At 49.1% G+C, this 286229-nt stretch overlaps 2 protein-coding genes across 8 annotated transcripts; one reads left to right on the top strand and one right to left on the bottom strand.

The window, feature by feature from the left end:
- The first annotated feature begins 55109 nt into the window (after positions 1–55109).
- On the top strand, positions 55110–233244 carry PREX1 (phosphatidylinositol-3,4,5-trisphosphate dependent Rac exchange factor 1). 6 transcript variants are annotated; one of them, XM_036320998.1, is made up of 40 exons: positions 55110–55467; positions 132161–132232; positions 136566–136688; positions 146984–147088; positions 155360–155461; positions 165542–165703; positions 169726–169859; positions 176013–176131; positions 177777–177926; positions 179936–180083; positions 187986–188086; positions 189420–189523; positions 189710–189759; positions 190413–190488; positions 196516–196588; positions 200112–200254; positions 202099–202191; positions 203117–203265; positions 204933–205018; positions 205957–206093; positions 206802–206922; positions 209184–209371; positions 209641–209802; positions 210448–210658; positions 211103–211379; positions 213839–214045; positions 215378–215466; positions 216741–216823; positions 216983–217073; positions 219336–219464; positions 220692–220733; positions 221724–221944; positions 224979–225078; positions 226876–227019; positions 227117–227231; positions 228653–228719; positions 229325–229497; positions 229870–229972; positions 230220–230287; positions 230780–231669. In XM_036320998.1, the coding sequence occupies exons 1-40, from the start codon at positions 55255–55257 to the stop codon at positions 230943–230945; spliced, it is 5097 nt and encodes a 1698-aa protein (XP_036176891.1). In that variant the 5' UTR covers positions 55110–55254; the 3' UTR covers positions 230946–231669. The 6 variants fall into 6 exon arrangements, with proteins under 6 accessions (XP_036176891.1, XP_036176890.1, XP_036176894.1 ...); XM_036320997.1 differs by having other exon boundaries at positions 206802–206934; XM_036321000.1 differs by lacking the exon at positions 230780–231669 and adding an exon at positions 231691–233244 and having other exon boundaries at positions 55111–55467.
- A 21335-nt stretch (positions 233245–254579) lies between these two features.
- On the bottom strand, positions 254580–271609 carry LOC118663508. 2 transcript variants are annotated; one of them, XM_036323194.1, is made up of 4 exons: positions 270917–271609; positions 259863–259995; positions 256508–256640; positions 254580–255717 (listed from the first exon to the last, which is right to left on the bottom strand). In XM_036323194.1, exons 1-4 carry the CDS (start codon positions 271189–271191, stop codon positions 255662–255664), a joined length of 597 nt encoding a protein of 198 aa, XP_036179087.1. In that variant the 5' UTR covers positions 271192–271609; the 3' UTR covers positions 254580–255661. The 2 variants fall into 2 exon arrangements, with proteins under 2 accessions (XP_036179087.1, XP_036179086.1); XM_036323193.1 differs by lacking the exon at positions 254580–255717 and having other exon boundaries at positions 256383–256640.
- Positions 271610–286229: the final 14620 nt, after the last annotated feature.

The raw sequence follows: 286229 nt of genomic DNA, 5'->3' as shown, positions 1-286229 counted from the left end.
AATCAATAAAATATATTTTTAAAAAAATGGTGGTGATGTGGTTTTGAAATGGTGAACTTCCAGACAAAATACAGTTTTCCCTTGATTTACATACAATTGCTTTAGAAATGAATGACAGGTTCAGTCCACACTCAAGGAGAGAAGAATTAGGCTCCGCCTTTTAAAGGAAAGGTCTGTTTTCACGTGAGTTTGTTCACTTGGCATCTTGTTTTCTCCAGGTAGAATGTGCATCCATGAAGGTAGAGACGTTGTCTCATTCATCGTTCTATACCCAGAGCACATAGGAGGTGCTTAGTAACTGTTTATGGATGAATGAATGAAGGTGGCTGGATTGGGGTCCACATGATTTAATCCTTCAATGAGCAAGTTATTTGGGGGACAACTTGTGCATTTCTAAGGTAGGCACAATATTGGTTCCCAAAGATCTCCACATCTTAACCCCCAGAAGCCTTAGAGGGCAAAGGGATTTTGTAGCTGTGATTAAGGGTTTGGAAATGGGGAAATTATTCTAGATTATCCAGTAGGCTCAATATATTCACAAGGATCCTTATCAGAGGGACACGGGAGGGTCAAGGTCAGGAGATGTGATGATGGAGCAGAGGTTGGAGTGATTGTGGGGCCACAAGTTGAGGAACACAGGCAGCCTCTAAAAGCTGGAAAAGGCAGAGAAATGGGTTCTCCCTTAGTGCCTCCACCAGAAACACGGCTTGATGCTTCCGACCTCCAAAACTGAGAGAGAATACATTTGTGTTGCTTTAAGCCACTACATTTATGGGAATTTGTTATGGCAGTTAAATTTGAATTTCAGGTAAACAATGAGTACTTTCTTTAGTCTAAGTATGTCTCATGTAATCATTGGGACAGAGTTATATTTTAAAAGTATTTGCTGCTTACCTGAAATAGAAATAATTGCAATTTAACTGAATACGTTGTATTTTTTTATCCAGCACCCCCCCCCCCCCGCCCTCACTGTGTCCAGCAGCCTCGTTGGACCACAAGGCCATCTTTGACACAGAAGTCTCCTCAGCAGAGCAACTAGAGAGGAGGCACCTGGCTCCCTGCCATTCCGGGGTGCCTACCGATGAACTTCTACATGAGGTGGACATAAGCACCTTTTATTTCCGGTTCCTTACCTCTTGCAGCTGAACCTGGTCGTAAGCAGTAAAGTTGGCAGCTAACCGTGTCTGCTCTGACTCCTGCTTTCCTCTGAGGAATGTCTCAACGTGGTGACACGCAGCATCACGTGAGGCCCTTGTGGCCAGCCTGCCGTTGGCCTTTCCCGTTGCCAGTCCGGGTTCTTCCCACCGCACACAGACTCTTTATACGCCTGGCCATCCTGGATGACCCGCCCGCTCCCAGGGTGCCTCTGTGTGTCACTGTTCCCTTTGAAACATATTTACTTTCTGTGTTTACTTGAAGGCAGGACTCAAACGCAGCGTCCTCGATTCCTGCCAGCAGGTCTGCGGTGGCCACACGCACACACACACGAGCAGAATCCAATGGCGAGGCACATAACCTCCTTTGGAGAGACTCTCCAAAGTCTATGGTTGAGGCTTTCCCCAACTATGAGGCCCCAACTCGAGCCCCCACTGCACTAGAAATGTTAACTTGTTCGATGTAAATAGTTAAGACACCACGGTGTGGGATTTTGTGGTTTGCTTGTCCCGAGAAGAGGACCCTGAGACAAGGGTTTGAGTGTGTTTGGGAGGGGATCCTAGGACACGGCAGCAGGGGAGCGGGGATGCAGCCAGCAAAGGTGTGACATCAAGCCAGTGACTGCTAAGGGCATTTGGGGCTCTAGCCCACTGGACAACCCAGAGTCAGTGTAGACGTGCCTCGGAGTTCTCCAGCGAGGGAGGAGGGAACTGGGGTAGTTATTCACTTAGTCCCACCCATCTTGGCCGACGGGCTGCTTCTGGGGACTTGGACTCTGAGACTGTGCCCTGCACACTGTCTGGCCGAGCCCCACGGCCCATGGACAGCAGCTTCCTCCAGGCAGGACAGGGTAGGTGAGTGCCCAGGGCAGATGGCTGGGGCATGATGGCGTCTGCCACATGCTGCTTTGGAAATTGTTTTGGTTTAAATATGCCAAACTCTCAGCCTCAGAGGTTTCTCTGGCCAAAGACATGTGCTTGGCCAAACTTGGGAAGACCAGAAGTGCCAGTGGGTTGACATACTTCGGAGAGCTGCCCAATGATAAACCTACAGCTCTGGCGCATGCTCCAGAGTCTATAGTCTCCCAAAGGTCCCCAGTGACCACTAGCCTGAGGGCAAACCCCGTAGTGGCTTCCTTCCCTTCCCTGTTCTCCCACTGATGTTTCCCAAATAAACCATTTGGATGTGAGGGCGATCTGGCTGCGACATCTGTCACCCCATTGATCGCCAGGGTTGATTCGGCTGATCTGGCTGGCTAGGCGGGTGTCCCCCTCCTCCCTCACCGATCTATGTGCGTCCCTCCCGAAGCTGCGCGCTCGGTTGAAGAGGACGACCTTCTCTCCCCCCCCACCCCCCCAGGAGAGGACCGGTCTTCGGTCAAGGGTATACGAGTAGCTGCGCTCCCCTGCTAGAACCTCCAAACAAGCTCTCATAAACCATTTGCACCCACATCCTTGTCTCAGGATATGCTTCTGGGGAACCCCACTATGGGGATAGAGTGATGGTTCCCCAAAGATACCCACATCCTAATCCCCTGAACCGTGAAGATGTTACTTTACATGGCAAGAGGGGTTTTGCAGATGGGATTGCATTAAGGATCTTGGGATGGGAAGATTACTCTTGACTATCTGGCTGGGCTGAATATAATCACAAGGGTTCTTATAAGTTTAAAGGAGGCAGAAGAGTCAGAGCCAGAGGAGGCACATGTGACGGCAGAAGCAGAGGTCGGAGCGATGCCATTGCTAACTGCGAGGACGCAGGAAGGGGCCATGAGCCAAGGCGAGTGGGCAGCTCTAGATTCAGGAATAGGTAAGAAAAAAGATTCTCCTCTGGAGCCTCCAGAAAGGACACAGCCCTCATGACACCTTGAATTTGGCCCAATGAGACCCATTTTAGACTTCTGACATCTAGAACTGTGAGATAAGAAATCTGTGTTGATTTAAGCCACTAAGGCAATTTGTTACAGCAGCCACAGGACAATAATACCTAGACAATGAGTGTACCAGGCAAGTGTTGAAGTGCAAACAACAGGTTCACTCTAGATCATTTAAGCAGAAAAGGATTTTATTAAAATATACCAAGAAGGAGGGTCAGGGAATCAGTTTTGGAGGCTCCACCACCAAAGGCAATGTCCACATTTAACTGCTGGACAGCCCAGAAAGACCCACTGCCACCACCCTGGAGTGCAGGCTGTCTGCTCACAATGGCCAGTGCTGAGTATGGGATGCACTCTCTAGGACCCGGCTTCTGTAGCTGTCCCTGAAAGCTGCAGGCCCCTCTGCTACTCTCACCGGGTGGATTTGAGGTGTGCCTTCTTCATGTCACTCACTTCCAAATTGAAGGCCCGTCTGGTTATGACTGATTGGCAAAGCCAAGGCCATCCGCCTGCCTCTAGCTGCAAGGGGGGCTCGAGATCAGGTCTGGCTCCACCTTCCACTTGTAAGGTGGGACATCCCCCACACATAGACAGGGTAGCCAAAAAGCATGCCACATGCTCCCCACAGCTAACCTTTAGATAAGCCTGAGGAAGAAGGAGGGCCCTTCCAGGTGAAAGGAACAGCATGCATCAAGGTGTGGAGGCTACACTGGGCTGGGCCTGTAGGAAAGAAAATACAGCAGAAAGATGAAGGAATTAAGGGCGTGCCAGTGGGCATCCAGGACAAACGGGAAATGAACACAAAATAATTTGATAAAGGAAATTAGAGAAAATCAATTTTGGGGGAACCAGTTGTAGGTCAATGTGGTAAGTATTGTCAGAGTCCCTTGTTCTGTTGTGGCTACAGACTTGTAGCCTGGCCTGGCTCTTCCATGTGAGGTTCTTGGTTGAGTAGCACCAGAGACAGATCAAGGCAGAGATTCCTAGTAGCCTACCCCAGTAGTCATTCCTTCCTTCCTCTTGAGCAATGTAACTCTGATTTTTAGCTAGAAACCTAACACTAAGTGAAATACTAACCATCCCTGCCTTTCTCACATCTAAGAGTCATCTTGTGATTAAGCTCTAACCACAAGGTGTTAAGTGAGATGTGTAGATCTCCTTAAAGGGGTGAGGGCGTATCATTCTTTACTCTCTTCTCTTCCCTTCTGGCCAGAATGTGGATACAGTGGCTGGAGGCAGAGCAGCTGTTTTAGACCACGAGGCAGTGTGCTAACTGCAGCCAGAGCATCAAAACACAAGGATGCAGGTCTCCGAAAGCCAGGGACTGCTGACCTCTGCACTCTTTCACGAAGAGAAAATTGCCTATCTTGTTTAAGTCGCAGTTATTTTTGTTTTGTTTTTCTGATGTATGCAGCCAAACCTAATTAATACACTAACTTTTACTAACTTAAGAAAAAAAGGGCTATACCAGAATGATGATGGATCTTTTACAAAACTAATTAGAAGACTGGAGAGTCAGGCTGAGAAAATAAGTGGGAAATGAGGATGTTCGGGGAATCCGAAATTATACCAAAAGAGGATTCTGCAAAGAATGCTTTTGGTCTCAGAACTGAATACTGGGTCCTCATTCTTGGCTTTGTCTAGCCTTTCAGAACAAGTCCTAAACCTCTCACCTACGTTGCTTACTGCAGATTTAAAGGCCTGAGCCCAGCATCTGCTAATTTTAACCTAATTCCATCCTCAACCTTGACGCAATTTATATATCGGCCACCAGAGGACGCCAATGTCCAGGCAGTTCAGATGGACTCACCACCTGGTCCTCTTTTACTCCCCTCTGAAAAAAAGGAGGGAAAAGGTTTTGGTTTCATCGTCTGGCCTTAGCATCATTCTCATTAGCTCCCCCGGCACCAGAAGGAAATCTGATAGCTATGTCATGTGTGAGTTCGTACTGGCTTATTTTATCCTTCAGAGATAATCAGAAAAAAATCTCCCTCACCACAACGTTCCATGAGCCCACCTCATAAAATCTGGGGACTTCCTTCTCCGCTTTCATTGCCAGCCTTAGGCGAAAATCAGCCAAGTTTGATTTCGATACACTTCCACTTCTGCACTATTTTGCCAGTGAGTGCTTCTCATCTAGGACCTACGATACAAATAAAGCTTCAACCACCCCCACATTAATTTATATCTGTGTTGTCTGTTTCCCCACACAAGAAATTCAGGTCGATGAGAATAAGGACTTGGGTGCTTTGTCCCCAGGGCCTAGAACAGAGCACAAGCACCATATGGTGATGGGACAGAAGGAAATGTCTGCCTCCCCATTTCCTCTCTGCCTGGGTTAGGCTGCAGCATCCTTCCCCACCCAGCTCGCTCCCTCCTCCCAGGCTCTCCTAAACTCCTGCAGGTAGGATTTGCCTCTCCCCTTGGGAGTCACTTAGTCATATACCAAGTTGCCACATTTTATTCCTCCTTTCCTCATTTTGTACTTCCAGCTGGGAGCCGTGGGACTGGGAAGCAAAGAGAATGATCCTTCCCATAATGCGTTCAGCTACAACTGTCCCCTGGCTGCCTCCCCCGAATTCTCCAAGGGGACTTTAGGGGCTTAGGAGGAGGCGGGGGTCTCAGAGCCTCACAGATCCCCTGATGTCTGCTGCCCCAGGTACATCTTCCTTTAGTTCCTTCACCATGGCACCCGACCTCCTGGGACTGCTGCTTTCTTCCCAAATCTGCTCAGGTGGCAGGCACTTTGGAGCTAATTTCCAAGCTGGATCCTATTTAAGGCAATGGCTTTCAGAGCCTCTGGGCCCAGGAGGAGAGGGGACCAAACTTTCCCACTGTTTTCATTAATGCCCCAACTGGAAGAGATTATTTGGCAATAGAATCTCTCTGTTTCTAAAGATACCAAGACTCTAGGAATTGTAGATTCTCTCTGGTCTGGTAAAAATTATCTCCCAGACTTGTGGACACAGAATTCATTCCAGCCTGCTCAGAATCTCCAACTCGTTTTCCCATGGTCAGAACTGATTTCTGTCCTCGAGTTCTCTTGTTGCTTGTGCCTCAATTAAAGCAGTTATTCTGGTTTTTATTCTTCTCAGAGCCTGACGCTCCTTAAGACAAGAACCACTTTTTACACATCTCAGAATTCCCTAGAGCTGGGATACCCAACACCACCCCCCCCCATCACACACACACACACACACACACACACACACACACACACACACACATACAGAGCCGGGCTAGACTGTGAGGAGTGAGGTTTTTGTTTGTTTGTTTAGCAGTTCATGTACTTTTGAGAAAGTAGCAATGTAGTGAAATTTTCATAAACTTTAACTGCTGTTTGTTCTAATATTTTAATCTCCTTCCCTTTTTGGGGGTATAGTGATGGTGCTTTAAATACTCCTTTTTGTCTTATCTTAAAGTCTTTACTTGGTAATATAAAAAGCAGACCATCTTATGTAGATTGTCCAATCATTTGATTTGTTTTTAAGAAATTGTACTGGCCTTGAGAAGTCCAAAAGGCTGGGAACCATTGTCCCACCGTAATCAGCACAGTCCCCAAAGCAGAAAACCTCCAATTGTCATATGACACAGAAATTCCACTCCGAGGTGTATTCCCAAGAGAACTGAAAACAAGGTACACAAAATCTTGTACAGGAATGTTCACAGCAGCACTATTCACAACAGCCAGACAGTAGAAGCAACTCAAATGTCCATCACCAGAGAAATGGATAAACAAAGTGTGGAATAGTCACGCAATGGAATATTATCTGTCTATATAAAACCCTAATATGCAAATCGACCAAATAGCAGAGCGACAGGTGAACAACTGGTCACTATGACACACACTAACCACCACGGGGAAGACGCTCAATGCAGGAGCTGCCCCTAGCCCGCAGGCCCTGCAGAGGTAGGTGACAGAGGGCAGCAGCGGGGAGCGGGGCCAGTGAGCAGGCAGGGCCAGGCCAGCCAAGGCAAGTGCAAGGGGGCCTCGATCGCCCCGCAGATTGCCCTGCAGATCGACCCTGGTCTAGGAACCCTACACCTGCACAAATTTCGTGCACTGGACCTTTAGTTTGGCCATAAAAAGCACTGAAGTCCTGATACATGCTACAATGTAAATGAACCTTGAAAACGTTACACTAAGTGAAAGAAGCCAGGTGAAAAAGGACAAATATTGTATGATTCCACGCATATGAAATACCTAGAATATGCAAATTTATAGCCAGAAAATAGATTAGAGGGTACCAGAGGCTGGGGGTGGCGGGGGGACAGGGAGGGATGGGGGGTTGTTATTTAATGGGTACCGAGTTTCAGTTTGGGAAAATGAAAACGTTCTACAGCTGGATGGAGGTGATGGCTGTACAACAACATTAATATACTTAATGCTACTGAACTGTCCATTTAAAAATGGCTAAGATGGCAATTTTCACTTTATGTATTTTACCAAAATTAAAAATAACAAAGGAGGGAAGGAGTGACTGTGTCACATGTTGCTGATCCAAGTTGGATGAGGGCTTTGAATGACTATGGGATTGAGTTTTGAATGACAGGTCAAGGGTGAGTAGAGAGAGAAATTTGAGACAGAAATACAGACTCTGAGTTTTTGCTATAAAGGGAAAGAGAGAAATTGGGCTATAGCTGGAGATAAGTTAAACAGAGGGTTTTTTCCCCACCTGAAGATGAAAGATCCAGGACTTAACCCCTTGTGGTTCAAGATACCTGCTCTACCACAGTCATATGTCCATTTCAGGTACCAGGGAAGAGCCATGACAGGTAGGTGCATGGCCCCTCCCTTTAAGAACACCCCCCAACTTCACCTTTACCTACTCCCCAGCACCACTCCGCATTTCCACATAATCTCATGGCTACAACTTAGTCCCATGTACACACCCAGCTGCAAGTGGGGCTGGAAATGTAGTCTTGATACCAGGCAGCTGTGTGCCTAACTAAGAAGGGTTGGGGGAGTCACTGGGGTAACCCTGTATCTCATCTTGCTGGCCACAGTAAGTGGCTCAGGAATGGGCATATGATCAATGAGAATCCTCCCTGGAACTTAGTTGGAAATATTGAGAAAGAGGCCTCACTTTCTGCTAGGGTTGTTAAGCTGGAAGGATGTAGTCTTGTTGCTGCTGGAACCATCCTTTGTCACATAGTGGAAGAGCTTACCTAAGAATGGAGTTAACAGAAAAAAATAAGAGCTAGAGATGGCGATATCCTGACTATAGCATTGGAGTCCCTGGATCAAACTGTGCGTAAAGCTAGTTATCCCCAGAACTGTTTTGTTACATAAGCAAATACATTTCTTTTCCTGCTTAAACCATTTGGGGTTGGGTTTTCTGTCGCTTGCCATCAAAAGAGTCCTGACTAATACATCTATCAGACGCATTTATCCTCGTATTTGGGAGATCTCCGTGTATTGCCAAGAGCTCATCAGCTTGATATCTAAGAGGATGACCTAGGAAACTGAATCCTGTGTATAGCAGTCACAGTTCAGTCAGAGAAGCTAAAAACCCTCCAGGTTTTAAACGGAGGGAATATAATACAGGGCATTAGTTACAAGGGTGATGGAGGAGCTGAAAAGTCAAAAGGGCATGCTAGGCAACCTGATGATTAAACAGCAGGAAGATGCTGCCACCCCTGTTGGGGGAGGAGCAAAGAGAGGAGTTGGTGTTACCATGCTTCAGAGTCTGGGCCAGCGGGTGGAAGTCTGGCCAGGCAGCCAGAGCCAGGACCCCCGAGGGAGGAGCTGGAACCACAGAGGAGACACAGCAGCTGCTGACGTTGCTGAAATGCCCTGGATTCTCCCCTCCTCTCATTCTCTGGTCTCCACCTAGTGATTCCCATGAGCTGAATCCACCCAGAAACAAGTGATATATGTGCAATAACTCCTTGAGTCCTGGCACATATAGGCTCTTGGAAGGTGTTGGCTGAATTTGAATTTGAAGATGAGAGAGATGTTTGTAGTTTCTCTATCTGTACAGTGAAGATAAAGAGAGCAGTGCCAAACAGGATGGACTAGAGGATTGGGAGAGCTGATACATGTCAGGCATCAGCACAGCCATCGGTACATAGTAAGTGCTCAATAAACACACTACAAATAATGACAATCTTTAGCTGCCACCGTACAAGGCAGATATTACTGCATTATTACCCCAGTTTTACCAGGAGGCTTAATTAGTTTTAGAGCAGAGGTTCTCAACTGGGGACAATCTTGCCCACCAAGGCATACTTGGTTGTCACAACGGGGGTAGGAGGACTACTGGCATCCAGTGGGTAGAGGCCGGTGTGTTATGAGTCCCTCAATGCATAGGACAGCGCCCACAACAGAGAAGTATCTTAGAGAGAACACCATGCACAGCCCACAGCTTGTGTTTCCTTTTCCCCCTCAAGTCCTCCTCTTCTTCCTCTCACCCGATTCCTGACACTGCTTTCAATTCCCCACTGGGCTCGGCTAAGCATTTCTTCCTATTTATAGAATCTCAGGTATGAAAGGGCCCATCCAAGTCCCTCAGCCCAACCATCCAGGCTCTCTGCGGGGAGCTTTGAAGGTGCTGTCTCATTTAATCCTTATAACACCCTCATGAGGCTCCTGGGATCCCCTATCCTTGGCAGAAGAGGAAAGGGAGGCTCACAGAGGTTGAGTGAATTTCCTCGACCACACAAGTAGGAAGTGCTGAGGTCGAAGCCATGTGATTCCAGAAGCTGGAGTTTAACCTTTCAAACACTAGACGTGGAGAACCAACAAACAGGACCCCTCACCCCCACCCCAGTCTCCAAGAGTTGCATTCCAGCACAGCCCCACTGGGAGATGTTCTGGGCTAAGGAGTATGGGGATTAGACTCCAAAGGGACTGCAGAATGAGTTTCACGTGTACCAACCTGAACCGGGGGAGAATGGGCTGACTGAGGGTGCTGGATTCAGGGGCGAGGGTGTAGGGAGCTAAACACGCTATTGGACAAGGGTGAGTTTGTTATTTGTGAGCATTCCTGTGATACCAGATTTAACACCTTTAATTCCCCAGGAGACAGACAGATGCTCCCAGGCTCCCAGGAGGGCAGCTTGGAAAAACATGGACCCAGACCAAGTATGGCAGAAAGGCAGCACTGCCCAGCAGGCTGTGAAGGAAGAGAGGCCAGACCCAGAAAGGCAGGTATGCAAAAGTGAAGATACTAGATGAGGTGGGAAACCCCGTCCCACAATGCTCCAGTTCCCCAACACGTAAGAGATGTGTGGTAAGGAGCTCCGTGGGGCTGGACCTCTCTCTAGACCAGGGCTGACGACCACTGGGATCCACTGGGGCCTCCAGTAGGAATAGGATTGCTGGCCATACCATGGTTTATTTATCAGCTCCCTCCTTGAAGAAACTTCAAGCGTGTTTCCAATGTATTGCCATTATGGGCAAAGTCCCCCCAAAATCTTTGTGCACGTGTCATGCTACTCCCTGGTGTAGATAAGAAGTAGGATAGCTCAGCCAGAGGGTGAGTGTAATTTTAATGTAACAGATCTGACAAATTTCCTTCCAGTTTGTAATCCCGTTTCCTTATACCCTTGCCAATACTTGATAACATCAAACTTCAAAATCTGTATTTCATAAAAGCGAGGCTGAGGCCTTTGCACGTGATTATTGACCATCTGGTTTTCCTCTTTGGTGAACGGCCAGTTTCTCTCCTTTGCCTGCAGTTGTGTTGGGCTGTTTGTCTTAAAAAAAATTTTTTTTTAATTTGTAGAAGTTCTTTATATATTTTGGACAGTGACCCTTTGCCTGTAAACTACAAATATTTTCTCCCAGCTTGTCACTTACTCTGCAATGTAAAGTTGCAAAGGTTTTTCCTCTGGTTGTTGTTGAGGTGATAAATACTTAACAAAACTCTTCACATCAATTTCTGGCACACAGCTAGCATTCGACACACAGTTGAATTGAGTGCCTTCTCTATGCAAAACAAAACGGGGACTGGGTAGGGTGAGCTGAGCCAGGCAAAATGTAAGGGAGGGTGGGCACCAAAAAAACCAGTGATCAGGATAATTATATTTGTAGTGCAATACTGACAAAAATAAAAACGAATGCAAAAAACTATAATGAATTAAATACCAATATTTTTTATAAAAATAGAATCGATCAGTAACAGTGCCATGCCAAAGTTACCCTGGAGCCTGAGGCAAAAGGCAAAGTCTGGAATACTGTTCCTGTCTTTATTTAAAATGCTGATATTTTGTTCACCATGAATTTTTTTTTTACATTGATTTGGATTGTTTTTAAAATTGCATCATAAATATTTTTTATCCTGATCACCAAGTGTTTGGCACCCCTTAAATTTCGCACCCATGTCAGTCTCAAAAGTGTGCTGGTTTGAACGAGAAATTATGTGGTTACTCTACATCTTAACCATATAAAATCTTTGTGCATGGTAAAACTTCAGAAAACTTAAGAGTAGATTTTCACAAAATCTCAGAATCCAAAATTACTTTACAAAAAAAATGAGTTTTGTAATAAATAACTATTGAAAATGCTGCATACTGCCCTAACTGGTTTGGCTCAGTGGATAGAGCGTCGGCCTGCGGATTGGGGACTAGGGGACCCCGGGTTTGATTCCGGTCAGGGGCATGTGCCTTGGTTGCGGGCACATCCCCAGTGGGGGGTATGCAGGAGGCAGCTGATCAATGTTTCTCTCTCGTCGATGTTTCTGGCTCTCTGTCCCTCTCCCTTCCTCTCTTTAAAAGATCAATAAAATATATTTAAAAAAGAAAAAAGAAAAAAAAAAGAAAATGCTGCATACTGAAACCCCCTCTTGGAAATTTACATTATTCATAAAGATAGCAAAGGTTCTGAGACCTCCACAGTAAGAGAGAGAGAGAGAGAGAGAGAGAGAGAGAGAGAGAGATTTCATGCAATGAAATTCAGTGTTTCCCCAAACTATTTGATTAGAGTAATCTTTTCTCTTCACCAGTTAGTTCCTGTGGAAAATAACTTAGAAAATACTACTTTAAAAATATTATGTATAAATCTAAGTCAAGTAGAAGGAAAGGGGAAAAAATAGAACAGAAATTAATAAAATAAGAAACAGAAAACAATAGAGAAAGTCAAAGAAACCAAAAGATGGTTCTTTGAAAAGATTAACAAAATTGACAGATCTTAGCCATACTGACAAAGAAACAAAGAGAGAAGACCCAAATTACTAAAACCAAGAATGAGAGAGGAGACATCATTATTGACCTTACAGAAAAACAAAAAAAGGTTTATAAAGGAATGCTATAAACAACTATGCCAAAAATTAGGTTAGTTAGCTGAAATGGACAAATTCCTAGAAAGACAAACTAGCAAACTGATTCAAGAAGAAATAGGAAATCTGAATAGATCTATAACAAGTGAAGAAAGACATACTAATCAAAAATTTTTCCACAAAGAAAAGCAAGGCTCAGAGAGCTTCACTGGTGAATCCTACCAAACATTTAAGAAAGAATTAATACGAAGTCTTCACAAATTCATCTAGAAATTAGAAGAGGGGACATTTCCCAACTCATTCTATGAGGTCAGTATTACCTTGATAACAAAGCCAGATGAAGACATCATGAGAATATGAAAGTACAGACTAATATCTTCATGGACATAGATGCAGATATCCTCAATCAAATACTAGCAAACTAAATCTAGAGATAGATAAAAAGGAATTTATCCCAGGAATGCAAAGTGGACTTAACATGAAAAAAGCAATTAATACAGCATACTATATTAATAGACTAAAGGATAAAAAAACACATTATCTCAGTAGGCACACACACACACAAAATCCCAACAAACACATTGTCAAAATCCAACACCCTTTCATGATAAAAACAGCAACAACAACACTAAACAAACTAGAAATAGAAGTAAACTTCCTCAAGCCAATAAAGGGCATCTCCAGACCCCCCACAGATACCCTCCTCCTTAATGATGAAAGAATGCTTTCCACTTAAGATCAGGAACAAGATAAAGCTGTCTGCTCTCACTACATCTATTGTACATTGTACTGGGCATTCTAGCAGGGGAAATTAGATAAGAAAAAGAAATAAAAGGCATCCAGGTTGAAAAGGAAGAAGTAAGATTATTTTATTTGTTGATGGCATCATCTTTTTTAAAAAACCTTTGTTGTTGAGATTATTATAGATGTCCTTCTTTTTTTCCCCTATGGCCCCCCTCCACCCGGTTTCCATCCTGCCCCAGGCCTTCGCCTCTCTATTGTCTGTGTCCATAGGTAATGCATATATGCATATAAGATCTTTGTTTAATCTCTTCCCATCTCCCACCCCTCTTCCCTCTGAGAATTGTCAGTCTATCCCAGGGGTTCACAAACTTTTTAAACAGGGGGTCAGTTCACTGTCCCTCAGACCGTTGGAGGGCCGGACTATAGTTTAAAAAAAAACTATGAACAAATTCTTATGCACACTGCACATATCTTATTTTGAAGTAAAAAAACAAAATGGGAACAAACACAATATTTGTATTTGCATATGGCCCGTGGGCCGTAGTTTGAGGACCCCTGGTCTATTCCATTTCCATGCCTGTGATTCTATTTTATTCATTAGTTTATTCTGTTCATTAGATTTCTTATTTGTTCATGTTGAATTTTAGATTCAGTTGTTGATTGGTATGTATTTGTTGCCATTTTGTTGCTCATATTTTTAATCTTTTTCTTTTTCTTCTTAAAGAATACCCTTCAACATTTCATATAGTACTGATTTGGTAGTGATGAACTCCTTTAGCTTTTTGTTGTCTGTGAAGCTCTTTAGCTGACCTTCAATTCTAAATGATAGCTTTGCTGGGTAGAGCAATCTTGGTTGTAGGTTCTTGCTATTCATCACTTTAAATATTTCTTGCCACTCCCTTCTGGCCTACATAGTTGTTTAGAAATCAGCTGACAGTCATATGGGCATTCTTTTATAGGTAACTAACTGCTTTTCTCTTGCTGCTTAAGATTCTCTCTTTGTCTTTTGCTCTTGGCATTTTAATTATGATGTGTTTTGGTGAGGTCCTCTTTGGGTTCCTCTTGTTTGGGACTCTGTGTGCTTCTTGGACTTGTAAGTCTATTTCTTTCACCAGGGAGGGGAAGTTTTCTGTCATTATTTCTTCAAATAGGTTTTCAATATCTTGCTCTCTCTCTTCTTCTGGCACCCCCATAATGCAAATGTTCGTATTCGTGAGACTCCTTACACTATCTTAATATTTTTGGATTCTTTTTTCTTTTTGCTCTACTGGTTGGGTGTTTTATGCTTCTCCATATTTCAAATCGTTGATTTGATTCTCAGAATCCTCTACTCTCCTGTTGAATCCCTGTATATTATTATTTCAGTCAGTGTATTCTTAATTTCTGACTGGTACTTTCCAAATTTTTTGGAGGTTTCTAGAAGATTCTTGAGTAACCTAATAACTGTGGTTTTGAACTCTGAAAGAAAGTTTGCTTTCTTTCATTTCTTTCATTTGTGACATGTTTCTTTGTCTCCACATTTTGGCTGCTTCCCTGTGTTTGTTTCTATGTATTGGGTAGTTGCTATGTCTCCTTGAGTTGGTAGAGTGGCCTTGTGTAGTAGGTGTCCTGTAGTGTCTAGTAGCTTAGCCTCCCCAGTCACCTGAATTGGGAGCTCTAGGTTCACCTCTTTGTGGGCTGTGAGCACAGTCTTATTTAGTTGAGACTTGATTGCTGTTGGTGTCACTGGGGGGAATTGACCTCCAGACCAATTGGCTGTGAGGACCAGCTGCAACACCAGTGGGAGAGCTGCTGTGCAGGAGACACCCCCTCTCCCCTATGGAGCAGGGCTTGCTTCAGTGGGGCTTTGGTACTCAGTGAGTCTGCCCCTTGAGTGAGTCGCTTATGGAAGTGTAGAGTTGTAATCTGGTATGGCCTGACACTGATCACTGGTTACACTGGCTCATGGGTTTCCAGGGAGGCGCAAAGTCAGCTACTGCCTGGGGCCACCCAGCAGGAGGTACAGAGAGATATGCAGATTTCTCCTTTTTATTGGGTTTGGAAGTGCCCAGACAAGGCCCAGCTGTGAAGCAAGGCAGGCTGGTGCTGGTGCCAGGTCTTGAGCTTCTTATTGATTGGTTTGGGCCTTCCTGACCCAGCTGCAGCTTGTTTGAGAGGTTTTAGCCTGAGCAAGGATAGGCCATTCATGTGCAAAAGCTGTTGCCCACAGCTTGGGTGAGGTTATAAATTGGATGAGGCGGGGTCTTAGAGAATCACCAGGGCAGAGCAAACAGAAATGGCTGCCAGTCAGCCCTGCGGCCGACCATGGAGGTCCCAGCCTAGGAACAATGATCCCTGTGAGCACCTCCATCTGGGAGAAAGCTGCCCCCGAATTCCTGCCCCGATGCCAGACAATCTAGTTCCTCCTCATATATGTCTGTGTTCCCCATAGCCCTGTCTTCGTGCTGGAGCTCAGAAGAAGCAGGACCTTGTAAGTTCAGTTTGTGGTGCTGGCCTTTTAAGAGGAACAGCTGGGTCTCCAGCAGCCTCTGTGTCACTGAGCTCCAATCCACACTGGTTTTTACAGCCCCTAGTTCTTACTGCCCTTAGAGACTTCTTTTCCCAACTCTGGTTCCCTGGGCTGGGGGTCTGGTGTGGGGCTGGGATCCCTTGCTCCTCCGGGCGGCCTCGGCAGAGATGATCTCCCTCCCAATTAAAAAAGCATCCCACGTGGGTGCCAGACCAGCCTGTTCCATGCCTCTGCACCTCCTACCAGTCTCAGTGTGCTTTCTTCTTTACTTCTATAGTTGTAGGACTTCCATTCAGCCAGCTTTCCAGTGGTTCTGGATGATGGTTGTTCTGTATTTTAGTTGTAATTTTGATGTGGAAGCTGGCGAGTACAGGTGTTTACCTATGCTGCTATCTTCAAATCCTCTGATGGCATCATCTTATATGTTATAAATTACAAGGAATTCATTTAAAAACTATCAGAACTAGTAAAGAAGGTTGTACTATATAAGATTAATATAAAATCAATTGTATCTCTATAAAGTATCAATGAAAAGTTTATAAATAAAAATTAAGTAAATGATTCTATTTACATTAGCATCAAAAAGAATAAAATACTTAGGAATAAATTAACAGAAGAAGTACAAAGTTTGTGCTCTGAAAACAATGAGATGTTGAAAGAAATAAGAGAAAACCTAAATAAGTGGGAAGATACCCCCTTTTCATGGATCAGAAGACTTAATATTGTTAAGGTGGCAATTCTCCCCAATTGATCTACAGATTCAAAGCAATCCCTATAAAAATCCCAGCTGACTTCTTTGCAGTTGGCAAATTGATCTTAAAATCCGTGCAGAAATCCAAGGGACCCATAATAGCTGAAAAAAAATAACCCTGAAAAAGAACAAAGTTAGAGGGCTCATAATTCTGGAATTCAAAAGTTATTACAAAGCTACAGTAAACAAGACAGTTTGGTATTGGCATAAGGGCAGACATATAGATTAATGGAATAGATTGAAAGAATAGAAATAATTTTTTATATTTATAGTCAGTTGATTTTTGACAAGGATGCCAAGACCTTTCAATGGGTAAATAAAATCTTTTCCAACAACAGGTGCTGGGACTACTGGATATCCACATGCAAAAGAAAAAGAAAAAAAAAAGACTGCATTTGGACCCCTTTCTCACACACAGAATTACTCAAAATGGATCATAGACCTAAAGGTAAGAACTAAAACTAAGATTCTTAGAAGAAAACATTGGAACAAATCTTTGTGACCTTAGGTCAAGCAAAACCTTCTTAGACATGATTTAAAAAAAAACCCACACAAGTGTCTAAAGAAAAAATATAGATAAATTTGAGTTCATCAAAATTTAAAACTTTCGTGTTTCAAAGGACACCATAAAAAAAGTGAAAATAAAAAAGCCCAGCTGGCATGGCTCAGTGGTTGAGCATCAACCTATGAACTAGGATTCCTGGTCAGAGCACATGCCTGGGTTGTGGGCTCAATCCTCAGTGGGGGGCGTGCAGGAGGCAGCCAATCAATGATTCTCATCATTGATGTTTCTCTCTCCCTCTCCCTTTCTCCCTGAAATCAATACAAATATATTTTTAAAAAGAAAGTAAAAAAGCCACAGAATGCTAGAAAATACTTGCAGATCATATATGTGATAAGGAACTTGTACCCAGAATATATAAAAACACCTACAACCCAACAATAAAAAGACAAGAAGTCAATTGGAGAGTGGGTAAAGGATTTGAAAAGATATTTTCCAAAGAAGATATACAAATGGCAAATAAGCATTTTTAAAGATGGTCAACATCATTCCTCATTAGGGAAATGCACATCAAAGCCACAAGACACCACTTAACACCCACTGGTATCGCTAAAATAATTAAGACAGATAATAACAAGTGTTGATGATGCTATGGAAAAGTTGGAACCATTATACATTTCCACTTTGGAAAGCACTTCAGCTATTCCTCAAAATCTTAAACATAGAGTTTACCATTTAACCCAGCCATTTCACTGCTAGGTATATACCCAAGAGAAATAAAAACATATATTCACACAAAAACTCGTGCACAAAGACTCATATCAGCAATATTCATAATAAGTAAACATTGGAAACAACTCAAATGTTTATTAGTTGACAATTGGATAAGCAAAATGTGGTATTACCAATAAAACAGAATAATTTTTGGCTGTATAAAGGCATGAAGTACTGATGCATGCTACAACATGGATGAACCTTGACTACATTATGCTAAATGAAAGAAGCTAGTCACACACAGGAAAATATATTGTATGATTCCATACATGAAATATGCAGAATAGGCAAATGCAGAAAGGCAGCAAGTAGATAGTGGTTGTCAGGGGATGTGTGGGGGAGGGGAATGGGGTGTGACTGCTTATGGGTAGGGGGTTTCTATATGTTGATAAACATACTAGTATCTAAATTTAGATTGTGGTGGTGGTTGTACAACTCTGAGAAACCAGTGATACTTTAAAAGGGTGAATTGTACGGTATGTGAATTATATCTCAATAAATCTGTTAAAGAAGTTAATAAATAAGGACATTACTAAAAAGGCCAAAAAATATGACAGATTAATTATTGTAGAAACTGCCTGATAATTAAACTTAAAGGCAAGTTTATTGAAAGGAACACTTGAAAAGCAACTGTAGGAAAGGAGGCTTTGCAGAGTTTAAGTTCTTTTATTATTATTATTATTATTATGGATAAATTTTGAACACCAAAGTAAAGAGAAACGTATAAAAAGGTCCCATGTCTCCATCACCCAGTTCAGCAATTACCAACTCATGGCTCATCTGGTTTTAGCTATACTCTCACACACTTCCTGGCCCGGAAGTTTTGAAGCAAATCCCAGAGTCATGTTGTTCCATTTTGCAGGAATATTGTTAAGGACATCACATCCCATGTCTTCCTCGTGAAGACTTGTGGGTAGACTTTCTTCTTAACTTCTGAATCTGGAAAAAAAATAAGTTTTTCTGGGCAATAGGTTTGCTTTCTTTGCTTTGATAATAACACTTTGTATTTAGTCATGGATTTCTTTCTGCCATGGTTGCTAGCATGCTCAGAGACAATTTGGAAGCCCGAAAAGTCTTTACAATAGGCAGTCTTGTGAACCAGCAGAATTCCTGGCTTTATTTCTTTTCCTTACCTGTAGCAGAGGTTACTAGCAGTCTACCTGTTATCCATTCTCCTTTCTTTCCTAGTAACCCAATCTTGGTTTTATTTGAGGTGGCATTGTGCCGAGCTAAAAGACTGCACTTCTCGGCTGCCTATGCAGCAAGGGCTAAATTCTGGCCAATTGATATATAAGTTGAAGTTTGGGGCTGGAACTTTTGAGAGACTCCTTAAAGATAGGGTGTTCTCCTTTCCTTCTTCCTGTTGCCTAAATGTGGCTGCAATGGCTGGAGCTCCAGTAGCCATTTTGAACCATGAGGCAGCCTTGAGGACAGAAGCCACATTCTAAGGATTTATTGAAACAGGACACTAGAAGGAGCCTGTGTCCTTGCTTTTGTGGAGCTGCCAAATCAGTTCTAAACTTCCTTTCTCCAGATTTCATTGATGTAAGAGAAAAGTAAACGTCTATGGTGTTTAGGCTACTGTTATTTCTGGTCCCTCTCAATAGCAGCTGAGCACCTTACCTATCAGATATACTGCTTCTTAATTCCACCCTCCCCCCGCCCCGCCATTCCCTCTTGTATTGATTTCATCTTGTATGTATTTTTATAAACCATTTTAAATCCTTTATAGACTTAGAGTCGAAATAAATAATTTATTAAATGGCAGCATTACATAATTGAGCCCATGGATTCTTATTTCAAAGAGCAACAACCAAAAAAACATTTCCAGACAAAAAGGCTAAACTGTGTCTTGTGATTCGCAAAGCTGAAGTTCGAGGCAGGAAGGAAATCCTTTGCTTATTACCAGAAAGATGGGCACCACATGGAAATGCAATTTCCAACAGAGCGAGTTTTTAAAATTTGAAGAGCTGAACAAAAACGGACCATATGTCCCACTGCAGGGAAAGGATTGGGCCAGCCATCGTGTGTTAAAACAAAGGCATATCATATTGCCACAGATATGACAAATATGGCCCTGATGTAGAATTAAGGCAAGGAGCACCACAAGGTAACAGGCAGGGAGGGAGGCAGGACTTGGCCTGGTGCCCATACCTGCTTAGTTACCACTGTGCAAAATTATGTCTCTGGCATCTTTGGGATCAGAAAAGGTTACACAGCTATACCCAGAGGTGATGTAAAAAATATGTAGCATAGAGAAGGCCTTAAGTCAGAGAGCAGGTTCAGGATCCCCTGCCAGCCCTGGTATTAACTCCTTAGGTGCCAGACTGTGGGATGGGCTGAAGGGTCCTGAGAGAGAGGTTGGGTATGTCCTGGAGATCCAAAGTGGTGCCATTTATCAACCATTATGGAAATATTTCAGTATTAAAATAATCCATGTGGCCACACTGGTACCAAGTGAATATCAGCCCTGATTTTATAGACTTTTAAGCATTTTTTCCCTTAAGTAAAAGTTTTAAAGTGAAAGCAGATTTCAATATGCATGCAGAAGATGGAACTATAAAATGCTACTAATAATAACTCCTGTTTTTTGAGCACTTTATAATTTACAATCTTGTTTAACCTTTACAACAGCCTTTCAATGTGGTTTTTTGTTTACAAGTGACTGAAAGTCAACTCAACTTGACTGGAACCAAGAAGGGACTCTACTCAGGCTGCAACTAAAAGACCAATGGGATTCAGGCATGGCTTCATCCAGGGGCTCAAAGATATCATCCAGAGCTCAATTTTCCTCTCCTGCTCTGTTTTCCCTGGTGTTTCTCCATGCGGTAGCTCTGGTGGCTTAATGCTGACATTATCCCTCTAACAAGATCAGCATAAAGAAAGCACTGTATTTCTAATACTTCCAATGAAAGTTTCAGGATCGAATCTCCTTAGATTGACTTAGCTGGGTTTCTATCACTTATAACTAAAACATTTCTGAAGGCGATGACATGGATATTGAGTCCCACTATGCACTTGGTTCCAGAGATAGATGCCTTGATGGTTTTGACTAGGTCTTTGCTCCTAATGAGCTCACAGTTGAGTGAGATAGATAACAAACATGTGCCTCTTTCCTGCTTCCATCAAGATGATAAACTCCTTTTGTAGAGACAGTCTTCTTTTCCTTTTCTTTTCTTCTTTTTTTATAACCTCTTCTGCCCCTCCCCCCAAATGGTGTTTAACAGTTTGCTTGATGTGACTTCCAACAAGAAAATGGTAAAAATCCAGGGTGGCTGAGAACCTGCCTTGCAGGCCTGACGATACATCTAGGAGTCCCCTACAACCCCCTGCCACAGACCCCCCAGTCAGCAATTAACTAGGAAGAGAAAGGAGAGAAAACAAGGAAAGCTCTATTCCCTTTCTTTGATTCTAAGGAGTTTGCTTGATAAGATCAGCACTTGGCCACCTCTTGCCATCTTTCATGTTGCTTTGGGTTTCATTTGTGTCTTCTAAGGGGCCGATTGCACAGGCAGAGCTGTCTCCAGAGGACTCAGGTTGGCTTCCATCCCACTTACCTGAAGCCAGGTGGATGAGAAAAAGTTTTCCAACCTCTGTCTTCACAGTAGACCTGGACTGGAACCCAATGGGGAAAGGGCTTTCTGACTCAGGGATGGGGGATAGGATTACAGGATCTCTCACCCCCATCTGTCACCTGGACCTCCCCAAAAGGTGTGTCTTTGTGTGAAGGAAGAGGGGGAAGGGCCCCAAATGCCTTGCTCTAGTCCCTGGGAGTGAGAGAGCACGAAGGTAAGCCCATTATATTATCATGTACCATCTGATCCTGGCGTTCCCCAGTGTGCGTGTCTGGTGTGGGAGGCTCTGCACAGCTTATCCTCAGCTGAACCGCCGCATTCCTTGGTGCCCCTCTCCTTCAGGAATCTAACTCGCACCCTTCCATCACTTTTCACTTTCCGGGCACTTTCAGAACATTCTGCCTCTGCCTCTGCCTCTGCCGTGCCTTCTGCCTCTTGTGTCCTGCCCCCATTCTTACTTGGTGATCTCTCATTCATTCCTCAAGACCTATTCAATCCTCAGATGTCACCTTGTGACACCTTCCAAATGCCAATCCCTCCCCCACTTCTTCCTCTACTCTGCACCACAAACACATCAGAATTTGCCTCTTTTGTGCTTTGTTCAAATTCCATGTAAAGGGCTTCTCAAGTTTTGCTATTTGAGGCACGCTTTCAAAATCTTGAATTTTTAGCTGCTGGTTCAGTCATATTCCAGAGTCATCACAGGATTGACACAGTACCCGCCCTGGCCCTGTGGCAGAGCCGTTTGCTGCCCTGCCCTTGTTCTCTTACACGCTCACGAAGCCATTCTTACACAGAGCACATACATGCGCACTCCTCCTCTCGCACCAGCCTGTGGTCACACCACATCTTTCCCCTCTTATTCGCCTTCCCAATGAGCTCAGCTCACGTGCCTGCCCGCCTGGCCCCTGCCAACCGCTCAGCCTTATCTTGAACCACATCCCTGCCCCCATCTCCACCCAAGTGTCTTTCTCTTTGATGCCCAAGCCCTCTCCAGCTTCAGTCAAGGCTTTCTCACATGCCATTCCCTCTCTACCCCCCACTTTTTTTAAACCTAATTCCCAATCAGCCTTCAGGTTTCTGCTAGAATGTACTTCCCTGACCCCCTGGTGACACACTCAGATGGCATGCTGCTGGAGGTGATAGAGTGATAGTCACCATCCCCAATTCTTGCTTGGAGTGCGTTTTTTCCTCCTTTCTCTAAATTCTACCAGTTTTCTAGGAATGTGGTTAAGGCCTGCGTCCTCCCCAAGGCTGAGCAGGGGTATCAGCTCTTGGCTGAGCTCGCCTTCAGCGTTCAGCTCTTAGATGGGTAGATAATGAAACTTCCTGTAGGTGCCCCACACTTCACCCAGCACATCCTGCCCTGTTATTAAATTGCCTCAAGAGAGACTCCTGGTTTCTTTGATTCAATTAAACGTGACCTGAGGGGGGAGATTTTTTGTCCTCCACATTGTGTCTCCCAAAGCTCCTAACCTAAGTCCAGTCACAGCAAACACTCCCTTTTCCTTTTCCTAAAACTCATACACACAAGCACACATCCTTCTCAGTGGTCCCAAAGGATAGGTACAGTGAGCTGGTAACATGTTTGATGGACCAACCCAGTCCCCTTTTCATAGAGACAGCCTCATTGCAATTAAAACAATTTTTGGAAAGTCCTGCGTTCAAATCGTGGTTCAACTATTTAAGAGGTGGGTGATCTTGTTTAAGCATCTTAATCTCAGATTCCTTATTTTAAAAAATATTTTTATTGATTTCAGAGAGGAAGGTAGAGAGAGAGAGAGAGAAACATCAATGATGAGAATCATTGATTGGCTGCCTCCCACATGCCCCCCACTGAGGACTGAGCCCACAGCCCAGGCATGTGCCCTTGACTGGAATTGAACCCAGGACCCTTCAGTCCATAGGCCAATGCTCTATCCACTGAGCCAAACCAGTGAGGGCCTCAGATTCCTTATTTATAAAATGGTAACTCAACAAGCTTAATCATAGGGCCAATATACTACTTAAATGATTAGATACTTTAATTGTCATGTGAACATTTATGTAGTATGATCTCATTGTGAAAAATAAAAACCTTCTGTGTGTGAGGGGGCCAGGTCCAGAGGAAGTCTGGTAGGACTCATCCCATACTGATGATGAAGTGCTTATGCCTGGGTGGAGAGAGGGTGGGATCGGGAAGGTGAGGGTAGTATTTTCGTCTCTTGTTATGCTTTTATGTTTTCTAGTTTGGATTTTTAATGAGACTGCATTCAAGTATTACTGGTTGCTGGAGAGTAGCTTATTATTGAGCAAGTGTGCACCCTCTCAACCTTCACTTTCATGGAAGGAATGTACTTCTCCATCTCTCGTCTTTGGCCTTGGCTATGTGACTGACCCTGGCCAATGGGATATCAGTGAACATGAGATATGCTGATGGAGTTGGGCTGGTCCCCTGTGCTCCTGCCTTTCACTAAGGGTAATGAAATGATGGCTGCAAAGTGCCATAGGTTGCCTGCTAGTCCCCCCAAAATGTACAACATGTGGGAGATCCACTGCCCAGAGACCCAGCTGAGATCATGAGATCAACAATATCTCCCAGAAAATCCACAGATGTGTGAGGAAGAAATAAATGAGTTTGTTCTACAGCAAAAGCTAACTGGTCCACTCGTGTCATCTTTTAAAGTAAAAAAAAAACTAAGTAGAAAAAAATGAAAGCAAGAAACATAGTGCCAAGCAAATAGCTAATAAATGCTGGATCCTCGTCTATCCCCTAATTCTCCTTCAAGGGCTCGTTCAGAAGACTGCAAAGCCCTTCCCGGCCTCAGGGTGAATGGTTGGCCTTCCCCATGGCACTTTGCAGCCATGACTAATTGTATTCTACCTGGCAAAATATTTAGCTGTTCCCATGCCAGTCCCTGCCTTCACAGAGCTTAGGATCTAGGTGCATAAACACAATATAAATACAAAGGCATTACTTTACATGTGCATGTAATGTGCACCTATTCAGTTATAGGCGCTCAATGGGAAAAGCCATGGTAATTTAATGAGTATGGGTGATTCTGCCCACCGTTCTTGCCTAAATGAAGGTGTGACGTGGAGGAGGGTAAGTGAGAGGAGAACCCGGAATCTTCTCTCACTCAGGCCCAGGCCCTTCCAGCCTTTCATAGTCTGAGCATCTTGGTGAGCTGGGCCTAATTGTAATGGTCAATTGGGTTGGTCCATTGTAATACTTAACATTGTGTCTACTGTGGTTACCAAGTACAATTTAAAGTGGGGCTTCTATTTTCCTCCTGTTACAGTTGAGAAACAACTGGGACAATTATCTAATTAATCATACGGCTTGCAAGAGGTTGAGCCAAGATTGGGGTCCAGGTCTGTCTGGATCCAAAGCTCGTTCCTGGGTTTTAGCTGCAGACTCCCCTCTGTAATAAGGGCCTCCTCCAGCCCTTGGTGAAGCCTTTTAGGTGAAAAGAATAGAAATAAGTGAGATATTTTTGGTGGTTGTTTGTTACACAGCCAAAGCTGACTGGTACATCTGAGAGGACACTTGCTGGGTGTGAGGGCGGCTCCGTCCACAGTTGCCATCTGCATGGTGTCTGTGAAACACTCCTACGGTTGTCCCCATCAAAAGTGCAGGCTCATTGCACAGGAATGTGAATGTACTTAATACTACTCAACTGTCCACTAAGAAATGGTTAGGAGGATAAATCTTCTGTGTATTTTACTACTTTTTTTTTTTTTAAATATGGCAAGTTCTATACCTGTGGGTAGATGCAAAGATGGCTCCCAATACTAACAAAGGATCCAGAACCAATTCTCATCAGCCCAGCTGGCTCACAGGCCTGTTCTGTGGCCTAAAGGATAGAATGGCTGATCTGCCTCTCTCAGTAGGATTACCTGTGAGGCCCCTCAAATTTCAAGGACTCTCTTGCCTCTATGATCCCTGAACTGCTTCTGCCCCTAATTTGCTGTGTGACCTGGACAAAGTATTTCCATCTCTGGACCTCTGTTTCCCACCTATTAAATAAGAAGCTTGAAGTGGATCATCTCAGAAGCCCTTCAGCTCTAAGAACCTCCCACCTGATTTCTCCTCCCGCAGTTCTTCTGTCACTGTCTCCAAACAGATAAAATGGGATGGGGGAACAGAGGCTTTCTTTCCTCTTGGCGCTGTGTGGGCTGCAGCGAGAGGTTCCCTTTTCTTTCTTTCTCCCTCTCCTCCTCCTCCTCCTCCTCCTCCTCCTCCTCCCCCTCCTCCTCTTCCTCCTCCTCTTCCTCCACCTCCTCCTCTTCCTCCTCCTCCTCCTCTTCCTCCCCCTCCTCCTCTTCCTCCTCCTCTTCCTCCACCTCCTCCTCTTCCTCCTCCTCCTCCTCTTCCTCCCCCTCCTCCTCCTCCTCCTCCTCCTCCTCCGCCTCCTCCTCCTCCTCCTCTTCCTTCTCCTCCTCCTCCTCCTCCGCCTCCTCTTCCTCCTCCTCCTCCTCCTCCGCCTCCTCTTCCTCCTCCTCCTCCTTCTCCTCTTCTTCCTCCTCTACCTCCTCCTCCTCCTCTTCCTCCTCCTCCTCCTCCTCCTCCTCCTCCTCTTTCTCTTCCTCCTCCTCCTCCTCCTCTTCCTCCCCCTCCTCCCCCTCCTCCGCCTCCTCCTCCTCCGCCTCCTCTTCCTCCTCCTCCTTCTTCTTTTTAAACCAGAAAGTTATTTTAAGCCCTAAGTGGGGAGTCGTCAAAAGCCACACACCTCAGATCTCAAGTACTACAACCTCCTGTGGGGAGAGAGCAAGCAGGGTTCTTAATTCTTACTGTTCTCTCCCCTCCTCCCTCACTACCCCAAGGGAGGGGCAACTCATTCCATTCATCCTGTGTGTGCTACGCTGAGTCACAAAATGGAAAAATGCCGCCTCTGGCCTTTGGCAGCCGCTAGGGCAGCAGTCTTACAACCGGTGCCTCTCAAACTTGCATAAGTGTGCAGCTCACCTGGACATCTGGTTAAATGCAGATTCTGGCTCAGCAGGTCTGGGGTGGGGCTTTGGGCCTGCAGTTCCAACAGTCTCCCAGGCGAGGCCCAGGGGGAGCAAGGCTTTGACACACAGGTTGCTGTTAGCTCAGAAAATCCAGTGGAAAAATCACCTCATTTTGAACTTGCTCTTCCCCCCTATTTTATTGTTTTTAAATATATATATATATATAATTTCAGAGAGGAAGGGAGAGGGAGAGAGAGATAGAAACATCAGTGATGAGAGAGAATCATTGATTGGCTGCCTCCTGCATGCCCCGCACTGGGAATGGAGCCTGCAACCCGGGCATGTGCCCTGACTAGGAACTGAACCGTGACCACTTGGTTCATAGGTTGACGTTCAACCACTGAGCCACGCTGGGTGGGCTCTTTTCCCCTATTTTAAATGATATTCTTTAAATGTGTGATACATGCACAAGGTAAAAAAAAAAAAAAGTCTAATGTTTCAATAAGGGCATGCACTCTCAGTCGCCCTCTATCCCATCCCCATCCTCCCAGTCCTCAGAAGTAGCCAGCTACCCAGTTTCTTGTGTTTTCCTCGAGAGAGTGTTTGTGGATAATGATAATTATTATTATAGCCATTCTTTTTTTTTTTTTTATCCTCAGCTGAGGATATTTTTTCCCATTGCTTTTTAGAGAGAGTAGGAGGAAGGGAGGGGGGAGAGAGAGAGGAACATTGGAATATTGATGTGAAAGAGACACATTGATTGGTTGCCTCCTGCTCTAGCCCTAACTAGGGCTGGGGTCTGGACCTGCAACCCAGGTACGTGCCCTTGATTGGGAATCAAACCAGAGACCCTTTGGTGTGCCGGTCAATGCTCTAACCGCTGAGTGACACCAGCCAGGGCTATAGCCATTCTTTTTAATCAATCCCTACATCCTAGGCACTGAGCAGAGCCCCTCACATAGATTATCTAATTTTTCCAAAGAGCCTAGATATTAGGGCCCAATTTTACAGTTTGGAAAACTGAAGCCTGGAGAGGTTGAGGACTTTGCCATTCATTGCACAGCATGGGATCCCTGCCCCCAGGTCCTTGCCACTGTCATGATTCAACACCTCGGGAATAGCCCCTACCCCTTTTTCTTACAGCAGAGATAGCACTTAATGTTCCGACCTTGCTTTCCCCCTTAAACAATTTATCTTGAATGAAGCTCAATTGCAGTACGTGGAGCACTTCTTTGCAAGTATGCACAGGCATACCTCAGAGGCGTCTTGGATTTGGTTCCAAGCGAGCCGGAATCTTTTTGCTGGTGGAGGGTCTTGCATTCGGTTTGTAAAAATGCAATACCTGTGAAGCTCAATAAAGCGAAGCTCGGTGAGGTGAAGGATGCCTGTATGGCTGTTATTTATTTAACCAGGGACCTGGTTAGGGAATGGGAGAGGGATGGGCCATTTTTACTTTTCATTGATTTTTTTTTTTAAAGAGAGAGAGAAGAGAGAAATTTGTTGTTTCACTTATTAATGCATTTATTGGTTGATTCTTTTTTAAAAAAAAACATTATATTTTATTGAGTTTTTACAGAGAGGAAGGGAGAGGGATAGAGAGTTAGAAACATCGATGAGAGAGAAACATCAATCAGCTGCCTCCTGCACATCTCCTACTGGGGATGTGCCCGCAACCAAGGTACATGCCCTTGACCGGAATCAAACCTGGGACCTTTCAGTCCACAGGCCGACGCTCTATCCACTGAGCCAAACTGGTTTTGGCGATTGGTTGATTCTTGTATGTGTCCTGAACCTGCAACCTTGATGTACTAGGACAACATTCTAACCAACTGAACTACCTGGCCAGTCCTATTCAGTTCTTTTACTACAAACTGCTGTGCTGTGTAGCCTTGTATGTACATCAGTGTACACACAGAGAGGATGCCTGTACGATGAAACTCTTGGACCTGGAATTGCTGGGTCCAAGGCTGTGTTCCTTTAAAGCTGGGTAGTTGAGCCCTGGCTGGTGTGGCCCAGTTGGCTGAGTGTTGTCTCAGGCACTAAAAGGCTGCCGATTCAATTCCGAGTCAGGGCGCATGCCCCGGATGCAGGCCTGATCCCCAGTGAGGGACATGCAGGAGGCAGCCAATCAATGTTTTGCACATCAATGTTTCTTTCTCTCTCTCTCCCTCTCCATTCCTCTCTCTCTAAAAATCAGTAAATAAAATTGGGTAGTTGGTGTCAATCATTTCCCAAAGCAACTCCGACTCCCACCAGCTGTCTAGGACAGTATCTGTTTCCCCAGAGCCTCACCAACACCGTTTATTGAACCTTTTGGCTTTTTCTGCTGCAGATTTTGAACTGCCTTGCAGGAAACAGAGTTGAGTGAGACTGCTCCTCCCTGACTGATGGCCAAATACATCCGCTGAGGTGTGTGCTTTGAGATTGTTTTTTTCCATACCCAGCGATGACTCTCTCTTGGTCAGGTCATCTTGCTCCTCTGAAGAGCCGCATTTGTCACCAGGGATTTAATGGCTTAAAAATAAAGGGCATCCGATTGCACTCAGGAGCCCTGGCCAGCCACTGAGCTCCAAGGCCCTTCCTCCAGTCCTCGGGGACCACGGCTAAAAGACTGGAAGAAGCCAGGAAGGACAATGACGTTTGGCTTCTCAGAACCCTAACGGCAGACAAAAAGCTGAAGATCAGGGATCAGCCTGGGCTCTGCCACCAACCCTTGGTCTGAAAAGGCTCCCTCTTGTTGTAGTAGAGCAGTGGTAAGCCCACAGACTTGGGAGCCCACGAGCTGGGTTCAAATCCTGCTCCCTCCACTTTCCAGCTGTGTGATGTTGGATTAGTGATTTGGCCTCTCTGGACCCCAGTTTTCCCATCTGCGCTTATGAAGATTAATTGTCTCAATTCACACAAAGGTTTTGGAACAATGCCTGGCACTAAAGAAGTACACAATAAATATTAGCTGTTCTTTCATTATGCATATCATTTATTTACTTGGTTATTGCCCATCTAGATTCTAGAATGTCACCTCCAGGGGGGCAGAGGAAGAGCTTGTCTCCTTTGTTCTCAGTGGTGTCCCCTGCCCAAGCACATGCCTGCATATAGGAGGAGCTTTGCAAATATTCACTGGAGGGAGGAATGAATGAACACGCCACTCTCCCTCCCCCAGCCTCAGTTACTTTATTTGTAAAATGAGAGATGTTTATTTTGTTCTCTGTGTTTGTCTGTGTTCTCCTAATCTACAATGACCATATGTCATTGCTTTTTGCAATGAGAAGAAAAAAAATATTTAAAAAAATGTATAAGCTTTTACTTGTAATGGCCAACATTTGGAAGCAACCAAGATGTCCTCCAGTAGGTGAGTGGATAAACAAACTATGGTCCATCCAGACAATGGGATATTATTCAGTGATTTTAAAAAAATGAGCTATCAAGCCAACAAAAAGACATGGAGGAAACTTAAATGTATATTGCTAAGTGAAACAAGCCAATCTGTAAACACTATATACTGTACGATTCTAAATATACGACTTTCTGGAAAAGGCAAAATAATGTGACAGTAAAAAGATCAGTGGTTGCCAGAGGTTTGGAGGGAGGGAAGATGAATAGGCAGAACACAGAATTTTTAGGGCAGAGAAACTACAATGTTAAATATTACTACAATGGGAACTATGTGTTATATATTTGTTGAAACCCAGAGAATATACAACACAGAGTGGATCTTAATGTAAACTATGGGTTTAGTTAATAATGTGTATCAATATTGGCTCATCAGTTGTAACAAATGTACCACACTAATGCAAGATGCTAATAGCGGGAAATTTGGTGGTGGTGGTCGGCGGGGGTTCAGAGGGTATAGGCAACTCTCTGTATTCTCCCCTCAATTTTTCTGTAAATATAAAGCTGCTCTAGAGTGTATATTAAGTTTTAAAATATTTAGGCTCAGTTTTATAAGTTCGATTATTTGGCTTTTAAAGAAATTCTGGTTTTGTAACTCTACTTGACAATCAGTGGTTAGCCTTCATCCACACGGATTGCAGATTTTTGAATGTGGTGATCTTGTTTGGTGAATCTTCATCCTCATTACGCTTCTGGATAACCATCCACAGGTATGTAAGGGACATTCCCTCTTCTTTGGCCTGGGTCAAAGTGCACTTCTGGAGTCTCCATTCAACTTCAAGGCTAATTTCCAGATCTCCTTGTGTGCCCAAGGGAAAGACTTCTTGAAGCCCACCCCTTGAATGTGCTTGTGAATGCTGATGGTGTATTCTCTGATCAGTTTCTCTTGATGACAGAACGGTCCTTCTCACCTTCATTCATTGTGGGGGCCACTCCGCTGGGCCCAGGTTGGAAAGGAAAAATGGGAAAATGCAATAGATGGACTAGTTGGCTTTTAAAATGATTTATTTATTTATTTATTTATTTATTTATTTATTTATTTATTTATTTATTTAATCTTTCTTGTTGAGAGTATTACCAATGTCTCCCCCTTCTTCTTCCTTTGCCCCCTACCACCCGGTTCCCACCCTACTCCAGGTCTTCACCACCCTGTTGTCTGTGTTCATGGGCAATGCATGTATGCATAGAAGTTCTTTGGTTAATCTCTTTCAGCCCGCCCTCCACCCCATTCCCTCTGAAATTTGTCAGCCTGTTCCATGTTTCCATGCTTCTGATTCTATTTTATTCATCAGTTTATTGTGGTCATTAGATTCCACATATAAGTAAGATCCTGTGATATTTGTCTTTCTCTGACTGGCTTATTTTGCTTAGCATAATCATCTCCAGGCCCCTCCATGCTGTCTCAAAGAAGGTAATAGTTCCTTCTTTTTTATAGCTGCATAGTATTCCATGGTGTAAATGTACCAGTTTTTTTATCCACTCATCTGCTGATGGGCACTTGGACTGTTTCCAGATCTTAGCTATTGTAAATAACACTGCTATGAACATAGGGGTGCGTATATTCATTCTGATTGGTGTTTTGGGATTTTTAGTATATATTCCTAGAAGTGGGATCACTGGGTCAAATGGCAGTTCCATTTTTAATTTTTTGAGAAACTCCACACTGTTTACTGTCTTCCATAGTGGCTGCACCAGTCTGCATTCCCACTAGCAGTGTACTAGCGTTCCTTTTTCTCCACATCCTTGCCAGCACTTGTAGTTTGTTGATTTATTGATGGTAGCCATTCTGGCAGGTGTTAGGTGATACCTCATTGTCCTTTTAATTTGCATCTCTCTGATGATTAGTGCTATTAAACATTTTTTTAAATATATCTATTGGCCATTTGTATGTCCTCTTCAGAGAAGTGTCTATTCAGGTCCTCTGCCCATTTTTTAATTGGATTATTTATCTTCCTTTTGTTGAGTTGCATGAGTACCTTATATATTTTGGATTGGACATTAACCCCTTGTCAGATGTATCATTGGCAAATATGTTCTCCCATACAGTGGGTCCCCTTTTCATTAAAAAAAAATTTTTTTAAATTGATTTCAAAGGGGAAGGGAGAGGGAGAGAGAGAAAGAAACATTAATGATGAGAATCATTGATAGGCTGCCTCCTGCACGGCTTCTACTGGGGATCTAGCCTGAAACCCGGGCATGTGCCCTGACTGGGAATCGAACCATGACCTCCTGGTTCATAGGTCCCCCCTCAACCTCTGAGCCACACCCGATGGGAAAGAAGCTTTATATTTCGATGCTGGTTTCTTTTGTTGTGCAGAACCTTTTAGTTTGATGTAGTCCCATTTGTTTACTTTTTCCGTTGTTTCTCTTGCCCTAAGCGATTGTGAACCGTCTGCTGTGTGAGATGTCTGCGATTTTGCTGCCTAAGTTTTCTTCTAGAATTTTTAGGGTTTAATGACTTACATTTAAATATTTTATTCATTTTGAGTTTATTCTTGTGTATGGTGTTAAGTTGGTGGTCTAATTTCATTTTTTTTGCATATACCCGTCCAATTTTCCCAGCACCATTTATTGAAGAGACTGTCTTGACTTCATTGCATGCTCTTGCCTCCTTTGTCAAATATTAATTGAGCGTAATGGCTTGGGTCGATTTCTGGATTCTCTGTTCTGTTCCATTGTTCTAAATGCCCATTTTTGTGCTAGTAGCAGGCTGTTTTGATTATAGTGGCTTTGTAGTATAGCTTGATATCTGGTATTGTGCTTCCTCCAACTTTGTTCTTCTTTTTCAAGATTGCTGAGGCTATTTGGGGTCTTTTTTGGTCCCATATAAATTTTTGGAGTACTTGTTCTAGATCCGTGAAATAGGCTGTTGGTATTTTAATAGGGATTGCACTGAATCTATAGATTGCTTTGGGTAATATAGACATTTATTTTTTCATTGCTTCTCAGAGAGAGAGAGAGAGAGAATGGAAGGGAGGGAGGGAGGGAGGGGGAGAGGGGGAAAGAAAGAGAGAGAAAGATCAATGTGAGACACATCAATTTGTTGCCTCCTGAACAGGCCCCCACCGGGAGCAGGGAGAGAACCTGCAACCAGGTACATGCCCTTGATGGGGAATCAAACCCGAGACCCTTTGGTGTTTGGACTGACATGCTAACCACTGGCCAGGGCAATATGGACATTTTAATGATGTTTATTCTACCAATCTATGAACACAGTATATTCTTCCACTTGTTTATATCTTCCTCTATCTGTTTTTCAAGGTCCCGTAGTTTTCTGAGTACAGGTCTTGTAGCTCCTTGGTTAAGTTTATTCTTAAGTATCTTAATTTTTTTTTGTTGCAATGGTTTTTTTAGTTTTTCTTTCTCAAAGTTCATAAAAATGCCATTGATTTCTGGGTATTAATTTTGTATCGTGCTACATTGCCAAATTTTTTTAATTAAACCTAGTAGTCTTTCAGTGTAGTCTGCAGGGTTTTCTATGTACAATATCATGTCATCTGAGAATAACGACAGTTTTACTTCCTCCTTTCCAGTTTGGATGCCTTTTATTTATTTTTTCTTGTCTGATGGCTGTGGCTAGGACTTCCAGTGCTATGTTGAATAAGAGTGGTGAAAGTGGACATGCTGTCTTGTTCCTGTTGATTTAATTGACTTTTAAAACACACACAGAAACACACCCTACACTGGCCAATATAGTTTCCAATTCATTCTCTTTATGCATAATTTGAATTTTAAGGAAATATGTTCAAGGAATAACAAAATGTGTAGACAGTAATGATGACCTTATACAACCTAGGACCCCCTCAGGTTCCCCAGAGGCTGTCCCCACTGCATGGCTATTTTTGGGCAGCTACATTCTGGGATCCTGTCTGCCACCTCCTAACACCAGAAGTAAGGCCAGAGGAGACAGCGATGGCCACTGGGAGCCTGTCCCCGGGGCAAGGCTGGTAAGCCCCTTATACCAGCTCTTACCTGTGTTCTCTCTGCCTTTCTACCTAGCTTGCTGCAGATTCACTCCTGAAAGGCACATTCATATTCTCTCTCTCTCTCTCTCTTTCCCTTCCCTAATACCTGCTGTTGCCACAAGAGGAGGGGGATGCAAATTCATCTGCTGTTGCAAGATCCCCAGAGAGTCTGAACTTGAGAAGATGAGGTGAAGGTCGGCCTGTGCGTGTGAGAAAGGCAGTCAAGTCGATGCTGACTTTGTGGGAAAGCGGGGCTGAGCAGAGCAAGACAGAGTCACATGCTAGGAGTACAACCAGGAACTTCCAGGGTCAGCTGAGGAAGTACCAGGATGCATAAAAGGCCAAAGGGAAGAGCGAGCCTTGGTTCTGAAGAAGGAGCTCTGGGTTTGAAGGCCCAGCTCTGCCACCGGCCAGAGAGCCCTGAACTGGCAGCCTCTGCCCTTAGGACTGAATCTGATTCCTTACAGTGGCCTGCAAGGCCCTGCCCCCATCTCTGATCTCATTTCCCCCGCCCCTCCCCCTGGTCTGCCCTGTTTCGTTCCTCCACCACCATGCTTGTTGGGACCACAGGGACTGTGTGTGTGTGTGTGTGTGTGTGTGTGTGTGTGTGTGTAGTGCCTCAGTCTGGAACCCTCTTTTGATTGGCTCTGGACATAGCTGGTTTCTTCTCCACTCATATGTCACCCCCCCGGGGCCCTTCTCTGACCACACTAAATTAGTTCTGCCGTCCCCATGTTTTATTTCATCTTTGTGTTCTCTGAAATGATCTTATTCATTATGTTATTTTCTGTGTGGCCTGCTCCCCGCCGTTTTCTCAGGCCACAGTTAGGCCATATCTGCTGACTGATCAGATAAACCTGCTGTACAGCTTCAGATGAGCTATTTCACTACTTTGAGCCCCGCTCTCGCTCTCACTCTCTCTTCTGTGGGAAGGTGACAACCAGCCCCGAGTCTTGGGCTGTGAAGACCTGGGAAAATTTGGGGAATGTTTTGAAAAGCACAAATGAGAGGTCACCTGACGAGAGCGAAGAGATCAATCTATTGGAGAAATTGCTAATTTAACACATTTAATTTGCTTTGCCGAGTGTGACTCCCCCAGCCCAACACCCCCCCCCCCAACCCCCCCAGCTAATTGTCTCACCTCTTTCTTGCCCTGGGGAAGTAGCAACTTCTTAAGGAGATAAGAATATTGATTTTATTTACTCTTATCTTCACTGGAGAGTGGGCTGGTTCAATATTTGTTCACTACTTTTGAGCCCAATCCTGAAAATTAGGGCTGTGGAGGAACTTGCTCTGTGACCTGAGGCAGGTCTCCCCTCCTCTCTGGGCCCTACCTTTTCCATCCCTTGAATTAGAGCACAGAACTATTTGCAGCTTGGACTCGCCCAGTGCTGGTATTTAGGATAACAGAACCACCAGGAGGGAGGAGGAAGCATACTGTCCCAAAGTGCACCTGGCACGGGCCTTGTCCAGCATGTCCATTAATAACACTGTTCCTGCTCTCCCTCTCAAAGCACTTTCCCATCCGTTATCTCCCTGCGGCTCTGGAATGGAGGTGGGGTGGCAGGTTACTGTTTTCATCCCAGTTGGGCAAAGAAAAGAGACAGAGGCAAGGCCTGCCTGCTTGTCCAAATTCATTTTCTATCATTCTCTCCCTGTGCCTGCCTCAGGGCCTTTGCACATGCCACTCATTCCCTCAACTTGGAATACTTTTTCCCTAATTACCCTCACTTCATCAGCTCTCTGCTCAAATGTCACTCTGTTCAAATTAATAACACCGCCCCCCCCCATTCTCCATGTTCTAATTCTGCTTTATTTTTCTTCACAGCATTTCTCAACGCTTGACATTAGATGATCTCTTTACTTGTTTATTATCTGTCTCCTCCCCTAAAACGTCAGCCTCATGAGACAGGGGGATTTGTATCTGTCTTATTGAGTGGTATCTCCCCAATCCCTACTAGGGACCTGGAACAGTGTAAATGCTCACTAAATCATTGTTGAATCGAATTTCCCGAGGACCAAGAGCTGAAGGTGTCCTTGAAAGATACATTTCATCTGTCCCCCTGCCACCAGGCTGGACTTGGTGCTGTGTGTGGGTTTCTCTTCTGTGAAAATCTCTTGGTAGAAATCAAGAAATCAAGATTCTTGGTGTCTTTGAAAGAATGAAAGTGGTTTTAATCATGACCAAGATCTGTGTACTTTCTTTGCTAACACTATCTTTCTTTCTTTCTTTCTTTCTTTCTTTCTTTCTTTCTTTCTTTCTTTCTTTCTTTCTTTCTTTCTTTCTTTCTTCCTTTAATATATTTTATTGATTCTTTACAGAGGAAGGGAGAGGGATAGAGAGTTAGAAACATCAATGAGAGAGAAACATTGATCAGCTGCCTCCTGCACACCCCCCACTGGGGATGTGCCCGCAACTAAGGTACTTGCCCTTGACTGGAATTGAACCTGGGACCTTTAAGTCCGCAGGCTGATGTTCTACCCACTGAGCCAAACCAGTTAGGGCTATCTTGCTTTCTTATAGAAACAGGAGAAAAGGCAAGTTACTTAAGTTACATGTTACAGATGAATGATATGGACAGACAGTTAAAAAAAAGAGATTTGATTTCTTCTTACACAGGCCTGGGGGTTTCTAGCTGTTTTATTTTTCTTTTTAATACCTCATTCAATTGTACTGGATAATAATGGGTATACATTATATTAACAAAGTTAATATCTGTGCAGTCCTGTGTGCAGGACTCTCCATACCGCATTACTGAGCCTTGAGACAGCCTGAAAGTTGGGCACTGCCATGACGATCCTCATTTTACAGGTGGGGAAGTGGAGACTCTTCAGCATGAAGCACAGGGTTAATTTGTCCAATGTTCCACAGAGAGATGCCCATAGAAGCTGGCAGTGTTTCCACCATTGTCATCCACTGCCCTGAGCCCAGTGACACCTGGAAAACCCCTTCAAGGAATGAAATTCCCTGTAGCTGAGAGGTTCCGAGTGGGGCCTCTGGAGTCACACTGCCTGACTCTGAATCTGGACTATATAACCTTGGGTGAATTATTAATTGTGCTGTGCTTCTGGCTCCTCATCTGGAAAGGGGGTGATGAGGATTCTGGTGTTGATGAAGATTCACAGAGTTTAATCTGCAGGATGCTTAGGACAGAGATTGGCACACAGTAAGTGCTGCATATTTGTTAGTTATTTTTATTATTATTCCATGTACACTTTCTCTTCTCTTCTCTTCTCTTCTCTTCTCTTCTCTTCTCTTCTCTTCTCTCTCTCTCTCTCTCTTTCTCTCTCTCTCTCTCTCTCTCTCTCTCTCTCTCTCTCTCTCTCTCTCTCTCTCTCTCTCTCTCTCTCTCTCTCTCTCTCTCTCTCTCTCTCTCTCTCTCTCTCTCTCTCTCTCTCTCTCACCCAGTGGGCTTCCTGAAGGAGGAGTTCTACCAGACATCCAGGCAGCCAGCTGAGTTCCAAACCTAAGAATCAAGCTTAGATCTTCTCCTCTGGCAGGAAATTTCCCACTGAGGGGGCAGTTACAGCCTTTTGTGGCCTTTCCCACCCTCCCCCAACCACCTCACACACCAGCCCCACATATAGGTCATGTGCCTGTCCCTCAGCCTGCCTGCATGTGACTCAGCCTGGCAGCTGGACCAGATGGTGGGAGGAGAGTTGGTGATTAGCATTGCCAGGGGTTGCTCAGAGCAGTTGCCTCCCTGCAAAGGTCAAGGTATTGGGTTTCCACCTTGCATGGTGTCCTGGGAGGTTTGCACGAGACCCTGCAGAGACCAGGCTGGGCAGCCCCACCCCCTGCTCACCATTGGGGTTCATGTTATAACTAGTGTTTTCACGTGTACTCTTGTTTGTGAAGTATTTTCCCACCACTCAAGGTCTGTAGGGCGACCAGTGTTATTTTGATCATCCCCCATGAAATGGGGCTCATTGAGGCTGAATGTCTTGCTCTATATCACTTGGCTGGCAGGACTGGGATCTAACAAGTTTGCAGAGTCTAAGCCTGGTCTGCTTGTCAACGCGCTGCACAGACTGTCCTCAAAGCTGTCTGCAGCCTAACCGGTTTGGCTCAGTGGATAGAGTATCGGCCTGCGGACTGAAGGGTCGCAAGTGTGTGTGTGTGTGTGTGTGTGTGTGTGTGTATGCACAAATGTACATGGTGTGCTGAGGTAGGAGGTGACCCACTCTGGTCCAACTTTTCTGATGGTCTAAATTCATGTCTGAGCACCAGAAGTGAGACTTTTTATTTAGGTATCATTATAATTTAAAATTTAAAAAGTTTTTTGAACAAGTATTATATTCCTATAGTTCAAAATTCAAGTGGGTATTCTAATATATCTCCCTCTCTCCCTTGTCACCCATCCACTCTGTTCTCTTCTCCAGAGGCATTCAGTTACGCTTCTCCTGCCAGGCTGTTCTGTGCTTCTACAAGTCAACATGAGCATAAATGTTCCCCTCAACACTCTTCATACAAACGGTTGAGCACTCCACCCGCTGCTCTGCTCCTTGCTTTTTGTGTTTCATAACATGTCGCGGAGATCATTGCACACCATTCCGTGAAGAGCCGCCATGATCCTTTTCAAGGCTGCATAATGCTCCGCTGCAGGGATGCACCTATTTGACGGTCGCCTGTGGGTGAACATTTAGGTTATTCCCAACACTTGCAAATAACAGACTATGGTACAATGACCCATCTTGTACAGGCATCCCTGGGTATGTGTGTTTCAGAATGTTCCAGAACTAGTAGATGGGTGTCAGGTGGGAGCTTTGTTAAAACTGGAGTCTCCTAGGCCCCACCCTGGGCCTGCTAGGTCAGGATCTGCATCTTAGAAAGATGCCCAGGGGATTTGGGTTCACATTGAAGTTTAAGACGCACTGGTCTGGAAGATAAATTCCCAGCAGTGGAATTGCTGGGTCAAGAGATAGATACATTTATAATTTTGACAGGGACAGTCAAATTCCCATCTGCAGAGCTTGATTCAATACATATTCCCATCTGCAATGCATAAGCATTTTGGGAGAATCTTGAAAAGAAAATTCATATCCAGCACCACATACTATGGAGAGTAGGATTCAGTGGGTCTGGGGTGGGCCTGGAATCTGCATGTTATACACTCCCTGGTGATTTCGATGTTCAACCCAGTTTGGGAACAACTGGCCTAAATACATCCCTAACCTTTGCCTCCAGAAGCTTCTTTAGGGCTTCTGGGCATTGTGGCTGAAACGATCTTTAACTTTCTACACAGGGATGGCAAATGCCCACAAGGGCCATAAAGATAGTACTCGTGACTGAAGTGGGCAGGGTTATAGAGGTTATGTTTATATCGATATCTAAGTAAAAAACAACAATATTAGAGCAGGTACAAACCAAGCAAAACACATTTGGGCTGAAATTGGGCCACAGTTTATGGGTTTGTGGCCTTTGTGCCCTCACAGTGTCTTAAAAAAAAAATCTGGCCCTGGCTGGTGTGGCTCAGTTGGTTGAGCATCGTCCCATGCACCAAAGGGTCGCTGGTTCCATACCTCAGGGTGCATACAGGAGGCAGCCGATGGTTGTTTCTCTCTCATATCCATCATTCTCTTTCTCTCTCCTTCTCCCTTCCTCTCTCTCTAAAAAGCAATAAAACATATTAAAAAATCTGTCTTGGCGAATAATCTCACATTGCCTGCCAAGGACTCAGCTATGCTTCTTCCATGCAGTGCTGGAGATCACAGGGACCAAGGTTCCCACTGTACAGATGAGAAAACTAAGCCCAGAGGGAAGTGGGTGGCCTGGGTCCGGCAGTAAAGCTTAGTCAATAGTCATTGACAATCAGGCAACGTGATCAGTGCTGGAGGATTTGAGCCTGTGAGATAAGGGCCAGGTCTCCGAGGAGGAAGGGGACAAATACATAGGGCTCTAATATGAGCTGGTTCCCTGGGCCAAAGTGGGTCCAGGAGTTAGAGAAAGTTTCAGAGAGGATCTGAGGCCGAGAAAGACGTTGGTGGTTTTTAGTTTTTGTTCATCTCAAGAAAGGAATTAGACCAGGGTCAGCAAACATTTCCTGTAAAGGGCCAGATGACAAGTATTTTAGACTTGCTGGCCACACAGTCTCTGTCGCCACTGCTCAGCTTTGCTGTTGTAGTGCTACTGACGACAGGTGAATGAATGGCGTGGCTCTGTGCGGCCAATACAACTTTATTTATTATGGACACTGAAATTTGAATTTTATATAATTTTCATGTGTTATGAAATTGACTGCTTTCGATCCCCCCACCCTCCCCTAGCCATTTACAAATGTAAAAACCATTCTTAGCTCACAAGCTGCACAAAAACAGGCGGCCGGCTGGGTTTGGCTGGCAGCCGGAGTTGGCGGACCCCTGATTTAGAAGACGAAGAGGAGTTTGCCAGGCAGACAGGAGAAGGGTATTCCAGGCAGTGAGATTGGCAGGGACAGGGAAGTGGCAAGGAAGAAACGATTTAACGGAAAATTTGGGATCAGAACGCCAGGCTCTGGACTCCCAATGCAGGGTTCTGCCATTTGCCCAGGGAACAAAAAACAAATGAGTGAAGGGGGCTGGGTGGGGACTTCAGTGAGCAGAAGAGGGGGTGGCCCCTCCTTATCTAGCTTCTGCCCAGTGTTGCCAAATTCTTCTGGGGAAGCTGGAAATGTACTCATTGCACAAATGTTTTCGGAGAGCTTAATATGTGCAGGACTATTCCAGGCACTGGCGTGACCATGGGGTCAAAACAGATTAAAGACGCTGCTTGCAAAGTAATGGGGGACAGATGTGAACCAAATCGCCTATGTAGCATGTTAGAGGGTGGTAAGTGCTGTGGGGAAACATCCCCAGGGCAGGGGGTAGAAGTGTCACGGGTAGTGTGAGTTTTTAGAGGCGGATCCGGGAAACCTTAGTGAGATGGGGGCATTTGAGTCAAGTCTGGAAAGATTCGCCGAATGAGTTGTGGGTTATCCTTTCCCGAGGACAGTGGTCGGCAAACTGCGGCTCGGCAAACTGCGGCTCGTGAGCCACATGCAGCTCTTTGGCCCCTTGAGTGTGGCCACGAAGTTTCAATCACACTGTACATGCGCGCCTGCACGTGGTATTTTGTGGAAGAGCCACACTCAAAGGGCCACAGAGCCGCATGTGGCTCGCGAGCCGCAGTTTGCCGACCACGGCAACAGCAGTCCAGGAAAAGGGGGAAGCAAATGCAAAGGTCCCAAGGAGGAAGCCTGACTGGAATGTCCTAGAAACAGTGAGGGGTCTGTGTGGCTGGAACAGAGGGAGAGAAGGGAAAGCGGAAGGAGCTGAGGGTAATAGAGCCGACCATGCAGGACACTGTGGGCCACTGTGAGGTTTCTGGGTTTTGTTCCGAGTAGGTGGGAGCCATGGAGGGTTCTGAGAAAAGGAAAGAGAGGATCTGACTTAGTTCCTCACAGAATCCCCCTGGCTGCATGTAGAGAATGGACAGTAGGTGGGTAAGAGTGGAGGTAGGGAGAAGTCATCAGACTCTGGATATTTGCATTTTGAAGCCAGAGCTGTAGAATTTGCTGATGTTTAGGCCGTGGGGCGTGAGAAATTCAGATCTTACTGTGAAAACGTCCTATCTATAATCAATGGCAACTAAGTCAATTTTAAAAATATCTTCCTGTGGGCCATCAAAGCTGCCACCTTTTCTCCCAACCAGGCCTGTCTCCATGTTTTCACTTTTTATCATGACTTTATCTTTTTTCACGTTCCTGTGAACTTTTCCAGGCCAGACTGGAAACCACCCTCAATTAAGGGCGGAGACTGTGTTATTTATTTCTTGGTATCTCACCATGAAATTAGTGAGTGTGGGGGTGGTTAACAGTTCAATAGAAATTTGTGGATCCTATAACCGAGGTGGAACTTTCTGAGAGAGCCAGGCTATGTTCCTTTCAGACCCTGTGGTGACAGCTCTTGAAATACTTTTTCCCCCCTAAACCTGTTCAGATGATCTATCCTTAAAAACAAACCAACAAACCAACAAACACACCAAAACCCCCCACATTTTTCTCTCCTTCTAGATACAACCCAGTTGGGCCAGATTTCTCAGAAGCATTGGTGCTCCTGACCAATTTCTCTGCTTGCGTGCGGGCCGTCCCTGCCCCTCTGAAGCTGGTTTCTGCCCCCAACGTCCCTTCCAAAGGTCACTGTGACGGGACGTCCCGCTGCCAGGCTCAGCAGCCTCTTCTACGTCTTCGCTGTACTCACCTCTGGGGCTTTTGTTGCTGCTCTATGGCCCTTGCTTCTGGAAACTGTTGGTTCCTGTAAAGCTCCTCCTTCCTGGATTCCCCATCTTCCCACCCACTGGCATCGCCCAGGTCTCTCCCTTCTCCTCCACTAAGTGTCCTAAGTCAACAGATAGAAAAGCTAACACCAAGGGGCCAGGAAGGTATAGACAATGATTGCAGTGAGCTGAACGTGCTCTTTGGACACAGACACACTTGGGTTGTTAAATAGTAACAGTAGATGACACTTCCTGAATATTTAACAAGTGCTCATCACTGTGCTAAGCACTTTGCATTTTAAAAAACATGTATTTTTACTGATTTCAGAGAGGAAGGGAGAGGGATGGAGAGACAGAAACATCAATGATGAGAGAGACACATTGATAGGCGGCCTCCTGCATGTCCCCTACCAGGGATCGAGCCTGCAACCCAGGCATGTGCCCTGACTGGGAATCAAACCGTGACCTTCTGGCTCATAGGTTGACGCTTGAGCCACACCAGCTGGGCTAAGCACTTTACATTTGTGTTAAATCTCATAACAATACTTGGAGGTGTCTATTATCACTATTCCCATTTTTAGGTGGGAAACTGAGGACAGAGAAGTTGAATCACTTGCCTGAGGTTACCCAGCATGATGATGGCACAGACATGATTTGAACCCAGGGCTTTCAGCTCCAGGGATGTGAACATAATCTCCCCCCCGTCCCCACTAAAACTTTGATGCTATCTTCTCCTGACCACCCCATTTTGCCAAAATCAGAGACTCTACCCACTTACCATTATCTCATGAGTTGATCTTCTTGCAGTATCTGGTGGTAGAAATCCTGACCCTTTGGCCGATTTTATTAACCTTGTTGGGTTATTGTACATAAATGCACAAGAAAAGTTCTGCGAGGAAGCTGTCCCAACAGCTGACAGCATTATTCTAGGGGAGTGGTGGGTGCTGGGTGGTTGTTCAAAGGCACGTTAGCTTTATAGGGGAATATACCCATGTATTACTTGTGCAATGAAAAAGCAGTAATAATAAGCAACTGGAACCCTCATACAGTGCTAGTGGAAATAAAAACCAGCACAATCTTTTGGGAAAACTATTGGCAGTTTCTCACACAAGTTAAACATGTGCTTCAGCAATCCTACCTCTGGTGCTGTGCAGTATCCTTCCTGTCTGTGCCCACTGATGCCCGTCTACAGCAGGGCTTTCAACAGGGCCCTGGCTGAAGCCAAGTCACCAGCTCCCAGTGGCCTCCCTGCCCACCTTAAGGAAGGAGGTGACCCCCTCCTCCCCAGTCCAGCCTGGCCTTTTGTTCATCTCACAGGACCACTCCCTTTTCGAACAACCCCAACAGCTGAAACAGCCGGAGGTGGCTACAACTGTCTTCAACCTTGGTCTTGCCCTGCCCCTCCACACCTCCGCCTGGATACAAAGATAAAAAGCCTCCCAAAAGCTGGGGCCTCAGCGCCTTGCTCTCGGAGAGCACTTTGTAGACGCTCCCTGAGTCTCAGCAAAACTTCTATTGTGTTGCCAGCTACAGAAAACACGCTGCGAGTGGCCCAGTTGCTCCCAGGCCAAAGTTGCCTCAGCTAACACACCCCTCCCAGCCCCACCCTTGGGGTGCTCGAGCTCCCCGGGCGGCCAGAGGGCAGGAGAGGAGTGAGCTGGGCACTTGACCCTGCTGTCTGCCCAGATTTCAGCTTCCACCCCTCCATCCTACCCTTACTCCCCTGCCCAACACGGCTCTCTCTAGGCCAAGAAAACCAGGGAGGGGGAGCAGGCAGGCCAGAGATGGCCAGCTTGACCTTTAAAGTCAAGGCAGGAGTTTCTACAAAGCTTCTGGGAGTCCCCTAAATATCTGTTCCTACCCCTCTGGGGCGCGGAGGTCACTCTCTCGGTTCCTCATTAGCCTGGGATGGGTTCAGTGTTGGGTGAAAGTGTGAAAAGCTAGGGACCTACCCAGGCCTGGGGCCTGCTTGGGGGCTTTCTAAAAAATTAAGTGCACAGATCCTGGACAGAGAAGCACCTCATGTAAAGCATAGTGCTAGGCTCTGGGGACTCAGAAAAAATGAAAGCACCCTGTCCTCCAGGGGCACATGGAGCAGGACTGGACTCCCCTGGTGCACAGATTGTCTGCTGCTGGCTCCTGTTCTCACTGGTCTTGGCTTGGATTGTTCATGGGACCACCTCTAAACGAAAGCCATTCATTCACTCACTCACTTATTCAATCAGTCTATTGCAGGTGAGGTAATGCGTTAGGTTCTGTGTGGGACCCAAAAGCGGATTGAGAAAAGAAGCTGACTAAAGCAAGATCAGGAAATATGATATAAATGTCTACATAGAGATTTAGAGAAAGGAGAGATAGCTCAGGGATTGGCAAATTGTGGCCTGAAGGCTACTGTTTTTATCAATAAAGTTATATTGGAATGCAGCCACACCCATTCATTTCCATATTGTCTTTGGCTGCTGTTAGTGATACAAAAGCAGAATTGGAGAATTGGGGCACAGACCGCACGGCACTGAAAACCTTAAATATTTACTGTCTAGTCCTTTACAGAAGAAGTTTGCCAACCCCTAATCTAACATAGATTAGGAATTTGCAGCTGCACACAACAGAACCCACTCTAGTAATTTTATTAATGATTATGGGTGTTCACAGCCCCTCCAGGGGGCCCAGGAAGCCAGTCAGAGACCATAACCATAGAACGTTGCCCAAACCACTTTGTGACATGGCCCCAGTGATGACCCCTCTGAGCACAGACACCCCAACCAGCAATGTTGATGCTGGGTATCTGAATACCAAAACCTCTGCTGTCACTGCCCCCAAAGCTGGATGCCCCTGACATTGCTTTGGTCAGGTAAATAAAATCCGTACATACCCTATGACCCAGCAATTCCATTCCTGGTAGACAACCTAAAAATAAAATCTTGCTCACAGATGTAAATGGAAATATGTATGAGGATGTGTCACAGTGTTGCTTCAAAGAATTAAGAGGCATTAGTGTCTTGCACTAGGACATGGATAAGTAGAATATGTTTTACTGGTTAGGGTTAATATTCACTGCTATAATAAATAGGCCCTCATGTATGTAAAGTGTCAGACCCACTGGAAGTTGTATTTTTTGTTCATATAATAGTCCAAGGTGAATGTTACTGATAGGTGAGTCTGGCTCCCCTCCCCATAGGCATTCTGACCCAGGTTGAGGGTGACTCTGCCACCTTAAACCCATTGACTTCCAAGGTCACTCTGGGATCCTCATACCAACTAGCTTAGAAGGGAAAAGAGCATAGAGGAGATAGCAAGGGAGAAGTTTCTTGGGCTGGCATCCATGCGCTAAAGTGTCTTAGTGTGGCTCCACCTATCTGCAGGGGAGACTGGGAAATGTAGTCCCTGAGTGTGTTCTGGAAGAGGATAAAACTGCTTGTGGGGAACAGCCAGCAGTCTGTACCACAGTGATACATGTAAATAACAAAATCCTAAGCAAGAGTCGGAAATAATGCATTTTATTTACAAATAGCATCAAGGAATGATCCCAAAGACATGATGTTGAGTGAAAAAATAAGATAGCATCAGATTCACAACTCTGTACCATTTATGTAAAAATTTAAAAACAATCATAAAACAGAACTTCAGCTCTTCATATATATATTTTTTACTCTATTTGGATATGCATACACCCCAACAAGTGTATGGCATATGGATAGAAAGAACATACTTTAAATATACCTGAGTGGGTGTCTGTGGGGGCGGGGGAAATAGAAGGAGTGGAGATGGGTGACAAAAGCAAAAATAAGTGAATATAAAACAAAATAGAGGCCATACTTAGAGGCTGCTGATGGTGTGCCATGGCCTGAGGAGTGTGGTTAACTAATTGTGTGCATTTAAGGTCCAGATTTAAAGAAGGGGTAAAAGGGAATGTATTAAAGAATAAAATTAATATATATCCATTGTAGGAAATTTGGGAAATATGAGTATAAAGACAAAAACAAATACCCATAATTCCACTGCCCAGATGTAACTACTTCTGTTGTTTTTACATATTTCCTTCCTGTCTTATTTTGTATGAATATGTAATATAATATTGACAATATTGAGATCACAGTCTATGTTTAGTTTATATTCCACTATTTTTCTCTCCGTTTATTCATGGATCATGACCAGTGCCCTATTCTATTGAATACACTTTGATAGCAGACTTCTAAATGGTTAAGTAAGTTTCCAAATTGTGTATATATTATACTGTGTTTAACTCTTTACCTATTAGTGAAAATTTAGATCCTTTCAAAAATGGGGCTATTGTAAGTAGCACTACAGTGAACATCTTTGTGCATCAAAATTTGTCTGGGTGTGTGATTCTATCTGCAGTTTAGGTTCCCCGAATGAGACTAAGTCAAAGGGTATGAGTGTAGGTGTGTATAGTTATCTTTCAGGCTTTTGATGCATTTTAAAGTTGGAGAATCGAAAACACATGGAAAAAGTGCATTGAACATAATATAAATAAAAATAAACTAGAGGCCCGGTGCATAAAATTCATGCACTGGGGGGTGGGGGGAGGTGTCCCTCAGCCTGCACCCTCTCCAATCCAGCAGTCAGACATCCCTCTCACAATCTGGGACTGCTGGCTCCCAACTGCTCACCTGCCTGCCTGCCTGATGGCCCCTAACCACTTCTGCTTGCCAGCCTGATCACCCCCTAACCACTCCCTTGCCAGCCTGATCGATGCCTAACTGCTCCCCTGCCGGCCCGGTCGCCCTCAACTGCCCTCCCCTGCAGGTCTGGTTGCCCCCAACGGCCCTCCCCTGCTGGCCTGGTCCCCCCAACTGCCCTCCCCTGCTGGTCTGATCACCCACAATTGCCCTCCCCATGTTGTGGCTGTAGGCACTGCCATCCTTGAGAGCATGGCAGTCAATTAGCATATTCCCTCCTTATTGGCTGTGGGCACCACCATCTTTGCGACGGCATGAGGGTCAATTAGCATATCCCCTCTTTATTAGATAGGATTATTATAAAGTGAACCTCTGTGAAATCAGTACCTGGGTTAAGAACTATACCATTGCCAGCCCCTAAAGCCCCTGTATGGCTCACCCAATCCCAAACCCTTCCTCTCCAACCCAGGAGGAAACCACTCTGATTTGTATGTAATTGCTGTATTCTTTTCTTTATAGCTTTACTACCCAAGTGTGTACCTCTAAGCACTCTAGTTTAATATTGTCTGCTTTGAGCACGATATAAATGGAATGTACATAATGTGCTCTTGTATATCTGGCTTCGTTGGCTCTACATTATGTTTTTAAAATTCATCCACGTTGTTGCATGGAGCTGTATGTCATTTTTTCTCTGCCACAACTTCTCTTTTGTTTTCTCTGAATCTGTGTCAGTTTTGTTCTTTGCTTCAGTTTCGCATTTCCGAGGACCTAAAGTTGGGCTTTAGGGGAAGAATCTTCTTTTACTTGCGCTCTTCAGTTTTTTCAAGCATTTTGTAAGATTTCATCATAAGATCTCATTGTATTCTCACATTTCCTCAGAGAGCTGGCAGAGCAGGATTCTTAATGTCCCCATTTAACAAATGAGGAAACTGAGACTCAGGCCCATGAAGGAAATGACTTGAGCTGGGAACTCTGCCCCATTTCAGTAATGGTAATGAGATCATAGGAGACACCATCTCATGCCCAGTCTTCTTAAGGGAGCCAGGGAAATGCCACAAATTGTGAATGGACTCTCGCTAACATTTATTCTGGTGTCCACTCACTGAATGCCTCCGCTCCGAACATTGGTATAGCTCAGGTCTCTGTGCTTGTCCTCTTCTCCATCCACATGCCCTCCCTGGGTTATCTCACCCAATCCTGTGGCTTTAATTCTCACTCACATTCTGACAATGCCTACATTCTTATCTCCAGGTTGATCTCCCCGCTTGAGCCCTGGGATGGTGTGACTGCCAACGCAACATCCCCATGTGGCTATTGAATTTGACATGTAACACGGCCAAAAACAGATTCTCCATCTTCTCCCTCAAACCTGCCCCTCCCACAATCTTCCCCATCCTGGTTAATTCCAACCTCATCCTTTCAGTTGCTCAGGCCAAACATCTCAGAGTCATGATTAATCACCCCCGCCCCCCCACCCCTTCTTTCACCCCCGGCACTTCAAATCCTATAGGTTCTCTTGTTAGGATATATCCAGAATAGATCATTTCTCCTCATCTGCCCTGTATTACCCTGGTGTAAGCCATCAACATCTCTCACCTGGACGATTGCAGTATCCTTCTTACAGATCTCATGGCGCTTCTGACCTCACCCCCTGTAGTCTCTTCTCATAGATCAGTCTGAGGGATCCTGTTAGAACCTGTCAGATCACGTCCCGCCTCTGTTCTGAACTTTGCATGGCTTCCACTCACCCGGAGAAAAAGCCAAAGTCCTTGCGGCCGCCTGTCCAGCTCACACATCTGGCTCCTCTCTTTCTAGGTGCATTTCCTACTGCTGCCCTTTGCCTCTTGCTGTCTCCACTCCTGGTTGTTCCTGCCTGAAGCCCTTGCACCTGCTGTTTCTTCTGCCTGGAACACATGCAGGGCCTGCTCCCTCGCCTCTTTTAGGTCTTTGCTAAAATGTCGCCTCCGGAGTGAGGCCTGTCACTTTCCACCGCTCCCTGTCATGCTCCGGAGTTTGCTTTTCCCCATAGCCATCACCACCATCTGGCAGACATGGTGTTTGACTTATTGGGGTCTTACTGGCCATCTCTTCTGCCACTAGAATGTCAGCTCCAGGAGGACAAGGACTCTTATCTGTTTTGCTCACTGTTCTCAGTGCCTAGCACAGGGCCAGGCACTCACAATGAAGTTTCCTCTCAACCTGGGGTCCAAAATGAGTATGGGAGATATTCATCCATTCATTTAATATGTCCACTCATTTAATATTTAGGTGTGCCTGGCATTGTTTTTGATGAGGGAAACAAGATTCTCATAGTCCACTGAGAGATGGCTTGGCGTGGATTTAGGCTCAGATATACCTGGATGGCAAAGCTCTGGCCAATCCAGTGGGAGTGGAAGTGACATGTGAAACTTCTAGTTCATATTCTTAAAAGGAGCAGGCATCCCTTTCCCTTCCCCCTTTTTCTTCCCACTGGTTGAAATGTGACGCTAGAGCAGCCATGTTGGAGCACATGGTGAATACCACGTGTTAATTGTGGTGTAGGCACATGCTGGAAGGAGCCTGGGCCCCAGCAGCCTGAGGTCTCTGTACCTACTTGGATTGTTCATGCCTGGACTATAGCATGAGAGAAATAAGCTCTATTTAAAAGAATTCATTGCTACTTGGGTCCCGTTACAGTGTTTATCATTATCCTAACTAATACAGTGACCTTGATTGGGTTTCTTTCTGAGCCTCAGTTTTCTCATCAGTAAAAAAGGGGCAATAGTCCAGCCAGTGTGGCTCAGTGGTTGAGCGTCGACCTATGAACCAGGAGGTCACGGTTTGATTCCCAGTCGGGGCACATGCCCAGGTTGCGGGCTCAATCCCCAGTGTAGGTGTGCAGGAGGCAATCTATCAGTGATTCTCTCTCATCATTGATGTTTCTGTCTCTCTCTCCCTCTCCCTTCCTCTCTGAAATCAATAATAATAAAAAAAGTTTTTTAAAGGGTCAATGATAATAGTAGTACTATGAAGGGACGTTTTGAGAATGTGGTCACATCTTAATAGTGCCTGGCACATAGTGAGCACTCAAAAAATGGTAACAGTTCTTAGAGCTTTCCCCCCTTTCAGCAAAGGCTCCAGGAATGGAATTTGCCCAGGAAATTTCAAAGGCAGGCTGCAGCATAAATGGCATTTGGAGAGGGCGTGGCTAATTGTGTTTCTGCTGGCTGAAGAGGTAAAAGTTACCACTGGGATTGCCAGGTGTCTGGATTTGGACTGGGCGGCCCTATTTTTGAGCTTTTCAGTCCAGGAAACTAACTGAAAAAAAAAAATACACACACAAACCAGATGTGTAAAAGTGTGTCCAGTATGTCTGTTGAAACCATCTGGCATCCTGGCTGCAGAATTTCAAGATACACCATCCAGATTAATCTCTGGCCTTGACTAAGTTGTAGAATTTACCTTTTATGCACCAATCGCTTTCTGAACCATTTTCGTGACTTTACCCCCAATCCAGGCTTCACGTTAAAAACCTTAGGTGCTGGTCTCCGCTATACTGAAGTAGGAAGAGGGCGATGCTTTTTTCCAAGGATAGGGTGTCCGTAATTATCCAAAGTGGGATGCTATTAATAATCATTCTGGGACAACAGGTACAAACCTGGCTTGTCCCATACAAGCTGGGGTGTTCAGTCATGCTTTAATAAAGGAATCAGTTCATTTCAGTGGGGAGAAATCTAGGAGAAAGAAGGCAGGCATATCAGGTGGGATGCTCTTGGCTGCAAGTAAAGGAAGTTTGACCCAGCTGGCTTAAACAATAAGTTAATAAAGTTATTTTATTAACTTATTATACAAGAAGTCTAGAGGTAGGGTGGTTCCACAGTTGGTTAATTCAGGAGCTGAGTGACATCAACGATTCAGGTTCTTTCCATCTGTCATTTTGCCATCTTCAACTGGTTAGCAATGTCCTTCCTCATGGTGTCAATAGTTGCCAGGCCTCCAAACGTCATGGCCTCACCCAATTACGATAGCTATCACTTAAGTGAATGTCAGGCAGCATTCTGAGCACTTTGGATCTATGAACTATTTTAATCCACACAACAACTCTGTGAGGTTAGAACTCTTATTGTCCCCATTGTACAGAGAGACACATCAATGTCCAGAGAGGTTAAGTTGCTTGCACAAAACCACACAATAAGGAAGTGGTGGGGCTGGGATTTGAACCCAGAAAGCTGGTCTCTACAGCTACAATAATGTCCAAAGGTTGGGAAAGGAGAAGGCACACCTATCAGTGGTACAGTCGGGATTCAAACTCAGGGTCGTAAGCATTTCCTTCTCTGTTTCCTCCAGGCTATATTTCCAGTGCCTTCTGGCAGGAATATAATTGGCAAAGCTCTGGAGCCCTGATTTAATCTGGTATCTATTTTGTTTGAATCAAACCTTGAACCAGAATCCTCTGGAGAGATCTGTTCCCAACAGCAAGGCTTCCTATGGAGAAGTTTTGACTTGGGCATTCTTGGCAGGAGGAGGGGGGGGGGGCGCGGAGGTGGCTGGATTAAGATGATGAGCAAGAGCCTTATAGTTTGGTTTGCAGAAATGAACCCTGGCCTGCGTGTCTAGCATTGGGTTCAGTTGTCAGCCGTTCTGTCCAATGCCAAGGGTGGAGATGGCTCCTCTTTTCAGAAAGCTGCAATTGGTTCTCAGAATGGGGAAAAGACTCCCTGGGTAGCTGGCCTGACTTACTGAGAACTCTTTTGCTTTTGGGAAATGACGGGTAATCCTAGGTAGTCTTATTACTCATTTCTCACCTGGCTCATTCAACTTGGGGTGGACCAAAATCACCCCTTGTTTTTCCTTGTTTTATCTTAATTGGTTTTTCTTTCTTTCTTTCTTTTTTTTTTAAAAACATAGGCATAATCTTTTTTTTTTTTTTAAATATATTTTATTGATTTTTTACAGAGAGGAAGGAAGAGAGATAGAGAGTTAGAAACATCGATGAGAGAGAAACATCGATCAGCTGCCTCCTGCACATCTCCTACTGGGGATGTGACCGCAACCCAGGTACATGCCCTTGACCTGAATCGAACCTGGGACCTTTCAGTATGCAGGCCGACGCTCTATCCACTGAGCCAAACCGGTTTCGGCTGGTTTTTCTTTTAAGCAGGGCTTGAGAAAGGGGCCTTGGAATCCTGCAGAATCTGAGAGCATCTTATCATGGAATGAGGAACTATCTAATGTTTCCAAGCAGCATTAACTTCTTCCCTGCAACTGTGGAACTTACGCAATAGAAACAAATGGTATTTCCCACTATTTGTGAAGTACATGGCAACAGAAACTCTACATTGTCCCTGTAGAAAAGAATTTCCCTATCATTATCATCGTTTTCCTCCCAACCCCGCAAACTGAAAGGTTTTTTTCCTCCTTCTCTGATCTTTTCATGAATGTTTCCCAGTTATGGCCTATTTTAGGCACAGCCCTGGAGATATATATAAGGGCTCCCTAGTAGAGATCCTGGAGGTTATAGGTGGAGGCGATGGGGACGAAGGGAGGAGAGACCAAGGCTGAAACAGGGGAAACAAAAAACCTCCACCAGCTTATGTTGCTTAGTCATGTTTGTTCAGTGAGTTGCACTGTGCCAGGAATAGCTGGGAGGCAGCCAGGCCCTGGACCAAGGGAGTCCCCATTGATGACACCAGTGCTGAGCCCCCTGAGTCATGTGACCTGAGTAGGCAGTGACCTGATGCAGAGGCCTGAAGGTGCCACCAACGTACTCTGGAGAAGCTGAAAGGCTCTTGCTTATTGGTGCGTTTATTGATTGGTTGTTAATTCGGTTATTGTTCCTCTCTCCCTGCTCTGGACTGGAAGCACCAGGGGGCAGGAACCTTATCTGTGGTGCTCACTGCTGGATCCCTGCCTGAGGGCCTGATGTTGTTGGTCTTATCACTTCTGTAATCCCAGGATCTCACTCAATGCCTAGCGCCTCTAGCCCATAGTAGGTGCTTGTGGCAGATGCTTCTCTCTTGGCAACAGAACTTAGGTTGTCCAGGTAGCCATGTCCCAGGAGATGGAGCAGGACTGTTCTAACTTGATAGTGACAACCCTGCTTTTGGTCGGGAACTATTTAAGGGTGGTCATGTGACTCAGGCTGGCCTGTGAGGTACAAGGGAAAGTCTGTATGCTGGGGCCTTTGGGGAAAATTTTCTCTCTCTGATGAGAGGCCAGAGGAGAGCTTCAACCCCCTTCCCCGCCCCCCACCCTTTTCCCTTCTCTTTTCTTTCCTGCTTTAGAGTTGTTTAGCAGGTGATGTTGCCATTGAGCAGCATCTTGTGAACCTGGGGATCCAAAACTTGGGAGAAAAGCCATGATCATGATGGGGATGGCAAGGCTGAAGGTACCTTGGTCCTTCATGATGTCACCAAATCCTGAACCAGCCAGAGGAACCAAGCTCCTTTGGATCTTTTGTTAAATAAGCAATGTCTTTATGTTTTAACCCACCAGTAACCCATTTTTCTCTTCCTTGCTGCCAAGTGCAGCTAAATGAATTAAGCACTCAGTCCCCGAGTTGAATAAATAAGTCTTCACTTATTGAGCACTTTACTATCTGCTCTAAGCACTTTCTGTGTATTAACTTAGGAATCTTTGCAACAACCTTATGATATTGGTATAGTTATTATCCTTAGTTCACAGATGAGGAAAAGAAGGCACAGAGAGCTGAAGTAATTTATTAAAAGTTGTATCATTTTTCACTGGGGATGGGATGGTGGGGAGAAATATTCCAGAGGGATCAGAGGGAGTAACAGAATATAGAAGGGTTGGGGGTGAGCTAGGGGTGGGCTCCACCCACAAGTGAGGAAATGTTTCGATGGTCTTTTTGGCAGTGTGGGACAATTCTTGGGTGAAGTATGAGATTCTCTCTCTCTCTCTCTCTCTCTCTCTAGCAAATTTTTCTGAAGGTGAAGGAAATCTTCCACGGATACAGTTGGGAAGGGGACTAACATTTATTGACCACTTACTATGTGCCAGTTATTGTCAGATATTTTGTATCAATGGTTCTCAACTGGGGGCAATTCTGTCCCTCAGGGGACATTTGGCAATGCCTGGAGACAACGGGGAAGAGAGTGCTACTGGTATCTAGTGTGTAGTGGGTACAGTATGCGGCTAAATGTTCTCAAAGCAAAGGATGCCTCTCCACAACTAAGAATTACCCCAAATATCAATAGTCCTGAGGTTAAGGAACCCTGCTTTCCATACTTTTTTTCCTCTTACAAAGGTTCCCATTTTATAGATGAGGCAACTGAGGCTCAGAGAAGTGCTGTGATCAGTCTAAGGTCATACAGGATAGCTACTCCAAAGTTCTCTACAATTTTCTGAGAACCTTAGCAGTCAGCCACGTTTTGGGCAGAATTGACTCCACTACCCAAACCTGGAAGGTTCACCCACCTCACATCCTTCAGTACCTGCCCAGGGGAGCTTCACTCACCCACGGCCCAGATCAAATGCCACCTTGTCCATGATCCCAAAGGAACAAAGCTTGGAGGGCAGACGCTACCCCACTCTTATCCTGTGTCTTTAGGCCTTTCTAGTATTTACCCAGAGGCCAGTGGGAGAGCAATCCTGGGTGTTTGGAACAGAAAATAAATAAGCAATAATGTTCCTACCTTAAGGGAAATTATAATCTACAGGGGGATAGTATGTGAAACAGCTAATTCATTGAGGAGATAACAAAATCTCTGGCCAGTGAATAAGGATTGTACGGGCAGTTTGGAGAATGGGGTCTGGCCAACAGGGCTGTTTGTACAAGCAATACTAATTAAGAATAAACATTTATAGAGAATTTTCTAAGTGCTGGGCACTGCTCCAAGAACTTCCTATGGATTGACACATACGGTGTGAAGGACCCTGAGAGCTAGGTACCATTTTTATTCCCATTGTATTGATGAGAACACTAAGGCTCTTGAGGCAAGGAAACCAGCTCCAGGTCACCCAGCTAGCAAGTGGGGGAGATGGGATTTGAACCTGAGCATCATACCTTCCTGTGAGGCAGGTGAGGCCATTTGTCACACAGAGCAGCCTGGACTAGAAGACCTTATCTGTGGCCGAGTGGATGGGAGGGGGGCTCAGGCAGAGCAGCTGTCAATCAGTAACTGAGAGCAGATCATTTCTTCCGGGAAATGTGGAAAGGGTAGGCTCTGCTCATGGGAGCAAAGAAGTTCAGAAGGAAAAGAAGGAAGGATAGAAGGAAAGAATAAGGGAAGGGAAAGAGAAAGAGTCACAGAGAGAGAGAATCACGCGTGTTTCTTCCCAAGGTCGTGGCAGTGCCCGAGGGCACCAAAAGGGCTGGGTATCCCAAAGGTGACATAGCACGGGCGGGGGCCGCCCCTCTTTCTTCCTTGGGCCGGCGGGGGCGCGCGTGTCAGGGCGGGCTTGCTGCTGAGCTCTCCTGGTGTTTACTCGGCCCAGCAGCGGCGGTGGCGGCCGGACCCGGACCTGCGTGCGTGTGCCTGTGCGCGCAGGGTGTCGCATGTGTCGGGTGGGAGTGGCGTAGCCCGCGGCGGGGGTGGGGGCGCCACGCGTTCGGGTGCAGAGTTCGTGCGCTAGCCTCCGAGCTCCCCGGGGCCCCTTCCGGAGGATTCCTCCCGCCCGAGCGCCGCGGGCGGCCCCGACCCGGTCGCGCCGAGAGCTTCCGAAGTCGCCGCCAAGCGCCGCGGCGCGTCTCTGCGGCTCAGCGCGGCGTGGCACTTGGCAGACGCTCCCTGGGCGGGCGGGTGGCGGGGGCCGCCGTCTGGGAGCCCCGAAGGCCGCCTCCTCCCGCCTCTGGTCCGGCCTCCGCGCGCTGCCTCCGCCCCCAGCCCGGGTCCCCCGCCCCCAGTCCCGCCCGCCGCGCCAAGCGCCCGGCCCGCGGCTGAGCCGGCGCGCCCCGTCCGGGATGGGGTGCTTGGACCCCTGAGTCGCCGTTCGGCGCGACCTCCGCGCGGGGGAAGGAGCCGGCACCACGCGGCTGCGCTAGAATGGAGGTACCCGGCGGCAGCGATCGCAGCGGCGACGGGGCTGAGGACGGAGCCCACCCGGACCCCCGGGCCCCCGGCGCCGCGGCGCCTAGCTCCGGTCCGTGCGCGGCCGCCCGGGAGTCGGAGCGCCAGCTGCGCCTCCGCCTGTGCGTCCTCAACGAGATCTTGGGCACCGAGAGGGACTACGTGGGCACCTTGCGCTTCTTGCAGTCGGTGAGTGTCTCCCGGGGAGTGCGGGGACGGCGGGGCGCGGGGCCTCAGCGCGGGCCGGTCCCCACACAACCTGTGGCCGCAGATCCCGGGGGTCGCGAGAGTCGCCTCAGGGGCGCCCCGCGGGGCGCGCAGAGAAGTGAGGAGACCCGGGCTCCTCTAGAGCTGGTCTGTCGCTTTCCTGGCTGGCCCGCAGTCCAGCCCCGTCCCGGGGTCTCCCGCACTTCGTTTCTCCCCGGGCACGCTGCCCTTTTGTCTTTTTTTCCCCTCTCCGCGCCTTTCAAATAGTTTTAAAATTAGTTACATCCGTGAGGCAGGGGCCCTGCGACCCAAGCGCCTGGAGCTTTTGCTCCTGCTTGTGTGTCGCCAGGGCTTTCTTCGCCGCCTGGTGCCCCACCAAGCCCTCAGCCAGGACTGCCCCTGGAAATGCTAGAGCCCAGCGTCCCTCCGCGCTGATGGAGTAGGACAAAGCCCAGGGCCTGGAGGATGGACGGACACCGACGAGACCCCAGCGTGGGACTCCTGGTCCCCACGCACACGCTTTTCCTGGAGCTTGGGGACAGTGGGGCTAGAACTCACGACTTGGCAATCCAAACCCTCGCCACCCCCTTCCCATCTCTAAGTTTCAAAACCACAGCGACAGACACTGTAAAATAACAACTGAGCGCTTACTATGTGGCAGGCGCCTGCATGTGTCATTAGGGTTAACCGTCACAAGTGGCCCATGAAGTAGGGACGAGCATATCCCGCAGTTGTTAGATGGGAGAGTTTAGCTCCGGAGAGGTTGAGTGCCCGGAAATCACTGGTTAGTTGGGGATGGTGGGTTTTGAAGCAGGACAGGCCCAGCCGGTGCTTTAAACCCCCTATCCTGTGCTGCATTTCGTCCTTTTTTTTTTTTTCTGTGAGAGGGAGGAAGGGGCCGCTTCCTTACTCTCCTAGGAAGTGAGAAAAGTGGCTTCGTGGTGGAGGGGGTGGGACCGGACCAAGCGTTTCTGAGAGTTAGGAGACGCCAGGGCTTTAATCTCTGTGCCTCCTGCTGGGACCTCATTTACTCCCTTCTCAGCTCTAGAAAGTCTTTTAATCCTGGTTCAGGAAGGGCTGGTGGGGGCGGTGGTGTTTCCTTTAGGGACCTCAGAGCCGGGCTCTGCAGCTTCCAGTCTCTGGGGGCAAGAGGGAGAGGGGAACTCTGGCATCCCCTGGGATAGCTAGTGGCTTGGGGGTGTAGCTGAGGCTGTGTGAGGTCCCAGTTCCAACTCAGGGAGGAGAGAGCCCTTCTGTCTGTGCAAAGAGGGCGTGTGTGTGTGTGTGTGTGTGTGTGTGTGTGTGTGTGTGTGTGTGTTGGGGGGGGGGTGAGTTTTACAGAGGCATTGAAAACCGTTTGGCTAAAGGACCCATCTAGAAAGGCTTGTGAGAATAAGGCAGGGTTAGCATTCTCTCTCCTGCCCCCATCTCTCCCTCTCTCACAGTTAAAAAAAAAAAAAAAAAAGAAAAAAAAAGGATCTGCTCAGTTTGAAGCTGGCAGTTTCTGAATTAAAGATGTAGACAGCTCTGCCATCTCTGAGCAATGTCAAATTCTAGGGAACTCCTCACTTCTCCTTCTGAGCCACTCCCTGCTCCTCAGTCTGGAAGGGAGAAAGGAAAGCAATTTTTCTGTTAATGGGAAAGAAAGCCCTTGCCCTAGATGGTGTGGTGCAGATATAGATTGTGTGTGGGTTAACTATGGTTTTACATTGTCCACGTGTAGATTCCGAGGAAGCTGGAATAATGGAAATTGATTGGAATCAACCATTCTTATTATAGAAAAAAAAAAAAAAAGATCTCTCTACTTCCACATTATCTCCTTGGCATTTTTAATTTCCTGAGTTTATAATTCCTGTTTATTGACCTGTCGTTTCTGAGATGAGCTGTTCCAACTTTGACATCTTGGACCAGTCATGTCACCTGTCCTGGCCTCAGTTTCCCCACTTGTAAAACGAGGGGAGGGGAATCCAGGCTTCCTTTGGGCCTTGTCCTTTTGGGTGTCACCAAGCTGGTGTCAGAAATGGACTGATTGTGTAACCTGACCAGCCATACCTTGTTTGTGATCTGCAGGCCTCTCTCGGTTTGTTCCCTCAGAAACAGCCCCTAAACAACCCAAGACCTTTTCGTTTTGAAAACCCAGGGCTCAGAGCTTCAGGAACAGTTAATTACCAAAGCTTTCCACGCAGCAGCGACGCTGGCAGCCTGCAGGTTGTGATTCTCTTCTGTCTTCCCACTCTCTCCTCCCAGCTTTTATACTTGCTAAGGGATTTTACCCCCAACCTCCTGGCTTGGGAGAATGGAAGAATGCTCAGTAATCCCGCCTTGCTTTTAATTCCATGTGGCAGAGACAGGCATCGAAGGGCTGCCCTGGCCTTCGTGTGCCCCTGGTTTTAAGCTTCCATTGCCAGTAAAAATGAAGCCTTTGTACAGACTGAACATTGTGGGAGATGCAGAAAAGCCAGCTCTAGGTTCCTGCCCTCAAGGAGAGGTCAGCCTCGTGGAGGGTGGCAAAATGGGGATTTACAAAACTTCAAGTGCAAGGCTGGGCTCTGGACTAGACCACTTGAGGTCAAGTCCTGGGGCTCTGTGACCTTAGGTAAGTGGCTTATCCTTTCTGAGCCTCACTTTTCTCATCTGTAAAGTGGGGGGATGATAATAGATCTTATCTTAGAGGGTTTTTAAATGGATGAGGTATATAAATACATATAAAGCACTTAGAACATGCCTGGCAGGCAGTAAGGTATATAAGTATTAGTTATTATAATTAATTATTATGTTACATGATAATTAGACTACAGGTGATTAGGATTATAGGATTCCAGCATCCAGAGAATAGGGGTTATCAGGGAGGGCTGCCTGGAGAACGTGAGATCCCTCTCCGCACAGAAAGGAGGACTGGGACTCCACTTTGAGTGGATTTTGTTTTGACCACGTAAACTCTGGCCACAGGAACCAGTGGTTTTGTCGGGTTCCGGGCCTGGGACTCTGTGCTTTCCCCAGATTCTCCCCATCTTTTCCAACTTCCTTTAGGGACCGGATTGCACCACTTTCCGCATCTCCAAGGGGGACTGACAGCTTTGGTGCCCTCTTCTGTGTGTGTGTGTGTGTTTGAGTCATGGAAAGGCAAGGGCAGCCCTCTGGGAGGATGCTGGCTCTCTCTCGGAAGACAGCACAGGAGTTGTGAGAGAAATTGCCCTGGCTTCTGATTCTGGACAGTGGATCTCAACATTTAGAAGCTCCCACTGGGTTGAGCGCTCCCTGTGTTGAGTGCTCTTGGACAGTATTGATGAGGATGATAACCATCATAGTTGTGACTGCATAGGAGCTGATACTGATTCACCATATACTGTTCTAAGCACTTTGCATGTACCAACTCATTTGCGCTTCCCAGCAACCCTAAGAAGAGAGTGCTGTTGTGATCCCCATTGACACACGAGGAAACTGAGGCAAAGGTAGTTTAAGAGAGCTTCCCTGGGTCATGTAGGCAGCATTGCCAGCATTTGAGCAACCCCAGAACTCATGTCCCTGGCCACTTCACTGCCACTGGCTTACAAAAGTTTTGGTACATGATTTATTAAGGTGGCAAAACTGGAATTCGACCCAGGTCTGTGTGACCCTGACCCTCAGCCGGTGCTTCCTTCAGTTACTTCCCCTCTGTGACTTCTTTTCTCTCTTCCGCAAAATGGCCTGAGCTATAGAAGAATGAAAACGTCAGGCTGCCAGTTCCTTCTCTGTGCTTCGTGTCTGTTCATCGCATGAGGGTTCAGTGTGGGGCTCTGGAGCCAGGCTGCTGCTGTTTAAATCCTGGTTTTATCTCACATCAATTGGGCAGGCCACCAACCTGCACTGTGCCTCAGTTTCCCCATCTGTGCAATGGGCATAGTACCTGTGTCATAAGGTGTTGCAAAGCGTGAATGAACCTGAGGTTAAAGCTCTTGAACTGTGCCAGGCACAGAGTAGGTGCTCAGAATGCTATGGTGGGCTTTTTTGGGGATGTGCAGCAATGGAGGGGAGGCAGCTGAAGTTGTCGGTTTGTGGCTCAAAGTCTTGCCCTTGAAGAGGAGGCTGAGTGAGCCTTGAGCCCACCTACTTCTTGGTTGGATTGGTTTGGGGTCCCTGCCTGCAAGGAGGGAGATCTCAGGAGTAGGTGCCAGCAGATCCTGTGATGGGTGTGCCAGCTGGGCAGTGGTGGGAAGAGGGGGAACCTGAGTGGGTAGGGGGAGGGGCTCCCCTTGGCTGAGGACAGAGACCTGTTACTCCCAGGCACCCAGAGATCTGCCCCATTGGCTGGGCTGGGCCAGGGTCCCTGAGGATCAAGGGTGTGTGAGCAGAAAGCTCACAGAATACTTTCTGTGGTTCTGCTTTTTGGGGGTGGGAGCCCAAAGCTTTTCTTCTCATTGGAGCTCTGCTTGCCAAAACAAGAAACTGTGGTTTTGTGTTGTCACTATTTTTTGTTTTTTAAAAACGTTCTGTGCTCCTAGTCTGACACTAGGGAGCAGTTCCAGGGAATGGGGGTGAGGGGCACACTTTTCATTCTGCAGTCACTGAAACAGAATGACCTACCCAGTGACTTGGGGGGTTCTCATGAGGTGGTGTTGCAGAAAGTAGGAGGCTAAGAAGTGTATATAACACAGTTCCACTTTGGGAAAATAAACAATAACCGTAATATACACATGGACATTATACGTACAACATTACAGGAGTTTGGAGAAAAGGCTAGACCAGCCGTGGGCAAACTACGGCCCCCGGGCCGGGTCCGGCCTGTTTGAAATGAATAAAACTAAAAAAAAAAAAAGACCATACCCTTTTATGTAATGATGTTTACTTTGAATTTATATTAGGTCACACAAACACTCCATCCATGCTTTTGTTCCGGCCCTCCGGTCCAGTTTAAGAACCCATTGTGGCCCTCGAGTCAAAAAGTTTGCCCACCCCTGGTAGACCGATGTGTATCTTATGGAGAAAGGCAAGCAGGAAGATAAAAAAGGAAAAAATATGTATCAAATCCTAGGTGTTATGCCCTTTTCATAGAAAATTATGCATGTGGATGTGAATGTATTTTTTACAAACATTCAACAGAAAGAATTGCATTTTCAGCATGACTATTAGATTAATGCAACAGCATAGCAATAGCAATAATAATTTGCTAACACTTACATAGTGCTAAATGTTTGCAAGCCCTGTGTAAAGTAACTGTGCATCCACTCAGAATTTCCAGGTATTATTGTGCTTCCCATTTTAAAAAGGAAATGAAGGCACAGAGAGACCAGGTAATTTTCCCCAAGATCACAGAGCCGTACAGAGCTGGGGTTTATGGCCTTCCTGCATAGCCCACATTCTTTACTACTACCCTGGTCATGATGTGTTTATGACCAAGATTATTGCCTTTGTGAGACTTCTGGACTGCCCAGGTGGGCGGGACTTAAGCCAAAAAGTGCAGATTATCTGAGCTTTAGATAATGGAGAGTTTGGATCAGGTCACTTTGTATTGTGCTGAACATCATCAGGAAGTCAGTGAAAAAATTTTTGTCTTTTAAATATTTTTTATTGATTTCAGGGAGGAAGGGAGAGGGAGAGAGAGAGATAGAAACATCAATGATGAGAGAGAAACATCGATTGGCTGCCTCCTGCATGCCCCACACTGGAGATGGAGCCCACAATACAGGCATGTGCTCTGACCAAGAGTCGAACTGTGACCTCCTGGTTCACAGGTCAATGCTCAACCACTGAGCCACACCATCTGGGCGAACATTTTTTTGATGATAAAATCCTGTGTCAGCAGGAGTTAGATGGGCCCCATCTTCTGTGTATAGGAAACAGAGCTATGAAAAGGTAAAACTGTAAAGAAATTAGGTTTTTTTTTTCTCAGCATGCTGGTATTTATGGAGCACCTGCTGTATATTCCAGACAGTGTTCCAGGCCAGGAAAATGCAGAGCAAATGTGGTTCTTATCCTTTAGGGAGGGTGACCCTAGTGAAGATGCGAGAACATGCATTTGAATGAGTTTTCTTCAAATGAGCATATTGGACACCCATTCACTATTATTTTGGTGTTTGTCCTCATAACCATTTATCTGTCAGGTTAAGAAGAGATGGATGGGGTTGCTTTTGGAGCCAGTGAGCGGAAGACCTGCAGGGCTTGGGGTCACTCCCTCAGATCAGGGAACCCACATCGTCATTGTCTCACAGCCCCCCTCTCTTAAAGCTTTTGAGAGTTAGGTTTTAGCAGACCATGCCGGGCTGCAGAGCTTGACCTTTCAGATTTTTGTGATTTTTCTCCTTTTTTCCTTTTAAATATATTTTTATTGATTTCAGAGAGGAAGGGAGAGGGAGAAAGAGATAGAAACATCAATAATGAGAGAGAATCATTGATCAGCTGCCTCCTGCACACCCCGCCCACACTGGGGATTGAGCCTGCAACCCGAGCCTGTGCCCTGACCGGGAATTGAACCATTATCTCCTGGCTTATAGGTTGACACTCAACCACTGAGCCACACCAGCCGGGTTCTCCTTTTTTTCAACGGACACAGGCTTTCTGGCTGCAATCCTGGCTGGAAGTGGGTGATCAGGATGGACTGATCCTCAAATTGGCATGTGATATCCCACCAGCCTTGTTCCCCAGGCACAGGGTGAGGTCAGAGCTGATTCTAGCTTCAGAGTTTACCAGATAGAACTTAAGAGCAAGCCAGGGCGGGGGGGGGGGGAGGGGGTTGAATCTCATTGTTTTGCAGGTGAGACTCCCCCTAGAATGACCCCCTGAAGAAGTTGTGGTTCCTAGAGGGAAGTGAACTCTGGTCGAGGGTGGTGGCCCTGCAGCTGTTCAGGGTTCCATCCTGGAAGTTTTGGGGAGAGGACTTGGGTGGCCCAGGTCCTTCTCTGGGGATTTGTGTTCGCCCTAGCAGCTGGTCTGCGCTGAGTCCTTCCATCTTCAACCCTCAGCACGATTCACATACTAGGGTGAGATCATTCTTTGTGGTGGGGACTATCCTGTGCATTGTAGGATGTTTAAGAGCATCTGTGGCCTCCACGCACTAGATACCGACGGCATCCCTTTCTCCCAGTTGGGACAACCAAATATGTTTATGTGTTGACATAATTAGCATGATACAGTTTGTTTGTGTCACCCAGTAGTGTGTCTTGGGTTACTGGTTAAGAGCCTGGATCCTAGAGACAAAAGGCCTGGGTTCACATCTCTGCCCCTGTGTGACCTTCGGCAGGTCCTTTTGCCTCTCGGAGCCCGGGTTTCTCCGTCCGCACAATGGAGATGATTGTAGTCCTCGTAGGGTGGCTGCGAGGAGCCAGTGTGGTCACTCAGGTGCCTGACACAGCTGAGCACAGAGCCAGGGTCAGTCTCACCCCAGTACTTGCCGTAGCCTTTCCTGTCCTCTGGGAGGAAGCCCCCAGGAAGAAGGGGAGCCCTCTAGCCTCCCAGTCCTGTGTGGATTTTAAGTTTTATTTTCTCGGCTCCTTGAGGACCAGAAGGGGATCTGCCCACCCTTCTTTTGTCTTGTGGTCAGACACTCAATCTGTGTTTACCCGCCTGGTTCCTTCCCCAGGGTGGAACTGACAGATGATCTCTTGATTTCGGGCCAGGGGAGCGAGGCCATTTCAGGCTGGCAGGACTAGGGCATGAAGGCTGGTGGAAGCAGGTGGCATCCGCCACCAGGATCTGGGGCAGCGGTTCTCAACCTGTGGGTCGCGACCCCTTTGGAGGTCGAACGACCCTTTCACTGGGGTCGCCTAAGACCATCGGGAACACGTATATAATTACATATTGTTTTTGTGATTAATCACTATGCTTTAATTATGTTCAATTTGTAACAATGAAAATACATCCTGCATATCAGATATTTACATTATGATTCATAACAGTAGCAAAATTACAGTTATGAAGTAGCAACGAAATAATTTTATGGTTGGGGGTCACCACAACATGAGGAACTGTATTAAAGGGTCGCGGCATTAGGAAGGTTGAGAACCACTGATCTGGGGTCCTGTACTTTCCACCTTGCAGGGGAGGGTGGGTGGCTTTTGTAAGGAGCTGCTCTCAGGTCAGAGCAGGGTGTGGGCAGTCAATACTTTCATTCACAAATTCACTTATTCCTTCAATAAATGGACATTAAATATGTACGATATGCTAGACACTGGGCTAGGTGCTGGCATGTGGTCAGGACAAGATGGACAAAGTTCCTACCCTCATGGAATATTGAAATGTTACAAAGAGATCACTGTAGAAAGTGACAAGAGCTGTAATAATAATAACATAATCCATTGAGGCCCTACTTTGTGCCAGGTGCTGTGCTAAGTGCTTTGTATGGATTATCTCTTTGAGCCCTTGCAACAACCCTCTGAGGTAGAATAGATATCATTCTTGTACTTATTTTGCAGATGGGAAAACTAAGGCCTAGAGAGGTTGAGTAACTTGCTCAAGTCCACACAGTAGGGGATTAGATACACCAAGAAGGAAATAAAATGGGGACATGTTCAATATAGGGATGGTGGTCTATGGCCATACCACCCTGAACGCGCCCGATCTCGTCAATATAGGGATGGTGGCATCTATTGAGATGGAGTGGCCCAGGAAGGTCTCCCTGAAGAGGTGGCATCTGATCTGAGTCCTTGGCAGGGAAGGTGCCAGCTGTGGAAAGAGTCAAGAGAAATGTGTTCTGGTAGATGGAATAGCATGTGCCAGTGCTGGGGTCCAACCCCAGCAGGTCCAGGGGTCCCCAAAGGTGTGGACGGAGTCGGCGAAGAAGGAATGACACAGAGGCAGTGTTCAGTTGATCAGCATGGTTGGGTTCTCTTGCCTGGTTCTATTGCCAGGTTCTGTAGGTTCTCCAGCCAAGTTCTGTAGCCATGTTCCCTCGCTAGGTTCTGTCCAGGTTCTCCAGCCAGGTTCGGTCACCAGGTTCTAGTCAGGTTCTCTTGCCATGTTCTATCCAGGTTCTGTAGCCAGGTTCTGTCTCTAGGTTCTTCAGCCAGGTTCTCTCGCTAGGTTCTGTGTGTCTAGGTTCTGTTGCCAGTTTCTGTCCAGGATCTTTTGCCATGTTCTCTCGCTAGGTTCTGTCTCTAGGTTCTGTGGCCAGTTTCTGTCCAGGATCTTTTGCCATGTTCTCTCCAGCGAAGTTCTTCTGTCTCCAGGTTCTGTGTAGGTTCTGTGTCTAGGTTCTGTGTGTAGGTGCTGTGTCTAGGTTCTGTGTCTAGGTTCTGTCTAGGTTCTATAGATGTGTTGTCTTGTTACATCTGTATTTATACCAGTTGATTCCAATCCTATCAATCTCTATTCCAAAGGTTAGGGCGTTTCTTATCTCCATTCCAGGGAGTAAAGATTATGTAGCTTAAGCATGATTGTTCGTAGTTAAAGTGATTAATTACCCGCCTGGCACTTAGTTAAGGGATTTTATTCCCTCCCTAACTTCAGGGGAAAATCCCTACCTGGGGAAACAACCTTTCTCAGAGAGGTGACCTTGGTTAAAACACAGTGCCAAGAAGGTGAGCAAACATATTAAGAACAGTATGCCATATATGCCAGGTCCCTTGAAACAGCAAGGATGGACCGGCTCCCGGCATGCCAGGGCCATGACCATGCTTGGCTTGTTTGAGAAACAGCAAGAGGCTAGGGTGATTGGAGTGACAGTAGGGGCGGTAAGGTTGGCGTGAGTCTCATACGCCTGATGAGCAGTTTGGGTTTTATTAGTGGGGTGAGGAGCCCCTGGAGGGTTTTTAGCACGGGTGTGACATCGTCTAATTGATGATCTGAAATTCAGCACTGCACAGTGGCTTTCCTAAGGGCCCAGTAGCCACCTCCTGCCTATAGCCTGGACACCCATCTAGGAGGGAGGACCACACTTCCTCCCCCAGCCAAATTCTAGGTTTGCTTCCCAGCTGCTGTGTGACCCAGGGCCATCTCTGTCCCCTGTCTGGGTCTTAGCCTCCCCGTGGATGCTGATTCTGAGCTGATCACACCTGGAGGGGAGTTTGGGCCCCTGTTTGTGACCTGGGCGTGGACAGTTTGTGCTAGTGGCCACTGGCTGGCAGGGCGGTTGATGTCCCTGCTTCCTGTGAAGGAGGAAGGCACCCCTGTTTTCAGTTCAGGAAACGAATTTGCATGATTAACAACTGTTTGCTGTCACCCTCGACTCCACCCTTCACCCATAGCCCTTATAACAACACTTTACACGATATCAGCCCTCACCTCTGCCCTGTGACTAACGTCTTTTCCAGACCTGCTTCACAGGTGAAGAAAACCGTGGCACAGAGAGTTCAAGTGGCTTGCCCACAGACACACGGGTGGGAAATGGCCAGGGCTATTGCAATCACCTCCTCTGCTGCCACCCTTACCTCCCACATTCTGGTCTCCATACACAGCACGAGGGATCCAGCTAACACTTAAGGCAGCTCAGACACCGCCCTGCTCAAAGCCTTCCCATGGCTCCCACCTCCCTCAGAGTCAAAGTAAAGCCCTTACTTAGAAGGGTCTAGAACAGGGGTGGGCAAACTTTTTGACTCGAGGGCCACAGTGGGTTCTTAAACTGGACTGGAGGGCCGGAACAAAAGCATGGATGGAGTGTTTGTGTGAACTAATATAAATTCAAAGTAAACATCATTACATAAAAGGGTACGGTCTTTTTGTTTGTTTGTTTTATTCATTTCAAACGGGCTGGATCCGACCCGCGGGCCGTAGTTTGCCCATGGCTGGTCTAGAAGGTCTTCCTTGCAAAGTCTGCCCCCATTGCTTCACCCGTCTCCTCCTTTGTTGTTCTTTTTTCTCATACAGTTGTTTTTATTTTGGTTTAAATATATTTATATTGATTCCAGAGAGGGAGAGGGAGAGAGAGATGGAAACATCAATGATGTGAGAGAATCATTGATCGGCTGCCTCCTGCACACCCCATCCTGGGGTCGAGCCTCAACGCAGGCATGTGCCCTTGATCGGAATCGAACCTGGGACTCTTCAATCCTCAGGCCGTCGCTGTATTCACTGAGCCAAACCAGCTAGGGCTCATACAGTTGTTTTTAATTGTGATATGATGTACACACCGTAAGTCTCACTTTCTCCAAGTGTATGATTTAGTATATTCATACAGTAGTGCAGTCTGCTGCACTAATTCCAGAATCTCCTCTTGCTCTCACTCCTTCCCTCATTCCCTCTCGGCCACATTTGCCCTTTTTCAAATGCGTCAGACATGCTCCTGCCTCAGGGTCTTCTCACATGCTTTGTCTGGAATGTTCTCCAGTATCTTTATGGCTCACTCCTTCAGGCCTTTGCTCAATGTCCTGTCCTTAACAAGTCTTCAGTGACCCCCCCCCCCCCATTCGAAATGGTGCTCCACCCCTAGCTCACCACTTCCTAGCTCCTTTTACCTGCATTGCTCTTATTCACTTTGTCTCTCTGGCACCAAGCATGATGTCTGGCACATAGTAGGGCTCATTAAATATTTGTTGAATGAAAACCAGTTTTTCCCCTTAAATACATGTTTGTGTTTTCTTACGAAATGTGATTATCTTGATTTATATAACTGCTGGGTATTTTTGCGCAGACTTTTGGGGACTTGAGACTGAGATAGCCTGACGTTTTCTAACACAACCCAAGGCATGCGAGTGAGTGTGGGCTGAGGGAATCAGGTGCAGGAGAATTTCTCTGCAGCGTGGGTCATGCTCAAGCACCCAGAGTCTGGGCCACACTTTCTGCCCCTCCGTGGCTGTGTGATCCTGGGCAAGGAACTTTCCCTTTCTGTACCTCGGTTTTCTCATCTGCTCACCACACCAACCTCATCCCCCCCAGCGCTCATCATGCTTTCTTTTTGTTCTTAAATGGTACTAGGCTGGTTCCAGCCTCTGAGCCTTTTCATTTGCTGTTCCTCTGGCCCGCAACACCTTTAACTGTGCTTTGTGTCAAGTGCCCCTCCCTGTTGTTGAGTGTCACTTCCTCAGAGAGCCTTCTGGCCACATTCTTTACATCACCATGCCCGTTTTCCTTGGTACCTGTCACTCTCTGAAATGATCCTGTTGACTTTAGTGTCTGCCTCTCCCATCAGAATACGTCACATGAGGTCAGCACCCTGGTCTGCTGGGTTCACTGACAAATTCCCCAGCACCTAGCACCTTCTGGGTGTTTTGTTAGTACTGGTCACAGGAGTGAACGAGTGAGTGAAAGGGACGCACACTGTGACAGAGGGTTCCTGCCACTTTCTTAACAAGTGGCCTTGACTTTGGGGAGTGTGGACCCCAGTGTGGGGAGTGGTTGCAGACCAGCATCCTTGGCCTCCTGCCCTTACCGCACAAGGAGGGCAGGGGGAGCTCTGTGTGGTCCCAGCCACCAGCTGTTGGCCGGCCAGGCTGTTGATTGGGTGGTTTTTAAGATTTATTTGCCCTTCATCACAAAGATCATAAATACAGTGGGGGAGTGTGTGTCAAAGCACATTTCCTTATGCCCGTTCAGCAAAGGCACTCTCTATGGAGCAAGTAGGGGAAAATGTTTTGTGTGTGTTCCTGGCTGTGTGTGTCGTACAGATCTACATTCATACAGACAGTGGTTCTCAACCGGTGGGTCGCGACCCCTTTGGGGGTCGAACGACCCTTTCACAGGGGTCGCCTAAGACCATCGGAAAACACATATATAATTACATATTGTTTTTGTGATTAATCACTATGCTTTAATTATGTTCAATTGGTAACAATGAAAATACATCCTGCATATCAGATATTTACATTATGATTCATAACAGTAGCAAAATTACAGTTATGAAGAAGCAACGAAAATAATTTTATGGTTGGGGGTTACCACAACATGAGGAACTGTATTAAAGGGTCGCGGCATTAGGAAGGTTGAGAACCACTGCATACAGGCATTGAGACACACAACCCCAGTATGCTGTATTTATGGGCAATTCAGTACATTTTTTCAAGGTTAATTTTTTGATAACTTTTTATTTTGACATTTCATGAATACTGAGCACCAGTTGTTGGCCACTGGCTACATTTGCTTTATCATCCCCCCTCCTTGTCTTCTCCCCTCCTCCTCCTACACACACACACACACACACACACACACACAATTGTTTTTATTATTTTGATCCACTTGAAAGAAATTGTAGACATGATGCTCCTAATAATTCAGCATCTATCTCCTAAGACCATGGATATTCTCTTATATGACCACAGTACAATAAACAAAATCAGGGAATTTAACGTTGGTACTAAATTATACAATCCGGTCTATATCTAAATTTCACCCATCTTCTCAAAAACGTCTTTTGTGCCCTTCCCCCCACCCCCATTCCCATCCCCAGTCCAGGGTCTAACCCTGGATCACACGTCATATGCAGTCACCCTGTCTTTTTGGTGATTTTTTTTTTGTCTTTTAAAAATATTTATTGTTAAAAATTTTGGTAAAATTCTTTGGTGATTTTTACCCCTAGTGCTGCTGGTGGTATCTCTCCACTAGGATGTTCTGGCAATGCTTGTCTGGGGCCACCATTTACCAGCTCTGTGACCCTGGGCAATTGACTCTTAGGCCCCAGTATCCTTAGCTGTAAAATGGGGAAACCTCAGTTCCCACCCCACAGGCTTGTTCTCATCTTCCACAGGTTTTATGGCGTGCCTACTGCGGGCCTGGCCCTAGGGGTGGGGGGTGGGGAGGGATCTGCCCTGTGGGAGGCCTCTTATTTAGGTGGAGTGAAGTAGTAAGTGCTGGGCATGGTGGTGGCTCCTGGGGACGCCTGCCATGCACCGGCTGTGTTTGCTGTCACTGTGGTCATTGTAGGACATTTGGGAAATAAAGATGAGTAAAGTGATCTCACCCTGCCAACCGCTGCTTCACCTTCCGGGACCTTTCCTCCTTGTTCTGTGCATTTTGACTTGGCCTAGGTGTGATCACACGGCACACGAGCGTTTTCCTTGCTTTTCTTGTCCCTTCTGTGCACTTCCTCCCGTTACTATAAGCCCCTTCCGTCATCAGACCTCTGACGGCTTCATCATGGAACGTGGAGGCTCTGGAGCCTGGCTGCTCACGGGCCGTGTGATCTCGGGCAAGCTCCTTGACCTGTGTGGGCATCAGTTTCCTCATTTCCAAAAAGAGTGCCCACCTCTTTGACGGGGGCATTAGGTGAATTTAGATCTATAAAGCTCTCAGAACAATGCCTGGCACATAGTAAGCACTCCATATGTATTAGTTATAAAAATAATAATAATAATTATTATTTAACTCTTCCTCTTTTATTGGGCATTTATATGGTTTTCAGCTTTGCAAAGTTACAGACCATGTACATTTTTATTCAAGCTGCCAGTTCTTTTATCGATTTTGTAACTGAGGGCTGAAAGAAACCTTGGCTTAGGACATTTTGGTCTTTACCAATTCAAATAAATCACTAGCAACTGGAATCCTAGGATCAGGTTGGCAGAACTGCAAGAGACTGCGATCATCTCACCCATTCATCCAGAAGGGGAAACGGAGGCTCTGAACCATTCAGTGACTTGGCTGAGGCTTACCAATGAGTTTGTGGCTGAGATGGAACTTGATGGTAGGGTTTTTGTCTCTTGTCCCATGATGTCCTGCTTTTATCCAACAGCTAAGATACATTGGAGGACAGATGGAGGATTTAAGTCATGTCCAGATGAGTCTGAGGAATCCTGTGTGCCCAGATTCTTTGACTTCAGTGGTCATAAGTGGTGTGTGTGTGTGTGTGTGTGTGTAACTATCGTTCATGGTCCAGAAGTCCATAGTACCATGGGTTTCAAACTGGGGTCCTCAGGCCAGCAGCTCAGACCCCATACGTAGGTTTCAACAGGCCTGTACAGAGTTTTAAAAATTTTTAATTGCCAGCATTGAAAAATTTGAAATTAATATAAAAATAAATTTCATATAAAAGTCTACATTTCTATCTTAAATAATCTCAAGATTTAGCCACATCAAGCCTGCATGCCTATAGGTAAACACATGGCTGGAGCTGAATTGTCCTTTTTAGATAAGACTTGTAGTCTTCAGTCTGCCACAGTCCTCAAACTTCCCTATTATCCCTGATATTGAAACCAAATGTTGATTGCCATTTATCATTGTGCTTGTCCTGCCTTTTTTTTTTTTTTTTAAAGAGGACAATGGGCAAGGGTCCTTCTAACCCTTCTTTCTATCAAATGGAAAACTGAAAGCTAGACCAAGAGAGACAACATGTCATAGGAAACGTAGGTGGTGGCAGGTTTCTCTTTGGAAAAAAATATGTTTAATAAGCAAAAATGTGTTTAACAAGCAAAAATGAACTTTTCTTTTAAAAGGATATGGCTTTCATTGCCATGTAGAAGAATGCCCATCTGATTCCCCTACCCCTTTACCTGCCCGCCCCGGTGGGCAGTTGAGTTTGAGATGCGTGTTCCAGTGTGTGGGTGGTCCTTCTTTTCTCTGAGATGGGTAGAGGGGGAGGAGGTAGTTTTCCCTTAGAAAGGGTGATTTCTTACCCCAAATTCCACTTCCTATAGCCTGTGGGCAATCACTGACTTTTCTTTTCCCATTACAGTGGGGCCTTGACTTATGAGTTTAATTGCTCATTAACTCAAATTACTCTATCAACTCAATGCAAAAAATCAGCTGAGAGACAGCTGGTATCTTAAAAAACTCGTTAGTCGGGACACTCGTAAGTCAAGGCCCCACTGTACCAGCTATAGAATGGAGGTTCCCACGTTCGCCTGTCGTATTTCCTGAATCTTGTCTTGTTCTTATTTATGCTCCTTTGGGAGACTCTGGGGTGCAGACCCCAGAGAGGAAGCAGTGGGTTCCTACAGTGGTGCGAGATGGTCCCCCAGTTTGTTCTGGGGCCCCTTTTGGACTGCAGGCCCCTGAGACCATCAGTCAGGCCTAGTGTCTTCCTGTGCTTGTGCAGCCCAGCGGAGAGCTCTCCCTGCCTTCTTTCTCTCAAATAGGGAAGGTTTTAAAACAACAACAACAACAACAACAACACTAATAGCCCTGCTGTTGCTGATGAGACTAGCAAGAGCTGGTTGTCAGGAGTCTTTGGTTGCAGGTGACAGGAAACCGAGCCCAAACTGCCTTAGCAAAAACGGGAATTGCTTGGTTTGTGATAAGGAAGGGTCTGGTCTGTTGTCCTGGTGTGGGCTCTGATTGGCTGCTTTAGGTCATGCTTCTATCCCTGAACTAGTCACTGAGACCCTACCTGGCCAGGTCTGGGGGAGGGGCCCACTGGGTCATATGGCAGTGGTTTCTGGTAGGAAGATGCCAGGGTGCTGGGACTGGAAGACGGATGGGGAGCCAAGTGGGAGCATCTCTTCTCTGCCCCGGCGCCTTCCTCCCAGACTGGGAGCCTTTGTCTTCGCTCACGTCTTGGGCCACCTGGCCCACTGCGGTGCTTCATAGCTTTTCCAGTTCCTACCTTAAAGCTTTGCTTGTATCCTGCCTTCTCAGACGGCCATGCCTGACAATTTCAGCTCTTTCCATAAATCTAATAATAACACCAGTGTCCACATGTGTGAGGTTCTGTGCTCAGTGGATGTCCCAAGCAATGTCGCCTCCCAGGAACGGGATGGGGCAGGTATTTCTATGTTGCCTATTTTATAGATGCGGAAACAGAGGCTCAGAAAGGTCCAGTAACCGGCCCAGGGTCACACAGCATCCTTCTCTCTTATTGAAGACTTCACTGTGTTGTGTGCGTTTTGTTTTCTTTCATGCCACGCAGCCTGGGTTTGAATCTGGGCTCTGCTCCTTCTAGATGTGTCACCTCAGGAAAATGACTTAACCTCTGTATCTGTGGGAAGAGCACTCTAGGCACAGGGAACAGCAAGTACAAAGGCCCCGAGGCAGGAGCGTGTTTCAGGAATCAAGGAAGCCAGAGTGACTGGAGCAGGAGAGTGAATCAGAGGTGAAGTCAGGGAGGTAACAGTAGGAGTCGGGAGCCTGGTGGAAAGATTGTGCAGGGCCTGTGGGCCATCATGAGGGCTTTGCATTTTATTCTGAGTGAGATGGGAGCCTTTGGAGCTTTTGAGCATCTGACTTAGTTTTTGCAGGATCCTTTTGGCTGCCAGTGGAGAATGGATTGTAGGGGGCCAGGGTGGAGATAGAGGGAGGAGGCTGCCTTGGTGGAACAACATGACAGCTGGGATCTGGGGTGTGGTGCAGGTGGTTAGAAGTTCGTTAATTGCTCCACCTTAGTGCTCCTGTGTTATTTACTAGCTATGTGGCCTCGGGTCTTGGCTTGATCCTATTGAGCCCTCAGTTTTCTCATCTGTAAAATGGGGTTAAGGATGTTACCTCTCTTATTTATCTTCATATTTTTCTGCGTGAGTTGCATGAGGTGATAAATGCAGCATACTTCCTGGAGCGCCTGGCACATTGTAAGCGCTCAGCAAATATTTGTGGAATGCACCAGTGAGTGAACGACAGGGGGTTTGGGGCTGCTCCAACTCTTCCCAAGGCATCCACCCCTGCGGTCAGGCCTAGAGCGGGAAGCATCCTGTTTCCCCCTCTCCCCTTGGCCTCCCCATACATGGAGATTTGAGTGAACAGAACCCAGAATGTTCTGGCAACAGTCGCTCCCTCTTTCCTAGTGACAAAGGCATCTTTGTTGGGCCTAGTTGTGAAATCTATTTCAGAAGTGAGGATGGTGCAGGCTCAGGAGTCAGCTTGTGAGGATAGGGAGGGGCTTGGGAGGAAGACTTCTCAGATGGACAGCCTGTACCTCCCCCCTCCCCCCCAACCCTCTATCTTCATCTGGATGCTCTTGAATTGGTTCTGTGGAATGAGAATGTGGAGCCACACTTTTCCTGAGTAGCCACGTCCGTCAACATTACCTTCCATAGCATTACTCACTCTCTCTCTCTCTCTCTCTCTCTCTCTCTCTCTCTCTCTCAGAAAGTGATAACACCCAGTGCTGGCATAGCTGCTGGGAAATAGGCAGTTTATATGATGCTGGTGGGAGTGTTGATGACTGCTGTCTTTTGGGAAAAATAGTCTGGCAATTTAAAAATAAAAAAACACAATATCCTTTGGTTCAGTTTCTTTGGGAATCTCTTCTATAGAACCAAGAAAAAAGTATGTAAAGATGTAAGTTACAGAGATGTTTATTCCTGCTTGGTTTATAATAGCCAAAAAAGAAAGAACGAAAGAAAAGGAAACCACATGGGTATTGAAGTCATTAACAGAGAAAAGTCTAAGATTGTTGTTCATTCATGTATTGGGATATCAGGCATCTGTTTAAAGGAATGAGGTTGATGTCACCTCTTGACATGAAAGGCTGCATGTGCTACACTGTTAAACAAGAAAGGTTAGGTTACAAGTCAGATGTAGGGTGTGATCCCAATTTTGTAGAAAAATAACAACAAAAAGACTTTCTTGGTAGATATTAATGTTGAGAAGGGCACTGTATGATACACATCAGGATATTAATTTAACATTGGTGGCCTTGGGCTGAGAATGGGGAGGGGAATAGAGAAATGTAATTATCTTCATGTTTTTCTGCATTGCTTCATTTATTATAATTAACATTATATTTTAAGTTAAGATGAACTTTAAATAAAAGACTTACTGGCTTCTCACCCACTTTGTGGCAGACCTGTATATAATATTGGGTCCCATAAACCCTCCCATAGTCCTTTGAGAATCAGGATAGTGGGTGGTTGAGCAAGATTCTGAAACCAGGCCTCCTTAATTTAAATCTTGGGCCCAGATTTGACAAAGGGACAAAGACCTTTGCCCTCATGGAGCTGATGTCCTCGTTGGCATAGAACTGTGCCTAGAGCAGTTCATTTGAGGGCAATTTGGGGCCCCAGGCGACTTTGGCAATGTCCGTAGACATTTTAAAAAATGTTTTTATTGATTTTAGAGAGGGAGGACGGGAGAAGGATAGAGAGATAGAAACATCAATGATGAGAATCATTGATTGGTTGCCTCCTGCACACTCTCTACTGGGGATCAAGCCTGCAATCTGGGCATGTGCCCTGACTGGAAATCGAACTGGTGACCTCTTGGTTCATAGGTCAACGCTCTATCACTGAGCCACTGTGGCTGGGCAGACATTTCTTTTTTTAAATCTTCACCTGAGGCTATATTTTTACTGGTTTTAGAGAGGAATGGAGGGAGGGAGGGAGGGGGAGAGAGAGAGAGAGAGAGAGAGAGAGAGAGTAGAGTAGAGAGAAAGAGAAACATCAATGTGAGAGACATCATTTGGTTGCCTCCCATACACACCCTGACTGGGGATCAAAACCGTAACCTAGGTATGTGCCCTGACTGGGAATCGAACCATAACCTTTTGGTGTACAGGATGACGCTCCAACGAACTTAGCTGCTCAGTCAGGGCTATCTGCAGACACTTTTGGCTGTAACTAGGGAGGAAGGATGCTACTGGCATCCAGTGGGTAGAAGCCAGGGATGTTGCTTACTATCTTGCAGTGCCTAGGACAGCCCTACAATAACAATCTGGTTGAAAGCCCTGGGCTAGGTCAATGTCTGCACATACATAGTAAGAGCTCAACACATATTAGCTGCTATGACAATATGGTGACATATGTTCCTGTATTTACCACCCATCTTGCAGTCAAGGAAATTGAGTTTTGGAGAGGTGTTGAAACCAAGGTGGGAGCAGGATGCCCTATCTCTGGGGGAGTGAGGTGGAGGTCTGGGTCCCAGGCTGGGCGCTGGGGAGATTCAAGAGACCCAGTCCTGAGTTTGGTGCTGGTTGCCCCTCCTGGCTTCCCGCATGGTGCCAGCGCTGTCACCTGCCAGTCACTATGATGCCTCAGGCCAAGACACTTTCTCAGCCCCCTCCTCATGTGTGAGGTCTTTGTCACGTTGTCATGTCCTCTGTGCTGGCAGCCATGGAAGGTGGGTGGAGGGAGGTGTCTCTTTATTTCTGCTCATGCAAAGCTGTGTTTGGCAGCAGTGTGTCGCGTCGGCAGCCCGGGGCCTGGTTCAAGCAGCTCAGCCAGCTGAGTTGGCCTCCTGATCACCTCGAGTCAGCCGTGTCGCTCTCTGAGCCTCAGTTTCTCAGCTGGGTGACAGAGTGGAGCTGGGAGGGGGGTGGGAGATGGTGGATGCTGAACTCCTTGGTTTCTACAGCAAGCATTCTGGAAGAAGGCGCTGAATCATCCTTTCTCCTTGTAACCCCCCCCCCCCCCCCCAGCACATAGTCCGGGAGGCTGGTGGCAGTGGGAGCCAGGTAGCAGGGAGATGGGGACAATTTCTTCTCTCTCTCTCCATCATTTTCATTCCATGGTTGAATTTGTCTTGTCCAATCACTTTAAATGCTATCCCTTTTCTGACACTTCTCAAATGGCTGTCCCCTGCCCTGACCTCCAGGTGTCTATGTCCAGATGATGACTGGACATCTCTCCTTGGGTGTCTAGTGGGCATTGCAGACTCCCTGTCTTCTTCAGCTTTCCCCTCTCTTGCCCCCGCCTTCCGTCTGATTAACAGCCCCTCCATCCTTCCACTTGCTTGGGCACATCCTTAAAGCCATCTCGATTCTATCCCTTCCCCTTATATCCTACATCCAAACTATCAGGAAATCCAGTTGCCTCTGCCTTCCACAAGGACCCAGAATCTGGCCATTCCTCACTCCTCCACAGCTGCCACCATCAGCTTCTGCTGGGACTGTTGCAGGCACCTCCCTCCCAGTCCCTTGCTTCTACCCTTACCCCTGACAGGTGGTTCTATACATACATCCTGTGTAAGTCAGATCGTTTTACTCCTCTGCATAAAGCCCTCCCATGGGGCTTTCACATTCAGTGTAAATGCCACGGCCCTGAGGATGACCTCAAAGGCCCTTCATATCTGGTCTTCCCACTTTCCGTGTCCACCTCTCTGACCACATCTCCAAGCAGACTCGATAGATTCCTGCCTCTGGGCCTTTGCACATGCTGTCCGCTTGGTCTGGGACACTCCCCAGGCATCCATGTGGTTTTTTAACCCTTCAGGTCTCTGCTTACTGGTAGATACCTTACTTCCACAGTGCAGCCTTCCCTGACCTCCCCATCTAACGATTGTACCTTCTCCCCATGCTTCCTCTCCTTCTTCACCATTGCACTTATATTTTACTTGTTTGATTATTGTCTACTCTCCATGCACTAAAATTTAAGCCCTTGGAGGGCAGGGATTTAAAAAATTTTTTTTTATTGATTTCAGAGAGGAAGGGAGAGAGAGCTAGAAACATCAGTGCTGAGAGAGAATCATTGATTGGGTGCCTCCTACATGCCTCACACTGGTGAATGAGCCCATAACCCAGGCATGTGCCCTGACCGGAAATTGAACTATGACCTTTCTGGTTGATAGGTCAACACTCAACCACTGAGCCACACCGGCCGGGCAGAGGGCAGAGATTTTTATTTCTCCTGTTCCCTGCTGTTTCCAGAACAGCACCTATAGAAGCCCATAGAGGCTGCTTAGTAAATATTTGCAGAGTGAAGGAAGAGCCATCCACTCACTGTCACTTACCTCCTGAGATAATATTATATATCAGGCATTCTAGGCATCAGGACAGAGTTAAATCAAACACTGGGTATGTCCTCAAGGAACTTCAGTCGTGGGGAGAGAATGGACACACCAGTATTCATGGCACTGCAGGGTGGGAGATGCTTTAACAGATATTTACTCAGGACTCCTTCGGTTGTACCAGTGCATGATAGAAACCTCAACTGAAAGGGTCTCAAGCAAACAACAGCACCATCAACAAAAAACTCTTACGGGCTCACTTGATTCAGGAGTAAAGGCGGAAGGCATAGCTGGATTCCTGCACACCTGGCCTGACCCTCATTGCCTATCCAGAGCTCTGATGGGTCAGGCCAGGGTCACATGTCTGTTACCGTAGTCGGAGGTGAGGCCTCAGCCCCCCCACAACACATGCACCAAGAGCAGGACTAGGGCTTGACTTTCAGGAGGTCACATTTCGGGAGCTGCAGAAAGGGAGGCTTTCCCATGGACCCTAGGTGGTTACTGGAATGTGTAACCCTGTCTGTTGCCGGTGGTTAGGGTTTTCCTGGTGACAGGAGGCCCCTGCCTCCCCTCCACACACTCCCTTTACCCCCTCGCCCCTCACTTTATGAGTATTCCTGGCTCTCCTCCTCTCCACCATTCTTCCTCCTCTGTATCACAAAGGGGCTCCAGATGGTGCGGCTCTCGGGGAGTCTGCCACGCAAATCTGTCGGGTTCATATCCCCCTCCCCACCCCCGCCTTCTGCATATGCTGGCTCTGGGCTTCTCAGATCCTATTTCAGGCCTGAGGGAGGGAGGATGCTCAGGGCCTAGATGGGCCCCTGTGATGCTGGGAAGTCCTGTTTTATATGAGTGGCTTCAGAGGCCTGCCCTATCTACACCTTTCTAGCCTTCTAGCAACGTCCTGAACCAAACAGGCCTGCTATCGCCCACTCTTCCTGGGATCTAAACCAGGCTCTCTCAAATGTTACTGTACATACGAACCACCTGGGGATCTAATGAAAACGAAGATCCTGGATCAGCAGGTCTGGGGTGGGGCCTGAGATGCTGCATGTCTAACCCGCTCCCTGGAGATGAGAGGCCCGTGCTGCTGGTCGGGGGACCGCTCTGAGTGACATGAGTCTATAGTATCAGGAAAGGCTTCCTTGGCTCACCTCCTCCCACCTTCCCATTACAAGCTCTCAGAACTGCCTGCCTTCTCTTAGAGCCCTTGTCACCAAGGGGATGTCCACACCATGTGAGGGACACTTTATGCTCCAGGAATCTTGTTTTCTGTCGTCTTCTTACTGTCAACAAATCAATGAAGGACCTACCATGTGCCAGGCACTGGGGGAGCAGCAGTGAACAGACAGAATCCTTGCTCTCTTAGGTCTGACATTTGAGTGGAGGGAGATGGTCAGTAAGCAAATAAAACCCTGCAGGTGACAGGTTCTATGAATGTGCTAATACAGGGATCTGAATTACAAGTACAGGGACTTGCCTGAAGACCACCCAGTCAGTAAATGGCAAATTTTAACCTAAGACATTTTTGGAAATCCCATAATAATTTGCATCCAAACCAGTTTGGTGACCTGTCATGTATGTTAAAGGCATGGATCTCATACAGGTCAGTGTTCAGAGTTCACCGTGTTTCTTGGAGTCCTGTCCTGTCTAAGAGCCTCGGGACACGGAGAGCCAGGCTGTGCTTGTCCTCTGAGAGACTGTGCGCCTGTACTTGGTGCTGAGCATGGGCAGGCTCTGCTGGCTCCCTGTGCCTCGGTTTCCTCAAATGTGTAGTGGGGGGGCGGGGAGGATGAAGAGAGCAGAGGAATGTGCTTGGGGGTTTGCATGCAGGCTGGCACGTGTCAGTGCTCAGTGGCTGTTGGCTGCTCTCACTGTTACCATTATTGTTCTCTTCATACTTATTGACGGGGAGAGTGGTAAATAGAGTGAGCATCTTGCCCTGGTTTGCTTAGGACTCTCCTGATTTTACAATTAAAAGTCCTGTATCCCAGGAGACCTTTCAGTCTTAGGTAAACCGGAACAGTTGATCACTTTCCTGGAAAAATGCTTATACATTAGTGTAGGCCCTGGCATTAGCTAAGCCGAGGTTTGAATCTAGCTCTCCCACTTCCTGCTGTGTGACCTTGAGCAGCTTACTTAGGCTCTCTGTGCCTTAATTTCCCCACCCCTGCAAAATGGGGAGTGGTGGTGGTACCTACCTCAGAGGGTTTTGTGAGGTTTAAATGAGATGATGAGTATAAAGGGTTTGATGAAAGAGTAATATGTATATTGTTCGGACTGGAGAGAAGCGGAGACCATTTTAAGGCCTGGTCTGGGGCCTCGAAGGCCCTCCCCTCCCCCACAGCTGGCTTTGGAGTCAGGCTGGCTCCATCCTCCACTACATCAAAGCTCCTCCTGTCCCCCTTTATGGCAGGGTCTGGGGGCCCCTGGGCCAGGGGCAGATTAGAGCAAGATCCTATCTGTGTGGTTGGAGGTGCCCAGCAGGGCGGAGGCTGTGGGCCCTGGTTCCAGCAGCCCCTGCACAGCCCAGAATACTGACGGATGCTGTCTTGGATTTTGGCTCATCTGGCCCCTTGATGGTTCCCTTGCATGGGGACAGAAGCCTGTGCACCAGTGGGGTCCTGGAAGGCTGGTCCACCTCTCTGTGCCTCATTTTCCTCCTCTTTGAATGGGACTGCTCATGCACCACAGCCCATCTTGTCTTGGGCTGTATTAACAAAAAGTCGCTCCTATGGTACAGACAGTGTGCTCAGGTGGACCGGCTTCAGAGGGGTGTGCCAGCGTCTTTCTCTTTCAGTCCTGTGTGTGTGTGTCCTCATGGGGGACATCTCACTTGGTGATTGTGAGGGGCCTCCATGCAGGAAGTGCCTGCCACCCTCCACCCAGCATGCAGGGGAGTCTTGAGAGTTAAATGGAAGAAAATATGTGGCACTTAAGAAATGGTAGCTGCTGTGTCTTTTAAATTGAAATTAACCAAACAGGCCTGCTATCGCCCACTCTTCCTGGGACCTAAACCAGGCTCTCTCAAATGTTACTGTACATAGGAGCCACCTGGGGATCTGATGAAAACGCAGATACTGGATCAGCAGGTCTGGGGTGGGGCTGTTTATTTACACGAATAGGGTCTTGCACAGATCTGAAGAGATTTCAATTTAATCTTAGCTGGAGGACCAGATACAATCTAATTTAGTCAGATGATAGATAATTACTGCAGGAGAAGAATTTTACTGAGCACCTACTACGTACCAAAACCCTGCAGACACTTGCTCTGCTCCAGGCTTGCCCCAGGGCCTGACAGCATTGACATGTGAGCTTGGGCCTACCCGGAATCTGCTTTGATCTGCTTTTTAAATCTGCCTGTGCAGCTGATTCGCAAGCACACTGCAGTTTGAGAAATGTCAGTTTGGTGTTATTCACTCCTTTAACAACCACCCTGTGAGGTAGGGCGCCTGAAAAAAGGAGGAAACTGAGGCATGGAGAGGTTCAGTAATCTGCCCAGGCTCATGCAGCTTGCAGGGTGTATGAGTCTAGGTCCAAGAGGCAGAGGCAGGATTCGAACCCAGGCAGCCCAATGCCAGAGCCCTGCTCTTCTTTTTTTTTTTTTTTTAATTTTCACCCGAGGATATTTTTTCATTGCTTTTAGAGTGGAAGGGAGGGGTGGGGGGAGAGAGAGAGAGAAACATCAATGTGAGAGAGACAGATGGATCGGTTGCCTCCCACACAATGCCCCTACTGAGCTGGGGATGGAGCCTGCAACCAAACTACATGCCCTTGACTGGGAATCAAACCTGTGACCCTTTGATGTGTGAGCTGACGCTCTAACCACGAGAAAAACTAGCCAGGCCAGAGCCCTGCTCTTGACCATCATGTTGTACCATTCAGTGGGGTGCCAGCTGAGAACACTGAAAGGGAGTGAATGATTCTGACGGGGAGAGTCGGCCTCTGCCTTGCCTTGGTTGAGTTGGACCTTCAGAGAGGAGGAGTTCTTGGCCAGCAGAGGAGCTGGCCTGGTCGTTCTCTGGAGCAGTGGTTGCCTACCTCTCGGACCTCACGGACCACCAGTTGGCGACCGCTGCTCTAGAGCATTCGTTAGCAGGGGGGTATGCCACCTGGTCTAGTTAGTAGCCCCAGAGCTGGCCAATAGCAGGTTAGTAGCACCTGTGTACTGTCACAGAGTATGGGCCAGCTCTTGAATTAGATGTAAATTAAAGAAGAATAGGAACAGTCTCTCATGAATGACTCAAGTCCTAAATCTTTATTGAGTATCTCCTGTGTGCTGTACTGGGTCCTGGGGACACAGGAGTGAACAAAAATGGAAAAAAAATTCCTGCCCTGGTGGAGCCGGTGTTCTAATGGGGGCCACAGAGACAGAATGAGAACACAGTGAGCAGGGCCATTCCAGGTTTTCGTACCTACCGGCATGGTGACGAAGCAGGGAGGGTGGTGGGGGTAATGAAGAGCTGGGTGCTCATGGATGATGTGCAGAAGCCAGGGATGCGACTTTGGGAGAAGCGAGTTCTCACAGGAGGAAACTGCAAGAGCCAAGGCTGGGAGGTGGGAAGGAACTTGGTAAGTTTGAGGTGCAGGAGGTGTTGGGGTGGAGGGAGGGAAGGTGACGAGGTGAGGAAGGTCATGGCACAGCATGCCAGGCCTGGCAGGTGAAGGTGAGGAGCAGGGGCTTCCTCCAGGTGCAGCTGGCAGCTGTGGAGAAAGCAGGGCAGAAGAGTGCTTGATCCATGTTTTAAAAGATGCCAGGGAGGTCAGAATGTGGAGGCTGGACCGTAGGACTAGCCAGACTGGTTAGATGGCTACTGGTCAACTGTCAGTGATCAGCAGGTGGTGATAAAGCTGGCTCAGTCTTGAATTGGTGGTAGAGGGATGTGGGAGGTGAGGCTTTTCAGTGGAGGGACCATTGCTGTAACCTGGAAGGCTTCCTGGAGGAGGTAGAGACTTTCAGGTTGGGCGTGACAGCCTTGGGGACATTCCAGTGTAGGAATCCCATAAGCGAGTTCATGTAAAGGGCAGGAGATAGGCTTATGTGATCTCCCTCCCAACACTGAAAGGTCACCGATGACCTTGGAGTTGTCCCTGGAATTTCAAAGCTAGAAAAGGAATTAAGGGTCAAAGGTTTGGGCCCCCTCTTGAAAGGGGGGCAAGAAGGCAGCTCAGGGAAAGTCAGGACATCCAGGCAGAGGAGTGTTGAGGCTGTTAGCACGGGCCCTGGCTGGACCACAGGCCTGTCACTGACCCTCCCTGGGCCCCCGTTTCCTTAGGCATCAAGTAGGGTTACAGTGAGGTGCAAACTGAGTGTGCCAGTGGCCTGGCAAGTTGGAACAGCGGGTACCGTTCCAGGGCCTGATGCCCTGTGCCAGGGCCAAGAGCAGCTTGGTTTGCAAGGCGGTGTTTCTGGGTGAGAACAGAGTTGTTTGAGGAAGGCAATGAGGGGGGATGAAGGGGGGCTCTTTCTCTTTTCTCTCTGGGGAGATCATTGAGAGAGTGGGCACACAGAGGCGGGGAACAGAGACGGAGCTGTGGGCCTCTTTTTTTGGGGGGTAGGGAGGGGAGAGGGAGCTAGGTCAGCTGTATGGGCCACTTAATACCCATGAACTTGCAATTAAATGCGGAAGTGGGAGACAAGGGGGTGGTAAAAGGGGATATTGTTCATAGCTCCGGAGAGGAGGGCGGCTGGAGCCCTGGGGAAATGGCCAGCCTCCAACATGAATGGGCTGCAGTGTCCTGGGGGGAGCAGGGGGCTGTCATTTGGCCCTTTGTCCTGCTCTGCTGGACCCAGCCACAAAGGCCAGCTTGATTCCCTTCTTCATGGGGGAGATGGGACCCAGCTTGGCCAACCTCCCAGGGCCCCTGGCAAAGAGGTCCCTTTGGGAATGGGAATGGAGCGATGACAGAATGTGGGGACTCTCTAGAAATCCCTTCCTCACTGTGATCAAACATTTTTATTCATAACATTTTTTTGATTAAAAAATTTTAGGCATATCTTGTGTGCAAAATTCACAATAGTAAGTGTACAGCCTGATGAATTTTTACATATGATTTATCTTTATAACCATTACCCACATCAGATAGTAAATATTGCCAGCATCCTAGTCAGCATCCCCCAAAGTAACCACTCCGATTTCTATCATTAAATATTACTTTTGCCTGTTTTTGAACTTTATGTAAAATTGAATCATACAGTATATGCTCTTATGCATTAAATTAATTAATTGTTAAAGTATAACTACATATGTGTATATAACTATACAGTATATGTATATGTGTATGTACATAAAAACTTTTATATGCATACCATATATTACTTATATATGTTATATATAATCATTCCCATGGCTCAAATAAAAAAGATATGAATAATGCAGAGTGAGAAGTCAGTGCCCCAAGACTATGGACATAGACAGTAAAAAGATTGGTGGTTGCCAGGGGTGGAGCACATGGGAGTTTTAGGGCAGTGAAACTACTCTCTATGATACTGTAATGGTGGATGCATGTCATCACGCATTTGTCCAAACCATAGACTGTGTACCACCAAGAGTGAACCCTAATGCCAACTATGGACTCTGGGTGATAATGATGTGTCCATGTAGATTCACAGATTGTAACAAATGACATTGGGGGATTATGCATGTACTAATATGAGGGATATAAAGGAAATTTTGGTACCTTCTGCTCAATTTTGCTGTGAACCTAAAACTGCTCTAAAAAAATAAAATCTTAAAAAAACAAAAAACAAAACCAAAAGAAGTCACCTCCCAGTTTCCTCCCCAAAGCCAGCCACTGGCCCTGGTTTCATAGGAGCCCTTCAGATGGTCTGTTCATGCTCCTTTTGTTACGTAAGTGGTAGCTCATTTGCTCACATTTCTGCACTTGGCTTTGTCCCTTTTCACCCTATGTCACGGATGTTGTTCCATAGCAGCACAGAATTCCATTGGATTTATGCACTGTGGTTTTGTTTCCTTTTAAGCTGGTCCCCTCTTGATGGACATTGAGGTTGTTCCCATCTTTTGCCATTAAAAGTGATGTATGACAGACACAGGCCACTTCATACCTGTAAGTTTGTATAGTTGTAGGAATGGAATTTCTGGGTTAAAGGGTGGTATATACATGTGTCATTTATCTTTTCTTTTTTAAAATTTTATTTATTGATTTGAGAGAGAGAGAGAGAGAGGAAGGGAGAGAGAAACATCGATTTGTTGTTCTACTTATTTATGCATTCACTGGTTGATATGCCCTGAATGGGGATCAAACCTGCAACCTTGGCTTATCAGGGTAATGCTCTAACCAACTGAGCTACCCAGCAAGGGCCCATTTGTAATTTTCCATTCCTTTTTAATTACATGACAGATATGAACGGAATTTCCTTGTAGAAAATCAAACCATTACAGATGAGGTAACCCCCCACCTTCCTATTCCTCTACCTTCAATTGCTCTTGTTATTAGTCTGCTGTGCAGCCTTCCAGATCTTTCCCTGTGTGTTCTTGCCATTGACATACATAAATATGGGCCAGTGGAAACGACAGGACATGTTTTTAAGTGTGCATTTGTTTAAATAAAGACGTCAAACTGAGGCCACAGGGGCAGGTGCTTAAAGCTACAGGCTCTGGAGCCATGCTCCTGGGTTTGAATTCTAGCTCAATGGGCCACTTAATACCCTTACCTGCTGTCTGAGGGTAAATGACTGTGGACACCTAGCATTTTGCAGCTGGCTTTGCTCGCTGACTGTAGGTCTGGGTGATCTTTTAATGCTGTTTTACACAGTTTCAGCTCATTCTTTCTAACTTATGCCTACTGTTTTATAGGATGATTATAATGGAGTTTAATCCATTCTTCTCTTGATGGGCATCTAGGTGGTTCTTTCTTTTCTTTTTTAAAAAAATATTTATTGTTGAGATTATTACAGATGTCCCTCTTTTTTCCTCCCATTACCCCCCTCCACCCAGTTCCCGTCCCGCCCCAGGCCTTTGCTACCCCTATTGTTTGTGTGCATAGGTAAGGCATATCTGCATATAAGATCTTTGTTTAATCTCCCCCCCCCCCCTTTCACTCTGAGAATCGTCAGTCTGTTCCATTTCCATGCCTCTGATTCTACCACCAGTTTATTCTTTAGATTTCTTATTTGTTTATTTTGCCTTTTAGATTGAGTTATTGATAGGTATGTATTTGTTGCCATTTTGTTGTTCATATTTTTGATCCTTTTCTTTTTCTTCTTCTTCCTCTTCTTAAAGAATACCCTTCTCATATAATACTGGTTTGGTGGTGATGAACTCCTTTAGCTTTTTCTTGTCTGTGAAGCTCTTTATTTGACCTAAAATTCTAAATGATAGCTTTGCTGGATAGAGTAATCTTGGTTAAAAGTCCTTGCTATTCATTACTTTGAATATTTCTTGCCATTCCCTTCTGGCCTGCATAGTTTCTGTTGAGAAATCAGTTGACAGTCGTATGGGTACTCCCTTGTATGTAACTAACTGCTTTCCTCTTGCTGCTTTTAAGATTCTCTCTTTGTCTTTAGCCCTTGGCATGTTAATTATGATGTGTCTTGGTGTGGTCCTCTTTGGGTTAGGACTCTCTGTGCTTCCTGGACTTGTAAGTCTATTTCTTTCACCAGGGAGGGGAAGTTTTCTGTCATTATTTCTTCAAATAGGTTTTCAATATCTTGCTCTCTCTCTTCTTCTGGCACCCCCATAATGTGAATGTTGGTACGCTTGAAGTTGTCCCAGAGGCTCCTTAAACTATCTTCATATTTTTGGGTTCTTTTTTCTTTTTGCTCTTCTGGTTGGGTGTCTTTTGATTCCTCAGATTTCAAATTGTTGATTTTGTTCTCAGAATTTTCTACTCTACTGTTGAATCCCTGTATAGCAAAGCATGTCAAACTCATTTATTTAAACAAGGCATGTGGCCCACCGGTTGCGAGTTTGACATGCTTGCTGTATATTATTATTTATTTCAGTCAGTGTATTCTTAATTTCTGACTGGTACTTTTCCATTTTTGTTGGAGGTTTCTAGAAGATTCTTGAGTAACCTTATAACTGTGGTTTTGAACTCTATATCCAGTAGTTTGCTTTCTTCCATTTGTGACATGTTTCTTCATCCCTGCATTTTGGCTGCTTCCCTGTGTTTGTTTCCATGCATTGGGTAGAGCTGCTATGTCTCCTTGAGTTGGTAGAGTGGCCTTGTGTAGTAGGTGTTCTATAGGGCCCAGTAGGTCAGCTTCCCCAGTCACCTGAGCTGGGAGCTCTAGGTGCACCTCTTTGTGGGCTGTGAGCACAGTCTTGTTGTAGTTAAGACTTGATTGCTGTTGGTGTCACTGGGAAGAATGGACCTCTAGGCTAATTGGCTGTGAGGACCAGCTGCCACACCAGTGGGAGAGCTGCTGTGCAGGAGACACCCCCTCCCCCCTATGGAGCAGGACTTGCTTCAGTGGAGCTTTGGTACTCAGTGAGTCTGCCCCTTGAGTGTGTTGCTTATGGATGTGTAGAGTTGTAATCTGGTATGGTCTGACACTGACCACTGGGTACACTGGCTCATGGGTTTCCAGGGAGGTGCAAAGTCAGCTACTGCTTGGAGCCACCCGGTAGGAGGTACAGAGAGATCTGCAGATTCCTCCTCTTTATTGGGTTTGGAAGTGCCCAGAGGAGGCCCTGCCATGAAGCAAGGCAGGCTGGTGCTGATGCTGGGTCTTGGGCTTCTTATTGACTGGTTTGGGCCTCTCTGACCCAGCTGCAGCTTATTTGAGAGGTTTTAGCCTGAGCAAGGACAGGCCATTCATATGCAAAAGCCACTGTACACAGCTTGGGTGAGGTTGTAAATTGAATGAGGCGGGGTCTTAGAGAATCACCAGGGCAGAGCAAACAGAAATGGATGCCAGTCAGCTCTGTGATAGACCACATAGGTCCCAGCCTAGGAACAATGATCCCGGGGAGCACCTCAATCTGGGAGAAAGCTGTTCCGAGTTCCTTCCCTGATGCCAGACAATCCAGTTCCTCCTCGTATGTGTCTGTGTTCCCCAGAGTCTCATCTTAGTGCTGGAGCTTAGAGGAAGCAAGACCTTGTAGGTTCAGTTTGTGGTGCTGGCCTTTTAAGAGGAACAGCTGGGTCTCCAACGGCCTCTGTGTCACTGAGCTCCAATCGCACTGGTTTTTATAGTCCGTAGTTCTTACTGCCCCTAGGGACTTCTTTTCCCAGCTCTGGTTCCCTGGGCTGGGGGTCTGGTGTGGGGCTGGGACCCCTTGCTCTTCTGGGCAGCCTCTGCAGAGATGATCTCCCCCCAAATTAAAAAAGCGTCCCACGTGGGTGCCAGCCCAGCCCGTTCCATGCCTCCGCACCTCCTACCAGTCTCAGTGTGCTTTTTCTTTACTTCTCTACTTGTAAGACTTCCATTCAGCCAGCTTTCCTGCGGTTCTGGATGATGGTTGTTCTGTATTTTAGTTGTAATTTTGATGTGGTTGTGGGAGGTGGCAAGTACAGGCATTTACTACACCGCCATTGCCATCTTCAAATCTCTCTCTGGGTGGTTCTTTTATTTTTGTTTAAATAATTCTTTATTGTTGAAAGTATTACATATATTCCCTTTTCCCCCCATTGACTCCCTCCAGCCCGCCCGCCTCCCCTGCCCCAGGCCTTCAGTACCCTATTTTCTGTGTCCATGGGTTATGCATATATGCATATAAGGTTCTGGTTGATTATCTCCCACCCACTCTCCCCCACTTCCCTCTGAGATTCCACACTCTGTTCCATGCTCCCGTGTCTCTGGATCCACTTTGTTCATCAGTTTATTTTGTTACTTAGATTTCGCATATGAGTGCGATAATGTGATACTTGTCTTTCTCTGACTGGCTTACTTCACTTAGCACGATACTCTCCAGGGCCCTCTATGCTATCTCAAAGGGTAAGAGATCCTTCTTTTTTACTGCTGCATAGTATTCCATGGTGTAAATGTACCACAGCTTTTTTACCCACTCATCTACTGATGGACACTTGGGCTCTTTCCAGATCTTAGCTATTGTAAATTGTGCTGCTATGAACATAGGAGTGCATACATTCTCTTTCACTGGTGCTTTAGATTTCTTAGGATATATTCCTAGAAGTGAGATCACTGGGTCAAATATTAGTTCCATATTTAATTTTTTGAGGAAACTCCATACTGTTTTCCATAATGGCTGCACCAGTCTGCATTCCCACCAGCAGTGTACAGTGGGGCCTTGACTTACGAGTTTAATTCGTTCTGTGACGGAGCTCGTAACTCAAATTACTCGTATGTCAAATCAATTGTGAATGAGTGAGACACGTGATGCTGGGCTGATGTTGTGGCATTCACTGTGACGTTCGCTGTGCCAACTAGCAGTGGGGTATCTGAAGCTGGCTCGTAATCCGAATTTTAGCTCGCAACTCAAAGCAAAAAATTGGCTGAGAGACGGCTCGTATCTCGAAAAACTCGTTAGTCGGGACACTCGTAAGTCAAGGCCCCCACTGTACTAGGGTTCCCTTTTCTCCACATCTTTGCCAGCACTTTTCATTTGTTGATGGTAGCCATTCTGACAGATGTGAGGTGGTACCTCATTGTGCTTTTAATTTGCATCTCTCTGATGATCAGTGACTTTGAACATTTTTTCATATGTCTCTTGGCCATCTGTATGTCCTCTTTGGAGAAGTGTCTATTTAGGTCCTTTCTCGTTTTTTAATTGGATTGCTTGTCTTCCTTTTGTTAAGTTGTATGAGTTCCTTATATGTTTTGGATATTAACCCTTTATCAGGTATATCATTGCCAAATATGTTCTCCCATACAGGGGGGCTTTCTTTTCGTTTTTTAGGTGGTTCTTTTCCTTCCATATCAGGAGTTCTCAACCTCTGCACTATTGACAGTTGGGCTGTGTAGTTCTTTGATGTGGCGGGCAGTCCTGTGTATGGTAGGTGTGCTGAGCGGCATCTCTGGCCTCTCTACCTACTAGATGCCAGTAGCACTTCCATCCCCAGTTGTGACAACCAAAATGACTGCAGACATTGCCAACTGTAGTGCTGAGAAGTACTGCAGGAAGCATCTTTTCCAAACCTCTCTGTGCACATGGGCCAGGTCATCATTACTGTATTCCCATTCCACAGAGAAGGAAAAGGGGGCTCAGAGAGGTTGAGACATTTGCTCGAGGTCACAGTGAATACATGGCAGGATTTGCACTCATGCTTCTTGCCATTTTTTGGGAACTGTGCCAGGCACACTTCTAGGCTGAGCTGGGTCTTTAGTGGGTGACAGCACAGACCCGAGCCCCTGCCCTCACAGACCTAGCACTCTTGTGGGAGTGACATACAGTAAGGCTGTCACCCAGTAGATACTTGATGTATCATGTGGGGTGTGGTAGGTGAGAGCAAGGAGATAGAGAATCACAGTAACCATGCCACCTGCTATTTGATGATACTTTACAGCAATAACTGATGTGTACTGAAGGTTTCAGTACATTCGTTATCATTCTAAAGAGTTTCACACGACTCACTTGTTGAATCCCCACCAAAAAACCCTATGAGACACCGTTAATTTTATTCCGGATTGCAGATGGGGAAACTGAGGCACAGAGTGGGGGAAGTCTTTTGCTAGGAAGTGGCAGCGTTGGTCCTAGAACTTGGGCTGCTAAACTCATAACCACACTGCAGCCCATCCTTCATGTCCACTCTTGGTCCCTACTTCCTGGGTGGTTGTGAGGGCGAGAGTAAATATGAAAACTTTTATAGCAATTTAGCAGAGTAATTTTATGCCAGTTTAGTCCAATATTAAAAAAAAAATTAGGCTTATTGCCTCTCTTTTTACTGTTTTTCTAATCATTTATTTTTATTGCATTGTACAAAAGCATTAATTTCAAATGGATCAGAAATTAAAGGGAAAAATTGTGCTTCCCTACATAGTTGGAGGAATGCTGTGTTAGGGCAGGGAATATGCTGAGAGCAGACCCTGGCTCATAGCAAGTCCTGGGTGAATGTGAAGTTCATTATTAATCATTTATTCTGACATAGGTTCTCTTCATACAAGCTCCTTGCCCCTGGGGGCCAGGACAAGCTGGGGGATCTTCTTCCCTTTAAATGGGTGAAAAAATTGAGGCCCAGGCAGGTTAGGTACTTAGGATTGGCTGCAGCGTCTGGATGCTTGGCAAGGGGCCGGGGCACCTTTCTCTTTGCTGACCCTGCCTGGAACATGATTTTCACTGCCCTTTTCCAGCCTGTGCAGCCAGATAGGTCCTGATCTAAAGGCCTCTCCTCTTGGAAGTGTGGTTGGCCAACAGACTGGAGCCCTGGTTAAGCAGGTCCTCGAGAGAGGCTGGGCTTCCCTGGGAGCTGTAGGTGGCTGGGGCCCCTCTGGGGGAACTGTCCCAGGTCTCTCATCAGCCCCTCTCTTTGTCTCCGTGGCCATGGCAACCTGGCTGGATGCTTGGCACTCCCAGGCCCAGCCCCCAGCCTCATCAGCCTGCTTCCTCCTCCGCTGAGGTCGCTCTGGCCGGCTCCCGCCTGGCTGGGGAAGCTGCCTCCTGCCTCCCACTGATGGAGATTCCTGGGCAGGGCTAGCACTGCCTTGCTGTGTGGGAAGGTCCTCAAAGGAAGGGCCCTGCTGGGTCTCCTCTCTTCTTCCTGGACTCTTTGCTTCTGGGCTGGAGCGTTCTTGTTTTCATTCTTCAGCCTCCTTCTGGGGCTCTGTCAACCCAGGACTTTCCTTCCCCCTGCCCACCCTCCTGCTTTCCTTCCTGTCTTACTGTTTGTGCCTCTGTTTCTTTCCCACTGTCTCTCCCTCTCTGTCCGGCTTCTGATGCATCATTTGCAGGTTGGTTCTGCATCTGAGAGTGGGACTGGCTCGGAGTCTCCTACTGCAGGGCACCAGGAGGACCCTTCCATGCTCAGGGAAAGGACCACACTTTATAGGGGCTCAAGTGCAGAGAAGCTGTGGCTCCCCCCCCCCCCCCCACCAGGCCAGTGAGTTCCTGCTGCTCCAAGTGGGGTGGGTGGGTCTTCCTATCCAGTGAGGGAGAGGAGGTCCTGTTGTCCCATGGCAGGGACCTTCTGGCGGGGGGGGGGGGGGGGGGGGTGGTGGCCTCCTCTAGCCCAGGAATGTAATCTTCCCATTAGTGAGTAAGGAATCCTCCCACCTAATGGGACGGTCCTCCTGGCTGGACCCTCTTGGGAGAGGTGGGCTGCCGAGGCCCCCTGTTCTGACATCTGAGCCCACCACTAAAGGGCTTGGACTTGGAAAACCCAGGATGTTTTCTTCCCTTGCCCCTGGGAGAGGGCCAGTTCCCACTGTGGGTCGTTAGAGTAATCATTTATTAATGACCATAGCTGTTCCTATAGGTATGAATAAATAATGCTTCACTGCAGTGCCTGGACTTGTAGGATGCTCGGGGACCTTAGGGGGGTCTAGATAAGAGTCATTCCAGTCTGGCCTTTGACTGGAGTCCAGAGAGAGGAAATGATTTGCCTGGCTGAGGTTTGCAAACTCATATGCTCACGGCTCTGAAAAGTCACACCAGGTGTGAGTCACACTACCCTCACTCACTACCTATTTTGTTTTTCCACTTTCACTATCAGCAAGGATATTGAGAAATAGATATCTGTAATCTCTGTGCCTCGATTTTTAATCTATAAAACGGAGATAATAAGAACATCTGTTTTATAGATTTTTTTTAAAATTTAAAAATTGAGATATGATTGACATACCATAAAATTCACTCTGTAAAGCGTCCACTCCAGTGACTGTTAGATAGTCACAAGGCTGGGCACCATCCCTGCTTTCTCATCCCAGAACATTTTCATCACCGTGAAAAGAAACCCATTAGAAGTCACTCTCCTTTATTCCCTTCTCCCAACCCCTGACAACCACTAATCTACTCTGTATCGATAGATTAGAACATTTCACGTCAATGGAATCATAAATACATGATCTCTTGTGTTTGGCTTATTTCATTTAGCATAATGAACCTCCTTTCAAGGTTCATCTATGTTGTAGCATGTGTCAGAATTTTATTCCTTACATGGCTGAATAATATCCCACCATATGGCCCAGTGGTTGGCTCAGTGGTTGAGCATTGACCTATGAACCAGGTGGTCACAGTTTGATTCCCCGGTCAGGGCACATGCCCGGTTTTGGCCTCCATCTCAGTGGAGGGCATGCAGGAGGCAGCCGATCAATGATTCTCTCTCATCAATGATGTGTCTCTCTCTCTTCCTCTCTGAAGTCAATAAAAATATATTTGGGGAAAAAAAGTTAGAAAAAAATATTCCGCTATATGGATATATTGCAATTGTTTATCCACTTATTAGTTCGTGGACATTTGGGTTATTTCCACTGTTTAGCTATTGTGAATAATGCTCTATGAACATTCGCGTGCAAGTTTTTATATAGACATAGGTTTCAGTTTCCCTTGAGTATATATCTAGGAGTGGTCTCCTGGGTTTCTTGGGAAGATCAAATGAGTCTATAAAAGTATCGCTCTTAGAACAGTGTGAGGCACATAGCAGGTACTAGACCTGCTAGCTCTAATTATTACAAAAATAGTGCTTCAAGCCCTTGGGCTTGATGTTGGGGAGACAGCAATGCTTTACCATTTACTGAGTGCTTGCAGTGGTTCTCAACCTGTGGGTCGCGACCCTTTCACAGGGGTCGCCTAAGACCATCGGAAAACACATATATAATTACATATTGTTTTTGTGATTAATCACTATGCTTTAATTATGTTCAGTTTGTAACAATGAAATTGGGGGTCACCACAACACGAGGAACTGTATTAAAGGGTCGCGGCTTGGGGAGGTTGAGAACCACTGGTTAGGGTACCAGGCACCAGTCCTGTGGAGTGGCTACTGTTACACAGATGAGGAAATTGAGGCTCCACTTGCCCAAGGTCATACAAAGGAGATGACATATACAAGTGAGTGCTGGCGGTCCTGCTGTGGAGCCCAGGCCTCTGACTCCCGTGCCTTCCGGAGACCGGGAGAGCATGTGCCCCGAGTCCCGTGTGAAGGGGGCGGCTGCTGCACAGCCCCGAGCAGCAGTTCCTGTGTGGGAACACGAGCCCGGTATTGCCAGATCTCCTGACTCTTTAAAGATGTTTTCCAACAGGCGGAAATGTGGAGTTTTTGGTATGAAATCACTTGCTTTTTAAAAGTTGGCAACTCAATCATATTTTTAACAAACACTGCTGTTGGCCAAACAAAACACATCTGTGGGCCAAACCCGTGGGTTGCCAGTTTGCACACTGTGCCCCTGGGGTAACTTGTTGGTGGGGGAGGGGATGTTGTTGGGCTTCGACTTTGACTGCCTGCAATTCTGGACCTTGTGCACCCGTCTTCCCCGAGGGTTTCTGGCTTGGGTCTGTGCCAGTCTCATTTAAATTCAGCCCCTGGCTGGCACGGTGGGCTTGTCAAGGGCCTCAGTGGCATCTGGTCCTTTTGGGATCCCTCCCTCTCACCCCCGGGGTCATAAAACCATGGCTTGCTCATACTGGGTGCTCATTGTACACCCCTTGCCCTTGACTTTGGGAGTTAACTACCTTTCTACAGCTGGAAGCTTCCTGGCTCATCAGAGCCTGGGAACTAGCCTTTCAATACCTGATTCATACTCCTGCCCTGCCACTTCCCAGCTGTGACGTTGGGCAAGTTATATAATGTTCTGGTGCCTCTGTTTGCTTATGTGTCCATCTGTGAAATGGGGCTAATGCACTATTTCAGGGATGAACCCGTAAACTGCAATGAGCATGCCCACGGAGCCTAGCATCCTGAAACAGTGACATCAGGTGCGGGCGTGGGAGCTAGGCTGCCTGGGCTGTAACCCCAGCGGTGTGATCTTGGAGCAAGTGATCTGTGCCTCAGTTTCCGCATCTGTCAACGAGGGGTAATAATAACATCGCTGTTGTTGGGTTGATGTGGCACCTAGGACAGCACCTGGCACAGAACTCAGTAATGTCAGCTGTTGTTATTATTGCGTAGAAACAAGCGCACAGACGTGCAGACACACGCGGTAATTGCCAAGGCTCTGCCATCTGGCAGAAACAGTGTGAAGGGAACTCTTTATTTCCGTGTGCTGTGCATCTCTGTGTTTGCTGCCGGGAGTGATATGAACGTGTGTTCGCATATGAAACCCCACTGTCTTGGGCCAGTTAGCTAGGGTGTTACTTTCTGCACGAGTGGCACCTTGCATGAATAGGATATGTACATTATGCCTCCTCTCTCTCTCTCTCTCTCTCTCTCTCTCTCTCTCTCTCTCTCTCTCTCTCTTCCCCAGAAATAAGTGCACATTGGGCTCCTCAGGCAGAGAGCTAGCCACCTGAGCAGCCAGTAATGTTTTAGTTGATTGGGAGGATGGGAGCTGAAGGGAGCAGGTGTTCTCAGGTGGGCACAGGTGGTGGGTAGATGGAGGAACTGAGGGCTGGCTGCTCAGGAGGTTGGGATGTGGCAGGGAAAATGTTGGGTGCACTGAGGGTTGGGCTGTGAGCCTCGGGTATGACCCACAGCCACTGGCCTAGGCCTTGAGGAAAGGCTCGGGATCCCACGCTCACCCTTTTGGTGTTCAGGACTTGGGTGGGACAGAACAGACCCCCCTTCCTTGGGGGCATACCCAGCCCTTCGCTGCCTCTCTCCACCTTCCCTTTCTTCTCGGCATATTGCAGGCACTAATTTAGGCAAGAGCTCCTTGGAGGCTAGGAAAAGCTGGCTTGCAGAATTAGCACAACAGAATTTAGCTCTCTGGAGAGACAGCCTGGCTACTGAATTTACTTGTTCCCCCCCACTCACGTTAAAGTTCTTTTTTCCCTGTTAAACATAATGACCTTGCAGCCTAGTTCCCTCCTTTCTCCTTTGTTCCCTCCCTTTTTCTCTTCCATTCCTGGAAAACTTTCTAGAGAGGCCACTGGAGCTTCAGGTTGCTTCTGAAAGAGTGAATGGTTCGATTTTGGGTCTTTCTCATGTCCCAGTCCTAGGATGGGTTCAGTAATTTATTCATCCCACTATTAGCTGATATTTATCAAACAGTATGAATCAAGGTGTGTTTTGAACATTCTACATATAGTAACTCACTTATTCCTTCAACAGCCTTGATAGAGGTATTCTTACTGTCCCATTTTATAGACAAGGAAACTGAGGCACAGAGAGGTTGTAACACATCCCCAGGGTCCCAGAGAGAGCAGAGACTGAGTCAGGATGTGAACCAGAATTGTGATTCCAGGGCTCTTCACTCGGCTCTTCTCTGTACTGCTTTCTTTGCTAATGGGTTAATTCAGCATATTTACTGAGCACCAATTATGTGCTAATACCTGTTTTTTTTGGTCTTTTCTCCCCTTCATTCTTTTATTTCTTCCTTTCCCCCTGTTCATCTATCCACCCATCCATCTACCCATCTACCTACATATCCATCCATCCATCCATCCATCCATCCAGTTAGTGTTGCCTAAAATTTTCTCATTCCTATACCAGTCTCATGATTTTTGTCATATTCATATACCAGCTGCAACATTATTATATAATATTTTTACTTCATCTGACCCTCCTCTCTTTTAAAAAATTCAGTCTCATCTCAAGCAATGATGTTTATTAATCATGGGTTTGACATGGTAACCATAGTCATTAATATCAAAATGAAAATATTCATGAGTGTTGCCCTGATTTTGCCTTCTCCTACATTGCTGGGCAGACCTGGGGAAACCCATCATGAGGCAAACACAGAGTTCACAGCTTCACGCCAGGCCCAGGGTGGCTGGGTGTTTTGGACACGGGCTTTCCACCAGTAGCTTTTACTGTCATGGGGAAGGGCAGGTGAGAACTCAGCAGCTGGCGTGCAGCGGGGAGTGCGCCATGCTGTGCGAGGAGCCCTGTGTCTGTGAACTCTGGGAGGTCACCAGAGATCACCTCGATGGAGATGGGGGGAGAGGTGACATTTGAGCTGGAAGCCAACACAGGATTTTGTTTTTTGATTTATCAAATAGTTTTGGAGTTCCTACTATGGGTGGGTGCTGGGCATGCGAGCTGACAGGAGAATTGTTCCTGTCTCTGTCGGCCTCACATTCAAGGGTGCTTGGGTAGGTGGGAGACAGGGACTGAGGAATGAGGCATGGAGCATTTCAGACAGTGGTCAGGGCTGTGATGACTGGTAAGCAGGGGTGATAGCATCCAGGGTGGGTCTGGATGGGCTGCGTTAGCCGGGGCAGTCAGGCGAGGCCTAGCAAGGAGATGGCATTGTCACTGAGGGATGGGAAGAAGTGTTCTTATAGGGAGTTGTTTGGGCAAAAGGAATCGCAAGTGCAAAGGTCCTAAGGGGTGAGGTGGGTGGGAGGAGCAGTGGGCAAGTAGGGAGCGGGCTGGGGCCAACTCTTTCCAGCGAGGTGAGGAATTGGGACTTTTTCCTAAGTGCGTCAGTCATTGGAGGGTTGAGAGCAGGAGTGGATTTTATTTTTAAGCGATCCCTCTGTTGCTGCATGAATTGGGGCAGGAGGGGCAGCAGGCAGACCAGGGAGGAGGCACTGTGGTAGTTCATGTGGGAGATGATGGTGGGAGCTGATGGAGGCTCATGGATGTGGAGAGAAGAGAGAGAGAGAGAGACTTAGAAGGAGGACTCCACAGGGTCTGCTGATGGTTGGCTGTGGGTGGAGGGACAGGAATCCATGGGGAGTAGGGTGAGTGAGGCAAGGGAGGAGCTCCTCTCAGGAGCTGACCCTGCCCAGGCAGGACCTGAGGGTGAGCTCCCCCTCACTGCCTCTCACTTGCTGCTGCCCTGAGCACCCTCTGGGGTTTTGACCTGAGCATCTGAGTTGGAGACTTTGAGGGAGAAGAGCTCTAGTCCTGCTAGAGCTCAGGGAGGGAGGCTTCACAAAGCGTTCACGGTTCCCACAGCAGCCCGGGGCCCCGCCCCTCCTCTGAGCTCTGCACAAGTGGGTCTTTGTGGGGCCGCCTCCTCCCATTCATATCCCATTCATCAGCGGACTAATGTGGTGCCTCTTCTCTCCCATCCTGGATGAGAGTTGTGTTACTGACTGACTCATGTGTGAGAGGCTGAGTTTGGGGTGGCCCCAAATGGATTTGAGACTGCAGAGCAGTTCATGTCTGTCTTCCTCCCTGCCTGCTTCCCTCCCTCCCTCCCTTCTTTCCTTCCTTCCTTCCTTCCTTCCTTCCTTCCTTCCTTCCTTCCTTCCTTCCTTCCAGGACATTTTTTTAAAAACATGTTTTTATTTATTTTTAGAGAGAGGAAGGGAGAGGGAGAGAGAGAGAGAGAGAGAGAGAGAAACATCGGCGAGAAACGAACATAATCAATTGGCTGCCTCTTGCACGACCCTCACTGGGTTTCGATGGGCAACCTGGGCTCCTACTACTCTAGGTCCTGTGTCTGTGAACAAGACTGAGTCCCCACCCTCAAGGCTCTGCAGTTAGGCCGGGGAGCAGACAGTGAACAAACAAGTAAATACATGGATTCCCAGTTGGTGGTAAATGCCAGGGGGAAACTGAGGCAGGGTGGGGATAAGGAGTGCAGGGGTGGGAGAGACAGTGAGGTTTGAGCAGAGGTCTTTAAGGAGTTTGGGACTGGCGGTAGAGCCATGCCAGCATCTGGGGGAAAGCATTGTAGGCCAAGGGAACAGTAGCTGCGAAGACCCTGGGGCAGAAGGTCATGCCAGTGTGGTAGAAGCCACTGTGGCTGGAGCAGCTTCCAAGGAGAGTGGCAGGAGGTCAGGCCTGAGGTGAGAACATCGCACATCGCTAGGGTGCTGGAAGCCATGGGAGCTGTTGGGCCAGAGAAGGGACACAAGCTGATTCACAGCGGACTGGCTGAGGCTGCTGGACTAGACAGCAGAGAAGAATTAACTGAGGAGGACGGTGTGAAGGAGCAGAGGAGCCCCAGGCTATTGAAGGCTGGAGTGCTTGATCCAAGCACGTGTCTACAAAAGGGGCAATGTGGACGGTTGCTGGCAAGGGGCGGTGGGCCAAGTTGATGTCTTGGCCTTGCCACTTACAGGCTGTAAGACCCTGGGCCAGTGACGTACCCCTCTGCAGCTCAGTTTTCTTATCTGAAGTGTGGGGATAATAACAGTATCTACCTTTGAGGATGTTGTGAGGATTAAATGAGATACTACATGGAAGTGCTCAGAGCAGGGCCTGCTGACCCACCCTGAGCGCTCAGGAAGAGCTTACTGTTGATGCTCTCCTCCTTCATTCTTTGTCCCCTCCTTTTCTTCCTTCTTCCCTCCCACTGCCTTTCTCCTTCCTCCCTCTGCCTCCCCAAAAAACTCAGGGTAGGACCAGGGTCATGGCCTAGGCTCAGCAGGTTGTCCTGGCAATGAAGGTGGATGGAGACTTTGAGGAAGCAGATGCCAGATTTCATGGTGAGGGTGGGGTTGCTGGATGCCTGTAATTTGCCTTCATCCACGACACCTAAAAGACTTGTTTCATCTGGTGGTTATTTGGAAAGGGTGGGTATTTATTTGGAACTGGGCTTCTGAGTTCCTAGCTAAAGTCAGGTTTTTACTAACTCCTTAAACGGTAGACTCTGTGTAGGTGACTGAAAACCCAAACCAAACTGACTTAAATAAGAGAGAAAATGTAATAGGTCATCCAAAATTTATAGGGAACTCATACAACTTAACAAAAGGAAGATAAACAAATGGGCAAAGGATCTAAATAGACACCTTTCAAAAAAGGACATTCAGAAAGCCAAGAGACATATGAAAACATGCTCAAAGTCACTAATCATCCGAGAGATGCAAATCAAAACAACAATGAGGTACCATCTCACACCTGTCAGACTGGCTATCATCAACAAATCAACAAACGACAAGTGCTGGAGAGGATGTGGAGAAAAAGGAACACTTGTGCACTGCTGGTGGGAATGCAGACTGGTGCAGCCACTATGGAAGACAGTATGGAGTTTCCCCAAAAAACTACAAATGGAACTCCCATTTGACCCTGTGATCCCACTTCTAGGAATATATCCCAAGAAACCAGAAACACCAGTCAGAAAGGATATATGCACCCCTATGTTCATAGCAGCACAATTCACCATAGCTAAGATCTGGAAACAGCCTAAGTGCCCATCAGTAGATGAATGGATTAGAAAACTGTGGTACATCTACACGATGGAATACTATGCTGCTCTAAAAAGAAAGGAACTCTTACCATTTGCAACGTCATGGATGGAACTGGAGAGCATTATGCTAAGTGAAATAAGCCAGTCAATGAAGGAAAAATACCACATGATCTCACTCATTTCTGGATAATAAAGACCATTATAAACTTATGAACAAAAATAGATACAGAGGCAGAGCTGCCTCGAACAGACTGTCAAGCTACAGCAGGAAGGCCGGGGAGGGTGGGAGGGCAGGAGGGGGGTGGGTAAGAGATCAACCAAAGGACTTGTATGCATGCATATAAGCATAACCAATGGACATAAGACACTGGGGGGTAGGGGAGGCCAGGGGATTGTCAAGGGCTGGGGGGAAAAAAGGAGACATATGTAATACTCTTTGTAATACTTTAAGCAATAAAAAAAAAAGAAAAAAAAAGAAAATGTAATAGGTCATGAAGCTAGGACATCAGTTTCAGGTATAGTTTGATCGGGGCTCAGTGTCCATCTCTTAGTTCTACTACTCTTTCCGTTGGCTTCATTCTTATGCCCTCTGTGGCTCAGGTGGAGGATGAAGAACACCCCTCAAGCAGCGATGGGGTGCTTTACTTAAAAAAAGGGGAAGTAGCCCAACTGGTGTGGCTCAGTGGTTGAGCGTCGGCCTATGAGCCAGAACGTCACGGTTCGATTCCCGGTCAGGGCATATGCTTGGGTTTTGGGCCCAGTATCCATTGTGGGGTGTACAGGAGGCAGCTGATCAAAGATTCTCTCTCATCATTGATGTTTTTCTTTCTCTTCCTCGCCCTTCCTCTCTGAAATCAATAAAAATATTAGAAGCTGGTGAGAAGCCTGCCATTGTAGCAGGGGTGCTTAGCTTATTTGAAAAAGGGGAGATTCCTGTTTGAAGTGGAGGGTGGGGGTGGGCCTTTGTATCCATGTTGTGTGTTCTGCAACTGAGATTTCTGAAGGGCATTTGAGGGCTGCTTTCATGACTCATTCTTAGATGAATTCACTTCACCAGGTTACGTCATATCCCCAAACATGTGCCCTCCATCCTGCAGAAAAGCTCTAGGACGCGGCCCGCCGGTGCCTCTGTGGTGGAGAACGGGTTCCACGGTGGATGCCTTCTTACCAGTGAAATGTTCTCGGCTTACGGAGCACTTCCCACGGGCCTTTTAAATGATCGAGTGAATGACAAGTTCATCCGGGCTTGCCCACCCTCGGTCCCCACTCTGGTGTCAGACGTTTGGTTGCTGGGTGCGCTCAGGGGGAAGCCTCTGGCAGTCGAAGTGTAGTCACCACATGGGCAGTTCTCCTCGTGTGTCTTTCCCTGGGTATTTGTGACGTCCCTAATTTTTAGGTTTCTTAAAAACAAAGAAAATAAAACAAACCACAGTCGTATTTCCAGACCCCAGCATCTGGTGGCCACTTGTAATTTGGGATGTTGGAGAAAGAAAAGTGTTTTGATCATTTTTCAAAATTAGACTTTAAAAATGTACCAGTGGGTGTTTCTGCATGAAAAGTTTTCTTTTTTCTTTTAAAACATTTTGCAACCAGACTTCTTTAGGGGTTTCTTTAATCCTTCCAGTACCTCCAGATCTGCTTATAAATTCCTTGCAAAAATGGGGTTTTCTGTTTTATTTTTTTTGCAAGTTTTTCTTTTCTTTTATATAAATATATAATGTGAGCAGCAGAAAGAGCAGGTGAGATAGAAAGTGCTCAGGCCTTTGAAACATTCCATTGTGGCTCCTGGTTGGCTGTGGGCTCTCTGTGGCCGATGGGCTTCCGGGCATTCATTGCTCCTTCAAACATTTGTTACATGTGATGGTTGGGATTTAGCCTTTTTCTTCTTTCTTTCTTTCTTTTTTTAAATTTAAATAAAGGATGCCTTTATTTTTTATGATGCCTTTTAGCAGAACTGATTGGCCAGTCAGGACCAACTTTTGAGATGGGTATATTCAGAGGTGACATGTAGCCCTGTGGCCTGGGCAAGCAGACACAAGTGTCTGTTTCCAGAGTTACAGATTCTCCCCACCTCTCTTCTGGAAGGGCCTGGGGCTGATGGGGGCAGTAGGGACCCATCACTCACCACCATGGTGAGCAGGGAGGGCATGGGGAGTGTCCCCCATCAGTGACGCCCCCAGGAATGAATCCCCAGAGAGTCATCAGCATGCTGTGGTCAAGGGGGCTTCTGAGAGGTTCTCAGAGTGTGGGGTGGGGAGTGGGACTAGGAGGGTCATGGGTCATCAGCCAGAGATGCTTTGACTACCCCAGTGACCTCTTGTCCTTTCCACTCCTCCCCTCCCCCCACTCTCTGTCCTCCCTTTCTTCCCCTCCTCCCCCTCTTCTCTCCTCCCTCCTTCCTCTTTCTGCCCTCCCCATTTCTCTTCTCTCCTGTTCCTCTTTCCCTTCCCTCCCTCTCTCCGTTCTCTCTCCCATCTCCTTACCCCTCTTTCTTTTCGCTTTCCTTCCCCCTCCCCTCCCTCACACCCTCCTCTCTCCTCCCTTGAGAGTGCTTGTCCTTTCACTGCTTTGCTTTCTGTCTCCTTGGCATGGCATGTCTTGGGCCACAGGTGCTGGTGTCTCTGTGGGATGAATCCAGAAGGGGATTGGTTTGCTTCCTCTGAGGACACTAATTTGTCCTCCAAAGGAGTCTTACCACCAGCCCTCCGCGCGCCCCCCCGCCCTCCCCACTTCAGTGTGGCACAGGCCTCTTTCCCAGGGAACTTTGTGCAAACCTAGATTCCTGGGTCAACTGAGTGAATCATCCCTCTTCCACCTCCCCCTTCTTTGGAGCCACATTGGCCCCCCTGTGGCTCTTCTGACACCTGGGCACAGTCCTGCCTCACTTTTCTTCCCACTGTGGGACCATGTCCCTCAGAATCCACCTAATCTGCCCCGTGAGGCCTTTCTCCCGCTAATACCCTCTCCAAGAGGCCTTCCCTGATCGCCATCCAGAAACCCCACCCCTCCCCCAGCTGTATCCCCGTCTATGTGTTTGTTGGCTTGTTAGTAACCTGGCTTCCTGTACTACAAGTGAGCTCTGGGGTTCTCTTGTTCTCTGCATCTTCATTGCCCAGCCATGGTAGGAGCTCAATGATATTTGGAAATATATGAGCTGGGGCTACTGGGTGGGCCTGAATGGCCAGGGGGCTAAAATCGTGAAGGTTGATGCTACAGGCCCAGAGAGGGTGACCAGTTGGAATGAGTTTCTGCTATAGTTGAAGGGGTGAGGGCCACTTCCCCAGGGTCAGATGGGACTCCCAGAGTTTGCATATCAGCAATGGTTCCTGAGCTTGAAACTGGCCTAGACAGCTCTGCCACCCAGGTGCCAGGTCCCTGGAAGGGTTTGGGGAGCGCTGGGCCGCCACAGTGGCTGAAGCCAAGCCTAATCATGACCGAGGGAGGAGTCCTGAAGCCAGTTTCTTGGAGCAGAGTGGCCAGCACAGGGCACCAGCCGCCCTTAGCATCCTAAGCATTGTTTAATGACTGACTCTTCCTGGTGCCCTCTGGCCTGCTGCTGGCCTTCACTTATTACTGGTGGAAGCTGGGCTGTCCTCCAGCTGGCCTGATAGATAAGACACCCTCCCGCCCTGGGCAGGGTACTCATAGGCAGATCAACACGTAAAGATGTACACTTTATTGAGATATAATTTATATCTCATTTAAAGTCAAAACTTGAAGAGATTTCCCAAGGTTGGGCCCACTGGTGACAGACTGGGCAGCTGACGGTTGCTTTCTGCTGGCCAGCAGGGTGGGAGGGGGCTGCCGTGGGGTCACATGGCTTCGGGAGAGGATGCTGGACACTTCCACTCAAGGCTGCGTGCCCAGCAGCCCACTTGGTTTTCTCTCCTGGTGGGTTTGTGCTTCCTGTGGGCAAATCAGCTTCTTGCTCCAGTGAAGGGGCGTCCCCAGGAAGAGGGGAAGGCCTGTAGGTCCAAGAGAGCCCAGCAGCCTGCACACCCAGGTTGGCCTCACCATCACTGGGAGATTGGCACCAGGACAAGGCCTGCTGCCGAGCCTCCATTGAAGAAGGCCCTGACATGGTAATTGGGGAGTGCATGCGGAGGAGGGGCTGGATGCGGACTTCACCTGGGAGAAGAGAACCAGCACCCCCAAAATAAGTTGAATTTCATGCTTTCATTTATTAGGATAACAGTGTTCAGGATATAGTGGCAGCTTGGAGTGAATTCTAAGACTCAGCACAGAGGAAATCAAATGTCGGTTCTTCTCCACTGGGGATGCATTGTTCTTCTGACTGCCTGAGCTGATGCCATTCGTGTCAGGTTGCCCTGTACAGTGGGATGATAAATAGTATGATGATAAAGTAGCATTTTGCAAAAAAACCCAAACTTTAGAGCCCGTTTTGGTTCTCAGGCAAGCCTGTCTGTGATGTTCAGACCATCTCCACTGGAACTCTCCTATCTGGTCTCCTTTGGCTGCTCTCCCTCGCGCTGTGAACTTGTCTGCCCTCTAGGTCTTCGCGTGTTTGCCGCTTTGCTTGGCAGCTGGCTCTTGTTTCCCAGCATCACTTTCATCGATCTCATGAAATCTAGTATCTTTTGCAACATTTGTAGTTTCACTTTGCAACTATTGCTCTCATTTTCCCTGGCGAGCTGTTTGGGGAATGATTTTAGAAGCAGTCAGCTGTTTGAAATAGTTTGAAGGCATGATGGTACTTGGATAACGGGTGGTGGAGTAGCATATGTCTCTCTTCTGGAGAAGTTGAGTGGTGGAGGGAACAGACCAGGCTCATTCCTGAAACAAGCAGGGGATGATGAAAGGGCGGGGGGCTCCTGCTTCCCCCCTGGGCCACGCCCGGCTCCTTTGCTGATCCTGCTCCCCCTGAGCTCTGACTGTCGGGGCATGCTGGCTCGGCCTGGGGATCGCCCTTCTTCCCAGTGATCTCACCTCTTCTCTGCATTTCCCATCTCAGTTACTGTCAGCCCCTTCCTTCTGGTTGCTCAGGCCAGAAACTTGGGAGTCACTCTTTTTTTTTTTTTTTTTTTTTTAAATATATTTTATTGATTTTTTACAGAGAGAAAGGGAGAGATAGAGAGTTAGAAACATCGATGAGAGAGAAACATCGATCAGCTGCCTCCTGCACATCTCCTACTGGGGATGTGCCCGCAACCCAGGTACATGCCCTTGACCGGAATCGAACCTGGGACCTCTCAGTCCGCAGGCCGACTCTCTATCCACTGAGCCAAACCGGTTTCGGCGGGAGTCACTCTTTAAAAAAAAAATGTTTTTATTGACTTTAGGAAGAAAGGAAGGGAGAAGGGGAGAGAGAGAAACATCAATGTCTGAGAGAAACATCTATCGGTTGCTTCCCACCAGGGGTTAAACCCACAACCAGGGCATGTGCCCTGACTGGGAATCGAACCAGCGACCTTTTGGTGCATGTGACGACACTCAGCCAACTGAGCCACACAGGCCAGGGTGGGAGTCACTCTTGATCCTCTCCTTCAGTCACCCCAGTATCCAGTCCAGCATCAAATCCCATTGGCCAGCCTTCAAATCATTTAATGCTCACCTCCTTCCCTGCCACCACCTTATTTAACCATTAGTGTGCTCTCTACGTGCCAATATTGGATTATCTCTTTCATGCCCTTTACAGTAGTATCTCCATTAATCTTCATAAAACCCTGTCAGGTATGCATTTTTTTCATCTTCATTTTACAAATGAGGACATCGATGTTCAGAGAGGGAAAGCCCCTTGCCTAAGGTCACACAGCAGTAATTGGCAGACCCAAGATCTGAACCCGTGCCACCTGGCTCCAGAGACCGTGCTCTAACCAACATGCTGGTTTAAATCCCTCCCATCTTTTGCTTGGGCTATTGCAGTAGACCCGATAACGTTGCTTCTACTCCATTCTCTCTACAGCAACCAGAGGGATCTGATTAAAACCAAAGTCAGACCAGGATACCCATTTGCTCACTAACTACCCTTTCCTTGTGGTACCTCTCCTGGGGTTCCTCATCACACTCGGAGTAAAAGCCCAAGTCCTTTATTGATCTTACTGTTCCACGGACCCTCTGAGCACAGTCCAGCCCCTAGTTTCTTGCCTGAGCTGTTCCCTCTCAGACATCTCAATGACTTGTGCCCATTACTCTTCTGTTTTCTGCTAAAACTTTACCTCCTCAGAAGACCTTCCCTGACCAGCTGCTATTTTAAGTCAGATCATCACAAGCATACTCTGCAAACATGTTGAGAACCCTTCACAATACTTTAGTGGGATCTGGAAATGGACACTTGGCCTGAATCTACCTTTTCCCTTTGCTGTTAGCTGACTTGGTGGCCTATAACGGCACCAAGACTCAACAGGGGAAGAGCTTGCGGGTGATGGTGTGGCTAGGTGGAGTCACACATGGCCCTAGACCCCAGGTCTCCTGACACTTGTCCTCTTGACCTTTGTACAGTTTGGGTTCATCCATCTGTAACCAGGTAAGTCATTTAAACTCTCTGGGCTTCAGTTTCCTCATTTGTAAAATGTGGATGATGATGGTACCCTTCACTGGGGTTACTGTGAAAAGTAAGTGTGTTAATGCATGTAAAATGCACAGGCTCCGACCTAGTTGTAATTCTACTACTTGTTGGTTGCGTGACCGTAGATAAGTTGCTTTACTTCTCTGGACCTCAGTTTTCTCATTTGTAAAAGGGACTAATGATAAGGTTGTTGAGAGAATTACATGCAGGAGTTTCTGTAAAAAGTTTAGAAAACACACACACACACAAAACACACACACACAGACATATTTCTCAATGAATGTTAGATCATCATCATCATCATCATCATCATCATCATCATTGTTTGACACTAGCCTGATGTTTGCTGTTTTGAACTTATTTAGGGCACTTTTTGATCTTTCAGGACATCCCTTTGAGAAGTTCAGTGTAGATGTGGTTATTCCCACTTTGTAGATGGAGAAACTGAGTCCCTTAGAAGTTCACTGACTTCTTGCAGTCTCTGGGCTCTGCAGCAGAGCATTCAGCAGGTCAGTAGCCCCAGCCCTGGCAGGCAGACCACCCATATATTGCTCACGTTTCCATGGGAGACTAGCAGGCCTTCCCCTTTTGATGCTAACCTTAAATTAGAAGGGTCCTGGGAGGTGGGGCCTCCTGGCAAGTGGTTGACTTTCTGGCACAAGGAGTGTGGGAAGTGGGGGAGAGGCTTCATGGACATGTGGCAGGGGTATGTGGGTGGGCATGGTCTTGGCAAAGGAGGCATTCCCAGGGTCCTGCCCAGGAGAGGAGGGGGTCCTGTCATCACAGATTTCCTTTCTCTTTCTGTTGAGCATTTCTTTACTTGCTGGCATCACATGATTTTCTGTCCTGGATCTGGAATCAACCAGTTATCCAAGGAGTTTTGTGTGTGTGTGTGTGTGTGTGTGTGTGTGTGTGTTTTTTTATATTACAGGATAGATGGTGTTTAGAAACCTAGGTCTCTGTGCTGGGTGTGCTCGTTGCTACTTTACGTCTAGGGTCTCTCAGTGGATAGAATTAGGAAATGTGTGTGTGTGTGTGTGTGTGTGTGTGTATATATGTGTGTATTTAATATGTTTTTATTGATTTCAGAAAGAGAGGGAGAGAACGATAGAAATATCAGTGATGAGAGAGAATCATCAGTCAGCTGCCTCCTGCATGCCCCCAACTGGGGACTGAGCACAAAACCCAGGCATGTGCCCTGACTGGTAATTGAACCATGACCATAGGTTGACGCTCAACCACTGAGCCACAATGGCCAGGCTATGCGTATATATTAATCATACATGCACACATGTATAATTCTGTGTCATTCTATCTAAGAAACCGTAAGTCTCTTTTGATACCCAGTGTTAAATTTTTTAAAAGATTTTATTAAAACATTTATATACACTATAAATGACTTTTCGGCGGGGGTTAGAGTTTTATGAGTTTTAATACACATATATAGAGAGTCCTGTTCCTACACTGCAATCTGGATATAGAGCAGTTCCATCACCCCAAAAATTCTCCCATGTGGCCACTGAGAGGTCACACTGTCCCGCATCTGTAACCCCTCACAGCCACTCATCTGCTTTCTGTCCCTATAGTTTTGCCTTTTCCAGAACATATATATTCCACAGAAATGGACTCATATAGCACGCAGCCTTTTGAGGCTGGCTGCTCTCACTCCACATACGGCCTTTGCGATTCATTGTGGTCATGTGTATCAGTAGTTTGTTCCTTTTCATTGCTGAGTCGTGTCTTGTTGTTTGGATATGCCACTGGGTATTTATCCATTCCGCCCATTGGAGGACACATTGTTTCCAGTTTTTGGCAATTATAAGTAGAGTTGCTATAAATATTTGTGTAGAGGTTTTTGTGTGAACATAAGTTTTCATTCATCTGGGGTAAATGTCCAGGAGTGAGGCCATATGCTAAGTGGATGCCTCACTTTATGAAAAATTGCCAAATTGTTTTGAAAAGTTGCTGTACCGTTTCACATTCCCACTGGCAATACCTGGAAGGTCTGTAGTTTCACAGCCTCATCTGTACTTGTTAGTCTCAGGATTTTTTTTTTTATAATATATTTTATTCATTTTTTACAGAGAGGAAGGGAGAGGGATAGAGAGTTAGAAACATTGATGAGAGAGAAACACCGATTAGCTACCTCCTGCACACCTCCTACTGGGGATGTGCCCGCAACCAAGGTACATGTCCTTGACTGGAATCGAACCTGGGACCTTTCAGTCCGCAGGCCGATGCTCTATCCACTGAGCCAAACCAGTTAGGGCAGTCTCAGGATTTTTTAAAGCCATTCTTATAGAAATATAAGGCTCTCTTATTGTGGTTTTAATGTACATTTCCCTAATGGCCAATGATGTTGAATGTTTTTTTTTAAATCTGCACCCAAGGATATGTTTATTGATTTTAGAGAGAAAGGAAGAAAGAAAGAGAAAGAGAAAGAGAGAGAGAGAGAGAGAGAGAGAGAGAGAGAGAGAGAGAGAGAGAGAAACATTGATGTGAGAGAGAAACATTGATCGGTTGCTGCCTCAGCCATGGATTGAATTCACAACGTAGGTATATGCCCTGACCAGGAATCGAATCCACAATATTTTGGTGTACAGGATGAAACTCCAACCAACTGAGCCACATGGCCAGAGCTTGAATGTCTTTTCATGTCCATATTTATTTTATCATCCATATAGCCTCTTTGGTGAAGTGTATGTTCAGGTCTTGGAACCATTTTTTTTTTTAATTGGGTGGTTTTCTTACTATTGAATTTATGGTTATATTCTGGATACAGATTCCTTGTCAGATATGTCATTTGCAAATCTCTTCTACCATTCTGTAGCCAGTCTTTTTATTCTCTTGGCATAGCAAAAGTTTTACATTTTAATTGATTTATTTTTCTCTTATGGATCTTTCTTTTAATGTCATATTTAAAACTTTTTGCTTAACCTGAGGCCACAGAGGTTTTCTTCTATGTATTCTTCTAAAAATGTTACATTTAGATCTATGATCCATTTTGAGTTACTCTTGTATTAGCTGTGTAGTATAGGCTGAGGTTCATTGATTTGCACAGGAAGTTAGCTGTTCCTGCACCGTCTGTTGAAAAGCCCATCCTTTCTCCATCAAATTGCCTTTGTATCTTTGTCACAAATCAAGCAGTCACATTTTTGTGGGTCTGTTTTTGGACCCTATTCCATACCTTTGACCTATGTGTCTTTACCTTTGGCCAGTACCATATTGTCTTGATTACTATAACTTTAGAGTAATTCCCAAAGTTAGATAGGTGTGTATCCTCCAACATGAGTCTTTTTCAAAATTATGTTGGCTATTCTAGTTCCTATGCTTTTTATATACATTTCAGAATTAGCTAGCACAGGGTTTTAAACATTGGGAAAAATTGTCACAAAAATCTAGATTTCCAATTTCTCTGGGAAAACAGGGAGATCAGGCTGTATTTCTGCCCGGTGACAGTGACAGAGCGGAGTAGCAGCAGTCCTGTTAGACGAACAGTTGCTCTCCAGTTTGCCGCCATCCCCACCCTCTTCCTTTTGTGCTACATCTGGCCCGCTTCACTTGTCCACCTTACCTGCATGGCTTCTGTAGGCTTGGTTTTTGTAGCCTCTGATGATGGTGGTGGTGGTGGTGGAGGAATCATAACAATTGCAGTCAGAGCTGTTTTTGGTGCAATTCTCAGCCCTCATCTCTGATCTCTCCTCTGATCTTTGTACCATTTTACAGATACACAAGCCAAGTCTCAGAGAGCTGAAGCTGCCGGCCCCAGGCCATGCATTTTGGCTTTGCTGTGACCCTGAGGCCTATGGTCATCATATCAGAGTCCATTCTGTATTGTTCTGGCTGCCTGGAGCCCCTGTCAGCATCTAAGATGCTCACCTCCCCACCCGCTCTACACTGTCAAGGCTTGTTCTCACATATTTGTGATATGACCTTCCAGTCGTTTCTTTGCCTGCAGGCGCCGTCTGAGTATAATTCCAGGTGCTGGTGGGTGGGTGGGATGAAGGTCCAGCCTGTGGTCAAGAGGGACAACCTTCTGCGTGGCTGCCTAGGACGGGGATTCCAGTGAGAGCCCTCACACCCTCAGGAGAACGGTGGGGTGTGGCGGGGGAGGAGGCATCTGGGCCTCAGGTTCAGGCTGCAGGGTCAGGGAATTGGGGGCTCTGAGGCTGTCCCATCATCCCACCCAGATCGTGACTGTCACACACCTACTGCGTGCTGCTGCGCTGTGGTGGGTTTGCTGTCAGACGCCTGTGTTTGAGCTGCATGTCCCCCGTGCTGGTGTACCTTAATTAGGCAAGTTGCTTCACTTCCCGGTGCCTCCGTTTGCTCCTGTGTGAAAAGGACTGCTCTCCGTGGCCGGCCGTCTCACAAGGCTGTGAGGACTAAGTGAGCCAGCGCAATGGTGTTCTTAGAACAGTGCCTGGACCATAAAACACGCTTGGTAAACATTAGCAACCACTCTTGCCATTAGTATTAATACTTGCTGGCTGGACCAGTGGGTGAGGGAAGCACCCTAGGCCCTTTACACACCAGAGACGGGTGACGGCGTGGTTCAGAGGCCTGGCATGGAGGGCGGAACCTCACTGCATGTGCTGCTTTACCTCTCAGTGCCTCACTTTTCTTACTTGTGAAGTGGGATTAATAAATTATACCACCTACCTCAGGAGAATTAAATGAGATAATGGCATGTGAAATACTAGCACAGAGCCTGGCACCAAGTCAGTGTTTCCTCTAAAGGCTTGCTGTTCTCATTAAAAAAATTTTTGGAGGCTATTCACTATTCACCTCCCTCCCCCCCCCGCCCCCACATTTTTTTAGAGAGAATGGTGGGGGGGAGAGGGAGAGGGAGAGAGAGAGATTGATGTGAGAGAGACATCTATTGGTTGCCTCCTGCACACACCTTGACCTGGGCTGGGATTACAACCGAGGTACGTGCCCTTGACTGGGATCAAACCCAGTTGCTTCGGTTCACAGGCGGACATCACGGCTCTCATCACTGAGTCAGGGTTTGCTGTTCTCATTTGGATGTTAATGCTGAATTCTCACATGTCCCCATGTAGTAGGTATTGGTCTCCCTTCCTGAGAGGAGCGAGGGCTCCCAGAGAAGCAGAGTGAACCACTCAGGGGCCCGTGCTGGGCAGGGCAGTGGAGCCTGGCCCTCCAGTCCTGGAAGTGGTGCCGGCTGGATTTGCTGAGGGTTGGTGAGTCACACTGCTTTAGAGAGGAGCCTGGCCCCATCCCCCACTTTTTTTTGCCACCATTGACTCCCCCTCTAAAGTAGTGCCTGGTCTCCTGGCCCAGTTGACGGTTGCCATGGAGTCCGGCTGCCATCCCACCCCCCTGTTGCTAAGCAGGCATCTGGTTGCTAGGCACCACCTCCTTGGACACCTTGGCTCTCCGAGAGCCTGTTTGGGACTGTCTGAGGGGGCCCAGTGGACACTGGAACCTGGAGGTCTGTACTCGTGGGCAGAGAGGCCAGAGCAGCCCTGCGGCTTGGGTCTGGGATGTCCCCGCCTCCAGCTGGGGACAAATGAGGCTCAGGAGAGTGAGGGGAAGGCCCACTGGTGGACGGGGAGGTGTCCTCTGCACTGCCCTGGGGAAAATGGGGCTGTGCTCACTCTCCAACACTGAGGATGAGGTCCTTCCCCTGCGGTCAAGCTGCTGAGTGTTCTTCCTCAGAGCCTTGCCCGCCGTGCTTAGAACAGAATCCTGTCTTTAACCTGCGTGATCTGGCCCCTGTGTACCTTTCTGCCTGCGTCCCTGAAGCCCCTGTCTGAGTCACCTTACCCAGTCCCTTCTCCTTACCTGTTTGCTCTGCTCCAGCCACAGTGGTCTTGCTATTCCTCAGGCACACCAAGCAGGCCCCTGCCTCAGGGCCTTTGCACTTGCTGTCCCCACTGCCCGGGCCAATTCCCCATGCTATTTCTCTTTTTCCTGTTTGATTTTTCTCCATAACATTTATCCAGTGTTTATCACATGTGCCTCACCCAGCAGCTCTATGAGGGCGGGAGCTTTGTAACTTCCGTTCACTGTTCTAGCTCCAGGACTAGAACAGTGCCTGGCTCCTCATAGGTGCTAAATCTGGTACCAGCTGAGCGAGTGAACGAGTGACTTCATGGTGTTACTAAGGAGGCAGAAGCAGCGGGTCCCAGGTGGTAGAAACATGTGAGCAAGCGTGTGGCGGCCGGCTTGTAGAGGCGTCAGTCCACAGGAGCTCTGTCTCCCCAAAGCTGGGGAGAAATTGGGTTCTTGTTGCCTGCTGGCCAGTCCCCTTTCTCAAAGGGCAGTGGCCCCTGCTGCCCTGCACAGTCGTTTAAGACTAAATTCAGTCTTACTGTGGAAAAACACCTTTGCCCCGCGGCTCACTGGGAGGCTGTGCATTTTCAGATCATTTCTGTTTTGAACTAATGGGGAAATCCCAGCAGGGATGGCCTGGGCAGCGAGGGCAGGAGGCTGGCCTGCAGCCGTGTTCCTGGCCTGTGGTTTTAGTCACTCCCTTCCCATCCTCTTCCAGCCTCCCTGACAAAGCAGCTTTCACTAAGGGTCAGGGGAGGGAGGTGGCATCTCCCCCTGGGTTTCCAGAGCTTCACCCCTCAAAGTTGGCACAATTACCCCATTTTCTAGATGAGGAAACTGAGGCATAGTGGGGTGAAGTCACCAGCTCAAGGCCACACAACAAGAAAGAGAAGGGTCTGGCATTTGAACCTTGCTCTGTCTGACCCCACAGTTCAACCACGGAGATCACACTGCCTTCATTCTTGCACTTTGTCCCACAGCGGCAGCAGCTTCCACACCTCCCTTGCTCTTCTTGGGCTCCTCAGCCTTCTGGCCTCAGCTCTGACGTGCCTCCTCCAGGCAGCCTTCCCTGAACATCCCCTCCTGGGTCACCTTACCCAGTCCTGCTTCCTAGCACTCAGCACGATTGCAGTTGAATCTACTAGTACATTGTGCAATGGTTTCCTGATGATCTGTCTCCCTTGCTGGGCTGGCTTGCATGAAGGCAGAGACCTAAAATGTCCCATGAACTCTTGTTCCCTTCCCCCAAAACCACAGTCTTTCCTGTCTCAGTAAAAGTAACCTTCATCCTGCCAGTGTCTCAAGCCAGTGGGTCGGCCTCCACTCCTCTCTCTCTCAGCACCCATCCATCTGTAAATCCCATGGGCTCTGCCTTGAAAATACATCTATAAACTAAGCATTTCTCCCATCACCATGCCACCACCCTGGTCTAGTCCACTGTCATCTTCCACCTGGACTATTGCAGGAGCCTCCTCCCTGGGCTCATCCCCTCTCTGCATCCAGTCTCCACACACAGCCAGGTGGTCCTCATGGCTCACTCCCCCACTTCCTGTAGGTCTCAGCCCACGTGTCACCTTCTCAGTAAACACTTGTTGAATGGACAAAGGTTCCTTCCCTGAAAGTTACTGCGCCTCAGTGTGCCTGGCAGGTTGCTGGTGCCTCCCATGGTTAGTGGTGATCAGGAAAAGGGTTTATGTGGGCACTGGAGCAGGGTTTGACCAGGCTGGGGTGGCCAAATGCCAGGATGAGAGGCCTTGAACTAATGATTGTTAGGGACCTTGATGAGGCTTGTGCTCTATGCTGCGTGCTGTGCTCTGTGTCAGTAAGTGCTCTTCAGGTTATCTCCTATTTAAGTCTTCGTAGTTGCCCTGGAGGTAGGTAGCTGTGTCCATTTCACAGATGACTACAACTGAGAGCAGAGAAGGTAGTGACTTACTCATGGACACACAGCCGCTGAGTTGGCTTGTTTGATTTCTCCAGACAACTTCTCCTTGGCACGCTGCCCTGTGGCCACCCTTGGCTGGACGGCAGTGGACAGAGAAAGAGGCCCTAGCCCCGCCCCAGCTGCCTCTTCCTCTTTCTTCAGCAGACATGAAATGATTTGTGTGGCTGTCACCATTCTTGCTGGGTTGCCAACTTCCTGTCAGCTCGACCTGGTGGGAAGTCCCGCAAAGGAAAAGGGAACTGGGAGGTTTGTTTGGAGCTGACTGTAGGATTCTGGGTCGGTGTGTGGCTGGTGGCCAGGACGATATTTGGGGCACTGGGGTACCGTACTCCTGTGTCACCGCCTCGCCCACGGATGCGTCTGCAGGCTCACGCCTTCATTCAGTCGTTAGTTCTCTGTCGTATTCCCAAGGGCTTGGCCCTGGGTCCTGTCCCACAGGCTGGGACATCTCTCCAGCAGCAGTGTCACCGATATCACAGGGACAAGCGCTGGCCTCGTCACCAGGAATGGCTCTACCACAGGGTGTTGACTGATGGGATCCTTGTCCCTGCTTGTGAGGGTAGGCACCCCGCTGAACCATTCCTGCGCCACCTGAGAAATTCAGCCCAGCTTCCTGGAACCCTGATTTTCCTCAATGATGTGATTGGACAGATCATTCTTATAGGAAAAGTAAACACGGCTGATGATAATGAGTGCCCAGGGCTTAGTGCCCCAGCTCACAGGGGGCGGTGAGGGTCGCCTGAGTTCGCGTGGATACAGCACTCAGTACAGCATCCAGCGTGAAGCACATTCTCAACGAGCAGCAGCCGTGACTGTGTCGCTCGCTGGGCCTCAAGTCCTCTCTGCACGCTGGTGGGGCTGCCCCTCTGACTCATTGCCTTTGGCATTACTCTGGGGCAGTAAATGGATGCAAAGACTTATCGGGAACTCCCCTAACAGGATGCCCCCGGGACCCTGGGATCCCAAGCTTAAAACGGAGTCCTTTCAGGCACCGAGATATTCATCGAAGCACCCCCTGTGAGAACATGGGAAACAACCTAAGTGCCCCGAAATGGGGAAATGGGGAGGTACACGGGCCACACCTACTTCTCCAGCCGCTGCAGAGCAGGAAGAGCTGACACCTGAATTATGTACAATCTGCGATGGCAGTTGTACCTTCAAAACTGTCCGGGAAACCACTGACGGTGACACACCAAAGTATTAGCAGTGGGTGCTGTTGGGATGTGTGACTTCCAGTTTTCTTATTGTGGATTTTATTGATTTTCGCGATGGAAGGCAATTATACACGTTTAAACCAGAAGATCAGACTCAGCCAGCACCACCTAAACATCAGTGTCTGTGACAGGCACCTGGGGAAGTGTATTAAACAAGCAGGTGCCTGGCCCCTCCATGCCACTGAATTGGAGCCTCTGCATAGCAGGGCCTGGGAGTTGGCTCAGCCCGAGCTTACCTGCTTGTCAGGATCCTCTCTGTCCTCCTGAGCAGCCCTCCCTGACCGCGGTTCCACTCCTGACCTCCATGCTCCTGAGCTTCTACAGAGACACAGGTTCCCTGGCTTTCCCCTGACGGCTTAAATCAGATTGGAACTCCCTGGTGTACCTCCTGGGCAAATGTGTTTTTTGAAAAGCTCCCTGGGTAATTTTTATACCCATCTCACTGACCTAGGGATGGCCCTCAACCTGGCTTTTAGAACCAGATTTCTAATTGTGCCATTTAAATTGGAAAGATAACACAAATAATGTCGAAAATTATGAGAAAGTCAATCCTGTGACAAGCCTCTGGTTTGCCTCCGTGGGCCTACGAGTAATTTATTGAGCGCCTACTATGAACCAAGTGCTAGGAATGTAGCCATGCACAAGGCAGACAAAAGCTCTCACCCCATCGAGTTTACAACAAAGATAGACAGTGAAGATATTAAATAAGAGAAGCCTAGATAGTGAATAAGAAAAGTCTGTAGTATCAGTGGGTGATAGGTGCTGTGGAAAAAATGAAGCAAGTTAAAGGCCATGGGTGCTGTGGCGGTTTTAAGTGGAGTGGTCAAGGTGAGCCTCATAGGGGAAGTGATGTTTGAGCAAAGACCTGAAGGGGGTGAGGCAATGAATCACGTGGCCACCTGGGACAGGTGTTCCAGGCGGAGGGGACAGCTAGGTGTGTTCTTGGGTCATCAAAGGGGCCAGGGTGGGAGGAGAGGAGGGAGAGGGGCGCTGGGTGTGTGTGTAGGAAGTAAAGTTGAGTAAGACCTTCCAGGCTGTGTGTGGTAGGGAGTGTGGTTTCGTTCTGAGAGTGGTAGCCTTTGTCAAATGGTTTTAAGCAGGGAAGCGCCATGCAGTGGTGTGTGACAACCCGAATGCCCAGGATGTGCTCGGGGCTGGGTCTCCTGGATGCCCTATCCGTGATTGTAGAGCCGAAATCTGTGGCTATCGCTGTGCTTGTGGTGGGTGGGGGACTCCTGCCAGGAGCCCGGATGGGAACCTCCTACTATTCATGGCATGTCTTATTTAGTGGGAGCCCCCTGCTCCCTGTTCCTTGACTTTTTTGCTTCAGAACCTCAGAGCAGACGGTCTTCCTGTTCTTGCATCTTCTCAGAAGCTGGGCTGGGGCGGGGGGCGGAGGGAGGAGGGCGGTGAGAGCGTGAGTGTGGAGGGCAGCTTGTCTCTTTGTCAACAAGCCCCACAGAAGCCAGGGCTGTGTGGGTGAGGGCCTGGGTTTGTCCGCAGTGGGAGGGGTATGTTGCTGTCGGAGCCCGGGGCAAGTGTATGATGAACCTGGGTGCTTAGAAACAATCCTTTCTATCGCTTTGCTGAAAAAACATTTTTGGAATGATTTTTATCGCAGTATAATGTCATACAGTGAGGCACACAAGTCTTCAGCGTACATCTCCATGGGCTTTTGCTGTGCACCACCATCAGGCGAACATCTAGAACAGTCACTGACCCCAGAGGCCACCTCATGCCCCTTGTGAGTCAGTACCCAGCAAAGAAAGGTAAAGACTTTTGTCTTTTTGGTTAGAAAAGGACGACGGTGGGTTTTGCCAGCTTTTTGGTGCCTGTGGACATGGCGTCACTCAGGGTTGCACCCGTCTATTGCTGGGGTCGTGTTTTTAGGACACATCTGTATCGTTGCGTGTGTCACAGTTTTTCTTTTGATTGCAGAATTGAATACCATTGTGTGAATAAACCACAATTTGTTCAGCCATTCTCCGGCAGATGGACATTTGTGGTTTTTAAAAATTTGAGCTTTTATTGTGTTCCTTTCCCTGTGCTAAGCACTTTGTGTGACATGTAATGTTTCTTTTAATCCTCAAAGAGCCCTAAGAGATAGAGGCTCTGATTTACCCGATATTACACATGGAAAGACAGAGGTTCGGAGGCCTTTGTACCTTTCCCTCCTTTCTTCTCTTCACAAGTATTTTTTGAGCCTCTTCTCTCTGCCTCATACCAAGTGCGGTGGATACAGCAGTGAGCCAGGCGCACAGAAATAGCTGGTACTCCACGGAGAGCAGGGCAACCAATCAATGCATAAAATTACGTGTGGATTGTGATAACTGCTTTATAGGGAATTAAAACAAGGTGTGGGGGAGAGTGACCGGGTAGGGGTCAGGGGAGGCTACTTCAGCCAGGACAGGCAGGGTAGGTTCTCTGAGGAGGTGACAGTTGACCTGCCTTGTGCTGTAATGATTTATCCAGGCTGAGGGAACAGTATGTGCAAAGGCCCTGAGGCGGGAATAAGCCTGGTGTGTCCTAGGAAAAGGTGGACTAGCTAGTGTGGCTGAAGTGGAGTGAGACAGCATTGGGGAAATGTCAGGAAAATACAGTGTGGTTTGTGTGTTGGGGTGGGGGTTTCTGTGATCATGATGTACTGACAGATAAAATAGGATCAGTGATGGTAATGTAAGTGGTATAATTTCACCAAGCCTCCCTCTGGCGTGACGCTGAAGTTGGGGTTGGTATCTGTTTCATCTTCTGAGGTAGGTGTTTGAATCTCCACTTACAGAAGAGGAAGCCGAGGTCACACTCATGTGCTTTTCCCCGCTGGTAGGTGGGGACTTGAACCAGAGCCTCTCCCCTGCCCTCCTCTTCCCTCCCTTCTCAGGGTCCCTGGGCCATAGGTGACCACATTTTCTTTGTGTAAAAATCCCTCTATGACTTGCCTAGTGTCTCTCTAATCAGGAATATCCAAATAATTTAGGTCTCTCAACTCCTGGTCACCCCACCAGGCCCCTCTACTCCCCCACTCCCAGCTAAATTCTCCCAGCTTTTGAACCCAAGAGACACTATAGTCCCGGCTCAGTTCTTTCCTCCCTGTGTGACCTTGAGCACATGACCCCAAGACTCCATTTCCTTGTCTCTGAAATGGGGTTGCAGCAGTCACCTCCTCACACACTCTTGGTGTTGGCATACGGTAAGGACTTCACATACATTGCAGCTGGTTCTAGGGTTCATACTCCATTGAAAACACAGGCAACATATGGTTCAGATAACTTGGTGTCCTGATCTTACTAAATGGCTTCTTGCTGTCTAAACTCAGGAACTGAGTAGAGCTGGATAGTTAAGTATAGTTTCTATTATGATAACTATTATGCTAATTATTGTTATCAGACCATCTGTCCTTAATGAATATTTGTTAATAGAGACAGTTAGGGGTGAGGAAAGAAGACATTTCACAGCTTACTAATTATAAGACAAATAATGTATGAAATATATAGCTGTACTATATATCTATTATGAATTCATGATAATAATGGGATATTAGGATTATGTTCAGCTGCGATGAATGGAGATGTGATGGAAGTTTATTTTTTCTTTCATGGACACGTCGCAAGCTAAGTGGTTTTACTAGTTTCCTTTTGCTGCTGTGGCAACAAATTCCTATGGAGTTGGTCACATAACACAGGTTTATTGTCTTAGATTTCTGGAGGTCAGATGTCTGAAATGGGATGTGCAGGGCGAAAATCACGTTGTTGGCAGGGCCATGTTCCCTCTGGAGGCTCAGGGGAGAAGCCATCTACTTGCCTTTCTGGTTTCCAGAGGCTGCCCATATCCCTTGGCCCCTGGCTGCTCCCTCTTCAAAGCCAGCAGTAGCCAGAGGAGTATTTCTCACTGCATCACCCTGACACTCTCCTCTTTCCCTCTTTTACTTGTAAGGACCCTTGTGATTACACTGGGCCCAGCTGGAAATTCAGGGTAATCTCCCACCTCAAGATCATTAACTTTATCACATCTGCAAAGTCCCTTTTGCTGGATAAGGTTACGTATTCACAGGTCCAGGGATTAGGATCTTTTTTTTTTTTTTTTTTGGGGGGGGCATTATTCAGCCAACCACAGTGGGCCAGGGCAGTTGGGGTCTCTGCCCCATGGCACCTGCAGGATCCCCTTGGAAGGTCTCCCTCCCTTCACCTCTGGGGTCTGGAAGGCCCCACGGGGGCAAAGGTGCCTGCCCTCGTGGAACCTGGAAGAGGCCACTTCAGTGAAGTGGTCCCATCACCAGTGGGATGTGGGTGGATAGCTAGGGAAGCTGAGAGTACAGTAGGTCCTCGAATAACATCATTTTGTTCAGCATCATTTCATTATAATCTTGATGAGATGCCTAGAAACGTAATCCTGGTTTACATCCATTAGCCTGTGGGAAAATTGGTTTTGTTATATGTCATTTGTTACAGTTCCAAGAACCTATGGAGGCTCTTGGATGATGTTGAGTGAGGGCTACTGTACAAGACCAGGTCAGAGCGGATGTGGCAAGAAGGTCAGTGTCTGGACTCTGATGGCCTACAAGTCAGATCCTAGTTCGGTCCACTTAGCTGCATTTTCTGGGGCTTCATCCACGGAGAACCTCGGTCTCCTTTTCTGTAAAACGGGGGTGGGGTTGTCGGGGATGAGGCAAGGGTGTGGCAGGCAGTGGGAACATAGCCGACACTCCCTAAATTTAAAAGCCCAAACTACTTCTGAGCAGCAAAGGTCTGTGCTCCTGAGACTGGCATTGCTCTCAGCAGCCTCTTCACAGGCTTGAATCCCCTCCCAGGGGCCTGCGCAGGGGCTGGGAAAAAGAAACCAGAGGAAACCTCCACGCTGAGACCCCCTCCCTCGCCAGTTCCCTGAATGCCACTATTTTTACATTCTCTCACTTTTGTGCATTGTTTCCTGACTCTCCAAACACAATTCCTCACAAGCTGAGGGGGGACGGCTTCCCCACCAACTCCAGGGACAATTGTTTGGGGAGATTGGAAAAAAAAAAAAGTTGGGCCAGGAAAAAACAAAACCTCTTGAAAGTCATTGTCTTCAGATGTCAAGTGTCAGCCCCATGGAGAGGAGACCACATTCCACCCATTGTCCTGCTGCAGACGGGCACGGGGACCCCAGGGCGTCCAGCCACCCCGCCCTGCATCCTGGGGCCCCAAGGACTTGGTTGGCTTTGTCTGGGACATTCCGGCGGGAAATACCACCCATAGTGGAGCCTGTTCCCAGCCACCATGGTCTCGGTCACTTTAGGCTTTTCCTCGAAGCCACCCGCCCCTGCAAGCCCCAGATCAGCTTGGGCTGATGCTGATAATAAGGCGAAGACTCATTTTGTGCCTACACATACTTTATCCTAACATCGAGTTCTCACAAAACCCCATGACGTAGCTATCTTTATGTGTATGTGCATAGCAGGTTATTGAGACACAATTCACTTACTACACAATTTACCTACTTAAAGTGCGTAATTCACAGTAGTTTTTAGAATATTCACAAAATTGTGCAACCATTTTGGACATCTTCTGATTTAAGGACATCTTCAACACCCCCAAAAGAAACTATGTACCCATCGGCACCCACTTCATAGAGAAAGAAACAGACACGGAAGCTGCTGAGGGTCACACAGCCAGTAAAGGACTGAGCCGGGATTTGTACCCAAAATACTTGGCTCTGGAGCCATTTTCTTAACTATGCTGTAATGCAGTAGTTTTCAACTGGGAGAGATCCCTCTTTCCCCCCAGGGGACGTTGGGACAATATTTGGAGACATTTCTGGTTGTCACAACTAGAGGCTGCTACTGGCATCTAATGGGTAGAGACCTGGGATGCTGCTAACATCCTACCATGTATAGGATGCTCCCACAACAGAGAATTATTTATTCCAATGCCAGGGCCCCACCCTTATGGGCCCTGCTGTAATCCCATTCTGATGAGCCCATTCTTCAGGAACAAAAGCTGAGGGTCCCTCAGGGGTGCGGAGAAGTTGGGGTTAGAATAGGAAGGCTCTCAAACCACATTATGGTATAGGTGACAACAGTCAGGGGAGAGAAATTCTGAACAGCATCGAGGAGACTCCGCAGGAAAGGGATCTGTGCTCCATTAGTGATGTCTGTCCTGGGTGAGTATATTAGGAGAATTGGCAGGTTTCACCTTTGTCAGGCTTGTGTCTAGGATGTGGGGGGTCTCACACACAAATTCCCGTAAGGCGCGGCTGGAAGATGAGTGCGGCAGCAGGTTGGGTGGTGAAAAACAGAGGGGCATCTACTCTGGGTAGAGATGAGAGCTGCCACGCTCCCACAGCCTTCTGCATCCTTGTGGGCATTTGAGGCAAGTGGTCAGCTTTTTCAGAAAGCTGCTGGGATTTTAATGGGGCCTCTGATATTCAAATGTGGGTCTGAATTTTCGCAAAGCCCACTGCCGGTCAAACTAAACATGCCTGAGGGCCATCAGTGAGACCCGTTAGCCTGAGTGAGGGCTCAATAGCACGCAGGAGGTACTGCATGAATCTTTGTTGAAGGAATAGTGAGTCGTTGGTGAGTTCAGGGAGATGGCAGGCTGGGCCCTCGCCCCTGGAGTGGGGTCTGTGTGGGGAAGAGTGGTGGCTTCCCCTCTGCGGTTCCCCTCCCCCCACTGTTGCATCAGACCTGTTTACAACAGGTTGTAGCAACTTGGGTTTTTGCTTCAACTTCCTCCATGGTGGGTGATGGGGTGGGGCTGGGTGAGAACTGGCACCTTTTTTTAGGACTTAGAAACTGGGTGGGGATGGGTAGGGGGAGTGTTTTCCAGCCAATTGATTAATCGGTTAAACGCATATTTATTGAGTGAGGGTCTCCTATGTGCTGGGCCTAGTCTTCAGCTTTGGGGATAAGTGACCTAGACAGACAAACATCATTGCCTTCTTTGAACTGACTTCTGGTGGGGAGATGGACAGTAGACTAACACACAGGCATACATAATGTTCAGAGTGACAGGTGCGATGAAGAAAGCAGGGTAGGCGTAGGGACAGGTAATTTAGTTAGGATGATCTTGGAAGGACGAATATGACTCAGGGTCTTTGCATTGACTTTCCCTCTACCTAGAATGCCCTTCTCTCAGACACCCACACAACTGCTCCCTCACCCCAGTGCCTGAAAAGCTGCTGTCAACTGATGGCCATTGGCACCAAATAGTCCCCAATTTGGGGTGAGACGAAGGGGGTAAATTGTGTGCAGTGCAAACAGCTCAATTGTGATAGAGCAGGGCTGAGAGACAGCTCATAGTGTTACAGCTCAGTTACAATGCAGCATGGCAGTGGGACAGCACAGCTGTAAGGTGGCCCTGGGGCGAGGCAGCCAGTGTTGCAGCTTGGACTCTGTCTAGGAGAGAGCTCTGCTCCGCTCCAGCCCACTAAGGCAGCCCTGCTTTGCTCCGGTGAGACGGCTTCATTGCTGTAGGTCCAGCTTGGTCAAGCACACTCTTTGGTGGGCTTCCTGAGCCAGAGGGTGGCTGACTTATAGAAAGAGAAGTTCCTGCCTCTGGTCCCTGATTGGCTTGTCCTCATGTAAATGAGGACTCCAGATCCTCACAGTTTGATTGGTCCAAAAAGCAGTGTCCTGAGTTGGTTGGAATGGAGCCACTCTGATGGGTCAATGAAGATGCTAATGAGGATATAGCGGCACATCCCTGAATGGTTGAAATATGATTCCTGGAGCTCCTTTATAAGGGCTGGCTCAGAGGGCAGGAGTGCAGTTCAGGCAGGCAGTTCAGGGTGGGAGGTGGACAGTTCAGTGCGGGCCTCGCCCTGAAGTATGGATGGTGTGAGACCCCTGCTCAGCAGTGGCTGCCAGGCTCTGTTTTTAAATTGGAACCCAGTTAGCCACCACGAGTCCATCTTGGTAGGCATTTTCTTTTTTGTGGTCAACACTGCTCACATGTCATCTCCTCAGACAGGCTTTCCCTGAACATGGCGGTGAAATAGCTGCCCAGCCCTGTCCCTCTCTGTTCCCTCATTCTGCTTTAGTTTTCTTCATAGCACTTATCCTTACCTGCCATTTTATTAAAAAACCCAGTTATAGTCTGTCTTGCCACTGCTCCATGAGGCAGGAATTCAATCTGATTTATTCATTCGCTGATGTGTTGTTGAGCCCAGTGCCGGGCACATAGTGGGTGTGCAGTCAGCATTGACTAAATGGATGAATGCAGGAATGAATAAACCCTGAGGTCGTGTTTTGTGTCTCCAGTGCCCAGCTTGATGCCTGGCACACAGTAGGCCCGGGGTAACGTTTGTTGGCATGGGTAGTACCCGCTGATGGCTTTCTCCCCCCAGAATATAATCATAAGCAATTTCCTGTTTCCTTGCGTAGTTCAGTCCACTTCTCTCGGCCCAGCCCCTGTACCACTTATTACAGGAAGTCTTTGTTGTAACAGAGTTTTTACCTGCACCATCTTCCTTAAACCTCCACAACTGCCTCTTTTTTTGGATGAGGAAATAGACTCTGAGAAGTTCCGTGACTCACTGAGGTCATGTGCTTGGCAGTTGGATGGAGTGAAGTGGAGAGGTGTGCTGACGAAGCAGCAAATGGCTTTGTGTGGTGGTGATGGGGATATGGTGGCACACTACAGTTCATAAAGCCTTCCCCCCTCACCTCACCCCAGGGGACTTGGATAGAACTGAGAATAGTACTGTTTTTAGGATGGAAAAACCAAGTATCAATAAGTAAAAATAATGTAGAGTAAATGTAAAAGTCCCTGGCACATAGTAGGAGGTCTATAAATGGGGTCGATCCAATTCCAGATGTTTCCTTAGGAAACCCAGTAGGTTCATGTTTATCTACATCAGGGTTTGGACTCCCTGAGGATGCTCTATGTACTCCACTGCCAGCACCTGCAGTCTTTGCTGGTGGCTTTGTCTGGCCAGCAGGGTGGCCTCTGCACAGACCAGAAGTGCCAGGGAATTCACAGCCCCCTCCTGCCCTCCATCAACGACCAACAGGACTGACTGGTGTATAGATGTCCCAGCTCCCTTACCCTCTGGGGGATCACTCAGAAGTGCGTGCTCTACACTGGCTTCCAGTTCTGAAAGAGATCGAGCCCCGTCACCCACCCTGAGCACTCGCTTGATCGCATTCTCTATATTGGCTGCCCTTCCCTGCCTGTGTTTGCAGGGTCATCTCCCAATTCAACTGCTTTTACCCAAATCCTTGTCTCAGGGCTTGCTTCTGGGAAGGGAGCCAGCCCAAGGCTCCCGTCATGGTAAACCTGCTAAAATGTGCCCACAGGCCACCCTCTGTGTGTATCAGCCATGACAGAGCTGGTTGGTACTTGACGCACTGATGTAGTTTGTGCTTTGTAGACATTTAAGTCAAGATGTACTAATTATTACAGCACAGCTTTCTTTTTGAATTTGGGGCTAGCACTCATGTTTTTTAAGGCCTCCAATCTTTTCATAGGTCGAGGAACAGTGCCTTTTATGCTGAGGCCAGTGGTAAGGGGCCCACTTTTGTTCAGGGCAACGTGGAATTAAAGTGCCCGTCCCTGCCCTAACTGGTTTGGCTCACTGGATAGAGCGTCAGCCTGGGGACTGAAGGGTCCCAGGTTTGATTCCGGTCAAGGGCATGTACCTTGGGTGCAGGCACATTCCCAGTAGGGGGTGTGCAGGAGGCAGGTGATCGATGCTTCTCTTTCATTGATGTTTCTAACTCTCTATCCCTCTTCCTTCCTCTGTAAAAATCAATAAAATATATATATTTTTAAAAAGTGCCCGTCCCTTCCATGCTTGTTTTTTGAGCACTTATTGGGCACCTCCCGAGATCCTGGTGCCGCACTGGCTCTGGGGACTCCCAGCGTGGGGGTCAAGGGAAACACAGAGGCACCAGGCTGTTGACACGAGCTGTGTTGTGTTTAGTTCTCACTTTAGCACCTTGAAAGGTGAGACCCTGTTACCCAGACGCAGAGTCTGACCCCAGGGCCCTGTTGGTGATTCACGCCCCAGGTTCCTCTTTCCTTAAAAGGGGATCCTCACAGCATAGCTCATGGAATTGTAGGGAGGACAAACAAGCTGGTCATCAGTCACCCACTGAGCCCATTTTTACTGAGCTCTGCTCTGTGCCAGGCACTGGTCTAGGCCCAGGGGTGAGTGCCGCCTTCACAAGTCTTTGTCCTCCTGGAGCTAACATTGCAGAGGGCAAAGGGGCAACAGGCAAAGGAATAGATAAGTATCTGTGGAGGCAAGTGCTGCAGGGGGAGATGAGGAAGGATACGGTAGAGTTGCGGGGGGCCTTCTGCTTTACATGGGGCAGTCGGAGAAGGTCTTTCAGAAGTGACATTTGATTCTAGATGGGAACGAAATAAGGGAAGGGCCCTTTGGATATCTGGAGAGAGTCTTCCAGACCGAGGGAACAGCAAGTGCAAGAGCCCTGAGGCCGGACTGCTGGGTATGCTCATGGAACAGTGTGGAGGCCTCATGGAACTGCTGGGTATGCTCATGGAACAGTGTGCAGCATACCTGCGCTGTTACTAGAGGATGACATGAGTTCTGTGTAATATGTATAATTCATAAGGTGCTGTCTGGGATGTGACATAAAGGAGTACGTTTGAAGTTGTGGAAGGAAGGTTATCTTCTCTGTCCTCTCCGTACAGCAGCTGTGACTGAACATGTAACCTTCCTTGGAGATGATGTCTGAAATCTGAAATTGGGTCTTTGGGGAAAGCAAGTCCTGGGCCAGCGAGTCCCTGTTCTCAGCACAGGCCTGCCCCAGAGGGGGTGCCTGCTGAGAATGGAGCGGGGAGGCTTTTAATCGCAGCCTGGGTGGCAATAGGGGCTGAAGATGGGGAAAGGCCATTTATTCTGCCCCACGTTGTGGAAGAGCCAGGCCAGCTCACGGGGCGGGTGTGTGTGTGTGTGTGTGGCCAGGATGGGCACCTTCCTGGGGGGAGCTTTGTGGTTTCCAGAGTCAGTACAGAGAAGGAGGGTGGGCAGCCCGGAGGCCCCACTGCAGAAGGAAAGCCTTGTTGTCTGGCTCCTGCTCTCCTCTCTGCCTGGAGACACTGCCCTCTTCAAACCACGTCCTCCAGGAGAAAATGCAGACCAGCCTCCTGAGGGAGGTGATAATTGAGGGAAGATGCTGAGGAAGTGATAATTGGGGCGGGCAAGAGAGAGCCTAGTACATTTAGTAACCTCTCCTGTCCAAAAATGAAAAGAAAAACATTTATGTTACAAAGGACTTTTGGTTTACACGTAGCATGTTCATTGTAGAACTTGGGGAAAAAACAGAAATGAAGAAGAAACTTGAAATCACTGATAATTCTCTCAGATTTAGGTTTCATGGCTATAGATAGAGCCCAAAGAACAGTGCTTTAAATGAGATGAAAGTTTTTTTCTTTCTTACTGAATTATAGGCAGCTCTGGGCAGATATATAGGCTCTGCTGTCATTAGAGACATAAACTCCTTCTGAATTGCTACTTCATCCTGATCAACACAAGGCGGTCCGTTCATGGTATAGGATGGCTGCCTGACCTCCAGGCATCACATTTGCTATCTAATCAGTAGGAAGGAGGAGCAGCAGAAGAGACTCCTTTCCTATTTGTCTCCTCATCCCTAAGGATACTTTCAAGTGGTTGTGCCTAATACATCTAGTTCTGCTAGCCCAAACTTAGTCACAAGGCCCCACCTCGCTACAAGGGAAGTTGGGAAATACCACCTTTATTATAAAAGCTGGGATTCTATTTCTAAAGGAAAAGGAGAGACCAGATGTTAGGGGACAGCTAGTAATCTTGGCCATTGTCTCACACAAGTTTAGGGTATTCTGCACTTTCTTTTTCTATGTTTATGTAGCAATAATTTATTTAACCCCAAATTAGATTACATTTTCTGTACTCTTCTGTGACTTGGGTTATTTTTAGAGTTAGAGATGCATCAACAGCCTTTTTTTCGTATCATTAAGTAGACTTCTGCAAACCAGTTTTAACATGATTTTCTTTTGTCAATATAGACAATTTGCCTGGCCAGTGTGGTTCAGTGGTTGAGCATAGACCTATGAACCAGGAGGTCAGGTTCGATTCCTGGTCAGGGCACATGCCTAGGTTGTGGGCTCAATCCCCAAGTATGGAGCGTGTAGGAGGCAGCCCATCAATGATTCTCTCTTACTGTTGATGTTTCTATCTCTCCCTCTTTCTTTCTCTCTGAAATCAATAAAAATATTTTTAAAAAGATGGACAGTTTACTTAACTAAACTCCAAATGATAGAATTATACATCAGATACTGAAGCTAAATCTTGTTGCCATGTGTGAGATTTCTTTTTCCCTGTGGGATAAATGCCCACAACTTGAATGGATGGAGCATAGCATCTGGGCTTTGGAGGAGTCAGTGGGCATTTGGCTTGTGTGGGGTTGCTTAGAGCAGGCTGTGCAAAGCCCTCCTGTGCTATTGTTACTACTAGTTTATTGTTGCTACTTGGACGCAGACCCCTGCTACCCAGTGACACTCTGCTTCCCTGGACCTCTAGCCACCCAGTCCAGATGGGAGGATGGAGTCCTCAGGCACCCCCTCTCCTCTGTCCTTGCTATGGTCTGGGGCTGCCCTGCCTCCCACCTCTCCTCCTTTCTAACTGGTCCCCTGGCCCTCTCAGATTTCGCCATATGTCTGGTGAGGTCACCCTCGCCAAGACGGGGATGTCCTTGGGGGCATCTAGGCCCTCCACTCAGCGATCAGGTTGCCAGTTAGTTTCTGAGAGTGACTTCCAGGCTTCTTTCTATTCCTGTTCTCTCTAGGGAGGGATTTATCCTCCCAAGGCTGTGGCCACAGGTTCCAGACAGATGGCAGCTCCCGGGGGCACCCCCTAGGGCAGCTGCTACCTGTTATATGCTTATGCTCTGTGTGCTTTGTCTGTAGTGACTCACTGATGATGTGTGTAGGGGACTAATCACCAGGCCAGACTGCCTGGCTTTGAGGCCCACCTCTGCCCCTCTGGCTGTGTGTCTCTGAGTAAGCCCAGAGATGTGGGTGCTGGTGGCTGGAAGGGGTAGTGGCGGGCACCCCCTGGGGAAGGGGTGTGGCTGGGGTCTGGATGGCAGGTACTGCCAAGTGCGTGTATTGATGTGGATAAACGTGGAATATGTCATGAATGGGAAAAGCAAGCTACTCGAACACGTTTATAGAAATGTGTGTGTCATCCAATATGTAAAATAGTATTCTTTCTTGCCGCTCGATTTACAGGTACGAGGGATGCGAGCAAAGGCACCGCCTCCACGGCCGGAGGTGCCTTGTGGGGAGGGCAGGTGCCCAGGTGGCCCATCTCTGTAATGATGGATTTCTTCCTGTTTGTCCTGGGAGGGAGGATTCACATGGTACCTGAGAAAAGTGAACTAACCCTAGGTGCTCGCTGAGGAGGCTTTGCATGTGCATTCACCTGAGCTCCCACCACTGCGACCAAGAAGAACATTGCCAGTACCTCTGAGGGGTCCCTTATGCCCCTTCCCAGGCCGCACCTCCCCAGATTTGATAAAGTTCTTTCTGGAAATGGTTTACAGCAAATTTGGCTCAGTGCTAAGATTTGCCCCATGATGCCCCTGTGGGTGGGTGTTAAATTTTTCTCTATCTTTTTCTGGATCCTTGATGTCCGTCATGCTCATCGTCATAGAGAGGAGGACCTGGGCAGACGCAGGGCAGTGGCCCAGGCAGCGTGCGGCACGGGCAAAGATTCCATGGCGAAGCAGGGTCGCAGGCGGCCGGGGAAATCCTGAGAACAGTCTCATCTCTATGGGAGGTTTCCAGGCTGAGCGCTGCTTTTGGCCGAGTGTGCCAGAGCTGTCAGGGCTGGGACAAGGAGCTGCCCCAGTGGGTCCCTTCCATCCCCGCCTGCACCAAGGGCATTGGCGCCGCCTGGAAAAGCCGGTCATGTCCTGAGTAGCACGAGGCTGGGCCCGTAGCCCCTGCCTGCCCATTCTTTCCGGGTGACGAGCTGCCCATTGAGCCCATCACACTGGCCTGTTTGCGGCTCCTCTGTGGGTGGCTCGAGCCTCTCATTGTCCCAGCACAATAGTGGTGGCCCTGCTCGTGTAAAGAAACCGGGACAGGAAGCCCCGATCTAGGTCAGCCTCACTGCACGCCCAGCTTCCTGCTCTCCCTGGCTGTGCTTTGTCTCCCTCCTGTCTGAGGAGGCTGGAGGCTGGATTTCCCAGCAGCATCGCAGGCCCTGTTAAAATATCGTCTAGGAACTCCTGGGCCCTGTCCCCTCCACGCATTATCCTTTAAGAAGAAAAACCAGCAGGTTACCAAGTGGCCCCAGTTGAGGCTCCTGCCATGTGTCAGGCACTGTGCCAGGCACATTCTATCCCTTTGGTTTCTGAGTGGCAGGCGCTAGACTCAACCCTGGGTGACAGCTGGGAATAAGGGAGGCAAGGTCCCTGCCCTCATGGAGCTTCCACTTACTTTATCCTGATACATTCTGGAAGGCAAGACACTATAATAAGTTCTCCGTATTTGGGAAAAATACACTGAGGCTCAAAGAAGCTAATGTACTTTCCTGAGGTCACACACACAGCAGGGAGGAGAAGGACTGCCGTGTAAACCAAATCATCAGTTTCCAAACCTGGCCTCTGCTGTTGGATTAGGGTAAAAGTTTCCTTTTAGCCATGCTCCCTTCTTGTCTTGGCCTCTCTCTTAGGAGCTGGTGTAGATTGCTTAACCTTAGTCTTTTTGTTTGTTGAGTCCGCTTTTAATGCCAGCCAGGACGGTGATAAGTGCATGAAGACAGGAGGGCCTTTTGGAGGTGACATTTGAGCTAAGGCCTGATGAATGAGAAGAAGCTGGCCCAGAGGAGAGCTGGGGGAGAATATCCTCCTAGTTGGAAGAGCATGTGCAAAGGTCCTGAGGCAGGAATGTGCCTGACAGGTGGAAGGAATAGAGAGAATGAAAGTATGGCTGAAGATTATTGAGGTGTGGGGGGATGGAATGCTGGAAGGTGAGTTTAGAGAGATTAACTAGGACCTTATGGACTGTGGAAAGATTTAGACTTTTTAAAAGTATAGTGTAGAGAGTTTTAAGCCATGGATTGACAGGATCTGATTTACATAGTATTTAAAAGGATCCCTTTGGCTGTCTGTGTGGAGAAGACTTTTGGTGGGGTGGAGGGCAGTGGGGACAGGGAGGAGGGGACTCCATTAGTCCAGGCAGGAAAGATGATGACTTTGGATCAGATGGGTGGCTGAGGAGATGGGGATCAGTGATCGGATTTCTAATACATGCAGAGGGTGAAGAGGATAGCATTTACTATACTAAGAGATGGATATGGAGTGTCAGAGAAAGGAGGTCAAGGATCAAGGACCACTGGGGTGGACCGGTGGGTTGGCTGGAGCACCAGCAGAGGTGCCATTAACCAGGCTGGGAAGAGCTTGGTGGTGTGGGTTGGAGGGAGGATCAGTAGCTAAGCTTTGGGTGGTTAAATTTGAGATGCCCCTTGGACATCCAGGTGGGGATGTCGGGTTGGCAGAAATCCAGGTAGGAGTCTGGATATCGGGGAGAAGTCCAGGCTGGGGATGTAAACACAGGTGGAGGGGCTGGTGGAGATTGCCCTGCAGTGAGTGGGGCAGAGGCAAAGCTGCCTTGCTCTGTGTCCCTGACTTTCCTCTCTGTGGCCCCCCATGTGGACACCTGCAGGTGGCCACTCCTCATCACAGCCATGGACGCCTCTCTGGGTGATGGGCAAGGATCCGACAGCCATCTCTGGAGGGCCAGCCTCCTTCCTGGCACCTTCCCCTGCTTCCCTCCATTCTGGATTGTCCCCTCCATCTCCCTACCACTTAGAGATCTCCTCAGACAAGCGTGGTTGGATGAGACATGCACTTAATTAACCTGCAGCTGAGCTCTGACAGGGACAGTGTGTGCTCATCCGGCTCCCCCTTCCCGGAGTCCCTGTGTTTTAATCAGCCGCTGCAGGGAGGGCTCCTGCTGGCCACCATAGCTCATCCTGGCCCTGTGGCCGTGACAGGACCATGAGGTCATTTTTGCAGGGTCTCCACCTGGCTGTTGCCAGGTCAACCTGGGGCTGAGTCCTAGAGTCCAGACAAACCAGGCGGGTTTGCGGTGCATGACTGGCCTAGGTCTCCCTCCTGTGCTGTCTCCCATTTCCACCTTTCTGTCCCATATTTGTTCTGTCCCCTTGCCCGTCCACCAGACTTTCTCAGTAGCTCTTCCAGTGTCTGCTCTCCCACCCACACCAGCCAGGCCACCATCATATCATCTCTCAGCACGGCTCACCCCTCTACTCTGGTCCCCCCACTTTCATGCTCAACCCCTAATATCTAATTCCTCACAGAAATGGAGGGCTATTTTGACAACATTTAAAAATTGGGAGACTTTACTTTTAAGAAATCCTAATTTCTGGCTTCTCTTGGAAAAATAACAACACCCCCCCCAAAACTCAAACCCAGAACATCTGGTGATGTTGGGCCTGCTGCCTTCCCACCGGCCACCCTTGGAGGGGACAAGTGGCCACTCCTTTGATGGGTGTGCGCTGCCTGTTCCCCACAGACCCCACTGCTCCTCTCCTTTGTTGCCTGACACATCACCCAGGAGAGAAATGATTTCTCTCTTCCGAGCCCCTGAAAAAAGTGATAGGACTGACTGTGGTCCATCCATACAGTAGGATCCTGGGCAGCTGTAAAAAGAGAATACGATGCTTCCTGTGTGATGACAGGGAGAGATAAATAAGTTATATTAAGTAGAAAAAGCAGGGCCAGCACATCCTGTGTTTGCTGCCATTTTTTGGAATATAAAAAAGGAAAAGGAATAAGAATATTATATATATAGCCCGGCAGGTATGGCTCAGTGGTTGAACATTGACCAAGTCAGGGCGCATGCCTGGGTTGTGGGCTCGATCCTCAGTAGGTAGGGGGTGTGTAAGAGGCAGCTGACCCATGATTCTCTCTCATCATTGATGTTTCTGTCTCTCTCTCCCTCTCCCTTCCTCTCTGAAATCAATAAAAATATATTTAAAAAAGAATATATGTACATATATGTATGTGTATGTACATGTATACCCACATGTGTGTTCATTTTTCCAGTTTTATTGAGATATATTTGACATATAACATCGTGTAACTGTGTACAGTGTGTTGGGTTAATACAGGTATATACTGCAAAGTGACTATCACCAAAGTGCAACTTTCAACTATAGAATACAGCATTAACTGTAATCACCGGGTATACATTAGATCCCTAGAACTTGTTCATCTTATAACTGGACGTTCGTACTCTTTGACCAGCATGTGTGTGCATTTTTTACATAAAGATCTTCTGGAAGGATGTACTAGGACCTGGTAGTGGTGGTTCCTGTGGGGGCTGGGGAGGGACTAGATGGATGGGGCCTGCAGTGTAGGAGAGACATTTTTTTGTATTTCTGAGCCATGTGAATGTGTTATTATTTAGAAATTAAACTTTTAGAAAAAGAAAAAAAGAGAAAGTGAATAATAGTCTGAGAGGGGCCCATGGTGGTGAAGCAGGGCAGGGCTGGGGGTGTTTTCTGCACGGGGCCTGATGTAGTAGATGCTCAGTAAACATTTGTTGACTGAATGGAAGAGTAGTTTTTCCTGATTCGCTGCCCATGTCCCTGGACTGTGGTACTTCCTGGGTCCTACTTGGTATTTGAACTTGAGACCTTTCTTTTGGGCCACCCCTGGGAGATCAAGGCGTGGACACTCATATCTTCCTGCTTCTCTCCTCCAGGCATTTCTGCATCGCATCCGGCAGAACGTGGTGGACTCAGCGGAGAAGGGCCTCACGGAGGACAATGTCAAGGTGTGGACACCTGAGCCGGTCCCTTTGCAGACTGTCCCTGCTGCTGGGTGCCTTGCTTCCTCCCTGAGCGATGCTTAGAGGGTGCTCGGGGGTCTGGGATGCCTGCTAGCAGCTGCTTTTGTCTTCCTGCTGCAGGCTCCCTGCAGCCCCCAGGGCCTTTCAGTTCTGTGAGCAAACTGTGCCTGGTGGGTCAGGAGGACTCAGCCTCAGGCTTCCACTCCCCAACTCAGGACTTTCTCCTTGCTTAATATGACCATCTTGTCTTCTAGCTTCCTTGTGCCAAGCCCCCTGGCTTCCAGCCAGCGGAAAATCCCTTCCCAGGCGCCCCTGGGAGCCTGACACCTCCAGCCCCCGACCTGCACTGGGCATTGAATGTGCAGGCAGGGAGATGAATAATTGGGTCCGGGCTTCGTTTTGGCAGTGGCTCTGGGGAGTTTCGGGAGGACGTCAATAGGCCCTCTGTGTGCACGGTGGAGGCCCCAGTGCTCCCCGGGCCTGGCTTTCTCGTGTGACCTCACTCTCTGGGAAGCTGCCTTCAGTCCTTGGGGCTCCAGGGTCCTGATCCCAGGGGAGAAGGGGAGACAGGGCAGGAGGGGGTCAGAAGTGCGAGCTTGTATAGCACACAAAGGACTTGGTCAAGCAGGACTCCCCACACCGCCCCACCCGCCTGCCCACATGTCTTGATTAATCTGGACAGTGACCTGCACGTTGACAATTCTGAGCTCAGTGTTTTGGGTAAGAAAGCTGAGGCTTAGAGATGGAAAGAGACCTGTTCTGGGTCACTGCATGGCTGGTCCCTGGTAGCACGGGGATCAGAACTTTTCATTCATTCATTCATTCACTCATTCATTCAGCAAGTATTTACTGAACACATACTGTTTGTTTATTTATTTATTTATTTATTTATTTAAATATATTTTATTGATTTTTTACAGAGAGGAAGGGAGAGAGATAGAGAGTTAGAAACATCGATGAGAGAGAAACATCGATCAGCCGCCTCCTGCACATCTCCTACTGGGGATGTGCCCATAACCCAGGTACATGCCCTTGACCAGAATCGAACCCAGGACCTTTCAGTCCGCAGGCCGATGCTCTATCCACCAAGCCAAACTGGTTTCGGCCACATACTGTTTATTACATCTCTTTATTACAATATGTTACAACTTAAAAGTTATTATAATTTCAGATTGCAATTCATTACAGGGTATTTTTTTTTAATTACCTCTTGCCCTGGCTGGTGTGACTCGGTTGGACATTGTCCTGTGTACCAGGAGGTTGCTGATTCAGTTCTCTGTCAGGGCACATGCTCAGGTTGTGGGCTCTATCCCCAGTTGGAGGCGTGCAGGAGGCAGCTGATCAATGATTCTCTCTCATCATTGATGTTTCAATCTCTCTCCCTCTCTCTTCCTCTCTCTCTTAACATCAGTAAAAACTATTCTTTAAAATAGTGATCTTTTTATGAGGTATAACTCATATATAGTAAAGATTGCCATTCTAAATGCGGGCTTCTCTGTGTCCCATCCCAATAATGCCCCCTCCCCAAGGATAACTGCTGATTGGTTAGCATTAATTGATTTTGCCCGTCCTTGAATTTTATATAAAAATGGGCTCTTTCATTATGTCTGGGGCCTTTTGCTCACTGTTATGTCTGTAAGATTTACCCATGTTGTTGACCCACTCTTTTTATTGCTGTGTAGTAGCATGGAATGAATGTACCACAATTTACTCATCCATTCTCCTGTGGTGGATATTTGAGTTATTTCCAGGTTTGGCTATTATGACCATTCGTATTACATCTTTTGGTGGACACAGGCTCTCAGTTCTTTTGGGTGTAAACTCAGGGAGACAGATATTTATTCTGAAGTTTTACAGCCATTCCTTGAAGCAAGGGTAACAGTAGGATCTATCATATGAGTCTTTGACATAAGCAGAGAGATTCAACCATGTGATCTTGACAGATGAGAGAAAGAAAACTAACCACACGATGCAGATGATTCTTCCAGCCCAGCTGTGGGCAAACTACGGCCTGCGGGCCGGATCCGGCCCGTTTGAAATGAATAAAACTAAAAAAAAAAAAGACCGTACCCTTTTATGTAATGACGTTTACTTTGAATTTATATTAGTTCACACAAACACTCCATCCATGCTTTTGTTCCGGCCCTCCGGTCCAGTTTAAGAACCCATTGTGGCCCTCGAGTCAAAAAGTTTGCCCACCCCTGTTCCAGCCACTTCTTGGGATGAGCGTCCCCAGGATGAGGCCGTCCCCCAGGATGAGGCCCTCGTGCTCTCAGACTTGCAGCACCTCAGTCTTCCCTACCCACCCTCAGGCCGTCTCCCTCTGCAGACTCTCTGGTGCATTCTCGGGTCCATGGGATCCACAGGGCTGATCTTCATTCTTTCAGGTCTTGACTTAAATGTCACCTTCTCAGAGTGGCTGTCCCTGGCTTCTGTATTTAAATGTGCTAACTTCCTCTGCCCTGTCCTGGCACTTTCTTCCTGTTTTATTTGTCTCTTATTGCATCTAGAAAACTGTAGTTATTTGTTTGTTGTCTGTCCCCTTTCACTAGAATGTCACCTCCATGGCGGTAGACACTTGTCTGTTCCCTGCTGTATCCCCAGGCCTCTAACAGTGCCTGGCACATGGTAGGTGCTCAGTCAGTACTTGCTGAATGAACAAATGAATAAGAAACCCAAGAAGGAACCGTAAACCAGTAGTAACACTGGTTACCTCGAGCCGCGGTGGGTGGAAAGTGGGGAGATGGTGGGAAAGGGACTCCTCACTGAATTTATAGTACTGTGTTTTTGATTTTTGAATTATGTGAGTGCCTTCTTCAAAATTAAATTGAAAATGCAACTGTTTAAGAAGATTTGACTTTGGGTGGTGGCCATACAATGCAATATACAAATGCTGTATCATAGAATTGTTTACCTGAAACCTATATAATTTTATTAACCAATATCATACCAATACATTTAATTAAAAATGCTTTTGTTTTTTTAAAAAAAGAAACAGAAAAAGCCACTTATGCAGTTTAAAATAACCTAAAGTAAATGAAAGTCTCCCCTGAGTCTCCTTCCCAGAGGCCCTTAAGTTACCAGCACGCGTCCTTGTCCAGGCAGTCCCTGCTCCTGCCAGCATGGAGAGGAGTGACCTTTTTGTGTGTTATTTTACACAAATGGGCCAATACTGGAATTCTGTTTGGCACCCTGATTCCCCCCAATCAACATTATATATCAAGGATCATTCCATGACCCATATCCATAAATCCAGATCTGCAGATTCTTTTTAGAGGCCACATAGTATTTTAGTATGTGGAATGTAGTTAATGGTGACCAGTCCAGTTGATTTAACTATTTGATGAGTCCTCATTAATGAACATTTGGCCTTTCCCCAGTCTTTCGCTACTGCAAATAAGGCTGCAGTATATGTTCGTGGCCATTCACCCAGTTCTCATCCTTGGCACAGTTAACACTTTGGGCTGGACGATTGTTTGCTGTGGGCTGGGGGGAGGGGGGCCTGTCCTATGTATGATAGGATGGTTAGCAGCATCACCTATGAGATGCCAGTAGCATCTTCCCCCACAATTTGTGACAAATGAAAATGTCTCCAGGCATTGGCAAATGCCACTTGGGAGGCAAAATTGTTGCTAATTGGAAATGACTGATTGGAAGGTCAAATTCTGAAATGTAGAAATGCTGGGTGAGAGTGTATGTGAATTTCAAGCTTTATAGATTCATTAGGGGACATAGGCACTCCCATATTGGTTGTGAGAGTTGAAAGAGCATATGTCGAACATGCTTCCCTGTTGTATTTTATTCTGCTACATCATTTTAATGGTGCATTGAAGTACCTTGATTGTTTTTAAAACCAGTCATATGGTTGGCCATACCGGTTGTGGCCATGCTGAAGACTGAGATGAATGTCTAATAAATTCTCTGCATGCTGATGGTGCAGCTCAGTTCTGCTGCTTACCGGGTGTGTGTGTGTGTGACCTTGGCAATCTTAATTATTTTCTCTGAGCCTCTGTTCTTCATCTACAAATTGGGGATAATGATGGTTTCTACCTCATGGAGTCAGAGTGAGGATTAGCTGCCATAAATGCATGTAAAGTTCTTAGCACAGGATTAGGCATTAATCCTGTTGAGTTAATGTTGGCAATCTTTTTTATCATGGTCATTGTTTTTATTAGTGTTATCTGGCTCACTCAGTGTGCGGGTGTCCACGTCACCGCACCCTCGCTTGCTCTGGAGGTTATGCATTTATTTCATGCTTGATTTTGCTCGCCCTCTGTGCCTTGATTGACGCTGTCCTTGGCCTCGCTTTTCCCCACAGATCCTGTTCTCGAACATTGAAGATATCCTGGACGTTCATAAGGATTTCTTGGCTGCCTTGGAGTATTGTTTGCATCCGGAGCCTCAGTCTCAGCACGAACTTGGGAACGTTTTCTTAAGATTCGTGAGTACAATGCCCCAGCCCTGTCGGAGCCTACAGGTTTTGGGAAGTGGGCTTCTCCCCTGATTGAGAAGTAGGGATCATCAGGCCTACATCCTTGGGTTGATGGAAAGACTCAAAGAGATAAAGCAGTGAAGTGTGTAGCATAGAGCAGTGGCTCTCAGTCATGGGTGATTTTGCCTCTGGGGATGTTTGGCTATGTCTAGAGACATTTCTTACTGTTACAGCTTTGGAGCCCAGCTGGTGTGGCTCAGTGGGTGAGCATTGATCTATGAACCAGCTTTGGGGTTGCGGGGGGTTGGGGGGTGGGGGCAGGTGGCTACTGGCTTCTAGTGGGTGGAGGCCAGGGATGCCACCAAACATCCTCTAATGCACAGGACAGCCCCCACGGCAGCATTATTCCACCTCAAATGTGAGCAGTGCCGAGAGTGAGAAACCCTGGTGTAGAATAAGCTCTGGGTCCACATTGGCGCTTACGGAGTCATTGTTGTCATCATCACTAGCTCCCTTCTCTAAAGCAACGGTCGCCAACTGGTGGTCTGTGGACCACAGGTGGTCCTTGAGGTCCGAAAGGCTGGTGACTGCTGGTCTAAAGGATCACGGCTTGGTGGTCAGAGTCTAGGATGACACAGCCTGGTGTAGCTCTGCCCTCGGAGTTATAGCTCAGGGGAAGCCACTGGCTCATGTTGTTGGGAGGGCAGTGCTCCCAGCCAGACTGCCGAGCTGCTTGTCAGCTGTGTTATGCTCAGCGACTTGTTTTACCTTGTTTGTACCTCAGTGTTCTCACTTGTAAAATGGGTAAAAAACTAGAGCTCCCCATGATGTTATTGAGCAGTGGGAGCTAGTGTAAGGAGAGTGTTCAGCACAGCTCCTGGCACACTGTAAATGCTCAATAAATGTTGGATGCGATTGCCCTGGCTGGTGTTTCCAAGTGGTTAGAGCAGCCGTGGGCAAACTACGGCCTGCGGGCCGGATCCGGCCTGTTTGAAATGAATAAAAGTAAAAAAAAAAAAAAGACAGTACTCTTTTATGTAATGATGTTTACTTTGAATTTATATTAGTTCACACAAACACTCCATCCATGCTTTTGTTCCGGCCCTCCGGTCCAGTTTAAGAACCCATTGTGGCCCTCGAGTCAAAAAGTTTGCCCACCCTGGGTTAGAGTGTTGGTTAGAGCACTAAAGGGTCTCCAGTTCATTTCCGGTTAAGGGCATATACCTGGGTTGCAGGTTCAATCCCTGGCTCTGGTCGGGGCATGTGTAGGAGGCAACCAATCAATGCATCTCTTGAACATCAATGTTTCTCTCTCTCTTTCCCCTTCCTTCTTTCTCTCCCTTCCCCTTCACCTCCCTCCCTCCCTTCCACTCTCTCTAAAAAAAAAAAAAAAAAAAAAAAAATTAGTGGAAAAAATATCTTCGGTTGAGGATTAACAAAAAAAATGTTGGATATCTTTCTATTCATTTAATCACCATTCCTTAGTGTTTGAAACAGAATAAACACGAGAACAAGGTAGGGCGCAGGGAAGATGGGCACTAGTGGAGGGTGCTGAGCAGAGCAAAGACGTGATCTGCTTTGGGTGTAGAGGGCCCAGTGGCTGCTGCGAGGGGGAGTGGGCTGTGGAGGTGCAGGGAGAACAGGAAGAGGTCACTATGCCGTCTGAGATGATGGTGCCTGGACAGGGTGGTAGATTGGAGATGGTGAGAAGGGGTGAGTAGGAGTGGATGAGTGAGTTAATGTGAGTGACGCACTTAGATCCAGGCAGGCATTGAGCTGATGCTGCATGAGTGTCAGCCGGGGGCATTATTCCAGCTGGGGCACCAGGGAAGGCTTTCAGGAGGAGGTGGCATTCTTGGGGCTGGCCATGAAGTGATGCCATCTAAGGGTGGAATAGTCCATACTTTAGCCAACGTGGGGGAAGAGGTCCTCAAGGTGCATTATCTGTTTGCCAATAACCCCAGGCCACCCAGGTACCCTGACTTTGGTGCTGGAGCCTCAGAGGTGTGGTGAGCAAGTTTCACTATTCATCACTGAGGGTCTCTGGATCCTGAGTGTCCATTTGAGCTCTCCCCACCTCTCTACAGGATTCCTAACTTGTTCAGGGATGCAGGGGACAGACAGATGGAGGAGAGGGTGGGGAGTTTACTGCCCGGGAGGCAACCTCTTCTCCATACCTTCTTCTTCTGCACTGCCCAGACCCTCCTCATGTAGCCTCATTCAGATTGGGCATTGACGGGGACAGTGCTTCCCATCAGAATCCTGGTGCACCGATGGTGAAGTTCAAGTCTGTGTGTCATTGTGGGCCAGGACCTTCCCTGAACCTTGAGAACCCATCACACATCCTGCCTGGTCCCTCAAGATTGAGTTTTTTTAGAGGTCGGTGCCTGACCTTGCCTCCTGGCTCTGCTGCTTCCCAGCTCTGTGATGCTGGGAGAATGACCTCACCTGGCCGTGCCTCAGTTTCCTCATCTGTAAGGCGGAGGTAGTGAAACCCACCTTGTAGGGTGGTTGAGAGAATTAATGAAAGTAGCAGCACCTGGCATATTAACCAGTGCTCAGCGTATGTTTGCTTATTTGCACTATGTACATATTTGCTCACGGGACCCAGCACTCTGGCATCTCCCAGCGTTGCCTGGGGCACTTGGTGATTTATTAGACTCTGCCAGGCCCTGCCAGTTCCTGGGACCTCACTCTCGCCACTGCAGTCACACTGGCTTCCTCGCTCTTCTGGAACACAGGGAGCCCGTGCCTGTTGAGTGTGTTGTTCCCTCCGCCTGGGCCGGTTCCCTCAGGCGTCCCTGCGACTTTGTCCCTTCCTGCCTTGAAATCTTCACGGAAATGCCCTCTTCTCTGTGAGCTCTTTCATGCCCACTCTGTTCAGAATTGTCATGCTCCTTCTAGCCCCCCCGCCCCCACACACACTTATTCTTGTCAGTGGTCCTTATCACCCTCTGATACATGGGATATTTTGCTGCTTTTTGTTCCTTGTCTGTTCCCCCTGGAATATCCGCAACACGAGGGTAGGGACTTTGTCATGTCCACGGCTCTGTCCTGGCATCAAGAATAGCAGGGGACAGACAGCTTACTCAACAGGCAAGCAACCTGAGAGAAAGGTTAAATCCAAGGTCATGCCTATATAGATGGACGAAGTGGGATCTGAACCCTCCTAATGGCAAAGCCAGACTTCATTGATTCATACTAGTACACCGTTTGTAATTTCTGCTATATCAGGGTACCCTTGATATTATTATTTGTTTTATCATTTAAGAAATAGATTTACTTGAAAAAAAAAAACACCCCACCTTAAATAGACATTTAAAAAGGGAAATTTGCATCATCATTGGAAATGGAAAATGATTGCTAAAAATAGAAGGTAACCTTAAAGAGGAATGCAATAGAAACCAAACTGAGTTACCACATTCTGTCTAGAAACTCCCCCACCTGGGGTTCTGAGCCTGAGGCCTGCCCGGTTAGATCAAAGGGAAGATAAACCCTGTTGGATGGTGTTTGAGTCATATCACACCAAGCTGAGATAACTGGAACAATTGAAAAAGGAGTCAGCTTTCTCCGGTGTGATTCAGTGTTTTTAAGTTAGAACCATCATTTTAATTGGAAATGTCACCCCCGCTTTCCCCTGCCCTCATGGAGGAGCACGCTGACTACTTTTCCTAAGCAGCCGCTGCTGTGGGCTGGGCTTCTGGAAGCTGGAGATTTGCGCACAGGTTGTTGGAAGCAGCTGAAAAGGAGGTTGCGCACTCCCCACCGGGAGGAACTCTGCTTCAGGTCTCCTGGAATTGCAGCAATGGGGTGGGCCTTTGCACCCCGCGGTGCCCAGTCCCTGGACATGGGCTGTCCCAGGAGTGTGTGTAAAGCCTCAGGCCCATGGGTGCCTCTGTCCTGATGGGGCCCACGTGGCCCACCACAGTGTCCACCACAACCCCAGGGCAGTGTCTCCAGGCCAGCCTCATATCCAGGCTTGTTCGCTCCCTGCTGAGGCGGCATCCGGTGCTGAGGTTGTAGTTGGGCACAGAGCTCTGTGGACAGGCTCCAGGAGAGGGAGGGCAGCACTAGACCCAGCAAGGGTCCTGGCTGACACACCAGCCCACTGGTGGGCGCCACCCCCTCTGTGGACAGTGGGAGAATCCCTCACCCCCTCACCCTCGACTCAACCACTGCTACTGACGTGATCACAGACTAGACCTGAATGAACGTTCTCTTGGTGCGGGGCCCTGTTCTTAGTGCTTTGAGTATATGAATTCATGAAAACTCCCTAACCACTTTAAACAGTGGGTACTGTTATTATACCCACTTTACAGGTGAGGAAACTGAGGCCCAAAGAGGTTAAGTCATTGTGCAACCTTACACAGCCAGGAAGTGGAGCCAGGATTTGAGTCTGTGTAGTTTGACTCCAGGATTTGTGTTTTTTTCACCATCTTACGTGATAAAGTCTCCTGAATACGTACTATGCACCTATTGTGCCAGGCACGGTACTAGGCCCTGAGGATGCTGCCCTGAATAAGACAGATCTTGCTCCCTGCTGCTATGAGGCTCACAGTGTAGAGAAACAGAGGGTGAGGGAGTTAACAGAGGCGTCATTTCAGATGGTGACGTGGGCTGTGAAGATGATAAATGCAGGTGTGAGAATGAGTGACTTTACTCAAGGTTGACATTGGGAGGTTGGGGACTGGTGGCTGGATTTAGCAAGTTAAAACATCCAGGGCTGCTGAGTAAATGTGGATTTCAGGTGAATGACAAATCAATTTTTCGTATGTCTCATGCAGTATTTGTGACATACTTATACTTAAAAGTTAGTTACTCATCTGAAATACTGAAATGAGAACTCAACTGGGTGCCTATGATTTATCTGGGAACCCTGGTCAGGGTGGGCCTCTGTGAGGTGGTGAGATAGGATGATCTGGGGAAGGGCAGGGTCCTTGGGGTGGGAGCAGGGAGACAATGGTGGCCGGAGCAGAGGAGCGATGGAGGGAGTCTGGGATGTCATGGGGGCCAGCGCCTGTGGGAATTTTATTCAGAGTTTTTACAGGGAAGTAGTGTGGTCTGAGTTACAGTTGAGCCTCCTCTCCCTGCAGCTGTGTGGATAGGGTGGGGAGTCCCTTGCAAAAGTGAGACTGGGATCTCATGCTCCCCTCCCCACTGCAGGAGATGTCCCATAGTTCACTCCTTCCTTGTGCTGAGTCCCAGTCATTCAGGGTGTGAAGTGAGGGGCTCAGAGCAGAGGGTCTCCCTGGAGCCAGTGTCACCCCCCAGGTACTGAGGACGGCAACCACCACCTCTGACAGTCCTTGAGTCCTCTCTGGGGGCGTGGACCCTCTCCCCAAGTTGTCAGCTGACAGCTGGCCCCTTCTCCTCCTTCACAGCCCAAATCCACAGCCATGTGTTCCCTACCCACCACATCTGTGTGTGCACAACTGTTTGTTTCTTCCTGGAAAAACAATCAAAGCCTCTGTGGGGGCCCTAGGAGGAAATTGAACACTTGGGTTCTTAGCTGTCAAAAGCAGCATTTCCAGATTTGCAGGGTCTCCGGCCCGAGACACAGCTGGGTTTGGGCTCAATGAAAGGACACGGGAGTGATGGACCTGGGGTTGGTTCTGAAGAGGGGTGTTGTCATTTCCGAAATTTAACTTCTCCAAGCCTCAAGCCTTGGTCCCTTCAGCCCTTTTCACGGGCTGAAGGAGAGGATGACATTGCAGAGTGTCTGAGAAGGGGCTCAGGGGACCAGGAATGACACAGCTGTGGTGATCTTATCACTTACTCCCTCTCCTGCATCTGTGGCAGACATCGCTAATCAATCAGGACATTCTACCTCAGTGCTCCCTGGGGCACCAGTGCTCTTCTCCCGGTGTTCCAGCCAGCAGTACCTATTAATTGCTGTTGGCATGTGACAATAAACAGATTTGACTCTGCTTTCTAGCCCAACCCCTTCGCGTACTGATGGAGATGGACAGGGAGACCCTGGCACTCACTAGGCTTGGGCCCATTCTGTCGTTTTCTTGCCCTTTTCAGAGTGTGCCTGTATCAGCACTGTATTTACTGCAAGTGACAAAAGTAAGAACTCAGGTAGGCGTCAACACAAAAAGACTGCGTGGCTCATATAAATGAAATGTTCAGGAGTGTGCCGGCTTCAGGCATAGCTGGATCCAGGACCCACCTCTGATGTTTGAAGGACTTGGTCTGTCTCTAGGCTCTGCTTTCCTCTGTATTGGCTTCATTCTTGAGGGGTAGGGGGGAAGGGAGTGGATGCCTCACAGGGTGGCAGAGGTGCCCTCAGTGTTTCAGGCTGGCACTGACAGCTCAGCAGCCACAGCTCAAAGACAGCCTCTCTTCACATTGATTCTAGCATGAGTCCTTGAGGGCTGGCATTGGCCCAGCTTTGCTTGGCCTGGCCTGAGTGACATGCTCGCCTGTGGTGCCTGGGAGTGGAGTGGGGTCAGTGGGCTCCGAGTGTAGAGGAGGTTCCTCAGGGGAAGAATTGGGGGCTGTGACCAGAACAGAATGGATGCTGGGTGAGTAAAACAACAGATGTTCCAACGAAGAGCCGGGGCAGTGGTTGTGGTGGGCCCAGGTCTTCTGGAAAGAGCCTGGGGGTGGGTTGAGGGCTGTCAGGCCGCTCTCAGTTCCTCCTTCTGCTTTCTTGCTTTTATTCATCAAATAGTCACGATGCCTTCACTCTGCTGGGGACTTCAGTCCCCACTGGCACCACAGCAGTGACCTCGGCAAGCCCTGCCCCTGTGGAGCTCACATTGCAGGGAGTGGATGGGGGAGGTGGGCAGTGCCTGAATGAGGAGTAAGACTCCGGGGCTGGAGGCCCACCATAATTCTTAAAGTCTGCCTGGTGGCTTCCCCTGCTGGCCTTCTCCAGACCTATGAGTCGACTCAGCTCCCTCTGTCTTCACTCTGCTTGTGTCTTTTTTTTTTTTTGCCATCAAACCTACCCATCTGCTGCTCCACTCTGTCATAGACGGACTCACCAATGCGATAATGAATTTGCTGACACCATAACGACGGTAATAGTAGCCACAGCATCAATAACAGCAATAACAATGGCTAACATGTAACGAGCACTTACTAGGCGCGATTTTAAGCCCTTGCTATGAATTCACCTGATAATTCTTACAACAACCTCATGACGGGGAGGTCATTATTGTCTATAATTTATAGACAGGAACACAGAGGCTCTGAAACATTACGTGCCTTGTCCAAGGCCACAGACTCAGGCTGCGAACCTGGGTGGTCTGGCTGTAAAACCTGCACTTAACAACGTGCAAGGTTGATGTTGGTAGTGATCATGGGGGCTTCCAGTATCTTACCTCTGAACAATACTAAAAGTAGGGTCTGCAGACCCAGGAAAGCCCCGGCCCTTGGCTGCAGAGCAGTTTTTTTTCCTAAAGCTCCTTAAATAGGGTTGGGATCTCCTGCTCTCATGCATGTGTCTGCATTCAGGGCCCAGCCCTTCCTGTAAAGCCCTACAGGCCCCAGACACAGGCCGATTCCTGTCATCTACAACAAGCAAAGTCCTCTCCCTCTTCTCTGCAGCCCCCTCACCATGGCCTGTCTGCAGCCGAGGCCCTGGTTCCAGATGTGTCTGGCAGCCTCCCTCACATCTTTTTATTTGTGCCTGAGTGAACTCCTGCAGTCCAGACTTTTTTACCCATCCCCACTGTCCTTGATTGGAGACAAGTGGAATTAGAATGAAGGTCTCCTTGGGCAGTGTGGGGGTGCTGGGGTCCCCTCTTCTCCCTTCCTGCCCTTGTACGTATGAGTGTGTCAGGGTCTGGGTGGGTTGCAGACACAGGGTGAGGCGTTGTAGTTGGTGACTCAGTGCGTGTTTCTCTGTGCTCACTGTATTGGTGGTGTTGTTTGGAGCATGTAGCTTGTGTATTATGATGCTTCAGGTCGTTTGGTGGTTCTTTGGAGTCTGTATTAGGGTTTTTTGTCCCTGACATGTGTACACTTTGGATAATTGTGGCATTGTTCATTTTGGCATTTCCTCCTATTAATTCACTTTTATTGATTGGGTTTGTGTTTGTGGCTAGTACTTTTAGAGTGTTTTGAAATGTTGTAAGTGTTCATTATATACCAGGCTCTGTTCTCCTTGTTTTATATACACTGTTATTTAATTTTCCAATAGCCCAGGTAGAAGGGGTAGTGGTGGGGTGTCTGTTATTATGTTCATTTTACAGATGAGGGAATTGAGGCATAAGTAGGTGAAGCAGCTGCCCCAAGGTCACCCACTACTTAGGAAGCTTGGAGCTGGGTTTCTAACCCAGATGGTCTGGTTCTATAGTCACTGTGCACTTCATTATGCTGCAGTGCCCCTTGGAGCTTTGTCCGTGGGTCTGTGGCTCGAGATTTGTACCCATAGTTTTTACTTCCCATCCCCATCCCCATCCCCATCCCCACCCCCATCCCCACCCCCATCCCCATCCCCATCCCCATCCCCACCCCCATCCCCATCCCCATCCCCATCCCATGCTGTGTGACCTTGAGCTGGAAGTTGGCATGGATATTAAGAGAGAGAGAATCCTGGTTCTGCCCCTTCACTAGGTGGGGTGGGTATAATACAGTAATTGTCATGCCAGGTTATTGTGAGGGTTTAATGAGGTTACCCTCATTCATGTCCGACATACTCAGCCACACTCGTGCTGGCCATCAGCTCTGGTTGTGAGCACTTTGCTGCTCAGGCCGTCGGCTCAGATGGTGCACACAGAGCCCCCGGGGTGCACTGGGTGTGTTGGGGCAGCTGATTGATTCTGAAACCCATTCTCTCTCCTCTTTGGTTTCCTCTTTCCTGCAGCCACCCATCAGCAGGATGACTGGGGGCTTGTTTAGAGACAAGATGAGCTGCTTGTTTTGCAGAACCACCCCTTCCTTCCTTTGCTGCTTGGGGTCTTCTGCCCATCCCCCAGCCCAAGGTGGAGGCCCTTCACCCTCCCTGCCCAGTGGCCTTACCCAGGACATCCTTGTTGGGGTTTGGCCAGTTGGGAGGCAGTGTTCTGTGAGATTTTTGGAACCTAGAATGCTTGGTGGAGAGCTTCCTGCTAAGAAGGCTCCAGTCCTTTCAACTTCCGGAAGCCTTGACTGATGGTTACAGATCTGATGACCCACGGGTGACCTCTAGGCTGGAAAGACTCCAACTTTGGATTTAGGGGCATCTGGAGGTCAATAGAACTATCCCCCTGTCTCAGGAATGCCACTGCTCTGTGGCAGTGACCAGAGATCTTGTTCCCTCAAATTCTGGAGCCAGTCTTGACTCTTCTAGTTCATATATACAGGGCGTAGCACATAGTAGGTGTGCAGAGTTTATTCAATTAGCAAGTATTCATTGAGGGCCTACTGTGTGCCAAGTATTCATTGAGGGCCTACTGTGTGCCAGGATCTGAGGATACTTCATTGAACAAGACAGAGATATTCACTGCCTTCAGGAAACTGACTGCCAAGTGGGAAGACAACAGATAAACAAATAATCTGGATAATCCAGATTGTGAGAGCCCTATAAAGAAAATGACAGGTGTGTCAGCGATAGAAAATGCCTGAGTGGCTTCTTTAGCTAGGGTAGCCCAGGTGTCATTTGAGGAGGTGGGAGTCTGGAATGGTGGGAAGTAGCCAGGCCTCCAGGTAGAGTATTCCAGGTGGAGAGAATGGCAAGTGCAAAGGCCCCGACGTAGAAAGGCATGGCAGGTTTAAGGAGTAGCTAGAGGGCCAGCGAAGTGAGGTCACAGGAAGGCAGGGTCACTTATCTGATCCTTGAAGGTCTTAATAAAGTGTTGTATTTCATTCCTAGTGTAATAGACCACCATTGGTGTGACACAGTCTGACATTTGTTTTAATTGTAAAATTGCACATTTATTGAGCCCTTACTCCATGGTGAACCCTCACATTTTTAATTTCTTTAACCTTCATGACAACCCCACGAGTTAGGGACTATTATTCATTCCACCTTACAGGTGAGGAAACCAAGGCATGGAGAGGTCAGGTAATTTGCTCAAGTTCACAGCTGGAACTTCAGAGCCAGGTTCAAGCCCAGCCCACCTGGCTTGAGTCTGTACACTTGCCCCTGGGCCATGCTGCTGCCTGCAAGGTTACTCAGGCTATGGGTGCAGAACTGGCGCAAAAGTAGAGGCTGAGAGACCTGCCGCGAGTGGGAGCCTGTGTACCTGACATCCCGCCGGCTCTGTAGGCTCTCAGGGTCTGCTCCTCCCGGCCCACAGACCTAGTCGGCAGCACACTTCAGAGGTCTCTGCCTGCCATGACCTGTCTCAGGCTCTGTCCTTGTCTTGCAGAAGGACAAGTTCTGCGTGTACGAGGAATATTGCAGCAACCACGAGAAGGCCCTGCGGCTGCTTGTGGAACTGAACAAGATCCCCACCGTGCGTGCCTTCCTCTTGGTAAGTGACCCGTCACCCCTGCCCCTCTCTTATGTTCGCTTCAGCCTTGTGCATCGTAGGCTAAAGAGAACTTCATGCTGCCACCTCCATGTTGCCCGATCCCTTCCTCCGCCAGAGTAATCTGTCTAAAGCAGCGATCGCCAAACACTTTCTGTAAAGGGCCAGAGAATGCATACTTTTTGCCTTTGTGTGTCATACAGCCCCCGTATAGCAAAAAAGCAGCCAAAAATAAAATGTAAAGAAATGGGCATGGCTGTGTGCCAATAAAACTTTATTTATAAAAACAGGCAGAGGGCTGGATTTGGCCGTAGGGCCAAGTTTGCCAATTCCTAGTCTAAAGCAGTGATTCTAATGAGAGTGGTTCCAGAGGTAGTGATGACTGTATTATTTGGGTTATTTAATTTCAAGTGAAAGAAATCCAGTTAAAATTGGCTTAAAAAAAAATAAAGAATTTACTGGTTCATTTTCCTGGGAAGATTAAGACCTGAGAGGGCTTTAGGCACAGCAGCATCTGGGTGTTCAGATGATGTCATTAGGAATGTGTCTCTGGACTCTGCTTTTCTCTGCCTTGGCTCCATTCCCAGGCAGCTCTCCTCAAGTGGTGTCAGCGTGGCCTTCAGCAACTCCACACGTATACCCACTCATAGCAGCGCAGCTCCAGGGTAAAGAAAATTCCTCTTTCCCAACAGTCAGGCCAAAATCCTGGGTCTGATGCTCACTGGCTTCGCTTGGCTACAGAGCTTATCCCTGAACCAGTTGCTGTAGATCAAGCATGTCAAACTCAAAGGCTAACCCGGGCCAAATAAACAAGGTTTAAGTGTATGTGGGCTGCAAAAAAACAAAAGCTTCAATTTTCATAGAAACGTAGGTTTATTTTGATAGAGACATGCTGAATACAAAGGGCTGAAATAAATGAGTCATCGTTAACGTAAAATAATAGAGCATTTTAATAAAAATTAATATTTTTTCTTGAATATTAACCTACTAGACACGGAATAACTGCACAAATTAATACGCGTAACACAAATAAACCTATTTTTCTTGTTCCCTGAAAGCGAAATACTTCCTGTTGCGCACACCAAACAAGTCAGTACAAGACTAAGGATGCGGCAATCGGGTGCTAAAATATTTGCTGCTAGTATTAGTGGAGAAAAACGGTGTGCCTGCGCGTAAGGCGCGGAAGAGAAATGAATGCAGCACGATTATAGTAATCAGTCATTAGTGAACGTTGTAGTTTGTTATTAATCATTATGTATAACAGGATATTGTAAAAATTAAGTTATGAAATTTTTATTAAAACGTTTCTTACCTACCGTTATATTGGCTGGGCTGCAAAAATATTCGTTGTGGGCCGCATGCAGCCCTTGGGTGCGAGTTTGCCAAGCTTGCTGTAGATAGAGGGATTGGTTGGGGCTCTGATTGGTCCCTTCTGGAGCTGGAGGGCGGGGTTAACTCCCACATATCACAGGCCCTAAGAGTGTGGTGGATCCTTAAAGAACAGTTTCTACTTGTGGAAGTAAGTCGGGAATGGATGTTGATCAGGCAAAGCACTAGACATCCGTGCTGGCCTTCCCTACCACTGCAGAGAGCTTCCCTGGTGTGTAAAGTGGGTTCTCATTTGTGATCTCCTTGGAGCTTGACCAGCCACCGTTGTGTATGAGTTAAGATACATGTGTGCTTGGTGGCATTTCCAGACATCCCAAATAGCAGTGGTTTAAACAAAGTAAGCATTTATTTCTCTCCCATGTTAACGTGATGTAGACAGTCTGGAGGTTCCAGTGTCAGGGGCCAAGGCCCTAGGGCAGTGATGGCGAACCTTTTGAGCTCGGCATGTCAGCATTTTGAAAAACCCTAACTTAACTCTGGTGCCGTGTCACATATAGAAATTTTTTGATATTTGCAAACATAGTAAAACAAAGACTTATATTTTTTGATACTTGTTTTATATATTTAAATGCCATTTAACAAAGAAAAGTCAGCCAAAAAAATGAGTTCGCGTGTCACCTCTGACACGCGTGTCATAGGTTCGCCATCACTGCCCTAGGGTGTGCCCTCATTAACGTGGTCCAAAAAGACCTCTTCCCTCTTCCACATTCAGGTAGTGGGATGCGGGACGGGTGGGAAGGAAGGACTGCCTTTCTCCTTGTAAGGGTACAACAGGTAGCGGCACACATCTCTTCCACTCACATTCCATTGGCCAATACTTGGTCACATGCCCACACCTTGCTGCAAGGGAGGCTGGGAAACGTAGGCTTTATTCTGGGCAGCCAGGTGCCTAGTTGAAAATCCTGTTGCTGTGGAAGATTATGTTAGGGGACACCTCAAGCCTTTGCCAAAGGTGATTTTGATGACTTCAAAATATTAAGTGACTTTTTAAGAGTACATATTTAGGAAATGATTGAGCTCCTTAGGGGTTTGAATCTTGGTCTTTCACCTCTAAATCCCCTACTCATTCAGTCCCAGCCCCCAAAACAGTTTTATCTCCTGACAACATATACAGAATCCAGCAAATAAAAGAACAACAATTAACTGACATGGCATAAGGAGTGTTAACCATGTGTCCAGAGAGCTAAGCTATATGATAAAATTCTTGAATACTTTTCCATAATGCAGTCTCCAACAAAGTATTTCCAGAATTTTGATTCAAAAATGTATGTTTCCTTCACTTGTAAGTTCCTGTTGCTTGGCCCACTTCCAGTGAGCATCTGAGGAAGGGCAGGTTGGTTGACTGATTTCCACTTTTGTCGCAAGTGCCTCAAGAATTTGGGACTGATGCTTTTCATCATTGCTGGTAGCTGTGTCTTTACGTTTCTAGTTTTGCACTTACCTTCATAAAAGAGTCTTGGTGAAAAGCAAAAACAAAGTCATATCTTGTAAGACCACACACATGACCGTGTTTCTGTGACTGACCTTTTGAGTTTCAGGCAGCACCCCTTAGCATGCTGGCTCAGAGCCCCACCTTTCAGGGATGCCCCCTTGGGCTCAGCTGTGTGTTGGGAAGCAGGAAGGTGTTTCTGGGGATGTGGGAAGGGAAGGGCCTCAATTTTTCTGTCCTTCCTTCCCCTCTCTCTTGCAGTTTTCCTAGTGGTCCAAACTGCCCCTTTCCTAGCAGCAGCTGGGCTAGGCCAGCTTGGGAGGGGGGAGGACGTGTGGGGTGCCAGCACACATGCCATCTGTCTCCCTCTTTGCTGGCATCTCCCAGCTTTTGGCCACCTGCAGAAGTGCCATCTCATGTCTATCATGGGCTGTTAAGGCGTTGGGAACACACAGAATCTGGCTTTCCATTCACGATATGCTGTGCTGTGCACTAGTTGAAAGATGGGGTGAGAACTTTGTCTTTCGGTGCCTCAGTTCCTTGTCGGTAAAGTGGGCGTCATTCATTCATTCATTCATTCATTCAACAGCTTTTTATTGAGCACTTACTGTGTGGTAGGGATCATACTAAGTACGGGGATGCAACAATGACCAAGGCAAGAAAAGTCCCTACTGACGTGGAGTGGCTATTCAAGCAGGGGAGACCTGCATGTCATGTGGCATTAACTTCTCTGCAGGAAATAAAGTAAGTTAAGGGCGACAGGATGTTCTGGGGGATCAGGGTGGTGCCTGCTATTTTAGGTTGGTCTTTGGAAAACAGTGTCTTAGGTGACACTTCACCAGAGACCTGGAGAAAGTATGAGAGAGGCAAGGGGTATCTGGGGGAAAAGCTTTCCAGGTAGAGGAACTGCAAGTGCAAAAGTCCTGAGGTAGAAGTGTGTTTGAAGAAGAGCAAGAAGGTCAGGGTTGCTGGAATGGAGAGCGTAAGAGGAAGAGTGGAAGGAAGTAAGGCCAGATAATGAAGGAGCATTTAGACAATGGGGATCTGAGATTTTTACATAGCTTTTTTTATTGCAGTCTAGCATACATGCCGTGAATATACACACAGCATAATGAGTATTTACATATGTGTACTCCCTTGAAACCACCTTAGAGGTAAAGATTTATTTATTTTTAAAATTCTTTATTGTTTAAAGTATTACATGAGTCTCCTTTTCCCCCCATTTGACCTCTCCCTGGCCACTCCCACCCCCCAGCACATGCCCTCACCCCCCTACTGTCTCTGTCCATTGGTTATGCTCATATGCATGCATATAAGTCCTTTGGTTGATCTCTTACCCTCTCACCCCCCACCTTCCCTCATAGGTTGGACAGTCTGTTTCATGCTTCTATGACTCTGGTTCTATTTTTGTTCATCAGTTTGTGTTGTTCATTATATTCCACCAATGAGTGAGACCATGTGATATTTCGAGGTAAAGATGTAGAACATTCCCTTCACTGTAGAAGATTCCTTGTGTCCTTCCTCCGCCGTGCCCCTCTCTGCATCCAGAGGTAACCGCTATGCTGCTTTCTCTCACCAAACGTTCGTCGTGCCTGTTCTGGAGTGTTTCACGAATGGCATCATGCAGGATGCTTTTGAGTCTGGCTTCCTTTGCTCAGCATAATGCCTGCGAGATCTGTCCATGTTGGAACGTGTGGCAGTTTAGAATATTCAGTTTTAGTCTGAGTGGGATGGGAAGCCCTTGGTGGTTATGAGCAAAGGAATGACTTGAACTGATTTGCATTTTGAAAGGTCTGCCTCCTGGCAGTGTGAGGCTGGAAGCAAAGGGGAACTGGTACAGGTGTCCCGGGCTGCCATTAAAAATGACCACAAGCTGGGTGGCTTAAACGACAGAATTTATTCTTTCGCAGTCTGGAGGCCAGAGGCTGAGATCAGGTGCCGGCAGGCCTCTGCTCCCTGCGAAGGCCCCAGGGGAGGGGCCTGCCTTTCCTCTGCCAGCTTCTGGGGGCCTCCGGGGCTCCTTGGCTTGTGGACACGTAACTCCAGTCTCTACCCCTGTCTTCATGCAGCCTTGTTCCCTTGTCCTCTCCTCCTCGTATAAGGACATGGGTCAGATGAGGTAGGGCCCACTCTAATCTAGTGTAACCTCCTCTTAATTTAAGCATATCCATAATGACCCTATTTCAAAATTAGGACACATTTTGAGATTTGGGGTGGTGTGGCATTTTCGGGGACACTATTCACCCCACCACAGGGCTGCTGCAACAGTCCAGGCAGATGATGGTGGCAGGATGGGGCAATGGTGGTGCTGTCAGGGGTGGTTGGAGTCACAGGGAGTTGGAGGGTCTGGCTGACTGATCTGCAGGATGGTTGGTATCGGGGAGTAACTGAATGAGAGGAGTTAAAGATGGCTTCAGGGTTTTGGGCCCAAACTACTGGAAGGATAGAGTTGAAGTTTCCTGAGGTGGTAAAGGCTGGGTTAGGAACAGGTAAGAGAGGAAAATTTAAAAAGGCCATTTTGGAGACATCCAGGTGGGGATTTGGGAAGGGAGGGGCCAGTCTGGAGATATAAATCTGCACGTCAGTAGATGGGATGGTGTTAGGGCGATGGGTCTGGGAGAGGTCAGCCAGGGAGCGCGCATGGGTAGAAAGGAGGACCCAGGACCGCGCAGGGCATGCTGCCATAGGAGGTGCGGAAGTGGAGGAAGTGGATACCACCTGAATCAATTCTGTGAATGAGGAGGGCTTAAAGGGATAATTTTCAAACGTTCTTCCCATAGTGCCTGGAGTGTAATCTTCATAGAATAGTGAATGGTAGCTCTGTGTATGTTTGCTTTTATTCTTAAAAAAGAAAGAAAGAAAATCAAGTGAAACAACAATCTGGGGGTTTGGGAGAAGCCTTAGCTGGTGGCTGTGACAGTCCTGTGAAGACTCCTTGATTCTGGACAAAGAGACAGGCCTTTCTCCGGCCAAGCCCTGGGGGCTTCTGGAAAGCCCTTCCTCACCCCCAGGCTCCCCTCTCTCTGCCCAGAGCTGACATCACCAGGGCAGCTTGTGGGCAGTTCTGGCTCTGAGGACAAAGGCCTGAGTGTGAGCAGTGTGGGGCCTGGCATCTCCCAGCTGCCACATCCCTGATCCCCCGTCTGTGCCAGGGTTAGACGTGGGGGTGGGAGCCATGCAGCTCCCGCCACAGTCGGCCCCGGGGTCCCTGGGATTCTGCTTCTCCGAGGAGGGGGCCTTTAAGATTCCTGAAAGGCAGTAGTCTTGGACCAGTCATTCGGGCTCTCTGTGCCAGTTTCCCCATCTATGGCTAAGCATGAATGGTCCACGCTTATCCTCGGGTCGTGAGGATGAACTTGACCGACGGGCGAAGCAGGAGGCACAGTGCCTCGTGTGTGGTGAGCACATGGGAAAGGTTCTCCAATCACATTTTCACTTGTCTTGTTGGGAAGTTCCCCCAGCGCTTGGAACGGTGCCCAAACACAGTGAGCACACGAAGTGAATTTGCAGAATGAATGAGTGATAGGATGGGATTCCCTTTCCCAAGAGTCCGCTTCATTGCCAATTTGCTGGCGCAGTGTTGGGGGGGAGGGGGGGGGAGGCTGAGACCCGTTCCCTGCTGCATGTGCGGGCAGTTCGCACATTCATTGGTTCATCCGTCCATTTATTCGTTCATGCATATACTGGGCACATTGTCAGCCCTCACAGCCCGGGACAGTGAGGGGCATGGTGGCGGGACCGCAGACATGAGCCTCATGATTCCTGGCAGCCAAAACACGGATGCTCAGGTTGGAGCCCCTTGGCTCCAAGAGGAACCTCTCCAGAGGAAAGGACGATAAATGCCTGCGTGTGGTTTTTAGCCACACGGAACAAACGGCCTACTGTGCAGGTGCCAGGAGGAAAGAGTCTTGGGAATTGAGAGAAGATGGGGAAGGCTTCCTGGAGGTGGGGGCTGGGCTGGCCTTGAAGAATGCTGGGTTTGGGGTACGGGTAGCTGGCATCATGGTTCCAAGCCCAGGCTCTTCTTCAGCCCGCCTGCGTGGAGACCCCACCTCTGGCTCACTTTGAGGAGAAACACTTACCCTTCCCAACCCCAGGTGCCTGAGCTGTGACATGGGAATAATAATAGTGGTTAGCTCGTAGGGAAGCTGGTGGTCAGGATGAGAGCTGTCAAGGACCTTCTGGCACATCATAAGCTATCCGTCGGTCGGCGATGAATGATGGTAATAATATGTTTATTATTATTGGGAGGAGTAAACGCATGTTACGCAGGGGGATAGAATGAACACAGGAAAGGGGACTGGCACGAAGGAAGTACCGATGTGGGTGCCTGCAGGCTGCCAGGGAGGTGGCCAGGAGCTGAGGGGTGAGTTGCAGTCTTTACTCTGCAAACCAAAGCACACGTATTCCTGCGGCAGCACTCAGGTCCCCACCTGCCAGGTAAAGATATAAAACCTTTTCAGTAACAGTTGAAGGTCGCAGGTTCATTTTCCAAATCCCATTGGAACCCTCCCTCCACAGACGTAACTCCTTCTAGGTCTGGGAATATTATTTCTTTCCTGTACATGTCTTTATATGTTACTGCAGACCTGTTCTCTATAAACAATGCCTAGTTTGGGTTTGTGTACCTTTAAAAGTTTTAAATTGGTTCATACCATGCATATTCTTTATTTTGTGTGTGTGTGTTTTGCTCAAAAGTATGTTTTTGAGGTTCATCCACATAGCTCTGTGTCGCTTTAGTTCCCCCATTGTCACCGTGGTGCAGTGAACTACTGCATAAGTGTCCTGCAGACACATTTTTCTATTCTTACTAGGTTGCTTCTCATGTTTTGCTGCTCCATACAAGGCTGTTTTGAAGTCCGTGTTCCTGTCTCCTGGTGTGTAGGTGTGAAAGCTTCCTTAGGCCAGAGATTGGCAAGCTTGTCTGTGAAAGGCCAGATAGTAAATATTTTAGTTTTTGTGACTCTGTGGTCTCCGTTACAACAACTCCGTTTTGCCATGACTGCTTGAAAGCAGCCTTGGACAATATGTAAATAGATGGATGTGTTCCAATAAAACTTTTATTATCAAAATAGGGACTGGGCAGGATTTGGTTCACGTCTGATGGAGGCCTTGTGCTGGGTTATAGAATACGGGGTGTGTGTGTGTGTGTGTGTGTGTGTGTGAAAATGGGGGGTGGGGGTGAGAGGACTAGGTTTACAGTTGTGAGTATGCGAAGCACAGAGTTTATTCTTGTATTATTATTTATTAATTATTGTATTACTTTCCACACAAACAACTGTAAGCCTACTTTTGCCTCACCCTCTCTGCACATTTTCATCTCTCCTAGGTGTTGCTACATTGCTTCCAAAGTGTGTAGCTGCATTTTGAGAGTGCTACCCCATGGCTGTTTGAGGGTGGCCCAATCCTTTCGTTGTCCTTGGCGAGTTTTAATGGCGGTGTCTGTCCCTTTGCAGAGCTGCATGCTTCTGGGCGGCCGGAAGACCACGGACATCCCTCTGGAGGGCTACCTGCTGTCTCCGATTCAGAGGATCTGCAAGTACCCACTCCTCCTCAAGGTGAGAGCGGCACCCCACTCCTTTCACCATGCTTGATGTGACACATTGGCTCTGATTGGCTTAATCATAAAATAAAACTTGTTAGTGCAAGTAGCTGAGAAGCCTGGGGCAGGCTGGATCCCACCAGGACCCTGCCTCTTTCTCCCTTGTTCAGTTCTGCTTTTGACTGTTGAGCTTTATGTTCAGTGTGGTCGCTGAGGGCTATGGTTACTCTGGCCTTACACCCTCTCTTCTAGTAGCTCTGACAAAAGTCCTGAGGGTGATTCAGGCTTTGGCCATCTGTGGCCAGGAGAATGTGATATTCCAAATGATTTGGGCCTGAGTCGCATGCTTTTACTTGAATCAATGACATGAAGCCTTTGCTTGTGCTATAAAACTTTTCTCCTCCACCTATATGCTTGGACTTGGGCTTTACCCTAATTGCTATGAGCTGGGCAGGGTTAGGCATTGATTGGCTAAGACATGGTCCAATGACACTGAGCAAGACAGTGTGTTCTGATTGGCTGAGATTGGGGTCAGATGCTTCATACCTGAACCAATCACCCTGAGCTAGGGATCTCTAATTGGCTTAGATTTTTGTCATGTGCTCCAACCTCTCACCAATCACTGTCCCACAGGCTAAAAGCCCAGCGAGGGGGACAGACTGGACCCTCCTCACCAAAATCTGGGCTATTTGTGGAAGAGGGTGGGCAAATACTGTGTGAGGAAACCACAGCATCCACATACTGCTGTTTCCTGTGCTGTCCAGCCACCTTTGACTTAGTCTTGGTCAAGCAGATTTGCTGCTTGTGTGGGGACCCAAGAAGTCTTAATTCTCAGCATTCGAGCCGGCTTCTGGGTAGATCTCCAGCTGGGTGGGTAGCTCTGTCACCATCTGCTGCTCTCAGCCCAGGGTTTTCAGCCCTTGGAAATGGCGGCTGTTGACCCGAGCTTCCCTTGGCGCCATCCTCAAGGCCTTGAGTCTGACAGCTGTTCCTGGAGTCTTTGCTGGTGGATTAATTTGGCTGGTGATGCCTCATTCACACGCCCAGGGCCATGTGCATCCTTGCTCCATGAACTAGAAGAGAGAGGGGAGGGGAAAGTACTAGGGAATTCTTGAACTTGACTTTCTGCTGGATAAGGTGGGTGACACTTGAGCCTCTGAGGCTGACCGGACCCTGGGGCCATCATTTCTGCCTGTGAACACAAGCCTGTACTGTGTGCAGCTGTGGGAGGTGGGACACAGCTGTCCCCTCACCTCCTCTGGCCTGCTGCTGTCTATCCCTTCCAGGGATCTCAAAAGGACCTTCCGCCGTGGTTCTTGTAGCTGCTTGGATTCCCAGGTGAATGTTGGCAACGTCATATGTAGCTCAGCTCTTCGGCTTGGTGCAGGAGAAGCTCCATGTGGACCTTGTACATTGGTAGCCTGTGGACTGAATTGGACTTTTGCCCATGTTGTTTATCTGGTCTGTGTGGTGTGTCTTCCACATGTGTGTTAATTGCCAGCATTTAAAGAGAGTGTTCTGTATTGGCTTAAGGCAGGGGCTAACAAAACTGTGGCTCATGGGTCACATCTAGCCCCTGGCCTGTTTGTGTACAACCCATGAGCTAAAAGTGGTGTTTGCATTTTTTAAAGGGTTGTAAAAATAAAACAAAACCCTAAAACAAAGAAGACTGTGTGACAGAGGCCGGATGTGGCCAGCAAAGCCTAAAATATTTACTATCTGGACCTTCACAGAAAAAGTTTGCTGACCCCTGGATTAGAGCCACACTTGGCAGCCCCAGGCTGCCTGGGTTTGAACCCCAGCTCTGCCTTTTACTAGCTGTGTGATTTCTCCATGCCTCAGTTTCTCATCTGTAACACATAGTTTGTATTAATAGTACTGATAAGGTTGTTATGATGATCAGACCCTTATTTACTTATTTCTTAGAGCAACTCGATGAGGTAGCCACTTTGATTAACCCCATTTTAGAGATGAGGCAACTGAGGCACAGAGAAAGGAAGGGGCCTGTTCAAGGCCACACGTTGGGTAAGGAAGCAGAACCATGATTTGTAGATTCTAGAATTCCCCTATCAGCTCCACAGCCTGTTGAGAAGCACTTTGAGGTGCTAAGGCTGCCAAAGTGCTGGGTGTTGGGGGTGCTGATCTCAGTTCCCTAAGTGGAGAGTCTGGGAAGGTCAGTGACCTTGTGTGTCATGGTTCAGTGACTGGCCTGCTCCTCCTTTCCTGGTTTTCAAAACCTTAAACATTTGACCCATTAGAAGAACCACCAGCTGAGGTTCCCTAGGTGTTAATTAACCCCTTGATTTCTGGATCTTGGGAAAGTCTGGAATCCCAGCAGGCACTGGGAATGGCAGTTTCTATAACGTGTTTTCACAGCCAGTGGGGCTGGACCTGTGTGTGTGTGTACTCCTGCCCTCAGTGTGAGGCCCATGCATTTCTGAGGCCTGCTCAGCCCCAGGGGCCACAGTCTGGTCTGGCAGGATTTCTAGGCTCTGGATTCCCAGAAGAGCAGGGAGGGACAGAGCCGGCCGGCAGCCGATGGAAGAGTAACTGCCCACAGGAAATGGTTGAAGCCGGGCTGTGGGTTTGCTCTCCTGACCAAATGGCTGTTTACAGGCTCAGTTTCCTCTGTCTCCAGCTGTGTTTATCCGAGGCTCAGAGAGCACTGGGGGACCAGCCAGCGGGACCTCAGATTCCTGTGGGCCCATGCCATGCTGCCCGCCCGACCAAATTGCTCAGTGTGTCCGGCCTTTGGCACCCACAGCTGAAATGTTTGCATCAGAAAACAGCTGGGACGGAGGGGAATTCTTCATACCCCTCCTGAGTTCCTCCTTTCTGTCACATTTTCCAGTGGGTTTTCAAAGACAATCCCATGAGCTGGGGGACAGTCCTCCCCTCCGGCCCCTCTGGTTCTGACCCCGCGCAGATGTCCCTGTGGCCCTCTGAGCCCCTTGTGTGAGCTGAACTCTGAATTAAGTAGGCGAGCAGGATTGAGGAGCCTGCGTAGGAAGAGGGAAGAGGGAAAAGGCAAGAATGAAAGCCTCTTTGGGAACGGCCCCAAAAAGCTGAACTTGAACATTGCCTAAGAATAGCCGGGACATTCTATTTCAGCCTTCAACCCAGACCCGGCATAGACAGTTGGCATTTTCAGGCTTTGTTGAGTTTTCCATTGACAGTTCCAGGGAAATGATTCAGGTTTGGGGTAATGCCCCTGGTGCTCAAATGGCAGGTGCCGAGGCGAGACAGACTGTCACCGACCCTTTTAGCTGTTTCCGGGTGATGCACAGAGCTTATTGGGGCACTTACTGTGCACCGGCTGCTGGTGTGGCTCAGGACCCACAGGGCTGCCCCCCCACCCCCCACGGGACCTGCCTGCTGCGTCATGGGAGCAAGCGAGGCTGGCAGGGGGCAACTTGGAGGGCACATCTGTCTAAAGGGGGCAGCTGGCGCTCCAGTCCTTCTGTTCCCCTTTGCCTTCTGCCTCTCTAACCCCTTCAGTCTCCTTTGCTGGCTCCTCACCTTCTAGACCTCTGAGCGTAGGTGGGCCCCAGGCCTCAGTCTTGGGCCTTGACTCTATCTAGACTCGCTCCTGGAGGAGGCCTTATTTACTCTGGCTTTTCTCATTTTATTAAGGTATATTCAGAAGTTGTGCAACCATCACTGTAATCATTTTAGAAATATTTTTCATCATCCCTCCCAAAAGGAACTCTGGACCCATTAGCAGTCACTTCCCTTTTCCATCCTCTCCCCCCCAGCTCCTGGCAACCACCTACTTCCTGTCTCTACAGATTGCCTATTCTGCACATTTCACATAAATGGAATCATATTATATCTAACTTTCGTGTCCAATTTCTTTTCCTTAGCACAATATTTTCAAGGCTCCTCCACGTTGTAGCATGGCTCACAATTTCATTCCTTTTTATGGCTGAGTAATATTCCATTGTGTGGACAAACCATGTTTTGTTTATTCATTCCTCTGTTGATGGACATTTGGCGTCACACTTTTTGGCTGTTACGAATGGTGCTATTATGAACATTAACCTGCAGATTTTTGTGCGGACATTCCCATGGCTTTAACCTCCACCTCTGTGCCAGTGACTTCCAGCATGGATCTTTCACTTAACCTTGGGCGGCACTTTTCTCGGGCCCACGCAGCTTCCCTGCTTGGATGTCTAACAGGCACCTCCTACCTAACATGCCGCAAACCAAATGCTTGACTCTCTCCTTCCCCCAGACCTGTCTTCTCTCCCAGCCTACTCCCTCATCCCCATCTCTGTAAATGGCTTCTCTTCTTTTTTAAAAAATATGTTTTTATTGATTTTTTTAGAGAGAGAGGAAGGGAGAGGGAGAGAGAGATAGAAACATTGATTGGCTGCCTCATGCATGTCTCCTACTGGGGATCTAGCCTGCCACCTGGACATGTGCCCTGACTGGAGTCGAACCGATAATACATGGGATGATGCTCAACAACTGAGTCACACTGCCCGGGCTGGTCTCTCTTCTTTCTGGTTGCTCAGGCCAAACCTGGGAGTTATTTCTGATCCACCCCATATCTAGTCCATTAGGGAGTCCTGTTGGCTCCGCTCCCCACACACATAAAGTTTTCTGGCGTGCCACCTAAAATCCTTGGGAGAGCTGTGATTAGCACACATCCCATGCTCTGGGAAATTCTCCTTATCCAGCCATCCTCCTGCACCAAGAATTGAGGCCTATACCTCCTTAGTGATGGACTACATCCATCTCCAGGGGCGCCACATTGCTATGATCAAGGAGACAGAGGTAACTACTGAGCGTGGTGAGAGCTGCATTACCCACAGAAGGGCGTGGAAGACAGAGAAGACACAGGAGACTGTGCAGGGCCCCCTTGCTAGACCCTGAGCAGCCATGCTGCACACAGCACTGCGGCAGCTGTCCCAAACAGACGGGGTGGCCTGTTTGGCCCCCAGATGTTTGACACGTTTTAAATCAAGTTGGCGTTTGGAAATCAGGAGCTTTCAGATGGAAGTCTTAAGTTCTGGGTTCAGAAACAGTTAGCAACAATAGGATGACATTTCTACAGTCATTTAATGAGTAATTAGGAGGCATCTACTGCGTGCTCGGTGCCATTCTGGGCACTGGAGACGTTACTTAGCAGATCCCTTGTAGTCTTCCTGATTACCTTCAAGAGAGAGCCACAGTGGGTGGTACAGTGTCTAGGGGTTTTGAAGCTATGTATTTATTCACCAACTTGTTATTGAGCAACTGTTATGTGTCAGGCATTGTACTAGGTGCTGGAGATACAAAGTGAAAAAAACTGCCCAAACCCCTACCTCTGTGTTCTGATGTTCTGCTGGGAGGAGGCAGACAACAAATGAATAGGAAATGTATATGTTTGTTTAGGTGGAATGGGTGCTATGGAGAGAAATGTATCAAGCTAAGAGTGATGGATTGAGAAGGGACTTTTGAACAAAGACCAGAAAGAGGTGAGGAAGGTACCTTGGGAAAGAATCTTCCAGCCAGAGGGAGCAGGCAGTGCAAAGGCCCTGAGGTAGGAATGTGTCTGTGGAGCAGCAAGGAGGCCAGAGATAGGAGGTAGACAGTGGGGGAGTGAGGTTGGAGAGGTGATGGAGCCAGCATATGCACCGCCTTGTGGGTCACTATAGGGTCTTTGTCTTCTCTGAGTGAGGTGGGTGCCATGGGAAGGTTTTGAGCAGAGGAGGGACAAGATATGACTTAGTTCCCTCTGGCTGTATGTGGAGAATGGACGACGGGTGGTGAGAGTGGAGGTGGGAGACCAGAGGGGAGTCGACCTCAGTGATCCAGGTACGAGATGGCTGGACTATGTTGGTAGCAGTGGTGGGGGATGCATTTTATGAGAACTGCCTCTTCACGTCATTAGCCCATTTTCAATTGGGTAGTTGTTTTTGTATTATTTGCCAAGGTTTTCTTTCTTTCTTTTTTAAAATATATTTTATTGATTTTTTACAGAGAGGAAGGGAGAGAGAGAGTTAGAAACATCGATCAGCTGCCTCCTGCACATCTCCCACTGGGGATGTGCCCGCAACCAAGGTACATGCCCTTGACCGGAATCGAACCTGGGACCTTTCAGTCCTCAGGCTGACACTCTATCCACTGAGCCAAACTGGTTTCGGCTGCCAAGGTTTTCTATATTATCCTGGATACTTGTGTCTCTTTGGAGTCCTCGTCGGACTCTGATGTTATGAAACGAGCCCTCCATCTGCCAGGGATCTGGCCTGTCACCGTCTTGCTGAGAAGGCACAGGAAGTCAGAGGTCTCTGCACTGTGGTCTTCCCTGCCCAAGCTCCCATCCTCCCCCAACCACAATGCCCAGTCTCCATCCTGCCTCTTGGGTTGTGAACTGACACCTTGCCTAAGGCTGTTCCAGCATCTCAACCTGTATCAGCCGCAATTCAGGTTCTTTCCTGTGTGGTGAGCAACAATAGCTCAAGGAACGGAAGCCTCCTCTTTTAGGGTGAGAGACCTGCTTTCCTCCTTTCAAAGCCAAGCTTGTACATCCGATCTTCCAAGTGGCCTTCCCAGATCTCCTTCCCTGGCAGTTCTGCCTACATTCTGCTTTCTGCCACGATCTGTGTGGCTCTAGCTCAGCCTCTTAGCTGTGTGACCAAGTACAAGTTGCTTAACCTCTCTGTGCCTCCATTGCATCACCTGCAAAATGTGGATGGTAGTTGCCTCCCAGGCTTACTGCAAAGACAATGCATGAGAAAACTCACGAGAGCACTGCATATTACTAGGTAGATAGTCATGCTTGGTAAATGTTAGCTACTCTAATAGTGTAGTGATTTTTATTTATTTTTTATTCCAGTTTCTGCACTTATTAGTGTAGCTTCTTTGAGAAGAGACTTAAGTTCTCTGTCCCTGAATTTCCTCCTCTATCAGATAGAGCCTTGGTCATGGCTTATTGTGAAGATTAAATGAAATAATACCTGTAAAGCGCTTCTAAGTGCTTAGTATTAGCTATTTTTATTGTCTCAAAGTTCATTTTGCCCAGTATTCATAGAACTATAGTAGTTTTTTAAATTAGTATTTTAATGATATATCTTGTTTTATCCTTTTACTATCAACCATTCTCTATCCTTAGGGTTTAGGTACTTCTTTTGTAAACTACACAAAGTTAGAATTTTAAAATCTTATCTGTCAATCCCTATCTTCTAACTGGAGAGTTTAGCCCACTTATATTTATTGTATTTATTGATGCATTTGAATTTATTTCTACCATTTTTCTTTTCTATTTTTATTTGGTTTCTTTTCTTCACCCTTTCTTGCTTTATTTTGCATAATTTTAGTGTGTGTGTGTGTGTGTGTGTGTGTGTGTGTGTTTTGGGTTTAGTTAACTCTTTTTTTTTTAAATTCCTTTTTATTTTACTTCTTCTGTATTGGAATTTATAGCTATTGCCACCACCATCATGTACAAGAAGTGAGTAGATTCTATAGAACTCAGTGGGATGGTAACTGTGGCCAGCTGTAGAGCACTTGTCCCATCTAAGGGGGTAGCTGCCCGTCAGCCCAATTGTTAGTGGAAACACAGGCCCAGAGTGGCCAGAGCTTCTGCTTTGCTGAGAGAGGCTGGCAATAGCATTTGGCCTGCGGGGCCTGGTTTATGTCCTGGGCTTTGATCCAGTCCTGCATTAGAGCCAGGAGACCTAGGCTCAGAAAGGGGATGACTTACCTGAGGTCACGCATATGTCCTGGTCGAAGCCAGAACATGGACCCCCAGTCCTGAGCCCTTGCCCACTGTTTCCCCTTCCCTCTCTCAGTGGGAGGATGGAGTTTTTAAGACCCATGTGCATTATTTCTTTTCCTCCACTAATTCTTAATCTGTGGGGCTACAGTTCTCCCAGCCTTGAAACAGGGGCTGAAATTGTTAAAATCAGAATTGTATTTGCATGAAATTTCCATAGAGTTTGCAGGCCTGGAGGTTTTCTTTGCTGTGCTGGACAGCTTTTCACTTCTGGGTTTTCTTGGACTTCCAGATGTTTTTTGCTTCTTCTTTTCTTTTTTTCTTTAAGTGGTATTGGGTCTTGTCAGGCCTCTTCCTTTGAGTCCTGCTGACACCCTAGATATGGCCTGAGGGGACCCCAGAACTGCAAGTGCAGGAAAGAGTTGGGTAGGGGTGACAGTTCCGCCTCCTGGGCTTGGACAGGGCCTGCAGCTGGCTGAAGTGTCTTCAGAAAGTGGGTGTCCTCTGTTGGTCCGGCCCCCGTACGTGACACCCTCCACTCCCACGGCCACCTTTTTCTCTTTGTGGAGAGGACAGCATGGCTTCCCAACTGCCTCGTCTCCTTCTGGGCCTCCACCACCCCCACGTCAGAGCGAGTGATGGGTACTGTCACTTCCTCCAGCGACAGATCCAGCTTTGTTTTTACCCTATGGTTTCATGGATCTGTCTTCTTATGCTGGTCTGGTGTTCGAGGCCTCTGTCCCAGGGCCTCACTGTGGACGGAGCCCACACCTCAGGCCTGACGGGGCTGCCCACAGCCAGTACCAGCGGCTCCCTTTTGGTAAAAGCGTGGTTGGAGGGGAGCGAGGGGGCATGAGGGACCTTTCGGAAATACCGGGTTCCTGTACTCTGACATCCTCTTTTCTAGGAAGTGCTCACCTCAGGCCTGCTTGTGAAACCACACGGGCTCACAGGCGGATGTTGGGCAAGGCCATCAGCCTGGCTCTGGAGGGGCTGGCGCTGTCATTTTGCAGAGTGGCCCAGGGCAAACCCCAAACCCCCTTCCTTCTCTGCCCTCAGTGTATCTAGGTATTCCCCAAGGTCTGCCCCTGCTCAGATGTTTTGTGTTCAAAGAGCCTAGTTTTGGGGAGTGTCATGTCTAGATCACATGACTAAAGAAACATGTTTGCTGGCATGGTTGGAGGAGTGATTCGCTGGGAAAGTCTTCCCGGATAGCTTCCGGCCTGGCTAGTCCCTTCCCCCTCAGTTCCTCTCTCATCACACCTAGGAGATGGCTGGAGCCCTTGGATAAGGCTGGCCTGACCTTGAGAATGTCCTTGCCTGTGCTTGTGGTGGGGGAAGTTCATGGGCTGAAGGTCTGCTCTGACCAGCCTCTGTACACCCCCCGCCATGTCCCTGTGAAGGCAAGGTGTGTTTTATTTTCATTTAGCGTTGACATTTGATGTAATTTTATATTAGTTTCAGGTATACAGGATAGTGGTTAGACATTTACGTAATTGATGAAGTGATCCCCCTGATGTCTACTACCCACCTGACACCATGCATAGTTATAATACTATTGACTATATTCACTATGATGCATTTTGCATCCCTGTGACTGTTTTTGTAGTTACCAGTTTGTACTTCTTAATTCCTTCACTTTCCTCACGCAGCTCCTCCCCCCCCCCAAAGCAAGGCATTATCTATAGCCATTTTACAGATGAGAAAACAGCTGGGCAAGGGCCATATCAGCGACCACCTTTCTCTCCTGTCCTGTCCTGTCTGTGTCCTGTTTCTCTCTCTCCTCTCTCTCATTTATTCCACTCCTGCCACACCACCTCCTCACTGTTACTTGTTATGCACATATGCTCCCACTTCAGATCCCTTGCCTTTGCTGTTCCCTCTGCCAGGCACACTTTCCCCAAAGATTTTTGCAGGACTCCCTCCCTTGCTTCTCCGGTCTCTAGTCACATGTCGCCTCCACACAGGGGTCTTCCTGACCTCCCTATGTGAGAGAACACCTTTTTTCCTACTACTCTCTAGCCCCCTCATTCTGATTTGTCCTCATAGTATTGATCATTGCCTGGCAATGAATTATATGCTTGATTTTTCTTTATTTTATCTGATCTCTTTTATAGAACATAATATCTACCAGGTGAAGAAGTTTTCTCTTGTTTTATTAACAAATGTGTCCCCAGATCTTAGAATACTGCCTGCTATGGAGGAGGTGCTCAAGGGACATTTATTGAATGAATGAATGAATGAATGAATGAATGAATGATGTTTCCCAGCCCCACATATGATCACAAAGTTTTCATAGAGCAAAGCTGGTATTTGGCCCAGGCTGGGCGACCTGGAAGCCAGGATTGATCCCCTCTGGGTTGATGTCTCTTATTCTTGCCCTCACTTCTTCCCTAGGAGCTAGCCAAGAGGACACCCGGAAAGCACCCAGACCACCCTGCGGTCCAGAGCGCCCTGCAGGCCATGAAGACGGTGTGCTCCAACATCAACGAGACCAAGAGGCAGATGGAGAAGCTGGAGGCTCTGGAGCAGCTGCAGTCCCACATCGAAGGCTGGGAGGTGGGCCTGGGGCAGGAGAGGCCCTCTGGGTTGGCGAGGGGCACAGGGAGTGTGCAGCTGCAGGAACAGACTTTGGCTTGGGCACTAAATTCAGCCTATAGCGTATTTTGTTCAGCCTACATGATATTTGTAAAGAAATTGTTTAATTATTTTTCAATTAAGTCCACATAAAAATGTACACTTCAAGTTTCCCTTGAAAAACGGTAACACTGGGCCCCCATTTTCCACAGTAATAGCCACCAGAGCTTCCAGTTTTCCTTAGTCTCCATTCCCTCCTCATTACTCCCCAATCATTCTCTTCACAAGTTGCCTTACCTGCCTGGTGCCCATAGGCCTTAGATTTTTTGATACCAAGGTCAGGGGTCTACTCCAGGACAGGATTCTGGCTCTGATACTTCCTTGCTGGGTGACTTTAGGTCAGTGTCTTAACTTCTCTGAACTTCAGTTTTCTCATCGATACCTGGCACATAGTAAGCACTCAATACATGGTAGATATTGATATTGCTATCATCATCATTATTAGGGGATGGGATTCTTGAGATCTTCTCTGTGTAATTTATTTATTTAAACCTTGACATCTTTCTTAGATTATTAGAGATTTCCTACAAATCCATAGAAGGAAATGGAAAAATCTGAATAAATAAAAAAATCAATATCAGAGTAAATGCAGCTGGAAGGGGAGATTAAGAGCGAAAATCAAAGACTCTGTGGACACAATTATCCTCTGAATCATCTGCCTTTGGGTTTCCTGGCACTTGGCTGTGTTTGGGATTTCTTCTTCTTTTCCCTGTGTGGGGAAATCTCACATGTGACTCTGTATCGCTAAGGGGCGGAGGGTTTGGCTGCAGAGAGGAGAGGGATCGGTGTTCAGTGAAGATGTGGGGATTGTGGGCCCCCTCTGTGTGGAGGGATTCCGCTGCCTCAGTTTCCTCATCTGGATTATGCTTGCCATGCCCCCCACCCTCCTTGCCCTTGGCCTTCCTGCCTGGCCGAGACTGGAGAAGAACTCAGTCTTGGGTTGGGATGTGATTGGCCAAGATCAGATCCAGCTGCTTGACATTTGGAAGGCAGGAGCCGGATGGAGGCCACCTTGTGCTGTCTTGCAGCAAAGCACAGCCTCGGCCGTGTTTGACTTTCTGTGGTGGCATGCGCAGAGGGCCCGGCTCCAGCTTCCCGGTGTCGGCACGCAGGGCAGGGGCCTTTTTGTTGTTGGTGGCAGGACAGGTTGGCTTTGCAGCGGACAGTGGAGGCAGCGGCTGTTGAGGGCCAGCTGTCAGATTGGCGTTTTCCTGGAGTATCAGCTCAGGCAGTTGCTGTCCTGACTTCCCCTTTTCCCAGGAGGGCAAAGGCCGTGGCCCCTGGAGGGGCCTTTTCTCGGTTTGCTGGGAGCCCGGGCCTAAATTCCTACCCCTTCTAGGCCCTCATTGATTGGGGAAGCCCCCCATTTCTTTCTGCCTAAAATGCATAGCTTGGTTTCTGTTTCCTACAACTGAAAATCGCCTGATCATCAGTGTGTCGGTCAGGATGTGTTCCACAAGGACTCTTGTTTCAGCCTCATGATGTCAGAGCTCCGATCTGGTCTCTTGTCATCCTGTTGGCCTTCTTCTCATGGTTCCAGGATGGCAGCAGCTTCGGGTAGTGAGAGGGACTCCTCTCTCAGGGAGGAAAACCTTTCCCAGAAGCCCCAGAGGAACTTCCCTCTCATTTTATTGGCCGGAAGCGGGTTACATGGCCACTTTACACACATGTGCTCACATAGGGAGCAAATATTGTTGACATATTTAAGCGCCTGTCTCTTTGGACTTTGAGCTTCCTGGCAGCCAAAGTGAAAAGAACAGGGCATATAAGTTACTGAACATTTATTGTCAAAAAAGGAAGACATAGACCAGTTCTTCTGGGAGACAGATAATTTCCTGGAAACCAGCTGGAAAAGAAATTTCTCACATGGGCCCCTGTGGAGAGGGTATTGCACAAGCAATTTGGCAGCCAGAGCAGAAGTGATTTCCAGATGCCTTCTTCTGGTAAGGGCCCAGGGAAATAGGAATTAAGGGTTTTGGGGACCCCCTTTGTCCTAGAAAAATTTACAGTTTGAGCATGGCCCTTATTTTGATCACTACAGTAGGAAATAAAGTGACCCAGAATAAGAATCACAGGCAATTACTGAGCACCTGTTATATATTTCCAACTTTAGAAGGGAGGTGTTGTTATTCCCATTTTACAGATAAGGAAACGGAGGCACAGGGACTTGGTTTTGAAGCTCAGCACTATAACCTGCAGAGTTCCTTGCCTCAGGCTAGTTTGTCCTGCTCTCTTGGTCTTATTTCCCCCTACTTGTCTAATTTTAGTAATAATATCCCTGAAGTTATCTTCTGGTGTCATTTTGAGGATAAAGTGAAGTGTGGAATATGAATGTTCTTTGGAAAATATGAAAGGTTTTCTGTGCAGTAGGACGGTTTTTAAATATAGTTTCATCCTCAAGGTGACTTGTGGAAATAATATGTTTTAGCTAGAAAAAAATAATGTTTACCAGCAAGGCTACTTGCCTTGGCTTCATGCCATCAGTAGTTACAATCTCAGGGGACATGACGAGTTAAGGTGTTGTTCACGGTGAATGATAGCGATGGCCAGTCCTTATTTCTGATACTTTTCCTGATCGTTTCTAATCCTTTTGCTTGACCTGTTGCCAATCTGATTAGGTGGTTGTTGCCTCTCTCGGAACATGGCTGACAAGGGCTTGCTTTGGGAGGAGGGGAGTCTTTTCCGGGCCACGTTCTTGCTGTGTGCTTGGGCTTGCAGCATTAGTTTGATATCTGATCTGTGGTTTTATGGGGCCTGATCCTTCGTAAGCCACTTGTCCTTTTTAGTTGGGAGGCTGGTTTAGTTCAAACCAGATAAGTTAATCCATAAATCCATTTTGCTGAGCACAAGGAAACGGCAGTGTGTTGCAATACTGCAGAAGTGAGTGGACGAGCCAGCCTCCTCTGTGTGGAGGGATTCCTTTACCTCAGTTTCCTCTTCTGGGAAGTCTGGCTAGTGGAAGTACCCCTGGAGACACCTGGGGATTAGGGAGTGAGGCATGCAGAGCACTCAGAACGGCGCTTTCTTCCCTGGCTCAGCGCAAATGCTCAATAGGAGGAGCCGTGGCAGCAAAGCAGGATTTCTTTCTTAGATGTTTTAGATGAACAAGCATCATGCAGCTTGGCTAGAGCTCACACCCAGCGTGGGCTGACCCAGGGGACACTCCAGATGCAAGCCCCACAGACTGTCGTAATAAAAAGAAATGTATCAGAGAGAAACAGGGCACACTCCTCTTGCTGGCTCTGGGAGCCCTGGTTTAAGAGCCCATCGACTGCTCACCCATGAGGGAACAGAGGAAACAGAAATAAAAAGACCATGAATAGAAGTTCTGATGTGTTCTTTCCACTCTGCCTAGGCTGCCTGTGCTCCTGGGAACACGTGGTCTCTTCCCTCCTGAGACCCCTGCTCTTGACCAGTGATTGCACACAAACACCTTTGAGGTTGCCTTCTAAGAGGCAGCCCAGGGTAGCAGAGATAGTGGACAGGGCAGAGGGGCCACCTGCCTGGGTCCAGGTCCCAGCTTGCTCACTCACTAGCTGTATGACCTTGAACAGGTGGCATTCTTGTGGGGGAGATGGAATAACAAGTCAAGACATAAATAAATTAGGAGGAAGGCGTAGGTAATAAGCCCCCCAAAACAAAACAAAACTAGATGCTGACCAGGGCTGTCTGACTGAGTGAGTCCTTTCATCTCCCTGAGCCCCAAGTCCCCCGTCTGTGAATGGTCACCTCTGTATGCCCGTCCCAGCGTTGTCCTGGCTCGCTCAGCCAATGGAAGCCATTGATCACGTTGTACTGGTTTCCTGTCCGCTGGCAGATTGCGGTGCATTTAGATTTTGGGGTGAGGGAGGCAGTGGTAGGTTCTGTCTCTGGGAGGGAAGAGGGTATCCCCAAGTGTTCTGGACTTGCCAGCTCATTCACTGTGCCCCTTGTCACTCTCGCAGGGGTCCAACCTCACGGACATCTGCACCCAGCTCCTCCTGCAGGGGACTTTGTTAAAAATCTCCGCAGGCAACATCCAGGAGAGGGCCTTCTTCCTCTTTGACAACCTCCTTGTCTATTGCAAGCGGAAATCCAGGTGAGTTGCTGGGGGCAGGGCTGCCCAGGTGGGCCAGGCGGCTGGGATTGGGTTGAACTCTGACAGTTTCTCATGGTGACAACATCCCTCTCTGCACCTCCTTTTCTCTTCTGAGTTGTGGGGTTTGTTCTAGATCAGCACTGTCCATAGAAATATAATGTTTGAGCCATATAGGTTATTTAAAACTTAATGTGGTTATTTGAAACTAGAGGCCTGGTGCACAAAATTCGTGCAGGGGGCAGGGTGGTCCCCTCAGCCCAGCCTGCACCCTCTCCAATCCAGGGCCCCTCAGGGGATGTCCGACTGCCAGTTTAGGCCCGATCCTGGGGATCGGGCCTAAACTGGCAGTCGGACATCCCTCTCACAATCCTGGACCACTCTCTCCAAACCACTCACCTGCCTGCCAGCCTGATCACCCCTAACTGCCTTTGCCTGCCAGCCTGATTGCTCCCAACTGCTCCCCCCGCCCCGCCGGCCTGGTTGCCCCCAACTACCCCAACCCCCACCCCCCACCCCCCAGCTGACCTGGTTGCCCCACGCAGCCTGCTGTTCGGTCGTTTGGTCGCCCCTCACTGCCCCCCCGCTGGCTGCTCGGTCGTTTGGTCGGCCCTCACTAACCCCCCTGCCAGCCTGGTTGCCCCACACAGCCTGTTCGGTCGTCTGTTTGGTTGCGATGGTTGCTGAGGTTTTTATACAGATAGATAGCCACATTACGTGAAAGGAAACCAGTGAGATGAATTTAAATAAAAAATTTTGTTTATCCCATTATATCCCCAAATAGTATTATTTTAGCATAATAAATTAAAAATAAATTATTATAGAGATGTTTTTTATTCTTTTAAAATTTTTACACTGAATCTTTAAAGTGTGGAATGTACAGGTTGGGACAAAATTAGATTTACAGTTGTGAGTACATGAAACAGTTTATTCTTGTGTTATTATTTATTAGTTATTGTATTATTTTCCATACAAACAACTGTAAACTTACTTATGCCCAATCCTGTATGTTACACTTTCTACATATCTCAATTTGTAGTCAAATTTAAAAAAATTTTTAAAAATATGTTTTTATTGATTTTTAGAGAGAGAGGAAGGGAGAGGGATAGAAATAGAAACATCGAGGAGAGAGAAACATGATCAATTGGCTGCCTCCTGCATGCCCCTTACTGGGGATTAGCCCACAACCTGGTCATGTGTCCTGACGGGAATTGAGCCGGTGACCTCTTGGTTCATGGGTCAGTGGTCAACCACCACTGAGCGACACCAGCCAGGCTACTGGCCACACTTTAAGTGTTCAGTAGCCACACGAGACTGTGGCTTCCATATTGGACTGTGTAGGTTGAGACACTCATGGAAGTTGGAAAGTCTCTTGTGACACCAGCATCCTGTGATTCTAAGATCCAAGACAGAGGGTTGGAGGGGAGAGGGCTCCTCTGTTCTTAGGCTTTGCAACAGAAAGGATAGGACCACTGTCATCTTTGTATCTTTCACTGGAACTTCTTGCACTCTGTAGAGTCTAGGAGTGAATGCATGGGTGGATGAGTGGTAGATAAAGGTGTGATCGATGGGATGTATGGGCAAATGAGGAGGCATAGATGGGTAGTTGGAGGTTTGGGAGATGAATGAATGGTGTATGAAGGGAGGCAGGGAGGGAGAGATTGGATGGATGTATGAATTGATTTCTGAATAGATGAGTGAGTAGGTGAAGGAGTGAGTGGTTGAATGGTTGGAGGTGCAGGAGGTGGTGGGATGGATGGATGGATAGAAGTTGGGGGAATGTATGGATGTTTGGGTAGATGGAGAAATGGATATGAGAACATGATGAGCTGGCAGAGGTATGTTTGAATGAATAGTGAATTGGGGCCTTAATATATAGTTTGTTGAGTCAAAAGGCTGATGAATGGATGGGAGGGTGGGTAGGTGATGGAGGTTTGGAGATTAGTGGATAGATGACCAGTTAGATGTGTTGTTGATGGATGGATGGATGGTAGTTGCTATGGTGGTTGAAGTTCGGTATGGATAATTGGATGACTGAGTGGATGGATGGATGGATGGATGGATGATTGGATGATTGGAAAGGGGAAATTAGACAGATCGGTGGGGGCATGCGTGGATGGGTGGATGCGTGGATAGAGGACTGAGGGATTCCTGCCTTTTAGGTTTTTTGCTCAGCAGGTAGAGGACTGTCTCATTGTGACCCTTTTGAATTGTGCTTCCTGTTACTTTGTCTTGGGTAACTTTCCAGAGGCTTCACTTCTGTAGTGAAAGCGGAGGCTGAGTGCGGTTCACTCTGGGCCCTGCTGTCAGCATTCCCTCTAGCCCCTTTCTGGTCTGGGCATGTCACTTACTGTCTGAGCCTCATTTTCCCTGTCTGTTTCTGCTGCCACCTGAGGGTGTGGGCAGGAGCCTTTCCATAGGTTGAATAATGGGCATTCCATGCACATGTGTGGGCTTCTCATTGTCTTCCTCTTCCAGCCTGACCTCTCTGAGCCTGTTTTCTCTTCTGTAAAATAGGGATGATAAACCTCTCCTTACAGTGGTGTTTGGTTAAGAGCCCAGCTCCTTATAATTGAAACCCTGTCCAGTAATTTCTCTAGATTTGTGACTTTGCCTCAGTTTTCTCATCTGTAAAATAGGGTGAACAGCTACCCCAGAGTCTTTGTGAAGAATGAATGTGTTAAGTATGCCTGGCACATAGAAAGTGTGCAAAATAAGGGGTAGCTGCTCTTACTGCCGCTGTTAACGTACCTCTGCACACATTGAGTTCCTATTCAGTGCCATCCCATAGCACCTGGTACATAGTAGGTGCTTCAACCACAGGCCCCTTCCCCTCTGCCCTTTCCTCCCTATTCTGGGGCTTGGTCCTTCTCCTTAGAGGTCTTAGTTTCCCTCTTTCACCATCTAGCGGTGGCTGGGCCAGCATGGTTTCTCATTTGATATTTTATGCCTGTCCACTGGGTTAGGTGTATTTGTGTCTGTTTCATGTCCTCCTGTCCCTCCATCCGTGTCCCCATCTCCTTCCTCCTTGCTTCCTGCCTGTTCTCACTGGGGCCATCCTGAGAGCCTTTCTTTGGCAGTGCCAAGGCCATTGCCAGCTTCCACCCCCGCCTGCCCCGCTGCCTGGCTTGGGCTGTCGGTAACAGGAACTTTTTCCAGAAAACAATGTTTCTTCAGGCCTCTGCCTGCTCCCAGCTTTGGCTGAGTTTGCTGAGTGAGCTTCAGCTACCCCAGTGCGGCCCATCCTTCACGGTGTGGCCGTACCTGTCTGAGGGAGAGCAGCTGGTCCTGATCTTACTGCCTCCCAGTGGGCCTTCTCCGGCTGCCCTTTGGCCGCCACGGGCTCTTCGAAGGCCATTTCCTTCTCAGTTCTGTGAGTGAGCCTGGCTGGTGGAGGGAGAAGGCACATCTGTCTCCCGAGAGGACCTGGCAGGTGGCCAGGTTCCTGCCTCGGGATTGGGAGCCAGAGGACTGGGCTGTGAGAGGTCCCAGAGGGACTGGGCAGTGGTGGATGGAACAACTGGCCCGACTGTGATGTGGTCACAGGAAATGCCTGACGTAGCTAGGTGTCTGCCGACTGTTTTGTCTTTGCCTGGGTCACGCAGGGCACCGCCCGTCCGGAACATGGGTCAGGGAAGGTCTCTGACTCAGTGTTTCTGGTCTAATTCAAAAGTAGAGGCTCCTTGGATGTCAGAGTGGAAGGGCATGTTTTAAAGCCTACCTCCCCATTCTTCAGAGGGAAACAGAGTCAGAAGAGCTAAGTCTCATATCTCAACTCTCTGCCTAGCATCTTAGAGAAGGCAGCAGCAGGAAGTGGTTAAGGACCCAGAGGCCTGCCACTTACCCCCTGTGACCTTGGGTAAGTTCTTTGTGCCTCTGTTTTCCTGTCTGTTAAATGGGGATAAAAGTTTCATAGGGTTGTTTTTATTGATTAAGTCAAATAAGACATGTAAAGTGGTTAGAATTAGCCGGGCACATGTCTGTAAAGTAGAAGAAATGTAAATCTTTACCTTCACTTGGTGTCTCCCACACGGCTCACAAATTAAGCCGTGCCTAAAACAAGACACTTTATCTCCATCACAACTCCTGCTCCCAGCCCTTTCCTCCTCTGGTTTCCTCCTTCCCAGTCAGTGGCACCACCACTTCCCCAGGAGCTCAGAATCTTAGGTGTCCTTGATTCTGATCCACTTCATCCCCACACCCACTTCATCTGTAAGTCCTTTGCATTCTGGCCAGAACCTCGGTGTAGTTCCCACAGAAATTCCAGGAGGGAGGTTGTGTGTGTGTGTGTGTGTGTGTGTGTGTGTGTGTGTGTATGTAAATGATTGTAAAATTTACATGGAAACACAAAAGCGGACAGTTTTGGAGAAGGACCAAGCTGGAGGACATGTATTACTGACACCAGGCTACTGTAAAGCTGTAGTAATCCAGATGTGGTCTTGGGCCCAGGCTGGGTGGCTCAGTTGGTTGGAGCACTTTGCAAAAGTTAATTGAGCCATATACTACTTTGGGCATTTTTTTTCCTATATGGATATTACTTTAAGAAAAAGTTTGTAAAAATATGTGTATACACACACACACACACACACACACACGTGCACACAAACCATCTCCTATTCTGGTTCTTCCTGATTTCCATTGGCCCATCCCTAGTCCTTATCCACAGGCAACCAGAGGGAGTCCTTTAAAACTTAAATGAGATCATGTTACTCTGGTCGGACCCTGCCTGGCTCCCATCTCAGGCCACAGGAGAAGCCCATGTCACCACTGCCCACAGGGTCCTGCAGGGTCTGGCCCGTGTGGCCACTCTGACCCAGTTCCCCACACTCCCCTCACCCACCCAGCTCTAGCCATACTGGCCTCCTTGCTGGTTCTTGCAACATGGCAGGCCATGGCGCCTGTGCCCTCTGGAATGTGTCTCCCCAGATACCCTCCCAGTTTCCTCCCTCACCTTCCCTAGGCCTTTGGTCCAGTGCCACCTCTTCAGTGAGGCCTTCCCTGGCCCTCTTCCCCGCCCCAGTTAATCACAGCCTCACCCTCCCTATCCATCCTTTTGTTTTATTATTATTTTTACAACCTTTCTTATTTTTAAAACCTTAAATGTTTTATTTTAATTAAAAACACAAACATCACATTCGTTAAACATTCTTTTCATATAGTGCCAACGCCTCTTCTTGGGGGTTAAGGATCCTCTTCACACAAAAGCAACTCACCTTTATCCCGTCTTTCTGAAACATTCAACTTAATTTTCAGAGAGAGAATTCTCTCTCCACGGGCCTGTGTCCTCAGCTTATGTAATATGTAGTTTACCCACTTACAGTGGCAGGTGCACATCAGGCAGATTGGCTTGGGGACAGACACAGCTGACTCTCGGTGAGCATCGCCCACCTGGTGGAGACCACAAAGTGGCCTTCGAGCTCAGAGGGCTCGGTCTCTGCTTTATTTTAACCTCAACGTTGAGCACTTCTGACACAATGGGAGTGTGACTTCTTAGCTTCTGTCTGTGCCCCTCCTGGTATTGGAAGATGGAGTTCTCAGAGACATTGCTTTGTTCACTCCTGCAGCCCCAGCACCTACAAGATTGTGCCTGGCACCCAGTAGGTGTTTTCTTAGTGCTTGTTGAATGTGTGGGTGCATGACTGCCCTTGGTTGGTATTCTCCCACAGGAAGTGCAGGTCAGATGTTTTTTGAGTGACTAGATGCGTGAGCGGTAGAATTCACCTGAGTGAATGAATGAATGGTGGGTAGTTGAATGCAGATGACGGATGGATGGACTGCCTACTCTCTTCCACTCCGGTCTTATTTCAGGAAGTTCCTGTTTGTTAGACACTTTTAGAGCCTCGACCCATTTTCTAGCCAAGAAGAATGGGTTTCGATTGCTGCTTGTTAGTTTCTCGTCGAAGTCTCCTTTTAGCCGGAAAGTAGCTCTGTGAGGCCAGGAAGGCTAGCAGCCCATTTCCCAGGTGAGGAAACTGTGGGGAGGAGTGGGGAAGTCACACAACCACCAGCCGAAAGCCCATGCTCCTGGCGGGGGCAGCACTCCTCCCGTTCCTGTGCCTCTCCCTGTGCCTGCTCCTTCTCCCTCCGCTCTGTTGAAGACACTGGCGCTCCCCTGAGGTGGGGCATGGGGGATGCTGACTTCCCACTGTCTTTCAGGGTCACCGGGAGCAAGAAATCCACCAAGAGGACCAAATCCATCAACGGCTCCCTCTACATCTTCAGGGGCCGAATCAACACTGAAGTCATGGAGGTGGAGAACGTGGAAGACGGGACAGGTAGGCCCCAACCCCAAGCCCTGCCTGAGCCCAGTCCCTCCTGCTCCATGACCCACTCTCTGTCTCAGTTAGTTTTTAAACATTTATTTGAACCGGAACCTACCTACACAAAATGCCTAAAACTCGTGCACATGAAATGAATACCTGGGTAGTCACCATTCAAGTTAACAAGTAAACACTGCCTGCCCCCTGGAAGCCCCCTCCCTCTCACAGCACCTCCTTCCCCTCAGAAGTAACCACTTCCAAATTCTGTGATGGTCATTTTCTTGCTTTTTAAAAATATTTTTACCTCCTAAGTATTACTAAATATTTTAATCACAATTTCTCTGTTTAAAATCTTACTTAAATGGTTATATTATAGCACAGGCTGGTGTGTACAGTGGTGAGAGCACCAGCCCACATACCTAAGGGTTTTGGGCTCCATTCCTGGTCAAGGACATGTACCTGGGTTGCAGGTTTAATCCCCGGCCCTGGTCAGGGCACCTGTGGGAAGCAACCAATCGATGTGTCTCTTTCACATCCATGTTTCTCTTTCTCTCTCTTTCTCTCTCTCCTTCTCCCTCCCCTCTAATCCCTTCCTCCCTTCCACTCTCTCTAAAAATCAATGGAAAAAATAACCTTGGGTGAGGATTAACAACAAAATAGTATATTATATATATATTTAATGATGCTACATATTTCTGTATATATATACTTATATTTAATTTTTAATTTAAGTTTTGATCTATTGGATTTTTAAAATTGAGTTTATTGGCATAACACTGGTTAACAAAATTGTACATGTTTCAGGTGCACAATTCCACAGCACATCACCTGTACACTGTATTGTCATGAACACCATACAATCTTTTGCATCTTGCTTTTTTCTCTCAACCCCATGTTGGTGAGATCCATCCGTGTTTCTGCATGTAGCTCTCTCTAGCTTGTTGGTTTCCATCACTGTGTAATATTCCATTGCATGAATAGTCCAGTTTATCCATCCCTTTGATGATGGACATTTAGGTTGTTTCCACTGTTGACTATTACGAACGGTGATGCTGTGAGCGTTCTTGTGTAAACCTCTTGGTGTATGTACCCTTAAGCTTGTCTAGGGCAGGGGTTCTTAACTGGCTTTGAGCCGCAGACCCCTTTGGCAGTCTCCTGAACCCTGTGGCCCCCTCCGCTGATTCAGGGTACAGGCAGTCCCTGAAGCAACTTCCCTGGGTGACATCAGCCTGTTTTCACAGGGGTTTGCCAATCCCCACCCAGCAAGCAGCATGTTAGGGCCCACGACTTGGTGTTATCTGGCTTGTACCAGGGATCCGAGTAGCCCAAGGCCAGAATGAAATGGGCAGGGAGGCAGGGATGCATTCCTGGGCTCTGGGTTGGCATCTCCCTTTGAGTCACCTGCATTTGTGCCTGGACGGCAAGAGCTTGAAGCCCCTGTCGTTGAGGGTCTGCAGATCTTCCCTGCCTGCCAGAGAATAGCCAGGAGAAGGAGTGAGAATTAGAAGGCTGGAAAGTTCAGTTCTCAAATCCTGATCCTGCCCGTGCCCCTGGAGCCGCAGGGCTTGTCCTGTCAACTCACTCACAAGCGTGTGGTCGGGAATGTTCAGAGTTGTGTGGCCGAGTCTGCTCACCCACCTTTGCCTCCTGCCTTTGCCAGCGGATTATCATAGCCATGGCTACACTGTCACCAACGGCTGGAAGATCCACAACACGGCCAAGAACAAGTGGTTTGTCTGCATGGCCAAGACGGCGGAAGAGAAGCAGAAGTGGCTGGATGCCATCATCCGAGAGCGGGAGCAACGCGAGAGTGAGTTCTCTGGAGAGTGGTGGCTCTGGGGGGCTTCCCCGAGGCTAGTCACTTCTGCAGAGTGAGGGCTGTGCCTAGGGAAGGGGCAGGGAGGTCAGAGCTACTAGAAGCAGGACTCGGAAGGGGTAGGGAGCTCGGGGACTGTGTTGCACCTTGGTGGTATTTCAGATCACCCGAGGTCATCTGGGTTAGCCCACTAGGTAGATGGTGAAACAGGCCCAATGGAAGGGACTTGCCCAAGGTCATGTCGATACGGTTGATCATCCTTGGATTTGTGGCATCTTTCACCCTTGGGGTTTGGTGGCAAAGATGCTGTCGGCATGCCTTTCCTCCTCCACGGTTCTCTAACCTTCTCTTGGGGTTGTGTTAGAGAGTCACCGAGTCTGCGTTGGGGAAGCGGGTCCTTGAGAGTTGCCTACTGCTGTGGTCATGCATCTCTGGGCTCAGGCACCTCTGAGGCAGCTCCCACAGGAAGTGCGGGGCTGGGTGTGGTAGTTGGGTGAGGTTGGGGTGGGTAGTGGACTGGTGTGCAGTCACTACCAGGCTTGGAAAAGCGAGACTTGGTGTGTTTGGGGCAAGTTACTTCAGCTGCTGGACCTCAGTGATGTCGCCTGAGACGTGGGGATAACAGTTCCTGCTTGGCAGTTTGACATGTGATCCTAAAATCTATCCTGACCTCCCACATGTGCTATAGACACCTCACACTCACCATGTCTAATCAGAGCCCTTCATCTCCATCAGATCTTCTGCCCAAACCTGCTCATCCCATCAACTTCCCTATCTCTAGTAAGTGGCCCCTCCATTCTCTCACAAGCTCAGATTCAACTCTTGGTGTCATCTTTGATTTCATCCTGCTCCCCAAATTCAGTAGATCAGATCCTTTTAATTCTTCCTTTTCACATATATGCCAGCTCCATCCATGTCTCTCCTGTCCCTACAAAGCACAAGTCACTGTCACCTCTCAAGAATATAGGCCCAACATGACTAGATCCATTGATTTTATTTTTTTCCTAAAGAAGCTAGACATCTGAATTTTAAGGTGGCATTTCTTTATTTTAAATATTGCATCAAAATTTATTAAAATGGCATTAGGCTAAATAAGCTACTGAAGTTGGCCCCTGAAACTGATCAGGGCTGGATGTGTGGTCAGGACTGGGACAGAGTTCAGGGGTGTGACCTGGTCTGGGTGTGGCAAATCAGGATCTTTGTGGTCAGAATCGAAGGTTGTGGTTAGTGCAGAGCATATGTGATCACGAGTGGGGTGTGGCTTGAAAGCGCCTTGGTTGTTAGAAACGGGGTATTATCAAAACCCTGACCTTTCAAGGATGGGGTTCATTGCTGTGGTCAGCAGTATGGATCTGGAGCAAACTTTCTGGCTCTGAATTCTGCTTCTACCACTTCCAGTTGGGAAATCTCGTACAGAGAACTTAATTTCGCTGGGCCTCAGTTTCTTCATCTGTGAAATAGGGATAATGGTACTTGCTTGTAGGTTTCCTGAGGACCAAGTGGCATATAGGAGATGCTTATAGTGTTTCCTATCATTGTCAGGAGCAGACAGGGTCCAAGTAGAAAATGTGGGTGGTGGTGGTAGCGGGGGGAAGCAGTGATCTGGGTCAGGGTCCTGTGTGTGTTGTATTTTCGAGAGAAATGGCCAAATAGCCTTATCTGGCTGGAAGGAAGATCTCGGTAGGCTTTCCAATAACCTCTAAATTTGAAAACCTATCTTCAGGTTGAAGGCTTGCATAAGCTTAACTGCTACTTGCTCTGGGATTTTTTTGTCTGGGCCTCAGTTTTGCCATCTGCAAAATGGGTTTTTTTAGCCATCCTCTCCTACCGAGTTCTTTAGAGGAGCTGAGGACAGAGACCACAATGCAGTGAGTGCTCTATCGATGGCCACTGGCTGTGGCAGTAGTGGGGGCAGCTGGGGATAGCTTTCAGGAGCAGCAGGCCAGCCCCTCCACTCCTCAGTGTTGGTGCTGTCCCTGGTGCTGACCGTGCCTCCTCTGCAGGCCTGAAGCTGGGCATGGAGCGGGACGCCTATGTCATGATTGCGGAGAAGGGGGAGAAGCTTTACCACATGATGATGAACAAGAAGGTGAACCTGATCAAGGACCGCCGGAGAAAGCTGAGCACCGTCCCCAAGTGCTTCCTCGGCAAGTGAGTGGCCCGACCTTGGCCTCTGCTGGGACCACTGTACCCACCTGGTTTTCCCCAGTCCTGCCCCTCCCCACAGGAGCCCTCCTGGGCAGAGCTACCAAAGCACCCTGAATCCTTGTGCTTTGGAGGTCAAGAAGAATAGTGGGCCCCCATATCAGGTCTTTCAAGTATTTTTAACCATAACTCACTGCAAAACAATTTTCCTGTTATGGCCTGGTACACACATCCATGTAATACATGAATGAAGCTGAAGAGTCACAAAACTTACTGTGTTCGATGCACTCTGAGAATTTCCTGCTCTGTATTTCTGTTCTATTTCTTTCTGTCCTGTCTTGTCCTATCCTACCTGGTCCTATCCTACCCTTTCTGTTCTATTGAAGTCATTTCAGAAATAATCCTGAGCGAGACCTATGAAATTGATTTCACAAACGACTTAGTGGGTTGCCCACCATGGGTTGAAAAGTGCTGTTCTAGCATCAGGGAAGAGAAGCCACAATAGTTGTTTCAAGCACAGAGGTATTTGACACAGGGAATTGATGACGAAGGTGATGGAAGGTCTGGGAGAGCAAATGTAGGCTCTGAATCAGTCTGCTGGGGCTGCCGTGACACAATGCCACAGACCGGGCAGCTTAAACAACAAATTTATTTTCTCACAGTGCTGGCGGCTGGAAGCCCGAGAACAAGGTGTCCGCAGGGTTGGTGTCTGGGGGAGGCCTCCTTTCCTGAGTTACATATGACAGAGGAGGAGGGGGAGGGTTCTGTAAGCTTTTCAGTACTTAGGGCCTCTCATTTCTCTGTTTGGGAAATACATTATTTACTACTAATAAAACATTTTCCCCCGGTCCACATTTTATAACCAAGCAGCAAAGGGGTCAGAGCACAGGTGTGACCAGATTGGATCTTTTATTTGTATTTTTATTACTTTTTTATTGTTGACACTATTACAGATGTCCCCATTTTCCCCCACCTTTGCCCACCTCCATCCAGGCCCCCTCCCCTGCCCCCGGCCTTCACCACACTGTTGTCTGTGTCTGTGAGTTATGCAATATGTTCTTTGGCTAATCTCTTCTCCTTCTTTCATCCAGTCTCCCCTGCCTCCGTCCCCTTTGACCTCTGTCAGACTGCCCCATGTATCCCTGCATCTGGTTCTATTTTGTCAGTTTATTTTGTTCATAAGTGATATCTTATGGTATTTGTCTTTCTCCGATTGTATTATTTCATAATTGGATTATTTAATAATCTCCAGGTCCATCTGTGCTGTCACAAAGGAGGAGAGTTCCTTCGTTTTTACAGCCAAATAGTATTCCATTGTGTAAATGAGGGGTGGGGAACCTTTTTTCTGTCAAGGGCCATTTTGATATTTATAACATCATTTGCAGGCCATACAAAATTATCAACTTAAAAATTAGCCTGCTGTATGTGGTCAAACATTGATTTAACTCACCCTAATGCCTTGGCAGGGTCAGACCAAATAATTTCTCAGGCCTTATATGGCCTGCAGGCTGGACGTCCCGACCCCTGGTGTAAATGCACCACAGCCTTTTTATCCACTCATCTGCTGGTGGGCACTTGGGCTATTTCCAGATCTTGGCTCTTGTGAATAATGCTGCTTTGAACATAGGGGTGCAGATAGTCTTTCTGATTGGTGCTTCGGATTTCTTAGGATATATTCTGAGATGTCTGACTTTGGATTGGATCTTAAACCCAGGTTTCATTCACCTGGGGTGGGGGCATTCACCTGGGGATTGGGAGAGGCAGAAGAAATGGTCAGGCTCTTTTCAGACCTACTGTGTGCGAAACACAGTGGTCAACACTCTGGAGAGGGCAGAGGAATGCCGAGGGCAACCTCATGAACCTGTGCCCCAAATGGGGGGAGAAGTTTGCTTGTGAGCAGGGACTTGACTTAGAATTTATTCACTTATATCTCACCTGCTTCCCAAAAGCTTTTGAAGAGTAAAAGCCACTGTGTTATTATGTTAATGCCACAGACCAGGAGAGAGGTGACTTGGATGAGGGCAGTCACAGCAGAGAGGGGGGAAAATGGTTGCATTCTGGTCATGTTGAAGGTGACCACATTTGCTGATGGGGTGAGAGCAAAGATAGTTAAGGACTGACAGGAAAGTTGGAGTTGCTGCTTGCTGAGAGGGGAAGGAGATGGAGGGAGGCGCAGGTTTCAGGGGGTGGGAGTAGAGCTCAGAGGCTATTTGGACGGTTGCACTGAGACTAGTAGACACCTGGATGGAGATGTGACTTGTTAGTTGGATATAGAATCTTGACTTGGGAAGAAAAGTCTGGGTTGGAGACCTGCTGCAGGAGATGTGGGCATTTAGATGGTCTTTGGAGCCATAGAGACGGAATGAGATCTGAAGAGGAGGTGGAGAGGCAGGGACTGGGTTTGGGGGGCTGATGGCCTTTGGGGGAAGGACCAGCAGAGGAGTCAGGGAGGGGCAGGGAGAGAAGAGGGAGGCACTCAGGGAGAGTGTGGTGCTCGGAAGCTGGGTGAATAAAGACGCAGCGACAGTGGGAGACAGAAGCTTAGGTTTGGACGTGGTAGGTTGAAATGCCTGGTACACATTCAGTATTGATGTTGAATGGGCTGTCAGAGACCGAGTGTGGAGCTGGGTATGGTCATGGGCCAAAGCTTGTGGTTGGCAGGGCAGCAAGGAGGAGATTTGGGGGGTGGCTGGGCCCCTAAGGGGTGACCAGGATGCCCTGGATTTGGGCCGCCCTTTTGCCCTCAAGGGTCAGCCACCCCAGCTAAGCTCCCTGGGTGGAGAGGATATGGGGTGCCAGACCTGCAGGCTGTGGGAAGTGGGGAAGGGACAGCCTGGCTGGTCTCCATCAGCTAATCCCTAATCCCTGGGCAGAAAGGATGTTTTTCTCTCTGGAGGGGCCTTCCTCTTTCCTCGTCCCCCAGGGTCAGAGGACTCCCCACCTCCTGCCAGACCCCTCCGAGAGCATAGTCCACCGGATGGGATAACCTGTCTGTGATTAGAGCTTCAGGGGAGTGTTCTGTCTCCTCAGGAAGGATTAAGGAGATTTCTTTTACTGCCCATTGGAAACGGGGCCAGAATTGAAGCTCATTGTGTAATCACTGTGTCCTAAAGACCTGTTGTCCTGCAGGAGATTGCTCTGTAAAACTCCTCTCCCCGACGGCTTTGCTCTGCACCCAGCCCGGAGCTATGATCTCCTCCTTCCCTGCTGGGGCTCGGCTCCCCAGCCTTCTCCCCCAGGAGTACCCTGGCCCCTCGGGTGGAAGGAACCAGCAGCCACAGGGGCATCGTAATTGAGCCTTTCTCTGCTCCAGGAGCTGGGATGTGGCCATGCCTTTAACCCTCATACAACACGGTGAGGCAGGTTACTGCCATTATCCCCATTTTAAGGGTGAGGAAACTGAGGCACAGAGAGGGAAAAGGTCTTACCCAGGATCACAGGTGGGGAGCTGGGATGTGAATCCAGGACTTTCCCCCACAACATTCTGCTGCATTGATCCATTTTTATCTCTATTCAGCACATTTCATTTTTACTTGATAGTTACTTTCTCATTTGTCTCTACCACTAGACAGGGAACTCCATGAATACAGAAAGTGTCTGATTTATCTTTATAACCTTCAAGGGTTGGGCTTTGAGTCAGACTTGGACTCAAGTCCTGGAGCTCCCACTCCAGGACTTTGGGCAAGTTTCTTAACTTCTCTGAGTCCAGTAAATGATTGATTAATGAGCGAGAATAAAATATGCCTGATAAGATTGTTGGAGAATACAGTGAGAAGATGTGAGTGGCATGCTGAGCACAGTGCTGGCAAGAGTGATAGAAATGTGTATTGGGCTTAAGGAGTGGCCTGTTTTTTATTTTATTTTTTTCTTTATTGATTAAGGTATTACATATGTGTCCTTACCCCCCCCCCACTACCCCCCCCCACTATCCCCCCCCCCCCAACTCAAGCCCTCATCCCCCTGGTGTCTGTGTCCATTGGTCAGGCTTATATGCATGCATGCAGGTCCTTTGGCTGATCTCCCCCTTACCCCCGCCCTCCCCTACCTTCGCTTAGGTTTGACGGTCTGATCGATGCAGGAATGGCCTATGTTTGCCAAACTCAGAGACAAAACTCACAGATAGCACATGACAAAAACCAAGGAATAAAATCTGTATGTTACTCTGGAAGCATCATGGGAGGATCATGGCATTTGTCCTCTGGGGTCCCCAGATTAGTTGGGGAGACAGAATCTATTATTCATTCATTCATGCGATTCATTCAGTGTTTACTATGTGCCAGCTGTGGACAGGACAGACGAGATCTCTGACCTCCTGGCGATAACCAGCCAATCGGGGAATCAGCAAGTAGACAATAGACAAATACAAATAAAAACAAAGAAGGGAATTTCAGAGTTGAAGATGCTGTAAGGAGGTGAGTAGGTTGGTATAAGGAGGCAAGGGAATGGGGTGCTATTTCAACAGCTTGGTCAGGAAAAGCCTCTCTGGGAGGTGACATTTTAACCAAGGTCTGCAGAACAAGCAAGAGCCAGCTGTGAAAATATCGGGGCGGGAACAGCAGGTACAGAAGCTCCGAGGTGGAATGAGCCTCAAGTAAGCAATTGAGGAACAGCAAGGAGGTCAGTGTGGCTGAAGGGAGTGAGTGGGAGAGGTGGGGAGACAATGGCCCAGGGGACGGGCCAGATCAGGCAGGTAAGGGGTAAGAGGCTCAGCCTTTATTCTCGGTGCTCTGAAAAGCCATGGAAAGAGTCTAAGTGGAAGAGGAAGATGAGGGCGAACCTTCATGCAGGCCCCGAATGAGGACACTTGACGAGCTGTGTGAGCCCAGGGAACAAGGTGTGATCTTCTGTCTGTCGGGCAGTCAGGGAAGGCTTCCTGGAAGGAGAAGGCCTTTGGTTTTACCCTTGACAGAGGTCAGATGTCATTCGGTTATTCATGTCTGCCGGAAGGGAAGCTCTCAGGTGGAAGAGGCCTTGCTGTCTCATCTGCCTGTGTGCGCAGGTGCAGGGTATGAGCATGTAGTAGCTGGTCAATAATGATGTGTCGAGCATTGCTGCAGGCATCTTCAGGAAGCATCTTAGGCAGTGGGGTTTACTAGAAATCCCCCAGTTCCTACCCTCATGGAGCTCCAGGCCATGGAAGAGATAGGCAAGAGATTATTGAATAGGTGGTGAGTGGTACATTGGACCTCAGCGAGGGCACTTTCCTAGAAGAGATATGTCTGTGCATCCCCTGTGGCCAGCACTGGGCTTGGCTCCTAGTAGGCGGAATACATGTTCACTGGGTGAATGATTCTGGGGACCAGGAAGGAAGGAGGGATGAAAGCTGGACACGTATTAATAACTTTCAGCTAGCCCTCCATTTCCTGAATTTCAAACTTGCCACCAACTAGACCAGCCTTCTCTCCGTGTCCCCAGATCACTGCACTGAGTTATGTCCTCTGGAAGACTGGATCTTGCTGCTCTTTGCAGCTCCCAGCAGCCGGCATATTGCTGTTTTCCTAACCTGAACTCACTCAGGGCCTTTGTGTATGCTGATCCCTCATCCTAGAACACCCTTCCCTGCACCCAGTGGTGGTAAATGGCGCCCTACTGACCCAGCACAGTTCGCTGCTGTATTTTCTTTAGGCCACATGGTGCTTTCAGGAAAACTTGGACTTGATATCTACATTTACCAGTTGGGAGATTTCACAGGAAATGCAGGATTTCCGGCTTTTCTTGAAAAGCCATAGGATGTCTTAGCCTTCCCAGGCAGCGATAGTCAGCCACTCTGAGGAGTGGCTCCCGTCTTCAGCAATTAATTTTATCTGGTTTTGCACACTGGATCCCAGCTTAAGGTTTTGTATGATTAGAAAGTTTACCTGTTAAATCCAGAAAGCCCCTGAGTGAACCACTTGCCAGATGGACCCTGTTAAAGCCCAGAGAGGGACAGTGGCTTGCTCAAATTTGCCCAGTTGTCCTCTAAAACGGAGCAAGACTCGGCTTAGAGCAGAAACATGGTCACAGTTGCTGTCCTCTGGTGTGTCTTCTCCTGTCCTAGCATCTGCTGTGGGGTACTTCCTGTCCCACCCCCAATCCTGGCCACAGGGCTGGGGTCAGTGCCAGAGGCGGCCTCCAATGGGACAGCGAGTGGGCAGCCGGACGCTGAGCCCCCAGCTTCCGAGAGTGGGCACGCAACATCTGTTCACTTCTCTTAGCTGTGGGCAACTTTCTCCCTGTCTCTGAGTTTTGGGACTTAGAGAATGGAACTGGGGATGGGCAGGACCCTGAGCAGTCTCTTTCCCACCTGGGGGCCTGTTCTACCAGATAGATCCATTTCTTCTGTGCTCCCCCACCCTGGGCCTGCACCCGGGGCTCTCTGAATGCCTCAGCACACACCACTACCTACACACAACGCAGGTCTTTGCTCAGCAAACCCTGGAAGGCTAAAAATAGCCCTGCCCCCCTCTGGTCCTGTAATTGGAGGCGGGACAGCTGGTTTCGATAAGCAGGAGAGCTCTGTGCTCTGGCCAGCTGCCACCTGCTTTCATTGAACACAGATTGCGAGGCGGAAACAGCTCGTTCCCGGCTCTCCCCTTTCCTGCTGACTTCAAGGGGGTTGAGCTCTGAGTGCACTGCCAAGAGCCAGGAGCTGGGGTCTGACTGAGCCTCTACTGCACGGGGTAGTCACGTTGGATTTGCCTGCTTTCCTGTGGCCGATGAGCACTGCTTTCTCCCTGAGTCCTCCTCCTGCTCCCAGAACACTCCTCCTTGCTCGATGGTTCATTCCTTCCTCCTGTCAATAAACGATTATTGAGCCCTCATGTGCTTTTTTGACCCTCTTCTGGGTCCAGGGGATGGAGCCATGCATAAGAGGGCATGGAGATTACATTCCGGTTGGGGGAGATGGCTGATAAACACATACATAAATCTGCAAATAGTGCAACTTCAGACAGTTACAAGTATTAAAAAGGAAGCAAAACCAAGAGATGGGATGGACTGTGTGGGGTTAAGGGACTCCTCTTGATGAGGTGGTCAGGGAAGGCTTCTCTGGGGAGCTGATAGTTGAGCTGAGAACTGAATGATGAAAAGGAGGGGCTACCCGACGAGCTGGGAAAAGTGTTTCCCAGAAGAGGGAACAGCAAATGCAGAGTCCCTGAGGCAGGCGGGAATCTGACATTTTTTAAAGAAGGTGGGCATGGCTAGAGCATAATAAGTGAAAGACGGAGGGAATGGGCCCGTGAGGATGGGGCGTTTCTGCAGGGCCTAGATTTCACGTGGGCAGACTTTTCTTTCTTCTGAGAGTAATGGGGAAGCCCATTGGAGGATTTTAAGTAGGAGGCTGACATAATTTAATCACTATTAACTCTCCTGACTCTCCAGTTACCTTTCTGGACCCGTATTTCTTCCTGCTTGTTTGGTTTTCCATTCCTCCTGTTCATCCACCCATCCACCTAGCCATCTATCATCCATGCCCCACCCATCTACCCTATTGTCTCTCTACTCATCACCCACCCATCTACTCATGTTCCCCTCCACCCACCTGCTCACCAGGCTTTTCGGCCGTCTGTTACTCATTTGTGAAGTCATCCATTTATCCATTCACTTTCCTTTCATTTACCTATCCACTCATGTGTCCATCTATCCATCCTCCCATCCTTTCACTCTCCCATTTATCCATCCACTCAGCCAGCCAGCCAGCCAGCCTGAGGCAGGGCCCGGGGTCTGCTTATGCCCACCTCTCTGCCATTGGTCATGGGGAGAATCACCAGGCCTCAGCACAACCCCCAGGGCTGTGGCCCCCTAAGCTTTGCTTCCCTGAGGGAAGTTTAGCTCCTTCCCAAGAGTGGGTGAGGCCAAGCCTGCTTAGTGCTGGTCCCCGAGGGCCAGGACTGGGGACGTCCTCTCAACCACATCTTCTGTTCCTGGCAGTGAGTTTGTTGCCTGGCTCCTGGAAATTGGTGAAATCAGCAAAACGGAAGAAGGAGTCAACTTGGGCCAAGCCTTGTTGGAGAATGGCATTATCCACCATGGTGAGTGGGGGCCGGGCCTGGTGGGCCAAGGGATAGGCACAGGTCAGACCCCTACAGTGCTGTTTCCACGGACTCAGAGGCCATTTCTAAACGTCTCTGCAGCCACCCTGTTCCCTGGCCCCGTGGGGTCCCAGGAATGTGGATGCCCTTCTAAGACTGCTCGCTCCCCTAGGGTAGCAGCAGCGTGGGGACACCTTGAAAAGATGGGGGCAGAGAAGTAGGATGTTCTGTCCGCTTAAGTTTATTGAGTGCCTGTTTGGGGCCAGGCACTGTCCACTTAGTGGTGAACGGGACAGATGAAAACTCTTGTCCCCTTGGGGCCAAGCTTCTAGTTGTGGGGAGAAGACAGTAGACAAGATAAATAAAAATAAGTGTATACAGGTGGTGGTAAGCGCTAGGGAGGGAGAGAAAGCGGGGAGTGGGGTTCATTTGGAATAGGCGAGTTGGGAAGGCCTCACTGAGAAGGAGCCAACACCCGAGAGAGGGAGGGAGCCAGGTGGGCTTTGGGGTTCCAGGCAGAGAGAACAGCCAGTGCAAAGTCCTCGGGACAGAAGGGTAAGTGGTTGTTCGGGGAACAAAAAGGATGCCAGGATGGCCTCTGCGGAGTGGGCAGGGGGAGTGTTAGGCGATGTCAGAGGGCACAGGGCCACGGGGAGTGTTCAGGGGATGAGGTCCAGGAACTAATAGGGGATTGTAGAGTCTTTGGCTTTACTCTGAGTGACATGAAGCCACTGCTGAGTTTTGAGTGGAGGAAAGACCCGCCTAGACTCAGACCTTAACAGGATGCTTTTGGCTGCCATGCGGAGAGTGGACTGTGTGCCACGGGTAGCAGCAGGGTGCCCAGCGCCGAGGCGGCTGTGATATTCCAGGAGGGAGATGGAGGAGGCTTGGACCTAGTGGAGTGCAGAGTCAGATTCTGAATGTTTTGAAGGGAGAGCCTACAAGGTTTGCTAATGGATCCAAAGTGGGGAGTGAGAGAGAGAGAGAGAGAGAGAGAGAAACACGAAGGGCTGCTCAAGGCCGTTGTGTAGAGATGGTTCCATAAGTGCTGACAGTGTGGTCTCAGACCCAGCACACGTGGTCCCCACCCAAGCTTTGGTGATCTAGCTCCAAGGAGATGCTGGGCCCATTGCGTCCCAACACAGGCTGGCTCAGGGATTTCTGGGCCTCTCATGACCCAAAGTGCAGGTCCCAGCAAGGCCCTGCACGTAGCATGGGCAGGAGGCTCGGTGACATCTTGCTTGGCACGGAGCCTGGCCAAGTGGAGGGTGATGATGGTGGGCTTGAGGCCGAGGGGGCCTGCTCTGTTTCACTGCCCCCTGGGTCCCTCTAGTCTCTGACAAGCACCAGTTCAAGAACGAGCAGGTGATGTACCGCTTCCGCTATGACGACGGCACGTACAAGGCCCGGAGTGAGCTGGAGGACATCATGTCCAAGGTAGGGACCCTGTCACCCTGACTCATCGTCCTGAACCCCTCAGTCACCACAGAGCAGGCCTATGTCCCACTGGCCTCTCCTCCCCTCCCTCTTTCCCCCCGACACCTGTTCTTTGTGGGGAGCCACCTCTCCCAGCAGCCTGGATTTGGAGCCCCTCATCCCAGACTCCCCCTTTTTTTCTTTCAGGGTGTGAGGCTTTACTGCCGTCTTCACAGCCTCTATACCCCTGTTATCAAGTAAGTTACTCTCTGCAAACTTCAGTTTCACCTTCACTGATAACTTCACTGAGCCCCAGTCTTCTCCCTCAGTTGGGGCTAATAATGACACCTCCCTATAGTTTTGTTACTAGGGTTAAGTGAGTGTTTTGGGGAACAGTGCAGCATGGTGGTGAGTTTACCTTTAAAGACAGGAATGTTCACAACAAAACAGAAATGGAAAGAATGAATGAGTTTTCTTCATCACTCAGAGGACACCAGCTTTCTATAGTCACGGTGCTGTTGACCTTGGGGCTGGGTAATTCTTTGAGAGCCATTCCGGGCATCCCTGGTTCCTACCGGCTAGATGCCAGTAACCCCTCCGCCTCTCGCCCGGTCATAATGGCCAAAAGTGTCTCCAGACACAGCCAGGTGTTTCTTGGGGGGCAAAGTCGCCCCTGGAGAGAGGAGGCTCAGAGCCGTCTGCTCCTGCCCCCTCACGCGGTCGGTGAGAAGGGGGTCTTGCACTGAGAGTGAGGTGTGGGATCCGGGCCCAGTGCTGTCCCCAGCCCCTCCCTCTGCCCCCAGGCCCAGAGAGCCTGGCACCCTTGGGTCCAGAGCACTAGGGCAGGAAAACGGCGTCTGCTCCCGCCTCTGTCTCCTCATGTGCTCAGGATGCCCTCCCTCCTCCACAGAGACCGCGATTACCACCTGAAGACGTACAAGTCGGTGCTGCCCGGGAGCAAGCTGGTGGACTGGCTGCTGGCTCAGGTGAGGACCGTGACCACCGTTGCGCTCTGCCCGGGACTGAGAGGCTAACGGGATATAGTCCTTCGAGGGCTTTTTATTTTTTAATTTTTTTTCACGTGTGGTAGGATACACGTAACACTTGCCATCCTACCCGTTCAGGGGTTTTCGGTGCATTCACACTGCCTTGCAGCCCTCCCCGGCAGCCCTCTCCAGAGCTCTTTTCATCTTGCAGAACTGAAACTCTGAACCCATTGAACACTCACCCCCATCCCTCCCGCCCCAGCCCCTGGCAGCCACCCTTCTACTTTCTCTCCGTGAATTTGACTGCTCTAGGCACCCTGTCTACTAGTATGTGGAGTCATACAGCAGTTGTCTTTCTGTGTCTGGCTTATTTCACTCAGCGTAATGTCTCAAGGCTCATCCATTCTGCTGCTGCTTGGGCCAGCATTTGCTTTCTCTTTAAGACTGAATAACATTCCATGGTACAGACAGACCACATTTTATATATCAGTTCTTCAGTCAGTGGACACTGGGCTGCTGCCACCTTAAGGCTTTCAGGTTTAAAACTGGGACCCTCCTGGGCAAATTGGGCCAGGTTGGTCTCATCCTGGCACCTCTCTGGAGCCTCCCATGGGGAACTTGCCAAGTTACTGCCTTCACATGCGTTCCCAGGGGGCAGGGGCTGGGCGAGGCTTGGCAAGTCTGTGCGTCAATTTTGCGGCAACTTCCCAAAGGTGTTTGTTCCACGGACACTCCTGTCTGTCCCTCTCTTGTCCTTTATGGCTCCCGTTCACAGGGCACTTCCTCTGCGCCAGGCACTGCCTGGGCTCTGAGCGTGCTCTCACTGAGTCCTCCAACCCATTTACAGCTGGGAGAGAGGCCATGTGCCTGGTCTGGGGCACACAGCCTCGGAGCAGCAAAGCTACGGGGACTCGGACAGGCCTGTCTCACCCACTTGTGCTTCAGTTCTGCAAACTTTTCAGGGAGCCTGCAAGAACGTTCATTCGTAATCTGTAAAAAAGAACGCATTGGCTCCAAAGATGAGGAGACGACGGCAAAATCAAAGTGGATAAATGTTTAAACATTTCCAGTTTTATGTCAGCCTTCATTTAGCATTCATGAAAACCCCTTCCATTCAGAAACACTGTGCTGGCTGGATTTTCTCATGTCACACAAATTCCTGATGGCTGCCTAAAAATCACAGCAAATCTGTAAAGTAATGGTTTCCTTGGCGTCAAATACCTTCAGAAGCAAGTTTAGAAGATTCCTTTAAAATATGGTACAAGCCACAAAAACATATTTAATGTAGGATGTGGGTGCATTTTAATCTGTTTGCGCTGATGTAGGACCCAAGGTCTGGAATGTCTGGATTTAAAGTCAGATTTGCACATTTGGGAAGCAGAGAATATCTAACCATTGTGCTACACCATCCTTGGGATCCCATGAAGCCAGCCCAGAGGATGTTTTACTTACAGCCAGCCTGACCTGGGTTCAAGTCCCACCTCTGCCACTTCCTAGCTGAATGATCTTGGACAAGCTACTTAGCTTCTCTGTGCCTCAGTTTCCACACCTGTAAAATGAAGCTAAAAAAAACCATACCTTCTCTGTTAGGTTATTTTGAGGATTCCATGAGTGGATCATTTAAAGTGCTTCAAAGGGCCCCTGGCTCCGGAGTTCACTGTCTTCACCTCTCTGGTTGGTGGTTTTGGGCTGTGCTACCTGCGCTCCAGGGCACCCCAGACTGTGGTCATCAACTGGAGGGCCGGGGCCAGTGGGCTGGGGCGGGACAGAGCTGGGACAGGCGGGAGCCAGGGGTGGGAGGGCACAAATCTGCCAGCTCCTGTGCTGGCTCAGCAGAAATGTGCCTGCGTGCCCTCCTCACTGACCCCCGCCGTCAGGCAGATGGCGTGTGCTGACCGTGGCAGGATTTTCAGTACAGGAGGCCCGGGGCCAGGGTGGGAGCAGACAAAGGGCCAGGCTGGCGGCTCGAGGCCGCGGCTGAGGAAACTGGGTAACCAGGGGCAGGACAGGAGCCTTGGCTGCAGCCCTGGGTAGCTAACCTCTTGGAGCCTCAGTTTCCCTACCTGTAGCGTCGTGTTTGAGGGAGGGTCCAGCTCTGGAAGGATCCCATTTTCACAGTGTAACCTCAATTCTGCATTTATCAAACGGGGCTAATAAGAGTGATTGCTTCCGGGTTACCATCAAGACCAAGAGAGCCCGTGGCCCAGTGGTTGAGCATCGCCCTATGAACCAGGAGGTCACAGTTCGATTCCCGGTCAGGGCGCATGCCTGGGTTGTGGGCTGGATCCCCAGTAGGGGATGTGCAGGAGGCAGCTGATCAATGATTCTCATCATGGATGTTTCTATCCCTCTCTCTGTTCCTCGCTCTGAAACCATAAAGACATTTTAAGAGTGAGATGGTGCCGTGCCCGGCCTGTGGTAGGTGGTGAGAGGCATGCTTGGGCATTGTGACGGGTTTCGGAATTCATGGGCGAAGGGGCCCTCTGTAAGTTCCCCCACGGCGTTCCCTCTCCAACCCTGCTTTGCCCCTGCTCCCTCCATTCTGAGCTATTTCTCCCTGCTGAGGAGTAACTGAGCACGAATCGCTAACATTTATCAAGCGCTCGCCACACGCCAGGCACTGGGCCAAGAGCCTCACGTGCAACGTGTCCTTTAGTCCTCACCAGGCTCTGAGTGGACACGGTGATTGCTCCCATTTTAGAGACACGGAAACCAAGGCAGATAGAGGTGGCTTCAGGGTCTGTGTCCAAGCTGGGTTTTCCATTCTTTCATCCAGTTCATTCCTCAGCCATTTTTCCTGGCCCACCAATTGCTCGATACTGTGCTTCAGGGCGGGGCTGTGGGGTGACCGTGGCAGGCGCTCATGCTGCCCATGGGAGCTGACGTTCTAGTGGGAGACAGACCTTAAACCAAATTTGTTTATTAGGAGATTGTGCAGCGCCTGGCATGTGGTAGGCAGTGAGAGGAGCCCAGGGGCAGGGAGCATTGGGCTGATCCCCCCGAGAGCGGTGCCCCGAAGGGATGAGTGACTTTCAGGCTGTGGCAAGCGCAGCACAGCTGTGACTAAGGGGACGAGAGAGCAGCACTGGATGAGTATTTGTCCGGGGGATGTGGTGGACGGGGTGGGGGACTACTTTCGGGGAGTGAGGGAAAGGCCTACTCTGAGGAGGTGACACAGGTACTGAGACCTGAAAAGCCAGGGCAGGGCATTCCAGGGGGAGGAAAGAGCGAGTGCAGAGGCCTGAGGTGGGGTCACGTGAAGTGTGTGGGAGGAGCAGCAAGGAGGCCAGTGTGGCTGGAGCTTCCAGCTTTGGGGGTGAGGGGGCAAGCCGGGGAGAGGATGGGGACGTGTTGTGGTGTGTGTGCCTGTTCCTTCCTCCGGGAAGGGAAATGGGGACTTGTGGTTTCCCCACGGCTGATGGGACGTGGGGTGGGGGCTTAGTTTTCAGGTGATGGATGCATCTGGGATCAATGGATTTCCCTCTTAACCTGAGAATCCCACAGCCGTTCCAACTTAGGAGCCTCCCTGTGGGTCACTCCAGGAGCCTTCGGGGAGCAGGGGAGCAGGGATGGGCTGGGAGCCCAGACTGCGTGCCTCAGAAAGCCAGGTGGGCTCCAGACGGCTGCCCAGGCCCCCAGGCTACAGAGCTGGGCCCCCGGCTGTGTCTCCCCGGCTGGCCCCTCACAGTTGGGGGGTGGCTGCTCCGGATTCCGCCCCTCTCATGGATGGCGGCCTCCCTCCCGTAGCGGGACTCTGAGCTTGCCAGCCCTGCAGCCACGGGCCCGGGGTCCCACAGGAGAGATCCGTCTTCTGTAGGCAGCTGGGTCAGCCAAGGTGGCAACATACCGAGGCCAGAGTTCCCCCAGGCCCTCTGCTCTGTGTCTGAGCCCCAGTCCTGGCAGACGGGGCTCTGCAGCTCTGGCCTCACTTCTCCTGTAGCCGGGAACTCCCCTCCCTGGCCCCTTGATGCTCAGGGAGGCTGGGACAGTCCAGGCCTCCGGCGCGTCTGCGTCTGGCCAGTGCCTCTCGGAACTTCTCACTTTGGGAGTTGTTTATTTTTTTTGTTTGTTTGTTTTTGTTCATCCTTTTTTTAAAAAATTAAATGTACTGGTGTGACAGTGGTGAATACGATCATATAGGTTTCAGGAGTGGGTTTCTATGTGACAAGATGTGTATATTGCACCGTGTGCTCACCACCCAACGTCAGATCTTCTCCAGTCACCATGTGTTAGGACCCCCCCCCCCCCCCCCGGGGAGTTGTTTAAATGAGAGGTTGTCTGAACATAGTTGAAGCTCATTGACTTGGTTGCAAGCTCCTGCATGACTTGGCCCCTGTGGACAACACCTTCAGTTAGTCAACACGTATTTATTGAGCACCTACTGTATGCCAGGCCCTTGGGATGCGGCCGGGAACACAGGCCTGCTCGCTCACCCTCTCTCTGCCAGCTGCCCCAAGCTTCATCCCACTGCTAGACCTTTCTCATTGTTTCCTCTGCCTGTCAGCTCTCCCCGCACCTGCAGGTCCCCTCCCCGCTCCTCATGCACACACACAACTCACACACTTTGCCTGAACATGCGGAGATTATTTGGGTTGCCAGAAGCAGATTCTGGCTAACTTCAGGAATGAAAACAGGGGAGGTGGTGTGTTGGAAGGTTATGGAGCACCCGCAGAGTCAGGCGAGACCCAGGAGCCTTAGAAAGAACTGACATCGGGGAACTCCCGTCTTCTCGGGCGCGGAGCTGAGGGGCACCGTCTGCAGGACACTGCTGTCCGGGAGGATCAGCCCCACTTGTTCCTGATCCTGGGGTTCCTCCGCTCAGTCATGTTCATGGGGCACGGAGCATCGCACGGCCTTCCATGGATCATGTGCCTCAACCTGGCCTGGGGGGCGGTGGCAACTCTTGAGGGACTGTCCCACTGCGATGACATTCTACATGGGAGAGTTGTCCCCCAAAGGTGAGCCCAGCACACTGGCCACACCTGGTCATTCTTCAGTGTTGGGTTGAAAGTCACTTTCTCGGAGAAGCCCTGAGATGAGCCAGGTCCCCCTATTAAACTGTACCAGGGACAGAAAACCCAGTTACGCAGTGGCCTGAGCAGAAACTCATGCCACCCAATAGTCAGGCCACATATCAAGAGCCTTCCGTCTTCCACTCCGTCATCCTCAGCAGGTCTGCACCTTGGTCAGGAGATCGCCCCACAAGCCCTTGCGTCACTTCCTCGTGTGACTCTACCCCAGGCAGGGAGGGGCGGGCTGCTTTTCCCTTTTATCAGGGAGGAGGGAGTTATCCAGAATCGCCTGCAGGTTTCCCCAGATGTCTCATTGGCTAGAGCTAGGTCAGTTAGGAATTGAACAGAGATCCAGCTACAGAGTCTGAAAGAAATTAGGGGTTTATTTTCCTGTATTATGAGAGAAAACCGGAGGTTGGTAGTTCAGAGCTGCTAGGGTAGCCTCATGATGTCTTTGAAGACCACACTCCTACTGTGTTGTGCTTAGTGTGTTTCTATCCTCAAGGGGTAGGATGACTGCAGAAGCTCCAGCCATCACATCTTTGTTCTAGGCAGAAGAAGAGAAAGGAAGGGCCAGGGACAAGGGGGTTTTGCCAGAGTTCCCTACCACCGATTTCTGTTTATGTCTCACTGACCACCTTTAACTGCAGGGGAGGCTGGCATTGCGTTTGTCTGGATCGATTCGTTGCCATCCACCGCAGTGAGGGTTTCAGTCCTGCAGGCTTTGGAAAGGGTTGTTTCTAGGCAGCCAACAATGTCTGCTACTTAAAACCTCCATTTCTCTTTTGTGGTGTTTATCACCCACCACTCGGTGTGTTTATTGCAAATAAAATAAAATAAGTCTCTTGTTTGGGGTTTATTAATAACAATCACACACGTTTTGGGGGGTACCTCAGTCAATAAAACAGACACAATTCCCTGTCCAAGCTAGGGGTAGGGGGGCTTTTCTCCAGCCTCACACAGCCCCTCGGGTGCCAGTCCACCTAACCCCCGCCCCCCCCTTGTTCTATTCCAGGGCGATTGCCAGACGCGGGAGGAAGCAGTGGCGCTTGGCGTGGGCCTGTGTAACAACGGCTTCATGCACCACGGTAATCACCCCTTCCCCTCCGCCTAGCCTCCGTCTGTCCTGCTGCATTTCACAGGGAGGGGAAACTGAGGCCGGAGAGAGCATGGCTGGGACCCAGGCGGTGGCGCAGAGGGATGGGAGTCTGGAAGGCCTTCTGGCCGTTCCTCCTCCTGGCTTCCGCTTTGTGCTGTTACTCCGAGGTCAGCAAACTCTATGCAAAGGGCCAGACAGTAAATAGTTCAGGCGTTTCAGGCCACACGGCCTCTGTCACAGCTCAGCTCTGCCATTGCAGCTGAAAGAAGCTACAGGCGATGTGTAAACAAATGGGCGCAGCTGGCTGCCAGGGAAACTTCGCTGTGGCCACAGTTTTCTTGGTCATGAGATGCATAGCCTTTGCCTCTTTATCTGTGAATTTCCCAGCTTTCTTTGGTTGATTTGTTGGAGTTTTTTTTACATAGTCTAGATCAGCGGTTCTCAACCTGTGGGTCGCGACCCCTTTGGCAGTCGAATGACCCTTTCACAGGGGTCGCCTAAGACCATCCTGCATATCAGATATTTATATTACGATTCATAACAGTAGCAACACTACAGTTATGAAGTAGCAACGAAAATAATTTTATGGTTGGGTCACAACATGAGGAACTTATTTAAGGGCCAGAAGGTTGAGAACCACTGGTCTAGATAGTTATTCCTCGTTGGCTTTTAGACAGGGCAATGCTTTTTGGAGTACAGTGCACCCGAACCCCTTTCCACCCTAGGACAGATATTCTCCTGAATTTCCTGTCGCTTCTGCAGGGTGAGAGGTATGCCACTCACAGGAGAGGTCACCTGGTCCCTCGCCTGCCTTGTAGCCTGTAGCCCTGCTTTTAGGCCGGACTCAGCTGACTCCCAATAAGCCCATGTCCCTTTCTGGGCCTCAGTTTCCCCATCTTTCTGCTGGAGGCCTTGCTGTCCCCTCCCCTCTGAGCTCAGCAGGCCCATGGCTCTGGGCTCACTCCCCAGTTGCCTGTTTCCCCAGCTGCGAGGGCAGGCTGGGCCCAGTCTGAGCAGCCTCAGCCATTCCCGTTCATTGGCCCCGACTCACCAAAGTCCCTCATTCCCAGAAGCCGCTCTCTTCCCCGTGGGGCCCTCCGACAGCTCCGTCCCTCCTGCCAATCAGCTGGGCCGAACCTCTCATTTGTGGGTGAGAGTAATTAGGGGTCCACCCCAGCTGCTATTCTGGGAAGGCTGCTGGCTGAGGACATTCGTGTGTGTCGGGGGAGGGGGGAGGGGAGAGTGACTCCCAGGCAGTACCAACACTCTCAAGGCCCCTCAGGGAGAGAAATTGCAGGGTGCGGCCCCTGCCCCCCATCCCCTGCCACGAACTCAAAAACAGGCTAAAATAGGAAAGGGCCGAATCCTAGGTTTGTGGCTGCTGCAAAATGCAGGTTGGGGTGCAGAGCGGAGGGTAAGGTGGGGCCTGCGTGGCGCCTCGAGGCCTCTGACCTGAGCTCCCGGGACCCTGAGATGTCACGGGAGCCGAGAGTCCGGTGGTCCAGCTCTCTCACTTCAGGCACGCACGGGGAAACTGAGGCTCACCACTGAATCGTCACAGCCACGTCGGGAAGGCGGTGCTGTTACTACCCCCATAGAAGAGGAAAACGAGGCTCAGAGAGGCTAAAAGGGACATGAAGTTGGGAAGGGGCGGAGCAGGGATTTGAACCTGGATCTGGGCCCATCTCACAAGGTAGGCCAGCCGCCTCAGCTGAAAGAAGGCAGTGGTGATACCTCACCTTGCTGAGCTCCTGGACTCGGCGTCCAGCCGTGTCCCAAACATTTCAGCAGAGACACAACGTCATGCCGCTTCTTCCCACATGTTTACTGTGGGGGGGAAAGCCAGCCAGCCCCCTGGGGCCTGGCTCCCGAGCTCTGGGGAGAGCAGTAATTTGTGTGTCTGCTCTCTCAAGAGGTAAGAGGGGTGGCCTGAGAAAGAAGCTCACAAACAGCTAGACGTCCCGGAAAGGGAGGAGGAAGAAGGGCAGGCCGCCTGCTGCTTCTCTTTCGTTACCACACCGGCAGGCAGCCTCTGTCTTCAGGGATGGCGGGGACTTGGCGAGGCGAAGGCCAGTGGGGTTTCCGTCTCTTGGGCCCCTGACACCCTGCAGCAGCCTTTCCCAACCTGAGCTCTGATGTGCCTCCTTCATGTAATTTGCCCCTGCCTCCCCCTAGCAGGCCAGGCTGGGCAGCATGGTGAAAGGAGGAGCTCTGGGACCTCGGTCAGTTTATTTAGCTTCTCTGGCCTCAGTCTCCCCATCTGTCGAAGGGGTGCAGCAAACCCTTCCTTGCCTGAGGAGTAAGTGAACCTAAGCCACCATCCATGGTGAGCCTGCAACTAGTAGGTGCTTCGTTAAGTTGTAATTCACAGGGACCAGGTCACATACTGGTGGTTACTGGTTATTTTTATTCATTTTCCTGGCTTGTCTTAAAACAGAGGTCAGAAGCTTTTTCCTGCAAAGGCCCAGCTAGTAAAAGCGTTAGGCTTTGTGGGCCATGCAGACTCCTGCAATGATTCACCTCAGTCACTGTGGCACAAAAGCAGCCCCAGACAATACGTGGATAAAGGGCTGTGGCTGGGTTCCAAGAAAACTTCATCTGTGGAAGGAGGCAGTGGGCTGGATCTGGCCCGCAGGGCCTGAGGTGGGCAGCCCCGGTCTGAAGAGTCCCCCTGTGGCCTCTTTCTGGTCATTATTGAAGTGGAGCTCCTGTTCACATGTGTGATGCCCATTTGGGTTTACCCCTCTGTTAGTCGCCCATTCATATCCTTTGCCCTTTATCTATGAGGTTCCCAGCCTTCTCTGGTTGATTTGTTGGAGCTTCTTGTATATTCTAGATAGTTATCCCTTGTTGGTTTTAGACATTGCGGTGCTTTTTGTATGTGCTGTCTGCCTGTGGCCTTCTTGTTGAAAGGAAGTTATAGTGCTTTTTGGAGGGTTTGAACCTGAACCCCCTTTCCACCCTAGGACAAAGATATCCCCCTGCATTTTGTGTGGTGAGTTTTAGTTTTCCTGTTCATATTTAGGTCTTTAATCCATCAGGAGTTTATTGTGGTCTAAGTGTGAGTAGGGATCCAATTTTATTTCCATTCCCCGCAAAATGGGTTCCCTGCACCATCTGGAATTCTCCACGTGGTCATTCATCATCCGTCACATACTAAGTTCCCGTAAACACACGGTCCTCTTATGTGATTTCTGTTCTCTTCCACGGGTTCTTCATCTGTGTCTTCAGCGTGGTAGTTCCACGCTGTCTTGGTTACTCTGGCTTTGCAGTATGTCTTTATAGCAGGCGGGGGCAAGTTCAGATTTTTCAAGAGACAACAGAAAGCCAGACTTTTATGTGAAAGATCCTAATATGTTAGTGTTGGCACATGATTCCATTGAATAAAACACAGTGCTGGCCAAGCCAAATGTATCCAGGGGCTGGTTCCGGCCCGTGGCTGCCAGTTGGCACGTGGCCGAAATCTTCCCACGTGAGCCTGACCACGTGCTTGTGTGTCTGTGGGTTTGCAGTGCTGGAGAAGAGTGAGTTCAAGGATGAGTCGCAGTACTTCCGCTTCCACGCAGACGAGGAGATGGAGGGGATCAGCAGCAAGAACAAACAGCTTCGCAACGACTTCAAGCTGGTGGAGAACATTCTGGCCAAGCGCCTGCTGGTAGGAGCAGAGCTGAGCTGCCGCGTCTTCCTTCCCAGACCCACCTTCTGATATGGCTTCAGATGTGGCTGGAAGACCTTCAGATGCGGGCTCAGCTTGGAGCACCCAAGAGAATGGGTGATTCTAGGTGGCGGCTGGCAACGCTGCCAAGAGGCCAGGTCACTTCACTGGCCAAGACTACCTTCCTCACAAGAGAGATCGGGCTGTCTAGCTTTTCCTTTCCATCTCCCCTTGTCCACTCTCCATCCCAGCCTCACATTTGCAGAGAGAATGGCCTCCTGAGATGACTCACCCTGCAGACCAAAGCCTTAGTTTTCTGGGCTGGCACCCTGTCCATCCCGTTGCTGTCAATGTCCTTGCAGTTGAGGTAGAACATTTATGTGCAAACCCTAAGATGTTAGTGTTGGCAGCCTGTTCAGATAGTTTGCCTGCCAAGCCCACCAGGTCCTGTTCCTCTGCTTACTGTGAGCAGCAGCCTTCATCTCAATGCCTGGACCCCGTGTCTCTTGAGCAATCAAGAGACAGCTCAGAGAGGTTAGGTCTCTTGCCGCAGCCGGAGTTGGGGCCAAATTCTGAATACTGTGCAGACAGCTCCATTGACTTCTCTCCTGCAGTACTTCTTGGGTTGCTTTTCCTTGCACTTCCTGTTTCTCCTACTGTAAAGCCCTCCCATGCTCCCCGTCACACAGATAAAACCCAGTCTCTTACGGCCTACAAGACTCTTCCTGCCTCTCCAGCTTCCTCTCCTGTTCTCTCCCTTTCCTTGCTCCTCCCCAGCCACTCTCATCTGCTTTTTATCCTCCAGTACCTTGGACCTGACTCAGGGCCTTTGCACATGCTGTGCCCTCTTCCTGGATCACTGTCCTTGTTCTTTATATAAAAGTTCTGTTCCTCACTTCATTCAGTCTTGGCTCACATATCGCCTTTTCTGCCCATGTCACACCATGTTCTGTCCTTTTAAGTGCTTTATTTTAATTCAAACTTCATATTCTATATCTGTTTCTCCTCCCCCACTAGATAGCTGTATGAGGGCAGGAACTGTCTATCTTGTTCAATACCGTTTCCAGCGCCCAGTGAAATACCTGACCCATATAATAGGCAGCAGCTCAGCAGACAATGGTTGAACGTATAAATGTGTTTCCCTGTGGCCCCCCACCCCAAACCCCAAAGCCTCCCAAGCTGCCTGCCAAGTTCTTGGTGGCTGGACACCTTTAGATCTAGTTTGTTCATTAGGCCAGTACATTTTTTTAAAAAAATATGTTTTTATTGATTTCAGAGAGAGGAAGGGAGAGAGAGAGACAGAGAGAGAGAAACATCATTGATGAGAGAGAATTATTGATCGGCTGCCTCCTACATGCCCCTCACTGGGGATCAAGCCTGCAACCCGGACATGTGCTCTGATTATGAATTGAACCGTGACCTCCTGGTCCATAGGTCGATGCTCAATCACTGAGCCACACTGGCCAGGCTAGACCAGTGCATTTTTATTGAGCACCTACAGCATGCCAGCAGGTGGGAGACAGTGGTGCATGACTGAGAGACTGCCCTTAGGTTGGGAGGAGAAAGAGGAGACAGGTGATGAAAAGTCAACACGGAATCAGCACCAGATTGAGGTAGGAGCTAGGTGGTGTGTCTTCACAGATAGGTATAGAGCACCTACTGTGTGTCCTGGGTGCTGTTTATTCTGTTCCGTTATACTCCTCACCCCATACCCCTCCCCCATGTAGATCTGGGGCCTGAGGAGCCAGTAGGGTCACAGTCGTTTGGGGCCAAGGCAGGGCTGGCTCCAGGCCTCCATCCCGACTCCACTGCCTCACCGGGTCTCTCCTACTTCGGGCCCACAGATCCTGCCCCAGGAGGAAGACTATGGCTTCGACATCGAGGAGAAGAACAAGGCCGTGGTGGTGAAGTCGGTCCAGAGGGGCTCTCTGGCCGAGGTGAGGCCTCTCGGAGGGGCTGTGGGGGGTCAGAGAATGAGGCGTCTCTCTACACATTCCTTGAGGCAGGCAGCAAATCCTGAAATGCCCCCCCCCCCCCCACTTGCTCATTGTTCATGTGGGGAAACTGAGTTCAGGGCCATCTTGTCGACCTTCTCCTGGAGCCGGGACAGCCCCTCTGCTTAGGGCTGTCCTCTCAGTGTGTGTGCGACTGGCTCCCTCTGCTGGCCCGATGGGGGAGGTGCAAGGAAGAGGTTCTGAATCAGCTGTGATACGGGAAAAACTAACCCTCCGTGGCCTGAGTAAGACAAGTTTCTTGCTGTCATGGACACAAGGTCTGCAGGAGGAAGGAGAGCGAGTCTGTGGCAGGCCAACGCTGCCGCCCCAGGTCCTCTCCGCTGCCCCCTGGGGTGTGCGGCTGGGTAGGGAGAGGCACCTGTCATGTCCAGGTGCCTGCTTGTGTCCGTGTAGTGATTAGGAATCAGTGTAGCCACCTGCCCGCCCCACAGTGGCTGGAGCCATAGGACTTTGCTTTTCTAATGATCTAAGCGGTTAGAAGGAGGTGGTTGTGAGTCTTGGTTTAGGGTTAACATCTCTTTGACTTGGCTGGCCAAGCCCTCCTGGTCACAAGGGGGCTGCCCCAGTTCGATGCCTCCTGTCCTCACACGGCAGGGTGGGAAGCAGGGGCAGGCCACAGCAGTTTCTCCTTGAGGGAAAACGTCTTTTCTGTTAGTGCCTCCAGCCGGCTTCCCTTCATAGCTCCGTGGCCAGAACCAGCCTCACCAGCCTGCAGAGGGGAGGGACTGCTTACCACACAGGGGCGCTGGTTGCCCTGGGGGTCACTCTGGTCATGCTTAGTCCCTGGGGCTGGGGCTGTGAGGAGGACAGGAGACTAGCAACCTGGTGTGCATGTCTCCCCGCCAAGATGGCTGGCCTGCAGGTGGGGAGGAAGATCTATTCCATCAACGAGGACCTGGTGTTCCTGCGGCCCTTCGCAGAGGTGGAGTCCATCCTCAACCAGTCTTTCTGCTCCCGCCGCCCCGTGCGCCTCCTGGTGGCCACCAAGGCCAAAGAGTGAGTGTCCCCAGGGGCCAGGTGTCCACCGACCTTCCTCAGGTCGAGGAGTTGCCTGAGTGCTAGGGATGGTGGGGGCTCATTCTGCAGGTACATGACACGAGGCTGCTGCCTTCAGTCGTTCAGCAGGTGTTGATTGTGTGCCTGCTGTGTCTAGTGGTGCTTCAGGCTCTGGGGATCCAGCCATGTCTGGATGGGTACATTTCTCCCCCTCATAGACCTCAGTCTGGTTGGAGGGTAGAGCAGGGGACAGACGGACACAAACAGTGGAGAAGTAAGAGGCATACGGGACCAGCTGGTAGCAAGTGTGGGCTGATACCTAACGCTGGGAAAGAAGATGGGCGGTGTGGAGGGATGGTGGTCGGGGTGCCACTGAGCACTAAGGTGCAGGCCTGACGGAGGTGAGGAGGGAGTCAGGGGACTTGCGGGGGAAGAGGGCTCCAGGCAGAGAAAACAGCCGATGCAAAGGCCCGGGAGGAACCTGGCTGGTGTGTTTGAGGAATAGTGAGGAAGCTGATGTGCTGGAGCAGAGCATGCGAGAGGGAGGGGTGGGTGATGAGGTTGGCCAGACAATGGGGCCGGGCCCTGTAGGACCTTGTGTCCACAGTAATGACCGTGGAGCCACTGGTGAGGCACGATCTGATGTAGGTTCTGGCAGAGCCCCTCTGGCTGCAGGTGCAGACCAGACGGTGGGGGGCAGAGGTGGAAGCAGGGGAGCAGCGAGGAGGCTGCTGGCCCAGCCTGCATGGCAGCAGGGCTGTGGTGAGAAGTGGTTGGATACCAGATATAGGTACAGGGAGAAGCGTTTTCTATTTTAAAAATTGTGCATTTGGTTTCCACTTCTCCCTTCTATTTAAGGCAAATGCTTCCCAGTTTTCTGTTGACAGGCGGGATGGAAAGTTTTAATATGATTATTTCAGTAGAAAGGCAAGTCAATTTAGGGAAAATGATTGATTGGTTGGCTGGAATGTGGAAGTGGCAGAAATCACCCAAGTGGAATGAGCCTGTCTTAAGTCTGACAACATCTGGGGTTTGAGAACAGGCTCCCAAGAGCCTGGCTTTCTCTGGCTGGTGGGGACGAGAGAGGCGATCCTGAAGGCCATGGTGGGGGACATGCGCTTGGGGAAGCAGGCAGCTGCATTGAGGCCCCTGGGTTAATGATGCCCATGCACAGTCCTGAGCAGGGGCCACCTGCTCGGCTCTGGTGTCCCACCTGCAGATTGGCCAAGACCGGGGCTTTCAAACCGTGTTCTCTAGAGGACACGTGTGGGCTTTTTTCTAGAGTCAGCACCAAGATGTGGGGATCACTTCTCACTCTTCCATCTGTGGTTGTTGAATAAAACTTCACCGGCAGAGGTGTTCTGGCCACCAAGAGGCCTCCTCCCATGAGGAGGGATGGAAAAGGGAGAGGGGGACCCGGGATTTCTGTGTGTGGACTGCAGCTCCAAGGGCAGGCCGTGCTTCAGATGAACTGGAGACCCTGGTGGTGGGGGCGTTGGTTAGGCTAAGCGAGGTTTCTCTGTATATCCGGGAGCTGGAAAGCCTGGCACTGCTATGATTTTGGGCCGGATTTCCCAAAAGTCCTGGAGGCAGGGGCTCCTTGGGGTGGCCTGCTGGGCTGTTGGGAGTGATGCTGCTTTTCCTTATGGCTGCTTCTCCTGCTGCAGGATCGTCAAAGTCCCTGACCATCCGGAGGCTTTGTGCTTCCAGATCCGTGGAGCTGCCCCGCCCTATGTCTATGCTGTCGGGAGAGGTGAGTGGGAGCCTAACAGACAGAGGGGAGCTTTGGGAGACCCATCTGTGTGTGAGATAGGAGTTCAGAGCCGCCCAAATCATTACCACCAGGCCTGTGCTCATAGTGCACCATTAGCACTTACTTTCTTTGCTTGAGGCCAAGGCTTGCAAATGCAAACACCTATGGGGGTCAGGCACTTACAAATGAGTAACTGAGAGGAAGACAATAGGGAGTGGTGAGGACTATGGCGAGGTGAAAAATACCCATTTACTCGACAAGAGACCCTATTCCTCAGCTCAAGCTCATGGCCAGGCAGGAACTTACCAAAAGTCACACAGTTGGTTAGTGGCAGAGCCAGGGTTTGAACCCAGGCCCCTGGGGTCCAGGCCTGTGCTTGTCAACCATCACACCGTATGGGCCTGATATTATTTCATGTACAGACAAAGCTTGGCATTTCATTTGCATTTACAGACCCTTCATATCAACCACACAGAATCCTGGGGTCCACGGCCTATAGTTTGGGAATTGTGGTATACCAGCAGCTGAGAAAACATGCATTTGGAGTCCTATAGACCTGGGTTTGACCCTGGCTTCTCCTAGCAAAGTGACCTTGAGAGAATTACTTTGCCTCTTTGAGCCTCTGTATTCCTGTCTACAAAATGGGCAGATCCTGGTCCCAGTATCACAGGTTGTTGCAGGATTTTAAAGGAGATGAAGTTTTAGAGTGAAACTAGTTGCTGTTTCTCTGAGCCCCAACTTCTACTTCTGCAAAATGGGGATGCCGGTCCCTGCCCTGCCTACTGGAGTGGGTCAGAGAGTGGCTCCTGGGTGGGAGGGATGGAGGTGGAGTGTTTGGGGGTGGGTGGAGGACAGTGTTCATCTGGATTCTTGCCCTTGCCTGCACTGCTCAGGCCCTCCACCTGGCATTCAGCCTCAAGCATTCCCATCTCCCTTAGGGTCAGAGGCCGCGGCCGCAGGGCTCTGTGCTGGCCAGTGTATCTTGAAGGTCAATGGCAACAACGTGATGAACGACGGTGCCCCTGAAGTCCTGGAGCACTTCCAGGCATTCCGAAACCGCCGAGAAGAGGCCCTGGTAAGCCACCCAGCAGCCAAGGGGATCAGGGGAGCCCTGCTCAGTGAGGGGGTGGGGCTGAGGGCCACCTTTCTCTGGAAAAAAGTCTGAAGGCATCATGGTGTTTGGGGTCAGGGAGGGCTGGTGGGACCGAGCTGGGCTTCGGCCCTCTGCCCCCTCTGCCTCCCTGGATTGGAGGAGCTGGGCTGTAATAGCTCCTGGCCTAGTTTTTCCAGGTGTGAATGGGTGTGATAAGACCCTCTTTTCTTACTACATAGGCTAGGCACGTTGGGCAAATGGTTATGTGGATGGTGAAAATTGATGTTGTACTTGGGTCAGGGGCTGGGGTTCAGTGGAAGGTGGTATTGTTTATTGGATTATCTAGTAAGTGTTTATTGAGCACCTGCTGTGTGCCTGACACTTTCCTAGGCCCTGGGGCCACAGGAGAGACACGTTTTCTGCACCCATGGATCCGACTTCCATTTTCAAAGGCTCCCCCCTCCCCTGGCACCTGTGTGGCATATAGACTATAGAGGGTGAGGGCTGAGGGTGACTGGAGGTCCCTCGGGGAGGTTCCAGAGCGAAGCCTTGGGGGCCTCTCCAAAGGAGGTGTCACCGCAGGCTAAACGCCTGAGCTCTGGAGTTGGGGAACCGTTGGCACCTTTGCCGTCCCTTCCTCCCTGGGCTCCCAGCACCATGGCTGCCCCTCTTGCTCTGCTCCCCTCACAGGGTCTGTACCAGTGGATCTACCACACCCATGAGGATGCTCAGGAGGCCCGAGCCAGCCAGGAGACCCCTGGCGAGGACCCAGGTGGTGAGGGGGCCCGGGAGGAAGACCAGCCCGACTCAGGTAACAGGACAGGTGGGCAGTGAGCTAGAGACTCCAGCGGGGAGCGGGGTCCTCTTCTGTGTCTACACTCCCTTGTGATCCCATCCTGACGCCATCAGTTCTGTGTTCGTTTCTGATGGCTGCTCTGACAAAGCACCGCAGACCTGGTGGCTGAGAACAGCACACATTCACTCTCTTCCAGGCCCGGAGGCCGGAGTCTGAGATGAGGCTCACGGGGCTAGAACCGAGGTGTCAGCAGGGATGCATTCTCTTTGCGGCTCTAGGGGAGAACTAATTTACTTGCCTGTTTCAGCTTCTAGAAGCTGCCTATGTTCCTTGGGTCACGGCCCCCTTCTTTCATATGCGGAGCCAGCAGTGTGGGCCCGAGCCCTTCTCTCCTTGCCACCTCTCTAACTCTGCCTCTTCTGCTTCCATCTTCCCCATGTAAGAGCCCTTGTGATTACATTGGTCTACCTGACTCATCTAGGTTCATCTCACTGTAAAGCCATCTGCTTAGAGCAGCGGTTCTCAACCTGTGGGTCGCGACCCCTTTGGCGGTCGAACGACCCTTTCACAGGGGTCGCCTAAGACCTTCCTGCATATCAGGTATTTACATGATGATTCATAACAGTAGCAACATTACAGTTTTGAAGTAGCAATGAAAATAATTTTATGGTTGGGTCACAACATGAGGAACTGTATTTAAAGGGCCAGAAGGTTGAGAACCACTGGCTTAGAGCCTTAATTCCATCTCCAACTGTAGTTTCCCCTTGCCATGTGAGAGCATATAGTCCAGGGATGAAGATGGGGTTGTCTTCGGGGCCATTATTCTGCCTACTACGACCTCCCACATTTATCTCTCTAGTGCAGTCTCAGCCCTGAACTCCACACCTGTCTTTCTACCTCCCCTGCTCCCCGATCCAGTATCTAACAGGCATCGCAGACTCCGCATGGCCAAAACAGAAACTCCTGAACTTCCCCTGAGCGTCCCATCTTCATCTTTCAGATTCTTAGGTCCTAGATCTTGGAGTCCCCTCAACTGTTCCCTTTCTTCTGACTTCCTCCACCTTAATTCCAGAAGCGCACTTTGTTGCCTCTGTCTTCCTCATGCACCCAGAGAGATACCACTTCCCACCACCTCCATTGCTGCCTGGTCCAAGCCACCGTCATTTCTCACCAGGACGAATGCAATGGCTGTTCATTATCCTCCCTGTCCTGCCTTACCTCTCCTCCTATGGGCTGTTCTAAAAAAACCAGAATAAAACATTCCAGTGACTCCCATCCTAACTCAGGACAAAGACCAAGTCCTCATCATGGTCTTCAACCTCACCTCTCATCACTTTCCTGTTTGCCCTCTCTGCTTCATCCACTCCAGCACCAAATGTACTCCTACCCCAGGACCTTTGCACTTGCAGTTCCCTCTGCCTGGAATGTGTTCTTTCTGAGTACTTCTTGCCTCATTCACCTCTCTTCTCAGATGTTACCTCCTCAGAGTGCCCTTCTGTCCCAGAGTCTCCTTATTCTATCCTATCCTATCCCATCCTATCCTATCCTATTCTTTTTCTTTACTGCATGTATTAGTTAACTATATATCATGTAGTGCCTTCTTTGTTTTTTAGGTATGTCACTCCCTAGCTGTGACATACCTCGTCATGTCGCCTCGCTGGGCCCATGTTGATTGGGACTGTATCTGGGCTACATAACAACAGTAACTCAGGAACCTGAAAAGTCTGAGTAGGGTCATGTAAGCTTCAGATCTGGCTCGATCCAGTGCTTTCTGTAGTCTCCTAAGGAGTCTCTTTCTCTCTAGTTTTCAGCTCTGCTCCCTCTGTGTTGGTTTTCCTTTTACCTGCTATTTTATCCATGCAGTGGCTCTGGCAGCTTGGAATCCAGTTGAAAAGAGAATGTCTCCAGCTCTTTGTAGATCCAGCAAAAGTCCCAGACTTGACTCTCATTGGCCCAGCTTGGGTCACGTGCTCATTCCTGAGCCAGTCACTGTGAATAGAGGAAATCTTCAGCTTGTGCCTTTGGTGAATGATGCAGGTGTGGGGGGGCCTCTTCTAAGCCACATAGACCGGGATAGGGCACACGGGTTGATTTCTAGCGGGACAATGTAGGACAAGGTGTGAATAATAGTAGGCTGGCAAAATCCAACAGAGCTGCAGCACAGGCTTCCGTTCCCCATCTGTCTGACGGGAGCTGTCTGTGGTGCAGGGCCAGGGGGCTGGCTGGCTGTGGGGTGGAGTCCCCTCTTCAGGGTTGATTGTCCTTTTGGCTTTCAGCCTTCCCTCTGCTGTCCCTGGGTGCCCAGCTGAGCCTGCATGAGGACAGCCCTGTGGTTAGCCTGAATGTGGACAATGTGCACCTGGAGCACGGCGTGGTGTATGAGTACGTGAGCACAGCGGGCATCAAGTGTCACGTGCTGGAAAAGATCGTGGAGCCCCGTGGCTGCTTCGGCCTCACTGCCAAGGTCTGGTTGGGCACTGCCCTGGGGGTGGAGCAGCCTGATTCCCGTTTCCTCTGAGTTAGCCTGGAGCCCTGAATTCTAGTCTCTGCCCACGACATGGGATTTAGAAGAGTGGCTTATCTCTTTAGCCTCAGTTCACGCATCTGCAGAATGGGCCAGTAATAGACCTGACCTCATGGGGGTGTTATGAGGCACACAGGAATCTCTGTAGATAAACTGCTTAAGACCCTCCTTGGTGCAGGGCGTGTGCTTAGGAGTTGATGTTTCTGCAGATCCTCGAGGCCTTTGCTGCCGATGACAGCGTCTTTGTGCAGAACTGTGGGCGGCTCATGGCCCTGAGCAACAGCATCAGGACCATGTCCCATTTCGAGTTCCGTCACATCTGTGACATCAAGCTGGAGAGCATTGGCCAGAGGATTGCCTGCTATCAGGAGGTACCTTTACCCTCAACCTGGGGCATTTCTGTTATAAATGTCAAAACCCATCACAACTTAGCTTAGACAAATAGGAGACTTTATTGGCTTCTATTACTGAAAAGTCCAGAGGTGAACTTCAGGCATGGTTGTATCCAGGTGCTCAGACTATCATGCGAGCATGGCCTCTCTCCTTCTCTTGACTTTATTTTCCCATGTTGGCTCCACTGTCAGGCAGGCCTTTCTCATGTGGTGACAAAATGGCCCCCAGTAGCTGTACCCTTAGGAACCCCCGTAGAAAAGGAATCGAGAGCTTCTGTTGGCTTGGCTTGGGTCTCGTGCCTAGCTCTGTACCAGTAACTACAAGCATGGGGAGGCAGCCTTACTGTATGGGCTGTGGGTTGGGGAGAGATGGTTTTAGCTCACGTGTGCAGCTAAAATGGAGACATGAAGGTGGGTAAGTACTCAGAGGACTCAGATTTCTCCAGACTTTCCCTGAAATCTGGATCCAGTGAAAGGCAGTGCAGGGGAATCCACCTGTCCATTGGGGCTATTCATTTTGTCCAATTTGGAATGTCTGGCCTAGACCAGGATAAAGTGGGAACTGTGGGGACACTGGAATTCCCAGAGTCCTGGAGCATGGCCTCATGTCCCCGCCTCTGTCAGTTTGCAGCCCAGCTGAAGGGCAGGATCAGCCCACCCTTCAAGCAAGCACCCCTGGAGCCCCGTTCGCCATGTGGCCTGGACTTCTGCCCCACCAACTGCCACATCAACATCATGGAAGTGTCCTACCCCAAGACCACTCCCTCCATTGGCAGGTCCTTCAGCATTCGCTTTGGTCGCAAACCCTCCCTCATTGGCCTTGACCCAGAGCAAGGTAATTGCATGTGTCTGCTAGAAATTGTGTTTGGATCTCACACCACAGACACTCAAACAGAAACATGTCTGGAGGTCAGCGGTCCAGGGCTGGAATGGTGGCTTCACGGTCATCCAGGATCTAGGCTCCTCTCTTCCTACACCGTCATCTCTATGGTGTAGAGGTGGCTTTCATCCTGAAGGATGCCTCATGGTATAGAATGGCTGCTGGAGTACCAATCATCATGTCTGCATTCCAGGCAGGAAAAGATCACAGTAGTTAAAGGCATATTAACACTAAGCCAAAACTTTTGTCTTGAAGTAATCTAGGGGATTAAAATAATATTTAAAAGGGAAAATTCTCATATTTATTGGGAATCCTGGAAATGGGTTATATACTTCTAGCCAAGGGGGTTGTGGGCGTCTGGGCACGGTTTCCAAGTGAGCTCTCCCTTTATCCATGCAGGCCACCTGAATCCTATGTCCTACACCCAGCACTGCATCACCACCATGGCTGCCCCATCCTGGAAGTGCCTGCCTGCTGTGGATGGGGACCCTCAATGCCAAAGTCCCCGTGACAGCAGCTTTGGGCCAGCCAATGGGGCCCTGGGCCCAGAGGACCGGGGTCTGAGCTTTCTCCTCAAGCAGGAGGACCGTGAGATCCAGGACGCCTATCTGCAGCTCTTTACCAAACTGGATGTGGCCCTGAAGGAGATGAAACAGTATGTCACCCAGATCAACAGGTGAGCCCTGACCCCAAGAAGGAATTGAGTGTGTGTGTGTGTGTGTGTGTGTGTGTGTGTGTGTGTGTGTTAGAGTCAGGATTCTTTGTAGTGGAGGCTGCCCTGTACATCATGGGCAATTTATCAGCATCCCTAGATGCCAGGAGCACCTCTGTTCCCCAGCTGTGACAAACATTGCTAAATACCCCCTTGGGGGACGGGGGCAAAATCACTCCTGATTGAGAGCCACTGCTCTCATGAAATGATAGATGTAGGCAGCAATCATTAGCAGAGGCTGAAACTATTTGGGAAAAGGTTTGGGGGACTTTGGAACTTTAACAGAAAGAGAGATGGTGTCCCTTTTGGTGTAATGCAATGGGGCACACACACAGCACCATCTACAAAGTGTTCTTGCCAACAGAAATGGCACTGTTCTCGAATCAAAGAGCTAGGTCTCACTACTCAACTGTAGGACGCGGAGGATAGAGCAGTGGTTCTCAACCTTCCTAATGCCGCGACCCTTTAATACAGTCCCTCATGTTGTGGTGACCCCCAACGGTAAAATTATTTTCGTTGCTACTTCATAACTGTAATTTTGCTACTGTTATGAATCGTAATGTAAACATCTGATATGCAGGATGTATTTTCATTGTTACCAATTGAACATAATTAAAGCATAGTGATTAATCACAAAAACAATGTGTAATTATATATGTGTTTTCCGATGGTCTTAGGCGACCCCTGTGAAAGGGTCGTTCGACCCCCAGGTTGAGAACCGCTGGGATAGAGGATGGTGACATGGCACCCCGGGGACACAAGTGGCCAAATCCAGAGGGAGGGTGATTCTAGATGGAAATAACTGACGGGGGTTGGGGTGGGGAGCAGGTCCAGGGAGGAGGAGGAGGATCTGTTAGAGAAAAGACATACCAACCAAATGCAGTGTCTGGACCTGGCTAGGGTTGTGTTTCTAACACACCATCTGTGAAAAGACCCTTTGCAGACAACCAGGGGTATTTGACCATGGACTGGATACTAGATGGTGTTAAGGAATTACTGATTTGGTAGGTATGGTAACGGCAGTCTGGTTAGGTTCCAAACAGTGTTTCTCAGCCTTGACATTAAGGGCACCATCTTTGCGGTGTGGTGTGCAGTGTAAGGTAGTTAGCAGCATCCCTGGCCTCAACTCATTGGATGCAGTATTTCCCCTACCCCTGTCCCGCTCCAGTTGTGACAACTAACAAATGTCTCTGGACACTGACAAGTGTCTGCCCCTCAGGAAGTATGCTGAGTTGCGCAATGTTTCCTCTGGGAGGTGCAGAATCACCCTTCGTTGAGAACAATTGCTTTAAAAGAAAGTCCTTATGTGCTAGACACACATAGGGAAGTGTTTATAGGGGAAATTCATGATCGCTTAGCTAGGTTTTAAATACTCCAGAAAAAGAAAGAGCAACGGGAAAGACTGAGGAAACGAAAATGAACTCTGAGTTGCCATTGTTGAAGCTGGCTATGCGTGCCTGGCATTCTTCATACTGTTCCTTCTACTTTCTTGTATAATGGAAATTGTCTGTGATAAAAGAAAAAATAATGTAGGGGTTTGAGCCAGGAGAGTCTGGGTTTGAATCCTGGCCCTGCTATTTATTAGCTGTGTGACCTTGGACCAGTCTCTTGATTTCTCTGAGCCTCAATTTCCTCATCTGTAAAATGGAGCTGATCATAATACTGACCTCATTGAGTTGTAATAGGCTTTCATCAGCCAGGGTTTATTGCTCACATACAAGGTACCAGACACTCGTTTAAGCACTGTACATATTTTAACTCCCTTAATTTTCATACCAGCCTGGGACATAGATGCTGATATTACTCCATTGTACAGAAGAGGAAACCTCATCTCAGAGAGGTTAAATAATTTGCTGTAGGTCTCTAAGCTAGCAAGTGGCAGCGTCGAGATTTGAATCTGGGGTCTGTTTTAAAAACCTACGCACTTGACCATTAATGATACTCTGTGCCACGGGCTGACAAACTATGGCCTGTGGGCCAAATCCAGCCCACTGCCTCGTTGTCTTAAAGTCTCATTGGAACACAACCATGCACATTCATTCCCATGTTGTCTGTGGTGCTTTCGCATGAATGCGGCGAAGTTGAGTCATTGTAACTGAGATCGTATGGCCTACAACGCCGAAAAGATGTGCTCTCTGAATCTCTGCAGCAACTTTCCCAGTCGTGTTCTATGCCCTTGAACCTTGTGTAGCTTGGCCATGAAATAAAGAACCGCTGTTTCTCATGCCCCCTACAGGAGGGACGGGATAAGTGCTCCTGCGGAGTTGCCAGTGGGATTGTCAGGGATGGGAACACAGCATTTGATGGCTTCCTCTGTTAGGGTCAGAGGTGAGGCCTGAGATCAGGACCTTGCCTGGAGCCTCCATGAAGGCCATTAAATCCACTGGCATGTGCCTTTGAGTTCAAAGTCTTTGCTCCCGCAGGCTGCTGTCCACCATCACGGAGCCCACCTCGGGAGGGTCCTGCCATCCGCCCTTGGCTGAGGAGACCTCGTCCTCCCCACTGGTCAACGAAGAGAGCGAGATGGACAGGACCGACCACGGGGGCATCAAGAAAGTGTGTTTCAAGGTGTCTGAAGAGGATCAGGAGGACTCAGGTCATGACACCATGAGCTACCGTGACTCCTACAGGTGGGGGCAGCTGTGGGCGTCATCTGGGGTTTGACATGGGTGGCCAGTGGGACGGTTGAGGCCACTGACCTGTGGGAAAGTCAGAATTAGAGGGACATTTTCCAGGAAGCAGTGGGATGGGGCACTGTTGCTAAGCCATGTGGTTCTGGGGGTTATCTAAGCCCCCAACGCTAACGTTGCAGGCTCTGCCCCCTTGTGGGCTCTGCCCCCTTGTGGCCACCACCCGTCCATTCTGCTCCGGGGCCGCTCTGCGCACGCTGATGGAATGCGGTCGGAGAAAAAGTCGCGATCTGTGGTGTGTCTTAGAACTTCCATGGTTTCTGCAACAAGCACTTTATTTTTACTTGACCCCAGGAGGAAGGCAGTTTTTCCCCTCCTAACTCTGTCTGAGAGGGTCTGAGTTGTTTGTTTGTGTTTTTTTTTTACTGGTTAAGTTAATTATAACAAGATCAGTGAAGTCCTAATTAGTGGGTTAAATGGACTAAAAATTCAGTTTCCTGTAATAAGCCATGTGGTGGGTGAGTGGAAGTCCTCACCACAAATAAACCGCGCTGCGGGCTCCAGGGAGCGGTTCTGTAACACTGGATCGCGTGGGGAGAGTAGAACCTTGGAGGGCGCTTCAGTTGTTTTGGGCCAAATACAGAACAGCTGGAATTTGACATGAATGACCTGCGCCCCAGCCTCCCGGCATCGTGTCTGTCCATCTTCGAGGGGGTCTGACTGGCCCGTGTTTCTGGCGGAGTTCCTGCATAGGCAGATGTTCCCGGCGCCTCGTGTCCACAGCCGAGGTTTCCCCATCTCTCTGGGTTTCCAGTCTGACATGTTTGGGTCTTCCGATTTTTCCTTTAATTTTCAAAAAGGTGAAGGGAAGAATTTCAGGGTTGTGGTTTTTGATTTCCATACCTTCTGAGTTCCTGGGACACAAGCTAAGAGAACACGGTCCTGTCCTCGGGAGGTTCCCAGCCAGGTGGGGGAGACGAACACGGAACCGTGTGGCCGAGGGTGGCATGTGCACACGTGTCCAGGAACCAGGCTTCTCCCATGAGGGGAGTGACGGAAGTTTACTCCCAAATAAAAGCAAAAAAACTGTCCTCTTACTGTTCCTGCATTTCTGTGCCGGGGCCCAGAAGCGCTTCTCCACCCTCAGAAAATCCTTCAGGGCAGCCTTCCCCGTCTCTGGCACTGATGGGCGGTCCGCCGCGCCCTTTCTGGACCAGTTGTCCTCTGAGGAGCTAGGGATTTTGTCTACACTCAGAAAGTGGGTTCTGGGTGCGGGGACCAGAGGGTGTGAGCTGGAGGGTGACTCCTGTCTTCCTCTCTACCCCTTCGCAGCGAGTGCAACAGCAATCGGGACTCCGTCCTGTCCTACACCAGCGTGAGAAGTAACAGCTCCTACCTGGGCAGCGACGAGATGGGGTCTGGTGAGTGCAGCGGCTCCTGTTCGAGGGCAGGGGGTCCCCAGCGGGACGTGGTTTTGTTTGTTTTATTGCACTTTACTCGGTGTTATCGTATACGATGTTTTTTAGTCTGGGAGTGCCTTTCCTTGCATTCACTCATTCGGCACATTTTATTGAGCACCTTTGTTGTTCTGGGATCACAACAAGGAACCAAACAAAAGATCCTGGCCCTTGTGGAGCTGACGTTCTCCACGAATGTCATGGGGCACGGAACACATGAAAACATACATGATGCAGCTAGAGATTGCGATGAGTTGCTCTGACGTCACTAAAATAGGGCGACTTGGTGGTTTCCATGACACGTGCTCAAACCAAAAATTCAGACGACATAGGAAAGTTCAAAAGAAGTACATGACAATAAGTCAGAACCCCCAGAAATGACCAACCGTCACGTGTGGAGACCATTGGTGAGCACAGACTGCACAGATGGACATGTGGGTGGTGGCTGGGTGGACAGACAGACATACATTGTACTCTATAAATTAGATTATCCTGAACATACAGCTTTTTCTGAAAGACTGAAATGTGCTTTGATTTTAGCTTCATTGATTTCAGCTTTTAAATTTTTTATTTTGCGAATAGGCTATAAATCCACTTGCTTCATAATTGAAAAGGCACGAGGGGGCGGGTGGTGACAAGCCTCCCTCCCCCTTGCAACCCCGTCTCCCGGCTCCCCAGCTCCCAGGGTCACAGCTGCGTTGTGTGACCTTCCAGTGGTAGTCTGGGCATAAAAATTTAATTTCAATTTTTTTTCCAATTTAACAGAAGAAAGAGAAGCACAAGTAACGTTGAAGATATTGCTGAACTTTAGATAAATATTTCATCACATAAGATATTCGGCTATAAAAACTACCCCTGGGGAGGTTTTAGGAGGGAGCTTCCATGTGGCGGCTGATTGAACTGAAGCAGCTGGGGAATGGATCGGAGACTTGGGATCCAGTTCCTTCTCTCTGGCTTGCAGTCTCCTCATTTGCAGAGTCTTGGAAGGAAGAACAATGACTTACAGTTGTGTAATGCTTTAGTTCCTGTTGCCCATTTTGAAGGTGAAGAAACTGAGGCTCAGAGAGGTCAAGAAATTTGCCTGGTGTCACACAGCCAGGATCCGAATCTGTCAGACTCCAAATCCACTGTGGGTTTTGGAGCTCTGCAGCGACGTAGCCTCCTTGGGAGGAGTTTGGGAGGGTGTGAGATGGGTCGGAAATAGTTTGTTGATGGCTGTGGCTTCTTCCTTTGGCCAGGGGACGAGCTGCCCTGTGACATGCGGATTCCATCAGACAAGCAGGACAAGCTTCATGGCTGCCTGGAACATCTCTTTAACCAGGTAGGACCTTTGTTCCCACCCCTGGCCGGACCTTGGGTTTCTCCCGTCACCCGGGGTGAGAACCCATAAGCCAGAACCTGGGTCAGGCGCTGGGAATTGAGGGTCGCTGCAACCTGGAGGCCACAGGAGCCACACTAACCTCAAGCCTCCTGCCACCAGGTGGACTCCATCCACGCACTCCTCAAGGGTCCAGTCATGAGCAGGGCTTTTGAAGAGACCAAGCATTTCCCTATGGACCACTGCTTGCAAGGTGAGCATAGGGGCGCCCCTCCGCAGGGCTGGGAATGACATCCAGCATCTAACAAGGAGATGGCGAGGATGGGGAATGGGTGCCGACGGGGGCAGGGCCCGGGCTCACACTCTCGGCCTTGCCCTCTCCTGCCCAATGGCTAAGGGCTTGTCCAGGGGTCAGCAAGTTCAGCCCACAGGCCAAATCCAGCCCATAGTCTGGTTCTGTATAGACTGTGACCCAAGAATGATATTGTCACTTATAAAGAGGAATAAAAACAAAATAGAATAAATGAACACATGACAGACACCGTAAGCCCTGCAAAGTCTCAAACAATTTCTACCAGGCTCTTTTTAAAAATGTTTTTAATGATTTCAGAGAGGAAAGAAAAGAGAAAGAGAGGGATAGAAACACCAATGATGAGAATCATTGATTGGCTGCTTCCTGCACAGACCCCACCAGGATTGAGCCTGAAACTTGGGCATGTGCCCTGAATGGGAATTGAACCATGACTTCCTGGTTCATAGGTCGACACTTAACCACTGAGCCACGCTGGCCGGACTACCTGGCTCTTTACAGAAAAAAAAATCTGTGGACCCCTGGGTGGGTCCCTGAGCCTCCCTGGGCCTCTGTCTTCCCGTCTGTAACAGGAAGGGAGGGACTGGAGCATAATTCACCAACCCTGGGGACCTTCAGCCCGCCTCCATCATGTAACTCACATTCACAGAATCTACCTACGTCTTTATATTTTTAAAAAGCATATTCATTTGCTGCCTGCATTATTATTGACATAACTTCATTGAAAAAGTGATTCCCTTTAAAAGATGTAATTTTGGAAGGAACGTTTTAAACTCCCCATATATGGAAAACCTGTATAACATGCCATGAAATAACGGTGACTGTGATAAACTCAATGGAAACAGCCACAAAAAATGTCGTCATACTGCAGTCAGGGTCTGCTGCCTGCCCAGAGTGCTTTGCTCCTCCCTCATGAGAAGGATCAGTAAAGAAGTGTTAAGGACTCACCCACCAAATTGGGACTTACTTCTTGACATGATTGAGAGAAAAAGAATTGACATGTATGTCCTCCAACCCACCTTCCCTCCCATTTACCCATCTACCCACTTACCCATCCATCCACCCACCCACCCATCCACCATCCATCCATCCACTCATCCATCCATCCATCCATCTATCCACTCCCCAATCATCCATCCATCCATCCATCCATTCATCTATCCACTCCCCACTCATCCATCCATCCATCCACCCACCCATCCATCCATCCACCATCTATCCATCCATTCATCCATCCATCCATCCACTCCCCACTCATCCACCCATCCATCTACCATCTATCTATTCACTCATCCATCCATCCATTCATACACTCCCCACACATCCATCCATGAAGCTATCCATCCAGTAAATAATTTCCAGGAACCAGTTTGTGCCAGACCTTGTGCTGGGCACTGGAGGTCCTGAGATGAATGTGACACTGCCCTGACCTCCAGGAGCTCCCAGTTGGGTGCAGGAGATAGGAAAAGAAACAGGCAGTTGCTCCTAAATGAGGGTAGGAAGTGTGGAGAGTTGGGTTGCCCTAGCTCAGCTACCCCTCCTGCTGTCTCAGGATCATCTCTTCCAGGATCGGACCTCAGAAAGCAGAAACATCAAGCCCAGAGGAACCAGAACCATAAATATCTCAGAAATCCAGGACATTGTTGCAGGGAAGAGGCCCAAGAAACAGGGGCCTATGTCTGCCAGGGTCAGGTTCAAGTCTCAGCTCTGTCACAACTCAGCTATGTGACTGTAGGCAAGATACCTCCCCATTCTGTGCCTGGGCTTCCTCCTCTGTATAGGGAAAAGGTTAAAGGTTCCTTAGTCATGTGCCAGCTTGATTGGTGTGGCTATGTGGAGGTAGTACCTGAGAAGGGAATGCATTGATTGATTTGTGATGTCTGCAAGCTTAGGAGAAGAGAATGCAGTGATTGATTTGTGATGTCTGCACTGGATTGGTATCAGTGGTGAGGAGTTACACCTCAACTAGCAGGACGGTGTGCTAAGATTGATGAGTGATGTCTGCCATGGGCGTGGTACTATGAGTCAGTAGCACACTTGCCATGTATTTGCCCTCCGTGGACCAGATAGTACCCGAGTCCTGCCAGCATCCTTGCTCTTGGATTCTGAGCCTTGGAATCTGGTGATGGGACATAGGCCTTTGTGCCACTGTTCTCCAAAGCGACTCTGCCCCTTTCCTGCCCTCATATCACTTTCCTGCCCCAGAGTTCAAACAGAAAGAAGAGTGTACGATTCGTGGCCGGAGCTTGATCCAGATCAGCATCCAAGAGGACCCCTGGAACCTCCCCAACTCCATCAAGACCCTAGTAGACAACATTCAGAAATACGTGGAAGGTCAGTTGGGCCGGGAAGGGTAACGTGGCGGGTTTGTGGCTGTTGATTCTTAGTGTGGAATGTGGAAGGGTCAGGAGTGGGTCCATCTCCGTGTCCAGGGGGGATGAGGAGGAGTCATGCCCCTTTCTCAGGTGAGTGTTCTGCCCTGGGCAGAGCCCTGGAACCGTGTACAGGCACATGATTAAGGAACGTCTGATTTGGGGTGCCGGGGGCACCCTTGCAGAGTCAGGAGGCTGAGAAGGCTGAACTTACCCCTTCTTTTTCAGAAATTGTAGATTTAATTCAGTTCCTTTTATTTATTATCAAGGCCACAAGCTAGGGGTCCCTGATCAGACTTGGGCCCACCGATGAGCTTTGATGATATAGCATAAAAAAAAGTGAATCGGTTGCCCGTGCTTCATTATCTGAGATGTCACATAAAAATCTAGATTTCTGGCCACTCCTGAACAGTCAGAGGATCCGGCACTAACAGGCCTGTAGTCCCACATTCACACTTGGGTGATGAGTGGCAGCTGCCGTCTTAGATGGGAGAGGGGTGACTTCCAGTTCACCACAGTCCTCATCACTGCCTGCTTCCTGGTGTCTGCCTCACACAGTTGCCTGCGTGACCCTAGGCAGCATTTGAGTCCGGGATCCTGGTTTAGAAGGACCCTAGACCAGGAGACATTTGCCCAGGACAGCGGAGGGGCCAAGCTTCAGAGCCATCCCCCAGGAACAGCGCCTGAGTTGGCCTTTCAGATTTTTCTTCTAAACCCCTTCTGGGCCTAAGAACCTTTTTTTGAAGGAAAGAGACCAGGGTGTTAGGCCTGTGTTCAGAAGGTCTGAGCTTGGTCTGTGCGGGTGCAGGGCTGTGGCTGTGTAGAATGTGCATGCGTGCCTGTGTGCTTGCATGAACATGTAAGCATATAAGCGTGTGTCCACATGTATGTGCAAGGTGTGGGCGGGGGGCTCTGGCCCGGGAGTTGGAGGGGCTGGTTTCAGGCTCTGATTGGTGGGTATATGTAAACAGTTGGGGTAGAGCTAGCAGTTGGGGTTCCATCCCCTGGAAATTGAGGGTTTCTGGAATTCACTCACTATTCAATCGGAGCTTCTTAGCGCAACTGTTCATATCCAGAGCGTCCCTGCGCAGGGCTTGGGGCTTGGGCCTTGGCCTTCTGGGAGGACCCAGCTCTGCTCGAATCTGTGCTAACCTCTCGTCTCATCCTTTTTCTCTGCTTCCCCTTCCAGATGGGAAGAACCAGCTGCTCCTGGCCTTGCTGAAATGCACAGGTGAGGGCTTGAAGCAGCCGCTCTCTGTGATGGGCACAGAGGCGTATCCAGGAGAGGGCACCCTGGCTGGCAGTGGTGCTCATGACGGCAGCCCAGCGAGGCCTCTTCTGCCGGCCGAGGTTGATGTCCTCGTGGTCATCAGGGCCTGGACCCGGGGGAGGGAGTGACTCTGTGGCTCTTGCACCCAGAACTCCTTAGACCTCGTGCACTTCCTCCTCTTGAGTCCAGGGCCAAGTCTCAGGGCCCTGGAGCCCTGTGTCTTGCCACCTCCCAGACCCGAGGACAGAAGACAGAGGACTGATGTCCAGTCGAGTCCTCAGCCCCGCGTGGGACTTCTACCCGGCAGACAATGGGGAGGAGGGAAGGGCAGATGGTGGGCTCGGGGAAGCTGGGTGGTGTTCTCTGTCCCTCCCTTCTTTCCAGAAATTATCCGCCAAGTGGCAGCTAAAATAAGATCTAGGTCAAAATTGGTCTCTGAAAATCAGTTGACTAGAGCCAGTCATTGGAAATAATTCCTTCCAGAGGATTGGGCCCTGGATGAATGATTGCCTGAAATTAGCCAGTTCTGCAAATCACGTCAGGACAGGGGCAAGGAAGGGGAGGCAGGAAGAGGCTTCTCAAAAATAGAGAAAATGGTAAATGGCATTTCTTAAAGCATGGAGCTTGGCAGACATGCTTAGCGTCATTGCTGTCCTGCCAGTCAAAGTTGAGCAATCCCCTAACCAATGGAGAAACAACTGAGTAAGGTTTTGGGAAAGCCCCAGGAAAAATCACAAGGCAGATGGATCAATGAGAGAGTTGCGATTTTCAGTAAATTGGCTTGCTTTTGGAGAATTGATCGTTGTGGGGTTGGCTTTTGGTGGCTGGGATTGATTTTTGGCAAGCTGGCCCCAGATGGTTGGCCTGCTGGGGCTGGTGGTTGGCTCTGGGCCTGGGCTTTGGGGCTTGGGGCAGGAGCACCTGCCCAGCGAGCCCATCCCCGCTCTCCAGATACCGAGCTGCAGCTGCGGAGGGACACCATCTTCTGCCAGGCCCTGGTGGCCGCGGTGTGCACCTTCTCTGAGCAGCTCCTGGCAGCACTCAGCTACCGCTACAACAACAACGGCGAGTACGAGGAGAGCAGCCGGGATGCCAGCCGCAAGTGGTTGGAGCAGGTGGCAGCCACCGGCGTCCTCCTGCACTGCCAGTCCCTGCTGTCGCCAGCCACTGTGGTGAGTGAGGGGAAGAGGGATGAGTGCCCTGGGAGCCTGGGCAGGAGAACTGCTTACTCACTCAGGTTCTCGCTCACTCACCTACTGGTTCATTCAGCAGCTGCTTATTGAGCACCTACTGTATGCCACTGTTATGGGCACTGGGGATCAGCTATGGGCCAAGCACAGAGTTGTATTCAGGGATCTTAAATCCTAGTGGGGGGAGATAGACATAAATAAGTAAAATAAGTGATGTAGACCAGTAGTTCTCAACCAGGGTAGGTTTACCTCCCAGGGGACACTTGGCAATGTCTGGAGACATTTTAGGTTGTCACAAGGAGGGGAGAGAAGGTGCTACTAGTGTCTGGTGTGTAGAAGCCAGGAATGCTGCTGAACATCTTACAACACACAGGGTGGTCCCCACTCCCCTGAGAATTTTCTGGCCCGAAATGTCAATAGTGTCACACTTGAGAAACCCTCATCTATAGTGATGAAAGCTAAGGAGAAAAATTAAGCAGGGAAGGGGACAGGAAAAGATGGGGTGACAGCAATGGAAAGTTTCACTAAGGTAGCCAGTGAGGGCCTCACTAAGAAGGTGGCATCTGCCCAGGAACTGAAAGAGGAGAGGGAGTGAGCCATGAGGATTCTGGGAGAAGTCTCAGGCAGTGTTTGAGAAATTGCAAGGTGGCCCTATGGATAGAGCGGAAGAAGCTGGGGCAGGAGGAGGTGAGACTTGAGAATTGACTGGGGTCAGACTGTGTGGGGACTTGCAGGACTTTGGCTGGTACTCTGAGTGGGTGTGAGCCATAGGAAGGTTTTGAGCAGAGGAGGGATGGGATCTGACTTGGACACTGAAAGAACCACTCGTGCTCCTTGGTGGGGAAGGCCATGAGGGCAGGAACAGAAGCCGGGCAGCCAGTGAGCTGGCTTTTGTAATAATCCAGGTGAAATTCCTTGGTGCAGACAGCATCTCAGTTAATCCCTGCACTAGCTCCGAGGCAGGGTTTTCACTTCCCACGTTTTAGGGATGAGAACGCTGAGCCCCAGGCAGCCAGGTTTGAGCTCTGGGCGTCTAACTCTAGGCCCTCCTGCCCGTAGGTTGCCCTGCTTTCTCTGCATCTCCTTTTTATCTCTGATCCCACTGTCCTGTCACTCAGGGCTCAGAAGCAGGTCCAGTTCTCTGCTGGCCCCCAGAAGGCAGAACCCAGGACTCATCATTTAAGGGTGCTGGGGCCCAGAGCCAACGTCCCCCAGAAATGAAGCCTGCAGTAATTCTCTGTACTGTTTGGTCCTGCACCCCATGTTCCCAGTCAGGAGCTCCCCAACCTCTACGCAGTGGTTCTCAACCTTCTGGCCCTTTAAATACAGTTCCTCATGTTGTGACCCAACCATAAAATTATTTTCGTTGCTACTTCATCACTGTAATGTTGCTACTGTTATGAATCATAATATAAATATCTGATATGCAGGATGGTCTTAGGCGACCCCTGTGAAAGGGTCGTTTGACCCCCAAAGGGGTCGCGACCCACAGGTTGAGAACCGCTGCTCTACCGCTTCCTAGACATTTTCCCAGGCAGGGCTGAAAGCCACAACTGCTGGCTTTTGGGAAAGCGTGGCCTAGGTGCGCCCTCTGCTGGCCCGTTTTGCACACAGATCGCTTTCACGTGGTTCCTGGAAAGTGCCACCGGGGCCTGGAAAGGTCCAGGAACACTCAGCCCTCACCTTCTGTTCTCAGATAAGAGCCCAGTGCGTTAACTCACCAGTCACCGCCGCGTGCCAGGCTCGGAGCTGGGCACAGGGTGTCGGAAGCTCACTTTCTAGTTGGGGGAAGCAGTTTGGAAAGAAGGAAGGAAGGAAGAGGGAGGAGAGATGGACAGGAGGTACTTATACAGAAGACTTAGAAGGTGATTACGTTTCTTTGGATTTAAATGGTCAGAGATGTCCTCTCTGAGGAGATGATGTTTGAGCTGAGACCTGAGTACCAAGACAGCCCGCTAGGTAAATGGTCCGAGGAAGAGTGTGCTGGGCGGAGGGAACAGCATGTGCAAAGGTCCCAAACAGAGGCCAGTGTGGCTGGAGGGGAGCAGGCCAGGGGGATCAGGGTATGATGTCAGCGGGGCCACATCTATAGGGCCTAGGACTTTATTCTGGAAGCAGAGGGAGGGGTCAGAGGCTTTGAGCAGTATCACAGGGCAACCCCAGGAGTCTGCCTGTAGGTCTGGTAACCCCTAGGCTGCCCTCTCCCTCTACATCTCCGGTTTTACCCTTGGCTGCCCCATGTCCGGGGAAGGGTGGCATAGGGGGACCTGTGAAAAGGCTGGTGTGTCCTCTGGAGAAGGGGGTCTTGTGTTGGGGGTGGTGAGGAGGGTTGAGGGAGATGCTGGATCTGGGGTATGTTTGAAGGTCAGCCTATCAGGACTTGGTGATGGGCAGTGTATAGGGTGAGCGGAGAGAGAAATCAAGAAGTCCTTGAGGTCAAAGTTTAGGCAGGGGTCCTCAAACTTTTTAAACAGGGGGCCAGTTCACGGTCCCTCAGACCGTTGGAGGGCTGGACTATAGTTTAAAAAAAAACTATGAACAAATTCCTATGCACACTGCACATATCTTATTTTGAAGTAAAAAAACAAAACGGGAACAAATACAATATTTGTATTTGCATGTGGCCCACGGGCCGTAGTTTGAGGACCCCTGGTTTAGGGCTTGGTCTGCTGGGCGGAGGCTGGTTCTCTGTGCTGAGATGGGGCGCATGGCAGGGGGGTGAGGAGGAAAAGAAGGACTTTTGGGGGCGTGCTACGTTTGAGATGGTTGAGTTGGATTGCTGGACAGTCCAGGCAAGAGGGCCACCCGGCACATTAGAGCAGAGCTGGGTTCTAGCCTTGGGAGGTTCAGGACAAGGGAAGCCGATTTCACATCCAGCCCCTGAGAGCCCAGCGGAGCCTGGTGCCTGGTAGGCCCACAGCGGGTGTGTTGGCTGGTGTTGAGTCACAGCATCTTGAAGTGAACCCTGGGGCAGGGGTGGCATCTGACACTCCTCCTCCCCGTCTCCCTCCTGCAGAAGGAGGAACGGACCATGCTGGAGGACCTCTGGGTGACCCTGTCGGAGCTGGACAACGTCTCCTTCTCCTTCAAGCAGCTGGACGAGAACTATGTGGCCAGTGAGTGATTCCTCCTGCTCCCAACATGAGAGTCAGGGAGCTGCTTTGGGGACCACCCTGCCCCAGGCCAACTGCCCAAGGTTGACCTGGGACCCAATACTTTCAAACCTCATGCTCTCAACGTACATGGAAAAAGAGAGTATATTTTTGTATAAACCCCACTGTCTCCAAAAGCTCTTAAAAGGGAACAACAACCAGTACCCAGTTCTTACTAAAATTTCTAGAGATATCCATTATTGGGGTGAAGACTTGTTAATATTTTCTAAGAATTTATAGCTCAATTAAGTCCCTCCCTCCCTTCCTCGCTCCCTCTACCATTCACACCATTCACCCACCCATTCATCCCTCTTCTTATCCATCCCCATCCACCGTCCCACCTATCCATCCTCCACCCACCTACCAGCCCATTCATCCACTCATTCTCCACCCATCCACACATCCCTAATTAGAGCACATAATATGTGTTAGGCACAGTTTTCAATTCTGAGGCCACCGTGGAGAAATATGGCCGTGGCTCCTGCCTCCTGAAGCCCACAGGCCGGCCCAGCAGGTCTCAGCCCAGCTGCTGGCATTCAAAGACACCGATCCCCATCCCAGCCTCAGCCCTGGCCGGTGGAGTCACTCTGTGGGGTGGATCCTGGGCATTGGGGTTCTAGAAAAGCTTCCAGGTGACTGTGAGGTCCAGCCAGGATTGAGGACCACTGGGCTGGGATCTGTTGCCACTTTTCTATGAGTGTGGTCCCTGGACCTGCAGCCACTGGGACCTGGTTAGAAAGGCGAATCCTCAGGCCCCATCCCAGACCTGCACTGGAAACTCTGGAAGTGGAGCCCACAGACCTGTGCTGACAGGGACTGGGCGGGTTTGGGAACCACTGCTCTAGATCAGTGATTCTCAACTTTTTAAAAATTATCACCTCCGTAAGGAGTCGGTTTAGTTTTTTCCTAATTGCTGCAACCCCATTACATTTTAATACCACGGATATACTCTTTGTTGAGGTACTGTATGTGTACCTGTGCTTTATACATAAAAAGAGTCCTTTCTCTTTGGGCCATTGCCTCAAGAACCAATTTTCATCTCCTTAGGGGTGATTTCACCCTGTTGAGAATGTGTGAAAATTTAGAGGGACAATAGATCTTGTTTCAGGTGCCAATTGGAATTGATGGTCAGTTCTATCAATAGGCAAAGTTGGGCTTAGGGAGAACTATTGATTGATTAGTTATGTCTGCTATAGGTGCCAGATGGGGTATTAGTGATTGATTAATGATGTCTGCCACGGTGCCAGATAGGGTGTTGATACCATGCCTCCCATAAACTGTACCCTCTGAGTGTAAATAAATGCAGGTCCTGGTTGAGGGCAGCATTTGGCAGGCAGAGGCCTGGGGCACCAGGTGAGGAGTACAGGAAACAGTCGTGAGGCTCTGAAGACAAACACTGATAACCCCCCAGCTGGACGAAAGCAGTGTCAGGTCTAAGAATTGAGCAGTGGGAACTGGGACCCGTTGAAAGAGGTGAAAAGGGAGGTCAGAGGCTGCTCTTCTGAGCATGGGAGGACTGGGCTGTCTGAGGCTACCCCTGGAGGATGGGAGGGCAGGGAGGTCTGAGGGCAGACAGGGCGACCCAGGATGCCACCCTGAAGGTAGGAGGCACGGGGGTCTAAGGCTGCCCCTCTGGGGTGGGGAGAACAGGACATCCCACTGGAGGTCTGAAGGAAGGTCTGAAGCTGCCCTAACAAAGGTGGGCAGGGCTCCCCTGGGCTTGGGTGGTGACCTGTCTGGCCCCCCCATGTCCTCCCACAGACACCAATGTCTTCTACCACATTGAGGGCAGCCGGCAGGCGCTGAAGGTCATCTTCTACCTCGACAGCTACCACTTCTCCAAGCTGCCCTCCCGCCTGGAGAGTGGGGGTAGCCTGAGGCTGCACACCGTGCTCTTCACGAAAGGTGAGGTGTGGGGTGCTGAGGGGGGCCCACAGGGGACACCCAAGGCTCAGAGCACACCGGGACCCCACCACCTGCCCGCCCTCTTCTTCCTTCACAGCCCTGGAGAACCCAGAGGGGCCTCCTCCTCCAGGCAGCCAGGTGGTGGAAGACTTGCAACAGGAGATCAACACCCAGTCCCTGGAGAAGGTTCAGCAGTATTACCGCAAACTCAGGTATCTGCCCGGGCACAGGTTGGGGACAGGAATCTGGACACTGCTGCGGGAACTGGGTATTAGAATATAGGGCACCAGGCAGGCCCCAGCATGGGAGTGGGCAAAGTGCCTTTTCTGAGCACCTACTGTGTGCCAGGCCCTCTGCCTACACATGCTCATCAGGTTCTCACAACAGTCACGGTTGGCCATTCTAAACCACTTCACAGATGAGGAAACGGAAGCCCAGGGTGGGTGCCCAGCTTGCCCCAGGCCACAGAGCTGGATGGTGGCTGAACTGAGCTTGGAACTGGGTCTGCTTGGCTTCCAAGCAGGTCCTTGCAACCGAGAGGAGCTGCCTGTCTCATTTCATGTGGGGTGGGAGCTGGTGGGATTGTTGAGCCTGTGAGTAAGGGGTGTGGCCCCCAGGGCCTTGGCCCGGCTGAGAGGAGACCCCCTGAGAGAAGTGGAGGAGCAGGGGCACATTCTCAGGAGGGAGCCTCACATCCAGAGAAGCAGCTGCCCTGCCCCCACCCTCACCCCAGCCCTTCCTTCTCCCCACCTTCTCCCCTGGGGAAAGGAGGCTGAAGGTCAGTAGACCAAGCTTCAGGCTGGGTGAGCGCTGTACTGTTTTGGGGTTTGGCTTTCCTCTTTGGAAATGGAAGCTGATGCTTTCAGGGAAAACACCCAGTTTTGTTATTAAAACTGGCATCTCCGGATTGATCGATGCCATCAATCTGCTCCATGCTGCTGTTGAATATTGAAAATACTACATCTCTGATCCATCGTTTATTCCTTCCTTCGTCCAGCACATGGGGGCCAGGCTCTGTTCTGGGTGCTTGCTCGGGAGTCAGCAGTGGCCCACAAAGCCTCTTCTTCATGGAGCATAGATTCTGGAGCAGCAGTTGTCTGGCTCATCCCCCGTTTTGTCAATAGGGTCTTATTAGCACACAGTCACGCTCATTTACGTATGGATGTCTTCGGCTGTTCTTGTGCTACAGTGGCCAGGCTCAGTAGGGTTTTGATAGAGACTGGCCCACACAGCCCCGAATACTGACTGCTTGGCCCTTCCCAGAAAAAGTTACCGAGTCCTGCTCCAGAGGGGGCGATGGTAGTACGCCAGGGAACAAAGCGATGCAGCGTGTTAAGTGGTGAGAGTATCCAGAGGACAGAGATGCAGGACAGGGGTTAGAGAGGGGGGGGGTGTCAGGTGCTGACCAGCTGACCAGGACGGGCCATCAGGGGGAGGTGGCATTTGAGGGGTGCCTGGCAGGCCCCTTTTGCTCCCCCCCTCGGGCTATTGCAGGGACGGAGCGTGGAGAACTGTGCAAGTTGCTCTCAGTCGTTTCTTTCTGTGGGCGGGCAGATGGGCCGCGGCGGCAGTGGGTGGGGGCTGCCTGGATGGGGGCATGGACACCCCCACAAGCCCGTATCTTCTCTCTCAGGGCGTTCTACCTGGAACGGTCTAACCTGCCCACAGATGCCAGCACCACGGCGGTGAAGATAGACCAGGTGCGCCACCTGCTGTGTTGTGTGTGCGGGGCTCGGGGGCTTTCCGAGGGCCCGTGCTCCGGGCCTGTCACCCACTTCCTAGCCTCAGGCAGGCCTCAGGTTTGACAGCGGTTTAGGGGGTACTGGCCTTAGGATTGTGAGGCTGGCTGGGGGTCCTGAGAGACGAGGTGGCCATGGCCCTTTGGGGGTCTGTAGTTTCGCTGGCAGGATATTAAGATGACAGAACTGGCAGATCACCCTTTCCTGCCTCCACATGCAGTGGAGGAGCTGGGGCGGGAGGAAGGCTCTTCCTGGGGAGGGCGGCTGGGGCTGGTTGAGACAGTTTGGAGGGGGCACTTCATTCAGGCTTAGTTGGGGGCACACCTGGGCAGGTGAGAATGAGATTTGACGGTTGGGCCTGAAATACATCCTGAGCACTGCATGCCAGCCTGTGGGGCAGTGGGGAGCCACAGATGGTCCTTGAGCAGGGGCCGGGGAAGGTTAATGGGGCTGTAACCCCCAGTGAGGGGAGCCGGGAGGACGCTGCAGTAACTGAGCTGGACTGGAGGGAGTAGATGGGGTGGGGGCCTCCTCGGACTGTCCGGATGTGTGTGTGCACCTCACAGCTGATTCGTCCCATCAATGCTCTGGATGAGCTCTGTCGTCTCATGAAGTCCTTCGTCCACCCCAAACCTGGTGCCGCTGGGAGCTTGGGTGCTAGCCTCATCCCCGTCTCCTCCGAGCTCTGCTACCGCCTGGGGGCTTGCCAGATCGCCATGTGCGGCACGGGCATGCAGAGGTGAGCTGGGAGCTGGGCACTGGGAGGACCAGAGAGCAAAGGCAGAGGGGTTGCTGCATGACACTGACACGTCAGAGGGTGCAGTGAAGCAGTCACATGCTGGCTTTGCGTGGTGTGCTGGAGGGGGGTCTTCTTGGAGAGGAGACCCCTGGGGTAGGGAGTGAGTCCAGCAATTATCTGGGGGCGGGGGCAGTTCTCAGCCCGGAGGCAAAGGCTCTTCTGGGGAGAGGAGGACAGGAGGCCAAGGGCCTGACGTGCTGTGATGGGTGATGGTCGGATGGTGACCGTTCCTGCGTGTGCGGTCACAGAGGCCTCACGTGGTGGGCAGGAAGTGCCCGTCTCACCGGCCGTCCCCCTTGCCCCTCCCTGCAGGAGCACCCTGAGTGTCTCCCTGGAGCAGGCGGCCATCCTGGCTCGGAGCCACGGGCTGCTACCCAAGTGCATCATGCAGGCCACGGACATCATGCGGAAGCAGGTGAGGCGGTCCTGCCAGGCTGCAGGGCGTCCTGGCCTGGGCATGTTGGGCTGAGAGCAGGAGGAGAGGGCCATCTGGGGCTGGGCAGTCATCAGCCTCAGCTGTGGCCCTTCTCCCCAGCTGACTTCTGCTTCTGGGCCTGTTGCCCACCTTTCCGCACCGCACCCACACATGTGCTTGCTCAAATGTCCCGAACATGAACTCCCGTGCAGAGGCAAGTCCCAGCCTCATGGTTCTTTCTTCCCAGGGCCCCAGGGTGGAGATTCTGGCCAAAAACCTGCGGGTCAAGGATCAGATGCCCCAGGGCGCACCTCGGTGAGTGGCTGTCCCCCCTCCCCCCTCTCCTCTCCGCAGGGAAGACCAGGACCTGGGCTGGCATCAAACTCCAGGCCTCACCCCAGGCAGACCCCTGGGTAGTCATATGGGGCTTCACCTCTCACTTATGGGGGCCCCACTTTGGGAAGTGACAAGCATGCTCAGTTTTTTACTCTCCAGAGGAGCACCTACTGTGTCTGGGAAGATGACACAGAGCCCCCCAAATGAGCCATGGGCAAGGATTTGATGGGATCCCCCCCCGCCCCCCCGCCCTTGCTCTGCCGCCTCGCTACTCTCAGGCCCTCTGGCCATCGGCTGCTTCCTGTCCTCAGGACCCCATCATCTCTCCACATTGATTTCAGCCAGGCTCATGGTACCCTGTGCTGCCCTCTCTCCCAGTAGTGCCTCATATAAGTCCTTCTCTCTCCATCCCACTGCCCCAGTTTGCTATCAATACTGCTCACAATTTTAAATCACTCCGTTTTGAAATAGTTTGACTCACTGGAAGTTACAAAAGCAGTACAGAGGGTGCCCTTCACCCAGCTCTCACGTAACCACAGGACGTCGACAAAGCCAGGAAACGGCTGGTGATCGGGCAGCACCCACGCAGACCTTACGGTTTTCACCCTCGCTTCCTTTGAGTACTTTTATCTGTTAACTTACCCCGCTCTGGGCACCGTTCCGATCTCTTTCCCTATATCAACTCAAACAGTAACTCTGTGAACAAGATGCTCTTCTTGTGCCCAGTTGGCAGTGGGGGCCCCGGGGGCACAGGAGGTTAAGGATCGTGCCTGCGGTCACACAGCTAGTGAATGGCAGAGCTGGGGTTCTGAACCCGGCAGGCTGGGCCCGGGGCCAACCTCCGAACCACTGTGCTGCTTTGCTTCTCTGTCTTGTCCGTGTCACCGCAGCCCTTCTCCCCACGGCACATCTGCCTCTTTTGCTTGGAATCCATTAGTGGCTCCTTCTTACTTGACAGTGAACTCAGTGTCCTTCCGATGCAGAAAACCAAGGCAGCTTTCTGTGTCCTGCCGGGAGAGGCCCCCAAGCTTATAATTTATTAAGTGAAAAAACTTAAGGGCTAGACCACTGTGACTAGTTTGCCACCATTAGTGTGAAGAAACCTACACACCCACACATGTAGACATCCCCCCCACACGCAGGCCGGCTCTGTGTGTAAAGCCCTTGGGCGGCTGGAGGGAGCGGAGGCTGCCTGTGGAGGGGAGGAGGCCCAGGGGAAAGTGGGGGCAGCATAAATACTTTTCACTCTGCGTGTTTTAAGACATCGACTGAGTTTTGTTTTCTGGGCATGGACTGCCTGTTCAAGTAAAGATTGAAGTCATATTAATAATAGGCCCCAGCCCGCCCCGCCCCCTCCTCATCCTCTTCGCCTCCATCGCCAGGCTCTACCGCCTCTGCCAGCCGCCCGTGGACGGAGACCTCTGAACGCGGAGACGCTTGGTGCTTGACTACGTTGTCTGGAGCTGGGATCTGGGAGGACACAGCGGGTCGTGCTGGCCTGCTCCAGAGCCCGTCCGAGGCCTCACTCCACGACCTGCCCAGCCTTCTCCATCACCTCCTGCAAGGACAGGCCGTGCCCCCACTCGGACGGGCAAGCTGATAGGCCTGGGCCCGTATGTTTCCACACTTTCGCCAGAAACCCACGGGGTGCTGGGGACCCACAGAGCTGATGGGTGCAGCCAGGGCCCCGGGGACATGGGAGAGGTCATGGCCACCGCTGTCGGAGGTCCACGGACTTGGCTCCCTCGGGCTGGCTCAACATGCACTTTGAAACCCTGGTTTCCTTCTAAGTCCACATTCCAGGTGACACGTGTCTCCGCCGCCTCACCTTAGCTTCCAGACTCCCCCCTGTACTAACCTGCTCAGTGGACTCGGAAAAGCGGGCCTCTGCCAGGAAGACAGAGGGACAGGGCGCAACATCTGTCACCAAGAGGACACTCAGAAGCCACACCAGCTTCCGACAGCACCGCCATTGGGACTTGAGCCGTCAGCCCTGGGCACGAGATCTGCCCTGACTTTATTTATGTGGCGTGAAATCTCTATGGTTTACTTTGAGACTCCGCCCCCCCCCCCCTCCCCATGTTGTGTGATTATGTATTTTAAATTTCAAAGAAAGGTGTATTGTCTAACGGGACCATCATAAGGTAGTCTTGACAGCTTTCCCCAGTACTAAAAAGAAAAAGAAAAACTAAATTATTGAAAATTCAAAAACATGTCAGTATTTCATCTTTTTAAATATTAGGGTCATAAGGTATTGCTTACAGGTACCTATTAGCTGGTCAGTATTAGAATGAATTACTTTCCTCTCTTTGAATGACTGGCTATAAAGGTTCGAGAGGCGGCTGGGACAGGTCTAGGGACTGGAGGGGACTGAACCACCCACCTGAGATACTGTCCCCCACGCAGGTGTGTTCTGCAGGTAAGAGGGTCAGAGGAAACCCTGGGTGGTGGCTTCTGTAACTTATTTTGTTGATGCTCGCTCAGGGCAGGGCGTTTGGGACTTCTCAGCCAGCCAGGGAGGGAGACAGGAAGACAACCTATCTGCCTTCTGGGCGCCAGGTCCCCCCAGGGCCCCTCTCCGCAGTTCATCCCCTTGAGCTCCTGTACAGTAGCAGGGAAATGTCTCAGCTGAGGCAGAAGAGAGGGGCGTCATTCTGTCCTGGGCTGGTGGTGAGAGCAGGTGTGGGTTTCCCGAAGACCCCCCAGAATGTTGGACCCTTGAGCCCCGGGGGCCGCCTTCCTGAGCATTAGACTGCAGAGGCGGGCTTGTTGCTGGGCACTGGTGACGCGATGCAGACGAGGACCTGACCTGCCTGGCGGGAAACGGAGAGGGGCCCTTGAGGGCAAGGCCTCGTGCACTGGTTTACTTTAAAATGTACAGATTCTCCATTAAATTCATGATAGATTTTTTATTATTATTAAAAGTCAATTTATAATACAAAGATCTTGATCTGTGGTTCCTTGGGGGCTGACCCTGGTGGCATGGGGTGGTGTGGCCAGCCTCACGTTGGAATGAGCCCAGGCCTCTGAGACCACATGGAGGGGCAGTGAGCCCGTGACCCCTAGTCGGCGACGTTATCCCTCTGAGCCTCAGCTTCCTTCTGTAAATCGAGGACAGTGTGTATTTTCCCCTGCAGAGGAGTGGTGAGGACGACTGAGATTTCACTGCAGGTCTGCGCCTCGGTGTGCCGTAACGGGCTTTCTATTGCCTTTCACCTTTATTTTGGGTTCTGACCTCCCATTTCACGGCAATGGTGGAAGAATGTATCTATTTTCCCAGGTGTCCCCCACCTCCTCCTGGGTGTCATGCAAGAGTTCCTGGTCTTACATGTACCCAGGGGTCAGGGTAGGTCCAAGGGAAGTCACTGAGCCATCCTCTGCCCCAACCTGCAAGGCCCATTTGGATCTGGGGTCTGGGATTGGGGCTGGAATGATGGTCCAAATACTTCAACACGTGGTCAGACTGGTGCCCAGCCAATCAGAATCCACACTAGCTGCAAGCAGACCAATCAGAACACACGCTGGAGCAGACACTGTGCACACCCGAGCCTGTTGTCTAGGTCCCCGGCTGTGAGCTGGTTCTCTCAGGGCCTGGCCATCTTTCTGAAGCTCCCTGGGCCCGTCTGCCCAGCCGGGGTAATCTCATTCCCTGGTGGAATCTGACCTGCAGACTGGCGAGGCTGCCCTATGCCTGTCTCCCTCTCTCTCCCTCCCTTTCCACCACCTTCCCACCTTCCTTCCTGTTACCTCTTCCCGTCTTTTCTCTCCCTCCTTTGCCACACCTTGGGAAGCACTGACATCTCTGACAGACTCCCTCCTCTTAAAGGCACCCACACGGTTATGGCCACCCTCGGGTCCCTTCTAAGCCATGATGCCCACACTAGTCCTGCCATTTCAGACTGGAGCCCATTCTCTTTTCACCTCTTTTCCTTCCAAACTAACATTTCCCAGAGTGCATCCTCTCAAGGCCCCGAGTGGTCTCTTCCAGGGAGAGCGCGAGCCTGTCTTTCAAAGGGCAGGTTTCTAACACTCAGTGCTTAATCGGCAAGAGTGAATCCTGGTGGGACTTCAGCACAGTGACAGGCCGATTATTTGGAATTATCTGGGGTCAGTTTTGGATCCAGAAACATCACTCTAAGGGAAGGGCTGTCACCTCCATCTGTATGCGATGCCTTCCTTGGGTAGACACGTACACAGGAAGCAGAAACTTCTGCCTCTGCTGTACCATGGGCTCCTGCAAGGCGTAAGTGCGTTCTGCTATAGTGATGGATGGGCAGCTTTGGTGTGGCCTTGAACAAGTCACATCTCTTCCAGACACAGGGCTGCCTCTGCAAAGTGGGGGTAAAGCCTTTCTCTCCAGAGGGCCTTTGTCACAGTTACAACATGGAGCATGAGCTGGGAGGGCATTTTCCAGGAGACAAGAGGTCTCAAACTGGCGGCCACCGGCTGAAATGTGGACATGGATGTCTGTGTGTTTTATTTTCCTGATATGGTGTCTTTATCATTTGGAATCAGATAGTCACATTTAAGAACCAGCAGATTTCACTTCCAAGTTCTGATTTTTGTTTTTTCTTGAAAATTCAGGAGCTCTGGTTGCACTGGCCCATATTCCCACCTGGCACTTGTCAACTGGAGCTGAGAAGTGGCCAGGGCCTCTGGGCAAGGTGCCAGCTCTCCAGTGCCCCACAGCCTCACCTCCCCGCATGCTCCTGTACTGACCGGCCTGACTCTGGGTGGCCCTGCCCAGGCAAGTGTGGTCAGAGCTGGCCTTTGGACTGTCCAGGTCCTCAGCTCTAGAGTCCCCATGATGGTGTCAGCTGAGGGAGAACATTGTGGCCAGGTTGCTGTGCTGGCCAATGGAGCGTCAAGAGGTGGGCAAACCCTGCAGTTGATGAGTCTCTCGGTCGGACCTCGGTTCTCTGCTCTCCCCAGACCACAGCTGGGCCCCGGTGTCTGAATCTACCTGACCCTCAGTTTCTTCTGCTGTCCAGTAGCCAGAGCTTGCACCTTTAACCACATTACTCTGAGCCTGGGCTGGATTGTTCAGGGAAGTGAGGGCTTGGACTAAGACTTTGAAATCAGACCCTCGCCTGCCCTGGAACTGCCAGGATTCTGTAGTTGCTGAGTGGCCATCCCTCGGCAAGTCCTGTCTCTCTAGTAGCCTCACTTTCCTTTTCTGAGAAATGGAGATGATTGCATCTACCTGTCTGCCTTGTTGGGGACCAACACTCTCTGGGGCCCACAGTTTAGCTTCCAGGGGATAAATGTGGTGCCTTGTCCACCCAGCAGGTGGCGCCAGAGATTGTGTAGTGCTCAGAGGTGAAGTTCCCCAGCCCCTGGTCCTGCCAGGTCCTGCCTACCCATGCACTGGCTCCCAGATGCCCACATCTGGGACAAAGACAGCCTGGAGGCAGGGGCTGGGATTGTCTTGATGATGGGCCCTGGCACCTGCCCTTCTAGGCTGGGCTAGGCCTGACTTGGCGTGCATATTTCCTCTATTTTTTCATTTTTCTTTATTCCTCTCTCTTTCTTGATTATTTTTGTCTTTCCCCCTCCATTTGCTTTCTTTCCTATTTTTTTTTTTTTTTTGGTCCCATAACATATGTCTGTGAGCTAGAATCTATTTTTATATTCTTTCCTTTTTACTTTTATGCTTTCACTTCTCTTTCATTTTTTCTTCCCTTGCAGTTGGATATATGAGAAAGATGTTAAAAAAATACCAACCTCTTGCAAAGTGACATGCTTGAGGGCGGTGACCAGATACCCACAGCTACTGAAGTGCACAGCCCCACCTCGCCCAGAAACCACGACCTGCAGGGAAACAGACACCAGGGGGTGCTGTGCACCAGGGTGTCCTGCCTGGCCTCTGAGAGCAACTGGGGAGCATTGTAAGTCTCTGGGGCTTTCGGGGGAGATTCCTCAGAAATCATGACCAACTGCTGCCCCTCTCTGGGTGCCAGTCCCCTGGAGGGTGGAGGGAGGTCAGGAGAGGGCTATAGGGATATGCATGGCCAAGCAGCAGGGTCCAAGTGAGAGTCCTCTGACATGCTGTGTGATCCCGGGCAGGGCCCTGCTCTTCTCTGTGCCTCAGTTCCCCACCTACAACAAGGGGCATAAAACTCAATTCCTCACAAAGGACTCCTCATCCTCTGGCCAGCCTGGCCTCTCCCAGACTTGCCTGAAGGCCCAATAGCAACGTTCAGAATCTCTCAGTTGTTGAGCATAGTTTGCCGGTGGCTTAAAGGCCTCATGTCCTGTGATCCTCTGACCAGCCCTTCAAGATAAGTACTGCCAAGGCCCCATCACAGAGGAGGAAATGTACAGATAGTTGAAGTGACTTACCCACAGCCATAGAGCTCGGAAATACTGGTCCCTTATGCGGTTCCAGAGCTGTGGTAGCAACATTGCATTTAGAGAGCGGGGAGTACAGCGGCCTCTGGATTTTGTGGGCTCTGCCCAGGTGCAGCATGGGAGAATCTGGCTTTGGTCCCAGAACTTGGCGGACATGGGGGTGGAGGAAGGGGAGGGCTGAAGAGGTCGCCTTGCTAACGGAAGGACCGCAGGTTGTCACGGGAAAATGGACGAGTGCTTTGCTGCCTTCTTGTCGTGGATGCTGCCTCAGGGCTTTGCACATGTTCCAGACTGCATGCGCCAGGAGGGTAGGGCCTGCCTTGCTCACAACTGCATCCCCAGTTTCTGGCTGGTGCAGGGTAGGCGCTCAGTCAATACCTGTTGACTTACGTGGGATGAATCAGCAAATGAGTGACCACGCAGGGAGGATTCTGACCAGCATGCAGCCGTCTCCTCAGGTGAGTGGTGCATGCTGGTTTAATCTTCAGATTCCAGAAAGTCCACGGTTGTAGCTCTTGCCTTACTGGATGTGACAGTTCTGGCCCTGACCCAGACCCAGACACTGTAGGCTTTCTGCTCCATCTGTCTCCCTCACGGGCACCCTCACCAGGGCTCAGATCCCTCGTAGGAAGTCACGAGGGAGCTGAATGTCCCTGCAGGAACGTTCTTCCATCAGGCTGGGCCTGAGTCCCTGGGGGCTGGGGCTGATTTGGCAGCAGGGCACAGCAGATGCTGTAAAGCCACCCTGGCCTGAGGAGACCCACCCTGTCCAGTATGTATCTGCAGCCAGCATTCCGACACGCAAGAGGGTTGCAGAAGAAACTCTTATGTGATGCTAGGTCTGGCTCAACAACCCACTTGGGCCCGCCTCTTGCCCTCACTGGCATCATTTAACAGATATTTATTGGAGGCCTTCTGGGAGCCAGGCCCCATTCTAGGGCCAAAGTCACATCAGCGAAGTGCTTGTGGAGTTTATTTGCTGCTGGAAGATGACAAAAAAAAGAGTCAATAAACACATGGGTACATGACATGCCAGGCGGCATTAATGCCAGTAAGACAAGTGCAGCAGGTGGGAGGACAAAGACAGATGCGCGAGCTCTTTTACCGAATGGCCAGGGAAGGCCTCGCGGGGGCAGACCCTTGCGTGGAGACCTACGGAGGAGAGACGTGGAGATGCTGGTTCCAGGAAGAAGAGAGAGCAGCTGGAAAGGCCTGGAGGTGAGAGCGCTCCTGGAGAGTGGGGGGCACGGTGAGAAGCCCCCTTAGCCTGAGGGTGAGAAGCCCCCTTAGCCTGAGCAGCGAGGGAGTGGTGGGAGGATATGACATCAGAGAGGGCAGGACCAGGGCACAGAGGTGACCAATGGGCTTTGGCGTTCACGCCTAGAAGCAGGAAGCTGCTGGCGAGTTTTGAGCAAACGACAGTTTTCTCGTCTGTAAAACAGAGGAATCCCAGCTCCCCGCCCGCTGGGCCTGCCCGTGTGAGTGTTTCCAAAAAGAAGCTGAAAGCGCTCTTCAGAGCGAAAGTGGCATCGGAACGTTTTATTTCTACAACATGTTGTGCTTTTCTTATTGTGTGTGAGGACATGTGTGGCATTCTGATGGCATGGGATGATATTTCTGTTTGTTCTCACAGCCGCCTCCGGGGCGAGCTCCAAAGCAGGGGCTTCGGGCTCTTCAAGGTGCGTGACTCCAGGGGGCACTGCCGGTGCTCGGACTGGTGGGTGGGGGAGATGCACTCCCCTCGGGTCCTCAGGCTACTGCTGTGCGACACCCATAGCCCGGAGAGAGGTGGATCTCGTCCCTAGAGGTATGAGAGAAATAGCAGGGGACCCTGACTGAGCGTTTAGTATGTATCGCCTCCATCTGGGCCAGTCTCCCAGTATAGGGACAAGCAAAGCCAGCAGCTGCATGGACCCTGAATCTCGCACTGCTGAGGCTGGGGCCCACATCGGGGTCACTTCCCTGTGCCTCACCCTCTGTCCCACAGTCCAGTCTGTCTGGGTGGCCCATGCTCAGCTCAGGGGGTGAATCATGGGGACAGGGCTGCCTTCGCAGCATGTGACCTCTGTGGTTGCACAGGGACCTGTGCTCAGAAGGACCTCATGACTGGCTTAAGGCTCTGTTGTCCCCATCTTGAACAAGGCCCTAGATTTTTATTTTGCACAGGGGCCTGCAATTATGAATGGAGATATAAGCCAATGACAGGATCCCACCCCTTCGCCTGTGGTTGGTGGACTTTGACCCACTTCTGACCAATGAGGTGCAAGGATGATGCTCTGGGGGAATCTTTCCTCCCTGATACGAGGGCCCTGGAGGGACATGGCTTTTCTCCCTGGGCCTCCCTGCTTTAGATTTGGACACTTGGCCATTTCTCTCCACATCTACTGCTACCACCTGATCCAAAACATAAACTTTTGCCTAGAATATTCCAGTCTTCTCCTCAGTGATCTCCGTGCTCCTCCCCGACTGCAGCCAGGGGGGTCCTGTTAGAATCTAAGCAGACCATGTCACTCCTCCTTCAGAACCCCAAGGGCCTTGCCATCTCACTCCAGTAAAAGCCCAAGGCCCCCTGCCCTTCTGCTTCAAGACCCCACTCCATCCCTGTACCCCCCCCCACACCCGCACGCACACACACACACACACACACACACACACACACACTTCCTGTTAGCTCCTCTTCCCCTCACTCACTCTGTTCCAGCCACTCAGGCCTCATTGTTCCTGGAACTCACCAGAGGGCTGTCTCAGGGCCTTTGCACAAGCTGTTCCCTGAGCTGGGAGTACCCTTGCACATGCATCCCCATGACTCCCCTCACCCCTTCAGGTCTTTGTTCAGAGTCTGCAGTTCACCAAGGCCTTCCCTGATGCCCTTCTCTAAAATTGCCACCCTCCCCAAGCCCCGTATTCCCACCCTCCCCTGTGGTATTTTCTAACATACAATGTAGTACACATACTGAGTTATTTGCTGTTATTGTCGTCTCTCCCATTCGGAGTGTCCACTCCATGGGGACTTCTCTCCCAGTTTCCCCACTGCAGCATGGGCTCCGCAGCGAGTCCCTCCCAGGGCTGCCGAGGTGGCTGGATGAGGGACCGCAGGTACAACCTCCCTCAGCGCCGGGTCAGGGAACTGCTCAGGGCGTGCGATGGTTATCTGGTCGCCCATAACCCTAGACACATTTGGAGGAAAGTCTAGGATTCAGGCCTTTTGTGAAAGTGAGGCACACGAGCTGTTGATAGGCTATGTCCCTGGACTAACCGCATCCATTTATATACAAAGAGGTGTGTTTATCTACATTTCCCACCTCAGTGCTCCCGGAAACCTTTGTGAGGATGCTTCTCCCAAAATAAGGGGATTTCATTTGAAGAGAGAATTAGGCAGAATCAATGCGGTTTACTCAAAAGAGGGCCCATTCAGACGAAGGGGCGTGGAGGTTGAAGGATGAATACTGCTTGACTGAATGCGAAGAGGGCAAAGGGATTTGCTGATTCCACAGAACCCCCCCCCTCCCCCCACAGGCATCATCTCAGCTCCAGCCACCAGGACCTGCAGGATGAAAACCTGTGCTGGCTCTGACGCTGGCCCTCCCCGGCAGCACCCTCAGGTTTGGATGTGGCAAAGGGTGAGAACACAGAGCCCCTGGGCACCTGCACCCCACATCCTGCCCAGGCCCTCAGCGTCAGCACCAGTGCCCCATGGTGACTTCAGCATAAACCCAGACCAGGAAGTCGGATGGGCCTTGGTTCACATTCCAGCTCTGTCACTTACTGGCTGTGTGGTCCTAGGCACATGCATGGCCACTCTGAACCTCACTTTCCTCATCCACAAAAGAGAAATAAATAAAAGCACTTTCCTCCCAGGACTATTGTGAGGCTTGAAGAAGTTATTGGGTTAAAGTGCTTAGCAAATGCTGGCCACATTTTAAGTGCTCAGTAAATGCTAGCCATTATCATCATTTCCTCCTTTGTTGAATAGAGAATAATTTAGACACATACGTATTTATCGTATACCATGTACATTGTACACATTTTACAAAAGAGCAGAATGCCTGGACCATGTGGAATGCTCAGAAAGCAGTTTGAACACCCTGATCCACAGTCAGGGCTGGCTGGATTATGCTGCATAACAAAGAGCTCCCCCTCCTCCCCCCCCAAATTAAGAGGCTCTGACCATAAAGGTTGATTTCTCGCTCAAAGTATAGAAAGGTGGCTGGGAGCGGTGCTAAGTGTCTCTTATAATACAGAGTAAAAGAGCAGCTGCCCTCTCCAATGTCCCCACTACCTTGGAAGAAGATACGCTTGGGGAGGAGGCCTCACACTGGCAGTTAAGTGCCCAGCCTGCGGGTGATGCCATCATCATGCTCCCAGCTCACTGGTCAGAATGGGACATGTGGTCCACAGCCACAGGGGACCAGGAAGTGAACCACGGAGGACAAACACCACCAGTGATTTCCGGGGCTGCCTGGACACTGGAAGTTGGCCGCCAAGAACACAACCAGCAGAAGACGACGCGGTCCTGCTCCATCCGCCCGGTAAGGAGGTCTGGTGGTTTCTGGGTTCTCCTCATTCATGAATCAAGTTCAACCACAGACTCCTCTGTGAATAGCCTGACTTGTAGCTAATCCTCCCTCAGATCTTCTCTCCTGGATAATCCCTTTGATATCACAACACTAACCTTGTGAGCAGGTAAAAACAAGGGTTTGTTTGATTCTGCAGGAATCATGCTTCTTGCTACATTTCAATTCCCGGAGAGAAAGGTTTGCTGCAGAAAAGGGCTTCTGTCTTAATTACAGCAATAAAAGAATAGCAGATAAATGCATGGATGTATGTGTATGTCTCTATATTTTTTTTGTGTGTGTGAAGGTGTATGTATGTGTATGTATATATGTGCATGTGTGTGTTTGTGAGAGACTTCTGAACTCGCACAAATCTCCCCATCGGTGCCCCTGTTCCTCAGAGGCCTGATTAAACACACACAGGACCCTGAGAGCAGGTGCGGTAAAGACACCCCATGTAGACGATGTTTCTTGCTCCCACTGGCTTTGGGCGGTGAGCTCTCAGTGTGGGCAGAGAGTTCCAGGGCGCAGCGGCTCTTCCTGGGTCTGGGTCGTCTTGGAGCTCCTGGCCTACAGTGCGTCCACATTCTGAGCCCCCATAGAAATGTAGATGAGGGGGTCCATCTGTGGCCTCTTGTTCATCCTTTTTATCTGGCTCCTCCCCTCTTCCCACTACCTGGCATCACCCATTCTTCACATCAAGCTCCCTGGGCACCAGGGGCCATTCTCAGAGGTGCTTGCTGCTGTGGGTGGGGCACCTGTTTCACTGGTGGGTCTTAGCTCCCCACCTGGGGGCCTTCACTGACCACCTTGTGTGAAGTAGCCCTGTCTCCTCTGGAGTCACTTCCTATTTCATCACCCTGCACTATTTCCTTCATGGGGTTTATCAAATCCTACTCATGGGATCTTCAACTGCAACTGTCTCCTCCTACAAGGAAGCCAGCTCTGTGAGGGCAGGACTGTGGCTAGCCCAAGGCGGCAACTCAGGACATAGCACAGCATTAGTACATAGGGTGCCTTAATAAGCATTGACTGGTGAGGGAAGAAATGAATGAATGAATGAAAGCTCACCCTGGTACCATGAGTAGACTCAGCTTAAGACTTACCTGTCCCATATCTTGTTTCTTTCAAAGCCTGCTACCTCTGAGAACTAATGAAGAACTTATTTGTGCTAATGAATATGTATTCATTTTTTTTTCCAAGACAGCTATACATATTTAACAAGAAATGTCTGGAGACTCAGGTTTTAATCCAGGAAAGTCACCCTAATAATGAGAATATGACATAATGGTGATGAGGGGCTGTGGATATTTAGGGCCTAGAGGCCTGGATGAGGCATCAGATCAGAGAGTTAGGGAAGCCTCCTGGATGGCAGGGGGAACTGTGCAGTGGGGGTCAGCCTGGGACCGGAGCCAGGACTCAGCTCAGCCACTGCTGGTGTCTGACACTGGGCAGTCACGTCCCCTCCTGCTTGGCCTCAATGTTCCTATCTGTAAATGGGGATCATAACCCCCATCTCACAGGGTGGTGCCGGGTTCTGAAGATATGAATGTATTCCTAGTACTTTGGAAATGGCAAAGTCTCTGCTCACGGAATAGAAGGGATTATGGCGATGAGCAAAAGGGACTCTACTTATCACGGATGGGATATGTTTGGCTTCAAGATATAAAATACTCCAAAACAAGTAGCTAAATAATAAAGATGAGTCGTTACTTCACAAACCAAGGAATCCGGGCAGCTCTGGGTTTGGCCAGCTCAGGGTCCACGAGGGCACATCCTGCTGTGCTCTTTCCCTCGTTGGCTTGGTTCTCAGGTCTTCACCCTGGTGGTTGCAGAAGGTTCCACAGCTCCAGTGTGAGAGGCAGACAGAGGATGAGAAATGCGTGTTTCTGCCGATTGCTTCTTTATAAGACCTCGGAAACCTTTTCCAGAAGCCCCAGCAGATGTTCTCTCATGGTGCTTTGGCCAAAATTTCATCTCCATGCTCTTTCCTAGACCAGTCGCTGGTGGAGGAAATGGACTGATCAAGATTAATTGGCGGTTTCCACCAGAGAGGGACACCCCCTGAGACATGGTGGAATAGGGGGTGTTTGGGCTTGTCCTAATGATTGCTGGCATTTAGGGGTGAGGCTAGGAATGCTGGGTGTCCCATAATGTGTAGGACAGTCTATACATCACAAACTGGTCATTCACATGTGTGAAGAGCCATTTCAACCATCTTCACCTAGAACCTAGGTCAACTTTATGTCAAAACAGACTATTTTTGAAAGATTATAATGTATACACCTTCTGTAATACACCTCTTATATTTGAGCATCGCTTTCATTTGCCTGTCCTTTTGTGGAGGAGCCCCTCCTGATCTGACTTCTCTCACATTCAAACTTATTCTCCAGATGTCGGCGAGGATCCAGCCATTCACCATGTCACCTGGTGTCAGTGCCTGCTCATCTGCATACTGAAATGTGACTTATTATATTACAAGTTATTTTCCTTTTATTTCTTTTTAATAATCCATTGAGCACATTTTAATGAGCTTTTAAGTACATGTGATGTTACAGGTTAAGTATTTATGGCTTTCATTTCAAGGCAGTAGGAAGGTCATTAAGCACATTTTGTTGGAGGGGCTACTGGGTCTGATTGAGAACCACTGGCGGAATCCGTTGGGAGTCACATCCTGGGGCTGGGAGGAGAGCCTGCCCTCTGAAACTCCTGGCTTCCTGGCACCTGAACCACATCAGAGCTGAGCTGAGATTGAAGGACAGAGTGGCTATTGGCTTGGCATCCACAATGTCCAATATGTCATCCGCCACTGAGTCACAGCGGATGTTTGGAAAGGAGCTCCACTGAGAGGCCTCAGGGTGCCACGGGGAGCCTGGAGGCAGGGCTGCGCTTGCATGTAGCCATGAGACCTGACAGGAAGCCGGCCACACTTGTGGCCTGCCAGCTGTTGGTTAAAGAACTGCATCCATTTAAAATGGGGAGAGCATTGGCTTGTGGGAATGAAAAATTGGTTTATACCTTTGAGCACACCCGAGAGGACCAGTACGGTGTCACCAATACCCAACTGAGATGGATGGTTCTGGAAGAGGCCTCTGGAGGCAATGTCCACATTCATTCATTCAGCCATTGAGTGAACACTTACTGAACACCCACTGGTACCAAGAATTATTTCCCAGATGTGAAGGTTTGAGAGGCATCAGACCCGAGCCTGCCCCATCGAGAGTTCCCATTAGCCAGTGATATGGCTTATGAGGAGCTGGACAGTGGAGGTTCTGTTGAAATAAGATTTAACTAGAGGAAAAGGCTAAGTTTTGACACATATAATAAAGTTTTGCTTTATTACACAGACTATATAATAAAGCGGCAATATGCAAATTGACCATCACACCCTCACACACGATGGCCGCCCCCATGTGGTCAAAGATGGCCACCACAAGATGGCCAGCAGGGGAGGGCAGTTGTGGGCGATCAGGCCAGCAGAGGAGGGCAGTTGGGGGCAATTGGGCTGGCAGGGGCACAGTTAGGCATCGATCAGACTGGCAGGGGAGTGGTTAGGGGCTGATCAGGCTGGCAGGCAGAAGCAGTTAGGGGCAATCAGGCAGGTGAGCAGTTAGGAGCCAGCAGTCCCGGATTGTGAGAGGGATGTCCAACTGCTGGTTTAGGCCCGATCCCTGTGGGTAGTCAGACATCCCCTGAGGGGTCCCAGATTGGAGAGGGTGCAGGCTGGGCTGAGGGATACTGCCCCCCAGTGCACAAATTTTGTGCACTGGGCCTCTAGTTAAAAAATAAAATAGAATTTCAAATGCTTGGCCCTTAGCCTTAAGTTTTTATTTTTGTATTAACCCATTCAAAAAAAATGTGTTGTGTACTTACCAAGTGCCTGCCCTCCCAGTGTGCACTGGAAATCACACAAACATAAAAAAAGAAAAAAAGAAACAGGGACCAAGTAGAAGCAAGAGAATTAAGTAAAAGCAGCCTCCCTCTCAGGTCTCCCTACAAGGTTATTAAAAGGTTTCCTTGCAACAAACTACTTATTCCCTTCAAGCCTCACCCACCCACCCTTATTGTTACTAAACTAGGGTCAGATGTCCGCATGTTCCAGTGGGAGGAGCACAAACTCTGATATATCAGGAAGTGATATATCACCCAAAGTGACTATTAGATTTTGCTTACTTACGTTAGCAGAAACCTGGGGAGTATGTCTAGGAAGAAATTATAATAGTATTAGACTAAGGAGGACAGCATATCGCATTGGGTCAAGTTAAAAATTTGATATGGGCACACCTAGTAGGGATTCTGAATTTAATGGTGAGGTCATGAAGCTGGAAGTGGTTTCGTGTTAATTTGGTTGGTGGCAATCCTTGGTCTCAATGGTGGACTTCATTTAACGAGGTTAGGATAGCAGAATATTCCTTGCCTAATGTTAAGGGAGAAATCCAGAGCTTAGGGGTATAAAGACATTGGAGTGAGTTTATCATGAACACAACCACTCCCCCTAACCCAATACATGCCCCCCAAAGGTCTGGTGGACACTCCGTTCACCAAGATATTAAGGAATATGTTAGGGAGGGAGCTCCTGCATCTTTGAAATCTGTGTGAGATTTTCAGGAGGCCGGGTGTAATAGTAGTGATGCCAGAGGAGATACCAGATGGGAGATGTCAGTGGGGATGAGGACAAGTGACAGTATTTATCCCCCAAAGACAATATGGCCACACTTACCACGTTTTCCAGAAGAAAAGAAGTGGCGATCAGAATGTCTCAGGAAATGTTTGGCATGACGTATTCCTCATGGTGTTCTTAGAAACGAAGTAGATGGGCAGTGTTCCAAAATGTTATCTGATCTGTATAACAGAAAAAGGTCTGGTGGCCAGCAACCACTATGAACTCTCGTCTCAGTTTAAGAAAAGAGATCAGGTAATAAATTGAATTTTGACTGAAGTTCAAATGACAGTGGACCCAGTTGATGTGCAGATTCACCTTATGGTATTTCCCAAGTTCTCTGGCAATTGAAGGACTCATGGAGTGAAATCCATTATAGTTAAAGACCCAAGTGAAACTCTTTGGCAATTTCCTTCCCAACCAGGATGGCATATTTGGGTGAATTGCAGAGATTAGTGCCATCCTCAAAGACTTGAAAGATGCAGAGGTAGGGACATCCAATCATGTCTCCATTTAACTTGCCTGCTGGTCTATATCGAGGCAGTGGGTTCTTGGAGAATGACTGCGGATTACTATGAACTTAATCAGGTGGTGACTTCCTTTGCAGCCATTATTCCAAACATGTTACGTTTGCTTGAGTCTATCGACAAGCCTTCTCACACCTCATATACAGAGTTTGATCTGGCAGGTGCTTTATTGTTTTCTTGTCCAATTTGCAAGGACTACTAGAAGCGGTTTGCTTTTACCTGTTGGAGCCAACAGTACAATTCACAGTCTCTGCCAACTTGCCTGCTTTTTGCCACAACATAGTTTCCAGAGACTCTTGAGCATCTTTTCATTGTACCAAACCTCACACTGGCCCACTACATGGCTGACATTTTGCTGTTGGCCCAATAGGCAAAAAGTAGCAAGTATACTCAGTGCCTTACTTAGTAAGTCAGATGTGAACCCTAATCTCGGTTTCAATTTCTATATGGGTTTGAGTTTAGTCAGGAGACAGAAAGCATCTCAGTTACTTTAACCACAATAGAAATAGTAACATATAATTATTAAACAAGAATCAAGTAATTGAAATGCAAAGAGAGAACACATTTGGCAAACTGCTGTTCGAAGGTGGGCTGTTTGTCTTTATAAATAAAATTTTATTGGCACATAGCCATGCCCATTTGTCTACATTTAGTCTATGGCTGCTTTCTCACGACAAGGGCAGAAGGGAGTAGTTCCAACAGAGGTCATGTGGTTTGCAAGCCTACAGTGTTGACTATGTGGCCCTTTAAGAAACAATTTGCCAACCCCTGCACAACGGTGTCACAGAAGTGGCAACTGCGGGAATTAGCCACCACTTAGCGCTGGGGAACCAAGGGAAGACACTGTAATTGTTAAGACAGACTCTTGGAAGAGGGACCTTAAAGAACTGAAGCGGTGGGGCTGCAAATCATCTGGCACTGGCTGGTTGACACTGGTATGTCCAAGGGCACTAAGGTCACATTGATAGGGAGTAAAACCAACAGGAAGGAGCAAAGCAGGGATAGGAAGCAGATAGGAAAGAGCAAATCCATTCTTCCTCCTCCAGTCTCCATATCTCCCTTGAGCACCCCATCTTGGCAAACCCCAAGAGGGACAGCTGGCAAAGCCAAAATGTGGTTTGCAGAGACAGCTCCAGCATCACAAAGTGGGACACAGAGGGTGGGGTTTTAGCTGAGCGACAATAGCTTAGGAACTGGTAAAAGGAAAAAGACATTCCTTCCCCACTCACCTCCAGGCAAATGAATTCAGAGATGGAAGGCAGGGAGCATACCAAATAGGCATGTCTTACGGATTGTTGATTTCCTCATCTGTAAAATAGTAATAAAATTACACTACTACTAATGAATATATTTGGTTTCATTCAGTTTTGACACCCAGGAACAGAACTCAGCATACCCTTGGCTGCTGGTGGTCAGATCTGCATGGATTTGTGACTGTAATGGGTTCTAACCACCTATGCCAGCCCACGAAAGAGCTGCTCTTGGCCACACACACTGTGACCGTCTTGGCTCTGACTGCGTTATCTGGCCAATGTTACTATTCTTCTCTCAACTCACTGTCACAGCAACTGTTTCACTCACTCACAGATCGGATCACTGTCTGAGCTTACCCAGGCAGCGGGTTTCTCCCTGGTCTGTGCTCTGAGCACCCTGAGGTCAGGGCCTTGTCAGAGACAAGAGCCTGGCACCCAGAAGGTGTCCAACAAAGATTTCATCCAGAGCTGCATGTACCCCTCAACCACCTGGCTTAGTGGCTTTGTTATCCCCAACAGCAGGCAGGGAGATTTAAAGCCCAGAGGGGTCTAGTTACCTGCCTGGTGTCACAAGGTGATGAGCGTGCACAGCTGGACTTGAAAGCCAGCTCTCTCCTACGGTGCCTTGCTACAACCCTGAGCATCCTGCTTTCCTGCCTTGCCTTCCAGGGGCCTTTCTTTTCTTTTTCTGTTAGTCCTCACCTGAAAATATTTCTCCATTGGTTTTTAGAAAGGGAAAGGGAGGAAGAGAGACACACAGAGAGAAACATCGATGTGAGAGAGACACATCGATTGCTTGCCTCTCGTATAGGCCCTGACCAGGGCCTGGGATAGAGCCTGCAACTGAGGTATGTGCCCTTGATCAGAATTGAACCTGGCAGCCTTCAGTCCGTGGGCTGATGCGCTATCCACTGAGCAACACTGACTCGGGCCCAGGGGCCTTTCTTAGGGCAGTTTACCACCAGTTCACAGAGGTCCATGTTCTTTCCCGGGCAGCACCCGAGTTTGCTCAAGCTGAAGTCCACTGTCCTCTTCATTCTGACAACTGAGTGAAGGACACAAATCCAGCAATATGTGTGTGGTCAGCTGCCCCATTTTTTTCCCCCTGAGAAGCAAATTTATGAGGCCTCCATGCTCAGGGGTGATTATTCCCTAGTAGTTTACAGTATCAAGGCTCCTTTCTTTCCCCCTGATAAATCTAATTTATATGGACCCGCAGATCAAGCCATGCATTTCCTGGCGTCTGTGAATCATTCACTGTGCTTTTAGAAACTTGAGGAGATTAAGGGTTTGCATAATGCAAATCAGGAAGAGAAGATGTTTGCTCTGCCGCACTGTGGATGCACTTAGAGCAATGAACACCAGGAGAAATTCATTTTCCTGGGACAGAGCAAGGTCTGCTTGGTATGCAAAAGAGCACAGTTATTTGCAACACAGGAGCCTGGAATATAGTTAGCAAAGCATACGGTGATGTTTGATTTGCAGCTTTAAAGAATTTAAGGATGAATAAAACATTGAATAAATTTTCTAAGAACCATTGTCAGACAGCATAAGATCTAAGTAATTGGGGGGTGGAGTAGACAAAAAGGAAGACTGTACCTGTGATATTCCAGCTCCAGGCCCTGGGAAACTGCTTGGTTTTGAATCCTTTATGCTACCTGGAGTTTATGCCTCTCCTAATCCCATCAGTCCCAACTCAAGTCTCCTCTTCCAGGAAGTCCTCTCTGCTTACTCCAGCTCCTTTGTCAGACCTCTGACTCACTCATTCCTTTACTGATCATCTATGTGGCTGGCACTCACTGCTCTAAAAGCATTGGGTAGATCAGCCATTGAAATAGACAAAAATCCCTGCCCTCTTGTAGCTGAAATTCTGGTGAGGAGTGTGAGACAATAAATAAAATAGAGAAGTTAGTATATTTGAAGATGCTAAGTGCTATGGAGAAAAGAAAGGCACAGTGGGGGTGAGAGGATAGGAAACTGCAGAAGTTGGGGATGGTTTGCAGGTTTAGACAAGGCTGTCAGAGAGAGCCTGAGATGGTGACATTTGTGCAGACTCCTAAAGGAGATTAGGGGCAAGTCATGCGAGATGTCTGGAGAAGAAGGTTTCAGGGACAGGAAGAGCAGGCGTTTCTGGGCGGTCCTGAGCCAGGATAAGTGAGGGAGAGAATGGTGGGTGAGGCTGGGAAAGGAGCAGGGTCAAGGTCATATAAAGCTCATCTATTCACCTCCCAATTCATTCATTCACTCAAAAAAACATTTTTGAAGCCCTGCCATGTTCTAGAGCTTGGGAATCTGGCAGTAGGTATGACAAGCAAGTTCCCTGCTCTCATGGAACTCACATCCTGGGGGAAATAGGAGAATAAGGAAGGAAATGTATAAATAAGGTAACTTCAGAGGAGACATAACAGGGTGACAAAGCAGAGAAGGTGGGCAGGGAAATCCAATCACCATCGGCTTCCAGGCCCACAATCTTGGCAGAGTCTCTCAAGTGACTCTTCTCTTCTCCCAGAAGCCCATTCAGAAGATGAGAAAACTGAGGCCGGGAATCCTGGCTTTTTATTTTTTGTTTTTGCCCAGAGAGTCTGGGATCTGGGAGTGGAATGAATACCCTGCCCCTCACTGAGCCAGCATGATGCTGTGGGGAGGTTCTCAACAAGTGTCTCCTCCTAGGGGGCTGTGACCGAGCCCTGGCCCTGTGCTGGCTGCACTCAAGGCGCATATGGATGTGGGAGTGGAGGACTCACAATCAGGCAGAGACCCATGCTCACGCTGCAGACACGGGCAGTGAGTGACCTGAGGGCTGCCTGGGAACAGGAGGCCAGGCCTCATCTCCTGGCTCCCATTGGCTAGTGGAGGTGCTGTTAGCAGGTTCAGGGCAGTGCACAGGGGCCTGGCTGTGGAGTGGAGGGTAGAGCAGACAGTCTGGCTCTGTTACCCCAACTTTGACTCAGGACGACAGGAGACTCTCTGGGCAGCTGCTCTCCCATCTATGGGAGCCTCCTGGGCTCCTGTTTCCGCCTCACTGCCCGCACTTCACTGTCTACGCAGCCGGAGGGATCCCTTTGGAACCCAAATCTGCTCCTGTTCCCCCTGCTCAGAACCTTCCACAGCTCCCATGGCAGCCAGGGAGAGCCCAGGCCAGAGAGGACACACTAGTGACCATGTCCTCTGAGCCAGGTCATGCCATGTGCCCCCAGCACTGTCTCATTAACCCTCCAACTACCTGAGTGGACTATTGTTAACCTCACTTCTGATGGGGAGACCCCATGGTGTTTGGTGGATGAAGGATAAAGGAATGAACAGTGGGGCTGACCGCCCTTCTCCATTGCCCCAGGGTCTCAGAGGACGCAGAGGAGGAGACCTGGTGCCAGGCTCAGGCGGCAGATGCTCTTGGTCAGCAGCAATGCCCTGCTTTGCCCTTCACAATGGGGGTGTGACTATCACTTTAAAATGGGAGACTCTGCTCTCACTCACCAGGGTGCTGGACAGTCCAGGCCGCTGAGTGTTCCCATCCCTGTGGCCACAGATGACAGGGGCGGGGAAGACAGATGTGACTTTCATGGACAGGCTCACAGGGACCAAGGCCACAGGAGGCAGAGGTGCTGGCCAGAGGCGGTTTGCCCAGGGCTGCTCCAGGCCCCTGGTGTGGGCGTGGCCTCGAGCCCACACTGCCCAGCCAGGCAGCGTGGGGACATCTGTGTGGCCACCTCCCCATTTTCATGTGAAAGGCAGGTGGGGCATGACATGGGGACCGGGGACTGCCATCTGCTCCGGGAGGGCATTGTGCTGAGAGCCACGTGTCCCATGACAAGGGCAGGGGTGGGGCAGCTGGATAGAGGGTAAAGGAGACGGGAACCAACAGAAGGCGCTTTCAGGAGGGTGGGCTCTGAGGGCAGGGCTGTCGGGGCTGCTGTCACCATCTGTGCCCATCCCCTCCGAGGTGGCTCTGGGCTCAGCTCAGCTCCATGGGCCCCCTCCCCGCCCAGGGCCAGGCTGCTCCTGTGCAGCGGGCGCTCAGCCCTGGTCAGCCACGGAGCCAGCATGTGAACCAGCCCTCTCTGGCTCCACAGTCTGCCCACCAGGCCGTTCTGCTCAATCACTCGGAGACCAGAGTGTTGGGAATGGTCCCCAGGCTGCACCGTGGCCAGGAGATTGCCCCCGAGGGAGTTGGGTCCCTTTTGCGCTGACCCTTCTGGTCCTGGATGCTTGGACACTCCAGCCAGAGGTGGCCCAGGGTGAGGTGCAGGGAGGGGAGCCACCAGGAGGGGACAGGTCCCCAGTCCTCAGACAGGCAGGTCTCCAGGCCACAGCTCAGGTTTCCAGGAAGAAAGAGTCTGCAGCCATCTCTTCCAGCTGGGACTGTGCAGGGGCAGGCTCCCCGAAGGTGCGGGAGCCCCCGTCAGGACGCCTGGCTGCCTCGCCAAGCAAGCCTCTCTGCAGCCTGAACCTCAAAGTGATTTATTTTTCTTGTTTTGATGGGAACTCGGCATGCCCCCTTTTGAGCAGTTTTAGGGGAGGAGGCGGACTGTCGGGAACAAATGTGTCTGAACAGCTGCCTGCATCGTGCAGATCCCACAGGAGCACCTGCAGGGTTTGTCTGGTCCCTGGGCAGGAGGGTCACAGGGACACGCGCTCACGACCTTCAGAGCTGACAGAGGAGGGGACCCTTGGCGCTGGGCCCCAGCGGGGTGGCTGTATTGATTCGGACTGCTGGGCACTGAGCTGGAGGGAAAGGCCAGGCAGGGCTGGTCCTGCAGAGCCGTCTTCATTGTTCTCCCCTCCACGCCTGCCCGAGCTCACTCACAGGCGATGCACAGATATTCTGTTTGTAATTAAAAAGTGATTTAATTATCCGCTGAAAATGAGGTTCCAGAATTAATATTGAGATGAATTATGGCTGTGCCACAACCGCTCTTCTCCCTGGTCGTTAGGAAATTGGGAGGAGAGAGGCCCCACGAGGGCCCTTGATTTTCCTTCCTTGACAGCTGCCACAGAAGCCCCAGAGCGGGCAGCCGGGATGTCCCAGCGCAGGAGGGACCTGCGAGGGCTTTTAAATCTCCCTGTACCAGGCGTGGAGAAGTGGAGACGGACTGCGGGGTGTGGGGGTGGCGGGGAGCTCAGGAGGCTCTGCCCAGGTTATCCCCTGGAGCTGGGCACGTGGCTCCAAACAGAAGTGGGGTGTCAGCTGGGCAGCAGGAGGGACGGTGAGGCAGAGGGAGGTGACGCTGGTGTGGGCCACAGCCTCAGCGGCAGGAGACGGAGACCCAGGACATGTGAGATACTGTGCATTTGTAAAGCACCGAGTGACCTGCCACTATTAATTACTTACCACAGAGATTGAAAAGTAAGAATGCTGACTTTGGGGCCAAGATTTTGGCAAAGCAGAACCCCGGGTCTTGACTCTTCTGGGGTTTCTTTATGTGCCCCACTGCCGGCCCGCGCCTGCCTCCTGAAGAGCCTCCCGAATGCTCTGATTGGCCCTTGGGAGCACAGGTTCCTGGAGCCAGGATCGCAGAGGTACTGCAGGAGCCTGGGCCGTTCAAGGCTCCCTCCCATCAACCAATACTGTGATCGATACCCTGTGAGCTGAAGCTTCCCGGCAGGGGACTGGTTCCCAGAACTGATAGGCAGGGGCACCAGGGACCTGGCTTCCTGGCTGCCCTGGCTGCTGGGTGGATGGAGGTCTCCAAAAGCTCTCGGACAAGGGCTTCATCAATCACAGCCAGAGTCCCAGCCTCTGCAGGCAAATGAGGGCAGGACCACAGGGCATGCGCCAGAGCAGGAACTTACATGGTGGGCACCTGCTGGGCAGTGCCGTGTATTTACTGCTGCTGCCCATCCTGATTCACCCCTTGTTGCAAGTGTTGGACCCCCTCCACCCCTCCCGCACACCCGTGGGCTGGGTTTGATTCTGGCGCTCCCGGCTATGACCCCGGCCGTGGGTCACTAGCTGTTGATGAGGTGCCTTTTCCAGGGCCCCTGAGTTTTTTCTGTTTGCTTGTCTCCTCTTTCTCACTCTGCCCCTCCCCCTTCCTTTGAGATCAGGCACAATTGACACTTGAGCCCCTAAGGTCAGGGATTATGGAATCCGGGCAGACACATGCCTGCGGCTGAAGAATTACCCAGCAGCTGCTGGGCCCCAGGATGCTGGGGGGTCGCTCCAGCTCCCAGCCTTGGGGGGAGGATGTGGCCTGCACAGAAGTAGTGTGTTTCACCCCTGGACCAGGGCTGGGATGGGTGCTGGGGTTGCAGGGAGGAAACAGATCCTGTCCCCATCCTCAGCGAGGTCCCAGTCCCACAAGTATGAGCATAAGTCAGATTTTGGGCCAAACGCAGGTCCATACATTTGGGTGAACAGGAAATCCATGCTGTTTCCCCCCTCCCTCAGTTTCTTATTCCAGACCATCATTCCACTGGAGGGAAGGGAGTTTTATAGTTTTCTGTTTTGCATATAGAACTATGACCCATTTTGAGTTAGTTTTCATACAGGTATGAGGTTTAGGTGCTACATCTGTAAATAAATTTGGTGGCGCGGGGGTGGGGTCGGGGGTGGGGGGCTGACGTTGTTACTATGTTGAGTTTTTCAATGCCTGAACATGGTATGTCTTTCCATTTAGTTAGGTCTTCTTTGATTTTCATTGTTTTATAGTTTAAAGCATAAAATCCTGTACATGCTTATTAGATTTATATTTAAGTATTTCATTTTTGGAGAGACTTTATAAATGGCACTTAAAATTGTTTTTCTTATTATACATTGTTGTTGTAGAGAAATATACATTTTTGTGTGTTGACATCGCTAATCTCACTTTTAACTTCTAGGACTATTTGTGTGTGTGTGTGTGCATTCCTTGGAATTTTCTATATAACAATCATATAAAGGAAAATAACAGTTTTGTTTCTTCTTTTCCAATTTATATGCCTTTTATTTTTGCCTTTACATGCTGCTTTTTAAAATTGTGTTTTTTTGCCAATATTAAAAACATACACCCACAAACTATTTTACATAAAAAACCTTGGCCTCATTCAAAACCAGAAAAGTAGGCCCCACAGCCCCTGGCTTCCCTCACACTACAAGATGACAGAGCTGAGGAGCAGCCACTCCTAAGCACAGGGCACACGCCCCTTGCAGCCCCGCACCAGCCCACGCACCCAGCCAGGCTACTAGCCCACCCCTTCAGGCACCTGCCTGTGCAACCTTTGCCCTTAGCCATCAGGTCTTGGGGGATGGCAGAGAGCAATAGTTCCCCCCAGCGCCAGAACTGTGGGGTCACTTCCAAGTGTCCCAGGTGTTATGGAGAGAGCAGGGTGAACAGTCAGGCTAGGAGGGACAGGCACCAGTCCATGGCAACTGCTTGAGCCAACTCAGGCCCCAGGCTGAAGTGTGGCTGTGTCTCAGCCAGTGCCGGCTCAGAGAGATGGTGCCTAAGAACCACATTGGTCCCAGCTGACACCTGGTATCACATAAATCCTCAGAAAAGGGGACTGGTCAGCCCCAAATGGTCTGAGGTCAAGTTTCCACCATCTATGAACAACAGGGACTCAAATGGAAATACTAGCTCACACGCAGGCACTGTTCTAAGTGCTCTTAGGGGAACATGTTTCTAATCCTCTGAGAAACCCACAGAAACCTATCATTGCCCCATTTCATAGACGAGGACACTGAGACCCAGAACGCTCACGGGAAGGTGCCCAAGGTCACACTGCTGGCAGGAAGCGAATGCAAACCAGCTCTGGATCCGGACTCTGTGCGTTAGCCGTCACGCTCTAATGCAGCCACGAGTAGGTTCAGTCTCGGAAAATAGCAAAGCTGCGTTTCCTTTTCAGGGGGTCTCCTTCCCGCAGGGACTCAGCAAGGCTGCCTGGGCCCTGGGGCTGAGCTGGGGCCCTGGAGTGCGGCCCCTGCAGAAAGGACCTGGGCCCCGCCTGCCGTCCCCCTGTAGGTTGAGTCTTGCTCTGTCCCAGTCAATTTTAATGGACTCTCAGGGCAGGGGTGGGTGCACAGGTGACCTCTAATGAGCCATTGATTTTACAGCGGACGCCTGCTCCGGCCCCAGCACATCTCCTCCTAATGGAAGGAAAATAAACGTGAGAACCCGCTGCCCTGGCCCAGGGCCATCCTGGGGCGTCTCACTCTCTCACTCCTGCTATTTCTCCTTCTGAGGCCAGAGATGGCCTTTTCAGGGGACAGCACAGGGCGAGAGCGGCTCTTGGTCCGTTCCCAGCTCTAACTCGCCCGGTCTCCCAAGCCCCCATTTGCTCAGGGGTCTGGGCCATTTCCATACACGACGGAGCCGTCACTTGGTTGTTTAAGCCCGAGAGCCCTCCTTATAGCCCCTGGAGTCCCCTAGTGTGGCTTTTCTGCTTTGACCCCAAGACAGGCCCACCTCCACCCACCTTCCCTGCCCCCACTTCTCCAGAGGCACTGTCACCTCTCCCTGCATCACTGCAGACACCTCCCCTCTGGCCTCCAGCCTCCACCACGGGGCCTTTAGAATCCACTGTTCCCATAGCAGTGAGATGACACGTTCAACATGTAAATCAGATCTTGTCACCTCTGCTCACAGCCCCCATGTGTCCCCACCTAACACAGAATAAAATGCCAAGAGCCTGGCCTGGGCCTCCCTCCTTGCCTTTGCCCTCCATGTCCCTTTCCCTGCCTCCTCCTGCTCTGAGACCCACAAGGCTGTTGAGGTGGTTAGCACTACAGAGCTCTCTTGCCTGTGGCTTTGAGTCGGGTCCAGCCTGCAGGGAGCCCCAGCAGGATCAGCAGAGGGGGAGAGCGGTGTTGGGCTGGTGGTTCACTGGACTTCCTCCTCCAAGGCTGACTGTGCCCTGGCCTCCTTTCTGTTCCTTACCATAGGAAGATCTTTCTGCCCCAGGACCTTTGCACTTCTGCTCCCTCTGTGTGGAATGCTCCTTCCCTGGCTCTTCCCACACTGGCTTCTTCCATCTTCCAGTAAGTAGTGCAGCCAGGGACAGAGAGAAAGCCTGGGGGAGAGAAGGGCAGGTTTGGGCAAGAGCTTCCCTTCAGTCCTGTGGTCCTGGGGGAAGAATGGACCTCATGGCAGATTCGAGTTGTTGTCTGGAGCCCAGTGCTTGGAGCCATGACAAGGGTCTGAACTGGAGACAGACGTTTGGACAAATTTGCATCCTTCAATGTCACCATCTCAGGGATACCCTCCACCACCCTCCTGTCTATGGGTGTGCCCCTGCTCCCCCACTAATCTTTCAAACATTGCCCAGTTAGTTTCTCTCATTACCCTTATGCCATCATAAAATTAACCTTATTGGTTGCTAGTTTTTCTCTGTCTCATCTGCCATTTAACCACTGACTCTTAGAGTCTAACACAATCCCAGGCCATGGTAGATGTTTGATAAATATTGCCTGAACAAAAAAATAATTGATGAATAATATAGTGTGCACAGACACCTGCATTCATGCTCACACCCACGTCCATGTTCACACACACACATTCATGCCCACATCCATGTGCACACATGCACACACACACATGCACATACACATTTCCTGACCGCGGGAATCTTTTGTTAAATCACAGCACTCAGGTCCCTGGGTGGAGCTTTCGATGGAGCCCACCACGGAGCCAGTGCCCACCCTGCCCCCGCTGACACCTACTGAGTTAGAACAAGACGGTTAGGGAGGCACTCCCTCCTCTGCACAGAGACTGTCCGCTCTCTGTGGGTTTATGCTTTGTCCTTCTCATTCCTCTTCTCCAACAGTGTCTGGGAGGATTTATGGAGAAATAACAGAACGACACCTGAGCTTGGGGACATCAACCACGGCATCTTCAGAGGATGGTAATGGTCACGTGGATGATGTCACATGGTTCTCTCGCCCTCTCCGCCCCCAGCTCCTGTCTCCTGAGGCCGCATCTGCCCTTCAAGGCCCAGCCCAGTCCTGCTTCTTTCCCCGAAGTCTCTGTGCTTCATGGTTCCCAGGTCTCCTGTTCCTGAGGCAGCCCTGCCTGCCACTCACTGGGGGTCATTTCACAGAATTGTCCTCCCTCCTCCCCAGGCCCTGCCCTTGGATGCCCCTCCCCCCATCCTCCCACCCCCGCCCCTGCCCCCTCTACGGTGGTCAGAACACTGCTCACATCCCTAAGGACCCAAGTTGGGGTTGTTTCCTAACCAAGGGCTCAGCATCAAACACGGCACAGATAGGACCAGGTTATGTCACAATTCACCGTAAAGCAAAGCTATAGCGTTGAAGCTCTGTAAATATTTAAAAGTAATGAAATTGCACTCCAAGTCTTATAGAGATGGCTATAAATCGACAGTCCATGTTAATTATATGTGAGTCCTCCAATGTAATAAAACGTACACATCATACATTATAAATGTACCTCTCCAGGCCCATAAATTTGATGTAAAACTAACATATGAGCTATAACAGGCACTAAACATTTCATTAACACTAGCTTTGCTTGTCTTCTTAGAATTTAGGATGTCTATTTTGGAATAATTTGGGTGGCCCAAGACTGTGATAAAAAGCTGATGTGGGAAGGTATGTGAGTTTAGCAAGCAGGGGGATATAACACTCTGCTGTTGACCTTGGGATGTGGATTTAAAAAAATCGCCTGCAGCTCCTCTCCTTGTCTTCCTGTGGACTCCGCCTGGGAGATGGAGGTGCGTAACGAATACGGACTCAGTGCCGTGTTCTCGCATTTACTTGTAACATCTGTCTATGAAGCCACTTGTTCATGGAGAAACATGGAGATTGTCACTCACTGTAGAGCGTTGTAGTTTTGTATCAAACAAGTCTTTTTGATTGTAAAAGCCCAATTCAAACTGACATAAGCCAAAAGGAGAAGTTATTTGCCCAGCAAAGGGCAACTCAAATGTTACTATAAAGGATTTGCCTCCATTTCTCATCCCTGATTTCTCAATGTTCTCCCATCACATCAGCAACCCCAGTGGAAAGATACTGTCTGTTTTGTGAGAGTCTCAGAAACATCGCAGACTGACTCTCACTGGATGAAAGTGAGGACCACTCATTCTGGCGGAGGATTGGCTGCTTAGATTGGCCTGTTAGGTCGAATGCTCACCCTCGAGAAGGGTGTGGGAGTCATTCTCTACTGGAAACACATGGACCAAGTGTGCGAGCCATCCATTCGGTTCCAGCAACAGAAACGGCATCTGGCTAACAGGCAAAATGGGAATTTCCTGGAAGCAGCTGATCAGAGAAGGCTGAGAAATAGACTTAGGAGCGTTCCAGAACAACCCTGCAGCAGAAATTGCTTACGTGGGTGACCTTGAGACTAACACACAATGGAATGAGCCAGTAAATGTTGGTTGAATGAATGAATAATTAATGCAAAGGAGGGGGCCTAGAAACTGCTCAAGACCACAGATATCCATTATATGTTTTCTTCCCAAGTACTTTCCCCACCACTTATTCTGGACTCTTGCAGGTTCCAACTCTGGTAATGATCTCGAACTTCCTGATGCCTGTGACTTGATTGGCTTCCAAGATCCCAATGTCAGGATTTTCCCCCTTCTCTCACCATCTTTTCACATGTCCCCGGATCCTGCCTCCCACCCTTCTCTCCCCACCTGCTCTCTTGGGCAGCTCCTCTTTGCTCACAGCTTCAATGTCATCTTATCTCTGGTCCCACCATCTCTCTCAAATTCTACTCTTAGGTTTCCCAGATCTGAGACTCAGCTTCTATTTATTAGGCACCTACTATATGCTGAACCCTTGGCTAAGCACATACAATGTCTCATTTAATCCCCATGACGACTCAGAGAAGATGTCAATTTTTATGCCCATTTTTTAACAGATGGAGGACATGAGGCTCAGAGAGGTCAAGAACCTGGCCCAAAGTTGCTCTGCCAAGTGGTCCCAGATCCAGGATTCAACCTCAAAGCCTGCAATCATAGGCCTGCATTAGTACTTCTAACAAAGTCAGCCAAGACTTACGTCTTCACCCATCTTCTCTAACATGACCAACCCATTCTTTGAGATGCCAGGATCAAAATTTGGGAGCCTTTCTAAATGCCTCCTTCTGTCCACTGTGTCCAAGCAAACACGTAGTCTTATTGCCAATTTCTGTGGGTTTGTTCTTTCTAAAAAAATTAAGAGTTATTTAATAACTGTGTTCATCTAAAGATGAATATATTACACCATGGCTTATATTTAGTTGTTTTCTTCATGATTTTCAAAGAAAATAAAATATTTCTGTCCCTCACCGTAGGAAGATCTTTCTGCCCCAGGGCCTTTGCACTTCCGCTCCCTCTGTATGGAATGTTCCTTCCCTGATTCTTCCCACACTGGCTTCTTCCATCTTCCAGTAAGTAGTGCAGCCAGGGACTGAGAGAAAGCCTGAGGGAGAGAAGGGCAGGTTTGGACAAGAGCTTCCCTTCAGTCACGTAATCCTAAAAGTATAGTGAGCCCTGGGCACTATGTCGAATTGAAAAGTCACACTGTCTCATTGATCTCTGCACTGGCCTCTGACAGTAGCTGACCTCTCACCTGCAGCCCCCTTGCTGTTCTTCAAAGACACCAGGCACATTCCAGCCCCGGGGCCATTGCACTTGTTAATCCCTTTGCACACTTCTCCCAGATCCTCACATGTCTCCCTCCCTCCCCTCTCTCAGGTCTTTGTTCAAGTACCTCTTTCTCTGTGAAGCCCACCCTGACCACCTGGCTTCTAATGATAGCCTCTACCCGTCCTTCTTTATTTATCTCACACCAAATGTCACCATTTGACAATTTTGGGGTCTTTCCTTAAAATCCCGTTTGCTATTTTGTACCCGCCTCCCATTAGAATGTAGCTCCATGAGACAGGGTTTGTGTCTGTCTTGTTTATTGTTGTAACCCCAGGGCCTAGAATTGGCTGGTGCACAAGAGATGTTGAACAGATGTTTTATGGATTGAATTTACGCAAGGGGATAAATAGCATTAGCTTGGGTGGGGTGAGGGGAGTCATGTTCGAGCTGAGACATGAGAGATAAGAAAGAACCAACAGGAGAAGATGTGAAAAACAGTAAGGGCCAGGGACCTGGAGCAGGAATGAGCTCAGCAAGTTGGAGGAGCAGCAAGGAGGTCAGTGAGGCTGCAGCAGAGTGAGCCAGAGGGAGATGAGTCTGAGAGGAGGCCAGACCATGCAGGGCCTTGGAGGCTGTGATGAGCAATGGGGAACCATTGAAGGTTTCAGAGCAGAATGTGACATGATTTGATTTACATTTTCAAATCCACTTTGACTGCAGTATGTGTTGAATGAACGGGGTGGGGGTAGATGCCAAGAGACCAGGGGGAGGCAGTTGTAATTACCTAGGAAGGCCATGATGGATGATGGGGCTTAGCCCATGGAGGCAGTGGCATGGAAAACACATGGGTGGACTGAAGACAAGGCAGGCTCAGCATTCCAGCTTGGCTGAGCTGAAATTTGGGGAGACTGAGGTATGGCTTTGCCTGGACATTCTCTTGCTTCCTGGACATGTTTCCCTTAGAGACCTCTGGGAAGGAGAGGGTATGACATGCGATTCTAGTAGTACCCACCCAAATCCCCACTTCCTCCTAGAGCAGTGGTTCTCAACCTTGGCTGCACATTAGAATCACCTGGGAATCTTTTTAAAATCCTGATTTCTGGGCCTCATCCTCTGGAAATTCTGTTTCTTTGATATGGGGTGGGGCCACAATATTAGTAACAGAGAAACAGAATTTCCAGAGGATGAGGCCCAGAAATCAGGATTTTAAAAAGATTCCCAGGTGATTCTAGTGTGCAGCCAAGGTTGAGAACTACTGTCCTAGAGGCTCCAGGGGGTCTTAGTCCTGGGATTGTCTGCTGGGCTCCATGGATCCAAGGTCAGTCTTCAATGTGAGTTTGCACAAAGCACATGCTTGTTTCTGTTAATTGATATAAATGACTCATCTTTTGCTGCCACTCATCATCGCTGTGCACTTTCATATTAATTGGGTTGGAGGAGGAAAGCTAAGTACTTCAATGTGCTATCTCTCCAGATGACAAGATGGGAAAGGAGAAAATCACTAGGTTCAAGGACGGGAGCTTGAGAGCCGAAATCCCTGTGGGGACAGTGATGGACACACAGAGACAGATATCATGGATGTCCACGTGGTTCCTTGTCCCAGAGCAGGAGAGCGAGTCTGAGAGGTGGGAGGTCACGGAGCTCAACCAGCCAGAGAAGGGTTTTCAGCCCAGGGCTTCACATGCAGATCCCGAGGGCGTGACATCGCCAGTCCTTTCCATCCATAACACCGTGAAGTTCCCAGGAGGCACTGGGTCATGGGTGGACCCCTCTCTGGAATTGAACCCCTTGTCTCAAGAGGGCAGCCTCATAGGTGCACCCTGAAAAGCAACCTGTGAAATGTGGGCACTCCAGGAAGCCTTCTCTCTACCCCTGCATTTCCCAGGGGCTGCTGACCTCCCCCGCCCCCCCCCCCCCCCCCGCATTTCCCAGTGCTCCATCCCCCAGCTTGGAAAACACAAATGAGCAGCATCTCATGCAGACCCATCCATCAGGCTGCTTTCTTCCTCCCCACTGAGAGGACCTGCTGTGACACAGTGGGATGAGGAGGAGAGCTGCAGGGCCTGAGGAGTATGCGGAGGAGGGAGGGGGGAGAGAGGATAGGAAGGAGGCTGCCAGGAGGACATTGGCTTCCCTCAGAGCTCTGTGAGGGCCCTGAGATCCACCTCATCACACCCGAGTGCAAATCACACCTCCTCCCCAAATGTGGGTGCTCGTGCACACACATCCCCTCCCTCTTGGACTTAACAGGGTGCCCTGCAGATCTGAGTCTCACCAGGAGCCCCAGGCAGAGGGAAGGCAGCATCTCTGCAAATGTCAGGGGTATGCAGTTCATGACCCAGTTGGTCTGCCCTTGGCCACATTTTGTCCTGGGGAAACTTTACCCCCATGGGCAAGGGGGTATGTTTGGGATGCTCATTGCAGCAGTGTGCAGACTAGCAAACAACTGGAATTGAACTAAATGTCCCTCAACCAAAGAACAATTAAATAAATACAGGTTTCTCCAAACTATAGGAAACTGTACAGTGAATTTGTATATCTTTATTACTGTCTTGGAAACATCTTCAAGACATGGTGTTGAGTGAAAATGAGTTGAAGAATGAAGTCAAGTTAAAAAATGATAACAGTTTGAGAACATCTGCATGAAATAGGATCAAATAGTATGCCTTTTGAATGGGCCCATTTATATGTGGGGAAAATATATGAAAAAGGATCAAGGAAGATATAGTCTACAGATCACCGTGGTTATTTCTAGGGAGGGAACCAAGATTGGATAAAAGACACACTTGTCCTAAAGAATAATAATAATAAAAGTACTGACAAGAAATACAGAGTAAGTTAGAAAGATTGCAGGAGAGAGGATCAATAGAATACATCACTTTAAATTCCATAAAATTGGGAAATGAAATTTTAAAATACCATTTGTAAGAGCATCAAACATTTAAAAATATTTAGGGGTTTATTTAACCAAATATCTACAAGAACCATATTCTAAAAACTCCAAAACATTGCCAATTAAACACCAAAATAAATAAAAGGATGGACCAGGTTTCTGGATTAAAAGATTTAATATTGTCCTTAAGATGGCAATTCTCCCCAAACTGATCTAAGGGTTTAATGCAATTCCAACCAAAATTCCAGGAGGCGTATTTAGAAATTGATGAGCTGATTATGAGATTTACATGAAAACAGAGAAGATCTAGACTAGTCAAATAAATTTCAAAATAGCAAAGTTGGAGGATTTATACTATCTGATTTCAAGACTTACTATAAAGCTACAGTAATCAAGTCAGGGTGGTAGTGGCTTAAGGAAAAATACATAGATCAGTGGAACAGAAGAGAGACTCCACAAACACACCACTCATATTTATTCAAGTGATGTTCCACGGAGGTACCCAGGAAATTCAGTGGGGAAAAGAAAGTCTTCTGACAAATGGTTCAGAAATAAATGACTTTTTAGGGCTCAGTATCTGGCTTGAGCCACTGCAGTTCCTTAGAGGAGAGGCAAGATGGCAAAGTGATTGAAACAGAGACTCTGAAGTTCAACAAACTAGGGTTCATATTCTGACTGTGCCATTTACTCACTGGGTTAGATTGCTTAACCTCTGTTTAACTCAGCTTCCTTATCTATAAAGTGGGATTACTAATGCTATGCACCTCTTGGTTTGTGAGGGTTAAATAAGGTGATTCATATAAATAGATGCTAAGAGCCATGCCTCACCTACTGTGGGGGCCTCCTTGGAGGAGGCAGCAGTCATGACAACCACCAGAGCCACCTCACCAAGTCTACTCTACCCCTCCTCCTCCCAGGGACCACCCTGCAGCAGGGGGGATTTCGGTCCATGTTATCTCTCTACAGTGTCTCGTGTCTCGGACGAGTGCAGTGCTTGGCACACAGTAGGGGCTCAATACATATTTGTTGAATGCACGAATCCAGGGCACTCCAGGCATAACCAAGCCCTCGCCTGCTCTTCACAAACCATGAAGCAGCTGGTAATGAGAACTCGCCCTCTCTCGGTCTCCACATACCGCCTGAGAAGGGAAAAGGAGCAAAGGCTGGCTGCCCATCGACCTGTCGCACCCTCCTCCCTCAACGCAGGGGAGGCCGCCACCTGGTGAATAATTCACCTGCTGCAGTCAGCAGCTCCCAATGCTGAGTTGGCGAAAAGCAAACAGCCTATGGAACCGTTTCTTATTTTTACGGGGCATAAAATCAGGGTCTTGACTGCTTATGTTTCCATCCTAGTAATTTCAGAGGCAATTAGCGATTGGGTGCTTTTGCCTGTAAGCTCCCTTGCATACCCACGTGTTAGATGCACTCAGCCCTGCCCAGATAAGCCAGTCAAAAGATTTATGTCGACTCAATATTAAAGTGCAATATCAACAATCCTTTTAAATGACAGCAGCATCTATGGGTAAGTAGCCTACATGTTAAGCCTCCCCTTGGGGACAGTAACCTGCTTCATTACAATGGCCGTAATGAAGAGGCTCTATAAATCAGCATCTTTTATACCAAAACATGTGCTCCAAACTCCTCTAAAGCCCAGCCCTGATGCAGACGAACAGCTCGGATGGGAGGTGAGAATCTGGAAGACACCAGCCTGAAGGGCCAAAGGAGCCAGTGGTAAGCATTTTCAGTGAAGCCAGGCCAGCCAACCCAAACTTGTTTTTTTCAACATCAATCTGGGGATGTGTGAAGAAAAACAGACACAATGTCTTTCCATGATGGAGCCTTTCCTCCACGCTGGGCCAGGGGTGAGGTCACCCTGACACCCTTCTGTGACTCCTGCGGGGTAGGGTGTGGCCTCCCCAGACCAAACTCTGGTGCCCAAACCCCGGGCCTGCCAGTAACTCAGCATTTCCCAAGTGTCACCCATTAGCATCCCCCTCAGGAATGTTCTGGGCCGTCTCAGGACACCACCCCTCCTCCGCCTCCTACCATTTGATATTTTTCTTTAAATGGACTCACTTTTAAAAATTAGATCTCAACCCATGTAATTATGGCTGTGAAATCGTGTCCATGTTTTCTATTTTTTTTCTCATATGGGTTATGATAAACACATTAAATGACACTGATGGACATGGCATGTACAATTATCCCGTGTACTCAAGGGTCACTAAGGTCACTGCTTTTGGAAATGCTGCATTAACTCAGTATTCTAAAGGACTGAGTCCAAACAGCCACTGTTGATTGGGACGTGGCATGTGCTAGATATGTTGATGGTTAAGACTTTATTTGCCAGACCAGAAACTTCTGTTCAAGAGCCTTGCTTCACCTGGGGAGCAGGTACACACAGCACCCACTGCAGACCAAATCCTGACCTTAGGTAGCACAGGAGCTCCCTATGTGACAGATAACTAATTTGATGATGGCTCTAAATTCCTATAACGCATCTAGCTTCCACTTTGTGGGTATGGCTCCTGGTCCCTGGGGGATGGCCTTGCCCATCATCTCTCACACACACAGGCGAGCTGCTCATAACATGATCCTGGGGCTGGGGTAGAACTTACCCAAGTCTCAAGCAGGGTTGAGTCAGATGAAGCTAAGAGTCAGAAGCCAGTGGGCAATGTGGACTCGTGTTACAAAGTAAGAATAAGAGAGTATGAAGCATTCAAGATGGAGTGGTCTCTGAGTGGAGAGAATTCCCAGCTTCTGAGGGAGGGGGAGTTTAAGAACAGGTCACGACCACCACCAGACAGGATCAGTATCTATCCAGCCTAAATCAATAGACTGGGAGCCATTCTTGTGATGCAGGTCTCAACACTTACATTCACAATTCTCTCCAAATAGCAGTGGGCCTTCTCTGTATTTATTTGTCTGCAAATATAAGAACTGGATCTTCAAGATCAGTGAGTGTGAGCCCCATTCTGGGCAGACACACAAAGGTTCACACACACACACACACCATCATCTTGGAAGCCAGATTTTTAGAGTTAACTCATCTCTCAAGCAGTAAATTTGGAAACTTAATATGTTATTAATGTCTCAGGAGAACTCAGAAATTCCAAAAAAGAAAAACAAAGCAAGACAGCAAATATATCCAAAGCCTAAACCTCACACCCAGCCGCAGCTGCTGTAGTCCATAAACTTGGTCTGAGGGAGACTGATCCTTTATATGCAAATGTCCGATGTGCCACCAGCCAACCCCCCACCATTGTCCTTCAAGCTGCCTGTGAGGGCACTGAGTCACACACTGGCCAGGCTGTTTTGATGAGCTTTCTCTCCTTTATGACCAAAAAAGGAAAAGCACTAGGGCCAGAGGTCTTCCCGTCTGTTCTCCACACTCCCTTTCCATAGTTAATGAATGACTTTAATTTAATTAAAACCTCCAGTGGTTCTGTAATGGCAGGTGGAGATGCAGTAAGAAATCCCCTTCACTATTAATTACAAGATGAACAAATCCAAGGAGAGATGCCAGGACTCTTTCAGGGAAATTCTTCTCTGCCCTTCTTCCCTGTCCCCCCAGGGAACCTGGTCAAGAACAGCCCTCCTGTCTTGGTCCCAAAGGAGGGGGACTGCACTGTTCGGGAGAGGCAGGGACACATGGAGGGGTGAGAGGGTGGGTGTTGCAACATGCACAGATGTGCGAATATTCAGATTCAAACGTAAGCTGAATCTTATGAGCAAACACTCTCAGAGGAGGAAAGGGTCTCCTCCAAGGTCACAAGGCTAGCAGGTGGGTTTGGACCCAGGTGAAGCCGTGCCTGGCGTTGGGACACCAACGCTTTCACCGAACTTGTGATTTTCCTAACTGGGGCCACAGAGTCCATGGAGGTGCCTCAGGGGGTGGGATCTGCCTTGTAGCCGCCTCTTCTGTAGAGCGCTGGATAAGATGTTTATGAGAGAAAAGGAAGGGCGCTCCGGTGTGTGGGAAGGGGGGGGGGGGCGTGGGGGGAAGGAGAAGGGTTGCCAGATCAAATATAGGAATTTCAGTTCAATTTCAAGTTCAGATAAACAATAAACAATTTTTAACACAACTGTGCTCCATATGTTTGGTTCATACTGATACTAAGAAATTATTCTTTGCTTATATGAAATACAACTCCCCCCCCCCCCCCTAAATCTGGCAAACCTGGGTATGTGTGTGTATAGGGCAACATAGCTTTAAAATACACTGTATTACCATGCACTGCCTTCCTCAGGCCTCAAGTTCGTGAGGCCTCACTTCCCCAGGCTGGGCCACAGTTTTCTGCTCCCCCTTCTCCCCACCAAGGAAACATAATGATGGAGACAGGGCAAAGAGACACACAACAGAGGTGTGGGTCCTGGGCTCGCCTGAGTTGGTGTCACTTGATTACTTCCCGCAGTTGTTCAAACATGGTGATGTCTATGTTTCGTACCTTATCCTTGGTTAGGGAGGAGGGGACAGATCTCATTTGTGAGTGCCTCTGTGTGTGTACCTGTGTGTTATGCCTGTGTGCACATGTGTGTATGTGTGTGTACATGTGTGTATTCCCTGCGGGCAGGTACTACGGATTTGAATTCAGGTGAGGACTTGACTCACCAGCTCAGACACTCACCCGGTTGGAGGGGCTGCAAAGCAAAGTCTGGCCATGTGTCTTTCCCACAATTCACAGCAAACTCCGTGGTCCTCTGTGTCCGAGCCTTGGTCTAAGTTTTCCAGGCATATGGGGACTCCTGGCCTCATTGGGGAGCTCAGTGGCTGCCTCGGAGATAAGAGGGGCCTCAGGGGCTCAGATGCCCCCCAGCCTGGGACGTCTCTCAGCCACGACTGAGCTGGGCCTGGATGGGCCTCAGCAGAAACCTTGAGACTTGCACCTCGGCCTCCTCATTCTCCAGCTCCTGTCCTTCTCCAACCACACTGTCGGACAGCCTTTCTCTTCACGTGTCCCTTGTCACCCCGATGGCATCTCTTCCCAGGGAAGCTACCTTTGTTCCTTCTAGCCTTTCTCAGAGGCAGCCTGTGGAGATTACCTGACGTACACACAGTGACACAAAGAATTGCAGTTGCTGAGTTTATTTTGCCATCAGAGGCTGAAAGGCAACCCGACCTGGTTGTTCTGAGCACCTTCTGGCTGTCTGTGGGTTGGAGCTTGGAGCAGATGGGAGTATATCAGGGATGTAGAAGTCAAGCTTTTACTGTGTCTCAAACAAATCGATGTGGGAAGGAGAAATGTTAAAAGTAGGGGAAATGGGTCTTGGGATCGAAGTCCTCAGCTCCTGAGAGGAGGCAGTTGTGCATGGATTTTCTAACAAAATTCCAACGTCACCCACAAAATACGCGCTGGTGGTTAATTCTGCCCGAGCTGATAGTTAAACCCAAGCCGTCTTGTTCGTAGAAATGCAATTACATTAGAGAAAAACTGTTTAGATGCCTTGAGATATTATGATTATGAAAAACAGCAACATAAACTCCCCTTAAGTCAGAAGAAAGTTAATTGTGTTCCACGCAGCCTCCCCGGGCCGGCACGCTGGCATAGGCGTGATTTAGTTTGGGAAAAAAAGGGCTCATCCTTGCAGCAAGGTACCCATTTTCATCCTTAATTACAAATAATTGTATGGTGTAATTTATATGAATGCCTGATGCCTAAAAGTGCATGTTCAGGAATAAAGGGCTGGTTGGGGAGGTAGGAGAACATAAACAGGTGTAATTGCCGATTCCCGGGGGGCTGCCTGCTCGTAGCCCTGGAAACCAAGGAGATTTAATCAGACTTTTGTCGGTGGAAGTCAGTCAGGTGGCCTCTGAATGTTCTAGGGAAGAGAGAACAGCGGCAATTTGTCTAGTTGCTTAACCATTCGCCAATAGTTCTCTTTTGGATAAGTGGGCAAGGAGGATTACACGCGTGACTTTGCTCTGGGATGAAACACACACAAGCAGCTTGGTGCACGTACCATTAAGTATTAAAATGAGCAAGGTGGTGCCGCGTGAAGAGCAGGACCTTTTCCTGGACAGAGGCGTCTGGAGCCATGTCTGGGGTTGTCGCCGAGGCCCCCTTCCACCAGCGAGGGCACAGTCAGTGCCCGGTCAGTGCTCAGTGGTCAGGGGTGTGGGCCTGGGCCTGCCTCTGTGGCCCTGCAGCGTCGGCCCCAGGGAGTGTGGGTCCTGCCCAGCCTGACACGGCTCATCTGTGACACGTGGCCCCTGACGGGACCCTGTGACCGCGTGTGGGTGAGGATGAAGGGAGGTAATGCCCAGAGCACTCAGAATCCCAGCCCCGCACCCCGGGAGGACCGTGTGAGTGTCAGCCCACTGTCCTCAGCGAGTCCCCAACTGGGGTCACAGATGGATCAGGGGGAGAGGCCGCCCTGGAATCGGGGCTTTGGGTTTAGCAAGAGCGGTTCCTGTAGGGGAGCTTTGAGATGTAGCCTGTAGTTGGCAGCTTTGCTCCCAACAGCTCTCGAGAGACAGCAGAAAAGGCTGATTATCCTTAAACGGGGAGCAGAAAGGGCTGTGGGGGTAAATGGGGGCCTCGCTCCCCGAGCTGCGCCCACTCTGCCAGCTGCCCTCAGGTGGCCAGACGCAGACGGACCTGCCAAAGCTCTTGGCCCAGGGCCTGCTGCCTTGTCTCCTGCTCCTTAATTTAAAGAAATTATATCCCAAAGCTCCATTCCTACAGATTCTCTGGCACTTGACTGTGGCTAGTCTTTAGGATGAAGCACTGATGTTTTCTAGGTTGTTCTCTTTGGAGTGTCCTCCATTATCTTGAGACCAGGAGGAAACATATGTTCTTGTTCAACGCTGGAAAATACCTCCTTCGCTCATTCTTAAATCTCTCCTTTTCTCTCCTCTTCTGGCTAAGTGTCTAGATTTGTGTTTCTCTCTCTCTCTCTCTCTCTCTCTCTCTCAGGGGTTGTGGATGCTTTTGGGCCTGCAGGCTACAAAGGGGGCTGCAAGCACCAGCTGACATTAGTATGTGTGCCCGCTATAATGAAGGCACACTGCCCACCCCCCAAACTTGCGCCACTGTGATTCATCATTTGTCCTATAAATGTCACTGAGCACCTACTGGGTGCTGGGGATGCAGTGGTGACCATCAGTGCCAGTATCCCTGTAATCCTAGATCTTACATTTGAGTGGGAGAGATGGACAATGAATGTGAAAATGAAATAAACACAAGGCGATGCCAGACCAGGATGAGTCTGGGGCAGCCTCCAGGATCAGCTGATGCTGGGAAAGTGAATGAGAAGGCACCTGCTCTGCATCTGTGCCTCAATCTCAGGGGCCTTGGGCTAGCACCTGCCATGACTCAGTGACACCTGAGGCTGTTGATGGTGATGACGATGAGGAGGATGACCTCAGAGCATCCTTCTCAGCCTGTGTTTCTGCAGGGAAAGATCTGACCCAGGAGACAGAATTGATCCCAGCAGAAAAGGGCACGGAGCTGATGGTCCTGTGGCCAATGGTCCTGTGCAGCAGGCACTGCCTTGGTCCTTGTTTTACAGACGAGAAGACTGAGGCACAGAGAGGGTAAATCACTTGTCCAAGGGCACACAGCTAGTAAGTAGTGGGCTGGGATTTGAACCCAGAGACTCTGCCTCCAGAGGCCCAGCTCTCAGAAAGCTAAGTGTTGAAGTCCCGATACCTGTACAGACAGCCCCTCATGAACGGTTATACTCTGTGACCTTCTTAGGTGACATTTCTCAGCCTTCTAATACCTGGCTTTCCAGAGGGGCAAAATGGAAAAACACTTCACCCAGGTGTTCCCTCTTTTCCAGACTCCATCCTTCCCTCTGAGCGTGCAATCTCTGCTCCAGACTCCCACCCACCGTCCCTGAGAAGAACATGCAATACCTGAGTTCCCAAGAGCCTGCAGGGCAGCGCTGGGATCCGGCAGGTGGGGCTGGGCCTCCACTCCAGGTGAGAATGAGCGGGATCTGTGTCTTCACGATGGACTGAGATGGACTGTGCTCAAGTTCACGCTGGGAGCCACCTGCAGCGGGAAAGTGAGGGGCTTTGAGCCAAATTCCTGGATTGAGAGGTTCTCTTCTCTCACAAACCAGCGATGACAGCAAAGATGGTCCTTCCCAGGGGGCCCGAAGGGAAGTGGCTGACCGTGAGCCGGACATTGTGCGCCGTGGAGACGGACCTGCCTCCCGCTGGGCTGGAACAGCCACTGAGGCTTGTCCCTGACCCCCCAGCAGACATGCGTGCCAGGGACCCGAGGAGCTCGGCAGGGATTCAGCCACAGGTAAGAAAGGAGGAAACAGTTCCCAGGGAGCGGTGATCAGTGTTCACCAGGTGAATGCTGCCTCCTGGTGCTCTTTGCTGAGCAGAGCCCTGCCCTTTGGACACTAGGCTGCTGGTGCCGTGTCTCCTCGCCGGCTCCACAGCAGGACAGACCTGCCGGCCACACGGAGCCCAGCAGCGGCTCCCACGACTGAGCTCGCGGGAGAGCTGGGTCCTCCTTGATGTTCTGAGGAATTGATAACTGTGGGGCCCTCCTGCTCCTGCAAGTTCCTGTGCAGACAGACCCTGGTCCCCAGAGTCTGGGAGTCAGTCCTCCCTGCTTGCACCGGCGCTAAAAACTGCGTCATTTCCCAAACTCAGCTGCACCTGTGGGAGGAGAGCACAACAGCCTATTCTTAGCGGCTGACAGATGGGCGTGGGGGGTGGGTTATAATTAGCATCTGCTCAAAGGGGGGAGTTCCCACCCTGTGCAGAGAGGGACTGCCCTCGGGGTCTCCTCCCCTCTGCCTCTGTCTGGTGCCTGGTGTGGGAAGGAGCCAGCTGCATCAGGGAAGACCCCGGGGCTCCCTGGGAGTCCCAGGAGGGGGCAAAGGCCTACAGGTGTTCCTCACCATCACTCCCTGTCTCCTTCTGGCCTCGGAGGCCAGCATGTCTAACCTGTGCCTGTTGTTTTCACAGCAAATTTGTTAAGGACACAAACAATTCTGGCTTAAAAGGACCACAGGATCTCATTGTAACCGCTGTTGGCTGGCAGACAGGCTCGAATCCCACATCCACGGGAAGTGCAAGGTCCTCCCCTACATTTCTGTGATTCCCCAGGCATTTCTCCTGCTCCTCCGCCCTCATTTCCCACCTCTGCTGAGCTCGGACTCTCCCCTCTGTGCCTGGTGGATGCTCTTCTCACTTCTGCAGGGGTCCAGCATTTAGACACCACATGGGCCCCTTCTCCTGTCCCTCTCTCCCCTAAATTCCACGTCCCAGTGGCAGCTGTGATGGGCACCTTTCACTGGTGACTCTGGGGCAACACCAGGGAGGTGATTTGGGTGGGTTTATCGACGTCCCAGTCCCTTGGCCAATTTCTGCCGACTCCAGCATCAGGTGTTGCCTAGCAACCCCTTTCATTCTTCCTCCTCCCTCCAGATCTCACATCTGGCTGTCTGCTCCATGCCAGGCATTGGGCCTGTGCCTTCCTGCATCACCTCATTCTGCACAAGGGGCCTGCTTTCCCATTTTACAGATGAGGAAGCCAAGGAGAAGGGACTTGATGGTCAGTGAGGGAGTTGTGGTTCACCTGGTGCTGTCTCATCCCGGGATCCAAGTTCCTAACCATGGCTCACTGTTCAAGAATTTAAATCATTCTCAGCCCATGGTCTCCGCTTGCCCACACCTGCATACAGCAGGTATCCTTTACTCCAGGAGTAAATGGATAAATGTTTCCTGTGAAGGGCCAGAGAGTGACGCTCACGCTTTGAGGGCACAAGGTTTCTGTCGCAGCTTCTCCACGCTGCCGCTGGATCGTGAACACATCTCAGCCAGAGCCGGGTCTGTAAATGAATCAGCTTGGCCATACGCCAGTGACACTCGATTGACAAAACAGGTAAGTGGGTCAGCCTGCGGGCTTAGGTGTGCCGACTGCCGATGCACTCAATCTTTTTCTTTAAATATAGACCTTTTTGTTTGTTTGTTTTCACTAAGCAACTTCTATGAAAGGAAAACTGTGTCAGCAGAGTAAGGGGAAAACCAGCACGTTTTGCTGCAGAAGGACGGTAACCATAGCAATGGAAACAGTGAACCTGCGCAGAGGTGCTGCGTTCTGCGCTGAGCCCGGGCCTGCTCCTTCTCTGTTCCAAAGGTTGATCAGCGAGGCTTAGAGAGGAGCTGAAGCATATTAGCACCGAATCAAGATGTTGCCTTTGAGGTAATTGGAAGATGCGGAGAAGAATCAGTAGGCGTTAGTGCTCCCGAGTGGCTCGTCTTTTGTCCTGTGACATGATCGCATGCGCTGGGGTTTCTGAAGCTCTGAAGTAGGAGCCGGGAGGGGTGTGGGAAAGCAGGGCACTCATGTTGGAGCAGTGACTGGGGGGCCCCTGGGCAGGCAGTGGGGAGACGCAGGACTCACAGGACAAGGCAGAGGACGTGGCCTTGTTGTGGCTCCCTGAGAGCTCTGGGGCCCCCTGTCCCTGCCGAACCTGAAGGTAGGTACCAGCCACGGCTCCAAGGCTGAAGGTGGCTTTCCAAGCTCAACTGCATCATAGAAAGTCCCACTGCAACATCAGGAAACAAATAACCTCCATTTCCCCTCGCTATGGCTCCTTTTTTCCTCTTTCCTTCACTTCTTATTTTTCTTGCTCTTCCCATATCTATAAAGTTACACATACAGGTATTTTGCTCTGTTAAAAACCCCCAACATATTTTGGTTATCTTTTATTTCTGGCAACCACTTCATCGTCCTCCCGATCGTGAATAGCCAAGCGAAGAATTATTTTAGACTTTTTGCAATGTCAGGGCCTCTCTCATGAAATTACTCCCAGGGTCTCTTGGAAGCCCTGGTAACTTAGTTTAATGATCTCTCACTCCTTCTATCCTTGAAAAATGCTTCCCGTGTCTCCCAGCATGGGCCAGCTTAAGTCTGTTGGCAGTTTTAGGTTTCCCGTTGTTGGCTCACATGCCAAGACCTCTTCCCCACCCTGTCTCCACCCTTGACTCTGCTCAGAGCTTCCCACTGTCCTGCCTGCCTCATCTCCCCATTCTGGCTGCACTTCTTTGCTCACAGACATGCCCATGTCTTCTGCTCCTGTTAAAAGCCTTCTTTTACCTCGTCTATGCGAAGTGAAATGAGACGATAATCATTCTGTCCTTCCCAAAAGCTGTTACTTGAAGCTTTCTGTGGGGTGCCAGGTACAGGGAGGCCTGTGAACCCTCTGTGGTTAGGGTTCTGCCTGCATCGCCTTTAACTCAGCAAGAGGGAGCATCATCTCCTTAGTACGAGCACTCAAGGGTGAGGGAGATGAGACTTACCAGTCTCCTGCAGGCTGGTAAATAAAATGAAAGGGTTGAAACCCTCTCACCTCAAGCTGGAAGAGATGCTGACAAATCCCATGTGATTAAGTCATGGGAATGTTACCTCTGCAAATGTCCACATGCTCTTTCTTACACACCTTCCGTCTCATTTCCTCAGGTCTTTGGCTCACAGGTATTCACGTCTGCAGGAAAGCTAACCAGCAGCACAACAGGCTGGGACTGGGAAGGTGACCTTGGGATCAAGCTCTGAAAAGCTCCTCCTTCGGTCAGGTCTGGTGGCTGTCTTGAAAGGCTCGTGGGGGAGGAGAAAGGAAGCAAGGAGGAGGGACATCTCTAGACTGTTGCAGGAAGGAGGTACTAGTAAGTGCTCCATTACAGGCTCAGCTTATTTATTGCAAAGGCTATGCCCTAAGGGACTGGAGGCAAGGGAGAGATGGATGTCATTCCTTCATCCAAAAAGTCTTTCTTGAGCACCTACTGTGAGCCAAGCATTGGCTGCAACAGGGAAGAAAAGAGAGAAAGTCCCTGCCTTCAGAGGGCTTACCAGAGGCGGGGGACCTTTTCTCTGCCAAGCCATTTGGATATGTATAACATCATTCAAGGGCCATACAAAATTATCAACTTAAAATTAGCTGCTATATTTGGTCAAACGTTTAATTAGCTCACCCCTAGGGCCTTGGCAGGGCCAGACCAAATGATTTCACCAGCCTTATACTGCCCACAGGCAGGACCTTCCCCTCCCCCTGGCTTACACTGTGGTGGGGGCAAATCAATTCATAATGCATTTTGTTGATCCAGAAATGCACGATTTGGTTTCCCATTTTCATATCTAAAATCAGAATGCATCTTATTAGTGATGCTGTGTGACAACTACAAGTTTAGTTGTGAGTGTTTTTTTCTGTCTCAGTGGTAGGGAATATAATGGTGTGTCTTCTAATTGATGGCATCTTAGATTCAATGAAATTCTCCAGTATTTCAGGTATAACTGCATTGAAGAGAAAAGATAGCTAAGTGTATGAGTCAGGGAACAAATGGCAGGAAACAACTGTCCTGATCACAGAGGAATGATGGGAGTGTTTAAAGAAGAGATAGTTAACAGAGGGAAATATGGGAGCCAGTGAAGGTGGTGCTGTGGCCAGGAACAAGTGAAGAGGCAGGAGAGGGGGCATTCTTGAAAAAGGGTTGAGCTGAAACCTTAGAAGAGAGGACACCAGAGAGGAGCCGTGGACATCAGGTGATGAGACCACTGGTGAAACCGTAGGCCAGCAGTGTGGGAGCTCAGGAAATTGAGAGGGAAAGGGGAGTCAAGAACAGATCCATGTCATTCTATGTAGTTCCTACGAAGATGTGCTCAGGACATTAGAATGGGTTAACTGTGATCAGTTTGCTATGAGGAGTATATTGGCAGATAGTTGAAGCTTCCAGGCATACTTTACGATGTTCTAATGGTGAAAAGCAAAGCTTAGAGTGTGACCCACACCCATCTGATGCTCACCCTTCAACCCATAAAATGTGTGCTTTAATATCCAACACGAATCATTAAAGTCATCCCACAGCTATTAATGTGCCAGGAAATGACCAAGGTATCTGCTACAAACCCAAACACTGTCCGTGCCAGCGGGGAAACGGGATGTTAACTCAGGAAGATGGAGCAGGAACCATCAGGCTGTCTAGCTCCCTGTCAATAGACGCAGTGGTCCTCAACCTTCCTAATGCCGCGACCCTTTAATACAGTTCCTCATGTTGTGGTGACCCCCCAACCATAAAATTATTTTCATTGCTACTTCATAACTGTAATTTTGCTACTGTTATGAATCGTAATGTAAATATCTGATATGCAGGATGTATTTTCATTGTTCGCGACCCACAGGTTGAGAACCGCTGCGAGGAAGGAGTTTGTATCCCACTAGCTGGGTGCGGTCACTGCTGCTGTGGTCGGTCAGTTCTGTGGGGAAGCAGGGCCACACTGGCAGAATTGCTCAGGTGTGCCTGTCCAGGTGAGCAGGGGCCATGCAGCCCAGAGAAGAGAGGTAGGGAGGTCTGGTGAGAGGAGCCAACCTGTGAGGTGGGCTGGACAGGGAAGGTGGGAGGGTGGCAGAGAGGGTCCCAGGAGGAGAAAGGTTTGGCCAACAAGGCCAGAGAAACTTGACCTGGACAAAGGCCCAGGAAGATGTGAGAGTCTAGAGCATGCCAAACTCAAAGGCTAACACGGGCCAAATAAATGAGGCATGTGGCCTGTGGGCTGCGAGTTTGACATGCTTGGTCTTGAGCCAGTTATATCCATTAGGGCCCTTTGGCTGCAAGTGACAGAGGCATAACTCAACACAAACAGGGATTTAGGAGATACCTCTGTGGGGTGTTCTCAGACACAGGAAGGCTGGGACCATGCATAGAAGGGCACTTCCAGGGCCACACCAAGAGGTCTCAGCAGGAATGTGGGGCATCCTGGTCCAGGCACCGGCTTTAGAACCCCTGATCCAACCTCCTCAGTCTTTGAACGTGAAGAAGGAACCACAGAGTCATTGAGGCCCCTTCTGCTTACCCACAAGCAGCTGGAGGCCCAGGAGACCATTCAAGGTACCCAAAGCCACATGGCCAGCAAGTGGTAGAGCAACAGTGCATATCCAAACCCACAGGCTCCCAGAATTAGGGTTCTTCTGCTGCAACAGAGTCTCCCAAATTTCAGGCATCCCGAGCTACCATCATGATTGTTATCATTTGCACGTACAGCTGACCATTCAACAAACATCATTTATACATGGATTTTTTTCAACAAATATTGTAAATGTATTTGCTGGTTTTTATAATTATCTTTTCTCTAGTTTACTTTATTATATGAATATAGTGTATAATACATATATAAAATATGTGTTAACCAACTGTCTATGTTATTGGTAAGGTGTTTGGTCAACAGTAGGCTATTAGTTAAGTTTTGGGGGACTCAAACATTATATGTAAATTTTCTTTTAGTTTTTCTCTTATGCAAATTTTAAACTGTGTGTGGGGGAGTCAATGCGCTTAACCCTCATATTGTTCAAGAGTCAACTGTGCTACCTCTAAGATTATGATAATTTTTCTTTTAAATCAATTACTTGTGAAAATAAAATACCCTTTTATTCATCTTAGTCAATAGTATCAGTGAAATTATGGATTTGACATGCTACATTTTTTCTAATACACCTCAAATAGTCTTATACTATTAAAGCAAGCAATGCTCATCTCTTAAGGGTCCCCAGATCATCTTTGTGGGACCCTACCATAAGTTTCAGGAACTGTGTGTAACTAAGCAGCTTTTCTATTAGGAGGGCAATGCAGATGGGTAATTTTCAAGCTGCTTTTTAGCCCTCAACTCTTGCTGTTAAAGAGACTCTTAGGTTGAGTTCCAGTTTGGGAAAGCAATAAAAAGGGGGTTGCTGGCCTTGGGGTGGACCTTGGGAGGAGGAAGTCCAGCTGACCTCAGGGCTACCCCTCAGATCCCAAGACTGGAAAGGACCCCAGGTGACGAAACTGGGGTGACCTCGAGTGGCTGCTGGTTAGAAGTGTACCTGAGTGAGTTGGGCCTTGTGTCAAGGACAATAGAAGCTACAGCCCACGGAAGTGTGTGATGAAGGTGGTAGGTGGGGCCTCTGTCCTGCATGCTTCCTGGGCTGCAGGAGCCCCAAAGCTAAAACCTGCATTTCCTAGGCTCCTGTGCACAGTGGAGGTGAGGCGGGGGCCATGCTACTAATGCTGGGACTCTGACTGATACATGTCCTGATGGTTGGGTCATTGGGATGATAGAAAGTTCTAGAAGTGTGTCCTAGAGTCTGGCAGCCTTGAAATGCACTCCCATCCCAGATTCCAGGGAGTATTATTGAGCTGTTATTGAGAAGGGATGAAAATTAAGTTGTTTTACGACATAACATGTAAGAGTGATGTCACTGAGGAGGTAGGGGCCAAAGGGCCTCCCTTCCCTCCTAGACCTCCTTTGCTCCGTGAAGGCTGCGGGTACACGTCCTGAGTTAGCACATTTCAGAGTCAGGGACCACCTGGCCCCCGCAGGTGGTGGGTCAGGGTGTCAGCGACTCCCCCTCCTCCTCAGGGAAGACCTGGGGGGCGGGGTGTCCACTGGGCACAGTCCCCAGGGTGCCGGGGATGAGCTGGGCCGCTGGAGCAGGGAGATCCCAGGACACAAATCGCTCCGCCGAGGAGGCAGGACTTTCTCTCGCTGCCCGGTGCGAACTTGCCTCAGCGGACTCCTTGTTTCAGTCCCTGGAAGATGGATGATTTCATTATTTGTGGCGCTCGGCAGTAAATCTGGAGTTTCAGCTAAAGCGAGCACTTTCCCTGCATGGCGCCTTCCGCTCACTGTTATTCATCACGTTTAATCATTCATCCACCTGGGCTGAGCCTGGGGCTGGGGGGGGAGGGCTTGCTGCTGAGGACCTGTTTACTCGGAGGGGCTGCGGGGGGCGCTGTGCACAGGAAGGGACAGGCCTGGGGGCCACTGCAGCTTCAACAAAGGCAAGAGAAGGACCGGCCATGGGGGGGAATGACAGGAGAAACCCTCGTGGGGCCTCACAGCCTGGCCCCACTGCCAAGAACCTCCTCCCACCCCTGGCAGGGAGGGGACGGAACACGGAAAAGAAAAGAAACAGCCAGAGCTCTCTAACGAGGGAGTGCTGAAGATTTTAATTCAAGATGAAATGTGTTCTTGTTTGTGTACAACTCATTTTCCTCCCCAGTGGAGGGCTTTGTCCTCCACCGGCTGCCTCCACAGCGCGGCGCGGCCCGCGGTAATTAAGGCAGCCGGTGCCTCTTCAGTGTGCGGGCCGGCTGTTCGCGTTCACATGTTGGGAAGCAAACATGGCTTGGATGGGTTCCTGGGTCTAAAAAGGGGGAAAAACAACAAAGAATGGAAGAAAACACCTCCAAATAGAGGCTTGGCTTCTGCAGGGATGATGTCATCTGGCAAATGCGAGCAGGCCTGTTGGTGCTGATGGAGGGGCTGTGAAACGGAGAACAGAGGTGGTGCCTGGAGACTGTATGAACCGGCTCATAACTCACAGGCTCACAGAGGCCAGGTAGGAGCTGTAGGTGAGGGAAGCAGGTTGAGTGTAATTTTCAAGACAATTGCATTTTGTTTGCATAGTAAATACACAGGGAATTTATTTCCACAAAGAAGTAAGTGTTCTCACTTATCTTGAAACACATGGCTCTGTTGATCTATCTTTTGTTTTCAGTAGAGAGTGGTAGAGAGATTTGTTTTTATGATGGAAAAAGATGCCAGCAGTCTGAGAGAGTGTAAATAGTGATTGATGGCTCTCGGCTTCCCTGTGGAGGGGAAACAGAGGGGGTTGAGGCATGTGGCAAGTTCAACGCATGCCTTGCTCAGGTCATGAGTTGCCGGATGGAAGGTACATCCATTTTGCCATGACTCTGATTTTTCAGAGGAATCTGAAATTCTAGATTTTTATGTGAAATCTTCTCTTTTATTTCAGCTTTATTGAGACCTAATAACAACTAAATTGTAAGATACTTAAAGCATGCAACACAATGACTTGATGTATATATATATGTTGTGGAAATCTTCTCATTTCTAATGTTGAAAACCAACAGTACAGACCAATGAATTATGGGCTGGTCATGACATGTTTCCTGGCTAAATGTGGCCTGTGGTCTGTCACTTACCATCTGGGGTAGACTGTTAACCTGCCCACTTATGAAGCAAAATTTTCTTCTAACTTTGGTGAATGTTTCATTTCCTCTGTCTAGACTCAACTTTTCCATACACAAAACCAGCTCCTTCTATTTCTGCCATGGATTATGTTCAAAGCCTCTAAAACCTATTTATTTATCCTTTCCCGAGTTTGGTTTTTGTGGGACAGTGACAGCTTAGGATAGTCACTGCAGCACACAGCTGGTGCCACCTGTCCCCTCATTCCGTGGCATGTTGCCCAGTGGTGGCTTCTTACTGCCCCCTGGGCTCTCCCTCTGAGGCCTCAGCTGCAGGGGCTCTGTGGGTGACGGAGGATTAGGGGGACTGGGACCTGACACCCTGGGAAACAGCCCCCTGAAGGCCAGATGGGAGCTGGTGGGACAAACCTCAGCTGCCTCCCCCTCGGGACATCCCCTCTGAGGCCTGTCCCACGCCGTCTCCCATATGACCTGGTGAGACTGAGCTCAAGGTCCCACAGTTGGTCACCTGCTTAGTGTCCCACCAGGGTGGATATGATAATCCTCTCCTTTGTGCCTCCCTTCCCTGCTCTCCTGCCAGAGCCCCTGGAATCTCCTCCAGATCAACTATTGAGCTAATAACACCCAGTCTCTGGGTTGGCTTCTGGAAGATTCCAGCCTAAGGCTCTGTGTAAAGCATGAAGACCTCAGCTGTGCGTGGCACACACTGGCCCCCTGGACTAAGTACGGAATGAGTGAATGAGGCCTTAGAGAGCCACCTCAGAGGCTGCTGAGCTGGGTAGTTAGAACCTTAAAGAACCCAAACTCTAGACCAAACGATCTGCTTTGGCCTTTGCAGACCTGTCTCCCCATTGCTTTCCCGCTGATTCTGAAGCTGCTGCTGCCCTTTGTGGCTGAGTGGGCTTTCTCAGTAGCAGCCATGCTGCAGGGGCTCAGACACGAAGATGAAAGCTCCTGGTCCGGCGGGCGCTTGGCTGACGCTTCCAGAAAGATGCTCTTTGATGTTGTTGCAGCCACGGGTCCTGAGGCAGCTGTGATGGTAACAGTCCCAATTACCTGGGCCATTTTGCTTGATGGGACGACCAAGAGCCACAGATGGCTCCTGAGTGCACCTCGCTAATGACAGACTTTTGTGAAACCAGCCCACCTGGTATAATACCTACATACATATACATATATACATTTTTTAAAACTTAACTCTTTGGAGGAGAAGTTGCAATCATTTGGAGATGGCCCAAACGCCTGAGACCCCAAGGACAGACTCCTGAGCATCGCTTCCATCCTTGAAGGCCACGGTTTCATTTCTGCACCTTTAGTACTTGCACAGGGCCTGGCGCGAGGCAGAGCTCAGAGCAAGGAGTGTCTATTGACCCCCAGGTAAGGTGAGATGGGAGCTGGGCCCACTGGCTTCTGGGACGTCCCACAGTCTGGATGAGTGTGACTGTTTCCGTGTAGAGTCACACCAAATGTTGTTGCCAGGATTGCTGCGGAGGGAGGCTCTGCCCAGCCTGTCATCAGGACATCAAGTTGGAGCCCTGGGTTAAGGTGGTGTTTGCCAGATTTCTCTGTTGTAAAGGATCCTCTCCCCCTTTGCGATTGCTAAGTAACAGGTAGGATGATACTGTGAGATCCTGTGAGATATGCTGTTCCCCCAAAATCTTTTTCCCAGTGGTCTTGGCACCCACCAATCGTCTACTCCTGCGTCGACTATTACATTTTCAAATTCTATAATTCCTTACCCATATCAGCAGGCGGTGTTCTATAAAGAATTGTCCCTGACCCGCATCATCATCTTTTAGTATCACTATGAATTCATAGATTATTTTCAAACATTCACTATGTCCATATCTATTTCCAAACATTTTTTATGCTCAAACATTGTCACATTGTCCAGTGGGAGCTCTTTGCCATAGCTCCTGCTTCCCTTTGGCCTGTCCCCATCATCTCTGAGCACTTCCTGGCTTTCTGGCACAAGGTGACTATCTGGAACCTTCCAAAAGGTCAACATTATAAGAGACAAAACAAAGGCTCCCTGTTCTACATTAAAGAGAATGAAAGAATCATGACAACCAAATCCAATGGGTGATCCTGAAGTTTTTAAAAAGCACCAAATTTCTACTGTATGTTAGATTAAATTGCTGTGCCAACATTCACTGTCTTTTTTTTTTTTTTCTTAGTGGGTGTTCTTTTTATTTTTTTAATATATTTTTTATTGATTAAGATATTACATATGTGTCCTTGTCCCCACGTTACCCTCTACCACCCCACCGCCCCCGCTCATGCCTTTACCCCCCCCCCATTGTCCATGTCCATTGATTAGGCCTATATGCTTGCATATAAGTCCTTTGGTTGATCTTTCCCCCTTACCCCCACCCTCCCCTACCTTCCCTCCAAGTCCCGACAGTCCAATCAATGCCTCTCCGTCTCTGGATCAGTCCTTGTTCATCAGTTTATGTTGTTCATTATATTCCACAAATGAGTGAGATCATGTGGTATTTATCCACTCTCCAGTTCCATCCATGCTGTGGCAAATGGTAAGAGTTCCTTTTTCTTCTTCCTCTTCTTAAAGAATACCTTTCAGCATTTCATATAATGCTGGTTTGGTGGTGATGAACTCCTTTAGCTTTTTCTTATTCGTGAAGCTCTTTATCTGACCTTCTATTCTGAATGATAGCTTTGCTGGATAAAGTAATCTTGGTTGCAGGTTCTTGCTATTCATCACTTTGAATATTTCTTGCCACTCTCTTCTGGCCTGCATGGTTTCTGTTGAGAAATCAGCTGACAGTCGTATGGGTACTCCCTTGTAGGTAACTGACTGTCTTTCTCTTGCTGCTTTTAAGATTCTCTCTTTATCTTTTGCTCTTGGCATTTTAATTATGATGTGTCTTGGTGTGGTCCTCTTTGGATTCCTTTTGTTTGGGGTTCTCTGCGCTTCCTGGACTTGTAAGTCCACTTCTTTCACCAGGTAGGGGAAGTTTTCTGTCATTATTTCTTCAAAAAGGTTTTCCATATCTTGCCCTCTCTCTCCTTCTGGTACCCCTATAATTCTGATGTTGGTATGCTTGAAGTTGTCCCAGAGGTTCCTTACACTATCTTCATATTTTTGGAATCTCTTTTCTTTTTTCTTTTTCTGTTGGGTATTTTTTGTTTCTTTGTATTTCAAATCTTTGACTTGATTCTTGGGATCCTCTTGTCTGCTGCTGGATCTCTGTAAATTATTCTTTATTTCAGTCAGTGTATGCTTAATTTCTAGTTGGTCCTTTTTCATGTCCTCCATGGTCTCACTATACTTATTGAGGGATTCATTAAATTTATCGGTGGTTTCCATAAAATTCTTGAAAAACCTTATAAACGTGGCCTTGAACTCTATATCCAATCGTTTGCTTTCCTCCATTTCTGCCATTTGTGACCTGTTTCTTTGTCTCCGCATTTTAGCAGCTTCCCTGTGTTGATAGAGTGGCCCTGCGCGCCAGGTGTCCTGTAGGGCCCAGTAGCTCAGCCTCCCCAGTTACCTGGGGTGGACACTCTTGGTGCACTCTTGGTGCCTTGGTTGTTGTAGGATCACTGCAGCGGCATCGCGGGCTCAACATTCACTGTCTTGAGTGTGTTGTGATTACGTAGGGAAAGTCATTCCTCAGGAGATACACACTGCAGTGTTTATGAATGGAATATCATGATCTCTGCACCATTGTCTCACGTGATTTAGCCAGAAAAGGAAAACTACACACACACACACTACACACACACACACACACACACACGTGCACACACGCATATACACACGCACACGCACACTCGCACATACACACTCACACTGTCCATGCAAACATGTCCCATATGTGGCCTGGTGTTGCCAGCTAGTGAATCTAGGTGAAGGCCAAGTGATGTTCACTATACTGCTCCATTTTTAAAAATAAGAGGTTGGGAAAACTAAAATGAAGCGAAAAAAGAAACTCAGAAGGGACAGGAATTGTGGTCAGAATTGTAAGCAGTCAGACTTTTATCTGTAAGAAATCATGTCCTCTGGTTGCTACTAAGCCTCTGACATGAGGAACAGGCCGGTTGTATTTTTAACCTCCAAAGAATAAAATCTAGACAGATTTGAAAAACAATTGCCTCTCTTATTCAAGAGAAACTGCTAATGAGGAAAAGAGGGAGGGAATGAAGGAAGAAATTTGTTAATAAGAGAGAGGAGAACCAAGATGGCGGCATAGGTTAACGCCGGAGTTTGCTGCTTTGAACAACTACTTCAAAAGTGAAACCAAAAAACGGAAGGGACATCACCCAGAACCACAGGAACGCTGGCTGAGTGGAAGTCCTACAACTAGGAGGAAAGAGAAACGCATACGGACACTCAGAGGAGGCGCAGTGCTGAAGTCAAATTCTGAGGTGCGGAGTGCGCGGAGCGGGCTGGCGGCGGAGGGCGCGGTTGGCCTTTTCAATTGGGAGGGAGTCGCAGACTCTGAGCTCCAGATCCGGGCGAGTCTTTAGGGACCCAGACTCAAACGGGAGAAGCGGGACTGTCTGGCTTCGGTCAGAGCGAGTGCAGCTTTCTCTCTGAGCTTTGCAGCGGGTGCTGGGACTCAGAGAGGCAGAGCCCCTGGGGACAGGACTGAGAGCCGCCATAACTGCTCTCTCCGGCCCACCCTGTTGATCCTGTGCGACCCGCCCCGCCCAAGCCCTGCACAGAGGCATTTGCCGGATAGCCTCAGGCAAAGGCTAGATTAGCACCTCCCTAGAGGACAGAAGTTCTCTCACTGCTGACACAGCTGATTCTCATAGCCACTTGGCCTGGAGGTCAAACCCTCCCTGGAATTAGCTACAACAATCAAGATTTAACTATAAGACTGCGAACAAAGACCACTAGGGGGTGCACCAAGGAAGCATAACAAAATGAGGAGACAAAGAAACAGGACAAAATTGTCAATGGAAGATATAGAGTTCAGAACCACACTTTTAAGGTCTCTCAAGAACTGTTTAGAAGCCGCCGATAAACTTAATGAGATCTACAAGAAAACTAATAAGACCCTCGATCTTATATTGGGGAACCAACTAGAAATTAAGCATACACGGACTGAAATAACGAATATTATACAGACTCCCGACAGCAGACCAGAGGAGCGCAAGAATCAATTCAATGATTTGAAATGCGAGGAAGCAAAAAACACCCAACCGGAAAAGCAAAATGAAAAAAGAATCCAAAAATGCGAGGATAGTGTAAGGAGCCTCTGGGACAGCTTTAAGCGTACCAACATCAGAATTATAGGGGTGCCAGAAGATGAGAGAGAGCAAGATATTGAAAACCTATTTGAAGAAATAATGACAGAAAACTTCCCCCACCTGGTGAAAGAAATGGACTTACAGGTCCAAGAAGCGCGGAGAACCCCAAACAAAAGGAATCCAAAGAGGACCACACCAAGACACATCATCATTAAAATGCCAAGAGCAAAAGATAAAGAGAGAATCTTAAAAACAGCAAGAGAAAGAAACTCAGTCACCTACAAGGGAATACCCATACGACTGTCAGCTGATTTCTCAACAGAAACTTTGCAGGCCAGAAGGGAGTGGCAAGAAATATTCAAAGTGATGAATACCAAGAACCTACAACCAAGATTACTTTATCCAGCAAAGCTATCATTCAGAATTGAAGGTCAGATAAAGAGCTTCACAGATAAGGAAAAGCTAAAGGAGTTCATCACCACCAAACCAGGATTATATGAAATGCTGAAAGGTATCCTTTAAGAAGAGGAAGAGGAAGAAAAAGGTAAAGATACAAATTATGAACAACAAATATGCATCTATCAACAAGTGAATCTAAGAATCAAGTGAATAAATAATCTGATGAACAGAATGAACTGTTGATTATAATAGAATCAGGGACATAGAAAGGGAATGGACTGACTATTCCTGGGGGGGAAAGGGGTGTGGGAGATGCGGGAAGAGACTGGACAAAAATCGTGCACCTATGGATGAGGACAGTGGGTGGGGAGTGAGGGCGGAGGGTGGGGCGGGAACTGGGAGGAGGGGAGTTATGGGGGGAAAAAAAAGAGGAACAAATGTAATAATCTGAACAATAAAGATTTAATTAAAAAAAAAAAAAAAAGAAATTTGTTAATAAAACATCTGAGCCAAGCACTGTGATTAGGCACTTCCTCCTACATTATTTATCTAATTCAAACAACAACCTTGAAAAGACAAGAAAATCAAGGCTTAGAGAAGT

The sequence above is a fragment of the Myotis myotis genome, unplaced genomic scaffold (genome assembly GCF_014108235.1).
Source record: "Myotis myotis isolate mMyoMyo1 unplaced genomic scaffold, mMyoMyo1.p scaffold_m19_p_9, whole genome shotgun sequence".
Lineage (NCBI taxonomy): Eukaryota > Metazoa > Chordata > Mammalia > Chiroptera > Vespertilionidae > Myotis > Myotis myotis.
This window is presented reverse-complemented; position numbering and strand designations above follow the sequence as displayed.

Coding starts and splice junctions, on each gene's coding strand:
- PREX1 (XM_036320997.1), top strand. CDS start 55,255: ATGGAGGTACCCGGCGGCAGCGATCGCAGCGGCGACGGGGCTGAGGAC. Junction 169,860..176,012: donor TATTGCAAGCGGAAATCCAG/GTGAGTTGCTGG, acceptor ACTGTCTTTCAG/GGTCACCGGGAGCAAGAAAT. Junction 189,760..190,412: donor CTCTATACCCCTGTTATCAA/GTAAGTTACTCT, acceptor CCTCCTCCACAG/AGACCGCGATTACCACCTGA.
- LOC118663508 (XM_036323193.1), bottom strand. CDS start 271,191: ATGTCCGGCTCACGGTCAGCCACTTCCCTTCGGGCCCCCTGGGAAGGA. Junction 259,996..270,916: donor GCAGGCTCTTGGGAACTCAG/GTATTGCATGTT, acceptor TCTCTCCCTCAG/GCTTTCTCTCAGTCCCTGGC. Junction 256,641..259,862: donor GGCAGAAAGATCTTCCTACG/GTGAGGGACAGA, acceptor TCTCTCCCCCAG/GCTTTCTCTCTGTCCCTGGC.